Source organism: Podarcis muralis, chromosome W, assembly GCF_964188315.1.
Source record: "Podarcis muralis chromosome W, rPodMur119.hap1.1, whole genome shotgun sequence".
Taxonomy (NCBI): Eukaryota; Metazoa; Chordata; class Lepidosauria; order Squamata; family Lacertidae; genus Podarcis; species Podarcis muralis.
Genome location: NC_135674.1, coordinates 23,939,679 through 24,228,036, shown reverse-complemented (window position 1 = coordinate 24,228,036; position 288,358 = coordinate 23,939,679). Strand labels below are relative to the sequence as shown.

Genomic DNA, 288,358 nt, shown 5'->3' with positions numbered 1-288,358 from the left:
GCTTGCTTGCAGATAAGGATAGCGCATGGTTGGAGAGCCTTTTATTTGTAATTGCTCTGGTTGCTTAGAAGGGTAGTTGGCGGATGAAGTTAATCAAGTCAACTTTAATCGTTTAACCTGCCAGAAAAAGGGCCAGTTTAAAACAGCGGCTGTCTAGTTCACAGAGTTCCTGAACAAGCATGCATGGAAACACCGTTTCTATAATAACTGAAATGTGCTTCATTTGCAACTAAGTAGAGCCTCTCTCCTAATGCAGAGCACAATCCACAGCTTCAGGCAAGGCCATTTATATACCCAGAATCCAGAGCAGCCTTTTGCGTGGCGAGTTCCCGCCCCCCACCAGGAAAATAAAGACACGAGACACCATAATTTAAGGTTAAATGGGCGAATTAGGCCACAACTTTATTGAATTCAGGAATGAGAGGCATTGGCTTAGGCATTGGTCCTATCGACTATCCGGCTCCAGCCCATTTGCTGGAGACATGGGGAAGGGTTAACACTATATCGGGGGAGTCTCCTGCCGAGGCACGTAGACTAGGAGCTCCCCCGGGTCACCGCTCTGGGGCTTTGGGCGTGCCTTTGGCCCACACCTCCATAGGCTTCGGACAGGGCCACGCCCCCCCGGAGTCCTTTAACGGACTACCCTTCGCTCACTGGGGCGAGGTGATGGCGTTCCTCCCCACACACACATCCTCTTAACCCCTTCCTACCAATGCCTACCGCCACACGAGCAATCGCTCGCCGCCAATACTCTCATGCCTGAAACCAATTTATTATCCCCTTTGCTATATCCATCAGCCAAATATCATTTCCAGCATCCGAAAGATGCACGCCATCACACGAAAGAGGGCCTCACAGTTGAAACGTATGCCCGGGTGTCCAATGACCTTCCCACCCAGGGCTGCCACTCTACGCACCACCGCCCGATCCAAGGCTTTCCTAGCCCTATTCATGGCTATCAGATACCTGCAATCTCTCCAGACCCGCCTCTCCATCAACGAGGCCCAAATAATTGTGACATTCGGGTAAGAGGCCTTAAGCTCCTCAAAGTCACTAAATATGTGCCACTGCAAATCAACTGCCTTTCTGTAAGCCAGGTCATTCTCTCCCAATTGTATCAGTAAAGCATCTGGGGGGCCCTCCGCTGCTGCTCTGGTCTTAATTGCGGGCAGCGTCTCGGCCCAGCGCATTCCCCTCCGAGAGACCCAGGATATAGTGATGCCGGACGGTAAGCCAAGGCGCGGCCCGAGACCGGAGTTGATGGCACGGACCCTGGCCCAATGCACAATGCTGTGCCCGATTATCCAGACGCGCACCCCCATATCTCCTGTAAGAAATTGAAAGGACAGGCCATGGTCAGTCAACCCCAGTTGAACCGTCATAAAGAACCGTCATAAATTTTTCCTAACATAGCGTTTATAAGCATCCGATTTCCAGCGGCCTAAGTCCTTAATCCTCTCCGCAGTAAGGCCCAGGTGCATTGCTGTGGTGGCCGCTCGTGCCCCAAGGAGTTTTGCCTTGCCAAAGCAATTCATTGATTGCAATTTTAATTTATTTAAATAAGCCTTTCTATATATATAAAAGTAGATCTGTTAGTTTATGTGGATAGAATCAGAGCCTACAGGGTTAAGAGGCTCTGTGTGACGCCTCCCATTCTGAGGCGTGGTTTACTGAGGGGAGTGATTCCTGTGTCTCAGTTCTGTTTCGGTTTGCTCCGGAGAGGAAGCAAGATGAGTGCTCGGTCGCCAGGAAAGATTTAAGAGTTGTTTTTCTACACGAATAAAGGCTTTTAGAAGATAAGAAAGACACCGTGCATGTAGCCTGATTTATCACACACAGAGAGCAACAGTAAAAGCTGCGTATACTCTGCTTGAAGTAGCTGGACCGGAGAGGTGAGCAGAAAGCGCTGAGGGTGGAAGCGTGTGGGCTCGAGACGGAAGCTACAAAGGCTACAAGGGCTGTGGCCACAACATTCCAAACATTCCAGAGGTTATGGATGGTCCGAAAACGCTTTGAAGCTGTTGCCAGACGTGCCGGTGTGTGGGAGCCTGCTGAGAGAAGCAGAGTGAAAGCCAGCTTTGAGTCCTGCCTGGAGGAAGGGCAGAAGATCTCGCTGGAGAAGAGGCCAATCTGCCTGGTCCGGGAGCTGGAGAGCTACTGGTTGAATACGTGAGTAGCTGGGGCCCCGGGGGAAGATGGCAGATAGCCAGGAGGTGTTTCAAGCTCCGTTTGAAAAGCTTGAAGAACTCACCGCCCAGACGTGGAATACGTGGGCCAGGAAGGTGAGAGCGTGGTTTTTAGCCACGGAAATTTGGGACATAGCCCAGAGAGAACCAGTGGCTACTGGAAATGTAGCACTGGTGGACAGTGAGCAGAGGGAGAAAGCTATGAAAGCTGAGATCTGCATATTGAAATCGAGCGTGCACCATAAGCTATTGCCACTCTTGGAAGGCATTGGGTCTGCCTGTGAAGCCTGGCAAGTGCTGAGAAGTGTGTGTGAAAACTCAGCAGGGGGCCAGGGGCAGATGAAAGCTGAGAGCTCAGTGAGAAGCTCTGAAGGTTTTACAGCCTTACGAAGTGCTGTTGGAACTGTCGGGGGGGGGGGGCGGAGAAGCCCAAAAGTCAGTTTGGAAAAGTTTCCACTGTGTGTGACGAGGAGGAGTGCCATTTGAGAAAGGGAGGAGCTGGAATCTAGAGCGTGGGAGCTATGCCAGCTGTGAGCTCACTCCAGTATTTTTCCACTCGTCGCTGTTACGTTTGCAAGTCACCTGACCATCTGCGTCGCAACTGCCCCCAGAGAGCAAGGGAGACAGGGCAGGATGTCTCCAAGGCCGTTTCCCATGGGAATCAGCTGGGTTTCCATGGCAACCAGTCTGGCAGAGCAGGCAAGCGTGGGAAGACGCAGAGACAACGTGGCTCAGAGGGGGAAGACGGAGCTTATCAGCTAACAGCGTCCACAGCGGTTGTACAGGACACCTGCAAAGGCCCCAAGGACGGCAACGAGACGTTTGCAGCTATGGCAGCTTTGGAGAACAGCTGCAGTGGGGGCAAAATGATGAACTGGGTTATAGACAGTACTGTCAACAGACATCTGATACCTGATACTCTTAGTATCGAGATGTGGAACTGCAATCCTGTTTTAGTTGGGAAAACTGTTTGCTTTGCAGAAAATTCACAAAAGTCATTGTGTAAGGTTGGAAATGTTTATGTTTCTGTTTTGCAGGCGCAGCTGGAAGTCTTCCAGGCACCAGGGATGAAACATTGTCTTTTATCTGTACCTTGTCTCTTACAGGAGGGGTATAAGGTTTGTTTTGAGAAGAATGTCTGCACAATTTCCAGAGGGGGGAAAGTCCTGATCAGTGTTCCAAAGGGGCACAACAGTTTTTTTGTTTTTGAAACACCTCTGGAGGGTAAAGCACAGGCACAGTGTGCAACTGTTCCGCTGCACACGCATGTTTCATGTGCTTGCGTGTGGCACAAGAAAATGTCACAAGGTTCTTGTGAGGATATCCAGATGCTTCCGGAGTGCACCAAAGGTTGCAAAATCAGAGAATGTGGTAGACTCCTGAATTGCATGGCTTGCAGAAAAGCCAAAGCCAAGGGATACAGCTATCCCAGGCTGGAGAGAGTAGCCACAAAACCTTTTGAGCTTGTGCACACAGATCTTTTTGGTCCCATGCAAAAGCCAAGTCTGGGAGGGGCCAGGTTTGGGCTGACACTGCAGGATGATTTTAGCCAGGTCAGCTGGTTTTATCCGCTGAAACGGAAAGAGGATGCGGCACAACTGATCCAAGATTGGGTGGCAGAGGTAGAACTAAGGTTCTCCACCAAGGTGCAGGGGTTCCAGAGTGACCGAGGGTCAGAGGTCACTGGGTCCGCTCTGCAGAAATTCTTTCACCAGAAAGGGATACGTCACAAAGTGACTTCTCCTCAGGAGAGGGGGGTGGCAGAGCTGAGGAGCAAAGCTCTGGTTGAAGCAGCAGAAATTCAGCTGTATGACTCTGGTTTGCCTCAAAGCTTTTGGGGAGAGTCGGCGAGGGCTGCAAATTTCACGAAGAATAGGTCCTACAATTCAGTGGTAGGTGAAACCCCGTATTTTATGCTTCACGGAGAGAAACCGCAGGTGCATTTCCTCCGCGTGTTCGGTACAAGAGCTTTGGTGCCGGTACCAAGAGCTCTGCAAGAACAGGGTGGTCCAAAGGTCCAGGAAATGATCTTCTGTGGGTATGAACCTGCAACAAAGGGGTGGAGGTTTGCATATCCAGAAGGTGATCAGACCAAGCTTCTGATCAGTAAACATGCTGAGTTCTGTGAGCAGGATGGTTGGGCAAGGCGCAAAGTGAGCCCTGACATTTACTCAGATTGTCTGTCAGAATCTGAGGAGGAGGGAGAGGTAGAGGCTGAACCTGAAAATGAGGACCAAGTCCAGGATCAGGGTCCGGAACAGGTTTGGGCATCTCCACGGGTTGTGAAAGGAGTGTCCAAGAGTGAGCCTTCATCTCCTGTTAGCATAATGGAGAAAGCTCACAGATGGGTCAAGTCAGAGGGGGAGGAGTCTGATGAAGAAGACACACCTGCTGGCCCCAGTGGGTCAGAAGAAGAACCCCAGTTTGTGCCCAGACGGTTATCTCGGGCAACATAAGGAATTCCACCTGAAAGGTATGAAGCCACTAGTGCGTGGGTTGGTTTCGCACAGTGCGAATCTGAGGGTTGTGAGGAGGTTCAACAGTTGCCTGACAAAGGTGCCAGGAAGGAGCAAAAGGCAATGGGGAAGGTGTTGAACTCTCAAGGGTCTGTAAATATGTGTGTCCACAATGCCTCTCAGAATGTGTGGCGAGAGGGGGTGTGGATAGAATCAGAGCCTACAGGGTTAAGAGGCTCTGTGTGACGCCTCCCATTCTGAGGCGTGGTTTACTGAGGGGAGTGATTCCTGTGTCTCAGTTCTGTTTCGGTTTGCTCCGGAGAGGAAGCAAGATGAGTGCTCGGTCGCCAGGAAAGATTTAAGAGTTGTTTTTCTACACGAATAAAGGCTTTTAGAAGATAAGAAAGACACCGTGCATGTAGCCTGATTTATCACACACACAGAGCAACAGTAAAAGCTGCGTATACTCTGCTTGAAGTAGCTGGACCGGAGAGGTGAGCAGAAAGCGCTGAGGGTGGAAGCGTGTGGGCTCGAGACGGAAGCTACAAAGGCTACAAGGGCTGTGGCCACAACATTCCAGAGTTTATAAGGCTATATTTTATCCGGCAATTTAATTCATTTGGTAAATTGGCAAAAGTGCTTAAGGGCTCCTGGGAGCTTGGTTTTGCTACTTAGGTTTGCTGCATAGGTTTGCTGCATAAATCAAGTTATCCCTCTCCACTGCTGTATTGTTGGGTACAATTCATAGCTCAACCTCTTGATTGCTGCATAGCTGCGTGCTTTATCAAGTTTAGCTTCTGTTTATTATAGATTTAGCAGGCAATCAGTTTTAAGGGATTAGCATTAAGCAACAATAAATAAACCGAATAAATAAAATAAATAAATAAATAAATAAATAAGTATTTAGGAAGTTGCATCGAATTCATTAAATATAACCAGTTAAACATAACTAGTTACCGTTTGTACCAGTGCAGATAATACCGACCTACTGTCATATTGCCTGCTGCAAATACTATCAGTGCAGACAATACTGACCTACTGTCATATTGCTTGCTGCAAAATACTACCAGTGCAGACAATACTGGCCTACTGTCATATTGCTTGCTGCTAAATACTACTAGTGCAGACAATACTGGCCTACTGTCATATTGTTTGCTGCTAAATACAATTATTGCTTGCTGCTCGTGCATATAAGCTGAACTAGTTGCCACTGGCCTTATTGAACTAGGTTAATCAAGAGTCTTGATTGCAGCTATGTCGGCTCAAGAAAACCAGGTAAATTCCGCCGTAGCTGGGGGGGGCACAGGGGAACCAGGAGGAATCCCAGCCCTTTGTTATACCAAGTAACCCGCAGGCATTGGCACAGTTTTTCACGGCTTTTCAGGAATTTTACAGGCAAAGCAGGTCTGCGGGCCAAGTGCCAGCAGCGCCAGTGGCAGCAGCAGCGGCACCAGTGGCAGTTGCACCAGCGGCAGTTGCACCAGCGGCAGCGGCACCGGTGCCAACGGCACCTATTGCAACACCAGCGCTTGGCCTTCTGGCACCTGCAGGCTAGGGAAAGAGCTTTTTGGCACCCTGGGGTGGAGCTCCTTCTCAGCAATAGCACTGTCTGCTCATTCCCAACTTCTTCAACCAGTGCCTCTGTGCCTTCTGTAAATGTCTGGAGTTAATGTCTAGCAGGAAGTGTCTGTCCTCTCCAGGATGTTGAAATACTGAAGAAGGCGCCCAATAGCCCTAAGACAGGGGCGGAAACAGTACTTAAGGATGATCAAGCATTGCCTATGAAGGTCCAGGAGCTTGAACAAAAACTCCAGCCATTGCCAGCAATACTCCAGGAGCCGCAAGCAAGAGGTATTTTTGAGAATCCTGTATTCACAAATTCCGGGGACATGGCCCTCCCAGTGTTAAGGTGGGGAGGTGGGGTTGGGAGGTTGCAGATAAGAGTCAAAAGCTAAAAATGTAAAGGCTAATGGAATTCTATTTAAAAATCAAAAGTCGCTGTGGTGGTTCAAGTTGTAGTGTCAGACAAAAGACAAGATGGAAAAGAAAACATAAGGAAGAGAGAGAAGAGATAGAAAGAAAAAGAAGAAAGAAAGAAAAAGAAAACACAAAAAATCCTACTGAAAATGGTTTGTTTGTTTGTTCAGAAAAGAGGAGGGGGAAAAACACCATTGTAATAAGTAAATAGAAAAAGTGGGGGAAAGTGGGGATGGAAAAGTAGATATATATAGAATTCTTTAATGAGAAATATATATTAAAAAAGTAAAAAAAAATTTGAGTGATAGCAGCGAAAGATAGAGAGAAAAAGAAGAAAGAAAGAAAAAGAAAACACAAAAAATCCTACTGAAAATAGAGTGTTTGTTTGTTTGTTTGTTTGTTTGTTTGTTTAGAAAAGAGAAGGAAAAGAAAAAACACCATTGTAATAAGTAAATAGAAAAAGGGGGGGAGTGGGGATGGAATAGTAGATATATATATATAGAATTCTTTAATGAGAAATATATATAAAAAAATTAAAACTTTTTTTGAGTGATAGCAGCTCTTTTGGCTGAGGTGTGGCATGCAGCTGAAACAGTATTTCAGGAAACTCAAGCATTCAGTGTGAATCTCCAGGAGCTTGAAGAGAAACTCCAGGCGTTGCCAGCAACACTCCAGGAGCCGCAAGCCAGAGGTATTTTTGAGAATCCTTTCTTCACAAATTCTGGGGACATGGCCCTCCCAGTGTTAAGGTGGGGAGGTGGGGCTGCGAGTTTGCAGATAAGAGTCAAAAGTTAAAAATGTAAAGGCTAATGGAATTCTATTTAAAAATCAGGTCAGGACAACAGATCCACACCTGGGAGCTTGATGGCAGCTGAAGGGATCCACGGTGATCCAGGACAAGCTGCACTTGCTGCTCAGGTAAGGCCAGAAGGAGGCTTACCAGGCATCCCCGGTTGCCAGGGAGAGGCCCCGGATTCAGCATTCTGTCCCCGACAGAAATTTGTCCCCGGAATGTCCCTGGATTTACGCCTGGGGACTTCCTGCACTGCAACATGGCTGACGCCATGGCAGCAAGCAGCATCGGAGGTCCCGACTACATCCGGGGACATTAATTAAATCCGGGGACATTCCAGCCAGTTCCAGCCAGCCAATCCGCTGGCTGGGGCATGCCCTGACCTTGCTGCAGCCGCCGCCGCTGAGGAGAGGGAGAGCCCGACTCGAGAGAGAAGAGACCAAGAGGAAGGACTGTCTGCTTTAACGCCTCATTGCTGAGCAAAAAACAGCGTTCTTGGCCGTTCTTGTGGCGTACACCCCTCCCCCTTTTTTCCAGCTGGACGGCTTGTCTTTGGGGCGTTGAGGCAAAGCACAGCTGAGGGGATCCCCTGCCCCCCCCCCACTTTGTGGGAGAGCTTCCTTGCAGATAGGGATAGCGCACGGTTGGAGAGCCTTTTATTTGTAGTTGCTCTGGTTGCTTAGAAGGGTAGTTGGCGGATGAAGTTAATCAAGTCAACTTTAATCGTTTAACCTGCCAGAAAAAGGGCCAGTTTAAAACAGCGGCTGTCTAGTTCACAGAGATCCTGAACAAGCATGCATGGACACACCGTTTCTATAATGACTGAAATGTGCTTCATTTGCAACTAAGTAGAGCCTCTCTGCTAATGCAGAGCACAATCCACAGCTTCAGGCAAGGCCATTTATATTTTTTTTAAAAAATAATATTTATTATCATTTCTAAAAGGTACAAAGAGTAAAACAGAAAAACATAGAAAACACACAACACCAAAGAAAACAAAAAAAGAAGAAAATTCCCCCTTTTAAATCTCATTTTCAGTAGCTTCTTTTCTTGACTTCCCCACACCTCCCCTTCTTGTATTCCACTTCCAATATTTTGTTCAGCAAGTTTTTAACCTTAGTGTCTTAACATATATTGTTAATACTTTTCTTTATAATCAGTTTAACCATTATTTCATTATTATATTTACTTCGGTTTAATCAATAACATTTAAGTTGTATACCTTAGTCATATATAAAAGGGATAGAAAGACAAAAGAAAACAGAAAAGAGAGTACTTTTCCTAAGGTTGTCCCTAGTTCCCATCCACGAATTCCCCATTTTAGTAATAATAAATGACGTAAAAAAAAATTTTACACTGCATAGTGAAAATCAGGCCCCCTTCGGGCTCCCAAAACCCTCCTTTTCCCTCCCCGGTTTCAACCCCAGACCAAAAACCATAAGTCCATCTTTTTAGCCTGGTGACCTTACGTCCGAGGCTCTCAAGTCCCTTTCAGTCCCTCTCAGCCGGCTTCTTTGGAAATCTTTTATATTAAATGCCCAAACTCGAAAAGATACTTTCTCAATACTGGCAGTGATTTTTTCAACCAGGGCTAGTTGTTTAGAGGTGAAGCTCCATCTCTGTTTCTTAAGTTCATACATCCCAACTAGTCCAACTTTCACTCTGGTCGGGTTTAAGATCATCTTGATAGATCTTCGGCTCTCATTTGTCTTCTGTATCATTTCGGCCGCCCCTTGTTTAACAGGTATCTTTTCCTCCTCTTCCTTCTTTGGTTTCATTTCTTGTCCAGCTGCCCGTGTTTTGAACATCAAGCCCTTTTCCATCTCAGTAGCTATATTTTCTGTTGGGTTCGACTTTGGAGGGCTTGTAGACAAAACATGACCTTGCTCATATATCTCTCGCAGCTTTCCCATGAGAATGACCAGCTCTTGCAACTCAGCTCGTATTTCCTGACCTATTTCCATCTTGTAATGTCCGTGAATCCCCTCTAGAGGGATTCTAGTTACTTAGTATTCCTTTCACTTCCGACCCAAAAGTCAATGTTGTTTGTATCAATCTTCCTTTACTTTTGATTACTTTGTAACAAAATAACCGGCTAAAATTAAAGCTTTCAGTTTTTCCGGACTTTGACAGCTAATTTGACAGCTGTCAAAAGCTTCCTGTAAATCCTCCACAGGCTCTTTTCACGGGTTACTCCCGGTCTCAAGAAAAGTGGTACTTGATCAAAACAAATAAACTCTTGCCCTCCAGCACAATAACTTAGTCTTTTTAAATCCGTGGAATTAATATCTTTTATCCAATCACAAAAGGTAACAGACGGCTCTTCTCACAACCTTAGTTGGCAGATCCTTGCTGTTAGACTGTTTACAATGGGGGGGGAGACGGACTTCCTCTTTTCACCTCCCCCGCTCGTACCAAATCCATAAACGAAGTACTTTAAGTTCAGTTCCAAATTACTCACGGGTTGTTGTTCTTGATTTTACGTCCAAATTTTAAAAGGAAGAAGTCAGCACTCTCCGACAAATGGCATGCGGCTTCACTCAGCAGGGGTAGCAGAGGACTCACAGCACCACGCCGCTCCCCGGCACCCGTTCCGTAGCCTTTAAAAAGGCTCCTTCGCGGGTCGGGAGGGCGCTAACGGTGCCCGCCGAGTCACCACGTCCACGGGCATTCGCGCCCGTGGTTTTTAAGGGTCCCCGTGTTGCCGGCACGGCAAGACCCAGCCCCCGTCGAGCAGATTCCCTCCGGAGCTCGGAGGGAATCCGCCATTAGCCGATCGCGCTAACCCGGAAGTCCAGGCAAGGCCATTTATATACCCAGAATCCAGAGCAGCCTTTTCTCATACTCCTCTGAAGTACCACCACTGCAACACCAGCGCTTGGCCTTCTGGCACCTGCAGGCTAGGGAAAGAGCTCTTTAGCACCCTGGGGTGGAGCTCCTTCTCAGCAATAGCACTGTCTGCTCATTCCCAACTTCTTCAACCAGTGCCTCTGTGCCTTCTGTAAATGTCTGGAGCAAATGTCTAGCAGGAAGTGTCTGTCCTCTCCAGGATGTTGAAATACTGAAGAGGGCGCCCAATAGCCCTAAGACGGGGGCGGAAACAGTACTTAAGGATGATCAAGCATTGCGTATGAAGGTCCAGGAGCTTGAAGAAAAACTCCAGGCGTTGCCAGCAATACTCCAGGATCCGCAAGGAAGAGGTATTTTTGAGAATCCTGTCTTCACAAATTCCGGGGACATGGCCCTCCCAGTGTTAAGGTGGGGAGGTGGGGTTGGGAGTTTGCAGATAAGAGTCAAAAGTTAAAAATATAAAGGCTAATGGAATTCTATTTAAAAATCAAAAGTCGCTGTGGTGGTTCAAGTTATAGTGTGAGACAAAAGACAAGATGGAAAAGAAAAGATAAGGAAGAGAGAGAAGAGATAGAGAGAAAAAGAAGATAGATATATATAGAATTCTTTAATGAGAAATATATATCAAAGCAAAGACTCTGACAAGCGAGAAGCGCTTTGAAAGGGAGTTTAAAAAGAGGCTCTTTTTTTCGTGCAAAGCTCGAACTGGTTATTTAGAAGGGAAAAGGATCAGTTTGGTGTAAATTGACTGGATTTGAACCGGAATCTCTCCTCCTTTTAGTGGATTATAAAAGCTTAAAATCCAAATCGCTGGGCTTCCAGGATACAAAAGAACTGTCAAATTGCGGAAACTGTACTAGGTGGAACTGTTACTGTTGAGCGCTGGTGGATACAAATAAGAAACTGCTACTTGCATCTTCATTGAAACTTTGTTTTATTTGGGGGTAACTCTGCAACTTTAAAGGGACAATGAAGGTTCCTCTGTAACTTTCTTTTTCGGATTGCTGGATTAATGGCGGAAAAAGCTTCTCTTTTCTTTTAAAATACAGGGGAGCTCCCTCTAGTGGATTTGTGACCAATAAGTCTCTGGGAACTGTATATTATTTGGATTATCTATTTGGTGCTTGTTTATATTTTGGACTGTCTTTCCCATGGGATCTACAATTTGACCTTGACACATAGACAGCTGTGGAATGAGTGGTACAGGGAAAACAAGGGCGGCCAAGACGAAAGCAAAACAAACTGTACAGCAACTGTTACAAACAACGTTAACTGTTCAGCCACGTAGATCATCTGTTCCTACTGTTGTAACACTGCAAGAAAGAGAAACTGCTCAGCCAGCCCAAGAGCCAACTTCAGAGGATATGGCTTCAGGAGGGGCTGATTCAATTTCTAAACAAATTTTGGAACAGCTGGCAGCTTTAAACACAAAATTTGATCAAGTTACAACTACTATTAATAAACTGACTGAGCAGGTCTCCCAAAATACACAAGTAATTGGGAATCTTCAAACAACAACTTCAGAAAATCGTAAATTGGCTGAGCAAGTGAATCAAAAAGCAGAACAAGCTAATAAGAAGGCCGAGGAAGTACAAAGGGAAGTAAGGCCACTATGCAGGCAAATCAATGAACAGCAGGCCTATCTGTCTATGGTGGAATTGAAAAATCGGGAAAATAATCTTAGATTAAGAGCAATTCCAGAACTTGAACAAGAAGATTTGATTGGTTATTTGACATCAGAACTGTCAAAGTTCTGGGGCATAGAAGAAGATAAGGACTTTAAAATTGTCACCGCCTTTAGATTGGGAAGACTGGTGAGGAAGGACAGCTCTAGAGACTGCCTGATCATTCTGAGATCTAGGCAAGAAAGAGACAAAATCTTAGGCCTACATTTTAAAAAATCACTGGTGATTCAGGATAAGAAAGCAGAAATCTACAGAGACATCCCGAAACAACTTTTGGATTTAAGAGCCACATATACAGATCTAGCAAGATTACTGAGAAACAACTCAATTCCCTACAGGTGGGAGTTCCCCCAAGGATTATCCTTTAACCTTAAAGGAAAGAAGGTTAAAATTAGAACAGCAGAGGATCAACAAAAGTTTCTAAACGACCACGGAGAGGACCTTCAGAAGGGAGTAGCAGGAGCTTGGCCACCACCTCCGCCTGAATCAACACCTGTGCCACCTCCGGACGAAAAGGAAGACACATCCCTATAAGACTTATAGATTGATCCAGGATGTCTCTGCAGCTCCTTAGTTGGAACATAAATGGCGGGAATTCCCCGGAAAAAAGAAGAAGGATTTTTCACATACTGAAAAAAGAACAACTGGACATTATCTGTTTGCAGGAAACACACGTGACCAGGCTCCACAGGAAAGTGTTAATCAACAAAAGATTAGGCCAAGAATTTATCTCATCAGACAAAGTTAAGAAAAGAGGCGTAGTGATCTATGCAAAGGAGAACCTGTCACCGAAATTTTTATTTAAAGATGAACAAGGAAGAATCTTGGCAATTGAGATACAAACACAAGGAGAAAAAATTTTAATAGTTGGAATTTATGCACCAAATGAGGGGAAATCGGAATTTTATAGGAAGCTGCATGAGACAATGCTGGATTATCTGGACTATACCAACATCATTATGATGGGAGATATGAATGGGGTGGTCTCCACCTATATGGATAAGTCACAGAACCAAAATTTAACCAAGGATGGCAGACTACCTAAGACTTTTTTTGAATTAACTGACAGTATGGATTTGATTGACATTTGGAGGACAAAGAACCCCTTAGGCAAAGAAGGAACATTCTTTTCTGAGGCCCACCTGTCATGGACACGAATCGACCAAATATGGACAACGAGAGGGCTGGCTCCTAAGACTAGAAAAGTGGAAATCTGCCCAAAAACCTGCTCCGACCATAACGCTTTGAAAGCGGAATTGAGACTTACTCCAACCGGTTCCTTCAGATGGAAAATGAATGACGCCCTACTAAGAGATCAGGAGATTGTAAAGAAGGCCAAAAAAACTTTAAAAGACTACTTTGAAATCAACCTGAATACTCCGGTGGAAAAGAGAACAATCTGGGACGCAAGCAAAGCAGTAATGAGAGGGTTTCTGATACAACAGAATACGATCAAGAAAAAACTCTGGAATGGAAAAAAGGATAAGATATTAGAGAAGATAAGAGATGGTGAGAAAAATTTGAGACTAAAACCAAAATCCAAAGAGATCTTAAGAGAAATTAAGTTCCATCAAGCACAGTATGCGAAATTGATAAATCAAGAAGTGGAATGGAAAATTAAACAAATGAAACAAAGATCATTTGAATCGGCGAACAAATGTGGAAAACTGCTAGCATGGCAGTTGAAAAAAAGACAAAAATTGAACTTTGTTACCAATCTAGAGGTAGAAGGGAGAAACATCCAGAAACCAGATGAAATTAGAAAGTGCTTCCAGAGATACTTCAAAAAACTTTATACGCAAGGGCCTCAGGAAGTGACTGAGACCAATTTTTAAAAGTTAATGGATTACCAAAACTATCTCAGGAGATGACAACAAATTTGAATTACAGAATAACACAACAGGAAATTGAGGGTGCCATCCAGAATATGCAACTTGGCAAATCTCCAGGCCCAGATGGACTTACCTCCAAGTACTACAAGACATTAAAAGACTATTTGATACAACCACTAATGGAGGTTTGCAACCAGATTATGGAGGGGAAGAAGGCACCGGAAACGTGGAAAGAAGCTTTCATCACATTGATACCTAAACTGGAAACTGAAAAGACTCAACTTAAGAACTACCGTCCCATCTCACTCCTAAATGTGGATTACAAAATCTTTGCAGACATTTTGGCAAATAGATTTTAAAAAGTGCTAAACGAAGTAATTCACAAGGACCAGGCAGGCTTTCTCCCAGGTAGACATTTGTTTGATACTACCAGGAACATTATTGATATTTTGGAACTTTTGCAAACTAACATTAATACTAAAGCAGTGTTAATTTTCATTGATGCAGAGAAGGCCTTTGACAATATTTCCTGGAAGTTTATGAAGAAAAATTTGGAAGGGATGGGAGTGGGACGGGGGTTTGAAAATGGTATAGAAGCAATTTATTCAGAGCAAAAAGCTAAATTGATAGTGAACAATGTGGTGACAGAAGAGTTTAAAATTGAAAAAGGAACACGACAGGGGTGCCCCCTATCCCCTCTTTTATTTATCTCGGTCCTGGAGGTGCTTTTGAACATGATTAGGGAGGACCGGTTGGTACAAGGAATACAGGTTGGAGTGAAACAATATAAACTGAAAGCTTTTGCAGATGACTTGGTTTTAACATTACAAGAGCCAGAATCTAGTACAAAAAGAGTTTTAGAACTGATTCATGAGTTTGGTCGGGTGGCGGGATTTAAGTTGAACAAGCAAAAAACCAAGGTTTTGGGGAAAAACTTGACATCTTCAGAAACAGATGAGTTTCAGAAGGAGACAGAACTAAGTGTGGTAAAAAAAGTGAAATACCTTGGGGTTCATTTGTCTGCTAAAAATTTGAATTTATTTAAAGACAATTATGAAAAATGTTGGTCGGAAATCAAAAAAGATTTGGAAATTTGGTCAAGATTGAAACTTTCCTTGTTGGGTCGAATTGCAGCTATAAAAATGAATGTATTGCCGAAAATGTTATTCCTGTTTCAAGCCCTACAGATTGTGGACAGAGTGGAATGTTTTGGAAAGTGGCAGAAGGATATATCCAAGTTTGTTTGGCAGGGCAAAAAGCCCCGGATAAAGTTTAAAATACTAACTGATTCGAAAGAAAGAGGGGGGTTTGCCCTGCCGGACCTGAGATTATATTATGAAGCTGCGGCCTTCTGCTGGATGAAGGATTGGTTACTCCTTGAGAACACTGATGTCCTAGATCTGGAAGGGTTTGACAATGCTTTTGGTTGGCATGCATATCTGTGGTACGACAAGGCAAAGGTTCATAAAATGTTCAAAAACCATATTGTCAGAAAAGCAATATTTATGGTCTGGATAAAATACAAAGATTTATTAGAAGGCAAGACCCCGAGGTGGCCAAGGCCTGGAAAAAACCCAATATGGAGGTTGGTTGGCTGAAATATGGGGAAATCATAGAAAAAGTTGGAGAAAATTGGAGGCTGCAGAGTTATGAAAAATTAAAGAACAAGGTGCAAAATTGGTTCCATTATGCTCAAATACAAGAGGTTTTTAAGTTGGATAAAAAAACAGGCTTCCAGGTGGAAAAATCGAAACTAGAGACAGAATTGTTAAAACCAAAGACTAAAGTACTTTCGAGAATGTATAACTTGCTGCTTAAATGGAACACTCAGGATGAGACAGTCAAATCAGCAATGATAAAATGGGCTCAGGACATTGGGTACAACATTATGTTTGAAGACTGGGAAAGGTTATGGACCACTGGTATGAAATTCACGGCATGTAATGCCTTGAAAGAGAATATTATGAAAATGATATACAGGTGGTACATGACCCCAGTCAAACTTGCTAAGATATATCATTTGTCTGATAATAAATGTTGGAAATGTAAGGGGGCTGAAGGGACATTCTTTCACCTCTGGTGGACTTGCCCAAATGTGAAGGTCTTCTGGGAAATGATTCACAATGAGTTAAAAAAGGTGTTTAAATACACCTTTCCTAAGAAACCAGAGGCCTTTCTCCTGGGCATTGTCGGCCAGAAGGTGCTAAAGAAGGACAGAACTTTTTATATGTATGCAACAACAGCAGCAAGAATACTAATTGCAAAATATTGGAAGACACAAGATTTGCCCACACTGGAAGAGTGGCAGATGCAGTTGATGGACTACATGGAATTGGCCGAAATGACTGGCAGAATCCGAGATTTGGGAGAAGAAACAATTGAAGAGGATTGGAAAAAAATTAAAGACTATCTACAAAAATATTATAAGTTATATGAATGTTAAGAGTTTGCATGATTTAGAAAACTTAGCTTCAGCAACAAGATTCGGTGATATGGAAACTAAGTTATAATTATGAAAGGACTAATGTTTAAAGTAACATCATATTTATTTTAAGATAAAGTAATCAGATAAGTATTTTAAACATAAAGTATAACTATTTGAAAGTACAAAGGAATGCATAAAACAAGGTAATAATTTGCTGATATCTTTATTGTAAAGAATGCAGGGTGAGGGAGATGTGGGGAAGTCCAGTTGGTTATGAGAAAACATTCTGGAAAGATGGTTTTCTTTTGTTTTTCTTTCTCTTTCTTTTTTCTTTTTCTATTACTGTTATTTTTCTATGCTGATTGTATACGTTATTTAGAAAAAAGCAATAAAAATATTTTTTTTAAAAAATAAAAATGAGAATTTTTTAAAAAAAACTTCATTTGGAGTGGGAACAACCCGCCCCATCTGTGCACCCCAGCGGTCTGTGCATGAGCTAGAAGCCAGCGGCCCAGCCAGCAGCTGACATTGGGAGGTCCAACCAAAGACCTTGCTGGTCCGATATGCTTTTCTCACGCTGCCCTCTGTTGTAAACCAAATCTGCCCTTCGTCCCTTATGGGGTATGCAAGAGCCCGTATAGAGTCCTTAAGTGGGTTCCCTATTGGTAGGAGAAGATAACAGAGGTCAACCAGAGAATATTGAGAAGCAAAGCAGCTAGTAAGCCTGATCTTTATTAAAGCTGTTGCAACAGGGTGCTCCCCTCACACGCAGGAGGAGGGAGGAGGGCCCACAACAAAGGTGTGCCCACCCTTATATAGACATTTTAAATTGCCCGCCCTGGAGTCCAAGACCACCCCCAGAAACATCATACATACATCACAGAAGGGGTGTAGCCCAAGACCACCCCCCAGATACATCACACCTACATCACAGAAAAGGTGGTCTACAACAGAAATCTGAGTGCGTTGTTTGTCTCCTGTCTGGCAGGTTACCTGTTAATGGTCACTTGATTGGATTACCTGGGGAACCTGGCCAGTCCTCTGAGATGGTAATCACTTAATTCCTGGGACAATGGGAAGGTTCCCTCTCCCTCCTTGGAGAGAAACATTTGGTCAGTTTGGGAGTCAAAATGGTTTCAGGACTGTATTCCTGTGCTGCTCCAGACATGTGGCTTCTATATTTATGCACGTGTTTGCTTGGTCCATTTATGAACATTTATGACCTATCTAATTCTTATAAGACCACCCTCCAGATGCATCTTGAAAGCAGGCTTCTGGCGCAACAGCCCTCCCCAAGCTCGGAGCACTGGGGATGAGGGGCCTGCGGATCTCCAGAGGCTGCTGGAGCCTGGGGACCACATCTGGAGCGGAAGAGGTGCACCAAAACTCAACTCCTCACCTCGGTCTGGTTCCTACTTCAGCGAGAACTTCTTGGTTTATGCTGTATAATTTATTGGTTTCTGCATTCAAAAATGGTGAGCCGCCTTGGGTTCCTTGGCCAGAAAGGCAGTGCGTTACAAATTAAATCATTCAGAAAGCTGGGGAAGGGACCTCCCAGCAAAGTCCCACCAATTCCTGCAAGCCGGTCGATGGGAAATGAGAATGGGGAGTTCAGGTGTGGTCGACCCCCCGTGGCCCGTCGCTCGCCGGACTGGCAGCCACCTTGGGAAGTCCTCTGCCTACCGCTGAGTTTCCTCGGTGCCGCTAGCAAAGATGTTTCCGCCTCTGTTATCTCCACCTCCCCGCGTCTCCAGCAGCCAATGATCGCTCGGGATCGGCCGCCGAAGAGTGAACCAGAAGCGCTTGAGGCTGCGTGCATCGAGGTCTGCGCGCACCCCTGCGCAATTATGCGCCATGCCAATGATGTCCTGATTCCTCGCGTCACTCCTGCTCTCGCGCACATCCTTCCTCTTCTTTTGAGCCCTTTAAGAGCGGCTGGTGTCAGCGCCCCCTCCCTTTCCTCTAGTCCTCCCAAATCACTACACTTTCATGTTGCCTTTTGGCCTCCGTTGTTGAAGGAGCTCTTTTTAAGAGATCCGAGGTGGCATAGTGATTAGTTTGTCAGACTAGGACCTGGGAGAGACCTGGGTTCAAATCCTCCCACTCGGCCTCGAAGCTCCCTGCGTGTGGCATTAGAGGCCAGTCCATGGAAGCCAACTCCTAGGGGTCGAGGTCCCTTTCGCCACCCCCTAATAAAATATTTGGGTGGGACAGTCGATTATGCGGGAAGGGGCTTACCAGCCCTCCCACAATATTTCATACAAGTCCCCCCCCCCCCCGGCCAGTCACTGCTTGTCACTCTAGCCTACCTCACAGGGTTGTCGTTGGGATTAGATTGCGCCACTCTGGACGCCACGTGGATGGCACTTTGAGCTCCTCCGAGGAAAAGAGGGGATATAAATGCACTGAATGAATGAATAAATAGCACCCGACCAGGGTGTCGTGTTGAAATGTGTGGCCCTCCTTCTCTTTCCTTCCCTTTTTCGTGCGCCCATTTGCTCCACGCAGAATAATAGAAGAACAGAAGAACGTGGGGCAGTTGCCTTTTGCCAAGTCAGAGACTCCTGGTCTATAGAGCTCGGAATTGTCTCCACTGACTGGCAGCATCTCCTCATAGTCTTCTCCCAGCCCTGCTTGCTGGAGATGTCCCTGGGGACTAAGCCTGGGACCTTCTGAACTATAGCCCTTCTCCGCCCCTCGCGGCGACCCCTGGTGGATAAAGCCATGCGAAGGCCAGTCGCAAGGCATCACAGGGTATGGGCACTCTGCATGCACTCAAAGGCACTGCAATGGTATTGCTAGAGAGTGCTGCGATGGGATTCAATCGGGAAGGGAGAACCCTGTACCTCTGCCACCTTAAGCTCCTTGGAGAACGAGGTGGGATACAAATGCAAACAAAGAAATATTTTGGACTACAACTCCCATCAACCACCATCAGCTGGGGCTGAGGGGAATTGTAGCTCAGAAACCTCCGGGGTGAGGCCCAAGGTTTCATCACACCTGCTCCGCCAAGGCACAGAACAGAAGAATCTGGCGGACACTGGTGTCCATCTAACCCACCGGTATTGTCTGCTGTGCTGGCACCAGCTCTCCAGCCAAGGGTCCTTTTAAGGGGGGCGGGGGTGCCAGGGATTGAACCTGGAGCCTTTGGCATGCAAAGTGGGGGCACTTCACCACCGAGCAGCTCTCTCCCCCCCCCATGGTGCCAGCTGTCAGAGGGGGCTCCGGCCAGCCAGGTTCTGCACAATGGGCGTGCCCAAGGGACTCCAGTGAGGCCCGCATCCCAGTCCACTGCTTGGCTGGACACTCAGTACTGCTCAGGATAGGAGGCCATTTCCTTGCAATGGTAGAAGAAGCTGAGCACCCGATTTAAACAAAAAATAAATAAACAATGTAGTATGTAATATGCATAGCATGTATCCAGGAAAAATAGAGCTTGCAAATTTACACATGGGTCATCACTTCTTATTGCTGAGAATAAATTGGGGATCTTGTGTGACATTGTAATGATTCTGATTCTGATTATATTTAGACCCCGCCCACCCAGCTGGGATTCTCCAACCACAATTGTATGTTGCCACAGAAAGAAATATTAAAAATTAAGAAGTTTAGTTGTTTGCCCACAAATCTTTCCCTATAGACCAATATTTGGATTCTTCTTGAACATTCTCCACAGTTTGAGGAAGTTCCAGACAGCTGTAAAAGTTATAAACAGTTCCATGAAGTTTTAAAAAGTGCTCATAGTTATGAGTAGTAACGTTACATATACGATGTTTCCAACTTTTCATTTTGGGGCGACCTTTTTCCGTAACTGAGAATACTTAGTCCCTTTTCCAGTGTTTCTAAGCAAAAGTGCATCCCTTTATGATACAGGAAACTGTTTTGGGGGAAGAAAAGTCAAGTCAACAAGTTACACCCCTAGTGCCCACACAAACACAAAGACACGCCTTCTTGGCACTGCCTGCTTTCATCCACATGCCTTGGGATATGTGTGAGGGTGCTTCTGAGCATGTACAAAGTACCCCCCCATACACGAAAACCCTGTCTCCACCGGCTTATCACACAGCTCACCCATGAGCATGCCTGAGTCTGGATGTGCAACTGGAGAGGGTGAGAAAAACAGTCGCCCTGAACCAAATTTGAAAATTGCAATGGATAGAGAGGGGGGGGGAGGATTAGATTCTCAATTATACTCTCTATTGCTTCATGTAGGTTATCAATGGAACCCCTGAAAAAGATATGGCACACAAATGATTCCCAAGGATGGGAATAAAATCTGCTTCCAGATTTCTTTGGGGAAACTCCTTGAAACTATTGCACAGATGGGAGAGCAGGAGCTGGTCGCTCGCGCATGCGCCTGGCAGGGACCTGGCCTCGTCGTGAGCAGCAGAGCTTCCCGCCGTGGGGCTCACGGCGGACTCCCGAGAAGGGCACAGAGGCTGCAGCGCCTGCTGTCGCTTACTCCAAAGTAAGTGTGTACGCACCTACCTGGGACTAGTTGGCCCGATCTGACTCAATGCACTTACTTCTGAGTAGACATTTAGGGGAGGGGGTGAAATGTTGCGTCTGCCTGTTGCGCCAACAAGGAGAGGGAGCTTTCTTGCAGGAAAAGCGCCAGGAAAGTGTTGTTCTTATTACACCTGTTGCTTGAGAGAACTGCCAGCACGGCAAGGAGGCAAGGTGCGCGCCCAAAGGGCGGCAGACCCGTGTATGGCTGCGCGTGTGTGAATGTGAAGTTGCGTGCAGTGGGCGAGAGACGAGCCCTGCAGCCAGGGAGAAAGTGTGGTTCCCACAGGCTTTCTCATGGGAAGCGGGCAAGGCAGGGAAGAGGCGCTTGCCCTCCGAGGCTGCAGCAGGACATGATACAAGAGCGAGCGCGCAAGAGGCGTGTGCACGCCAGGCACAGATGGCAGCAGCGGCTCCCTCCGAAAGCGAGGGGCGGGGATTCGTCTTCTGAGGGTATAGGCAGCAAGGAGCCAAAGACAGCTCCCGAGCGTGCAAAGGGAAGGCAGTGTGGTGTGGCGGTTAGAGAGCTGAACGTGGGGGCCGACCTGATCTTACTCAGAGCAGAGCCGCGGACATTACGGGACACAGAGAGAGTTTGGTGAGAGCCTGCAGTTCTATGATTCTTTGAGAGCAGGAGAAGGACTTTTCCGCTTTCTCAATGCCATCCATCATTAAAAAATAATAATCTTATATCTATAAAAACATATCAGTTCCAACAGTCATACAACAGATCTTCTCATCTTATACAATATTTTAGACTTCCGTCAACACCTCTGATGATTTCCCATTCTTTATCACTTATTCTGCATTTCTTAATTTCTAGATTACATTTAATTATCCTTAACTAATAATGCTTTTCATAGTCTTTCTTGCAGTATTTCAAACTATCCACCTGACCAAACTTCTTGCAGTCCTACTAGCGTAATCTGTTCATCACAATTACTTTTCAAATAGTTCATATATTTACTCCAGTCTTCTATGAATCTCTGATCCCGCAGGTTTCGAATCCTTCCTGTTAATTTATCTAATTCTGCATAGTCCATCAACTTCACCCTCCATTCTTCTTTCATTGGTAGTTCTTCTTGCTTCCATTTTTGTGCCAATAATATTCTTGCTGCAGTCATTGCACATAAAAACAACTTACAATCCTGTCTATTAATATCATCTCCTACAATGCCAAGTAAAAATGCTTCTGGTTTCTTAATCAATGTATATTTCAACATCTTTTTCATCTCATTATATATCATTTCCTGGAAGCTTTTCACTTTTTTACATTCCCACCACATGTGATAAAAAGGTCCTTCCTTTTCTTTACATTTCCAACATTTATTACTTATTTTATACATTTTAGCTAATTTTACTGGGGTGATATAACACCTATACATCATTTTCATCACATTTTCCTTCAAAGCATTGCATGCAGTAAATTTTAATCCTTCCTTCCACAGTTTCCCCCAATCTTTTAACTGTATATTATACCCAAAATCTTTGGCCCAGTGTATCATAACCGACTTTACCTCTTCATCTTTCAAATGCCATTCAAGCAGCAATTTATACATTTTAGACAAACATTTTTATTTATTATTCAATACATCAATTTCAAATTTTGATTTGTTATCATCAAATCCTTTCCCCCTCAAATCCTGTTTAAACATTTCATTGACTTGGCAATAGTGCAGCCAATCACTTACATATTCTTTAACCTAAAAGAATAACCACTTTAACCCAAGTGGTTAGCACGCTGTCCACCAGCCCAAAGAGTGCTGGATTGTCTGTGTGCCGCTTGTTCGCTTATGGTAGTCTGTTGTAACATACACAGAGCTACTCTCTCAACCGGAAAGGAGAGTAGAACACTTCAAAATGAATAAATTAATCAGCCACAGGTTTGCTTGATCTATAAGTGATACGTTGTGGTCTTAATATTGATCCCTTAATTGGTCTAGGGGTTTTCAATTCAGCTATGCAGTTGTTCCTCGCAATATTGACTTGATAAAATGCTTATGACCCTGAGAGGTAGTGCCTGGCCCATGGTCACTCAGTGAGCTTCATGGCCTGCTGTGGATTTGGACCCTGGTCTGCCCAGTCTTAGTTCAACACTCTTAGCACTACCTTTTACTGAAGAAAATAAACTTGTTCAGAAACAGCATAGTCAAAGAGCATACACCGAGTGCTCCTAGCAGCCTTCTTCATCTTCCCAGAGGCACAGCTCTTAGTTACTGATTAAATTTCTTCTTGCTGCTGAGACAGTCAGTGATGGGAGCCGTCAGGTGGGCAAAGTTCTTTATGAACTTCCGATAAAAGTTTCCAAACCCTAAGAATCTTTGCACATCCTTCTTCGTTTTCGGTGTTTTCCATTCCAGTACTGCTTGGACCTTGCCTGGATCCATGGCCAATCCCTTGTCTGACAAACGGTACCCCAGGAATTCCACCTCCTTGGTATGAAACTGACACTTCTCCAGCTTCACCCACAGCTGGTTGGCTTGCAGCTTGCCCAACACCTCGCGGACGTCCCTCACATGCTGCTCTTCATTCTCTGAATATACCAACACGTCGTCTAAGAAGGCTACACAATTCTTGTAGAGCAAAGGCCCCAGGACGTGGTTCATAAACGATTGAAAACACGCTGAGCCCGCTTGTAGACCGAAGGGCATAACGAGATATTCAAAGGCCCCCAAAGGGGTGAACATGGTGGTTTTCCATTCATCCCCCTTCCTTATTCGTATCAGGTTATACGCCCCCCGCAAGTCCAGTTTTGTAAAAATCTTTCCCTTCCTCACCCTGGTCAAAATGTCATCAATTCGGGGCATAGGGAAAGCCAGAGGTTCTGATACTGCATTTAGGGCCCTGAAGTCCACTACAAGCCTCGGTTTATCTGTGTGTTTTTTTGTCCACAAAAAACACTGGGCTGCCCCCCACCGCTCTGGACTCTCTGATGAAACCTCGCTTCAGGTTTTTGTCAATGAACTCCCTTAACTCCTGCATCTCCCTGTCTGACATGGCATACAGCTTGCCCACTGGGAGTTGGGCCCCAGGGAGTAGATTGATTTGACAGTCAAAGGGTCTATGCGGCGGCAGTTTGTCTGCTTCCCTTTCGCTGAATACGTTGCTTAGATCAGCGTATTGTGGGGGCACCTTCCCTTTGTCCGTTACTTCCGTCCCTGCCAGGGTGGCTCTGGTCCCTTCCGGAGCCCTCCCCTCTTTGCAGTGTTCTAGGCAATGCGCTGACCCAAAGGAGACCACTCTCTGATGCCAGCCCACTAGCGGATCGTGCAGCGCCAGCCAGCTCATCCCCAAAATAATGGGCGCTCCTCCCAAGGTAGCCACATTGAACGCTATTCGTTCGGTGTGCCTTGCCACTCTCATTATCATTGGAACCGTCTGTTGGCTGACTTCTCCTCCCAGTAGCTCCCGCCCATCGATCGTGGTCACCTGCAAGGGGTTACTTAAAGGGACAGTTTGTATCTGGTGCTCAGCTGCAAACTCCTTACTCATGAAATCACAGGAGCTGCCTGAGTCCAATAGCGCCTTTATCTTCAGTGGGTGTCCATTTGGCAGCTCTAGTAACACCTCTATCACTAAAGCGGGTCTTGGAGGTTCCGGCATGGGCACTTTTACTGCTCTTTGGCCTGGCTGCTGTGCCCCGACGGTGGCAGCCAGGCGTTGGCTTTTACCTGCTCCTTGCCTTCCTCCTCCTTTTCCCCAACAGCTCCCGCCATCCCTTGCCATTCCTTTCTTTGTGGGCAAACTCTGGCAAAGTGACCTGGCTGTTGGCAGAGATAACATTTCTTGGCGCTCTTCCCCTCCTTCTTCCGCCCTTCACTGGGATTTGAAACTGCGCGCGCGCTGTGCCAATTTCCATCGGCTCTGCCGGCGGGAAAGGTGGCTCTGGAATCTCTGGAATGCGGAAATCCCTCCAGCGCTCCCCTTTCCCTTCCCGCTTTTCCAACGCTCTCGCCTCCTGGCGTGCTCCTATGGTCAGCGCGGATTTAGTCAGCTGGTCCATAGACTCCGCCCTGGGCGCCCGGGAAAGTTCGTCTTTCACCGCCGAAGAAAGCCCTTCTTCGAAAAGCATTTGAATGGGCTCCGCCGATAGATCCCACCCCAATTTATGGATCAACATGGTAAACTCAGTCCAGTACTCACGGACAGATCGGCTCCCCTGTTTGCAAGCCATTAACTGTCTGCGCACCACTCCCTGCTCAATGTCGCTGGAAAACATCAGGTCCATGGCGCGAAAAAACTTCCTCGTGTCCTTTAGGATCTCATTATTCACTGCCATCAGGGGTCTAACCCAGTCCTTCGCTCCCGATTCGAGATGGCCAATCACAAAAGCCACTCGCGACTCCTCGTCGGGAAAGTCATCAAACTGCAGATTGAGAGCATATTGCATCTCTGTCCTAAAGGCATGATAGTTCCTGGGATCCCCCCCAAACTTCTGCACCAATCCTGGCACCTTTCGTGCGAGCGGGGTGGTTTTTCCCTTTTCTGCATCCTGAGCCCTCCTCTCCTCGAGCTTCGCCGTCTGCAGCGCTAGCTGGACCTCCAACACCCTGTACCTTTCTTCCAGGCTTGGACCCGCTCCAGCTCCTCCTGCTTCTCCGGTTTCGGCTGGGTTGCTCATGATGCCTCCCCTTGCACAAGCTGCTTTCAAGGACTTTCGGATTGCTGTAATGGGATGATGAGCTGCTTGTGCGTAAAATGCAAGTCCCTCAGAGTTTGGTCAAGTCCTCAAACCTCTGCCTACGACGGAGCCTCTCCAGCATGGCTCCGTCAGTCGCTAGCAGAATCCGAAAGTGGTCTCTTACGGAATCTCTTCCAGCATAAAAGCTCCTTAACGGAAACACGTCTTCTGGACTCTCGGCGTGACAGTTTCCGGCGAGGAGTGGGTGTCCCTATAGGAGGTCTTGAAACCTCCCCACTGTTTTCGCTGGAAGTGTCTCTGAGCCATCCCTCCGACTCACTTTCCCCTGGAGCCCCTCCTCTCCCCCTGCTGGTTCCCTCTTCAGCTGCTAAGTCTGTCTCAACCTCAGGGAGCCCTTCCACCTCCTGTCCTTCCGATGGCAGTTCCCTGACAGGCGCCAAGGATAAAAAAAGTAGAAATCTGCCCAAAGACTTGCTCCGACCATAACGCTGTAAAGATGGAGATGAAACTAACAACAACTGGATCCTTTAGATGGAGAATGAATGACACCCTCTTTAGAGATGAAGAGATTTACAAGAAGGCCCAAAAAACATTGAAAGATTACTTTGAGATAAATTTGAGAACAGAAGTGGAAAAAAGAATAATTTGGGACGCAAGCAAGGCCGTGATGCGAGGTTTCCTAATACAACAGAACTCTATAAAGAGGAAAAAACAGAATGAGAGGAAAGAAAAAATTCTGGAAAAAATGAAAGAAGGTGAAAAGTAATTGAGGTCCAAACCAAAGTCTCATGAGATTTTGAGAGAAATAAAGCACTACCAGATGCAATATATGGAATTGATGAACCAAGAGATAGAATGGAAAATAAAGCAAATGAGACAAAAGACATTTGAATCAGCAGATAAATGTGGGAAACTTCTATCATGGCAACTGAAAAAGAGGCAAAAATTGAACACTGTGACAAGCTTAGAAATGGATGGAAAGATTATTCACAAACCAAACGAGATAAGTAATTGTTTTCAAAGTTTCTTTAGGAAATTATATGCACAAGGGCCAGTCAACGAACAGGAAATAGAAGAATTTATTATGAAACATGGATTACCAAAAATTTCAGAGCAAAGCAAAATGATTTTGAATGAGAAAATAACAGGACAAGAAATAGAGGGTGCCATTCAGAATATGCAATTGGGAAAATCTCCAGGACCAGATGGTTTGACCGCTAGATATTACAAAGCGTTGAAGGAATGGTTGGTACAACCATTGAAGGAAGTTTGCAACGAAATTTTGGAGGGGAAAAAGGCACCTGAATCGTGGAAAGAAGCTTTTATTTCACTTATACCGAAAACTGAGACTGAAAAGAACCAGGTTAAAAACTACCGCCCTATATCACTACTTAATGTGGATTACAAAATTTTTGCAGACATTTTGGCAAAAAGACTGAAGAGAGTGTTGGTAGGGGAGATTCATAAGGACCAAACTGGCTTTCTTCCAGGGAGACATATGTCAGATAATGTGAGGAAAATAATAGACATTTTGGAACTGTTAGAAGTGGACATTAATAGGAAGGCTGTTTTAATTTTTGTGGACGCGGAGAAAGCCTTTGATAATATTTGCTGGAGCTTTATGAAGAAGAATCTCCAAGGGATGGGGGGTAGGCCAAGGTTTTGAAAACGGTATAGGTGCAATATATTCTAAACAAAAAGCAAAGTTAATTGTAAATAATGTGGTTACGGAAGAAATACCTATAGAAAAAGGTACACGACAGGGATGCCCAATATCCCCTTTACTTTTTATATCAGTCCTGGAGGTTTTGCTAAACATGATCAGAGGGGACCAGTTGGTTAAAGGAGTTCAGGTCGGAGCCAGACACTACAAACTAAGGGCATTTGCAGATGACCTAGTATTGACCTTGCAACAGCCAGATACTAGTACTAAAAGAGTATTAGAACTAATTGAGATATTTGGTCAAGTAGCAGGATTTAAACTGAACAAACAGAAAACGAAAGTGTTGGAGAAAAATCTAACAATTGCTGAAAAAGAGAAGTTTCAGAGTGAAACAGGTTTAGTGATAACAAAAAAAGTGAAGTACCTGGGGGTAAACTTAACATCTAAGAATGTGAACTTATTTAAGGACAATTATGACAAATGTTGGACAGAAGTAAAGAAAGATCTAGAAATATGGTCAAGGTTGAGACTCTCCTTGTTAGGCCGAATTGCTGTCATTAAGATGAATGTATTGCCTAGAATGTTGTTTTTATTCCAGACGTTGCAGATTTTGGACAAGATGGACTGTTTCAAGAAGTGGCAGAAAGACATATCTAAATTTGTCTGGCAGGGCAAAAAGCCCAGAATAAAATTTAAGATTTTAACTGATGCAAAAGATAGAGGGGGGTTTGCCCTGCCGGACTTAAGACTCTACTATGAATCGGCAGCTTTTTGCTGGTTGAAACATTGGCTGCTTCTTGAGAATACAGACATTTTGGATCTGGAAGGGTTTGATAATAGATTTGGCTGGCATGCATATATATGGTATGACAAGGTAAAATTGCATAAAGGCTTTAAAAACCATATTGTTAGGAAAGCATTATACAATGTCTGGTTGCGGTATAAAGATTTACTGGAAAGTAAAACTCCCAGGTGGTTGTCACCAATGGAAGCTAAAGAGGTGAAAAAACTTAATATGGAATCTAAATGGCCAAAATATTGTGAAATTTTAGAACAAGATGGTGAAAAAGTTAAATTATAGAGTTATGAGAAATTAAAGTCCAAAGTAAGAGACTGGCTGCATTACCTTCAGATAAACGAGGTATTTAAACAAGACAGGAAAATAGGCTTCCAGATGGAGAGGTCAAAACTAGAAATAGAACTGTTAGAACCCAATACTAAGAACTTGTCAAGAATGTATAACTTGCTGTTGAAATGGAATACACAGGATGAAACAGTGAAATCAGCTATGATTAAATGGGCGCAAGATATAGGTCATGACATTATGTTTGCTGACTGGGAGCAGTTATGGACCACCGGTGTTAAGTTTACGGCATGTAATGCCTTAAGAGAAAACATAATGAAAATGGTTTACAGGTGGTACATGACTCCAGTCAAGCTTGCAAAAATTTACCATTCGCCCAATAACAAATGCTGGAAATGTAATGAGACTGAAGGTACCTTTTATCACCTTTGGTGGACCTGCCCGAAGATTAAAGCCTTTTGGGAAATGATCTATAATGAAATTAAGAAAGTCCTTAAATGGACTTTTCCTAAGAAACCGGAGGCTTTTCTTCTGGGCATGGTTGGCCAATTGGTGTCAAAGAAGGACAGGACGTTTTTTATGTATGCTACGACAGCAGCAAGACTTCTTTTAGCAAAGTATTGGAAGACACAAGAACTACCCACGCTGGAAGAATGGCAGACGAAGGTGATTGACTATATGGGACTGGCAGAGATGACTGGCAGAATCCGCGACCAGGGGAAAGAGACAGTGGAAGAGGACTGGAAGAAATTTAAAGTATATCTTAAAAATTACTGTAAAATTGAGGAGTGTTAAGATGTTAAGGATCTGGGAAATAGAGAATTACAGCTGTAATCAATAAGTTAAAAAAGAACCTATATGAAAGTGAACTTGACAATTAGTTAACTGGAGGAGTTGCTGAAGAAATGTAAAACAAGGATGCAGAAAAGGGGAGGTATGGGGAAGTCCGAGAAGTAAGGTGCATGAAAATAAGATTATGAAATTATACATGTTTATATGTTTGTATGTTTTTGTTTTGTGTATTGTTTGTTTTCATTATGTGTTTGGAAAATTAATAAAAATTTATTTTTAAAAAAACAAAACTCCTTTTTGTGTCTCTCCTCCTGCTGTAGGTCCGAGGGCGGCTTCCAAAGAAGCTACTGGGTAAGTTTGTTTTACTTAAAGTCTTTGGAAAAGAGGTGGACAATATTGACGCTGCTTCTGTGCAGTCGCTTTGACTGTGAGCCCGATCGAGATGCACAACAGTGCACTGCCGCCTTGGGCAAACGAGAAGCTATGGAGGGATCATGCAACTTTTTGTTCTTTTCAAAGTTTGCACTTCAAGACTTTTATTTTTTTTAAAAATCCCCTTTGCAAATTCGAGAAGTTTCCCCATGTTGTGCCTCAGCATTTGACGCTGCTTCTGTGCAGCCTCACCAGTGCACTGTGCTCACTAGAAAGACTCCCTTAAAAATCCATTCTTTGCCAAACTCATTTTGGCACCAATGCTCATAATAATAATAATAATAATAATAATAATAATAATTTATTTATACCCCGCCCATCTGGCTGGGCTACCCCAGCCACTCTGGGCGGCTTCCAACAAAATATGAAAATACAGTAATCCATCAAATATTAAAAGCTTCCCTAAACAGGGCTGCCTTCAGATGTCTTCTAAAAGTCTGGTAGTTGTTGTTCTCTTGGACATCTGGTGGGAGGGTGTTCCACAGGGCAGGTGCCACCACTGAGAAGGCCCTCTGCCTGGTTCCCTGTAACTTGGCTTCTCGCAGCGAGGGAACCTCCAGAAGGCCCTTGGAGATGGACCCAGGTGTCTGGGCAGAACAATGGGGGTGGAGACGCTCCTTCAGGTATACTGGACCGAGACCATTTAGGGCTTTAAAGGTCAGCATCAACACTTTGAATTGTGCTCAGAAACGTACTGGGAGCCAATGTAGGTCTTTCAAGACCGGCGTTATGTGGTCTCGGCAGCCGCTCCCAGTCACCAGTCTAGCTGCCGCATTCTGGATTAATTGCAGTTTCCGAGTCACCTTCAAAGGTAGCCCCATGTAGAGCACATGGCAGTAGTCCAAGCGGGAGATAACTAGAGCATGCACCACTCTGGCGAGACAGTCTGCAGGCAGGGAGGGTCTCATCCTGCGTACCAGATGGAGCTGGTAAACAGCTGCCCTGGACACAGAATTGACCTGCGCCTCCGTGGACAGCTGAAGGAGAAAAATAATCATTTCCTTAATAACATTTTAAATAGCGTATTTAACTAAAACAATAAAATTATAGCATATGTATCCATGTTTGTTAACTGATGTGGTTAAACGTGTGTGTTTTTTTTTGTTAACCCCCCCCAAAAAAACTTAGACTGAGTTTTAGCACACATGAAAGACTTAAAACAAATACTTCTTTCCTGATGAATAGCCTTTGGACTATAATGTAACTTAAATAGAAAACTATCTTTAGAAAGATCTTTCCTCCAAAAGTATTTTATTTTAAAAATCCAATTTAAATAAAAAACAGATTTTTTAATTGTTCTTTTTTAAATCATTGATTTTTATCCACCCTGTTGGGTGTACACATTGAATGTGTCATACCTGGAAAATACCTCTTGCAAGAGCAGCCATAGGAGGTGCGCTCTAGTAGAGGCAACTCCAATGAATTTCATTTAAGATTTCCCATCGTCCTCAGCTTGGCTATGTGCCCTGGTTCTTCTTGAAGAAGAGACATTCATCATGAGTTCTTCCCTTCTCCTTATCAGACTCTTGTATAAAGAGGACTGTCAAGGTAGGGAAAGATGCTCCACCTCGTAATAATCCTAATTGCTTTAGCTAATCTCTTGGCTGAAAGATAGAAAACTAATAGTTGTGTGCCTGCTTCTTAGCCTAATCCTGTTTCTTCCCACGTGAATGCAGTTCTATAGAGTAACATGAAAGACTCAGGCTTCCTCAACCTCGGCCCTTCCGATGTTCTGAGACTACAATTCCCATCCCCCCTGACCACTGGTCCTGCTGGCTAGGGATCATGGGAGTTGTAGGCCAAAAACATCTGGAGGGCCGAGGTTGAGGAAGCCTGCCCTAACTCCTCAAGATGTTGAACTTGCTCCAGCTTCGGAGTACCTGCTATAAAAGAGACAACTCTAAGAAAGTCACGGTGCTCCAAAGTGTCACCAGTTGCATCAAGTTGCTTTAGAGAGAGCATTCATGATCATCCTTATCACATTACAGAATTGCTTGGCGACTAAGCAGGGAGCAGCACACGGAGATAAGGGGGGAAGCAAGTACTCTGCAGCCTGTGCCTCTCCCATCCCTGTGCATCATGAGTTCAACAAGTACAGAATGTAATGCAACCCAGCACAGCAACAGCAAGAGGGGCAGTCGCAACACCTCCGCAAGACCTCCTCATACTCTGGACAAGATGATGGTGGGAACTGCTTCTGAACCCTGTATCCCCTCCTCCTCCGCCTCCGCCTCCCTGCCACACAGCCTTAATGATAGAAGTATGGATGTGGAAGTAGTTGACCTCACTTGCGAAACTTCAGAACCTCTAGTTGTTGATCTTACGCAAGACGCTTCTCTTGTGCTTGTTGGAGAGAGTGGGCAGCAGCCCGATAGAGAGTTCAGACCTCAACCATTGTCTGACAGCCTCATATTTAGTGGTGGTGGTGGTGGTGGTGGTGATAGCAGACACACACAGAGTGGTGCTCTTGCCACTAGAAAGCTCCCCAGAGAAGTGGGAAGGAGGGAATTTGCAAGATCCTCAGGCACTTTGAGTTGTGGAATTTGCATAGACAGCTTTGCAGAGATTGTGCAAAGCGGACGGCTTATAGTGTCAACAACATGTGGCCACATCTTCTGTAGTCAGTGCCTCAGCAATTTTCTTAGGCATGCTAACTTTTGCCCAATTTGTAGGAGGAAACTCACTCCAAAGGAGTATCATCCAATTTATATGTGAAGACATGGGTGTTCCTGAACACAGTCTAATGTGGCCTTCATAAACATGAGTGAACTCCAAAGAACACACCAAGTACAGTATATATGACTTCAATATGACAGTTAGCAATTTCACTTTTTCCCAGTTGGCCTCCTTATAGTCCAGTTGTACTGTTTCAGCTTCGTTTTGCTTTAAGGTTTTTGCAGCTCACATTTTTTGAGGTCTGTAGACGTTTGAAGAACAGCTTGGAGGATATGTCTGCTGCCGCCACATTGCTTTGTGCCGGTGGAAGTCTGTTCCACATCTACTTGTTTTCTAGTGGCAAACCCCTCTTTCTGTTGATGTAGCCCTAATAAAGACCAAGGTTTATACAACACTGTGGCTCATTTCTAACGCTGCATGCATAAATGGTTTATTACAAAGAACTCCTGATAGTCCGAGTCTTCTCTTGAAGAGAATACAGCCATCATGCTAGATCTGAGCAGCTTTCCCTGTCCAGGCATATGCTTAAGGAGCAATTCATAGTGGAGTCCGTACCAAGGTTGCCACGTGGGGCAGAATCCAATGGAGATGAGCTAAGCCATTTATGTGAAACACTCCTCAAATGGTTGGAAGAGGATAAAGTAATTCTCTGCTTCTCATAAACGCTTTGCTGTGGGGAAGCTGCACCCATAGGGCCATGTTTCAAGCAGCAAGCATGTAAGACTTGAACCTCGCATGATGAAGTCAACTTGAGTTGCGGTGACTCCCTTTCTCAGCCCTGTCACGTAGTCATAGTGGAACTATGAATGGCTTGACCTGTTGAACTTTGGGATGCTGCTGTACTAATAGGTCTAATTGCTTTAAAACGTTTTATGTTGATAACTCTTAAATGAAAGACTTTCTCTTAAATGTATAAAAAATGCCTTCCAGTAGCACCTTAAGGTAAAGGTAAAGGTACCCCTGCCCGTACGGGCCAGTCTTGACAGACTCTAGGGTTGTGCGCTCATCTCACTCTAGAGGCCAGGAGCCAGCGCTGTCCGCAGACACTTCCGGGTCACGTGGCCAGCGTGACGAAGCTGCTCCTGCGAACCGGCACCAGAGCAGCACACGGAAACGCCGTTTACCTTCCCGCTATAAAGCGGTACCTATTTATCTACTTGCACTTAAGGGTGCTTTCGAACTGCTAGGTGGGCAGGAGCTGGGACCGAACGACGGGAGCTCACCCCGCCGTAGGGATTTGAACCGCTGACCATGCGATCTGCAAGTCCTAGGTGCTGAGGTTTTACCCACAGCGCCACCCGCTTCCCTATCCAGTAGCACCTTAGAGACCAACTAAGTTTGTTCTTGGTATGAGCTCTTGTGTGCATGCACACTTCTTCAGATACATGAGCACACAAAAGCTCATACCAATCACAAACTTAGTTGGTCTCTAAGGTGGCACTGGAAGGCATTTTTTTATTTTGTTTTGACTACGGCAGACCAACACGGCTACCTACCTGTATCTTAAATGTATGCCAGCCAATCTTCTGTTGGTAGAAAACATGGGCTATCCAGCTAATCAGCAGCATCTCACCAGGCCTTAATCGGCAAGGTATATCTGGTCATGGTTTGTTGCTCCCTAACAAGCCACAGTCAGCAGGCCAGCCATAAGCAGGGACTTCAGATTGGCTGGCAATTGTTGCTTATTATGATAGGGCCACAGTCCCGGGTTCAGACGTGATGTGGTGCCAAGGCCTTGTGCTTTGCTTCTCCTGCTTGCTCCAAGAGAGAACAGCATGAGGAGCAATTGGGCAGCATGTGCTACATAATGCATTATAAAATGACTCCTTATGGCCGCTGTATGTTTACAGCATCTAGGAAGCTGCTTTGTATGCAATCAATCACAGTCTTCACTTAGACTAATCTGCATAATAACAAATCACCATTTCGCAGGGAATGCATGTTTTAATGCTCCCTAATGGCAAACTCCTTGCTTGTAGAAATATCTTTTTAAATCCTATCCAAATGGCATGTCCTTGTCTCAGCTCCTGAATTACCATTACCGAAATGGAGATCTAGAAAATTTCCACTTCCTGCCTACCTTGGGAACCATCACGCGCCTATTTATGATAAAGGATACTCTATGGTGGTTCCACTCTCTCCGCCCAGTGAGGGTATTTAAGGACGAAACAAGGAGGCAATTGGTTCCTTGCATAGAGTCAAAGCTAATGAGGACAAGGGAAAGCAAGCTTAACACTAGAAATACTAACTGCCCGAAGGAAGAAAAGAATTCTGTAAGCCTAGATTTACAAGACCTGAAGCAGAGGCTAATGAGTATAAAGACTGAGATTTCTACCCAAAATATAAGGTCAGTAGAGCCTAGAGCACAATATTTAAAGAGGTCCAACAGCTCCTTATCCCATAGAAAGACATCAGTGCAACTCCCTGTTCCCTTTTCAAGTGACACCGAAGTAGATGAGGAATTTGGCGCCTCCGACATTTCTATGGCAACAACACCTAAAGAACTCTACGTTGCTGACAATCTGGAGAAATCCAGCACCCAATCTACATCTGGACCTTTGCCTAATGTTCCAAAAATTTATCAGAATGATCAACCTTCTCTACTGTACTCCTGGCAAGACAGGATGGACAGATCTTCCAAACTCGAAGCTGGCTCTTTGTTGGCCAGTGACCCACATTTTATAGCACATGCCTCATTAATACTCCCACAGCCACAGATAGAACCAACAGTCCTCCAATCAATCCAGGAGGGAGAGGGGGATTGACAGTTAACGAAACACCGTGGGACCGCCCTCCCCGCTTGGGGTGCGGTTGGTTGGGTTTTATCTTCTAGGGATACTTACCCTATCAAACCTTCACCTCTTCCCCTTACCATTTTGACCCAGGAGTCCTGGCCCAGGGATGACTTGTCAGTGAGGGGATGTTACCCCTCTATTGGGGAGGCTAGTATGGGGTCTGGGATTCCCACTATTGAAGGGCGGTGGGGCTAGATATCACTATCGGCGAAGGGTTTTGAGATGCAGTGATGCTCGAACCCCTTCCAATCTACGCCCCATCCCAAGGGACGAGGGTAGGGCGAGCAGGGATTACCCACCTCCGTCATTGGTGTTGTGCAATGCCAGGTCCATAGGCAACAAAACTGCCACCATGGGTGACTTTTTTGTCTCGCAGGGGATTGACCTGGCTTGCGTGACAGAGACCTAGGTACGGGAAGGTGAAGTAGTCTCCCTACATGAGATAACACCCCCAGGCTTCTCTGTCCTCCATCAATCACGGACTGTGGGTCGGGGGGGGGGGAGTAGCGTTGTTAATCCCGGAGGATTGCTCTTTCAGAGCTCTGCCAGCACCGGCAATCTCCGGCATTGAATGTGTTGGTCTCGTGTGGGGCACCAAGGATAGCTTGGCTGTCTGGCTGGTGTACCGACCACCCAGCACACCGGCAGCCACCCTGTCAGACCTGCTGGAGGTGGCGGCGGGCTGGGCCTTGGCGTTCCCAAGCTTATTGGTTTTGGGAGACTTCAACGTCCATGCCGATGCCGCCCCCTCCTCACAGGCTCTGGACCCAGTGGCGTAGCGTGGGGGGTGCAGGGGTGGCCAGCCGCACCGGGCGCAACATCTGGGGTTAGGGCAAATCCACGGGTTAGGGGGCGCAAATCCACAGGTTAGGGGGCGCAAATCCACGGGTTAGGGGGCACAAATTACTTGCCTTGCCCCGGGTGCTGACAACCCACGCTACGCCGCTGTCTGGACCTAGTGACTTCCATGGCAACACTAGGGCTCTCCCAGTTTGCTTTGGGCCCCACTCATCAAGCAGGCCATACGCTGGATCTGATCTTTGGTGCTGGCATAGATGCGATCATGCTCCCCCCTGTGGAAGTGCCATGGTCTGATCACTAGGCTCTGAAAGCCAAGATTGACTTCCCGCTCCTCCCCTGATCGGGTGGCGAGCCTATTTGGGCTCGCCCGCAAAGGCTGATGGATCCTGATAGATTCCGTCAGGCCTTGCGGGACCCTGCTCCTCCTGGCGACACATTAGATGACCTTGTCGAGGGCTGGAATAACCGCCTCTTGGCAGCCATCGATGAGATCTGCGACCCCGTCGAAACCGGGCCCCTTGGTTTATTGAGGCGCTCCGGAAAATGAAGCGGGATGTCAGACGGCTAGAGCGGGTATGGTGACAGACTCGTGACGGAGCTTCAAGAACATCTTATAGGACGCTTATGAAAGCCTATGAGATGGCTATGAAAGCTGCTAAGATATCTTACTTCGAAGCTTCTATTGCATCCGCTAGCTCTCGCCTGGCAAAACTTTTTAGAATAATTAGGTCGATAATGTCCTTAGGAGGACAACCAAATTTAAGCACAAATTCGACCCACAGCTGTGAGGCATTCACAAGCTTTTTTGCGGAGAAAGTCCTGTTGCTCCGCCATGACCTCCCTGCCAATTTAGATACAGTGACTGAACTGGAGGCCCCTTGACTGTCTTTGGGTTCAGTGTTGGACCATTTCAATCGGCTACTCCCTGCTGATGTGGATAGATTCCTCCAAGCTGGTAGGCCCACCACCTGCCTCCTCGATCTGTGCCTGTCTTGGCTGATTAGGGCGTGTCCAGATGTTGCACGGACCCCCCTGGTTGAAATTATCAATTTGTCCCTTGGCACGGGGACATTCCCAGGGGAACTGAAGGAAGCAGTGGTGTGTCTGCTCTTAAAGAAAAACTTCACTAGATCCTTTAGACCTATCCAATTACCGGCCAGTTTCAAATCTTCCATATCTGGGTAAGGTAATTGAGAGAGCGGTTGCTGAACAGCTTGGTAGGTTTCTGGAGGAAACATCGGCTTTAGGTCCATTTCAGTCCGGGTTCCATCCTGGTTTCAGGACCGAGACGGCTCTGGTTGCCCTAACAGATGATCTCCGTAGACAACTGGATCGAGGCAGGTCAGGACTGCTGATTCTTTTGGATTTGTCAGCAGCCTTTGACACGGTCAATCATGATCATCTGGACCACCGCCTTGTCGACGTGGGGATACAGGGCATAGCTGTGCTCTTTTATCTCTGGTCGGGGACAGAGGGTAGTGTTAGGGAGGGAGATGTCATCGTGCCACTCCTTGGTGTGTGGAGTGCCGCAGGGCGCAATCCTCTCTCCGATGCTTTTTAAAATCTTTATGCGCCCCCTTGCCCAGATTATTCAGAGCTTTGGGCTGGGCTATCATCAATATGCTGATGACACTCAGCTCTATCTGCTAATGGATGGCCACACCGACTCGGCCCCGAACACACTGACCAGATGCTTGGAAGCTGTGGCTGGATGGTTTCGTGGGAGCCGATTGAAACTAAATCCTTCGAAGACAGAGGTCCTATGGCTGGGTTGGGATGGCATGGGGATGAGGGACCAACTCCCTTCTCTTGCGGGGGCCCAATTAGTGCCATTGCCTTCCGTTAAGAGTTTGGGTGTAATCCTTGACGCCTCCCTTTCCATGGAGGCACAGGTTACAGCAACAGCCAAGGCGACATTTTTCCACCTTCGCCGCATCAAGCAGTTGGTCCCTTACCTTTCCCGCCCCGACCTGGCCACAGTGATCCATGCGACGGTCACCTCCAGGCTTGACTACTGTAATTCGCTCTATGCGGGGCTGCCCTTGAAACTCCAGCGGGTGCAGAATGCTGCAGCGAGGCTCCTCACGGGATCTCTGCCATGGGAGCATATTCACCCAGTGCTTTTCTAGCTGCACTGGCTCCCGGTGGAGTACAGGGTCAGATTTAAGGTGCTGGTTTTGACCTTTAAAGCCCTTCACGGCTTAAGACCTACAGGACCGCCTCTCCCGGTATGCCCCACGGAGGACCTTAAGGTCCATAAATAGCAACACCCTAGTGGTCCCGGGCCCTAAGGAAGTTAGATTAGCTTCAACCAGAGCCAGGGCCTTTTCAACACTGGCTCCGGCTTGGTGGAACGCTCTGTTTCATGAGACCAGGGCCCTGTGGGATCTGATTTCTTTCCGCAGGGCCTGTAAGACAGAGTTGTTCCGCCTGGCCTTTGGCTTGGAGCCAATTTGATTCCCTCCCCCTCTTTCTTTTTCCTTTCTCCTCCTGTGATGAGGCTGCATTTTAATGTTTCAATATTTTAATGCTGTATTTTAATCTTGTTTTTAAGTTGTATTCATTCAACTTGTTTTAATTATTGCTTGTTAGCTGCCCTAAGCCTGCCCTTGGCTGGGGAGGGCGGGGTATAAATAAAAATAATTATTATTATTATTATTATTATTATTATTATTATTATTATTATCTGGGCACAGGTATCCTTGTAATCCTGGTTTCGGCGCCCGAAGTCTTCCACGTGGGCAGCAAGGTGGGAATTGACAACGCAGAAGCTGGTATTGTTGCAGACAAACCTCGCGGCCACACACCCCTTGTTACCCTGCAGGGGCGGAGCAAAGATGGCTGTTAGTGAACAAGCAGGAAAGAGGGGGAAACTGGTTGGCAGAGATTATAAAAACAGATAGACAGACAGAAAGATCGACGTAGGGAATTCCGCTGTCAGGGTCTACTCCCCATCTTCCCCATGATGCCTGTGCCCACTGTCTCCCTCATCACTTCCTTGATGCGGCTGAGCTGGTCCTTCGTGACAAAGATGAGCAACATCATTCCGACTAGACGCACCAGCTGCACCTAGAAGATGCAAGGTACTGGGATGTCTACCAGCTCTGTTCATTGCTTGCTGTCCTGGGCCGGCTGGATGCAGATAGGAGTGGCAGGGGGCACCAACTGGGGATCCCCCAAGGGAAGAAGGCTCAGAGCCAGGGAACTGGTGGGGGGATGACGACGCTGAGTCGTCCGAGGGAGAAGAGGGAGCAGACTGTGAGCAAGAGGAGGTGTTGGAAACTGAAGAGGCAGGAGGGCAGGAAGATTCTGTGGCAAACAGCAGCCCAGAATCCGAGGCAGAAGTGGAGGCTGGAGGCGGGGGTCAAGAGGCAGAGATCAGGCAGGCTGCTGAAGAAGCCAGGGGGTCTCCCCATCCTGCTGCGATCAGCTCCCCTCCCTGCTGGTCTCCCAGAACACAGAGAAATTAAGAGGAGGGAGCAAAGACAGGCAAGGTGTCAGAGTCTCAGGTTGCTTGGGAAGGACCAGGGGGAGGAGGAGACTTCAGAGAGTGGTGGGAGGGTAGCAACCTTCAGCCTTCACAACTACCTCACTGGGGCAAGACCTGTTGGGAAAGGTTTCTGTGATCACGAGGCCTGCACGGTTTGGGTTTCTTTGAATAAAGAATGTTGGCTTCTTTTGAATAAAACACCACTGACACCAGGTGTTTTTTCTTGCTGACCTCCTCCTCCTCCTCCTCCTCCTCCTCACTCCAGCTCCTGACAGCTGTCTGGCTGCTGAAGAAATGGGTGGGGTTGGACTTACTTTCTTGTACTTGGATTTGGAACGCAAAGCCTTTTCCACAGCTGTCAGCCACTCTTGCTCCTTTGTCGAGTCCAAGTAGAAGAAAGCCTCTGCGCTCAGGTCCAGCTCCTGGAACCTAATGCCAAAGTGCCAAAGAGAAGGATGTGGAACTGCAGGAATAGGACTCCAATCGGAACAGACGTGCTGGTTAAATATGCAAAGACAACAGGAGTGTGTGGCAGGTAGGATTACAAGGGCAGGCAAGATCAGGACCAAGAACAAACAAGTAATACCAGCCACTTCTTCCTCAGCTTAGCTATTCGGGGCCCCAAAGGAGCTTTGCTAATGAAAGGAAAAAAGCTTTTTCCTTGTATTTTTTAAGATGTGTCAGCCAGCCTGATATCTAAGCACTATCCCAGTAGCCACAGGCAACCAGAAATTCTTTGAAGGCAAGTGAGTTGGTTGATCTCTCCATTCTTCCTTCACCTGGCAACCTGGTTTCCAGGCTGGCTTTCCGGGAGCAGAAAACCACCTCTCAGATCTGCTGTGCCAAGCTTGTTTGCTAGAAGATTACCCCGTAACACCCTTGTCCTCTTTGCAAACCTCCTAAATGGCTAGCCTTCTGTGTTTCCATGCTGGCCATGAAGGAATGGGCATTCCCCACTCTGAAAACAGCACAGAAATACAGCCTGTCTAGTAAAGGGGTAAAAAGAGCAAGCTAAACAGCCTCTGTAAAACAGTAGCATCTGAAACTGCTAACCACATACTGATAAACATATCATAAAAGCAGACATGAAAAACAAATGGCCACTGGGTACTACTAACAGTGGGACACAGGTGGCGCTGTGGGTTAAAAAAAAGAGCCTAGAGCTTGACGATCAGAAGGTCGGCGGTTCGAATCCCCGCGACGGGCTGAGCTCCCGTTGCTCGGTCCCTGCTCCTGCCAACCTAGCAGTTCGAAAGCACGTCAAAGTGCAATTAGATAAATAGGTGCTGCTCTGGCGGGAAGGTAATCAGCATTTCCGTGCGCTGCTCTGGTTCGCCAGAAGCGGCTTAGTCATGCTGGCCACATGACCCGGAAGCTGTACGACGGCTCCCTCGGCCAGTAAAGCGAGATGAGTGCCGCAACCCCAGAGTCGGCCACGACTGGACCTAATGGTCAGGGGTCCCTTTACCTTGACCTTACTACTAACAGTACGAGGAAATAACCAAAGCAAAAACTTTGTTTGAAGTAGTAAGCTTAGCATTATAAGGATGACCCACACCAAGTGTTGGGGGGGGGTCACACCTCCCTATCCTCCAGCACAGCTTTTAGCTTCCGTTTTGGATTAACTGCATCTTGTCACAATGTCTGAAGCTGCACAAACCGCTTCATTTGAACCATGGCTCATTGAAACAAGCCAACTTCCAATCATGGGTTTACAAAGCTGGTAAGATTAACCACCTTAGGATCTGGACACACCAAACTGTGGTTAATTTAAAATACAAGTGGAAGCTTCCCAATAGGCTTGGGGTGGGGGAGAGGTGTGCAAACCTGGAGGAGAGGCTGCCGTCCTGCTCATAATATGAAGCCACGGTTCAGTATGTGGCACCAAGGAAAATTGCCCACCACAACTAATACTTTCAATTACCCACCCATGTGGCCTGAGTGAACAGGACAGACTTTGCCTGGCACCCAACAATAAAGCTGTCATGTAGATGTCGCTTTCTCCAGCCCCAACTCTGATACAGGTTCCACTGGTGTTTGCACTTTTGCATGATCTGACCTGAAATTCTGGGTGTTGACATATTCCTTCTCTCTCTTGGCGAGGACGTGTTGGATGAGTCCCTCTCTCTGTCCGGACTGTGGATGTGTGGAGGGCACAAAGAGCTTGCGCATAGTGTGGGTCCTTGGGGTTGCTTCTTGCTCATGCTCTCCTTGTCACGGATACGCCTCAGGGAGATGAGAACAGAACTCAAGTAGTCCTTAAAAGCAAGGAGGCGGGAGGGCACAGTACACCTCTAAGGCAACTTACAGCCTGCTTGGTGGCAGCAGTGGAGGTGGAGGCTCCCGGCGGGCACTCATTTGCTGATTCTGCAGGTTTCTTTCCTTCTCCATGAAGTTATCCTCGAATCCCAGAATTCCCGAGAGAGGAAAAGACTTCTGAGGTTAGAGAGGCTTCAGAACCGTTTGGGGAAGTTTCGGGAAAGGAACTTAGAAAATACTTAACTGCAGGAAAATGTTCCTGCCTCCCCACAGCACCACATTTGTCGGACAATTGCCTCTCAGCTTATGCATGTTTAGGAAGGATTGTGGAGGCAACAGGTCCTCCCCTCAAGGCCTTTTCCTCTAAAGGAGGTAGACTGGTCTTCTCCAATCCTCTGGCCACTGCTGAGTTTTCTGCTGAGCAGAAAAGCAAACTCTTTGGCCTCCAAGATCTCTCCCAACTCTCAGCAGCCCTCACTGTGAGCCATACTAGAGGAATTTTGTCCTGCTTTTGCTGAGCTACAACACAGGAGCACACCCCCATGGGGCCATGATGTGGTAACCCTGGCGAAGCATTGCAGAGCAACTGAGAAAACAGAATGATGTTTGCGTGGACAGTCCATTAGAAAGCTGCACTATTATTGCATCAATAGCACATTGCAGAATACGGCCCCCCTCCAGGCAAAAACATCCGTCTGGAGGCACAGTAGATTTCATTTCGGAGGTTGTGGTTTTACATCTTCCTATTTATTTATTTATTTATTTATTTATTTATTTATTTATTTATTTGTTCGAAATTATTTATTTATTTCATAAAATTTATACACTACCAGATGGTAAGAAACATCAAAGCCTTTTACAAAAAGATAAAACCATAAAACCAGGAAAAACCTACAGTGCATTAAACGCTGATGAAGTGAATACCAGAATAGATCAGAACTCACTCCCAATGTAAGGGGAAGAGACATGGCTAAGATGGCAGGACAGCGTACTCTATGGTGTTAACCCCTTCATGCACTAATTAGACTGAAGCATGTTGGTTATATGAGACTGGTTATCCCACACAACATACTCTCACACAACCCATGTCCTCCAACTGAAAACCCATTTCCTGGACAATATCAACATTGTGTTTTATGCCTGTGAACTGCACAGTGAATATTTTTATTAGGGGGAAAAACAGCCTGGTGTTCCAGCTTCTCAAAGTTGTTTTATTCAGTGCGCTGCTACAGCTTGTCACACCCAAATCCTCCAAAGGAATCTGCCAAAGTGCTTTTCCAGGCAAAAGGGGGCAGAGGGAGAGAAACCAAGAACCTCAAATTCACTAGACCAGGGATGGGGAATTGTGTGGCCCTCTAGATGTTGTTGGATTCCATCACCCCTGACCGTCGGCCATGCTGGCTGAGGCAGAAGGCCATTGGATCTGGCAATATCTGGGAGCCCACAAGATTCCCAGCCTCCGCCCTACACAAACAACCAGGCACTCAGCTGTGCGGCACACCTATTACCGGAGGGAGGGTCACTCCAGAGGCAGCTGTGGCATGAGGGTGCTGGATCATGCCTTTGTGGGCACATCTGAGGATTAAAGTGGAGTCCCTAGGAAGCATACTTGGAGATCTTCCTTACCACGTGGCTCTCTGGCAAAAACACAACAGTACTAACGGCCATATGGAACCACACCTCAAAGCTGGATCAGACTTCCCAGATCCTGTAGCCTACATCAGGAGGAAGACTGGGGCAGAGGGGCCTAGAGTGGGAGTCAGAGCTGCTCTTAGGGCTGCATGTCTGAAGCATGGGCAGAAATCTTTGGGTATGAGGTTGCATGGGGCTGTCTCTTTGTGTTTTGGTGATGCCAAGCCGCCAGCCAGCCACAGGCAGGCAACCAACTGGCTTCAGGGGCAAGCTCCTTTGCAAAGCCAGTCTGACTTCACCAAATGCAATGGCAGAGTGACCATTCGGCCCATGTTCTGCTTCGCTGTGAAATGGCGTGTGTTCCTCAACCCAGAGAACCTCTCGTTCAATGCCAAGCTGGTCTAAGGAAGAAAAGCATAAGAGTTAGTCTGGAATCCCCACACACATGTGCTTGGATATGCCTGCACACCGCACATGTAAAGCACATCTCCTCCCACCCACACCCAAAAAGTCCTGGGAACAATGGTTTGTTAAGGGTGCTGGGAATCGTAGCACTTTGAAAGGAAAACTAAGGTTCTTAGGATGCTTTGGAGGGGGTGGAATGTTGAACACACAGTGGCCACATGGACGGACGGACGGACACACACACACCAGCATAGCTTCAACTTTTAGCATAAAAAGTCTTCAGCCAGATGTCATGCAACCCTTTGGCAGGGGCAACTTATCATTTTATTGATTTTCCATAACAATTAAAAAAGGGGCCAATCTTGCAAAGGAGTGTTGCCATTTAAACTGCTGGTGTGACGTAGGAACCCGAACAAAGAGAAGGAACAAACAACCCAGAGTCTGCTTCCGATTGCCCTTGTTCTCCACCTCCCTCTATGCTAATCAGCTGCAAACAAGAGTTCAGATTTGAAAGCCTTGTTATCACCTCATTCCCTTCAATTAGCCAGCTGCTCTGGCAGATGACATCAGTTCCTTCCCGCTCCCAATATTCCTGATCCTAACCTGGTTAGCCATAGCCCGGAAGCTGAATCTCAGGGGAACACCTTTGGGCTGGGAAGGGCTCATCTTTTCTGGGCCTCTTCTCCCCCTCAGGAAGGGGTGCTTGGCTCCTGGCCTGTGAAATGCGCTCAAAATGTAAAGATGCCTTCTTTCCACGTAGCCTTCCACCCTCCCGGTCCCAATGAGCATCATCCACCCCTGGTCCAGAGGCGCAGAGCAGTAGTTAGGTGATCTTGCGCCCCAGCAGAACCGTCCAGATTGCGCCCCCAGCCACGGGCAAGTTAGCTCTTCTTTCCTCCGCTCCTCCACCCCCCCACCTATTCAATTCACTCTGGAACTACAAGTATCGAAAAGTACAATGTTAGAGGTTTCCCCCCACCCCATAGCAATATAATTGGATTCAGCTAGCTGGTCAGTCTACTTTCGGTTTCACTCCTGGCTCCTTGTTAAATTAATACTGCATCAGAAAGCTCCCAAGCAGATATCCAAAATTCTTTGGCATTAGTGAGATGTCTCTTCTAGTCCAGGGGAGTCTTTTGATCTTCTTCCAGGAAACCAAGAGTCGAAAGCCTTGATTTTCCTTTTTTTCTTTTTCCAGTCATTTCCACAGAGTTAGTCATTATTAGAGTTATTAAAACCTTATTATATTAACAAATGCAATTTTTTTTAGTCTCCCTTGCTTTCCTGGTGACCTTCAGCTTAAACACAAACTGCTCTGGAGTGAGAAAAACCCATCACACTCAAAAAGCCCAGCTGGAGGGACCTGGAAGTGTGAGGGAAAGAGCAATTTTGTAGCAGGTTTGTTGCACAGGAGCACCAAGTTCACTAACTGGCTGATTCAGATTGAATCCCATTCAAAAAGAGTGCAATGGTGTGTGTTTCAGCCAGCCATCCGGCTGCTGCAACTATTCCCTGGGTGCCACCACACTGTCCTGTCTGTGTGTTTGGAAGGGAATGGGAGCTATGCTCCCCCCGGAGACACTCCACTCCTTCTTCCTTAGCTGTGTTGCTCAACAGTTGAGGCAACCTTCACAGTTCTGGGATGCTGAGGAAGCGAACCAATAGTCACCTTCATCTGTACTGGCTCAGTATGACCTATTCTGACAGATGCTGCCTTTCATATTCACACCCAACGCCCAAGAGCCTTTCTGCTCCAGAGATCTGGGGCTGAACCCGGGATCTGCACGCCAAGGCTGGAGTAAGAAAGAGCCCTTGCCAGCTGGCCACGTTGGGTGCCTGCCTGGAGAGTGGAAGCCGGGGGTTGGAGGGACATCGTGCTGCTCCTGGCAACCCCCACCCAACCCGACGTCCTCCTCCGCCTGAATCCCGCTTCCCCTGGGACACACTTCCCATCCTGGAGCGGCTGGGGAGGGAGCGCTCCCCACCCCCCTTTCCAGACCCCATTCTCTTCGTTCTTCTTCTTCATGCCTCGGGTGTTTTCCTGAGTGTATCTGCAGAACAACCCTCTGTGAGGGAGGCTAAGCTGGCCCAAGGACTGGCCCAAGGTAGCTCAGCCAAGTTGCCAAGGCCAGCAATTAAGACCGTGCATCCTTTCCCCTCAGATGAGAACGCCGGGATGAGTCATGCTAGCAGCCTGTGGCCTTGATGGGCTTTGAGGCAGCCCAGCCCCCGTCTCTGCAAGCAGGCTGCCTCCTGGGAGGAGCAGCACTTTTCTGACAGGACAGAAGCGCACGACTTCCCCCTCCTACTTGCCGCCCGCCCCAGTTTTTCCCCGGCGGCTCAGTTTAGTGCGCCAAGCAGCTCATCCCAGGTGGGAATTTGGGTGGCGCTGCTTGCAGAAGGAGAAGCGACTGGCACTAGCGGAAACTACCATTGTTCTTCTCAGGTAGGACTTCCGGGATCCAGATGAACGTTTTACCAAAAAGTATGGCTCGACTACTGATTTCCCATTTAAAGGATGGCAAAAAGACCTAAGTTTGGCAGACAGGTGAAAAAAACCACGAATTACATTTAAAGAAGGCCCAAAAAACTTCGAGAGACTATTTTGAGATAAATTTGAACACTACCATTGAAAAAAGAGTAATCTGGGACGCAACTAAAGCAGTTATGAGGGGGTTTCTGATTCAACAGAATTCAATAAAAAAGAGAGCTCAAAATGAGAAGAAAGAAATTTTTTTGGAAAAAATAAAAGAGGGCGAGAAGAAATTGAGAGTGAAACCAAATTCACAAGAGATTCTTAGAGATATAAAGTTATATCAAGTGCAATATATGAAGATGATGAATCAGGAAATTGAATGGAAAATTAAACAAATGAGACAAAGGACTTTTGAATCGGCTAATAAATGTGGGAAATTGTTAGCTTGGCAAATGAAAAAAAGACAAAAGCTTAACACTATTACTAATCTGGAAGTGGAAGGAAAGAACATTCAGAATCCAGTAGAAATTAGAAAATGTTTCCAGAGGTACTTCAAACAGTTATATACACAAGGGCCACAGAAAGAGTTTGATATAGACCAATTCTTAAAAACAAATGGATTACAAAAAAATCTCTCAAGAAAACAAGACAATGCTGAACTACAAAATTACAGAACAGGAGGTAGAAGGTGCCATCCAGAATATGCAGTTGGGCAAATCTCCAGGGCCGGATGGTTTAACCTCAAAATACTACAGAACTTTGAAGGACTGGATAATTAAACCACTAAAGGAGGTTTGTAATGAAATTTTGGAGGGGGAAAAAGCGCCAGCGTCGTGGAAAGAAGCATATATTACACTTATACCGAAAACTGAGTCTGAAAAGACACAACTTAAGAACTACCGCCCCATATCCCTGCTTAATGTGGATTACAAAATATTTGCTGACATTTTGGCCAAAAGATTAAAAAAAGTATTGGTGGAAGAGATTCACAAGGACCAGGCCGGCTTTCTCCCAGGCAGACACTTGCGTGGCAAGACCCCTCCCCCACGTGAAATGAAGACACAGGACACAGTATTTTAGGTTAATGGGCATAAAAAGGCCACAACTTTATTGATTACAGAGTTGAAGGTATTGGCTTTAGGCATTGGCTCCTAACGACTACCCGGCATGGAGACCGGGAAGGGTTGTCCACACCGTGGGGGGTCCTGTTGAAGTACGCCAACTAGGATCCCACGGGTGTCACCGCTCGGGGGCGTGCCGGAGGCCCTTACCTCCCTAGGTTTCGGACAAGGCAACGCCCCCCGGAGTCCTCTACCGGACTACCCCTTTCCTTGGGGGAAGGTGATGGCGCTTCCTTCCCCCCCTCTCATTTGCATATCAATACCCCCTGCCAATGCCTAACCGCCAATACCACGGAAGTTGTGACGTTTGCTACGAGGTAGGTGAAAAAACCAAAAGGCACGAAGTGGGCCAACTTGGAAAAATTCCTACCAGGCCCCTTGCGGCGACCAACCGAAGTCCATAGCAAGGTCCAGCTAGCTAATCCTAAAGGGTGGGTGGGATGGGAAACGACCTCCGAGCTGTCCAGGTGGAAAGAGGGCGGTCTCCGGGCGTGCCTGGCCTTAAGTAGGCACAGGCCCCACCTCCCCGGCCCGCTGATTGGCGGGCCGGCTCGGTGACACGCCCGGGGATTCCCTGCTCGCGCGAGGGGCAAAGGCCAGCCCCCCGCGCGCGTGTAGGAGGGGTTAGCCCGCAACCCCATCTCCTCCGAGTCGGAAATGGCTTTGCGTGGCAAGACCCCTCCCCCACGTGAAATGAAGACACAGGACACAGTATTTTAGGTTAATGGGCATAAAAAGGCCACAACTTTATTGATTACAGAGTTGAAGGTATTGGCTTTAGGCATTGGCTCCTAACGACTACCCGGCATGGTGACCAGGAAGGGTTGTCCACACCGTGGGGGGTCCTGTTGAAGTACACCAACTAGGATCCCACGGGTGTCACCGCTCGGGGGCGTGCCGGAGGCCCTTACCTCCCTAGGTTTCGGACAAGGCAACGCCTCCCAGAGTCCTCTACCGGACTACCCCTTACATTGGGGGAAGGTGATGGCGCTTCCTTCCCCCCCCCTCTCATTTGCATCTCAATACCCCCTGCCAATGCCTAACCGCCACCCGAGCGAAGCTCGCCACCAATACCTTCAAACCTGTAACCAATTCCTAATCCCTGCTATGATGTCCCCCAACCAAATGTCGTTTCCCACATCTGAGAGATGCACACCATCCCGTCTGTAGAGGGCCTCGTTGCTGTACTGGATGCTAGGGTGGCCAATGGTGCCCCCGCCCAGAGCCGCCACTCTACGCTCCACAGCCCGCTCCAGGACCTTTCTTGCTTTATTGATCCCCACCGGGCTCACACAATCCCTCCATGTCCTCCTCTCAAGCAACGAGGACCACAGAATAGTAATGTCCGGGTAAACTGCCATCAGATCAGCCAGGTCATCGAAAATATGCCATCTCAAGTCAATAGCTTTGCGATATGCCAGGTCATTTTCCCCAAGCTGGATAACCAAGGCATCCGGGGGGCCCACCCGGGCGGCTCTTGCCATCACGGCTGGCTTGAATTCACACCAGCGCATCCCTCTTTGCGCTATCCATGCCAGCTCGACATTCGCAGGTAAGTTCAGGTTTTCTCCCAACCCCGAAGCCATGGCCCGAATCTTGGCCCAATGCACAATGCTATGGCCCACCAGCCAAATGTGTATATTTCGTAATTCTGAAAAGGAAATGGATAGAAATGCCGAGGTCAAATGTAGGAAGATGTAGTGGCCAAGGTCAGCTGTGAGCCCACTACACCCCGTCACTACCTTACGTAAGCCCTGTATGCGTTTGATTTCCACCGACCCAGATCTTTTATCCTTTCCGTGGAAAGCCCGAGGTGCACCGCCGTGGTTGCTGCACCGATCCGAAAGGAGTGAGCTGCGTACTCGGCCGCGGGCAGGCCGCAAGCAGCCAAAGCCCTGCGCATCACTCGTGTAAACTGGTGCCTAGCCAAAGGTGAACCATCAGCGTGGATTAGGAAGGGGCTGGGGCTGCAAGGTCTTAAGTAGAGGAAACGCCTCGCGTCCCTAACCGGGCAAGGACCCCTACCTTGTGCGGCCAGTAACCGCAGAAGGGCCCCTTTGCCCTGCTGATCCGTCTTAGAGCGCCGCACCTGAACTATAAGCTCGTTTGTTGACAGCGTCAGATCACTGAGAAGGATGCCCCTCTGGCCGTGAACTGCCCCTTCCTCACAAACCACTTCCCCCACACGAAGTGCACCAAAGAAGGCTATGGAATAAGCTGCCGAAAATAGGCGAGCTTCGTATTTTGACCAGCAGATTGTCTGCAATTTTTTGTGAATCTGTGTAAGCATGTCATAAGTTATAGGCCTCCTCCTGTCGGAGCTGGGGGCCTGGAGCCGACGCCACCCCTCTAACGTCTTGCGTACTATAAACTTAGCGCATGGGTCTGTGTCAAAGAAGGTTTTACAAAAATATGAAATCACCGCGGACTGGATATTCAGAGTCTTAGGTGCCCTGCCCAGACCCCTCAAGTGTGCTAGGTAATGGAGGACCTCCCTAGTAGAGGGAACAGAATTCCGATTCGCACTGGGTAATTTATTGCGAAACTTTAGGAAGTCGGCCCAAGCTTTTTTGTATGATCTCATCGTCGAGGGGGCGACTGCACCGAATACTCCCTTCATCACTTCTTGTTCCCAATACTCCAAAGATGCTCCGGGAAAGTCATCGATGATTGTTCCGCCTCTGGCGCTAACGAGCGGAAACGCTCCATCTGAAAGCGAGACAGAGCATCCGCGATGTCATTATTAATGCCGGGTACAAATTTGGCGGAGAAATAAATGTTCTGCTCAAGACATAGGAGAACGAAGGATCGTAACAAGCTTCCGACCCTGGGGGAGCGCGAGGACTATCTGGAGAGGACTGCCACCACTGCTTGGTTATCAGTGTTGAAACAAACCCTATGGTTGCGGAACTGGTCAGTCCAGAGGTGAACTGCGACTACGATGGGGAAAAATTCCAAGAACGTAAGGTCTCGAGAAATGGGCTGGCCCTGCCACTCTTCTGGCCACCTCCTCGCACACCACTGGCCTCTGAAATAGACTCCAAAACCCAAAGACCCTGCCGCATCCGACTGGACTTGGAAGTCCGCATTGAGTGAGATGGAATCTTGCCACAAGGATATACCATTATATTTTCTAAGGAATTGCAACCATACCTCCAAATCCGCCTTGACCTCCTTAGGGAGGCGCACCCTATGCTGAGGGGCCCTTAGCCCTGCTGACAATCTGGCTAAACGGCTACAAAAAGGTCTACCCAGTGCCACTACCCTACAGGCAAAATTTAGGTGGCCTAATAGGGATTGGATTTGCCTTAAGGTCACCTTCTTTAGGGGCAGCAGCTGTTGTATCAACTCCGAAAGGGCTAACAGCTTTTCCCAGGGCAGTTTAGAAGTTTGGGCCACCGTGTCTAATTCAATGCCCAGGTAAACTAGTGAAGTAGAGGGACCCTCTGTTTTCTCTGCGGCTAAAGGCACCCCCAGCTCCGCTGCCAACGCCATGAAGGCCTCCAGGAGCGCAGCGCATCGATGCCTGTCCTCTGCTACCAAAATAAAATCGTCGAGGTAATGGGAAACGCCCGACGACCCTGTCCTAGCGCGTAGGGCCCAATCAAGAAAGGTACTGAAGGACTCAAAAGCTGCGCAAGCCACGGAGCAGCCCATCGGCATTGCCTTGTCAATGAAATACGCCCCCTCAAATCGGAAGCCCAACCAGCGGAAGTCCGCCGGATGGATGGGGAGCAAGCGAAATGCTGACTCAATATCACATTTGGCAAGAAGTGCCCCTTGCCCGAATCTGCGGATCATTTTTACCGCTTGGTCAAAGGAGGCGTATTTCACTGTGCAAAGCTCCTGGGGGATTGAATCATTGACCGAGCCTCCCCTTGGGTGGGAGAGGTTGTGTATCATACGAAATTCCCCTGGGGACTTCTTCGGTACGATACCCAATGGGGATAGGTGAAGACCTTCCACTGGAGGCTTGGCAAAAGGACCTGCCACCCTACCTGCGCAGATTTCCTTCTCTATCTTTTTCCTGAGAATCTCTGGCCTTTCCCTAACAGATTTTTGATTTTGTGGGTCACCGGTGATAGGGGGAGAAGCCACGGGGATTCTGAACTCCTCGGAGAAACCTTCCCAAAGGTATTGTGCTGCTTTTTGGTCAGGATACTGATTCAGCAAGGTTTTGAGGGGCTGAAGCTTGATGGGGGAGGAGGCTAAACCCAGGTGCAGATTACTGGCGGTTACCGGGCCCCTGGTGGCTGGTTCCGGGGGCCCCTCTGTTATTGTTGTGGAAGAACCCCCGCCCCCCCGAAAGGGCTGCTGTTTGTTCTTAAAGCAGGAAGACGCGGGGTGGTTCCCCCAGCACCGCTCGCATTCATGCACATACTTACAGGAGGGTCTCGAGCATACACCCCTGTTGTATTCCCAGCAGTGGCGGCGCCGCCTGGCCTCCGTCTTACCCGCCTTTGAGGATTCCTGATTTTTCTTTTCGATGTAGGGGTTGACGTCCTCGCCCCAGTAATTAGGATCCGTTAGATCCCATCGGGTAGAAGGCAGTAGGGAAGCGTTTCTACGAAAATCCTCATCGTACGTTAAAGCGGCATTTTCTCCCGCAAGAGCATGTGCTCTCCTCACGTGAGCTAAGTAGGCAACCAGGTCCATGGAGCGCAGAGGATAAGCGGCACACACAACACCCATAAAAACCTGATACCCATCCAACCAATTCTCGAAGGTGCGCTCAGCCCTAGGCGTTCTATACCTTCGCTTACCATAGGAACGCCTCTTTTCACCTTTCCCGGTCAACTTGGTCGGGGGTAGAAGGGTGAACATATCCACGTAGTCCCCATTGAGGATCTTATTCCTCTTCTTCTGGGACAAATGGTTCCCCAATATAAAATCCGTGGATTGATTGGTGGCGACTTTAACATCCTCCACCAGCGCCCCATCTTTCCACGCCAGTACGCCATTAAAAGTCTTACGATGGGAATTAGCCCTTCTTTCATGAGTCCAAAGTGGGATCCCATGATTATCCTCACCCAAGCCCCAGTAGCTATCCATGGGGCCCTCGCTATCCGAATCAGAGGATGACATACCTGACTCATCCTCCGTCTCCGATTGCTTACTTCTCTTCTTCTTAGAGGACGTGTGCTTCTTCTTGGACTTCCTCTTTCCACCTTGGACCTCAACGTTGGCTGGGGTCGTGCTTGACGCTGGCTGAGGGGTGGAAGGTTCCATGTGCTCCTCCTCCAGGGCAGAACCAGCGCTGTCCTCTGTAGAGCTGTGCTGAGGCTGCAGCTCCTGAAACACACTAGGAGTGTCTACCATCGGTGAGACAGAGTTACCAATGGTTCCCTTGGCGGTGGCCTTCCCCTTACCGGGACCCTTAGCCGGTGCTTTCCCCCTGCCTGAGTTCTGGTTAGCTTTCCTTGCCATGGCTGCCTGGGCGCGTGTATTAGGGCGACCCATACTAGCCGATTCGGTCTGGTTGCTGCCTCCCGCAATGGCAGGTATGGCAGGAGTGACCTGCTGAACTTGGCGGCTAGGGGGGGTGTCAGGTATGACCTCCTGCGATGGTTCCGGGGCTGGGAGCACTAGAGCTCCCCTAGACCTACACTGTTTGTAAAATGTTTCGAACGCCATGAAGAATTGGGCGAAGGCCTGAGGATCGCAAGGCATGGTTGCCACTTGGGCTCCCGCATTGCCTGCGGGAGGTGCCACCTGATTGGCAGAAGTGGATGCCTGCTGGTCCCCACCGGAAGCCATTTCAAATTGACTTGGGGGCGGAAACCCTAAGTTGTTCCTAGTAAGTGACACTTGACTGTCTAGAAGGAGCGCGTACCTCCTGTTGTATTAGGCTTACAGTTGACTATTCAGTTGCTGACTGCGCCTAGTTCAGTATTATCCACACTGCCTGGCTGTTACTTAACCTTGACGGGGTTGGCTATACCTAGTTCAGTATTATACGCACCGTACCGGCCTCTCCTTTCCTCTAGCTTATACCTTCTTCACTCAGCAAAGGCTAGCTGTGACCAGATTGCTGTTACCAATTACTTGGCGGCTAGGGGGGGTGTCAGGCAGAGGGCCTTTTCGGTAGTGGCACCCGCCCTGTGGAATGCCCTTCCAGCAGACGTCAAAGCGATAAACAACTACCTGACATTCAGAAGACATCTTAAGGCAGCCCTGTTCAGGGAAGTTTTTAACGTGTGATTTTATTGTATTTTTGGTTTTTATGGAAGCCGCCCAGAGTGGCTGGGGAGGCCCAGCCAGATGGGCGGGGTATAAATAATAAATTATTATTATTATTATTATTATTATTATTATTATTATTATTATTATTATTATTATTATTATTATTATTATTATTACTGGCCCAGCTGTTATGACACTCAGGAGGATGGTTGCAATTAGTACGTAGTGATTAGGCCGGTTCAAATGGTAACCGAGCAATGGACTAGCTTCCTCCAAGCCCCTTCCCTATATTAATTCTATTTATTTATTATCTATTTATTTAATTTTTAATTTCTTTTTTTTTAATACTTCACTTACTACTTTAGTATAATTATTATTATTATCTATTATTATTACTATTTATTCCTATAAGTATATGATTTTATTTATTTTAGTATTAATTCTTACTATTATTTGTAATTATTTATTTATCGAAATTATATTGATAATATTATACTTGCAGTATTATTATAAACTATTATTCCAGCTGTTCCTCAATACTATCTATCCTGCAATTATTATAATTATTTCTTGTATTTTTTAAAGGCCCCCAGCACCCGGAAACCAGTGTGGTAAATAAGAAATTAAACAGTAAAGAACCCTATCATTCACGTCTGAATGTGCTAAATTATAAGGCGTCAGTGAGCTCTGGAGCACTAGTGGCCTGTGGGGCTATCCTGTTCCGGAAATTCCTCCCTAGATCGCCACACCTAAAATGGCCGCCATGACTCCGAACACGTGGACCCTACCAAGATGGCGGCCGCTATCCGTTTCCCCCCAACCAAAATGGCCGCCTGCACCCCCACCACGTGTGCCCTCAAAGATGGCGCTTGTTGCTCTGCCCACGCCTTCCCCTCAACGAAGATGGCGGCCGCGGCTTCAAAGGCAACACGTGTGCCCTCAAAGATGGCGCTTGTCGCTCTGCCCACACCTTCCCCTCAACAAAATGGCGGCCGCGGCTTCAAAACCACCACGTGTGCCCTCAAAAATGGTGCTTGTCGCTCTGCCCAAACTTTCCCCTCAACAAAAATGGCGGCCGCGCCCTCAAAAATGGTGCTTGTCGCTCTGCCCAAACCTTCCCCTCAACAAAAATGGCGGCCGCGGCCTCAAAAGACACCCCGGGGAGGCGTGCAGCTGCTGTGGCTGCGGCGACCCGGCAAAACCACTAGCAGCACAGAGGAAGGGCGACGCACAGGGCAAGGGAGAAGAGAAGGTTGGAGCCCACGCTAACTCGCCACCGAGTGGGAGAGCCCATAGAAAAGAAAGAGGCACTAAGGTGTGTGTGGGGGGTGTAAATCAAAAGCGGGAAGCAGGTAAAAGACCGCCGGGTTGCAAATACGGCAGGGGAAGGGAGGCAGGAAAGATCGCTGCCCGGTACTTTACCCTTCTTCCTCCACCTACCGCGAGATGCTCCCATCCGAGCCCACAGCTCCGTCAGTAATCCGCAAGCTGTTTTGTCCGCTGCTCTGATTTCGCTGTCCCTGCGGCCAAGCCGGAAGGGGTCCTCCTAACTCGCGGTGCAAGCACCCAATTCCTGGGCAGCTGCTCGTGCCCCTCAACCTTCTTAGCCAGCACGCTCCCGCAGGATAGTGATTCTAGCTCCTCCGGAGACCGTGGTCTCGCCAGTGATTTCAGCTCAGGCGGGGAGAGAAGCGGGTGGCGGAAGGTGAGGTTCGTAGCGGCTGCACGCAGTCGAGAACCAACGAAGACCAAGGTGAGCGAAGACCTCCAAGATGTCCAGGTAAAAGACCTCCGAGCTGTCCAGGTGGAAAGAGGGCGGTCTCCGGGCGTGCCTGGCCTTAAGTAGGCACAGGCCCCACCTCCCCGGCACGCTGATTGGCGGGCCGGCTCGGTGACACACCCGGGGATTCCCTGCTCGCGCGAGGGGCAAATGCCAGCCCCCCCTCGCGCGTGTAGGAGGGGTTAGCCCACAACCCCATCTCCTCCGAGTCGGAAATGGCTTTGTCTGATAATACGAGGAATATAATTAACATTTTGGAGAAGTTGCAAGTGGACATTAATACTAAAGCAGTTTTAATTTTTGTGGATGCGGAGAAAGCCTTTGATAATATTTCTTGGAGTTTCATGAAGAAAAATCTTCAGGGGGTGGGGATTGGTCAAGGGTTTGAAAATGGTATAAGTGCAATTTACTCAGAACAAAATGTCAAGTTGATTGATTAGGCATGACCCCGCTAATTGGATTTACGATCCCCAATTAGCTCTTTATGGCAGGTCCGGCAGGTCCGGCACACTTCTTCTGCGCGCCTCTGCTCCTTCTGCCGCTCCAGTCACGCCGTAGCAGAGTTAACACAGCGGGAAAGCTATCACGTCCTTTGACAAACACACAGAGTACAGGTTTGTCTATTTACAGTTGTTTATTCCAACAATTCTCCGGAAAATCCAGGACTACTTGCAGCCATGACAAACTGCGTCTTTTCCCCTCACAGCACAGAGAGGAAAAAAACAGCAAACTCCTCCCAAACTCCTCCCAGCTTCGAAAGCTGACGTCAGAATGTTGTGGCATCATGGGAACAACTTAACCTGTTAAGTTCCAAACTCCACACCCCCCCTTGCCGCACATTCTGACAAGACCTTTTTGAGTTCAACACCTTTCCCTTTGCCTTGTGCCTCTTTCCGGCATCTTTCCCAGGCACCTGTTGAACCCCTTCAACACTCCCAGAATCACACTGTGCGAAACTTACCCACGCACTTGTGGCCTGATACCTTTCAGGTGGAATACCCTTTGTTGTGCGACTGGACCTTCTGGGCACAAACTCAGATGTTATCTCTGACTCACCGCCACCAGTAGGTGTGTCCTCAGCATCACGGGATTCCCCCTCTGACTTAAAGCGTTTTCGAATCCTCTCCATTACACTCACAGGAGAACTGGGCTCGCTTTTGGGTGCTCTCTTAACATCTTGTGGAGAAGCTACAGATACCTCCTCCTGCTCCTGACTTTGGTCAGTGACCTGATCGTCATCATCGGATTCTGAACCCTGATCTTGGACCTGGTCCTCATCACCGGGATCAGCCTCTGCCTCCCTTTCCTCCTCAGAATCAGATAGACATTCTGAGAGCACATCACACATGACAGCAGTTTTTGACCTTTTATCCTGCTCATAGAACTCAGCGTGTTTACTGATCAGCACCTTACTCTGATCACCTGATGGATATGCAAACCTCCATGCACGTGCTTCTGGCTCATACCCGCAGAAGATCATTTTCCGGAACTTGGATCCATCTGGCCCCTGCAAAGCAGTAGGTACCGGCACAGATGCACTTGAACCAAACATACGCAGAAAATGAATCTGGGGTTTCCTGCCATGCAACAACCCAAAGGGTGTGTCACCTACTAGTGAATTGTAGGTACGATTCCAGGTGAAGCCCACATACTTGATTGCCTCCAGCCAAAACCTTGGAGGTAACCCAGAATCTGCCAGCATCACCTGTGCAGCCTTAACCAGAGCCTCACTTCTCAGCTCTGCCACCCCCCTCTGATTGGGTGAAGTCACTGTGTGACGTATCCCTTTCTTGTGAAAGAATTTCTGCAAAGCAGACCCTGTAAACTGAGCTCCTCTGTCACTGGTGACTGCTTGCACTCTGGTGGAAAACCTTTGTTCCACCTCCTCAATCCATCCTTTGATCAGCTGTGCTGCATCATCCTTGGATTTGAGACCATGGGTCCAGGTGTTCTGCGTAAAATTATCCTGCACCGTCAGCAGAAACCTTGCACCTCCCAGACTCGCCTCCCTTACAGGACCCCACAAATCTATGTGGACCAGTTCAAAAGGTTTTGTGGTTACCCTCTCCACTTTTGGATAACTGCATCCTTTTACCTTTGCCAGTCTGCAAGTTTCACAATTTACAGCACATCCACATTCTGTAATTTCACAACCTTTGGAAACCTCAGGCAGCACCTGTAGTTCTTCTAGAGAACCATGAGCTGTTTTTGCATGCCACGCATGTGCACATGTCAAATGATTGTTGATTTTAGCACGTAGAGCCTGTGCTTTCCCAACCTTCCCCTCACCCTCCAGAGGTGATTTAAGAATAAAGAGATCATTCTGCCCCTTTTTAACCTTGGCAAATATCCTCCCTCCTTTGGAGATTGTGCAGACAGCATCTTCGAAACAAACCTTAAACCCCCTTTTTAACAAATAAGGCACAGATAAAAGACAGTGGTGCATCCCAGGAACGGTACAAAACTCCAACGTCTCCTGTAAAACAGAAACATGCACATGTACAGAATTAGTTACATTCTTTTTCTGCCCATTTGCAAAGAGTACAGTTTTCCCAGCCGGAATTGCCTTGCAATTCCACATCTCGACAGCAGGGGTCTCTGAAATCAAATTGCAGTTCGCTGCAGAGTCTATTACAAAACAAAGCTCTGAGCCTGTCCCACAGCTGTCCTCAAACAAAGCCAGACTGGCCGTGAGTTGATACGTCTCCTCACGTTGTTTTCCACGTCCTTCTCTTGCGTTCCCACGCTGGCCTCCTCTTCCAGACTGGTTACCATGGAAACCCGACTGATTCCCATGGAAGGTGTCCTTGAAGCCTTCCTGTGCAGCTGCCCTCGCTCTCTGTGGGCAGTCTCTTTTGAAATGACTGTTGGATCCACACACATAGCACCGACGAGTGGAAAAAGCCTGAACAGAGCTCTCATCTGGCCTGGCCCCCCCCTTGCTTCCGGTGGAGCTGCCTGCGCCAGACTTGCTCTCCCTGAGGCGTCTCTCCTGTTCGTCAGTCAAGCGTCCCGTGACGTACGACAGAGTCAAATCCTGCGGACTCATAGACTCCAAAGTTAGACATAAATTGTCATAACTTTTGTCCAGAGAGCTGAGCAAAATATAAACCTTCAGTTCCTCGGAGAAGTTGACCTGCAACAGCCGCAACTCATTAAACACAGAGAGCATCTCTGTAACATGCTGTCTTATGTTCCCACCTGGACGCAGCTTCATCTCAAACAAACGCCTGGTGGTGTGGATTTTTGCACCAGCCGTGGTCCTGTGGTGCACTCTTTCCAAAGCAGTATAAGCTTCATGCGCAGTGTCCAAACCCTCCACAAGGGGCAACTGCGAGCCCTCCAAACTGAGCACTATAGCTCCCAGGGCTTTCTGATTTTTTCTCTGCGAAGCATGCGCATTTGCAATGTCTGCAGCCGAAGCTCCGGCGGCTGGTGGAGGCAGTGGAGGCCCTAGGACCGCCTCCCACAGACCCTTGGCTACCAGCCAGGCCTTCAGCTTTCGACTCCATTCCGCCCAATTCTGGCCGTTTAATTTTTCGAAAGGCACGGAGAATGAATCATGGCCGTCCGCCATCTTCTTCCGTTCTCCCAAAGGGCCCCAAGCTCACTCACCAGCTTATCCGGCACCCGTCCGTGGAGAAACGATTCCTTGCTGCTCTCAGCTCTCAGCTCCGCAGCTCTCTTAGCAACAGGCAAAAATCTCACCACCTCCTGCCGCAGCTCCTTTGCTCTGAACCGCAAACTTGAAAGCGTTCCGGCAGCCTCCAGTGATAGCTTTACGATCGGTGATTAAGGTTACCCATAACCTGTCAAGTTGATTGATTAGGCATGACCCCGCTAATTGGATTTACGATCCCCAATTAGCTCTTTATGGCAGGTCCGGCAGGTCCGGCACACTTCCTCTGCGCGCCTCTGCTCCTTCTGCCGCTCCAGTCACGCCGTAGCAGAGTTAACACAGCGGGAAAGCTATCACGTCCTTTGACAAACACACAGAGTACAGGTTTGTCTATTTACAGTTGTTTATTCCAACAATTCTCCGGAAAATCCAGGACTACTTGCAGCCATGACAAACTGCGTCTTTTCCCCTCACAGCACAGAGAGGAAAAAAACAGCAAACTCCTCCCAAACTCCTCCCAGCTTCGAAAGCTGACGTCAGAATGTTGTGGCATCATGGGAACAACTTAACCTGTTAAGTTCCAAACTCCACACAAAAGGCCAAATTAATAGTTAACAATGTGGTGACAGAGGAATTTAAGATAGAGAAAGGAACACGACAAGGCTGCCCAATCTCCCCATTACTCTTTATTTCGGTCCTGGAGGTTTTACTAAATATGATCAGAAGGGACCATCTGATCAAAGGTATAAAGGTCGGAGCTAAACAATATAAACTGAAAGCTTTTGCAGATGATTTAGTACTGACATTACAGGAGCCAGAATCTAGTACCAAAAGAGTACTAGAAATGATTCAAGAATTTGGTCATGTGGCAGGGTTTAAGTTGAACAAGTCAAAAACTAAAGTTCTTGAGAAAAAATTAACACCAATTGAGAAAGAGAGGTTTCAGAATGAGACAGGTTTAACATTGGTTAAGAAAGCGAAATACCTGGGGATTAACATGACAGCTAAAAATGGGAATTTATTTAAAGACAACTATGAAAAATGTTGGTCAGAAGTGAAAAAGGACCTAGAAATATGGTCAAATTTGAAGCTTTCCTTGTTGGGGCGAATTGCTGCTATAAAGATGAATGTATTGCCAAGGATGTTATTTTTGTTTCAATCACTACAAATTTTGGACAAAATGGACTGTTTCAAGAAGTGGCAGAGAGATATTTCTAGATTTGTCTGGCAGGGCAAGAAGCCCAGAATAAAATTTAAAATACTAACTGATGCAAAGGAAAGAGGTGGATTTGCCCTGCCAGACCTAAAACTTTATTATGAATCAGCAGCATTCTGCTGGTTGAAAGAATGGATGCTTCTTGAGAACACAGACATTTTGGATTTAGAAGGTTTTAATAATGTTTTTCGGTGGCATGCATACATATGGTACGACAAGGTTAAAGCACATAAAGTATTTAAAAACCATATTGTCAGGAAAGCATTGTTTAATGTCTGGACAAGGTATAAAGACTTATTTGAGAACAAAACCCCAAGGTGGTTGTCACCGATGGAAGCAAAGGCTCAGAAAAAGCTCAATATGGAGGCCAAGTGGCCGAAATATTGGGAAATTTTGGAGCAAGAAGGAGACAAATTGAAACTGCAGAGTTTTGAGAAATTAAAAGACAAAGTGCGAGACTGGCTTCACTATTATCAAATAAGAGAGGCTTATAATCTGGACAAAAAAATTGGCTTCCAGGTGGAAAAATCAAAGTTGGAAACAGAATTGTTAGAGCCCAAAACTAAGATACTTTCAAGAATGTATAACTTGCTGTTAAAATGGAACACTCAGGACGAGACGGTTAAATCAGCTATGATTAAATGGGCACAGGATCTTGGACATAACATTATGTTTGCTGACTGGGAACAGTTGTGGACCACAGGTATGAAATTTACGGCATGTAATGCCTTAAGAGAGAATATTATGAAAATGATTTACAGGTGGTACATGACACCAGTCAAGCTTGCAAAAATCTACCATTTGCCCGATAATAAATGTTGGAAATGTAAAGAAAATGAAGGTACATTCTTTCACCTTTGGTGGACGTGCCCAAAGATTAAGGCTTTCTGGGAGATGATCTATAATGAAATGAAAAAGGTATTTAAATATACCTTCCTGAAGAAACCAGAGGCCTTTCTCCTGGGCATAGTCGGCCAATTGGTGTCAAAGAAGGATAGAACTTTCTTTATGTACGCAACAACAGCAGCAAGAATACTGATCGCAAAGTATTGGAAGACACAGGATCTACCCACCCTGGAAGAATGGCAGATGAAGGTGATGGACTACATGGAACTGGCAGAAATGACCGGCAGAATCCGAGACCAGGGAGAAGAGTCGGTGGAAGAAGATTGGAAGAAATTTAAAGACTATTTGCAGAAATACTGTAAAATCAATGAATGTTAAAATGATGTTGGATTGAAAATAAGCGGTATTGGTAAAAAGATTAACAAGAATATGCAAATACGGATTGATAATGGATGAAAATACATAGTTATAATAGGTTAAGATATTGAGTAAAGATAAATGAAAGAGGGTAAGGATTTGCTGAAATGATTTTTTAAACGGGAATACAAAAAGGGGAGGTGTGAGGAGGTCAAGGAAATAAGGAAATGAGCTTAAAGATATCAAAAAATGGATTTATCTTTTAATTTTCCCCCTTTCTTTCTAGTTATTAGTTTTTTCTATGTATTTTGTATCTTTTTTATACCTCTTTTCTATGTGTGTTTTTTAGTTTGATAATTTTTGTTTTAATTTTCTTTATTCTGTAAACTTATGATTTCTGTAAACTTTATTCTGTAAACTTATGTTTTGTGTAAAACTTCAATAAATATTTCTTTAAAAAAAAATAAAGTTCTGTGAGATGCAAAGGAAAGCTTGCTTTTTAAACTTTTTTTTTTCCAAAAGAGAAAAAAATGTTCGTCCCATCTCACTCCTAAATGTGGATTACAAAATTTTTGCAGACATTTTAGCAAGTAGACTTAAAAAAGTTTTGAATGAAGTAATTCACAAGGACCAAGCTGGCTTTCTCCCAGGTAGACATTTGTTTGACAACACCAGGAACATTATTGATATTTTGGAACTTTTACAAACAAATATCAATAGGAGAGCGGTGTTAATCTTTATTGATGCAGAGAAAGCCTTTGATAATATCTCTTGGACGTTTATGAAGAAAAATTTGGAAGGGATGGGAGTGGGACGGGGGTTTGAAAATGGAATACAAGCAATCTACACAGAGCAAAAAGCTAAATTGATAGTGAACAATGTGGTGACAGAGGAGTTTAAAATTGAAAAAGGGACACGGCAGGGGTGCCCTCTATCTCCTCTTTTATTTATCTCAGTCCTGGAGGTGCTATTGAACATGATCAGGGAGGACCGGTCGGTACAAGGAATAGAGGTCGGAGTGAAACAATATAAATTGAAAGCTTTTGCAGATGATCTAGTCTTAACATTACAGGAGCCAGTATCTAGTACAAAAAGAGTTTTAGAACTGATTCATGAATTTGGTCGGGTGGCGGGATTCAAGCTGAACAAGCAAAAGACCAAGGTTTTGGCTAAAAACTTGACACCTACAGAAACAGAGGGGTTTCAGAAAGAAACAGAACTAAGTGTTGTTAAAAAAGTGAAATACCTAGGGGTTCATTTGACTGTAAAAAATTTGAATTTATTTAAAGACAATTATGAAAAGTGTTGGTCGGAAATTAAGAAGGATTTGGAAACTTGGTCAAAGTTGAAACTTTCCTTGTTGGGCAGAATCGCAGCTATAAAGATGAATGCATTGCCGAAAATGTTATTTTTGTTTCAAACCCTACAATTCGTGGACAGAGTGGAATGTTTTGGAAAGTGGCAGAAGGATATATCTAAGTTTGTCTGGCAGGGCAAAAAGCCCCAAATAAAGTTTAAAATATTAACTGATTCGAAAGAAAGAGGGGGGTTTGCCCTGCCGGACCTGAGGTTGTATTATGAAGCTGCAGCCTTTTGCTGGCTGAAGGATTGGTTTCTGTTGGAGAACACTGATGTCCTGGATCTGGAAGGGTTTGACAATGCTTTTGGTTGGCATGCTTACCTGTGGTACGACAAGGTCAAAGTTCATAAATTATTTAAAAACCATATTGTCAGAAGAGCAATCTATGCGGTTTGGTCGAAATATAAAGACTTACTGGAGGGCAAGACCCCGAGATGGCTTTCACCGATGGAGGCCAAGGCTAGGAAAAGACCCAACATGGAGGCCTATTGGCCAAAATATTGGGAAATAATTGAAAAAGTTGGAGACAAATGGAGGTTGCAGAGCCAAGACAAACTAAAAAATAAGGTGCAGGATTGGCTACATTATGCTCAAATCCAAGAGGTTTTTAAAATGGACAAAAAAGTTGGTTTCCAGGTGGAAAAATCGAAATTAGAGACGGAATTGTTAGAATCAAAAACTAAGACACTTTCGAAAATGTATAACTTGCTGCTTAAATGGAATACACAGGATGAGACAGTTAAATCTGCCATGATAAAATGGGCACAGGATATTGGACCCAACATTATGTTTGAAGACTGGGAAAGGTTATGGAACACCGGTATAAAGTTTACGGCATGTAATGCCTTGAAAGAAAACATTATGAAAATGATATACCGGTGGTACATGACCCCAGTCAAGTTAGCTAAGATATATCACTTGTCTGATAATAAATGTTGGAAATGTAAGGAGGCAGAAGGGACATTCTTCCATCTTTGGTGGACCTGCCCAAAAGTGAAGGCCTTCTGGGAAATGATTTACAACGAGTTAAAAAAGGTATTTAGGTATACCTTTCCCAAGAAACCAGAGGCCTTCCTATTGGGCATGGTGGACCAGAAGGTGTTAAAGAAGGATAGAACTTTGTTTATGTATGCTACTACAGCAGCAAGAATTCTTATTGCAAAGCACTGGAAGACTCAAGATTTACCCACGCTGGAGGAGTGGCAGACGCAGATGATGGACTACATGGAACTGGCTGAGATGACTGGCAGAATCCGAGATTTGGGCGAGGAAACAATGGAAGAGGACTGGAAAAAATTTAAGGACTATTTGCAAAAACACTATAAGTTGTATGAATGTTAAGAAATACGCACGATTAGGAAATTTTTTGCTTTAGCAACTTGATTAGGTAAACTGAAAATTAAGACAAGAAAAAAGAGGTGGTAATATGAAACAATTTTATTATGTTAATTTTAAATGTACAAAGTTGGGATATAATATTGTGAACTTAGAAACATAATAACTGAAAGATACAGTAAGTTAAGAAACAGGGTAACAAATTGCTGAAACTTTTATTACAAAGAACGCAGAGTCGGGAGGATGTGGGGAAGTCCATTTGGAATATTGAAAAAACTACTGAAAATTGGATTGTAATGACCTTTTTATTATTTCGGTTTTGTATTTGCTTCTTGTATTTTCTTACCCTAATTTTGTGTCTATGACTTTAAGAAAAGAAACTCAATAAAAAATATTTAAAAAAACAAAAAAAAGAGAGAAAAAAATGTTATTTTTTTAAATCATTTTTTTTAAAAAATAAGAAGTAATACCTTCTCTTCTGGGTCTCCTCTGTTGCGTGGCCTTCCTCTGGGCCCCAGCCTGATCTCTTGGAGTGCTATCTGCCGTGGAGTAGGCTCGGGTCGGGCCTGGGCTCAGCCCCGTGTCCTTGCCCTCCTGGTGCTTTCCTACCTCTCTTCCTCAGCAGCAGCAAGGTCGGGGCTCCCCTCTTTTTACTCCTTCCTCTTTCTCTCTCTTCCTACTCCTTCTCCCTGGGTTGACTCTGGGTTTTTACTGCCCCTGGAGCGCCACTGGGCAGTCGGCCGCGTGGCTGGGCGCTCTCGCTTACGCCTCGATTTGGGTCCTGGGGGGGGGGGGTGTGTCAGCGGTTCCCCCAGTTGACGCGCCGGGCATCCCTGGTTCCCCCTGGTTCCCCCTCGGCAATGGCAGCGCAGGCGGCAGTCTCAGCAGCCTGGAGCCAGCCTGGTAGTGCACTTGGCTCTGGCTGGCTTCAGGAGCTGCTCATTGCCGTGGCACCCGCCATTTTGACTCGCCGGAAGTCCCCATATGATGTGTATTGTGCCGTTGAACCAATCACGCAACATTCCTTCCCTACTAATAAATCTACAAATCTACAATCTGTTGGGGACAGATTTTTAAATCTGGGGACTGTCCCCGGGAGACGGGGACATCTGGCAATCATTCCGTAATAGGGCTTCTCCTGCCTTTGCCAGTACGTCAGCCTTCTCAGCCTCCTTAAAGAGGGCGTTCAGAAGCACTTGTACGTCTGGCCATATGGGATTGTGAGTGGAGGAGGTGGCGCAGTCTGGATGAGTCCCTCTGTCTTGCTCTTTGGTCACTGTGACCGAGCACCATTTTGGGCCGATCAGGATCTATGGGGAAGGGGATCCACCCAGAAGTTGTGGAGGGAACAGGAAGAGAAGCTTGGTCAAGAGACTGGCTCATGTCAGAAGGAGGCCTGACTGCATCCTTGGCGAAGCCCAGGGCAGGGCAGGAAGGCAGACTTGCCCAGCGGGAAGGCATTCGGAGGCAAATCATCAGCAAGGAGCAGAAAATCCCCTCCCCTTCCCTCAAGAAGACTGAAGAATCTCTAGTCGGCCTTCAGGTGAGTTCAGCATCCCAGGTCTCTGGGGTGTTCCTGTCCATTACCAAGCTGACTCGAGGCTCCGTCAACTGAGCCCCTACACTCCTTGCGTACATGAAAGGGGCACAGAAAGGATGGGAGGCAGCCTTTTCCTGGAGCCGTCTTACCTGCAGCAGTTCACTCGCTGGCTGCTGACCCTTTTCCTCCATCACCTGGATGATCCTCTCAAGAGAGGAGAGTTTCCTGCAGAGTCTGGCCAGCTGCTCATCCCTTCTCCCTGCAATCTCCTTCTCCACCTCTTCCACATGATTCAGCAGACGCTTTTCTTCTTCTTCTTCCAGGAACTGGCGCAGTTGTCTCAACTTCTCCACAGTCTTCAGGCTCTCCGGTTCTGAGGAGGTCGGAGTGAGGAAGATGGTCAGCCTTCAAAACATCAGCAAGAGAATTAGGATTTGAATTGATCTGCTTCCACCCTCTCAGCTCACAAGTCCTCAGGCAGAACCCCTCAAGATACCTTGTATTCCTCGACAGCCTCTTCCAGAGGAATCACCTCGTGATGTTGGTGCTTCTTGGATCTGCCCCAAACCACACAGATGGGGGCTTCATCCTCCTTGCAAAAGAGTTTCAAGGGCTCCTGGTGCTTCTCACAGACTCCTCCTTTCCCTCTTGAAGACTGAGAGTCTTGGCTACTTCAACAAAGGTAGCCAATTGCCGATTGCGGACGAGGCTCCTTCTCTGGTCTCCAACTCGGCCTTGAGGACAGGAAGCCAGCCTCCTCTTTGCCCCGCTGCACTGGATCAGGCCGGACCGGCAGAAGTTGTGCCCACACTCTGGGATGGTCCCTGTGTCGTAAGAGAGTCAGGGTCAGAGAGGGGAATGAAGGAGAAGGACCCTACCAATATCAAATAGATCGTATTTGCCTTGGGGAATGGATCCTTTTTCGCTGTATCGAATTGTAGCGTTTTTGCTGTATCTTTCTCATTGACTTTAAGAATGGATCTGAATGTATTTTTCGACTCAAATGAATTTTTCCTCAAAATGCTGTACTCTTCTAAATGTATCCAAATGTATCCGAATGGGTTTTTGTATTTCCCCCCAATCTCATCGCCTAGAGAATGTTCCTTAAATGTAACAATCACTTGTTCCAAATGTATTTGATTCAAATGTATTCGAGTGTATACTTTTATGGGAAAACGTAGCTAGGAAAATGTGGAGATATATATATATTGCTTATAGTGCCTTTGAACGGTCAACATTCCACCCTCTATCCTTTCACGAGCTGCCAAAAACACTCTCCACACCACACTGCCATCTACTGGGTCCACAAATGATACCATGAATACACACAAATACAAGCTCTAAAATAAATTAGTTTTATTTTCCCATAAGTATGCAAACATAAGACTATCACACCCGAATTGATAGCTATGCAGAACAGGATTTTCCCCCCTCCCTCCATCGGATAGCTGCCTGCACGGCTGTCTTTGAGGGGGGTGGAGGGAGGAACGGGTGGGATCGACATCGGATAGCTGCCTGCCTGCCTGAACATGCCGTGCCCCCGGGGGGCGCTGCGACCGGTGCCCATTGGGAAGGAACAAGACAGGAAAAGGAAGGAAATGGGAGAGGTTTTTGTAAGGCCCCACTTTTCACATGGTGTCCTGTTGTGTGGTCGGAAAGTACTCTTCATTGTTTGATTTGGGTTAATGTCAGAATAAAAGCAAGTTCCTTCAAAATAACACATTCCTTTTTATCTTACCAATTTCTCATATTGTAAGAAGTGGAAGAAGAAACCATCGAGAGGATTCATATTTTCCTTCTGATCAATGAAGTCAAACGTTACAATTATCCATTTTAGAATGAGCACCTATAGGGAGAAGACAGATCTCAGTAAGCCAAAGCAAGGCCAAGACAACCAACCCCTTCTGGAATATGGTCAGCGTGTACAACATCTAGCCGAATCATCACCAGGATAACTAAGTCAGACTGGGGGAAATATCATTCTTCAGAACCAAGACATCATTACCATGCTTTCCAAGTTACCTGAAAGTCACTAGAACACTTGCGAGCACAGAGCCAAGACACAGCTGAAAGAAGAGAATCCTCTGTGATTACGGAGATGGGAATCAGAGTCTTCAGTAGCCTAGTGCTTATCACTGTGCCTGCAAGACCTTGAAAGACACTGCTTAACATTCTGAACATCTTCACTCTTGATAATTTCTCACAAGCTCGAAGCAGCCCCAGTTCTTGTTAAGGGAGAAGGCAGGGCAATGCAGCTCCGTTGACATACTTTGCTGCCAAGGGGAAAGAGAAGAAGCCAAAACATTTTTTCTTTACCAAGCTTGGCACTGAGTGCGATGTTCAGCAAGTTCTGAATTTCTTCTGGTGCCAAGCCTCTCTCTCTTGCGCAATCTTTCCCACAGTCTTCAAAGGACTCTGCAAAGCTCCCTGCTTCCGTGAGGCACTATCTTGAATTAAGAAAAAGTCCAAGTGTGATTCAAATCCATTCGAAAAACCGTCCTCATGCAGGATGGCCTGTCCAATGGCTTGCTTTACCATCAATTGGCAAGGGAGCCCCATTGAGATGCCATGGCATTTGGAAAACTCTGGAATGCTGAACTTGCCTTTTGCTTTCTTGCTCCTTCCTTCAGTGGGTAGGTAGGTGTAGGTCGGGGCAAGTCGAAAGCTTCCTTGAAATTCCTCAGCCCCAGCCAGCATTGCCAATGGGCAGGATGATGAGAATTGTAGTTCAGCAACGTCTGGAGGGCCAGAGGTTACCCTCACCTGTTTTATCGGTTAGTGTGCACAAGCCCAATTCAGCTGACGGTACTTAACAAGGGCTTGCTTTACACAAAACATGAGAGCTAACACTAGGGCTCCCCTCGCCCCGTCACAACGTTGCACCAAGCACCGCACAAAAGTCCAAAACCCCGAGAAGAAAGCGCCATTTCTGACCCCGTATCCCGATGCTATACACGATCGATCGATGTATTTTATGAATGAACAATGTATTTGCATGAGGATGCGCTCTAGCCAATCAGATGGCGTTGAATGTAGCCCTTCAGCCAATCGCAGCAATGTCATGGCTCTGCAGAGGCAGCTCAGCTCCAGCTGTTTTGCACGCTCCACTGAGCGCTGACAAGGTGATGACAGCTACCGCTGCGAGAACAACGGACTGAGTCAATCGAAACCTCGTTACCCTGTTAATCCAATCAAAACTAGATGATGTTTAGTCATTTAGTCGTGTCCGACTCTTCGTGACCCCCTGGACCGGAGCACGCCAGGCCCTCCTGTCTTCCACTGCCTCCCGCAGTTTGGTCAAACTCATGCTGGTAGCTTCGAGAACATGGTCCCACCATCTCGTCGTCTGTCATCCCCTTCTCCTTGTGCCCTCCATCTTTCCCAGCATTTATCAAACAAGATAACTGCTCATAGCTCAGTCAGTAGAGTGTGAGACTCTGCATCTCAGGGTCGTGGGTTTGAGCCCCACGTTTGGCAAAATATTCCTGCATTGCAGGGGGTGGACTAGATGACTCTTGTGGTCCCTTCCAACTCTACAATTCCATGATATCCTGTGAGGAGTAGTCAACTGAGTTTTACTCAGAAGAGATGCGTCAAAATCAACACAGCCACGTAATTTGTGCCCATCAATTTAAATAGGTCTGCTGTGGAAAGGACTGATGTTGACTACAACCCTGATGTTTTCTGATTATTTTATAGAGCGTTTCCCTCAATACCCAAAAATGGAGGCAGAGACAATTTACTGAATTTCAGAACCACCGAAGCTTTATTGAATGAACGAATCAATTTATTACAGTCACAAACCAGAATATGGACTTATACAGAGATAGAGAACATGTAGAAGAAGAAGAAGAGTTTGGATTTGATATCCTGCTTTATCACTACCCCAAGGAGTCTCAAAGCGGCTAACATTCTCCTTTCCCTCCCCCCCCCCAAACAAACACTCTGTGAGGTGAGTGGGGCTGAGAGACTTCAGAGAAGTGTGACTGGCCCAAGGTCACCCAGCAGCTGCATGTGGAGGAGCGGAGACGCGAACCCGGTTCCCCAGATTACGAGACTACCGCTCTTAACCACTACACCACACTGGCTCTCATATATATGTAGGTTAAAATCAAAATCTATAAGCTAGAACACAGTAAAGAATACAGATGTGAAGCTATTAAAAGGTGTAGTTTAAGACCTTAACCGCTCATTTAAAATATGCATGTCAATGCTTTATTATAATTAAGGCAGGTAAAATAATTATTACTCTTAATAGTATTCATTGCTATGAGGCTTCTTGAAGCAATTCAGAATACAATCAACATTAGCAGAACACTTTCCTTTACAAGGACAATTTAAAAAGCAACAATTTAAAAGCAATAATAAAGTAATATTGCATAGGAAAGAATTCTAAAACAACAGCAATGATCACAATTAGCAACAAGACACAATGAAACAGCAAGCAAAAATTGCCACTCCATCATCACTGAGCCTTGAAACTTGTGTCTTATCCCCATAATCGAAACTGACATCAAGTCTTATGTCATCTGGAAGAGAATGAAGGAGAAGAGAGATGAATTTATGCCACATTTACTGATTCACCAAATTGACCTGGCCCCCATTCCACTCTATTTACAAGGAGGCTTTATGGATCCTGTCTTTGGTGGCAACGACTCCTTCCAAGCCTGCAGTTTGGCCATCTTTGTGCTGTGGCAGGATTTCACAGCCACATGACCCAGGACATCAGCCAGCTAATGCCACTGGCTGTCAGTTGCTTCTCTGCTGCAATCGCACTTGTTGTGTAACCTCTCAGTTCCTGTGGGAGGAAAGGGGACCTCAGGATCAGGAGGCTGGTCTGGGGGAAAGAGGTAGACCACTGTGAAGCCCTTTACACTCTCAGAGAGAGATCCGTTTCTGTTCTAAAATGGCAATGTCCTCCAGCCCCAAATTGTAGCTCTGCATCCAAGGCCCTCCTTTGGCTGTCTGGGCAAGTGGGCCTTTGCTGGCTGGTCCATGTGGCCAGCTTGCCTTACAAGAGGGGAAGGGCCCAAGAGGTGCACTGCTAGGTGGCGGCTTCTCCATGAAAGCTTTCTAGGTCAAACAGCCACTGAGGCCATCAAGATACTTACATTCATCAGCAAGTTCAGGGTCTTAGTGCTTGGGGCCTCCCAGAGGAGGCCTCCCAGCATCAGAGTATAGCGTTCCTCTAACTCCTGCAGGCAATGGCAATGAGGGAGAGGATGCGCCAAGCAGGGGAAAGAGAGATCAGATGTTGAGCAATGGGAGCAATGCTTAAAGCGTGTGAAGAAGAAACAACAACTACAGAAGTCAAATTTCAAGGCTAACAACTTACCTGCTTGTCGGGCTCAGTTTTGACCTCAATGACCGCCGCAAAGGCGGCATGCACAATCAGGCTGTGGAGCTTCAGTGGTAATTTGGGCTTCTTGAGGCTGGAGAGAAGGAGGGAAACCTTTTTAGACTCTGTCTCCTTGGAGTCTTCCTCATATTGGGGGGGGGGGGAGCATCAAATACATGTCATTCTCTTGAAGTTCTAGTGAATGCATGTGTTAGCTTAAACCACTTTTGACAATCAAGCAGCGTATCAATTTTGCAGGGTAAAAATGAATAAAGGTAAAATTAAAATAAACACACGAGGGCACTGTTTATGTGGCAGTCTACCTGGCACTTGGTTGCAAGCCTCTAGGTCTTAGTTAATCCCACCCCTAAAAGCTGAGCCATTTCGCAGTCATCTCTAGACAATATAGCTTCTATTTTCTCTCTCACATCTCCACTCATCCTGTAAATAGTAGCTGCATAAAGAAAGCTTTTTGAACGCAAGAAACCCAAGAAATTGTAAGCAATTCTTCCAATCGAATTCACTGCAGTGGCAAGGTCTGGTAACACCTTTCCACATTCTGCTCCCCTCCCCCCCCCCCCCCGCCAGCTCCTCGTCAAGCTCAAAAAACCCGGTATACCTCAGTTGGTAAAGGGCTTCCAGAGCCATAGCAAGGGCCAATTCAGGCTGCGTAAAGCACGCAATCCATCCCATGAGATCCTGATAGAGAACAGAGGGCGGAGGGGGAAAACGTCAGTTCCCTACGGACATCAGGTGGATTCCTCCAACCCCAAACTCAGTGCAGGAATTGGCAATTTCATGCCAAATGCCTGCACAACCCTTCTCTTGGCCAAACCCCACCAGGCCTTCCTTCTGCCCAGCATCCCCCCAATCCCATCCCCAGCTCTCCTGCCCCCCTCACCCCTGGATACCTCATGCAACCTCTCACTCACCGCAATTGCCTTGACGGCCATCTTTTTGGAGTACCTCAACCTGTCCTTTTCTCTCTGGCGGGCCTCCGAGCAAGTGGCCAGCACGCAGCAGAGCAACATCTCATCCTTCTCCAGTTGCTGAAATGGCAAGAGTCAGGCTGTCAGTTCATGGCAGGAGGGCTTCTCTGCATCTGAGACCGCCAAAATGGGGGGTGAGGGATTTCGTATGTACTGTGCTGTTTTCTCAAATACTAACCACAGGCGATGCCCAGACCCTGCCAGTCTCTGAACCATCTGCAACAAGAGAAGAAGGAAAGGACATGGGGGCAGGTTAGTTCATTTCTACTTATTTTCCACAGTTGAGTATTAGAGCATTAAGGCCACCCCTCCTTACGCTCCAAAATGAAAAGGAAGCATTTGCTCACGTGGGCCCACAGCAACCCTGGACTTCTTGGGGACTTTGCGGGTCCCCTTCTTCTTGCGGGCTGCCATGTCCCTCAGTCGCCTGAACCTAGAAGAGAAGGAGAGGGGCAGACCTTGTTGTTGTTGTTGTTATACCACCCTATACCCACAGGTCTCAGTTACAACCAGTGCTTTTTTCTGGGGGGATGCAGGGGTACGCACACCCCGAAACATTTTGTGAATCTTTGCACTTTTCTCCATTTACTGTACTGCATTTATTTTCCCCGATTTGAACTATAAAATGGCGATTTTCTTGAGTCAAAATGAGAGTACCCCAAACATTTTTTTTTAATAGAAAAAAGCACTGGTTACAACATAAAAATCGCAATATAAAAAAAAAATGCATAATAAAGGTGAAAAACAACCCAGTAAAGCCCCCTCCCCAACACATTTCAAAACCTGAGACAGAAGCCTACAACCAAAATGGTGTGTGTGTGTGTGTGTGTGTGTGTGTGTGTGTGTGTGTGTGTAAGAGAAGGCAGGGAGTCTTTGCAGCATAGCCATAACACAAATACGGGTGGCCTAACAGTTGCAGGCAGACCCATATCATTTCACACACTACTTTGGCTGCGGGACATCGTATCAACAAGGAAAGGAGCATTTGGTGTTGTTGCATCTCCTCGGGTATTTGTTGATTTGTCGCCACGAGGGGTTGTAGTTGTGGAGGTATAGTTTGATGAGGTTTCTGGTTATTTGTACCCTAGGTGCCCACTCACACACAACAACAAATCTCCCTGCAGCCAACCAAAGACCACCAACCACACCCTAGGTCACCCCCCAACCTCTCTCACCACCAAGGAAATGCAACAAGGGAATAGTAAGTGAACCCACACAAGTGATGCTGACACAAAACCCCACACATACAGGGGAAACTCGGGAAATTAGAATATCGTGGAAAAGTTCATTTATTTCAGTAATTCAACTTAAAAGGTGAAACTTCTACTTCTCAGAGGTCAAATATTGCTCTGTTTGCAATCCTTGTTTTGCTGATTTCATTTCATATTCTAATTTTCTGAGATTGTTAATTTGGGGTTTTCATCAGCTGTACGCCATAATATCACAATCATAACAAATAAAGGCTTGACATATCTCGCTTGGCATGTCACGAGTCTATCTCATATATTAGTTTCACCTTTTAAGTTGAATTACTTGAATAAATGAACTTTTCCACGATATTCTAATTTCCCGAGTTTCCCCTGTACACTAAGTAGAAGAGAAGCATTGCCACCCGACCCCACCCTCCCCCTCTTTCCCCCTCTGTTCTTCCTAACCCAACACTGCATGCAACACTAATGTCTCACAACAGATGAAACTGATCTGTAGAAAACACAACTTGACAAAAGAGACAAGGCACGGTTTTTTTGTAAACTAAGAAATCTTTAATCATTTGTTTATTTGTTTATTTATTTTTTAAAACACCAACAAGGAAAGGAGCAGGAAGGAGTTATCCAAGATGATTGTGGCCTAGGAGAGAAAGCAGATGGAGGGAGAGCTTTGAATCAACTCATTTGAGAATGCTGGTGGGAACTTCTTCACATCATGTTTACTCCGTTGCTGAAATTTGCAGGCAGCCGATGCTACACGGACAAGTAGCCTGCAGGGCTGGGAAGCAGATTACACCAATTGTTGGAGGAGAACAACAGCATCTCTTACTATTACTCAGCATAGCAATATAGAGCTTCCAGGAACAGAGGCACTCTACCTCTGAAGCCCACAGCTAGAGGAGAAGCAGCAGGAGTGGGCTTGTGAGTTTGGACTAGACGGGCTTTTCCTCTGATCCAGCAAAGCCACTTCCGCCTACAAAGGAGGTGGAGTTGCGGGTGACTGAGGGAATCCCCGGCCGCGTCAGCCCCTGGACAGCCAATCGCTGGCTCAGGGAGCGTGACCAGCCCTATTTATCGCCGCCTACCTCGTAGCAAATCGTCACAACTTTCTGGGTATTGGCGGTTAGGCATTGGTATTGGTATTGTTCTGTAGATGGAAGAGGGGAGGAAGCCCCATCACCTTGTTGGAGGGGGATTTCCAGCCGGTGGCAGAGGACAGAGTGACTCCAGGAGACATAGGTGTAAAAACCCAAACTAAAACGAAGACTTTATTACTAAACAATAAACACAAACTCTGGTGGGTGTTATTCCTGCAGGCAGGCCACAAAACTCAGCTTTTTTCCTTTATAGCAATGGTCAGCTGCAGCCAATTAATCCCAGAAACTTCTTAAAGGTATACACACATGTTTCTGTGCCGAATGTCCCCTAACACACCTGCCCTGCATATTGAAGGGTAGTCCGATAAAGGATTCCAGGGGGAGTGGCCCTGTCCGAAGCCTATGGAGGTGAGGGCCTAAGGCACGCCCCTGAGCGGTGACGGGGGGGGGGGGGGGTGTTCCGAGTTGATGTGCATCAGCAGGACTCCCCCTACTGGTGGTTAACCCTCAAGCGGACGGGCTGAAGCCGGATAGTCGGTTAGGACCAATGCCTAAGCCAATACCGCTCATCACCTGAAACCAATAAAGTTGTGGCCATATTTAGCCCATTAACCTGAAATAATTGTGTCATGTGTCTTTATTTCCACTTGGGGGGGGGGGCGGGAACTCGCCACGCAATAGGGCTCTTTTTGTTTTTTTATGCACCCACAGACCCCAAACAGCTCTCCGCAGGAACACAGTGGTGCATCTCATGTATGGGGGGGGGGATTCCAACACTCTTCCCACCCCCAGCAAAGCAAAGATAAGGGAAGCATTTCCAGCATTTAAAAGAGCCCTCAGCATAATGCTTTTAGGACAGCAGCCCTGCCTGGAGAGTGAAGGGGGCTGCTAGGAAGGTCGTCAAAGCATCAAGGCATAGATGAGCCAAAGAATGCAATGAAAACTCTCTTAGAGCCAGAGTGACTGACAGGAAGACTGACAGAAGCCCTGTCTGTTGCAGTTGATGGCTGAAGAGTTGAGAAAGGGAGAAGGGGTAGAGAGAGGGGGGTGTATAGTGGCTAGAATTCTGGACTAGGAGGACCTGGGAGATCCGAGTGCAAATCCCCACTCAGTCATGAAGTGCACTGTTTGATGTTGGGTCCAGTCTCTCTCATCCTAGCCTGCCTAACAGGTTTGTTGTGAGGGGGAAAACGGGGGGAAAGGCAAGCCATCAATGCCACCTTGAACTGCTTGGATGAAAAGTGGGCTATGAATGTAATAAAAAGCATCCCCAAATAATGATCATGGAAGGTACCCTGGGGATCATCTAGTCCAACCCCCTGCAATGCAGGAATATGCAGCTGTACCTTATGGGAATCGGACCTGCAACCTTGGTGCTATCTGCAGCTCCCTCTAACCAGCTGAGCTGCAATGAGATTTGAGGGAGAATGGGAAGGCGGGTGGGAAGAGAAGTTAAGCTGTTCAGGAAGGGGTTGAATTCCATGGGGATGCTGGCCGTGTGGGGGACCCCAAGCCCTCGCCCCAGAAAATTAAAAAAAAGAAGCAGAAGAAATCCTACTTACAGATTCACGATGATGGCCATCTCTTCAGCTGAAATCTGCTCCTGTTTAAACTCAACTGCTTTAAAATGCTCACACAACACAAACTCTGAACCTTGCCTCTAACCCTATTGCTACTCCTCTCTGTCTAAAATATACAGGAAAATATGTGCACAAAATATACAAATGAAAATGAAATGATAAAGTGAAAGCAAAGCAAAGTCTACACCTATCTCCCCTGTTGGTCCCTCGCTTGCTTGCTTGCTTGCTTGCTTCTCCGTCCCAGTTCTGTCTCAGCCAACTCCTCCCAACTATCCCACGACGGGGATGTGTAGCTCCTGTCTTTTCTACAAGCAGCACGAGATGTCACAAAGATGGGCAGGACACTGTTTCCTTGACAACCCACCCAGCTTGACCCTGAACTAATCTCCCCGCTCTTTCGTTGCCATGCTTTCTCCCTAACCTTGGGACACCTGCTGTTTGCAGCTTTACGAATCACTTTTTATCACAAACAGGTTCATACATTTTCTGGCAACGTTTCTCAAGAGAGGCCACCCAAGCAATTCACCACCCACCATTTGCGGACACCGCTATGCCATCATATTGGCATCAGGTGTTTTCCAGGCCAGTGAATGTCAGCAACCCCTTCTTCTAAAGCTGCTTCCCCAGTTTCATCCAAAATAGAAAGAAATGTCATTTGGTAGCCCATTGAGAAGCTTTGGGAAGTAATGAAATACATTTCTGAAAGTTATTTATGGATGCACAAGGTCACCACATCTTTGCTTAAGGTGAATGGAAAGGAACATTTCCCCAGGCGGCACACCACTGTCCCCGAATCTCGTCCGCTGCTTGGTCATTTCAACAGATTGTGTGTCTTAGTAAGATTTTGTACATTTCAGAAAGCTTTCCCTTGCCTACAAATGAAGTGCAGGATTTTTCAAAAACTTATTAATGCCCCGTGCTTTTACTTCTGGTGTGGTAAAAAATGGCAGAATCTGGCTATCATTTAAAGCAGTGTAAGAAGCTGGTTCATGTTTCCCCTCACATTTGGTGACTAGGTAGGGATATGCAGTTTTGTGTTTTGTTTTTTGAAGAGTTCCTAAGGAGTCCTGCTGCTTCCGAGTTTTATTTTGGGGGTTGTTGTTGTTTACAAAAAGGTAATCCAGTTGTAACCTTTTTCTAGGTACAATTCTGTACATTCTGGTACTACCTGTTCACTCATGGTCCCTCCAAATCCCTTTGTTTCTTTTAACAATGTGTCCTTGTGTATCTGCATAAGCTGTTCAAAGCCTGCTACCTTTGCTTACAGAATTTCTCCTTGGTCTGACTCTGTGGAAGGCACCATGCTATTCCCCTTTAAATTAGCCATTTCGACAGAAAACATGAGAACTGGAATTTTGCTCTTGAATGGATTTTTGGATTGCCCGCATGCCAAGCACATACTTCTCCCACTGGGCCAGCACCCTTCCTCAGTGACTGAGCTCTCATTGCACACAGCCATCCAGCAAGCAAAAAAATGGTCTTGTTAGAAGGGCAGAGTGGGGAGCAAGAGATTCAGGGGCCGGTTTTAGACCCACAGTGCTCGGGTTTATTCTGTTGCCTGCTTGACATTGTGCCTCCTTTCCCCCTACCTTTTATTCCTATGAATGTTTCACAATGTCGCTGCTTGGGATTCTGGATAATCTATGGTGTTTTTCTTTTCAGTTTTTTAAATTAATTTTCCAAAAAATTTTTAAGACAAACAAACAAACAAACAAACAAACAAACATCCTTTTGTTTTCCAAAATCAATCTTCTCAAAAAAAACAAAAAAACTTGATCACTTCACATCTTTCATTCTTTCTAATCTAGCTTGAAACATCTTAATTCCTATCCTTACATATTTAAATCCTAAACCTATCTCGTATTTACAAGCTTTTCCAATTAGGTTATCTTGACATATTTAGCTAAATAATCTTTGAATTTTGTCCATTCTTCCTGGTACTCCTCCTCCTCCTGATCGCGGACTCTTCCCGTCAGGTCGGCTAGCCCCGGGATGTGACTAGATGCTTGTAATGTATGCCAGGCAATCTGGCACAAGTGGGTAGGGTTGCCATCTGCCCAGAATTGCCGGGATTTGGCCGTTGGAAACAAGTGTCCATGCGGGAAACGCTTGAATGTCCAGGAAAACGTATAGCAAGTCTACACGTGGGGAGTAGGGACACAAGCGCAAATCAGAATAAAGCAAAGGCTGGGAAAGTTCAAACAGAAACCCACCCACCCACCCACACACTATTCCTCAAGATTTGTGTTTAAGACACAGGATCATAGAATTGTGGAGTTGGAAGGGACACCGAGGACCATCTAGTTCCGCTTTTCCCAATCAGGGGTCCGTGGTCTAGTTCCATCCCCTACAATGCAGGAATAATGCAGTTGGCCTATACAGGGATCAAACTTGTGACCTTGGCATTATCAGCACCCCGCTCTGAACATCTGCATCACCTTCAGAGTTGTTGTTGTGGGAGCTGTAGTTCACCAAAGTAAATATTGAAAGGATCCTCTTTTCACATCAAGGACAGACCATGCCAAACATCTACCTTATGCACAAAATTGACTCCCCAAGCTCTTCTTGTGTTTTAAGACGCTGGGATGTGGGGAGCCGGAAATTTCACTGGGCTGGCAGAAGCCCCTTTTGTGAGTCAGTCGAGCTCTGTCTTCAACCCCAATTTTAGTTTGGAAAACTCCTCCCTTTTCCTTTAACACACTCCCCTCCCCCACTTTCCTTCATTCCACTCTTTTCCATATCGAAAGCAATTTCTAATGTCCACTGCCAGGACCAGCTGAGGATGTTTTTGCTTGAGGCAGAAACACCCTGAGCCCTGCCTCTGCTTCTCCTTTAGGAAAGGAGGCTGGAGAGGAGCAGGTTGTGTTGGCAAAACCCTCACAAGGGCCTGACCATGGTCACAATAGTGGCATGGCTGCAAGCATGGTGCTCTATGGACCTTGATCTGCCCCCCCTTGAGCCAATGGCCTCGCAACGCCTCATGCGCAGGTTGGCCATGCCAATTCCTAGGGTGCCCAGTTGGATTATTTCAGTGGGGAAGGGGGAAGTTCCCAATCCCGTTCCACTGCTCTCCGCCTGCTCCCCCCCCTCAAAGTGATCCATCTAGCCTCCACTCCATCCCACTTCAAATGAAAATAAATAATAAAAGAGCTCCCATCCAGACTCTGCAGTCTCCATAGCTGCTCTCAGAGCTCCAGTCTCTTTTGGTCATTTTGGGGACTCCCTTGAGAAGAACAAGTGGACATCTAGGAGTTGCTGTTGGTGGTGGTGGCGGGAGCAGGGCTCAGCTCCTCCTGCTCTTAAGTGTGCTCTGCTCAGTTCTGCAGCCTTATCCCTTGGCACCAGGTGCACATATGCTCTCATAACCCCCTCAAGCCAAGCCCAGTTCTTTTTCTTCCTCTGTTCTCCCTCCTACCACTGAGCCCTGGAGACAAAGCTTAATGGGGAGAGGGGAGGGCAGACCTCCCCTCAAGAGTCTATGCAATAATTTGCAGCCAGCTGCTGCTGGGCTGAAACTTGCAAGCTGCAAGCAGTATGAGGAAGGAGAGCAATTGAGAAACACCTTGGGGAAGCAATGTAGCCCTCTTTCTGCACCTGCAAGCCTTGTTGTGAAGAGCGAAGTCAGATTCCATGGTATCTGCACGACCTGATGCCCCATGCAGCACCCCCTCTCCACAGCCTCTCCCTCATGTGTGCTGCGAGGGCCCAAGGCGGCTACATTTGGAAAGTCTGGCTGAGCTTCAGAGCAGTGGAGAAACCAGCAAAGGCAAGTGTAGCTCCCCTCCAAACACCAGAACAATCTCTGCACAACGGATCTTTCATTTTGAAACAACCGTTTCCCAATAAATTAAGAGTGTGTGTGCACCAAGTACAGGAACCCAGGACAGAAAAGCAGAAAGACAAAGTTGCAGAACTTGGGGTCAGGTGGGGAGCCCAACCCAACCCAGCTGTACCCACTGCCTCAGCTCCCCTCCTGCTGCCCAGCCTGTGCCCCCTCCTCCCCCCTGGTCCCTTTAGGCAATGCTTAGTGTTTCATGAAGAATGAACACCCTAGAACTCTACTTGGCAGAATGGGGACAGATAGCTGAACTATAGAGAGCAGGCTAAGGCGTATGTGGGCCACAGTGGCTGCCCTGCCCCTTCTTGATGAGAGAAAGAGGTCCTGCAATCCCAGGACAGGCCAGGAATCCTTATGCCTGGCACCCACATGCTCAGCTGCAGCAGAAGGGGAGAGCGTGGACTACTGCGCAGGGACTGAGAGCAGCAGTGGTGGTAGTAGGATGGGCAGGGGAATGACTGTCCTCCAAGCACCCTGAACCTGCTGCCAATGCCCTGGAACCATGTGGAAAGCCAAGTGTGCAACCGTGTCAGGAGTCAAGAGGAAAAGGTGGAAAGGGCGAAGCACAGAGAAGGGAGCTGGCACATGGCAAGATGGCACAAGGGGAAGGGCAGGCACCAGAGAACAGAGGCTGGGCCTTGCCTCTTCCCTCCCAACTTCGTCTCCAGTTACGCTTGGCACCTTTCGTAGTCATCCGCCCCCAGCAGGAAGCCCAGGAGGAAGCCGATGGCACTCGGCAGAACGTTGGGCAGAGGCCGTAGCAGGAGGCTGGCAAAGAGGGTGGCTGCAGGGAAGCGGAAACATTTGCATGAGAGGAGGCAGGAGCAGGAGGAAGGCCAGCTCCCAGCCAGGACAGGCAGGCCTTACCTAGCATGTTGCCACTGACGTTGTTGCTCTCAGAGTATTTCAGCAGCTCCCGCAGGAAAGCCACCACGAAGCGGAACACGTTCTGGTGCGACCGCGGCAACTGGCAGATCACCTGCAAGACAGGGAGGGGCGGTTTGGAGTTTCAGTGCAGAGCTTTGCTAGAGGAGGGGCATGGATCACTAGCACAGTGTACTTCTTATGTTTGCAGGTTTAGACCTGGCATAAAAAAAAGAATGTTTATTTTTATTTTTATTTTTAAATATTTTTTTTATTGAGTTTCTTTTCTTAAGGTCATAAACACAAAATTGGGGTAAGAAATTACAAGAAACAAATACAGAAACAAAATAATAAAAAGGTCATTACAATTCAATTTTCAGTAATTTTTTTCAATATTCCAAATGGACTTCCCCACATCCTCCCGACTCTGCGTTCTTTGTAATAAAAATTTCAGCAATTTGTTACCTTGTTTCTTAACTTACTGTATCTTTCAGTTATTATGTTTCTAACTTCACCATATTATATCCCAACTTTGTACATTTAAAGTTAACATAATAAAATTGTTTCATATTACCACCTCTTTTTTCTTGTCTTAATTTTCAGTTTACCTAATCAAGTTGCTAAAGCAAAAAAGTTTCATAATCGTGCGTATTTCTTAACATTCATACAACTTATAGTGTTTTTGCAAATAGTCCTTGTGATGGGATGATGAGCTGCTTGTGCGTAAAATCGTAGTCCCTCAGAGTTTGTTCAAGCCCACAAACTTCTGTCTGTGACAGAGCCCCTCAGACATGGCTGCTCTAGTCACTTGCAGATTCCGACAGTGGTTGCTTTCGGAATCGTTTCCAGCATAAAAGCTCCTTAACGGAAACACGTCTTCTGGACTCGCGGCGTGACAGTTTCCGGCGAGGAGTGGGTCTCCCTATGGGAGCTTCAGATACCTCCCCACTGTTCTCGCTGGACGTGTCCCTGAGCCCTCCCTCCTGCTCGCTTTCCCTCAGAGATCCACCTCTCCCCCTGCTGGTTCCTGCCTCAGCTGCTGAGTCTCTCCCAGCCTCCGTGAGCCCTTCCACCACCGGTTCCTCCGATGGCAGTTCCCTGACATCCACCTCCCCTCCAGGGCCCCCTTCACCCCCTCCCGTTCCCTCTCCTCTGGGTGGTGAGGAGGTAAAACCCTGAAAAGAATCCTCTTCATCTTCAGACGTCTCGAACATTTCCCTCCATCGGTCGCCTTTCCGGCTCGCTGAATCCTCCTCCTCCTCGGAATCTGTGAACCCCTCCAACTCCTCTTCTTCGTCGGTGGTGGCAAAGTATTCCCTCCGGAACCTCGCTACAGGCTGAGGTTTACGTGGGAACCTCTGATGAAAAGTTTCTATTAAAACCTCGTCATTGACATCCTCTGCCATGACCCAGGTGTTTTCCGACTCCGGTTCCCCTTCCCACATTACCAAATACTCTACTTGATCTCCCTTCCACCTGGAATCGAGGATCTCCGCTACATGGTAGCTTTGTTCCCTTTCCTCCATTGCTGGTCCCCGAGTGACCCTCCCTTCTCTGTCCCCTTTATACGGTGACAGCAACGACCTGTGGAAAACTGGGTGCAGCTTCATGTGGTTCGGTAACCGGAGTCTGAAAGCCACTGGGTTGACCTGTTGCGTGACTTCAAATGGGCCCAGTCTTTTGGGTCTTAACTTCTTACAACCCCCTTTGAAGGGTAACCCTTTGGTTGACAGCCACACCTGGTCCCCCACCCTAATGGTTTCACCTTCTCTTCTGTTTTTGTCTGCCTGCCTCTTATATTCCTCCTTGGCCCTGTCTAAATTAAGTTGGAGCTGGCGATGGATCGCTTCCATTTCTTCTACGAACTGTTCGGCAGCTGGAACGCTCCATCTCTCCCCTTCCCCTCCTGGGAAAGCCCTGGGATGGCACCCGTAATTAGCCAAAAAGGGGCTCATCCCCGTGGACACGTTCTCCGCATTGTTGTAGGCAAATTCCGCCAACGCCAGCTTCTCCACCCAATCATTCTCTCTGTCATTGACATAACACCTCAAATATTGCTGGAGGATACCATTGGCTCTTTCTGCCTGCCTGTTGGTTTCAGGATGCCGGGCAGTCGAAAAATTGACCTCTACATGCAGTAAGCTCATGAGCTTCCTCCAGAACCTGGAAGTAAATTGTTTCCCTCGGTCTGAAACCACCCTCAAGGGGGCGCCATGCAACCTAAACACATTTTCTACAAACAATTTAGCTGTTTCTTCTGCCGTGACAGCATGTGAGCAGGCTATAAAGTGGGCCATTTTGGTTAACAGGTCTACCACAACCATGATGGCTGTTTTCCCTCTGGACTTTGGCAGATCAGTCATAAAATCTATTGCCACTGCTTCCCATGGTCTTTCAGGTGTGGGTAGCGGTTCTAATAACCCTGCCGGTGCCCGCCTCTCCCCTTTGGCTCGCTGGCATTGGTCACACCCTCTCACATACCGTATTTTTCGCACCATTGGACACACTTTTTTACTCTTAAAAAGTAAGGGGAAATGTCTGTGCGTCCTATGGAGCGAATGTGTGGTCCCTGGGGCCAAATTGTCGGAGTGCGGCACACTCTTGGACTGGTCTTTGGTAGTGGTGGTGGAGCCGCGCTCCCCTGCCGGCAGCCTCGGCTTCCCTCTGCAGCCCCAGGAAGCTTTGGAGCAAGAGGAGGGCTGTGCGCCCCTGCCCCACACTCCTGGGCTGCTGAATGGGGGCGGGGGGGGGGGGAGAGCCGCGCTCCCCTGCGGGCAGCCTCGGCTTCCCCCTGCAGCCCCGGGAAGCTTTGGAGGAACGTGAGGGCTTTGCGCCCATCCCCCAAGCTTTTGGGCTGTTGAATGGGGGAGGTGGGGAGAGCCTCGCTTGTCTGCCGGCAGCCTCGGCTTCCCTCTGCAGCCCCGGGAAGCTTTGGAGCAAGGGGAGGGCTGTGCGCCCCTGCCCCACACTCCTGGGCTGCTGAATGGGGGCGGAGGGGGGGGAGAGCCGCGCTCATCTGCCGGCAGCCTCGGCTTCCCCCTGCAGCCCCGGGAAGCTTTGGAGGAACGGGAGGGCTGTGCGCCCATCCCCCGCGCTTCTGGGGTGTTGAATGGGGGAGGTGGGGAGAGCCTCGCTCGTCTGCCGGCAGACTCGGCTTCCCTCTGCAGCTTTGGAGCAACGGGAAGGCTGTGCGCCCATGCCCCACGCTCCAGGGCTGCTGAATGGGGGTGGGGGGGTGCTGCTCTGCCAGCAGCCTGCCCTTCCCCTCAAGGTTTGGAGCAGTGGGCAGGCTGTGCGCCCATGCCCCACGCTCCAGGGCTGCTGAACGGGGGTGGGGGGTGCTGCTCTGCCAGCAGCCTGCACTTCCCCTCAAGGTTTGGAGCAACGGGAAGGCTGTGCGCCCATGCCCCACGCTCCAGGGCTGCTGAATGGGGGCGGAGGGGTGCTGCTCTGCCAGCAGCCTGCCCTTCCCCTCAAGGTTTGGAGCAGTGGGCAGGCTGTGCGCCCATGCCCCACGCTCCAGGGCTGCTGAACGGGGGTGGGGGGTGCTGCTCTGCCAGCAGCCTGCACTTCCCCTCAAGGTTTGGAGCAATGGGAAGGCTGTGCGCCCATGCCCCACGCTCCTGGGCTGCTGAATGGGGGCGGAGGGGTGCTGCTCTGCCAGCAGCCTGCCCTTCCCCTCAAGGTTTGGAGCAGTGGGCAGGCTGTGCGCCCATGCCCCACGCTCCAGGGCTGCTGAACGGGGGTGGGGGGGTGCTGCTCTGCCAGCAGCCTGCCCTTCCACTCAAGGTTTGGAGCAACGGGAAGGCTGTGCGCCCATGCCCCACGCTCCAGGGCTGCTGAATGGGGGTGGGGGGTGCTGCTCTGCCAGCAGCCTGCCCTTCCCCTCAAGGTTTGGAGCAGTGGGCAGGCTGTGCGCCCATGCCCCACGCTCCAGGGCTGCTGAATGGGGGTGGGGGGTTCTGCTCTGCCAGCAGCCTGCCCTTCCCCTCAAGGTTTGGAGCAACGGGAAGGCTGTGCGCCCATGCCCCACACTCCAGGGCTGCTGAATGAAGGGGGGGGGTGCTGCTCTGCCAGCAGCCTGCCCTTCCCCTCAAGGTTTGGAGCAACGGGAAGGCTGTGCGCCCATGCCCCACGCTCCAGGGCTGCTGAATGGAGGTGGGGGGTGCTGCTCTGCCAGCAGCCTGCCCTTCCCCTCAAGGTTTGGAGCAGTGGGCAGGCTGTTCACTGAGAGAGGGGAGGAAGAGGACGAAGAGGAAGGGGGACCAAGAAGCTGGGTGAAGGGAGATGAGGTACCATAGGTTGCCGTGAGTGGAGAGTCATGGTAGAGGGCAAAGGAGAGGGAGCAGTGAAGGGGAGAAATTGTAGACGTCACCTGAGGAGTTTGGGTGAAAGGGATGGAGTGGAGGAGGCTGGAAAAGGGGGCTGTTCTGCTGGGAGGGGGGAGAAAAATGTGGGGAAAAGGAAAGCCTCCCAAGCCTGCTACTGAGAAGCTCTGCTTGGCTGTTTCTTGACTGTAATTCAAGTAAAGGGAATGTTTGCGAGCAGCTGGCAGGCTGTTCGCTGAGAGAGGGGAGGAAGAGGATTGAGAGGAAAAAATGTGGCATTAGCAATGCTTTGGATGGATACGAAGATGGTATTTTACATGAAGATAGCGAAGAAAGTGATGTCAGTGACTGTGAGCAACTGAGCTTCATAAATTCTGACTTTAGCAGTGATGAGTTCTTGGGGTTCACAGAAGACTAGAAGAGTACTCAAACCTTAAAGTCTCTCTTCATTTGTTAATGACAGTGATGATGGTTCTTAATGCATTGTTGACTGCTGTTCACTTTACATGGCTGTAATGTGATTCTGATATACCAGTTGTTTATTAAATACAGTAGTTTATACAACATTTGATTCAGAATATTTTTTCCTTGTTTTCCTCCTCTAAAAACTAGATGCGCCCTATGGTCGGGTGCGTCCAATGGAGCGAAAAATACGGTACTCCCGCACATCTTCCCTGACCTTGGGCCACCAAAATTCCCTGGTAACCAGCCACATGGTTTTGTGTTGCCCAAAATGCCCTGCTGTGGGGCTATCGTGCAGCTGCTTGAGTACCTTCTCTCTCAAATCACCTTCAGGTATATATAACGCTCCCTTGTAATACAACGCCCCGTTTCTCTCCTCAAAACCTCCGGGTTTATCTCCCTCCCTCCTGAGACCCCTGAGTTTGTCCTGGGCGTATTCATCATTCTCCGTTCCCTCTACCAGTTCTCTTTGCCCCACCAATGCCGCCCCACACACCCAGCGGTCCTCTGGAATGACATGTCTTTCTTCGGGTGCTCCCTCCCCCTCCAAATATTCAGGTTTGCGTGAGAGAGCGTCCGCCCTAACGTTCTCTGGGCCTGGCACGTAACAAATCTCAAAGTTAAATTTGGAGAACTCCTGGGCCCATCTCAACTGCCGTTGGTTGAGCACTCGTGCCGTTCTCCAATACTCTAGGTTCTTGTGGTCAGTGCACACTTGCACCTTATGTTGTGCGCCAATTAGCAGGTGCCTCCATCTCCGGAAAGCCTCATGAATAGCAAGAAGTTCTCGGTCATACACCGTGTAATTCCTCTCGGATTTGTTCAGTTTTCGCGAAAAAAAGGCACACGGTCTCCACTCTGACTCCTCCTTCCCTGGCTGCAGAAGAAGCACCGCCCCTATGGCTCTGTCTGATGCGTCTGTTTCGACTCTCATCTTTTTTTGTAAATCCACATGCAGAAGTTGTTCTTCAGAGGCGAAGGCCCTTTTCAGTTCCTCAAAAGCTCGCTCCGCCGAAAGATAGAGGGGGTTTTGCCCTGCCGGACTTAAGACTTTACTATGAATCAGCAGCGTTTTGCTGGTTGAAAGATTGGCTGCTCCTCGAGAATACAGACATTTTGGATCTTGAAGGATTTGATAACAGATTTGGTTGGCATGCATATATATGGTATGACAAGGTAAAATTGCATAAAGGTTTTAAGAACCATATGGTGAGGAAAGCTCTGTATAATGTTTGGATAAGGTATAAAGATCTGTTTGAAAGTAGAACCCCCAGGTGGCTGTCACCAATGGAAGCAAAAGAGGTGAAAAAATTGAATATGGGTTCTAATTGGCCTAAATATTTTGAAATTATAGAACAAGATGGTGAAAATGTAAAATTGCAGAGTTTTGAGAAACTGAAGTTTAAGGTGAGAGATTGGTTACATTATCGACAGATAAATGAAGTATTCAAACAGGACAGAAAGAAAGGCTTCCAAGTGGAGAAGTCAAAACTAGAAACAGAACTGTTAGAACCCAATACTAAAAACTTGTCAAGAATGTACAACTTGCTGTTGAAATGGAATACTCAAGATGAAATGGTGAAATCTAGTATGATCAAATGGGCACAGGATATGGGGCATGACATTGAGCTTGCTGACTGGGAGCAGTTATGGACCACTGGTGTTAAATTTACGGCATGTAATGCCTTAAGAGAAAACATTATGAAAATGATCTACAGGTGGTACATGACTCCTGCTAAGTTAGCAAAGATCTATCATTTGCCCAACAACAAGTGTTGGAAGTGTAATGAAACGGAGGGAACTTTCTATCACCTTTGGTGGACCTGCCCGAAGATTAAGGCTTTCTGGGAAATGATCTATAATGAAATAAAAAAAGTTCTGAAGAGAACATTTGTTAAAAAACCAGAGGCCTTTCTCTTGGGCATGGTGGGCCAAATGGTGCCAAAGAAGGATAGGACATTTTTTATGTATGCCACTACAGCAGCAAGAATTCTTCTAGCAAAGTATTGGAAGACGCAAGATTTACCCACGTTGGAAGAATGGCAGACGAAGGTGATTGATTATATGGGACTGGCAGAGATGACTGGCAGAATTCGAGACCGGGGGAAAGAGGCGGTGGATGAAGATTGGAACAAATTTAAAGTTTATCTCAAAAACTGTTGTAATTTGGAAAATTAGGGGCTCAGAGTTATAAGAGATAAAGAACTACAGTTGTATTAATAACTAATAGAAGTTAAATATATGAAATATAATCAAGTTTATTATCAGAGGGTTGCTGAAAAATCTTGAAACAAGAATGCAGAAAAGGGGTGGTATGGGGAAGTCGATTTTGTGTTTGTTTATGTTTATGTTTTTGCTTTGTTTTTTCTTTACTTATGGAAAACTAATAAAAATTTATTAAAAAAAAAAAAAAAAAAAAGCTCGCTCCGCCTCCTCAGTCCAAACGAATTTCTTCTTACTGCTGAGACAGTCCGTAATGGGCGCCGTCAGGTGGGCAAAGTTTCGGATGAACTTACGATAAAAGTTCCCAAACCCTAGGAACCTCTGCACATCCTTCTTTGTTTTGGGTGTTTTCCATTCCAGCACTGCCTGGACCTTGCCGGGATCCATGGCCAATCCCTTGTCTGACAGGCGGTACCCCAGGAACTCCACCTCCTTGGTATGAAACTGACACTTCTCCAGTTTCACCCACAGCCGGTTGGCCTGCAGCCTGCTCAACACTTCTCTGACGTCTCTCACATGCTGCTCCTCATTCTCAGAATACACCAACACGTCATCTAGGAAGGCCACACAATTCTTGTAAAGCAAAGGCCCCAGTACGTGGTTCATAAATGCTTGGAAGCACGCCGAGCCTGCTTGTAAGCCAAATGGCATAACTAAATATTCAAATGCCCCCAAAGGGGTGAACATGGTGGTTTTCCATTCATCCCCTTTCCTTATACGTATCAGGTTGTACGCCCCCCTTAGGTCCAGCTTTGTAAAAATCTTTCCCTTCCGCACCCTGGTCAAAATGTCGTCAATCCTGGGCATAGGGAAGGCCAATGGTTCTGACACTGTGTTTAACCCCCTGAAGTCACACACAAGTCTCGGCTTGTCCGTGTTTTTTTTTATCCACAAAAAACACTGGGCTACCTCCCACCGCTCTGGACTCTCTGATGAAACCTCTCTTCAGGTTCTTGTCAATGAACTCCCTTAGCTCCTGCATTTCTCTGTCTGACATGGCGTACAACTTGCCTACAGGAAGCTGTGCCCCAGGGAGTAAATTGATTTGACAGTCAAAGGGTCTATGCGGGGGTAGTTGGTCAGCTTCCTTCTCGCTGAACACGTCGCTGAGATCTGCGTATTGTCGTGGTACCTTCACTTTCTCCATTACTTCCGTCCCTGCTAGGGTGGCTTGGGCCCCTGCTGAACCCTTTCCCCATTTGCAGTGTTCTAAGCAATGTGCTGAACCAAAGGAAACCACTCTCTGATGCCAGCCCACCAGCGGATCATGTAACGCTAGCCAGCTCATCCCCAAAATAATAGGAGCTCCTCCCAAGGTGGCCACATTAAACGCTATCAGTTCGGTGTGCCTTGCCACCTTCATTATCATTGGGACGGTCTGCAAGCTGACTTCTCCTCCCAACAACTCCCTGCCATCGATCGTGGTCACCTGCAGGGGGTTGCTTAAAGGGATCGTCTGTATCTGGTGTTCAGCTGCAAACTCCTTGCTCATGAAATTGCAGGAGCTGCCTGAGTCCAACAGCGCCTTTATCTTTAGGGGGTATCCGTTTTGCAGCTCTAGCGACACTTCTATCACTAGGGCAGGTTTAGGAGGTTCTGGCGTGGGCACTTTCACTGCTCTTTGGCCTGGCTGCTGTGCCCCGACGGTGGCAACCAGGCGTTGGCTTTTACTTGCTCCGGTTTTTCCTCCTCTCTTCCCTCAACAGCTCCCACCATCCCTTGCCATTCCTTCCTCTGGGGGCAGACTCTGGCAAAGTGACCTGGCTGTTGGCAGAGATAGCATTTCCGGGCGCCTTTTCCCTCCTTCTTTCCCCCTTCACTGGGCTTTGAAACTGCGCGCGCGCGCGCTGTTCCGATTTCCGCCGGCTCTGCCGGCGGGAAAGTTGTCTCTGGAATGTCTGGAATGCGGAACTCCTTCCAACGTTCCCCCTTCCCTTCCCGCCTCTCCAAAGCTCTCGCCTCCTGGCGCGCTCCTATGGTCAGCGCAGATTTGCTCAGCTGATCCATAGAATCCGCCCTGGGACCCCGGGAAAGTTCGTCTTTCACAGCCGAAGCCAGACCTTCTTCAAATAGCATTTGAATGGGTTCCGCCGATAAGTCCCACCCCAATCTGTGAACCAGCATGGTGAACTCAGTCCAGTACTCACGGACAGATCGGCTCCCCTGTTTGCAAGCCATTAGCTGCCTGCGCACCACTCCCTGCTCAATATCGCTGGAAAACATCAGATCCATGGCACGAAAGAACCTCATTGTGTCCTTTAGGACGTCACTATTCGTTGCCATCAGGGGCCTCACCCAATCTCTCGCCCCCTTTTCAAGATGCCCAATCACGAAAGCCACTCGCGATTCCTCGTCAGGGAATTCATCAAACTGCACATTGAGGGCATATTGCATCTCTGTCCTAAAGGCATGGTAGTCCTTGGGGTCCCCCCCAAACTTCTGCACCAATCCTGGTACCTTTCTGGGGAACTGGGTGGCTTTTCCCCTTTTGTCTGCATCCTGAGCCCTTCTCTCCTCAAGCCTTGCCGTCTGCACCGCTAGCTGGATCTCCAACGCCCGGTACCTTTCCTCCAGGCTTGGCCCTGCTCCAACTCCTGCTTGCCCGGTTCCGGCTGGGTCGCTCATGATGCCTTCTCCTGCACAAACAACTTACAAAGACTGTCGGAATGCTGTGATGGGATGATGAGCTGCTTGTGCGTAAAATCGTAGTCCCTCAGAGTTTGTTCAAGCCCACAAACTTCTGTCTGTGACAGAGCCCCTCAGACATGGCTGCTCTAGTCACTTGCAGATTCCGACAGTGGTTGCTTTCGGAATCGTTTCCAGCATAAAAGCTCCTTAACGGAAACACGTCTTCTGGACTCGCGGCGTGACAGTTTCCGGCGAGGAGTGGGTCTCCCTATGGGAGCTTCAGATACCTCCCCACTGTTCTCGCTGGACGTGTCACTGAGCCCTCCCTCCTGCTCGCTTTCCCTCAGAGATCCACCTCTCCCCCTGCTGGTTCCTGCTTCAGCTGCTGAGTCTCTCCCAGCCTCTGCGAGCCCTTCCACCAGAGACCCACCTCTCCCCCTGCTGGTTCCTGCTTCAGCTGCTGAGTCTCTCCCAGCCTCCGTGAGCCCTTCCACCACCGGTTCCTCCGATGGCAGTTCCCTGACAGTCCTTGAATTTTTTCCAGTCCTCTTCCATTGTTTCCTCGCCCAAATCTTGGATTCTGCCAGTCATTTCAGCCAGTTCCATGTAGTCCATCAACTGCGTCTGCCACTCCTCCAGCGTGGGTAAATCTTGAGTCTTCCAGTGCTTTGCAAGAAGAATTCTTGCTGCTGTAGTAGCGTACATAAACAAAGTTCTGTCCTTCTTTAACACCTTCTGGTCCACCATGACCAGTAGGAAGGCCTCTGGTTTCTTGGGAAAGGTATACCTAAATACCTTTTTTAACTCGTTGTAAATCATTTCCCAGAAGGCCTTCACTTTTTTTTTTTAATTCTTTTTTATTGATTATTCCATAAAAAGAAAAACAAAGATAACACACATATAACAAAGACAACAACACAAAAAAGAAAGAACATACAGAAAAAACAAAAGAAACAAGTAAAAGGTACACATAATTATTGTTTTTACAATCTCCTATAACATAGCTGTTTCTTTCAGGACTTCCTTCAGCTTGGCCGCAAGTCGTTCGAAGCAATAAATAAAGTTACACGTTTCATCTTCTATATTGTTATTGTCATTGTCTCCAATTTTGTTCTCTCTTTTCCTTACCCAATAACCCGTAGTCTATCACAGTGCATCTTTAAATTCCTTTAGCGTTATTTGTCCATCACTAATACCTTCCAGATAATCTGCGTACTTTCCCCAATCCTTAATGAACACTTGGTCTTTTATATATCTAATTTTCCCCGTTAATTTATCGAGTTCTGCATACTCCGATAGTTTAGATCTCCACTCCTCCGTTGTTGGGATTTCCTGCTGTTTCCACCTCTGAGCTATTAAAACCCTTGCTGCTGTTACCGCATAGTATACCAATCTGCGATCCTCCTTTTTTATTTCTTGTCTTAGCATCCCTAATAAGAAAATTTCTGGTTTCTTTACAAACGTGTACTTTAGTATCTTTTTTAATTCGGTATAAACCTTCTCCCAAAACAACTTTACCCTTCCACACTCCCACCACATGTGGTAAAAGGAGCCCACTGCATCTTTACACCTCCAGCACTTATTATCCACCTTATACATCTTTGAAAGTTTCATGGGTGTCAGGTGCCACCTGTAAACCATCTTCATGACATTTTCCTTTATCACAGTACACGCCGTAAAATTCAACCCGTCTCTCCATAATCTTTCCCAGTCCTCGAATTGTATACTATGCCCTATATCTTTTGCCCAGCGGATCATCACTGATTTAACTTCCTCGTCTGCTAAATTCCAGTCTAGCAGCATCCTATACAACTTGGATATGTTTTTCACTTTATTATTTATTATTTCCGTCTGAAATTTCGAGTCATTGTCCGCATAGCCTCTTTCCTTGATGTCTCTGCTAAGCATCTGGTTAATCTGTTGGTGATGAAGCCAATCGTAAACATACTCTTTTATCTGTTCATAAGGTTTTGTTCTCCATTTCCCATCCACTTTGATAACTAACTGGTTATATGTTGCCCAGTTGCTTCTCATATTGATCGTTTTTATGCTTGTTATTTCAAGGGGTGATAACCAGTGTGGTGTTTTCGGTTCTAACACATTTTTATATCTTTCCCACACTTCGATTAGCGGTCCTCTAAATATATGATTACCAAACCCCTTATGTGCTTTCATTTTGTTCTTCCATAAATAGGCATGCCATCCAAAGTAGTTATCGAAGCCCTCCAGATCGAGGAGCTCCGTATTTTCCAATTTAACCCAATCTTTTAACCAACTTAGGCAAGATGCCTCATAGTATAATTTCAGGTCTGGCAGGGCAAAGCCCCCCCTTTCCTTTACATCTGTTAGTAATTTAAATTGAATCCTGGGTTTTTTGCCCTGCCATATAAACCTCGAAATTGTCCTTTGCCATTCTTTGAAAATCCTGCACCCTTTTATTATAGGGATAGACTGGAATAGGAACATTAGTCTTGATAAAACATTCATCTTGATCATATTCATCCTTCCCCACATTGACAATTTTAACCGTCCCCATTTTTCTAAGTCTCTCTTTACTTCCCTCCACATCGGCTCGTAGTTATTTTTATATAGGTCTATATTTTTAGGTGTTAGCCAGATGCCGAGGTACTTGACCTTTTTGACCGTCTCTATCTGTGATTGCTGTTGGATTGCCTCTATTGTCCTTGAATCTACGTTTTTATATATCATTTTTGTTTTTTTCTTATTTAGTTTAAACCCAGCCACTTCTCCGAATGATTCTATTTCCTTCAAGATTTCTTCTACTGAGGTTATAGGGTCTTCTGTCATCACTATCAAATCATCGGCAAAGGCCTTAGTTTTATACACATTCTTTCCTAACGTTACTCCTTTTATATTTCCATTTTGTCTTATTGAGTTTAAGAGTACTTCTAACACTGTTATAAATAGTAACGGGGAGAGCGGACAGCCCTGTCTTGTGCCCTTCCTTATTTTTATCTCTTCCGTAACCGTACCATTTACAATCAGTTTGGCCTTTTGTTCAGTATATATTGCCCTTACCCCGTTGAAGAAGTTGTTACCTACATCCATATATTCTAGATTTCTCAACATAAAGTTCCATATCACATTATCAAACGCCTTTTCGGCGTCAATAAACATCATTGTGACTTGCTTATCAATCCTAACAGACAAAAATTCTAACATATCAATAATATGTCTTGTATTATCCCTCATCTGCCGACCTGGCAGGAATCCTGCCTGGTCCGTATGAATAATATCTACTAACACATTTTTTAACCTTTTTGCCAGGATTCCTGCGAATATCTTATAATCCGTGTTCAGCAGTGAGATTGGTCTATAGTTTTTAACCTGGGTTAAATCCGCGTCTTGTTTGGGGAGGAACGTGATGTATGCTTCCTTCCAGGTCTCTGGGATTTCTCCTTCCTTTAAGATGATGTTCATAGTCTTTTTCAAAGGTCCCACCAAAATAGATTTCATTTCTTTGTAATATCCTGCAGTAAATCCGTCAGGGCCTGGTGCTTTGCCCCTCTTTAGGTCTCTAATTACCTCCTCTATTTCCTCATTTTCAATTGGGGTATTCAGTCTTTGTTTCCCTTCTGCTGGAATTTTTTGTCCCCCTTTTTCCTTTAAGAATCTTTCTATCTTCCTTGGGGCAACTCTCTCTTGATCTTTATACAAATTTCTATAATAATTAAGAAACTCACTCCTTATTCCTCTGGGATCAGTTCTTTCTTCCCCGTCTGTTATTATTTTATTGATTGTCCCTTGCTCTTTCCTTTTTTTGATTTGCCAGGCAAGCCATTTCCCTGGTTTCTTCGCAAATTCAAAGTTTCTTTGTCTAAATCTTTTAATGTTCCACTCTACCTCTCTGTTTATTGTTGTAGCAAACTGGGTTTGCAGTATTTTTATTTTTTCTTTTGTCTTTGGGCAGTTAGGCTTCTGGACTAACTTTTGTTCATTTGCCATTATCTGTCTGAGGATCTCTTCTTTATTTTTCTCTCTATTTCTATTTTTAATTGCATTCTGTTGTATGAAGTACCCTCTTATTACTGCCTTACTTGCATCCCAAATTACGCTCTCTTTTGTTCCTTTATCACAGTTATCCTTAAAGTACTCTGTCAATTTTTCCTTTGCCGTTTCCACCACTTTCTGATCATCTAACAAATAGTCCTTTAATCTCCATCTAAAGGGTCTCTTCTCTAAGCTTTCTAGTTCTATCTCTAATGGATTGTGATCTGATATTACTTTCGGTCTTATTTCTATAAGTTTAACTCTTGGACATAGATCTTTTGAGATCCAAATCTGGTCTATTCGTGAGAGTGATTGGTTAGGTTCTGAATAGAAAGTGAATTGTTTCTCGAGTGGGTGTCTGAGGCACCAGATGTCCACTAAACTGCAGTTTTCCGCTAAGGCGAAAAAAGATTTTGGTAGTTTCCCCTCTCTGTTTGTTCCGTCTCTAAGTCTATCCATATCAGGCGAGACGACTGCATTCATATCCCCCATTAGGATTATTTTTTGATCGACATACTCCATTAGTTTTTCTTCTAATCTTTTAAAAAATTCATTTTTACTACCGTTCGGGGCATAGATCCCTACTACCAGCATCTTTTCTCCTTGCCAGTTGATATTGACCCCTATCATCCTCCCTTCCTCATCTTTGAACATTGTTTTAGCTTCTATTTTACTACTAATATACAGTACCACACCTCTTTTCTTTACCCTATCCAGGGTTTCAAACTCATTTCCTAGCCGTTTATTAATCAACACCTTTCTATGCTTTCTGGCCACATGCGTCTCCTGAAGACAGATAATGTCCAAATTTTTCCTTTTCAAACATTGTTCAATTTTATTTCTCTTTTTTTTGTCGTTCATCCCATTTATGTTCCAATTCCAAATTTTTAATCCCATAATGCTTAGCTTTTCCTTTCGTTACTCTTTAGAATCTTCCTATCAGTTATATATTCTCAGAATCTTCCACTTCCTCTTCTTCTTCCTCTCCCGACCCACTCCCCTCCTCTTCTCCCTCCTCTAGCACTCTTGGTTCTCCTGATGGGGCCCTCTCTCCTCTCCCTAATTCTTGCTCCTCCGTTTTTAGCTCCTTGTATTTCCTAAGGAATTTCCCAGTTTCTTCTTGGTTTATAAGCTTATGTCTTTTACCTCTGTATGTAAATGATATCCCTTCCGGGAATTCCCACCTGAACTCAATCTTATTTTTCCTCAATGTCTGCACCAGGGGTTTATAAGAGTCTCTCTTTTTAAGTAATCTAATTGGGATATCTTTAAACAAAATTATGTAATTCCCGTCTATATTCAATCTCTTTTCTCTGTTCCTTTGAAGGATCCTGTCTCTCATTTCTTTATTTTTGAAAGTAATCAAACAGTCACCTGTGAATCTCTTTGCTTTTGTTGCATTGACCCGCATTCTAAATGCGTTCAGTACACTATTGGCCATTTCTTCCACTGATATACCCATCCATTCCGCTAGCTCCTTCGTCAATCTTTCTTTAACATTTTCATTCTGTGTCTCTGAGACCGCTCTCAGCCTCAGGTTCACCCCCCTCTGCCTTAGTTCATTCATCGCTATAATATCTTTTATCTCTTCCTGTGTCCTACTTAACTCCATTACATCTGATTTGATCTTTTCCTTATCCCTCTTAATATCTCTTATCTCCCCCTTTGTCCTTTTTAATCCTTCTTCTGTGAGCTGCGTCCTCCTAGATATTTCTTTTACTTGGCCCTTTAGTTCATTCACAGTTTCCTCCATTTTTTTATCTAATATCCCAATTCTTTTGTCCACCAATTCTAATTTATGCTCTACGTTAGCTTGGCTTTGCTTAATTTCTGCAAACATTTTCAGAATATCCGACTTAAAATCCACCTCCTGTTTCGAGCCCCTCCTCTCTCCTGGGGTTCCCCCATTCGTTCCTTTCTTCCCTGTATGAGACATCTTACCCCTTTATACCTTTATACCCCTCCCTCTCTCCCACCCTCTCTTAGTACCTCCCACTGTTTCTTTATTTTCACTTTTCACTTTTGGGCAGGTCCACCAAAGATGGAAGAATGTCCCTTCTGCCTCCTTACATTTCCAGCATTTATTATCAGACAAGTGGTATATCTTAGCTAACTTGACTGGGGTCATGTACCACCGGTATATCATTTTCATAATGTTTTCTTTCAAGGCATTACATGCCGTAAACTTCATACCGGTGTTCCATAACCTTTCCCAGTCTTCAAACATAATGTTGTGTCCAATATCCTGTGCCCATTTTATCATGGCAGATTTGACTGTCTCATCCTGTGTATTCCATTTAAGCAGCAAGTTATACATTTTCGAAAGTGTCTTAGTTTTTGGTTCTAACAATTCCGTCTCTAATTTCGATTTTTCCACCTGGAAACCAACTTTTTTGTCCATTTTAAAAACCTCTTGAATTTGAGCATAATGTAACCAATCCCGCACCTTATTTTTTAGTTTGTCTTGGCTCTGCAACCTCCATTTGTCTCCAATTTTTTCAATTATTTCCCAATATTTTGGCCAGTAGGCCTCCATGTTGGGTCTTTTCCTAGCCTTGGCCTCCATCGGCGAAAGCCATCTCGGGGTCTTGCCCTCCAGTAAGTCTTTATATTTCGACCAGACCGCAAAGATTGCTCTTCTGACAATATGGTTTTTAAATAGTTTATGAACTTTGACCTTGTCGTACCACAGGTAAGCATGCCAACCAAAAGCATTGTCAAACCCTTCCAGATCCAGGACATCAGTGTTCTCCAACAGAAACCAATCTTTCAGCCAGCAAAAGGCTGCAGATTCATAATACAACCTCAGGTCCGGCAGGGCAAACCCCCCTCTTTCTTTCGAATCAGTTAATATTTTAAACTTTATTCGGGGCTTTTTGCCCTGCCAGACGAATTTAGATATATCCTTCTGCCACTTTCCAAAACATTCCACTCTGTCCACGATCTGTAGGGTTTGAAACAAAAATAACATTTTCGGCAATACATTCATCTTTATAGCTGCAATTCTGCCCAACAAGGAAAGTTTCAACTTTGACCAAATTTCCAAATCCTTCTTAATCTCCGACCAACATTTTTCATAATTGTCTTTAAATAAATTCAAATTTTTTACGGTCAAATGAACCCCTAGGTATTTCACCTTTTTAACAACACTTAGTTCTGTTTCTTTCTGAAACCCATCTGTTTCTGTAGGTGTCAAGTTTTTGGCCAAAACCTTGGTCTTTTGCTTGTTCAGCTTAAATCCCGCCACCCGACCAAATTCATGAATCAGTTCTAAAACTCTTTTTGTACTAGATACTGGCTCCTGTAGTGTTAAGACTAGATCATCTGCAAAAGCTTTCAGTTTATATTGTTTCACTCCGACCTCTATTCCTTGTACCAACCGGTCCTCTCTGATCATGTTCAATAGCACCTCCAGGACTGAGATAAATAAAAGAGGAGATAGCGGGCACCCCTGTCGTGTCCCTTTTTCAATTTTAAACTCCTCTGTCACCACATTGTTCACTATCAATTTAGCTTTTTGCTCTGTATAGATTGCTTGTATTCCATTTTCAAACCCCCGTCCCACTCCCATCCCTTCCAAATTTTTCTTCATAAACATCCAAGAAATATTATCAAAGGCTTTCTCTGCATCAATAAAAATTAACACCGCTCTCCTATTGATATTTGTTTGTAAAAGTTCCAAAATATCAATAATGTTCCTGGTGTTGTCAGACAAATGTCTACCTGGGAGAAAGCCAGCCTGGTCCTTGTGAATTACTTCATTCAAAACTTTTTTAAGTCTACTTGCCAAAATGTCTGCAAAAATTTTGTAATCCACATTTAGGAGTGAGATGGGACGGTAGTTCTTAAGTTGAGTCTTTTCAGTTTCCACTTTGGGAATCAATGTGATGAAGGCTTCTTTCCACGATTCCGGTGCCTTCTTCCCCTCCATAATCTGGTTGCATACCTCTAGTAAAGGTTGTATCAAATAGTCCTTCAGAGTCTTATAATATTTGGAGGTGAGTCCATCCGGGCCTGGAGATTTGCCTAATTGCATATTCTGAATGGTGCCTTCAATTTCCTGTTGTGTTATTTTACAGTTCAGGATTGTTCTCTTTTCCTGAGTTACTTTTGGTAGACCGTTAGATTTTAAAAATTGGTCTATCTCGAACTCTTTCTGTGGCCCCTGTGCATAAAGTTCTTTGAAGTATCTCTGGAAACACCTTCTGATTTCTTCTGGTTTCTGAACAATTCTCCATCAATCTCTAGATTTGTAACTGTATTAAATTTTTGTCTCTTTTTCAACTGCCATGCTAGCAGTTTTCCACATTTATTTGCTGATTCAAATGATCTTTGCTTCATTTGTTTAATTTTCCATTCAACCTCTTGATTTATCAATTTCGAATATTGTGCTTGATGGAATTTGATTTCTCTCAGCACCTCCTTCGATTTTGGATTAGTTCTCAATTTTTTCTCTCCTTCTCTTATTTTCTCCAAGATCTTCTCCTTTTTCCCATTCCAGAGTCTTTTCTTAATCGTATTTTGTTGTATCAGAAACCCTCTCATAACTGCTTTACTTGCGTCCCAGATCGTTCTTTTTTCTACCGTTGTATTCAAGTTTATTTCAAAATAATCTCTTAAAGTTTTTTGGGCCTTCTTCACAACCTCCTGATCTCTTAGTAAGGTGTCATTCATTTTCCATCTGAAGGAACCGGTTGGAGTGAGTCTCAATTCCACTTTCAAGGCGTTATGGTCGGAGCAGGTTTTTGGGCAGATTTCCACTTTTCTAGTCTTAGGTGCCAGCCCTCTAGTTGTCCAAATTTGATCGATCCTTGTCCATGACAAATGGGCCTCAGAAAAGAAAGTTCCTTCTTTACCTAAGGGGTTCTTTGTCCTCCATATGTCAATCAAGTCCATATTGTCAGTTAGTTCAAAGAAAGTTTTAGGCAGTCTGCCGTCTTTTGTCAGATTTTGGTTTTGTGACTTATCCATGTTTGTAGATACCACCCCATTCATATCTCCCATCATGATGATGTTGGAATAGTCCAAATAGTCCAGCATAGTCTCATGCAGCTTCTTAAAAAATTCCGATTTCCCATCGTTGGGTGCATATATTCCTAATATCAGGAATTTTTCTCCCTGTGTCTGAATTTCAATCGCCAGAATTCTTCCTTGTTCATCTTTGAATAAAAATTTCGGTGACAGACTCTCCTTTGCATAAATTACCACTCCTCTTTTCTTGACTCTGTCCGATGAGATAAATTCCTGGCCTAATCTTTTGTTGATTAGCACTTTCCTGTGGAGCCTAGTCACGTGGGTTTCTTGCAGACAGATAATATCCAAATGTTCTTTCTTCAAAATATGAAATATTTTCCTTCTTTTTTCCGGGGAATTTCCACCGTTTATATTCCAACTTAATAGCTGCAGAGACATCCTGTACTAATTTGTTGATCCTATTGTGGGGTCTCCTCCTTTTCCTCTGCTCCCGAGGGTATGGGCGATGATCCAGCTCCAGGTGTTAGGCCCGGTAGTGGCCAAGCTGCTGCTGCTCCTTTTTGGAGGTCTTCTCCGTGATCGTGTAGGAACTTTTGCTGGTCTTCTGTCGATTTGATCTTAACCTTCTTTTCTTTGTATGTAAACGATAGTCCTTGTGGAAATTCCCACCTATAAGGAATTCCGTTTTGTCTCAACAGTTTTGCCAGTTCTGTATAGGCGGCTCTGAGGTCCAATAATTGTTTCGGTATATCTCTGTAGATTTCCGCCCTTTTATCTTGTATTTCAAGTGATTTTTTAAAGTGAAGGCCTAGTATCTTGTCTCTCTCTTCCCTTGATCTCAAAATTATCAAACAGTCTCTGGATCTGTCCTTCCTTACCACTCTTCCCAGTCTAAATGCCGAAACAATTTTAAAGTCGTTATCTTCTTTTATACCCCAGAACTTGGAAAATTCTGTTGTCAAATAACCAATCAAATCTCCTTGTTCAAGTTCTGGAATAGCTCTCAATCTGAGGTTGTTCTCCCGATTTTTCAATTCCACCATTGACAGATAGGCTTGTTGTTCACCAATCTGTTTGTGCAGAGGCTTGACTTCTCCCTTGATCTCCTCGACCTCTTTTTTCGCTTGCTCTGCTTTTTGAATAGCTTCCCCAGCTAGTTTACGATTTTCAGCTGTTGCTCCTTGCAAATTTTCAATTGCTTGTGTATGCTGGGAAACCTGGTCAGTCAATTTCTGAATCAAGGATATAGATTGATCAGTTTTTGATGATTGATCATCCACCTTTTGATTTAAGGTTGACAGTTGTTCCAAAATTTGTTTCAAAACTGCTTCAGAGCCTCCTGCTGCCATATCTTCTACTACAGTTTTTTCAGCTTCCGCCTTCTGTGCTACCAGCACAGCTGGGACCGATGATCTACGTGCCTGAGTCAAAGTTGTTTGAACAAGTTGTGCAGGTTTTTTTTCCTTTTCTTTTTCTTTAGCTTCTTTGGCTTTGGCTGCTCTTGTTTTCCCTGAACCACTCATTCCACATCTGCCAATGTTCAAGGTCAAGTTATCTATTGTCCCATGAGAAAGGCAGATCCAGTTTGCAAAGAGTCAGTAGAGAGAAAGTCAAAATAAAAAGCAGTTCCCAGGCCTTTATAATTCCAAAGTCCTCTAGGGGGAGTGCCACCAAAGTTTAGTAGAAAGAAGGAAGTTTTTCCGCCATTAAAGTCCCTATAATTCCAATACAAAGGCTCAATAGTCCCGAAACAAAAAAGAGATTCTCCAGAGCTCTCTTTTAAAATTAACAAAGTCTCAAAAAAGGTGTTGGCAACAGTGCAACAGTGTCAAGTCTATTATGCTCAAAAGTAACAGTTGAACTTCAGTAACAGTTTCCGCAGTTTTGCAATTCTCTTCTGTCATGGAACTGACAAACCAAGAGATAGAATGGAAAATCAAACAAATGAGACAAAGGACTTTCGAGTCAGCAGACAAATGTGGGAAGCTCCTTGCATGGCAATTGAAAAAGAGGCAAAAATTGAATACAGTCACTTGTTTGGAGATAGAGGGAAAGAATATCCATAAGCCAAATGAGATAAGTAATTGTTTCCAAAGCTTCTTTAGGAAATTATACACACAAGGGCCAGTGAACGAACAAGAAATAGATGAATTTCTTAAAAATCATGGACTACCTAAAATTTCAGAACAGGGCAAGTTGACTTTGAATGAGAAAATAACAGAACAAGAAATAGAGGAGGCCATTCAAAAGGCACAACTGGGAAAGTCTCCAGGACCAGATGGTTTGACGGCCAGATATTATAAAGCTTTGAAAGAATGCTTAGTGCAACCATTGAAAGAAGTCTGTAACGAAATTCTGGAGGGGGAAAAGGCACCTGAAACGTGGAAAGAGGCTTTTATCTCACTTATACCAAAGACTGAGACTGAAAAGAACCAGGTTAAGAACTACCGCCCGATATCATTACTAAATGTGGATTACAAAATTTTTGCAGACATTCTAGCAAAAAGACTGAAGAAAGTACTGATAGGTGAGATTCATAAGGACCAAACTGGCTTTCTCCCGGGAAGACACATGTCTGACAATGTGAGGAATATAATAGACATTGTGGAACTGCTGGAAAGGAACATTAACAGAAAAGCGGTTTTGATTTTTGTGGACGCGGAGAAAGCCTTTGACAACATTTGTTGGAGTTTTATGAAAAAGAATCTCCAAGGGATGGGGGTAGGCCAAGGTTTTGAGAATGGTATAGGTGCAATATACTCTGAGCAGAAGGCAAAGCTAATTGTGAATAATGTGGTAACGGAAGAGTTAGCTATAGAGAAAGGAACACGACAGGGATGCCCTATTTCCCCTCTACTTTTCATACTGGTCCTGGAGGTTCTGTTAAATATGATTAGAAAGGACCAGTTGGTTAAAGGAATTCAGGTCGGAGTGAGAGAGTATAAACTAAGGGCATTTGCAGATGACCTAGTTTTGACTCTGCAGCAGCCAAACACTAGTACAAAAAGAGTTTTAGAACTGATTGAGATATTTGGTCAAGTTGCAGGATTTAAATTGAATAAACAAAAAACTAAAGTTTTGGAGAAAAATCTAACAAATGAAGAAAAAGAGACATTCCAGAATGAAACAGGTTTGGGGATAGCAAAAAAAGTGAAGTACTTGGGGGTGAATTTGACAGCGAAAAATGTGAATTTATTTAAAGACAATTATGATAAATGTTGGACAGAAGTCAAGAAAGATTTAGACATATGGTCAAGGCTGAAACTTTCCTTGTTAGGCAGAATTGCTGTTATCAAAATGAATGTATTGCCTAGAATGTTATTTTTGTTTCAGACACTACAAATAATAGACAAGATGGACTGTTTCAAGAGGTGGCAGAAAGACATATCGAAGTTTGTTTGGCAGGGCAAAAAGCCCAGAATAAAATTTAAGACATTAACAGATGCAAAAGATAGAGGGGGTTTTGCCCTGCCGGACTTAAGACTTTACTATGAATCAGCAGCGTTTTGCTGGTTGAAAGACTGGCTGCTCCTCGAGAATACAGACATTTTGGATCTTGAAGGATTTGATAACAGATTTGGTTGGCATGCTTATATATGGTATGACAAGGTAAAAGCGCACAAAGGTTTTAAGAACCATATGGTGAGGAAAGCTTTGTATAATGTTTGGATAAGGTACAAAGATTTGCTTGAAAGTAGAACCCCTAGGTGGCTGTCACCAATGGAGGCAAAAGAGGTGAAAAAATTGAATATGGGTTCTAATTGGCCTAAATATTTTGAAATCTTAGAACAAGATGGTGAAAAAGTAAAATTGCAGAGCTTCGAGAAGCTGAAGTTTAAGGTCAGAGATTGGTTACATTATCGACAGATAAATGAAGTTTTTAAGCAGGACAGAAAGAAAGGCTTCCAAGTGGAGAAGTCAAAACTAGAAACAGAACTGTTAGAACCCAATACTAAAAATTTGTCAAGAATGTACAACTTGCTGTTGAAATGGAATACTCAAGATGAAATGGTGAAATCTTGCATGATTAAATGGGCACAGGATATGGGGCATGACATTGAGCTTGCTGACTGGGGGCAGTTATGGACCACAGGTGTTAAATTCACGGCATGTAATGCCTTAAGAGAAAACATTATGAAAATGATCTACAGGTGGTACATGACTCCGGCCAAGTTAGCAAAGATCTATCATTTGCCCAACAATAAGTGTTGGAAATGTAATGAAACGGAGGGAACCTTCTATCACCTATGGTGGACCTGCCCGAAGATTAAGGCTTTCTGGGAAATGATCTATAATGAAATTAAAAAAGTTCTGAAGAGAACCTTTATTAAAAAACCAGAGGCCTTTCTCTTGGGCATGGTGGGCCAAATGGTGCCAAAGAAGGATAGGACATTTTTTATGTACGCCACAACAGCAGCAAGAATTCTTCTAGCAAAGTATTGGAAGACGCAAGATTTACCCACGTTGGAGGAATGGCAGACGAAGGTGATTGACTATATGGGACTGGCAGAGATGACTGGCAGAATTCGAGACCGGGGGAAAGAGGCGGTGGATGAAGATTGGAACAAATTCAAAGTTTATCTTAAAAACTGTTGTAATTTGGAAAATTAAGGGCTCAGGGTAATAAGAGATAAAGAACTACAGTTGTATTAATAATTTATAGAAGTTAAATTTATGAAATATAAACAAGTTTATTACGAAAGGGTTGCTGAAAAATCTTGAAACAAGAATGCAGAAAAGGGGTGGTACGGGGAAGTCGATTTTGTGTTTGTTTATGTTTATGTTTTTGCTTTGTTTCTTTTTTACTTATGGAAAACTAATAAAAATTTATTCAAAAAAAAAAAAATTCTCTTCTGTCTGGCAGCCCAGCGATTTGGCTCTTTAACTTTAACAGTCTATAAACGAAGAGGATAGCTCCAAATTAAAGTCCCTTTAACTTGAAAAGAAAGTCTATTCTTTCCGCTTTAAAAGCCAGTTACATGAACGCACGAAAATCCCAACTTTTGACAGTTCCCTTTTATAAGCGCTTCCCGCTTCTAAAAGTCTTTGCTTTGATCTTATAAGCAAAGTCGGAAGACGGACTTCCTTTTTCTCGTCTCCCGCTTTCAGCCAAATTCAATAATTTTAATCTCCAAATTAGATGCCCCTTACTCACGGGTATGTTGCTTGTAGCCTGATGTTTAAAGAAGAAAGGTCGGCGCTCATCAGTAACAGCCGCGCGGCTTCGCTTCCGCGGAAAGAGCGATGAACTCACAGCACCGCTCCCCCTTCTACACTCCGGAGCCCCTTACGGGGTTCCTTCTGCGTTTTCGGGGTCGCTTCTGGTGCCCGCCGAGTCCCACGGCCACGGGCTCACTCTACCCGTGGTTTTTCTTGATGGGTCGCCGCTATGCCGCAGCGTGCGACCCTTTTCCGCGGAGCCCCTCTTCAGACAGTGAAGAGGACCGCCATTACCGTTTCGCGCCGCCTCCGGAAGTAAAAAAAAAAGAATGTTTAAAATGGTAGGCGGACTAGAACTCTGCTGGGAACTTTGGGGAATAATACAACTGTAGAGTTGGAAGGGACCACGAGGGTTAACTAATCGAACCCCCTGCAATGCCTAAGGACACTGAGATGAAGAGTCTTATGCTCTACCAACTGAGATATCTTGGGGGAAGGGCCATAGCTCTGCAGTAAACCACCTGCTTTTCATGCAGAAAGTCTCAGGCTCCACCCCCAGCATCTCCCAGGAGGGTAGGGAACATCCCTTGTCTGAAATCCTGGAGAGCCACTGCTTGCCAATTTCGACAATACTGAGCTAGATGGCCCAGTATATGGCCGCTTCCTGGGTTGGAAATTCAAGCGAGGTTCACTGAAACAGGTGGGCTATTGTTACAAGTCCTGGTCAGAAAGCAAAAAGGCAACATGTGCGCACCCCACCCCCCTCCACAACCGAGAGGGATGGTTATCAAAGGAGACATCAGCAACCTCTGCAGTTAAGAAGGCTTCCCAGACCAGACTAACCCTCCTGCCAGTGTGCCGGTTTACTGGCTTTCAGGGATGTTTTAGTGGATTTCCTGTTACTCGCGGCAATATTTGGACTAGATGACTTTGGAAATCCCTTCTGATTCTATGCTTCTGTACACACCACAGACCAGCCAGGAAGAGATGGGGCTCTGGGGCCGACCTGGCGACAGAGGTGGCTGTCATGTGAGCACTCAAGGCAGCGCTGATACAGCTCATAGCAAAGGACTGGTTCTGGCACTGCCTCCAGGAAGATGAGCAGAGCTTCGGCCACCGAGTGGTCACTGCCAACTATTGACAGCCTGGCAAGGGAAGTGTTCTGTCCTGTTACCTTGAAATATACTCAGAGTCGCAAAGTGATTTCATGCTCTTTATTCAGCTCATAGTGGTGAGGAGGAATGAATGGAAGTCCCCTCAAAGTATCTGCTTTATATACATTATTTACACAATGGGCTGCACATGATTGGCTAATTCTGGAATTCTACTGTAAGCCAATCAGGTTGTGGATTCACTTATATCTGGAGCATGATTGGGTGGTTCCTGCCAACCAATCATACTGCTGCATTGCTCTAGGACCAATCAGACTGCTGCAATTTGGATCCTATTGTTCTAGGACCAATCAGACTGCTGCAGTTTGGATCCTATTCAACTCAGTACATAACATACCTGCAGCCTGCCTCCTTCCCAGGCTGGTCCAAAGCAAGAAGCTTGGTCCTTATACATCTGGGCCCACCTTGCAAGTTCCCCCTTGTGATGGCCTGGGATTCCGAGTCTGAGAGCGATCCGGAGGAATCCCAGCCGGCACAGGAGTCCCCGCCTCCAGGGCCGGCTGAACTGGGGCAAGGCCTAGATGCTGAGGAAACTCAAGAGCAGGCACCAGGTGAAATCATTCAGGCCCCAGAGGTGCTGGAAGACTCAGTGGCTACAGGTGAGCCTCCCCCGGGGCCCAGTAACCCTTCGGCCTCTCCTGATCTGCAGAGGCTTAGGGCAGAGAGGCGAAGGGAACTGGTGTCTCCCAGGAGGAGTGCTCGCCTTAAGGCCAAGAGAGGCGGGGCTTCTGGGGGCCGGGACCGCCCCCGGCCTTAGAAGAAGATAAAGGTCAGGCAGCCCGGTCCCAGGTTGCGGGAGCAACGTCGTTGTGAAGTATCTGCTTTACCCAGTCCTTGTTCGGCACTCCCAGTGTGCCTGTTCCTCGCCCGGCTTCCTGTTTCTGACTCTCCGGTGTTCCTGTTCCTCGCCTGGATTCCTGCTTCTGCCTTACCAGTGTTCCTGTTCCTCGCCTGGACTCCTGCTTCTGCCCTACCAGTGTTCCTGTTCCTCGCCTGGCTTCCTGCTTCTGCCCTACCATCGTTCCTGCTACCCCGCCCGGCTCCCTGTTGATCTTGGCCTACGGTAATAGTACCTTATCCCCCCCTGGGACCAGCACAGTTTGCTCCCGCCACACCCGCACTCCCTCTTTGTTGGGGTGCGTTCGGGAAGAGTCAGAGGCCATGGCTGACCAAGCGGCTACATTGTTGGCAATAGCCCAGGAGAACCAGGCCTTGAGGCACACCGTGCAGCAGCTCAGTAACGTGGTTACGGCACTACAGCAGCGTTTGGACGCCCTACCGGCTCCTGGGGCCGACGCCCCGGCTTCTGGCAAGTACCCAGTGGCCTTGCCTGAGAAATTTGATGGGGCTCCGGCCAGCTTTCCCATGTTCCTTGCCCAGGCCAAGCTGTATATTCAGGGGCGCGCCCGGAACTTCCCTGACGACCGCACCAAGGTGCATTTTTTGATTAGTTTGTTAAAGGACCAGGCGGCCAAGTGGGCGTTGCCGCTGCTCAGGCAAGACTCCCCCTTGCTGGCAGACTACGGGGGGTTTTGCAATCTGTTGGAGGCCGCGTTCGGCAACCCTCAGAAGGGGAGTCAAGCCAACCGGGCGATTCGGCGGTTGAGACAGGGCAAGTCCAAGGTGGCCGCATATACCACAGAATTCCGGCTGCTGGCACAGGACTTGACCTGGAACGACTCTGCTCTTCGGGACCAGTATCTCGAGGGGCTTTCAGATGAGATACTGGACCAGCTGGCCACAATGGAACGCCCCACCACGCTAGACGCCCTTATTCAGCGGAGTCTACAGATAGACGATCGGCTAGAGGACCGGCGTCAGGCTCGGGGCCGCCGGCACCTCCAGTTCTCGGCCCCAGTGTCTACCAGCAGCCCCACAGGCCCAGCTGAGTCATTGGAGGAACCCATGCAGCTTGGGGCAGTGCGGCCACGCCTCTCCCCCGCAGAGAAGTCGCGGCGTCGGGAGGGGAATCTATGTCTCTATTGTGGCGGAAGCGGACACTATGCACGGTCCTGTCCTGAGAAACCGCCAACCCCAGTAGCTGATGGCCCTGGCTACCTGGGGTCCCAAACAGCACAGAATGGGGCCGCACCAATTGAATTACAACACCTTATGGTTCCGGTACATCTATACCCTCCAGGAGGGCCATGGATTCTCACCCATGCTCTGGTGGATTCAGGGGCAACCCGCTCTTATATGGATGCTGCTTTTGCTGCCCAGCATCGGGTGCCACTTCGGAACAAGCCAGAACCGGTACAGGTGGAGGCAATCGACGGACGGCCACTGCGTTCGGGCGCCGTCACTCAAGAGACCCAGCCCCTGGTCCTGTGCCTCCAGCAGCACCGTGAGATGCGAACTCTGGATATTGCCTCCATGCCCCGGTTCCCCCTGGTGCTTGGGATGGACTGGCTAGAGGCTCACAATGTGCAGATTGACTGGGTCAAACGGACTGTACACTTCCCAGACCCCAGTTCTCCTGCTGAGACTGAGATGCTAGCAGCTGCGCCCACTGAGGAAGCTGCTGCAACGCTCCCCGCTGAGTACCGGGACTATCACGACGTGTTCGAGGAACGGGGGGCAGACCAGCTGCCGCCGCATCGGTCCTTTGACTGCGGCATAGACCTCCAGCCCGGAGCGCCTCTACCGGTGAGTCGCTTATACTCGTTAACAGAGCCAGAGCGTGAGGCTTTGCAGGACTTCTTGCGCAAGAACCTGGAGCGTGGGTTCATTAGACCTTCTACCTCGCCCACTGCTGCACCAGTGCTCTTTGTTAAAAAGAAATGTGGGGAGCTCCGCCTTTGCCATGATTACCGGGCCCTGAACAAAATTACCATCCCGGACCGGTACCCCTTGCCCCTTATTTCGGAGTTACTGGAGCGGGTGCAAGGGGCGCAGGTGTTCACCAAGCTAGACCTCCGGGGAGCCTACAATTTGATTCGGATCCGCGCCGGGGATGAGTGGAAGACAGCATTCGGGACCCGGTACGGACAGTTCGAATACCTGGTTATGCCCTTTGGTTTGTGCAACGCGCCTGCTGTGTTCCAACGGTACATCAACCACGTGTTCCAGGACTTGCTAGACAAGTACGTGGTGGTGTACTTGGATGACATTCTGGTTTACTCCCGTGACCCGGCGTGCCACGAGGGCCATGTCCGGACCGTGCTGCAGCGCTTGCGCGAGCATCGTCTGTATGCAAAGCTCAGCAAGTGCGAGTTCCATCAGCAGTCAGTGGACTTCCTGGGTCATCGACTCTCACCAGGTGGGGTGCAGATGGATCCTGGGAAGGTGGCAGCGGTTCGAGAATGGGCGGCACCTCGGAACCGCAAGGACCTACAGCGTTTCCTGGGGTTCGCCAACTATTACCGGACCTTCATTGCGGATTATGCTCACCGCACCACCCCGTTGACCCGGCTTCTGCGCCCCAAGACGCCGTTTTCCTGGGACAAGGAGGCGGAGGAGGCATTTCAAGGGTTGAAGGCCTGTTTCCAGAGAGCGCCAATCTTGCAACATCCGGATCCTTCTCGACCCTTTGTGGTAGAGACTGACGCCTCCAGTACGGCTCTCGGTGCCGTCTTGTCTCAGCAGCACGAACCGGAAGCGCCACTCTTACCCTGCGCCTTCTATTCCCGCCAGCTCCTTCCAGCGGAGCGTAACTATACCGTGTGGGAGCGGGAACTACTGGCCATCAAGGTGGCCTTTGAGGTTTGGCGCCACCATCTTGAAGGAGCAAGACACCCGGTGGAGGTGAGAACCGACCACCGGAACCTGGAATACCTCCAGACCACCCGCAAGCTGAACCAAAGGCAGATCCGGTGGGCGTTGTTCTTTTCCCGGTTCCAGTTCCGGATCCGCTACATCCCTAGCTCCCAAAACCAGAAGGCGGATGCCCTGTCCCGGAAACCTGAAGACAACGCAGACACGGTTCAGCAAGCAGCACCCACCACGATCCTACCACCAGCTGCATTCCTGGCCACCCAGGAGGTTGAGCCACTGCAGGCTCGGGTGCGGGAACAGCAGCGGGTCGACGCTTGGGCCCAGGAACGACTCCGGGAACTGGCCGAAGGATCATGCCCTCAGTATCCAGGGCTGGTCTCGCATCAGGGTCTTCTGCTGCACCACGGGCGCCTGTACATCCCACCAGGGCCGCTGCGGGCTGAGGTTCTCCGGATGACCCATGACGCTCCAGCGGCGGGGCACTTTGGGCGGTATCGGACCACCCATCTGGTAAGCCGTGAGTTTTGGTGGCCCCGTTTGAAGGCTGACGTGGCTCGCTACGTCGCTGGTTGTGACGTCTGCAGGCGGGCCAAGGGGCCTACCGGGCGACCCCCCGGCCTTCTTCAGCCGTTGCCGGTTCCACCACGTCCTTGGCACACAGTTTCTCTAGACTTTGTAGTGGAGTTACCCCCGTCTCGTGGCTGCACCTGCCTTCTAGTTTTCTCCGACCACTTCACGAAGATGGTGCACTGTGCCCCCTGCCCATCCATACCCTCAGCTAAGGAAACCGCGCAGCTGTACCTTCAGCATGTCTTCCGCCTGCATGGCCTACCTGAGCGTGTAGTGTCCGACCGCGGCGTTCAGTTCACGTCCCGGTTTTGGCGTGCTTTGCACCAGGCCCTCGGAACAGAGGTCTGTCTCTCATCTGCTTACCACCCACAGACTGATGGCCAGACGGAACGGGCGAACGCGGTGCTGGAACAGTACCTCCGGTGTTACTGCAGCTACCAGCAGGACGACTGGGTCGACCACCTAGCATTGGCGGAGTTCGCTTATAACAATGCGGTGAATGCGTCCACCCAGCAGACCCCGTTCCAAGCCAGTTATGGCCTTCATCCACGGTTGTTTCCGGATGTGCTGCCGGCATCTGCAGTCCCTGCGGTGACAGAGTGGCTTCAGGAGCTCCAGTCCCAGCAACAGCTGTTGATGGAGCAGCTGCGCCAGGCCAAGGAGGCGTACAAGGTCCAGGCCGACCGCCACCGCCAGGTGGGGCCGGAACTTCACGTCGGTGACTTGGTATGGCTTTCCACTCGCCACCTCCACCCTTCTCGACCTTCGCGGAAGCTGGACGCCCGGTTCACCGGCCCGTTCCCTATCGTGGACCAGGTCTCGCCTGTGGCATTCCGTCTCCGGTTGCCAGCACACCTGAAGGTTCACCCGGTATTCCACAGGTCCCTTCTGAGTCCGGTGGCCCCACCCGACGAGTTCCACCCGAACCGTCCCCGACCGCAGCCAGTTTTGGTGCAGGGAGAGCCTGAGTACGAGGTGGAACGCATTCTGGACTCCCGATACCGCAGGGGAAGGCTGCAGTATCTCATTGACTGGAAGGGGTATGGGCCAGAGGACCGTTCCTGGGAACCAGCGGTCAACGTCCACGCACCTGCCTGCATCCGGGAGTTTCATGCAGCGTACCCCAGCAAGCCGGGTCCGGACCCTCAAGTGAGGGGGGGGCCTGGGAGGGGGGATGGTGTGATGGCCTGGGATTCCGAGTCTGAGAGCGATCCGGAGGAATCCCAGCCGGCACAGGAGTCCCCGCCTCCAGGGCCGGCTGAACTGGGGCAAGGCCTAGATGCTGAGGAAACTCAAGAGCAGGCACCAGGTGAAATCATTCAGGCCCCAGAGGTGCTGGAAGACTCAGTGGCTACAGGTGAGCCTCCCCCGGGGCCCAGTAACCCTTCGGCCTCTCCTGATCTGCAGAGGCTTAGGGCAGAGAGGCGAAGGGAACTGGTGTCTCCCAGGAGGAGTGCTCGCCTTAAGGCCAAGAGAGGCGGGGCTTCTGGGGGCCGGGACCGCCCCCGGCCTTAGAAGAAGATAAAGGTCAGGCAGCCCGGTCCCAGGTTGCGGGAGCAACGTCGTTGTGAAGTATCTGCTTTACCCAGTCCTTGTTCGGCACTCCCAGTGTGCCTGTTCCTCGCCCGGCTTCCTGTTTCTGACTCTCCGGTGTTCCTGTTCCTCGCCTGGATTCCTGCTTCTGCCTTACCAGTGTTCCTGTTCCTCGCCTGGACTCCTGCTTCTGCCCTACCAGTGTTCCTGTTCCTCGCCTGGCTTCCTGCTTCTGCCCTACCATCGTTCCTGCTACCCCACCCGGCTCCCTGTTGATCTTGGCCTACGGTAATAGTACCTTATCCCCCCTGGGACCAGCACACCCCTTTTGGCACAAGGTGGACCTTGAACCCGCAGCCCTGAGATTAAGAGTGTCACGCTCTACCAGCTGAGCCATCCCACTGTAATTATCCCACACCTCCTCTCTTGACGAAGCTGCCTGCAAAGCTGATCTGCCAAGGAAATGTCCTTCTGCAGGCATGGTTTCAATCCAAACAACAAATACTCGTGGTCAACTCCAAAAGTGCGGTCAAGAAACCCTGCTTGCCAAAGAACAATTGAACGCACCCTTGAAGCTCCTTTGCAGCCATGTCTTCTTTTTTAAAAAAATGATATTTATTGGGGGGGGGGGGATTTTTTTTTAATTACACACACACACACACACACACACAAAAACAGAAAAATAAAAAAAAAAAATAAAACCATCATTCTCAAATTCTCCACTTTCAATACCTTCTTTCTTTGACCTCCTCCTCCTCCCTTTTCTTGTATCCTGATTAATAATAATCGCAGCAAATCCTTTCCTTAATTCATAAAATTCTGTCATTACATTACCTTAATCTATTTTCATCTTATCATATAGAAAACCTTAAAGTTTAAAACTTAAATCTTATTTTTACCAACTTCTCCTAACCATAACATTCTTATCTAATTCTTTAGACATTTTTACAAGAGCCAAGTAATTTCATTTCAACATTTTTCTAACATTCATCAATTTTATAAAACAGTCCTAATGATAAAAAAAGAAAAAAAACAATCCAATCTTCATCCAGCGTCCCTTCCTCCTGGTCCCGGGTTTTGTCAGTCCTTTTTATGCTAATAATCTAGCATATTAACCTGGTAATCTTATATCCGAGGCCCTCAAGTCTCTTCCATGTCCCTTCCGCAGCTCTTCTTCATATTTTCCTTTCATTCGTGGGAACTCCAGCTTGGTAATGCTTTGGACCCTTTTCAACAGATCAGCCCCTTTTCCATAGACCAGACTGGACTCCATATGGTATTTAAAAACATGTTCCAGATTCCCTCCAAAATTGAGAGCCCCCACAGCTCCAGACATCTGACGGCCCATTGCCAGACTCGAAAAGTCCAAATCTCCCTGTATAAGGGGGTCTATCCAGCCCCCCATTTCCAAACCTAACCAAACTTTATCTTTCCAAGTCTGGTTTTTTCCAAGTTCATTTGTCAAATCCAAAAATTTATGTTCCTGCTGGGCCGCTGCTCCCTCCGTCTCTGGCGCCCAAGATTCAGCAACATCCTCTTCTTTCAGTTGTTCTGTCATGGCACACTCCTGTTTTAGTTCCTGGGTGGGCTCCATATAATTTCCCACTACCTGTTCAAAGGTTCCGGCCGCATTAGTCATTAAATCCGTCTTCTGGCTTAACTGATCCAATAGGGCATTTATTTTGCAGAGAGCACCCAACAGTGCTTCTGAAGACATTGTCCTGCAAGGTCACAAATCCTTTCCCACGGTTGTAATCTGAGGCAGCTGCTAGCTCCCAGGAATTAGTTACAATTTCACAATCCCCCTCTAGGGGGAAAGCTTCTAGTTGTTCTTTCTTTTGATAACAATAACAACAAAGTTTCTTTTTTGAGATATTTTGTCCATATTTGTTCTTTTAAAATGCGAAAGGGAACAATGGAATCACTATGTTTCTCTTCTCTTAACTATCTGTCAGAGACATTTGTTTCTGGTCAATGAGCTTCAAACGTCAATTCTGACACCCCGCTCCAGGATCAGGACGGTGGAAAATTACTTTGCTTTAAACTCACTTCTGCAGGTTTAAACAGCCCAAAAAAGATCCCCCTTCTTCTCCTGCTGCCGAAAGGGGGTTCAGCGATTTTAAATGATGAAAGCCAATCCTTTGAAAGTGATTTTCAAAGCTCTAGTTTACGTTGTCTTTGCTTTGTTCTGGCTACAAGGAAACGAAAGGCTGACTTCCTGTTTAGACCTTCCCGTTTCAGTACCAAATTAGGGTAAATTTTAAGTCCAAATTCCTTTCTATTTTGCCAGTTCTTTATTAAAATCCAAATGTTCAATGTTTCAGTACTCACGGGTGATTATTTTAGATGCCAAATTGTCCCAGGAGAAAGGCAGCGCTCTCCGGCAACGGCTATGCGGCTTCGCTCCGCAGAAAAAGCAATTGACTCACAGCACCGCGCCACTTCCCCCTCGTCGCTTCGGAGCCTGTTAGTGGGTTCCTTTGCGGGTTGGGGGGGGCACTAAGGGTGCCCGCCGAGTCCCACAATCACAGGCTTCATCCGCCTGTGATTTCCAGAAGGGTCCCCGCTTCGCCGCAGCGGAAAGGACCCATTTCATGCGGAGCTGGTCCCTCCAAGTCAGAGGGAGTCCGCCATTGCCGATGGCGCCACCCCGGACGTCGCGCCACCCCGGAGGTTTGCAGCCATGTCTTTACCTGTCTCCACACCTGACACCACGTATGATGCTAGATGTGGGGCCTGCGGGCCTGTCAAGATTCCCCACCTCTGCTCTATCTAGCCAGGCTGATGTTTTCAAATGGGGGTCAAAGCTGTGAAGCTGTTTGGATGCATGACTGGACTTGACTGTGGGCATTTCATTTTGCTGTGTCCCAGAGCCTTAAGGATGGGCTGGCCTAGGAACCTAAGCCACCAGGTATATAAAAGTGAGGTCCACTCCAGCCAAGAGCGAAAGAAAACCACCAAGCAGCCCTGCTCCCCAACAATGCCCCCCAAAGAGGATACGGATCGTCTCGGGAATGCTGGTGTCCAGGCACTCAGTTATCTCCTGCAGCTCGTCCTGCATGCCCGGGGTCTGGAAGAGGTCCTCCTGAAGCAGAGTATCACCCATGCGTTAGGAAGGGATGAGGTACATCCTGGATAGCATGAAGAACAATCCAGCCCTGGGGTGCATAATGTGAGGTCGAGGAATGCCACAATGGAGAGAAGCCCATCACCAAGAGAGCTGGCACAAGGGCTGAGAATTGTATCCCGCCTGCTTTCCACAGTAGCATTCCTACTACCCTTCTCATGATTTGGGGCAATGGGAGAGTGAAATCATTCCCCGCGTCTTCTAGTGACGAGTCTCAGAGAGCCGCTTTGCTAGGGATAGACAGACAATGGTTGGGAACACTTGGGTTCTTCTGAGCCACTCTAAGGAATAGCATATGCTGGATGTCCCACCCGCTACCGCTCCACCAAGGTGCCACTATACTCACAGCAGGAGCTTGTAAGAGCGAGTCGGTAGCTAAGATATAAATCAATTGTGGTGTTTGGAACCTGCACACCCCAAAACTGGTACTGGATTCCAGCCCACACCCATCCTTTCAATGGTACAGTCCCCCTCAGCTCACCTGGTGGCAGGCATTCTTGAAAAGGTGGTCCACCAAAAGCCAGATCTCCTTGGCCGCTCAGTGGAGTCATCACCATCCTGGGGTACTATATCCAGAAACTGCTTCTCCTGGAGGTCCAATGACAAGCGGGGCTGGCATGAGAGCCTGACAGAATGTGTGCCTGTATGCATTCTTTCCTTGCTCCAGCTGGGTGGACAAGTCTTGCCCTCTGAGGCCACAACTAAGGCTGGGCGATAGCTGGCTTTCAACACGGTGATATATCACTAGCTAAACATTGCAATACACCAATATATCACAATGTCTGAAATAAGATGGAGCTATGTAGAGGCATTGGCTTGCTTCACGGTTTTCCCCGCATTGTGATTTTTGCTGCCCCCTGCAGGAGGGCAGGGGAAAGCTGAACCGGCAGAGTCCACAGGGGCTGCAGGAATCTAGAGAAGCATTGTCTGGCTTCACAGTTTCCCCCCACATGGTGTTTTTTGCATAGTACACACACACATCATGATTCGCAATATATTGCCAGGTCAGAAATTATGAAACCAGTCTCACTATCTAGACTTCAAGCTGATTTGAAAATATATCGCCCAGCCCTAGCCACAGCAAGCATCTCAAGTGGGGAAACAAAAAACAAATTGCTCGCACCCCAAATCCAAGCTCCCCCTCCCCCTATTAATATGCAGCTAGTAATCCTCCCACTCCGGATGTGCAGTTCACCCAAAAGCTTACTGAATATGCAGCTGTGGACATGAGGTTTGGCTAAGATTTTTTTAAAATTGTTGGGTGAAGGGCAGGAAATAAGTAACAAAAACAGCAACAGAACATGGATGGGTCTTCATAGGTTGATGGGCTGCAGCCCCAGCCAGCATGATGAGATGATGGGGTCACATGTTCACCACCCCTTGTCTAGAGCACATTGCAGAGGCAGTGGTAGAAACTGAGCAACAGCTGGAGCCCCAGCCCACGACTTTGTATGGGCAATGCAGCACACAGCAGCTGGTGAACCATGCCTCCTGCCTCCTTCCCATCTTCCTCTCCAGAAATGTTCAGGGTGGTTAGTTCTATCTCAAGCTACCACATTCAAGAGAAAGAGAGGAGGGGGGAGCAAGAGAGCTTTAGGAGCACAGCAGTGGCAAGCAGCCCATCACTAAAAGGAGTTGGCAAGGATGGAGAATTTGATCCCCTCATCCCCAGGGCAGCTGTTGATTAGGACCCACTTCATCCCCCCTCCCCCCCACCGCCAATACTCCCCACCCCTGGAGAGAGAGAGAGAGAGAGAGAGAGAGAGAGAGAGAGAGAGTGAGTATTGGTGTGAGGAATGACACATGCTGTATCAGAGTCTTAGTGCAAGAGTAGCTGGTGCATGCCAAAAAACACAGGAGCCTTGCTGGGTTAGATCAGCATTTTGTCATAGCTGTCAACTTACAGATTTGAAAATAAGGGACCAGCAGTCTTGAAAATAGGGACCAGCAGCCAAAATAAGGGACCTGCAGCCTCACCTGTTCCAGGCACTCCAGTCTTCCTGTCCTCCTGCAGTCTGGTCAAACTCACGCTGGCAGCTTCGAGAACACTGTCCAACCAACTTTGTAACCAGAGGTTCAACTGAATAGAATCTGAATCACATGCACCACAAGGCCTATGCAGCCGCAACTTAAGATGGCTCCCCGGCCTGGCTTTGCACTGCAAAGTTTGCAGCAGCACGTGCAACAAAATGGCGTCCAGCATTCAAAAACCCCCTCAGCTTGCATTAACTAGCCACACACAAGGCATGCAAGCTCCACCCCCCAGTCGTTCTTAGACTTCTTATTGGGTGAGCAACACAGCCAAGCAACACATAATAATAATAATAATAATAATAAATTTTATTTATATCCCGCCCTCCCCAGCTGAAGCTGGGCTCAGGGCGGCTAACAACAATCAAATAACCAAATAGTTGAATAATCACACATTCTAAAATATTCCATTATAAAAATTAATTAAAATCAAATTGATGGCAACCAAAATACTGTGCAGGTTGCCAGAGGAGGGAGTCAGGCTGCGCCCTGACCAAAGGCCTGGTGGAACAACTCTGTCTTGCAGGCCCTGCGGAAAGATGTCAGGTCCCGCAGGGCCCTAGTCTCTTGTGACAGAGCATTCCACCAGATTGGAGCCGCAGCCGAGAAGGCCCTGGCTCTAGTTGAGGCCAGCCTAACCTCTCTGAGGCCTGGGACCTTAAGGATGTTTTTATTTACAGATCGTAGGTTTCTCTGTGGGGCATACCAGGAGAGGCGGTCCCGTAGGTACGAGGGTCCTAGGCCGTACACAGTTGGAGCCTCCCTCCTCCCTGGCCGGCAGGGAGGGGGGGAGAGGAGCTGCTTGCTTTGAAATTTAAGGGACATCATTTAAGGGACATTTAAAGGACATCCATCAATAAGGGACAGCAGCGGGACATGGCGCTGGAATAAGGGACTGTCCCTTCAAATAAGGGACACTTGACAGCTATGCATTTTGTTCCCACAATGGCCAACCACATGCCCTTGGGAGTCCATAGGGACACGGGGACAATAGCACTCTGTCCATAATGTTCCCCAGAAACTGGTAATCAAAAGCATGTGGTTTGTGATAATAGTGGCAAGAAATAGCCCTGATAAACATATCCTCCATGATTCTAAATGTCTACAGCTGTCCAAATTGACAGTCACCACTGTCTCCTTGTGGCTATGATAATACACCCAAGTAGATATGATTTCGAGAGGAGTGACATTTCCCTGAGCCACCCCAAAGCAGCCACTACCGCTTCCCAAATGCCAGTGCTCAGGTGGAGAAAACTGGCTCTTGGGGCCAGAGGGGGCTGGCGCCTGCATCATGAGACTGACCTTTCTGCCTCCCGTGCTGCCAATCGCAAGCGGACCCAGAGTCGAGCAGTGCAAAATCAGTTACAAGCAGTGATGGCAAATTCTGGTTTCGTCTCCGTTCTCCTCTGCCGAGTTCTACAAGGGCCACGTTGAGACTAGGGAAGAGACCAAAGCAGAGAGCTAGAGCCACCACCTGGACTGGATTTGAGTCAGAAGGCAGGCAGGTGCGGGTTGCCTGAGAGGAAAGTCAGGTTGGTGGGGTAGTGCCTGGTTGGCCCTAAGGGACCAGCTGCCACTGCATGGAGCAGCTGCTGATCGTTGACAAGGGCAACTCCATTTACGTGCCTTCGAGGCACATGCACACTGCTGCAAAGCTGGAAGGGGCACTTGAAGGGGCAAAAATGTCCCCCCCAAGAGCACAAAAGCGGCAAAGCGGCATGGAAACAGCATCTCGACTCCCTCCCAGGAGCTTTGGCACCGACCTCTCAGGCCTGTGGAGAGTTGGAGCAAGGAGTTTTGCAGGGAGGCTGCTGGTTTTCAAAAGGCCTTTCAAAAGGGTTTCCGGAAGTTTAGAGGGTGTTTGCAGGCTTTTCCAATGCTGTCCCCAATATACGCAATTTCATTTAAACGCACGGTACCTCGGAACGCAACCCCCGTGTCAACGGGGCGTTGTCTGTACCTACAAGAACATCTAGAGGATATCAAACCAGCTGTTACCTTCTCCCTGAGATCAGAGGAGGAAGGCAAGAGCAAAAGACAACCAAGGGTGTTAATGGCCCAGGCCCTGAGAAGAGAAAGAAACAGCCCGTTGGCTGAACAGTATCTGGGCAGATGGCAGGGAAATGCACACGGTTCAGTGGCCCTGCGAAAGGGCAGGTGGGAGGACCAGAACCTGGGATGACTCAGTCAAGGCAAACAAAGGGCATGAACAGCACACAGGAAGCGGATGCACAGCTACAGAAGCTGAAGCTGAATGCAGCGGAGGACCCCCAGCCCCCACATTTCTGAGTGGAAGAGCAGCTGTTTTTCAAGCAGGCAAGCCGAGTGGGAAGGGTAGACATCCAGCACAAGGCTTCCAAGGAGGTCCCGAAGCAGCTTGATAGATAGCTCCCACTGATGGTGAGGAAATAGTCCTTGCCACGGTCAAGGTGAAGGACAAAGATAGCCTCAATCTTCTCTTCCTTGCTGACGTACACATCCAGGGAAATGTCCACCGTCTCACCTAAAACGGGAGGAGGTCAGGTAGATACACTCTTTGGCACAGCCAAGTTGGCTTGTCTGTAAATTAAAAGTTAAGACGGTGAATAATTGAACAGAAGGACACAATAGGAGCCTGCTGGATCAGGCCAATGGCCCATCTAGTACAGCATCCTGTTCTCACAGGTGTATGGGGGAAACCTTAACTTCAAGAATTAGGCAAAGAAGCGACTCAGTTCCCACCCCCACCCCACTTTCCTCTCTAGTCCTCCAAAGCAGCAGCAGCACAGAAGATGGTGACAGGATACTGGGGGGGGGGGGGGGTGAGAGAAAGTGATCCTAACAAAAGAATATAAAAAGGGAACGCACTTATTTGTCTCCTAAAGCATTTTTGCGCCCCCAATGTTACTTTCTTTTTTAGTTTACATTTCACTGAGTTTTTAAAAGTTTGGCTAGTTCTATATGTTCTCTCACTGGTTCCCTGCGATGCCAAAAGGTGTTTTGGGACCCTCCAGCATTTTTTGGCTTCAATTCATTTGTGTGTGTGTGTGTGTGTGTGTGTGTGTGTGTGTGTGTGTGTGTGTGTGTTTAAAGCTGGTCACACACACTTTTACACTTTGGGCTCAGCTGCTTTGACGTGTAGCCCTTGGAGGCTTGAGCATGGGGCAATGCAGCCCACAAATGTTAAGCCTCCCCTGCTCTACCAAACTCCCAAGGTTTGAGGGAGGAGGGTTGGGAAGAGGAGGGGAAAAGGGGGGATGAAAAAGAAACCAAGGCCTTCGCTAGATGACCCTTGGGGTCCCTTTCCAACTCTACAGTTCTACGATTCCAGAGAGAGACTCGCTGGGCTCCAAGTATCCCTCGCAGGGCTCAGCGCGAAGCCATGGCTTCCAATACTGGCTGTCACTGAGCTTGGGGATAAAGGAGAAGTGGAGGGTGACCTGCCCGTTGTTTGTGATCTGGAACTTCTCCTTCTGCAGCTGCCGGAACTTCACATTCTCAAACGGAAACTGCAGAGCAAAAGGGGGGGGGGAGGAAAGAGAGTGCTTGCCTTCAGCAGAGGCAAGGAAACGTGCTCCAGGGGGAAGTTTGTCCTTGGCCCCGGGCTCTCATTTAGGGGACTGCACATGCAACAGGTCCACGTGGGGCTCTCCAGATCTTGCTGCACTTGCCACTGGCCATGTTGGCTGGGGATGATGGGAGTTGTAGTCCAGCATCTGGAGGGCACCACGCTGGCTACCCCTGGAGTCTTTGCCTGCGAGGAAGAGGAAGAGGCTGCCACTCAGTGGAAGGGCATCTGCCTTGCATGCAAAGGTCCCAGGTTCTATCCCCAGCATCTCCAGGTAGGGCTGGGAGAGATCCCCCGGAAATCAAGACTGAGCTAGATGGGCCAAGGGCTTCTTTCCCCCCTGGTCTTTTTGCAGCAAACCCTCTTTAAGGGGTTGGAGAGGATCCTATTTGTCTTTACCTCCCTCCAGGGAGGGAAGGAATTCATTCTCCATCCTGTCCATCAACTGAACAATACCCTCCACAACCTTCACCTATGGGGGGGGGGGGGCAGAGCACATTTGTTGGGGCTATGGACTAAAGGGGGGGCATGAGTTAAGAGCAGAAAGGCCTGATGCACCCCCCTGTTCCCAGCCCTGAAAGAGGCAAGTACTGTAACTCTGAGAGCTTCCCCAGGATGGCAGCGGCTGTGACTTCCAGAGCCAATGGGCTGAAGCCAAATGCTCCAAGCCAAGTACCACAGAAGCTCCATTAGATGAATGGAGCCAACGGTTAAGGTATACAGTTCAGCCCATGTGGTCTGCCATGCCTGCAGGAGCAGCGTGTACTCAGAAGAGTGGAGAATGGAAGCCTAGGGATTTAACAGAGCCAAAACCTGCCCACTCCTTGCACCGGAAGTCATTGGCCAAGGAGGAGCTCTGTGGAAAGGGGCCTGGTTGTTGGTCAGGGCCTGCCCAGATTCGAGGAGGTGCCACATAGCAGGCAATTTAAAACCCTGAATAGACGATAGCCCTGGCCAGGGCAGGTGTTACCCCTGTGAGGAAGAGGGAGCTGACGGGCTTGTGGTCGCTCCTTTTCAATTCCATGTGGCTTCAGTAGCTGAGCTGATTCACGCTGCCTCCTCTCCAGAGGATTGGCTCACACCATGCTGGCACACGGCACTTCCCACTGCAAGGAGACAGGAGAGACACCAGGACTGTTGGACTGGCTGAGGCAACACACAAGGCTCACACAGTCAAACTTTGGCTCCACACACGGCCTGTGATCTTGACCACGGTCAAGAGCTGGAGATGATGGGGCTTGGGAGTCCAACTTCTGAAGGGGCAGACCTTGCAGGTGTGCAGGCATTTTGCCTCATGGAGAGAGTTGTCAGGAAATCAAAAGCTTCCTTCTACCAGGTCAGAATGAATTTCTGACCTACCCCAGTTTGGATTCCTACATTGCAGGGGGTCGGACTAGATGACCCTCGTGATCCCTTCCAACCCCACAATTCATTAATTAAGTCTACTCTGGCTGGCAGCAGCTCTCTGTGGCCCAATCCTTTTTCAGGTGGAGGTGCCTTTCAACTTGAGACTCTGCATACAAAGCATATGGCACACCACCAAATGATGATCCTTCCCCAAAGCAAGGGGCCCCGTTATTCTTGTTCAGACACTATTTTTTCAGTGATCCAAAAGACCCTTTCTGGCACCTGAAATGCTGCCCAAAGGAGCCTGCCGTTTTCCGGCTTCGTCACTACATGTTCCGCCTGTCCTTTTGATTTCCCCATTACCACAGCAAGAGCAATTAAACTAGCAGGCCTAGGTGGCTTCTGACAGTTGTCAAGAACCACAAGAATATGCCAAATCCTGGATGGTGAGGCTCAATGGCTACTAGCCATAATGGCCACAGAACATACTCCACCAAGAGAAGCAGTATGGCTTGGAGGAGGGGAGCGTGCTGTTGTGGGCTCCCCAAGAGGCATCTCATTGGCCAATGTGAGAACAGGATGCTGGGCCAGATGGACCAATGGCCTGATCCAGCAGGGCTGCTCTCATGTTCTTATGCCCTGGCAGACTCATCTTGAGAGAGCACCAAGTCTAATTCCCAGACTTCCTTGACACAAACAGGATTCTCTGCTTATACACGCCATGAAACAGAGGATGCTGGTTATCAGGACAAATGTGGGGGAAAGGCTGCTTGTGGAAAAGGAGCCAAAACATTTCCAGAGACTTTGAGCAGGGATGGCTTGAGGAAGACAACATATGACAGCCTTGCATTTCACAACTCGCCTAGCAGCCTTTGGCAACCCGGAATTCCATGCAAGCAAAGTGTGCAGGTGAAGGAGAGCTGGATCTCTCTCTTCCTCCGTGGCTTGGTGTCCATTCTGGCTGCAGAGGAAAGGAAGTCCGTCCAGCCCTCAACTCTAGCCCTCCTCCAACAGCTTGCTTAGCAGAAAGCCATGTTTAAAATATATGTTTTACTAGCCTGCTCAGGAGGATGGAAAGGCAGGACACTACTAGCATCTCAGCAGACTAGGAAAAACAAACAAACAAGCCTTGCAGAAGAATGATTGAGAGGACTTACTTACAAAGGCTCAACTATCAAGCAGGCGCTTACCTGGAGTCCCAGCGATCTGTTTTAGAGTCGAATTTGTACGTCGGGATGAACTTGATCTCTCCCTCTGTGAAATCAGCAAAAGCTGTCTTTTGGGTACGCTGAATGTTTAGCTAAAGCCAAAAAGAAATCGCTTATCAGCAGAGAAGCAAAAGACCCCCTGTTGCCTGACAATGGAGTCTATTAACAGCCACTGTTGTGCTGGAAGACCAAGGTGAAGTACTAGTAGGATAAAAGTTAAAGGTAAAGGGACCCCTGACCATTAGGTCCAGTCGTGACCGACTCTGGGGTTGCGGCGCTCATCTCGCGTTATTGGCCGAGGGAGCCGGCGTACAGCTTCCGGGTCATGTGGCCAGCATGACTAAGCCGCTTCTGGTGAACCAGAACAGCACACAGAAACAGCGTTTACCTTCCCGCCGGAGCGGTACCTATTGATCTACTTGCACTTGGACGTGCTTTCGAACTGCTAGGTTGGCAGGAGCAGGGACAGAGCAAGGGGAGCTCACCCCATCACGGGGATTCGAACCGCCGACCTTCTGATCGGCAAGCCCTAGGCTCTGTGGTTTAACCCACAGCGCCACCCGCGTCCCTACTAGTAGGTTAGCCAAGTGCAAAAAAAGGGGTATACCTGCTGAAATCCTATCTTATACCCAATTATTAAAGGTACAGGATGCTTGTGCATTTTTGCCCCATGTCATCTTAAATTACTTTGCTGCATCACACGACAGGAAAATCCTCTAACTCAGGAGTAGCAGACACGTGGCCCTCACAATGCTGCAGAACTACAATTCCCATCATCCCTGATTACTGGCCATGATGGCTGGAGCCAACAGGAACTGCAGCTCAGTAACATCTGGCAGACCACAGGTTAGCTATACCTCCAATAGACAATGTTATATGTACCAATAATCCATACAAACTGTTAACAACCACCAGAATACACCCCCGACACTATGAGCAACTGCAAAACCATCCTTTTGCATCCTACGTTGGCTCCCAGGACGTTTCTGAGCACAATTCTCAGTGTTGGCGCCAACCTTTAAAGCCCTAAATGGCCTCAGCCCTGAAAGAGTGTCTCCATCCCCATTGTTCAGCCCAGGCATCAGGGTCCAGCACCGAGGGCCTTCTGGCGGTTTCCTCACTGTGAGAAGCGAAGTTGCAGGGAACCAGGCAGAGGGCCTTCTGAGTAGTGGCACCTGCCCTGTGGGACACCCTCCCATCAGATGTCAAGGAGATAAGTAACTATACAGCCTTTAGGGAAGTTTTTAATGTTTTATGATGGTTTTGCATATGTTGGAAGTCTGAGGCTGCCCCCCCCCCCTTGCCTTCCTTGCAGCATCCTTCTCAAAGGGCTAAGGCATGACTACGCTCACAGAGTTGAAATCCACCGTAAGGTGCAGCAATCAGGCCTCTGTTTCAACACAAAATACCAATGATCCTTATGCCAAGTGGGAGAAAGGTCGTCAACATGATGAACACACAAACCTTGGAGAGAAAAATGTAAACCAAAAAGCATCAGCAATTTAATTGGACTTAATGGAAGTCTCTGCTGATAAGAACATGTGAGCAACGCAGATTTTCCAGACAGATGCAAAACCTAGAGCAGGAAACCTTAGACCTTTAGATATTGCTGGACAGCAGCTATGCTGGGGCTGATGGGAGGCCAACAACATCTGGAGCGTGTGCTGAGCTAGGAAAGCCCTCTAACTGGGAAACTGCAGAGCAGTCCTACTTATTCCAAGGCAACCCTCCAACTTAATTGGGACTTGCTTCTAATTCAGGTTGCACAAACCTGCAACCTTAAAAAGCATTTGTAGAAGTCGCAGTCATCCTATGTTATAGCTACACTTTGCTCCTAACTGTCTGAAAGTGGTTTCTCTAGCCTAGGCTGGGGTATCCCAGACAAAGGAAATAAACAGGGCAATATCCTAAACCACCACATATAAGACAAAGATGTCTCTCACCTGGTCGTAGGTCAGAAGTCTCTGAAGCTCATTTTTAGTGATCAGATGACAGTGCTGGAAAGCAAAGAAACCACAGCTACAGGCTAGCTCACGGGGTCGGGGGTCGGGGGGCAGCCTGCTACCACTTCCTGCAATATGTAGTAAGACTGATAACTAGGATTGGGCAGTATGATCATATTAGGCTAGTGCTCTGTGAACTAGACTGGCTCTTGAACTGCTTCCAGGCCCAATTTAGAGCATCCCATTTGGCCTTTAAAGTGTTTCAAGGTTTGGGAAAAGGGTACCAGAAGAAGGCCCACTTATTTTTGCACTGCCTCTCCACTGACTAGAATCTTTAGCAGGGGCAGCCCTTTCCCAGGGAACTTTCAAGTATGGCAGGGCCTTTTCAGTAATGGCACCCGACCTTTCAGAATAATCTCCCAAAGAGGTTCACCTGGCCCCTGCTTTGATGTCCTTTCAGCAAAGTCTTTTAGAATTTCCCCTGGTTCTTTAATTCATGGGCAGGGCGCTTGTGGCCCTCCAAACCCTGCTGTAGTACACAGGAACATAGGAAGCTACCTTATACTGAGGCAGACCATTGACCCATCAAGCTCAGGACTGACTACATGGACTGGCAGCAGCTTTCATGCAGAGATCATGCCCAGCCCTATCTGCACACACTGGTGACTGAGCCTGGAACCTTCTCCATGCAAAATGGCCGCTCTGCTTTCGCGTTACGGCCCTTAACAAACTGCAACTCCCACCCCGATCACTGGAGAAGTTGCCCACATTTGCTATAATCTAATCTAATACATCTCTGCCACTCGGTTTATGTTGCTCTCTACTGGCTGCTCTAGTAGAAACCTTAGTGGTGCAGCTGCAGCAGCAGGGATCGCCGACACTGCACCCTCCTGGTGTTGCTGAAGTGGAACTCTCATGAGCCCCAGTCAGCAAGGCCAATTCTTAGCGATTATGGGAATTTTGGTCTATCAACATTTGGAGAGCACTATGCTGCCTGCCATAAAGAAGGCTGATCACCGAAGAAATTGTGTTTTTGAATTCTGGTGCCGGAGGAGACTCTTGAGAGTCCCATGGACTGCAAGAAGATCAAACCTATCCATTCTGAAGGAAATTAGCCCTGAGTGATCACTGGAAGGACAGATCCTGAAGCTGAGGCTCCAAAACTTTGGCCACCTCATAAGAAGAGAAGACTCCCTGGAAAAGACTCTGATGTTGGGAAAGATGGAGGGCACAAGGAGAAGGGGACGACAGAGGACGAGATGGTTGGACCGTGTTCTCGAAGCTACCAGCGTGAGTTTGACCAAACTGCGGGAGGCAGTGGAAGACAGGAGGGCCTGGCGTGCTCTGGTCCAGGGGGTCACGAAGAGGCAGACACTGTCAGTATATGAAAACATCGAAGCAGCAAACAGCTAGCTTGTTGACATCACATGATACGGCTATCTGTGGGAAAGAATTTCCCAGGAACTTCACAGGCTGGATAAGTCTTTGTGAAGAGTGTAATTTGAAACCTTCTGACTGCGCATGTTCAGGAAGTTTGTCAGACTTGCTAGAAGAACTGAACTGAAAGGACTTTGTTTTTCTTTAGTTTCTTTACCATCTGGCCTGGGGCGGGGCCTGAAGCCTCATAAGGACTGCGTGCTGCTTGCTGCCGCTGCCCAGGAAGACTCCCCTGTGGTGAGTGCCTGAGGGCCCTGCTCTTGCCACTTACCATCTGGCCTGGGGCGGGACCTGAAGCCTCATAAGGACTGCGTGCTGCTTGCTGCCGCTGCCCAGGAAGACTCTCCTGCGTGAGTGCCTGAGGGCCCTGCTCCTTCTTGCCACTTACCACCTGGCCCAGGGAGGGCCTGACAGGCCTCGCAAGGACTGCTCCTGCCACTTACTATCTGGCCCAGGATGGGGCCTCACAAGGATGGTTGTTGCCACTGATGCTGCTCCTGCCCAGGAGGACCCGGTGGGGTGCAGAGTTTTTTTTAAACATGTTTTAACATGTTTTAAAATTTCCCTTTTCCTTTAGATTTTTTATATATGGGGGTGGGATGGATGTGTGGGTGGCTTGGGAATTTGTTAGATTTTGTTGATTTTGTAATTTTTGCAGTTGTTACTTGTATTGTTTTATTGTTTTCTGGGTTGTTTTTGTTTTTTGGGATTGCTACCGTGGCCTGGGATTGCTACCGTGGAGGGGCGAGGGAGGTATGGCGGTGGGGGCAGATGTTATAGGCGAAGGGGATCGAGATATGGATACGCTCGTACCCCTTCCAATCTGCGCCCCATACCGAGGGACGAGGGTAGGGTGAGCAAGGATTACTCACCTCTGTCACTGGTGCTGTGCAATGCCAGGTCTATAGGCAATAAAACCGCCACCCTGTGAGATTTCTTTATCTCGCAGGGGGTCGACCTGGCTTGTGTGACGGAGACCTGGGTGCGCGAAGGGGCAACAGTTACCTTACGAGAGATGGCGCCCCCGGGTTTCTCCGTCCTCCACCAGTCGCGGACTGTGGGCCGGGGGGGAGGGGTGGCATTATTAATCCGGGAAAATTGTCCTTTCAGGGCTCTACCATCGCCATCGATCCCCGGCATTGAATGTGTTGGCCTAGTGTGGGGCTCCGAGGAGAGCTTGGCTGTCTGGCTGGTGTACCGGCCACCTAGCGCACCAGCAGCCACCCTGTCAGGCCTATTGGAGGCGGTGGCCGGCTGGGCCTTGGAGTTCCCTAACCTATTGGTATTGGGGGACTTCAACATCCATGCTGATGCCACTCCCTCCTCACAGGCTCTGGACCTGGTGTCTTCCATGGCGACACTAGGGCTCTCCCAGTTTGTTTCGGGCCCCACACATCAAGCAGGCCACACGCTGGATTTGATCTTTGGCGTAGGTATAGATGTGATCATGTCTCCTTCGATGAAGGTGCCATGGTCTGATCACTACGCTCTGAAAGCCAGGATTGACTTTCCACCCCCACCCTGCTTAGGTGGCCAGCCGATTTGGGCTCGCCCGCAGAGGCTGATGGACCCTGATAGATTCTGCCAAGCCTTGCGGGACCTTGCTCCCCCTGGCAACTCATTGACTGAGCTTGTTGAGGGCTGGAATACCCAGCTCCTGGCAGCCATCGATGAGATCGCACCTAAGCACCCTCTGCGACCCCGCAGAAACCGGACTCCCTGGTTTACCGAGGAGCTCCGGAAAATGAAGCGGGACCTCAGACGGCTAGAGCGAGTATGGCGGGGTGCCCGTCACGGAGCCTCAAGAACATCTTATAGGGCTTTTATGAAAACCTACGAGAGGGCGGTGAAGGCTGCTAAGAAGTCATACTTCTCGGCCTCCATTGCATCCGCTAGCTCTCGCCCAGCGCAATTATTTAGTATAATCAGGTCTTTAACGTCCCTTGAGGGACAGCCAAATTTAAATAACAATTTGACACACAGCTGTGAGGCATTTGCGAGCTTTTTTGCGGAGAAGGTCTTGTTGCTCCGCCATGACCTCCCTGCCAATTTGGATACAATAAAGGAACTGGAGGCCCCTCAACTGTCCTCGGGTCCAGTATTGGACCACTTCGACCGGATATCCCCAGCCGATGTGGACAGACTCCTCCGAGCTGGAAAGCCCACCACCTGTCCTCTTGACCCGTGCCCGTCTTGGCTGATTAGAGCGTGTCCAGACGAGGTGCGGGCCCTCCTGGGGGATATCATCAATTTGTCCCTTGGCACGGGGACATTCCCAGGGGAACTGAAGGAGGCAGTGGTGCGCCCGCTCTTAAAGAAAACATCATTCGATCCTTTAGATCTATCCAATTACCGCCCAGTTTCGAATCTTCCGTTCCTGGGTAAGGTGATTGAGAGGGCGGTTGCTGAACAGCTTGGTGGGTTTCTGGATGAAACATCAGCTCTGGATCTATTCCAGTCCGGCTTCCGCGCTGGTCATGGGACCGAGACGGCTCTGGTTGCCCTAACAGATGATCTTCGTAGACAGCTGGATCGAGGCGGGTCGGGGCTGCTGATTCTTCTAGATCTGTCAGCAGCTTTTGACATGGTCGATCATGAACTTCTGGACCACCGCCTTGCCGACGTGGGGATCCAGGGCACAGTCCTTCAATGGCTGCGCTCGTTTCTCTCTGGTCGGGGACAGAGGGTGGCGCTTGGGGGGGAATTGTCATTGTGCCACTCCTTGGTATGTGGAGTACCTCAGGGTGCGATACTCTCCCCGATGCTTTTCAACATCTTTATGCGCCCCCTCGCCCAGCTTGTTCGGAGTTTTGGGCTGGGTTGCCATCAGTATGCTGATGACACCCAACTCTATCTGTTGATGGATGGCCATCCTGACTCGGCCCCAGACACACTGATCAGATGTTTGGAAGCTGTGGCTGGATGGTTACGTGGGAGCCGGTTGAAGCTAAATCCTTCGAAGACAGAGGTCCTGTGGCTGGGACGGGGCAATATGGGATTGGGGGGCACCTCCCATCTCTTGCGGGGGCGCAATTAGTGCCAGCACCGTCCGTTAAGAGTTTGGGTGTAATCTTCGACACCTCCCTTTCCATGGAGGCGCAGATTGCAGCTATAACAAAGGCGGCATTTTTCCATCTCCGCCAAGCTAAGCAGTTGGCTCCTTACCTCTCTCGCCCTGACCTAGCCACTGTGATCCACGCGACGGTCACCTCCAGACTGGATAATTGTAACTCGCTCTACGTGGGGCTGCCCTTGAGACTGACCCAGAAACTCCAGCGGGTGCAGAATGCTGCAGCGAGACTCCTTACGAGGTCTTCGCTGCGAGATCACATTCACCCGGTGCTATACCAGCTGCACTGGCTCCCGGTGGAGTACAGGATCAGGTTTAAGGTGCTGGTTTTAACCTTTAAAGCCCTATAAGGCTTAGGACCCTCGTACCTACGGGACCGCCTCTCCTGGTATGCCCCACAGAGAAACTTACGGTCTTCAAATAAAAACGTCTTGAAGGTCCCAGGCCACAGAGAAGTTAGGCTGGCCTCAACGAGAGCCAGGGCTTTTTTGGCTGTGGCTCCGATCTGGTGGAACACTCTGTCACAAGAGACCAGGGCCCTGCGGGACTTGACATCTTTCCGCAGGGCCTGCAAGACAGAGCTGTTCCACCAGGCCTTTGGCAAGGGCACAGCCTGACTCCCTCCTTCGGCAATCTTCGTGGAGCTCTGGCCCAATGGCTGCCAGTGGCTTGAATTAATTAATTTTAGAATGAATGATTTTAGAGTGTTGCTTATGCTGTATTTTTGTACTGTTTTATTGTTGTTAGCCGCCCTGAGCCCGGCTAAGGCTGGGGAGGGAGGGATATAAATAAAATTTATTATTATTATTATTATTATTATTATTATTATTATTATTATTATTATTAATGTCAGAAATAAACATCATGTAAATAGATTTCTGACTTATTTTCTTTCCCCTGCGGAAGCAGGAGGGAGGGGTTGTGCATTTTACCCACGCTTGGGAAAATGTCGCCTATCAAAATCTCCCTGGTCTGTCTGAGATATCAGCCAGAGGAGGTTACCGGTAAGCAAGCTCCGAGGACAGTGAGAGGGGCCAGCCTCTATGGAGGGGGCTTGCAAACCGACAAGTGGTAGCAGAGCCCGATGGTTGCAAGAACAAGACGGCTGAGCACCAGGTGGGAGACGTTTTTTTTGCTGATGAGCAGCGATCCACGGACCTCTGCGATGCTGATTGATGGCTGGATGCTGAACGCGAATTGGAAAACTTCTTCGGTTCCCTGAGAAAAAAGCTCCTGTTTTGGATAAAACAGAGCGCAGAGAAGCCACATACTTCGCATTCCAGAGCTGATAAGAAGTTCCGTTGCTATGCGACAAGACGTGAGTACTTTTTGAGCAAAATTTATGGGCTGGTTAACTTTAAAAAGCAAAGAGAGAAAAGAAGCTTCAGAAGCGAAAGCAAGGCTGGATTTTTCAGTGACGCTTGTTGTAAACAAACTGTTGGAAAGGGGACTTTCCAAGCAGAGCGCAGCTTGCTGATTGCTGTTGGATTGCAGCGAAGGCTGGTTGTTTACAGATTCTCTTGGAAGGGGATTTCCAAGCAGCTGGGCTGACTGCCAAGTGCAAGCAGCTTGTAAACAGCCCAATAGACTATTGGATTTTCCAGCTTGCTGCTAGAAAGCTGCAGTTTGGGATTAAAGATGTCTCTGTTCTCTCAGAAACTGAATAGCCAAAACTGGCTTGAATGGTCATTTGCAATGGAATTCTTGCTGGTGGGAGAGCAATTATGGGACTTAGTCCAGACCCCACAGCCTGTTGCTGTACAAGCACAGGGGAAGAAGGCTGCAATTCAAAGTGAATTGAAACAGCGTGTGTTAAGAATTTTGGTGGAAAATGTGGACGCTTATCTTGAGCCAGTCCTAAAGGGTGCAGAAGAACCAAGGGTCGCTTGGGAGTCACTCCGCAAAGCTTGTGAAGCTGGGGTGGGAAGCAAGGACCGAGAATTGGTTGCACCAAAGGGGGAGAGCTAAGATGAAGCTAGCCAAATTCTTGAGAGCTCATCGAAAGCTGGGAGGAGCTTTGAGCCACAACAAGGAAGTGAAGGAACTGTTGCTGCTGTTGCTGTTGATGATCCTGTTTTTGCTGCAATGGCTGTTGCTCATGGGGGGAGTGAAGCTCAGAAATCAAGCACCCCCACTACTATTGCTACAGAGGAGAAAGCTGTAGCTCAGAACGCTGTTCGTCAGGAGACACCACACCAGGAGAAAGGAGCTAGAGGGAGCTCTGTAAAGCCTGAGGCTTCAAGCAAAGGTCGTACCCAGTCCCAGGCAAAACCAGATATGGCTTTGGTGTCCCTAAAAGCCACATCATCCGTGGAGAACTCATTTATTATAGACACAGGATGCACGCAACACATGACGTCACGCCGAGAACTGTTTTCTACGTTTGAGAAGCAACGCTTCACTGTGAAACTGGCCAATGGTCAGGAAATGGAAGCAACCGGGATCAGAACTGTGTATCTAGAAAGCCTGAACTTGACTATAAACAATGTTTATTTTGTTCCTGATTTAAAGTACAATTTGCTGAGTGTTTCTCAAATAACTAAGAAGAAACTGGTGTTATCCTATGATGAGGAAAGCTGCAAAATCTACAAAGATGGAGAGCTGTATCTTTCTGCCAGAGATCTGTCAGAGATCTGTATCTGTTAACTTTTGATAAAAATGATTATAAAATGTGCACAGCATGTGAATCTAAAATGCTTTCTCTTACAGGTATCTCGAAAGAAGACACGAGAGGAAAGGCAACAAAGATTAACAAAGTTTTTCAGCTGATGTAATTGGTCCTTTAGCACCTTCTAGAGGCAATGCAAAATACTATCTTATATTTGTTGATCATTTTTCTCAATTTGTATGGATTTACATTTTGCAGAATCCCAGAGAAACCTTAGAAAGGTTTAAGGAGTTTTGTGATAAGGTTAAGAGTGTTCATGATGATAATATTGATTTTCTTTTCACAGATGAGAAGCCAATTTTTCTTTCACAGGATTTTCAGGATTTCCTCGAGAAGCAAAGGATAGAGCACAAGGTTGCTGTTTCAGAGGCTGCATGGAACAAAACTGTCTGTGTAAAAGTGAACAAGGAGTTGCAAAATGGCATGAAGGCACAATTGCTGAGTTCACATGAGTTTTGGGCTGAATCTTTATCATGTTTTTGTTACACTTGGGTGAGAAAGGTTTCGAAAGGTATGGAATGTTCTCCTTTTGAGAAGCTGTTCCACAGAAAACCTTCTGTCACACATTTTAGGGTTTTTGGATCTCAAATCAGGACTCAAACTCCAGATGGGGTGAAGAATGCCAGAGGCATTTTTGTGGGTTATGAAAAGGGTCTCTACAGAGTAATTTTGTCTGAATCTGGTCAGGTGATTCTCACAAAATGTCTAGAAAGTGCTCCTGGACAGGAGAGAGTAATTTTTCACACATTTCCCACTGCTGATGATTCAGATGATGAATTTGATTATTCTGATTATAGTGGTACTGTCAGGGAACTGACATCGGAGCTAGAGGCGAAGAGAAGGCTCTCAGATGATGCTGGAGAAGGGCCCAGCAGGGAGAGAGGCAGCTCAGTAGAGGGGGAAGCAAATCAGCGCAACACCAGGGATAGAGGGGGGCAGATGGGGGAATCGGCGAGAGGGCTCCAGGACTCTTCACTGGACACCAGCGGGGAGAGCACAGGTCCTCCGCTACCCACGCCCTCCCTGCGCAGAAGACTTCCACGCAGTGAGAGTAGGAGGAGACTGGGCGTCAAACAACTTTTATGTTGGAAGAGGTTTAAGAAACGCCCACTGACGGATTTTGCTAGCGACTGAGGCAGCCACGGAGAGAAGGGCTGTCCAGTCAGAAAGGTTTAACAAGGCAATTTAGCCTGGAGAGGCGACAGCTTACGCATGAGCAACCCCATACGCATTACAGGTACTGAAAGTGACACAGAAAGCTCAGAGAGTTCTGTTGACACAGTTATTGAGAAAGGTTCACACACAAAAGCTAGATCTTCACAGGTTAAGGATGAACCACTGTTTACTATTGGAACTGGTTCTCCAAAAGGTCCTGAGACTGAACCAGTCAGCAAGGAGGATCAGCACCTCATACGCAGGTCTGAGAGAATCACAAAGGGCGTACCACCCAGGAGGTATTCTCAAGAGTTTGCTAGTTCAGCTGTTGCATGTATTACTATTGTTGACAACTCAAGCCAGGTTAAGGGTATGTCTGAGTCGGAGACAAAGACACAACAGGGAGTTGCTAAGCGTAACACAACATTTCCTAGCCAAGGTAATGCAGAAGCACTCATTCCTTGGAAGTCAGACAACCAGAGAGTTACATTGGTGAAACCAGTGGCGGGTAGTTCCAAGGGTGGAACTGAAACAACAGGGGATTGTTACATGTATAACAACTGTTTGTTTTCTTCTCTGGATCAAGCTTTGTCCACAGCTAACGATGATTCATATGGGGGAGGATGTCAGTATATGAAAACATCAAATCAGCAAACAGCTAGCTTGTTGACATCACATGATGCTGCTATCTGTGGGAAAGAATTTCCCAGGAACTTCACAGGCTGGATAAGTCTTTGTGAAGAGTGTAATTTGAAACCTTCCGACTGCGCATGTTCAGGAAGTTTGTCAGACTTGCTAGAAGAACTGAACTGAAAGAACGTGATTTTCTTTAGTGCTGTAATGTCAGAAATAAACATCATGTAAATAGATTTCTGACTTATTTTCTTTCCCCTGCGGAAGCAGGAGGGAGGGGTTGTGCATTTTACCCACGCTTGGGAAAAGGTTGCCTATCAAAATCTCCCTGGTCTGTCTGAGATATCAGACAAGCAAGCTCCGAGGACAGTGAGAGGGGCCAGCCTCTATGGAGGGGGCTTGCAAACCGACAGACACGACTAAACGACTAAACAACAACAAATGCTGCCTACCCTGAGCTACACACAGGCAGGAAAGTTACAGAAACATGACTCAATTTGCTTCTCCAGATAGCGGAGACCAACAAGTTACATCAGCCAAGGCTCTCTCCCTCCAAGCCCTCGAAACGCACTCGTGTTTCATGATTGTCAGCTGCGGCAGACCCTGGTCAGGGGGCAGGAAGCTCATCTGGGCACAGATATCCTTGTAATCCTGGTTTCGGCGTCCGAAGTCTTCCACGTGGGCAGCAAGGTGGGAATTGACAACGCAGAAGCTGGTATTGTTGCAGACAAACCTCGCGGCCACACACCCCTTGTTACCCTGCAGGGGCGGAGCAAAGATGGCTGTTAGTGAACAAGCAGGAAAGAGGGGGAAACTGGTTGGCAGAGATTATAAAAACAGATAGAAAGACAGAAAGATCGACGTAGGGAATTCCGCTGTCAGGGTCTACTCCCCATCTTCCCCATGATGCCTGTGCCCACTGTCTCCCTCATCACTTCCTTGATGCGGCTGAGCTGGTCCTTCCTGACAAAGATGAGCAACATCATTCCGACTAGACGCACCAGCTGCACCTAGAAGATGCAAGGTACTGGGATGTCTACCAGCTCTGTTCATTGCTTGCTGTCCTGGGCCGGCTGGATGCAGATAGGAGTGGCAGGGGGCACCAACTTGGGGTCCCCCAAGGGAAGAAGGCTCAGAGCCAGGGAACTGGGGGGGGGGGGGATGACGACGCTGAGTCGTCCGAGGGAGAAGAGGGAGCAGACTGTGAGCAAGAGGAGGTGTTGGAAACTGAAGAGGCAGGAGGGCAGGAAGATTCTGTGGCAAACAGCAGCCCAGAATCCGAGGCAGAAGTGGAGGCTGGAGGCGGGGGTCAAGAGGCAGAGATCAGGCAGGCTGCTGAAGAAGCCAGGGGGTCTCCCCATCCTGCTGCGATCAGCTCCCCTCCCTGCTGGTCTCCCAGAACACAGAGAAATTAAGAGGAGGGAGCAAAGACAGGCAAGGTGTCAGAGTCTCAGGTTGCTTGGGAAGGACCAGGGGGAGGAGGAGACTTCAGAGAGTGGTGGGAGGGTAGCAACCTTCAGCCTTCACAACTACCTCACTGGGGCAAGACCTGTTGGGAAAGGTTTCTGTGATCACGAGGCCTGCACGGTTTGGGTTTCTTTGAATGAAGAATGTTGGCTTCTTTTGAATAAAACACCACTGACACCAGGTGTTTTTTCTTGCTGACCTCCTCCTCCTCCTCCTCCTCCTCCTCACTCCAGCTCCTGACAGCTGTCTGGCTGCTGAAGAAATGGGTGGGGTTGGACTTACTTTCTTGTACTTGGATTTGGAACGCAAAGCCTTTTCCACAGCTGTCAGCCACTCTTGCTCCTTTGTCGAGTCCAAGTAGAAGAAAGCCTCTGCGCTCAGGTCCAGCTCCTGGAACCTAATGCCAAAGTGCCAAAGAGAAGGATGTGGAACTGCAGGAATAGGACTCCATTCGGAACAGACGTGCTGGTTAAATATGCAAAGACAACAGGAGTGTGCAAGGGCAGGCAAGATCAGGACCAAGAACAAACAAGTAATACCAGCCACTTCTTCCTCAGCTTAGCTATTCGGGGCCCCAAAGGAGCTTTGCTAATGAAAGAAAAAAAGCTTTTTCCTTGTATTTTTTAAGATGTGTCAGCCAGCCTGATATCTAAGCACTATCCCAGTAGCCACAGGCAACCAGAAATTCTTTGAAGGCAAGTGAGTTGGTTGATCTCTCCATTCTTCCTTCACCTGGCAACCTGGTTTCCAGGCTGGCTTTCCGGGAGCAGAAAACCACCTCTCAGATCTGCTGTGCCAAGCTTGTTTGCTAGAAGATTACCCCGTAACACCCTTGTCCTCTTTGCAAACCTCCTAAATGGCTAGCCTTCTGTGTTTCCATGCTGGCCGTGAAGGAATGGGCATTCCCCACTCTGAAAACAGCACAGAAATACAGCCTGTCTAGTAAAGGGGTAAAAAGAGCAAGCTAAACAGCCTCTGTAAAACAGTAGGATCTCAAGCTGCTAACCACATACTGATAAACATAACATAAAAGCAGACATGAAAAACAAATGGCCACTGAGTACTACTAACGGTACGAGGAAATAACCAAAGCAAAAACTTTGTTTGAAGTAGTAAGCTTAGCCTTATAAGGATGACCCACACCAAGTGTTGGGGGGGGGTCACACCTCCCTATCCTCCAGCACAGCTTTTAGGAGGAGTTCCAAAGGTTTTGCTTCAGTTTTGGATTAACTGCATCTTGTCACAATGTCTGAAGCTGCACAAACCGCTTCATTTGAACCATGGCTCATTGAAACAAGCCAACTTCCAATCGTGGGTTTACAAAGCTGGTAAAATTAACCACCTTAGGATCTGGACACACCAAACTGTGGTTAATTTAAAATACAAGTGGAAGCTTCCCAATAGGCTTGGGGTGGGGGAGAGGTGTGCAAACCTGGAGGAGAGGCTGCCGTCCTGCTCATAATATGAAGCCACGGTTCAGTATGTGGCACCAAGGAACTAATACTTTAAATTACCCACCCATGTGGCCTGAGTGAACAGGACAGACTTTGACTGGCACCCAACAATAAAGCTGTCATGAAGATGTCGCTTTCTCCAACCCCAACTCTGATACAGGTTCCACTGGTCTTTGCATGGTCTTTTCACTTTTGCATGATCTGACCTGAAATTCTTCTCTCTCTTGGCGAGGACGTGCTTGATGAGTCCCTCTCTCTGTCCGGACTGCGTATGTGTGGAAGGCACAAAGAGCTTGCGCATAGTGTGGGTCATTGGGGTTGCTTCTTGCTCATGCTCTCCTTGTCACGGATACGCCTCAGGGAGATGAGAACAGAACTCAAGTAGTCCTTAAAAGCAAGGAGGCGGGAGGGCACAGTACACCTCTAAGGCAACTTACAGCCTGCTTGGTGGCAGCGGTGGAGGTGGAGGCTCCCGGCGGGCACTCATTTGCTGATTCTGCAGGTTTCTTTCCTTCTCCATGAAGTTATCCTCGAATCCCAGAATTCCCGAGAGAGGAAAAGACTTCTGAGGTTAGAGAGGCTTCAGAACCGTTTGGGGAAGTTTCGGGAAAGGAACTTAGAAAATACTTAACTGCAGGAAAATGTTCCTGCCTCCCCACAGCACCACATTTGCCGGACAATTGCCTCTCAGCTTATGCAGGTTTAGGAAGGATTGTGGAGGCAACAGGTCCTCCCCTCAAGGCCTTTTCCTCTAAAGGAGGTAGACTGGTCTTCTCCAATCCTCTGGCCACTGCTGAGTTTTCCAAACTCGCTGGCATATTGCGTTTACCACATTAACAGCATCATCTTTAACAAAATTTAATAGTTCAGCTGGAATATCATCACTTCCACTGGCCGTGTTATTAGCAGTGCTTTCTAAGGCCCATTTGACTTTGCTCTCCAGGATGTCAGGCTCAAGGTCAGCAACCACACTACCTGGGGTGTATGAGACATCCATATCTTTCTGGTATAATTCCTCTGTCTATACTTGCCACCTCTTCTTGACGTCTTCTGCTTCTGTTAGGTTCTTTCCACCTTTGTCCTTTATTATGGTACTCTTTGTATGAAATGTTCCTTTCATAGCTCCAGTTTTCTTGAACAGATCTCTGGTTCTTCCCATTCTGTTGTTTTCCTCTATTTCTTTGCATTGCTCGTTTAAGAAGGCCCTCTTGTCTCTCCTTGCTATTTTTTGGAAATCTGCATTCAATTTCCTGTATCTTTCACTATCTCCCTCGCATTTTGCTTGCCTTCTCCAAGTCCACCTTTCCTTTTGAAGCAAAATGTCATTGAAATGGGGGAGAAATGCCCTGCATGAAGTCTTGGGTTTGCAATTTGGGGAGAGGGAAGACTGTCTGCGGCGCTGGGGAGCGGGCAGGCTGGTGAGGCCCCCTAGATCTAGAGGCCCTAGGCTTCAGCCTACTTAGCCTATACATAAATCCGGCCCTGCCTATGTCACAGTGAGCACAGGCCCATCGATCACGTGCAAGGCATTCTGCGTGTTGGGAAGGAGCCTCCTGTTCTGGGCCAGGGGGAAGAGTGACTCCGCCAGATGGTTGAAAGGGGAGGAATGCCCATCCTCATCTGCTGCAGCAGACGACTGGGTGGTGGGGTCGAAGCTGATCCCGGGGAGCATGTGAGGAGTCAAGGCTTCCCGCATGAAGGCCTCGCTTCCCCTAGAAGTCCCTGCCTCCTGGTCTGTGTTCGCTTTCTTCTTCAGGTACAGCGCCAGCATGTTCTGGATGGTGCACCTGCTTTCGGGGGAGAGCTTGTCGAACTGGTCCACACTAGAAGAATAGCCATGAGACGGGTGAGACTCCTGCAAGGCGTCCCCAAAGTCAGGGGAACATAAGCGCATTTGAAGAGCCTTGCTGGGTCAGGCCAAGGCCCATTCAGTCCGTCATCCTGTTGGCATAGTGGTTCCTTCCAGATGCCCGTTTTTGTCGATTCATGATTGTTTCTATTCATGACAGTAGGAGGGCAGTTATATGCAAGACTGTATTCAGCACTGTTCGTGCCTGTAAACCTTTCGGGACAGACATGTTAGAGGACATTCGGCACAGAAACATGTGTGTATACCTTTAAGAAGTTTCTGGGATTAATTGGCTGCAGGTGACTATAAAGGAAAAAAGCTGAGTTTTGTTGCCTGCCTGCAGGAATAACACCCACCAGAGTTTGTGTTTATTTGCTTAGTAATAAAGTCTTCGTTTTAGTTTGGGTTTTTACACCTATGTCTCCTGGAGTCACTCTGTCCTCTGCCACCGGCTGGAAATCCCCCTCCAACAGGTTATGGGCCCAGTCCCCAGTCCTGAGTGGGCAGAGACAGAGCGTGAAAAGAACCCAGAGACTGGAAGCAACTCAGCGTTTCTCAAGCAGCTGGCTGTGTGAAGGCATCGGCAGGGAGTGTCTGTTTGGGACCAGGAGCCGAACTTTTCTTCAAGCCACGTGTGAGTAAGAACTGAGTGGAAAGCTGAAAGCTGGGTGGCGCCATGGCTGGACTTGGAGCTGGAGCTCAAGGGGGAGCTTCCTATTTTCCAGTAGAGAAACTGGGAGAGTCCAATTATATGTCATGGAGTTTACAGATGCAGGCGTTTTTAAAGAAAGAACAATGTTGGACTGTTATTGTTGACCCTCCTGTAAAAGAGGAGGATGAAGAAGTAGATGAAGCAGACCAAAGGCTGGAGGACAAAGCCTATGCCAATTTAATTTTGAGTTTAGAGAAGTCTCAGTTATCTCATGTGCGAGACCTTGAAACAGCAAGTGAGATTTGGCAAGCACTGAGAGCAATACATATTAGAGACACTGCCGGCAGCAAAATTACTCTAATGAGAGCTCTGTACCGAGCCAGACTAAGTGAGGGTGAATGTGTTTCAACACACCTTCAAAGAATGCGTGATTTATTTTCACAGTTAAATGAACTTGGGGAACATTTTTCTGAACAGAGAAAGGTTTATATTGTGCTGTCTTCACTTCCTGAGTCATGGGACAATTTAGTGATGACTCTGGAAGCAATCCCAGAAAGCCAATTAACAATGCATTTCTTAACTGGCCGTTTGCTTGATGAGGAGGAAAGACGCCATGAGAGGAAGGCCACAACCCCTCACCGTAACTCCAGAAATGGGAGGCAGTCCAGTAAAAGATATGCAACTGATGAGGAGCGGCAATCTAAAGAGGTTGTAGACCACAGAGAGGAAGCAGCGTTCACAGTTAGAAGATGCTATCGTTGTGGGTCAACCAAGCATTTAGTACGACAGTGCACTGTGTCTGTGGGAGAAAATACAAGACAAGGGCGGCCTGCGTTTGCTGGGAAGCGAGGAAACAGGAAGAGTCGAGTCCAGTATGTTTCTGCAGCAGTTCGAGGCACCAGTCACGACGATGGACAAGACTGGATTTTAGACTCAGCAGCGACAAACATTTTTGTCAAGTCTGCACAAACCCTTGTAGAAAAGCAGCCTTGTAAATCTGTAAATGTAGTACTAGCTGATGGAACAGTGCATGAGTCAGCTGGAAAGGGTAGTGTGAATATCAACTGTTTAAGTACCAAGTTTACCAATGTTTTATGTGTACCAAGTTTAGAAAATAATTTGCTTTCAGTTACAAGTCTTGTTAAGCAGGGATTTAAAGTAACCTTTTCTGGTTCAGGCTGTAGAATAGAGAAAGCTGGAAAAGTGAAAGCTGGATAAGTTTGTGTCTTATCCCTTTTCCATCCAGGAACCTCTGGAACTTCTGTAACAGAAAAATTGGCTTGTCATCTGTGAAAAGACAATCAATGTTAGCATCATGCATACTTTTAACCTTGTCACAAAACTCCTGAAACTTTTCTAAAGTTTCCTGCGGTTTCTTCATCACATAAACCCAAGAATAATTAGTGTAACAATCAACACACAAAAGGTAATATTTTGCACCGCCTCTAGATGGTTCTAAAGGACCAATCACATCAGCATACACCCGCTGAAAAGCTCTGTCGACCTTGCTGGTCACCTTCCTGGTGCTCACTCTGGTCAGATCTGCAAGAGAAATTTCGTTAGAATCAAAAGTATTACATTTCATGTAATCACTTTGATCAAAAGTCAACAAATACAGTCCATCTTTCTCTTTGGCAGTAAGAAACAGTTCTCCATCTTTGTAGATCTTGCATCTTTTAGCATCATAGTACAGTTTTAGTCCTTTCTTTGCAATCTGCGAAGCACTCAGCAGACTATATCTCAGTTCTGGAACCAGGTAAACATCGCTTATAGTCAAGTTCAGACTCTCAAGATACACAGTTCCAATTCCGGTCGCTTCCAGTTCTTGACCGTTGGCTTGTTTCACAGTGAAGCTTTGCTTCTTCAACGTCGAAAACAGTTGTCTGTGTGGGCAGAGATGCTTCGTTGCACCCGTGTCGATTATGAACGCGTTCCCAACATCTGGCGTGGTTCCTTTCGCCATCATAGCCTTTGCAGGTTTCACCTCGCACTTGGTACGGCTTTTGCTTGATGCCTCAGGCTTTGCTGAGCTGTTCTTGGCTCCTTTTGACTGTCGCGGCTTCCTACAGTTCCGCTGTAGATGCCCAGTCTGTCCACAATTATAGCATCTGACGGCGCTCAATGCTACAGCATGCTCTCCAGTAGCATTAGCTGTGGGAAGATTTGAACTCTGTTCTTGCCTCCCTCTGTCCTTCACTTCCAGTGCAGCAAGTCTGTCGTGTTCGTTCAGGACCACCGCACACACCCTCTCCGCGGTCAGGTCTTGAGCAGGTAGCGAACCAAGCTGACTGGCAACGGATTTGTAAGTCCGATTCAGGCTGTTTATCATCATGAAGCAAAACACTTCTTCCTGTAGACGAAAATTGCGTTCCACCATCTGTTGACGCAAAAACTTCATTTCTGTCAGGTGCGCTTGAACATCTCCATCAGGCGCTAATCTCAGATTGGTCAACTTCTCAAAATACAGCAACGCTGAAGAACCAGCATCTCTTTGATGCGTTGTGCGTAGCGTATCCCAAACCTCTTGCGCATGTTCCAAATGCTGAATATGCACCAATTGATCATCTGAGACGCACAGAATTATAGCAGTCCTAGCCTTCACATTCTGTGACTCCCAAGCACGCGTTGGTGCTGCAGGGATGGGGTTCTCAATCACCTCAAACAGTCTCTGATTCTGCAGCAGGGCCTTCATCTTTACAGACCAAGATGAATAATTGTCATTGGTCAGGAGGGGTGGAGAAGGCAGGCCTCCCCCCTTCTTAGCATCCATTTTGAGTCCTTGCATTGACTCTAAAACACAAGCCTCTAAAATCCAATAGCTGGCTTGTTTACTTCCTTTGCACCTGGCAGCTCTGACACTGGCTGCGTTGGAAAGTCCCTTCCACCAGTTCGTGAGGACCTAGTCATAACAAAACTTTGTTTTCGCCTCTCTGAGGCATAGACTGACTGTCCAGCCCTCTCGAGTAACTTTCCAGTCCTCCTTCACTGAAGGACGTCGCTTAGCAACAGCGCATATCTCTCCTCGGACAGGAAACCTCAAAAATGCTTGGCATGCAGGCCTCTTCTAAGTTGGAGCTGCTTTCCCACACACGCTCTCCGTGAAGCAGAGAATGAATCAATCTGCATTCACTCTTTTAAGCCCTTATAAAATCTCATACCTTGGGCATCGGCTTGGCTGTCAGCTTCTTCTGGTCAGCTTCTGGCTGCAGAGGATCAGCCTCTCACAACAGGCTTCCATGGAGCAATGGAGGACAGTTCACCAGCCTCTCATGCAGATGTCCGATGAATCGCAACCATCCTCTGCTACCACTGTTGGAATTCTGCCCGAGTCAGAGGAATGTGCCACAGCGTAGGCACCGGCAGATATTCCTTGTCGACCTCCCCGCTGCGCCACTCTGCTGATAAGCAGGCGAGGTCTCGGCGATTCTTCTCAGATATGTGAGAGGAACACACCGTTCTTCCTCTCTCCCCTTTGGTGTCCCCCAGGGAGGGGAAAGAAGCAGACAGAAAACTATTTACATCCTTTTATTTCTGTCCCATATCTCAGTACAGAGAAACATGTCTGCACTCGACAACAGCAAGAAGAAACTCCACCCAAGTACTTCCAGTACAGGTCATATGACACACACACACTGAGCTAACATCCGGTGCTCAGTACAGAATGGACAGCCCCTTTGTTTCCATGGCAACAGTCACAAACATCCTGTCTGGCTTTCCAGCCACAAGCAGCTGACTGAGCTGCTAGAGCCTTTGCTGGCTGCAGCATTGGTGCTTTATGGTAACAGTTACAGCGTCACTACAAAATGGTTTGTTTGTTTTGAAAGACCAGCTAGTAAGTGAGTCTGGGGCATGTGTTAAAGCCTGTAATAGAGCCTTGCATGATGAGTGCCAGCATCTGTGGCATCGTCGTTTGGGGCATGCCAATTTCCGCAGTATTGCAAAAATGCCAGAATTAAGCAAGGGAATTAAAATGAAAAAATGTTCAGTTTTTCTAGACTGCAATACCTGCAAGGAGTCTAAAAGTAAGCGAGGGTCTTATCCTGAAAGTACTAGAATTAGCAAGAGGCCATTTGCTTTAGTACATTCAGACCTTTGTGGGCCATTTGCAGAGTCTGAAGGAGGAGCAAAGTTTTTTTTGGTTCTTGTGGATGATTATAGCCGGTATACTTGGGTATATTTATTAAAACACAAAAGTGAAACTGGTCAACTGATTAAGAATTGGGTCAACTATATAGAAAGGCAGTTTCCCTACAAAGTTACCCAGTTGCAAAGTGACCGTGGAGGCGAGTTTATGTCCAAAGCCCTCCAAGTTTGGTTGAAAAAGCGTGGTATTAGTCACCGTAAATCGTGTCCTTTTTCGCCTGAAGAAAATTCAGTTGCAGAACGCAAGATAAGATCTTTACAAACAATGCTAGATTCAATGCTATGTGATTCTGGCCTATCCAGGAAGTATTGGGGAGAAGGAATTCTGTGTGCTAACTACATACAGAACAGATTGTTTCATTCTACCATAAACAACACCCCTCATTTTTTGCTTTATGGAAAAAAACCCTTTTTGGACCATATTAAAACTTTTGGTTGCTGGGCTTGGGTTCACATCCCAAAAGGACAGAGAAGGAAAGGAGAGCCCAAGGCAAAGAAACTTAGGTTTGTTGGCTATCAAACTTGGTCAAAGGGGTATCGTTTTGCACTAGGGCGTGGCAGAGTTGTAATATCAAGACATGCAGAGTTTTGTGAGCAAGATGGTTGGGTTCGTTTACATGGAAATTCAGAAGTTGTGTTATCTTCTGATGATACAGATAAATTTGTGAAATCTGAGGAAGAAAAGCCACAAATTAAAGAAAGTTCTGAAAGTGACAGTGATGAGGATCCCAGTACACAATCTCCTAAAGCTGAACCAATTTCTCCTGAGCAGGGTGAATCAGAAGGGGAAGATAGTTCAGAGGGGGAGAGTGTTCAAGTTAGAAGGTCACAAAGAAGCAATAAGGGGGTACCTCCAGAAAGGTTTACTATACAAGAAGTTAAAACTGTTGATGTGAAAAAGGAACCTCGTGATTATGAGGAAGTTTTAAAGTTACCACACCAGGAAATAGTAAGGTGGAAAAATGCAATGAAAGCAGAAATGAAATCTTTAGCAGAACACAATGTATTTACGATTGAGCCATTGCCTGAAGGAAAAAAGGCAGTGGGCTGTAGATGGGTGTATAAAATAAAACATTTGGCAGATGGTGATGTTAAGTACAAAGCCAGACTGGTAGCACAAGGCTTTACTCAAAGAAAAGGTGAAAGCTTTGATGAAACCTTTTCTCCTACTGCAAGGAGTGAAATTGTACGCTTATTGCTAGCTCTTGCAGCACAACGTGGGTTTAAGGTAAACCATTTTGATATTGAAACAGCTTATCTTAACGCAAATCTGCAAGAAGAAATTTTTATGAATCAAGCGCCAGGTTTTGAGGCAGGAGAACAGAATTCTGTATATAGGCTGAACAAAGCAATTTATGGGCTCAAACAGTCAGCTAGAAATTGGAACGAATGTCTTGATAATGCTTTAAAAAATCTTGGTTTTAAAAGAAGCTTAGCTGATAACTGCTTGTACACTAAAGGAAAGGGTGATAAACAAGAATTGTGTTTGTGTTATGTTGATGATTTGCTTTACTCTACAAAAAGTGACAAGCAAGTGGAAAAATTTGCAGAACAACTAAGAAAGGTATTTAAAGTAAGAGATTTGGGGCCAGTAAAAAATTATCTCGGTTTAGAAATTCAAAGAACAAACGATGGAAGTTTTTTGTTGAGTCAAAAAGACAAAATAATGGAGTTACTTGAAAGAAACAATATGCAAAACTGCAAGGGAGTAAAAACCCCAATGGAAATAGGTTTTTTCAAAAATGAAGGAGAATGCAGAGAACCTGTAAATCCTGAAATGTACCATTCAATAATTGGAAGTTTATTATACATTTCATTGTGGAGCAGACCAGATTTGAGTTATGCAGTTGGAATACTAAGCAGACTAGTAAGCTGTCCTACAGAAAATGCCTGGAAAGGTTTAAAACGTATTTTCCGGTATCTAAAGCAAACACTTGATTATTGTTTAAGATTACCAGGATCCACAAAATTGCAGTGTTACGTTGACAGCGATTGGGCCAACCTGCCTGATAAAAAATCAATTTCTGGAATGGTATTTCAATTTGGAGATTCTTTAATAGGTTGGAAATCCAAAAAACAAAGTATCGTGGCCACATCATCAACAGAGGCCGAATACTGTGCATTGTCGGAGTTATGTAATGAAATAAAATTTTATGTTCAGATCCTCAAGGATATAAACGTACAGTGTGATTATCCTGTTCAAATTATGGAAGATAATCAAGCCGTAATAACCTTGTCTGGATCTGACCAGTTTAGAAACAAATCAAAGCATTTGGAAATTAAATATCAAAATGTAGCTGAAAATGTAAAACAGAACCAGATAATGCTGAAGTATTGTGAAAGTACACAAAATGTGGCGGATGTATTTACAAAAGCGTTAACCTTTGAAAAACATGCACGACTGGTAGCAAAGTTGGGAGTTGCTGTGTGTGATATGTAAATATGTTCTGTTCTGTTTAAAATACTATTGTTTCTGTTTGAATGAGAGGGGGTGTTAGAGGACATTCGGCACAGAAACATGTGTGTATACCTTTAAGAAGTTTCTGGGATTAATTGGCTGCAGGTGACTATAAAGGAAAAAAGCTGAGTTTTGTTGCCTGCCTGCAGGAATAACACCCACCAGAGTTTGTGTTTATTTGCTTAGTAATAAAGTCTTCGTTTTAGTTTGGGTTTTTACACCTATGTCTCCTGGAGTCACTCTGTCCTCTGCCACCGGCTGGAAATCCCCCTCCAACAAGACATACTCCGACCCTTCCAACCAGTGCCCCCTAACTTCCAGCTGAAACCAGGTACCTTTTTCATACCACAAATGTTCTTCAGTGGTGAACCATGGTATCTCAAATTCCAGGGGAGCCCTGTACGATGCCAAAATTCAATGCCCCTGTGCCTCTCAATGTCTATTCAACATCATAGTTGCGGTGTCCCCTGTGGGGCCTGCAAGCCTTCACGTCAGAGTGACCAAACCAGTTGCACTCCCCTAAATCCATCTAAATGTAATGGGGGGGGGGGATTTGTCCCACTTAAGTTGCGCTTTATAGCTCAAGAGGGCCCCTCTGGCTGATAATAATATAGTAGCACAGGGGACGCATCACAGAACAACTTGCAAAGCAAAATGACATGTAGTTGGTCCACCACAATTGCAAGATTATTGCATCCTTCAGGAATGGTGTGTCCAGCTCCATCTGAGTCAACATCCAGGCACGCTGTGGAGCTGCATGGATGAGAGATGGGCATCTTCGGCCAGTCAGGGGTGAAGAGCTGGCAAGATCCCCTGTACTGAGCAGAAAAGCAAACTTTGGACTCCAAGATCTCTCCCAAGTCTCAGCAGCCCTCACTGTGAGCCATACTAGAGGAATTTTGTCCTGCTTTTGCTGAGCTACAGCACAGGAGCACACCCCCAGGGGGCCATGATGTGGTAACCCTGGCGAAGCATTGCAGAGCAACTGAGAAAGCAGAATGATGTTTGCGTGGACAGTCCATTAGAAAGCTGCACTATTATTGCATCGATAGCACATTGCAGAATACGACCCCCCTCCAGGCAAAAACATCCGTCTGGAGGCACAGTAGCTTTCATTTCGGAGGTTGTGGTTTTACATCTTCCTATTTATTTATTTATTTATTTATTTATTTATTTATTTATTTATTTGTTCGAAATTATTTATTTATTTCATAAAATTTAAACACTACCAGATGGTAAGAAACATCAAAGCCGTTTACAAAAAGATAAAACCATAAAATCAGGAAAAACCTACAGTACATTAAACGCTGAAGAAGTGAATACCAGAATAGATCAGAACTCACTCCCAAGGTAAGGGGAAGAGACATGGCTAAGATGGCAGGACAGCTTACTCTATGATGTTAACCCCTTCATGCACTAATTAGACTGAAGCATGTTGGTTATATGAGACTGGTTATCCCACACAACATGTGCTAGAGGTTTTCCAGGCAAAAGGGGGCAGAGGGAGAGAAACCAAGAACCTCAAATTCACTAGACCAGGGATGGGGAATTGTGTGGCCTTCTAGATGTTGTTGGATTCCATCACCCCTGACCGTCGGCCATGCTGGCTGAGGCAGAAGGCCATTGGATCTGGCAATATCTGGGAGCCCACAAGATTCCCAGCCTCCGCCCTGCACAAACAACCAGGCACTCAGCTGTGAGGCATGCCTCTTACCGGAGGGAGGGTCACTCCAGAGGCAGCTGTGGCATGAGGGTGCTGGATCATGCCTTTGTGGGCACACCTGAGGATTAAAGAGGACCCCCTAGGAAGCATGCTTGCAGATCTTCCTTACCACATGGCTCTCTGGCAAAAACACAACAGTACTAACGGCCATATGGAACCACACCTCAAAGCTGGATCAGACTTCCCAGATCCTGTAGCCTACATGAGGAGGAAGACTGGGGCAGAGGGGCCAAGAGTGGGAGTCAGAGCTGCTCTTAGGGCTGCATGTCTGAAGCATGAGCAGAAATCTTTGAGTGTGGGACTTCTGGGTTAGCGCCAGCGACGAATGGCGGAGTTTCTCTAAGCAGAGGAACTGGCTCCGTGGAAATTGGGTCGCCCGCCGCGGCGAAGGTGGGGACCCGCTAGAAATCCCAGGTGGAGGAAGCCTGGGAACGTGGGGGTTCGGCAGGGCACCAGGAGCGCCTCCCCTACTCACGGGGAATCCCTTTTAGGGGCTCCGGAGCGGAGTGGGGTGAGCGGCGCGGTGCTGCGAACTGACTGCTACTTTCACGGAGTGAAGCCGCACAGCCATCGCCGGAGAGCGGTAACTTTTTCCTGTGGACATTCGGATTTAAAGTAATTACCTGTGAGTAAAGTGAAGAAATTGGATCTTTAAAAGCTGAATTAGGTTACGAACGGGGGAGGCGTAAAACAGGAAGTCCGCCTTCCTCTCTTTGTAAATAGTCGGAAGCAAGGAGGCTTAAACTAAAGCCTGAAAGACTGTGTTTGATCTTTAAATTTCCAGTATAAAAATAGCGAACACCCCCCCCCCCTTGGAAGCAGGGGGAAAGGGGGAGGATTTTTGGACATTATTTGCCTGCAGAAAAAGAGGGAAAAGTTAACTTTTCACCACTCGGAACCTGGGAACGGCAGCCATTAAAATTGCTGCATTTCGGAGCTCCGCATTGACTGTGATAGACCATTTGGCTGTCAGTAAGTGAAACATTGTTTCAACTATTCTCTCCTGGCTTAAAAGTTTCAGCTTTCTTTTCTGAGCTAAAGTTAAGGCGATACTAATTATATCGGCGCAACTTGTTATTGCAACTAAAAAAAAAAAAAAAGAGTAAAAGGATACTTTGGATTAATACAAGATAAATAATAACTATTTCCCTCTAGAGGAGGACTTTGAAATTGCTACAAGGAGTGGAATTTTCCAGCCTTAAAGATAAAACTCTGGGACTGTATCTGACCTTGAGGGCTTTGAGTGTTATGGCAGATGGGAAAGAAAAAATAGATCCTTCTTTACAAGAAGAGACAACAAGGTCTGGGAAGTCTTTTCGGAGAGCTTCTACATCTGGCCCTCCTGTTCCCTCTGCAGCTGCATCAATGCATGCTAAACCAAAAGGAGGAATGCTTTCGGAAGAAGATTGGGCACTTGTTTTGAGTAAAATTAATAACTCCTTGGAACAAATGAATAAAAAATTGGACCAAAACTCACAAAAATTGGACCAAAATACACAAAGCATAAAAAGCTTGGAACAAAAGGTTAATTCTAATACAGAAGCTATAGAGACACTAGTTAAGGAGTCCAATGCAACTAGACAGACTGCAGAGGAAGTTAAGGAAAAGATTGTTACAGTTGAAGCGAAGGTAGCACAACTGGAAACAGAGGTCCCAGATGTGCGGAAACAAGTACAAGACCAGAAGTTGATGCTTTCTATGTTTGAGCTCAAGGAGAAACAGACAAATTTGATACCTGAACTAGAAAAAGACTCTTTGATAGACTATCTTACAGAGGAATTTGCAGCCTTCTGGAACCAGGATTTGCAAAAAGAGGAGTTTAAAATTGTGAGAGCCTTCAGGCTTGGAAGAGGAGGGAAGAAGGAGAAGAACAGAATAAGAGACTGTTTGATTACACTCCGATCTAAAGAAGAGAGGGATAAAATCTTGAGTTGGCATTACGAGGAGGCCTTGGCAATACACCAATTTAGAGTGGAGATATTTAAAGACATCCCTAAATATCTTTTGGACTTGAGATTTAATTTCAGAGATCTGGTGGATTTGTTGAGAAGGAATAAAATTAACTTCAGGTGGGAATTCCCTCAAGGCCTATCTTTTAGTTTTAAAGGAAGAAAAATAAAGATAAGATCAGTAGAAGATAAAACAAAGTTCCTGTATAACTACGAAGAAGACCTACAGAAGGGAATTGGAAAAGAGCCAAGAATATCGGAAAGAGGATCACCAGACAGAGGATTGGAACAAAGAGTTCGGGAGAAAACATCACCAAGTAAGGGTACCCTGGACATTTCAGCATTGTCTTTTGGACTGGACTCCCCTGTCAACGAACCAGTGTTACCACCAACAGAAGAGGAGCAGGCTCTGGGGGCAGTCGGGGGAGCATCAAAGTAGCCACAGGATGGCGCTGCAGGCCTTGAGCTGGAATGTGAATGGACTGAACAGTTCGGAAAAAAGGAGGAGAGTGTTTCATTTGTTGAAAAAAGAGCAATTGGACTTGATTCGTTTACAATAAACACATGTGACAAGGTTACACAGGAAGTTACTGAGTAACAAAAAATTAGGCCAAGAATTTATCTCATCGGATAAAGTTAAAAAAAGAGGAGTAGTCCTCTATGCAAAGGAGAGTCTATCACCTAAATTTATCTTTAAAGATGAACAAGGAAGATTTGTAGCAATTGAAATCCAAACACAAGGAGATAAATTTTTGATAATAGGCGTTTATGCACCAAATGAAGGGAAATCGGAATTCTTTAAAAAGCTACATGAAATTTTGATGGACTATTTGGACTACAATATGATTCTGATGGGAGATATGAATGGTGTTGTATCCACAAATATGGACAAGGCGCAAAGACAAATAATTACTAAGGATGGAAGATTACCAAAAACATTCTTTGAGATGACTGAAAACATGGACTTAATTGACACTTGGAGAATGAAGAACCCTCTGGGTAGAGAGGGAACTTTTTATTCTGAGGCTAAAAAGACATGGACAAGAATTGACCAAATTTGGGTAACTAGAGGACTGGCTCCAAAGATTAGCAAAGTTGAAATCTGCCCTAAGACCTGCTCTGATCATAATGCTGTGAAGATGGAATTAAAACTGATGCCAACTGGTTCCTTTAGATGGAGGATGAATGATTCTCTGTTTAGGAATGATGAATTTACTAAAAAGGCCCAGAAAACTTTGAGAGACTATTTTGAGATAAACATGAACACTACCGTGGAAAAAAGAGTAATCTGGGATGCAAGTAAAGCGGTCATGAGAGGATTCTTGATACAACAGAATGCAATTAAGAAGAGAATGCAAAATGAGAAAAAAGATAAAATTTTGGAAAGAATAAAGGAAGGAGAGAAAAAATTGAGGGCAAAACCAAAGTCTCAGGAGATTTTGAAGGAAATAAAGTTATATCAAGTTCAATATATGAAAATATATTTCTGGGGTGGCGCCATCGGAAAATGGCTGATTCCCTCTAACTTGGAGGGGACTGGCTCTGCGGAAATTGGGTCTATACCGCTACGGCGCAGCGGAGATCCTTTAAAAATCACAGGCGGGTGAAGCCTGTGACCGTGGGACTCGGCGGGCACCTTTTGCGCCCCCCCCCCCCAATCAGCGAAGGAGTCCAGTTCCAGAAGGAGCGGGGAAGTGGCGCTGTGCTGTGAGTCGTCTGCTTCTTCCGTGGAGTGAATCCGCGTAGCCGTTGCCGGAGAGTGCTGCCTTCTTCCTGAAAATTTGGCACTAAAACAACGATCCGTGAGTAGGTCAATTTCGGAATTAAAGGAACTGTACAAAAGATTTGGCACCGAATGCGGAGAGGTATAAACAGGAAGTCTGCCTTCCGTTCTTGTAAATGGAGTAAAGCAATGAACTTGTAAGCGGAAACCTCAAAGGACGTTCCTAAGGATTACAATCCGAACATCAAACAAGCGATTTCCCCCCTTTGATGCAGGGGAGGAGGGGGGAAAGGATTTGAACGGTATTTCCCTGCTAAAAGAGAGAGCAAGAGCAGTTAAAATCCACTGCTCAAATCCCTGAGACCGGCTCCTAAGGTAAAGGTAAAGGTACCCCTGCCCGTACGGGCCAGTCTTGACAGACTCTAGGGTTGTGCGCCCATCTCACTCTATAGGCCGGGGGCCAGCGCTGTCCGAAGACACTTCCGGGTCACGTGGCCAGTGTGACAAGCTGCATCTGGCGAGCCAGCGCAGCACACGGAACGCCGTTTACCTTCCCGCTAGTAAGCGGTCCCTATTTATCTACTTGCACCTGGGGGTGCTTTCGAACTGCTAGGTTGGCAGGCGCTGGGACCGAGCAGCGGGAGCGCACCCCGCCGTGGGGATTCGAACTGCCGACCTTTCGATCGGCAAGCCCTAGGCGCTGAGGCTTTTACCCACAGCGCCACCCGTGTCCCACAAGAGACCGGCTCCTAGTGAACAGTAAAAATGCCGTATTGGGAAACGTGCTGTTGCTGAAAGTACTTTCTCTTTTGACAGTTAACTCTGCGTCTGAGGATACAATTAAGACACAATATTACTGACTGGTTTCTCCTGATTTCAAAGTATCAGGAAATAAATTGAAATAGAAACTGTTGTCCTTTTGAGACTGGGGGATGAAAGGGGAAAGTAAGTTACTTTAAGATATTATTGACTGTTGCTGCTACTGTGTCCCCCTAGAGGAACTTTGAAATTGTTGCAACTGCAGCTGGACTAAGGGAATTTTCCATTTCAAAACAAACTCTGACTCTGAGTGTGTGACTGGCCTTGACAGACTCTGACTCTGACTTTGAGTGTGTGACTGACCTTGACTTTTATCTGGAGGGTTATGGCAGATGGGAAAGACAAGTTAGAGTCCCTACAAGCAACCAGGTCTGGCAGAGTACTTCGTACAGACGGTGGGCTGCAAAGGAGAGCTTCGACATCCGGCCCTGCTGGCTTGCCAATAACAAGCCCATTGGCACAATCTAAACCTAAAGGTATGGCTGCTGACGATGCCCTGGCCCAGGCACTTAGTAAAATAAATGAATCTTTGGATAAAATAAGCAAACAAGTAGCCGAGGCATCGAGTAAAATTGACCAAAACACCACAAGTATTAATCAAAACACTACAAGCATTAATAATTTGGGTCAGAAGGTAAATACTAATACTGAGACTATTCAGAAATTACTACAGGAATCAACTTTGATACGAAAGACAGCCGATGAGGCAAAAGAAATTGCAACCACTACAGCCACCGTTGTAGAAGAGAAGATACCACCGATACACAAACAACTACAAGACCACAGATCAATATTGTCTATGATTGAGTTGAGGGAGAAACAAGCAAATTTAAGGGTCAGGGCGGTTCCTGAATTGGAGAAAGATAATTTGATTGAATTTCTTACACAGGAATTTGCAGACTTCTGGAATCCAGATTTGGAGAAGGACAGCTTCAAGATAGTGAGTGCTTTTAGACTTGGAAAAGGAGGGAGAAAGAACAGAGTGAGAGACTGTTTGATCACCCTCCAAACAAAAGAGGAGAGAGACAAAATCCTGAGTCTGCACTTCCAGAAGACTTTGGTAATACATCAGTCAAGAGTGGAGATATTTAAGGATATTCCGAAACATCTTTTGGACCTTAGGTCCAATTACAGAGATTTGACTGCACTGCTGAGAAGTAACAGAATCTTTTTTAGGTGGGAATTCCCCCAAGGCCTGTCTTTTAGTTACAAAGGCAAGAAGATAAAAATAAGATCAGAGGACGACAAAGTTAAATTTTGGAGAGACCACGGAGAAGACCTGCAGAAGAAAGCTGAAGGAGAGTTAAGAGCACTTGTAAGTGAAACTTTGGATATACCAGATTTACCTCCTGAATTAAAAGACCGCTTGAAGAAGGTGATACCACCAGCAGAACAGGAACAGGCACTGGGTGCAGTTGGAGGGGAAGCATAGTGTCAGGGGTTCAGGGAGAGAGGCACAGATGAGGGAGGAGACTGAGAGCGAGGGGGAAGAATCCCGGAACGAGGAGGAGGAGGATGACGATGACAATGACTTGAGGGTTTCCATGAGTCTTTCAAGTGAATCGGAGGATTCCCAAAAGGGGGCACCCCTGGTCAGGCCAAGGGGAGCCACAGGGGGGACTCGTCAGGAGCAGGGGAGCAGCAGGGAAACCCCGAGTGGGAGTTGGAGATCGGGCCAGCTTCCCCGCCGGAACGGAGTGAAGGGGGTGGAGTTCCCAGTGTGACAGACGAAGCAGAGCAGGAAGCAGAGAGGGGAAGGAGATCGGGGCAAGACGTCCTGCCGGAAGGGGCGGAGAGTAGTACAGAGAGTAGTGTAGCTGTCAAGAGGAAGGTCAGAGGTAGCGAACGCGCGCCAAGTTCAAATGTGGAGGCGCGCGGAAATGCGGAGAGCCCGGAGGAGGAGCCTGGTCCCAAAGCACGGAGGAGGGGGGAGCAGGCGTCTGGGGACTCAGCGTCAGGGGAAAGCAGGAGGGAAGGAACCCAGGGGGACAGTAAGTCCCCTCTCAAAAAGAACGCAAATTTTTTTTTGCAAAGCTCACAAAGTGTGGCAGCCATGAGTGCGGAGGAACAGTTGACAGCACTACGGAACGCAGTCACCGAGCTCTCCACTGCGGTAATAGCCTCTCAGAAGAAGAGTGACGATGCGGAGAAGCGATGCCAGGATCTGCAAGCCAGGTGGGAGCGTGCATGCAGAGAGGGGTTCCCAGGGTCCAGATCAGAGGGAATTGGACTTGGAAGGCGGGGGGGCAGTTTGGTCGCCCACTTCGATGGGAACCTGAAGCACTACCCCAGTTTCAGAGCAGACGTCCTATATGCACTGCGTTTGCTTCGCAATGACTTTAAAGATGAGGAGGAGAAAGTGGGTTTTATTGTGTCTCATTTGCATGGAGACGCCAGAGCGTGGCTGCGCAATTTGTGGCGTGAAGATGGTCCTGCCCGCCGCGATTCTGATGAATTTATCAAAGCTATGGACGCTTGTTTCCAGTCCACCGTGGATGTTGATGTTGCACGCCGAGAGATGCACGGACTCAGACAAGGCAAAGCCACTGTGCGTCAGTACCATTCGCGCTTTTTTGCATTGCTGACTGTATTGGGCTGGGAGAAAGACTCCAAACCAGTGAGAGATTTGTTCTGGGAGGGACTCCACGGCTCCATAAAAGATGAATTGGCCAGGGGTGACAGACCTCAAACCCTAGCAGAAGTAGTACAGAGGGCTCTTGCGATTGGAGTGAGACACGAAGAATGTCCTTGGCACAGTGAGGAAGGTCGCCAGGTGCGTGCGCCAGCCAGGGCACCTCCTTTTATCCCCAGGGAGTTCGGCCAGGCGCATCCTTCGCCTCTAATGCGGCAGGGGGAGGAACCAATGGAGCTTGGCGGTGCTAGAGCTCAGACAGCAGCAAGAGCCCCAACGTCCGGTGCAGTCAAGGCGAAGCCTCCTAGAGGGGACAGGAAATGTTACATCTGTGACAGTGCACAGCACATGGCTAAAGAGTGTCCCCAGAGGCTCCAGAAACACACTGCAGCTTTAGCAACGGTCGCAGCAGACGTACTTCACGAAGAGCAGTTTCAGGGAAACGACAGTGCCTGGCTGGAGACAGCGATGCTGGGGCTCAGCCAGGCGAGTCTGTAGAGCAGTCCCCAGCGATTTTGCAGCACACAGACCCCTTACCACCCAAGCCAGCGGTGCAGCTCACTGCAACACTCCAGTTGCCGAATGGAACCACCCTGGAAGTCCCCATTACAATCGACTCTGGGAGCAACGCGGACTTTGTGGGGGTGCAGTTCGTCAAGCAGCATCGCATAGCGCTTCTGCCAGCTACGACGCCCCTGAACGTAGTCACGGTTGATGGCAGAAAATTGCTAGGAGGGCAAGTTGTGCAACAGACGCCTCCCATGGTGATGCAGATTGGAAATCATCGAGAAGTCATTAGCTTCAACGTCACCCGCCTATCAGACACGCCTATAGTGTTAGGCATGAGCTGGCTAGAGAGACATAGTCCAGCAGTGGCGTGGTACCAGCGACAGCTCACCTTTTGCTCATCGTACTGTGCTCAACATTGCATCCAGTCCAGCCAAGGGGAGGAAGCTGGGCAGCAACTGCAACTAGGCATGGTGCAGGCAGTCCCCCGCAAGTACGAGGGATTTTTGGAGGTTTTCTGCGAGAAGGAAGCTGACCAGCTGCCACCCCACAGGCCTTACGACTGTGCGATTGACCTGTTGCCGGGGGCGAAGCTGCCGACTGCAAAGCTGTATTCCATGTCTGAAGATGAGATGCAAGAACTCAGGGAGTTCATAGAGCACAATTTGAAGCGCGGATTCATTCGGGAATCCAAAGCGGTGGGGGGCAGTCCTGTGTTTTTTGTGAAGAAGAAGGACACGCCCCAGAAGAGACTCATTGTGGACTATCGAGCCATAAACTCGATGACAAAGCCCAAGGCCTTTCCCATGCCCAAGATTGACGACCTCCTAGCGACCGTGCGGAAGGGGAGGATCTTCACCAAGTTGGATCTGCGCGGAGCGTACAATCTCATACGCATGCGTGAGGGCGATGAGTGGAAGACGGCCATGTTCACGCCTCTGGGCACGTATGAATACAGAGTTATGCCTTTTGGTCTCCAAAATGGATCCCACTGCTTCCAAGCCTTTATGCATCACGTGCTAGCGGGACTCCTCTACAAGAAGTGTGTGTGCTTCCTCGACGACATCCTGATCTTCTCAGAATCGCCGGAGGCTCACGAGAGAGACGTAAAGGAGGTCCTGCAGAGACTACAGGAACACAGACTCTACGCCAAGTTGGAGAAGTGCCAGTTCGATGTGACGGAGGTGGATTTCCTGGGCTACAAGCTGCCCGACAAGGGACTGGCCATGGACAGCGCCAAGGTCCGCGCGGTGTTGGACTGGAAGAGCCCGCGCAATCGGAAGGAGGTACAGAGGTTCGTCGGTTTCGCCAACTTTTACCGCAAGTTCACCAGAGGTTTCACGAAGGAGACAGCAGCAATCACGGACACTCTCAGTTCCAAGAAGAAGAAGTTCACTTGGACGGACCAGGCGGAGCGCTCTTTTCAGAAGCTTAAAAGCCTCTTCGCCTCCGAGGAACAGCTGCTGCACGTGAATCCCGGCAGGCCCATGCGGGTCGAGACTGACGCATCAGACAGAGCGGTAGGGGCCGTCCTTTTGCAGGAAGATCCGCAAGGGCACTGGAGGCCCTGTGCTTTCTACTCCCGGAAGCTCAGCAAGGCGGAACAAAACTACACCATCTGGGACAGGGAGTTGTTGGCCATTCACGCGGCTTTCAAAGCGTGGCGGCACTTCCTCATAGGAGCCAAGCACACCGTGCAGGTCCGCACGGACCACAAGAACTTAGAGTATTGGCGCACGGCGAAGCTCCAGAGCCAGAGGCACATGCGCTGGGCGGAATTCTTCGCGGATTTCGACTTCCGAATAGAGTACATCCCGGGGGACTCCAATGTCATAGCCGATGCGCTCTCAAGAAAACCGCAATATCTCGAGGAAGCGGCAACAGTAGCAGCCAAGCACATTTTCGCACCGCAGGCGTGGGCGTGCGCTTCAGTCGCCGTCGACCTGGACGCGGTGCGACGCGCGCTGCAGACGGATCAGTTTGCACAATCCAAGATGGAAGAGCTGCGCAGAGGTACAACGAGAGACGACGAGTTCCAGATACGCGACGGGCTGTTAACTCGCAAAGCTGCCCTCTATGTGCCAGGGGACGATCTCCGCGCAAAGGTTCTGCACCAGTTGCACGACGCACCCAGCGCGGGCCATTTCGGCAAGGAGAAGACAGCGGAACTGGTAGCCAGGGACTTTTGGTGGCCCCAAATGCGAGGAGAGGTTGCGGATTACGTCGCCAGATGTGACACCTGTCAGAGGTCCAAGCCAGTGCACCAGAAGCCAGCCGGACTACTGGAGCCGCTGGAGACGCCACTGCAACCGTGGGAGCGGGTAGCGCTGGACTTTGTTACTGATCTGCCCAGCTCCCGAAGCAAGACGGCGGTACTGGTGGTGGTGGACCTGTTCACCAAGATGGCGCACTTCATTCCTTGCGCGAAGGTGGCGACAGCGGAACAGACCGCCAAACTCTTCATCGACCACGTGTTCAGAGTGCATGGGCTGCCACGGTCCATCCTGTCCGACAGGGGGCGCCAGTTTGTCTCCAGTTTCTGGCAGAAGCTCCTAGGTATCCTGCACGTCAAGATCAACCTATCGTCGGCGAGACATCCACAGACCAACGGCCAAGCAGAGAGGGTCAAAGCTATCATGCAGCAGTACCTGAGATGTTACGCCAATCAGCGACCCGCAGCTTGGGTGGATTACCTGCCGATGGCTGAGTTTGCCTACAACAACACGAAGCACGCGTCGACGGGGGTGACGCCGTTCTTCGCTAACAATGGACGACATCCCAGAACCTTCCCGGGGTTCGTAACGACGGGGGAGGGGGCGCCGCAGGGGGCCGACCATTTCGCAGCAGAACTGCAAGAGGTGCACGAGGAGCTGTGGAGACATTTGGAACTAGCTAAACAAGCTTATAAGGTGCAGGCGGACAAACACAGGAGGGCGGGAGAAGACATCCAGGTGGGGGACTGGGTATGGTTAGCGGCCCAAGCGGTGCCGGCCAAGTCGTTAGCTAAGAAGAAGCTAGGACACAGGCAGCTAGGGCCATACCAAGTTGAGGCCAGGATCAATCCCGTAGCGTTTCGACTGGCCCTCCCCGAAGGTTCCAGAATGCACCCGGTCTTTCATAGGTCGGTGCTCACCCCCTACAAGGCCCCACACAGATTTCAGGAGTCAGGGACGGCACCAGAACCACGCAGAGAGTCACCCAAGAGGGGGAGGTCACCTAGGGCCGAACCACTCAACGAGGTCACAGAGATTCTGGACTCGAGATGGGGGGAAGAGGGAGTAGAATATTTTCTCACCAGAGAGGGTACCCCAGCCAGCGCCAACAGTTGGGTGCCGGACTACGCTTTGGACGAGCCTCTTCTCAAGGACGAGTTCCATGCTCTTTTCCCACACAGGCCCATGCCAGCCGAGTACTTTGACAACTAGCTTTTTACGCCCACACTTTCAGCCAGCACTTTCCGGGGGTTTTCTTCTGCGGAGGAGGGAACGCCAGAATCGAGCCCTCCCAGGGGATCGTGCTCGGGGGTGGAGACGGAACCCTCTTATTGGTGGGACGAGCAACCAGAGGAGGACTGGCGCAGGAGGTGGAGGGAGGGGCCTTGGCCAACAGCACCGGACGAAGTAACAATGGGAGAGGAGACCGAGAACACTTTGGGAGACGAACCCGAGTTCGAGCACACATACACTGAGCTGGAAGCAGAGGAAATCGAAGTAGACGAACTGTATCCAGCATCTACCCCCGCAGAGACGCGGCTCCCAATACCTGCACCCGACGGGCGGGAGGGGGGAAGGGGGGGCTTCGAGGGGGGGATGGATGTCAGGGGTTCAGGGAGAGAGGCACAGATGAGGGAGGAGACTGAGAGCGAGGGGGAAGAATCCCGGAACGAGGAGGAGGAGGATGACAATTACTTGAGGGTTTCCATGAGTCTTTCAAGTGAATCGGAGGATTCCCAAAAGGGGGCGCCCCTGGTCAGGCCAAGGGGAGCCACAGGGGGGACTCGTCAGGAGCAGGGGAGCAGCAGGGAAACCCCGAGTGGGAGTTGGAGATCGGGGCCAGCTTCCCCGCCGGAACGGAGTGAAGGGGGTGGAGTTCCCAGTGTGACAGACGAAGCAGAGCAGGAAGCAGAGAGGGGAAGGAGATCGGGGCAAGACGTCCTGCCGGAAGGGGCGGAGAGTAGTACAGAGAGTAGTGTAGCTGTCAAGAGGAAGGTCAGAGGTAGCGAACGCGCGCCAAGTTCAAATGTGGAGGCGCGCGGAAATGCGGAGAGCCCGGAGGAGGAGCCTGATCCCAAAGCACGGAGGAGGGGGGAGCAGGCGTCTGGGGACTCAGCGTCAGGGGAAAGCAGGAGGGAAGGAACCCAGGGGGGCAGAAAGTGTTAGTATGTGGGCTCACAGGCAGAGGTACCTGGCCTCCCCCGAGGCAATTGAGCGAGATACTGTGTTTACCATCCGTCTGCGACTGCCGGCAGGCTAGGTAAACAAACCCGGCGATTCTTCTCATTAGTCGTGAGAAAAACACACCCTCTGCTATCCTCTTCTTCTCTCCCCCCCCTGCATTCTCCCAGGGAGGGGAAATGAGACAGACAGGAGTCCTTTTTACATGTTTTATTCCTGTCACTCAACAGTACATAGAAATGTGACTGCTCCCTTCAGACTCCATTAGAAGAGTCACACTCCGCCCCTGCACTTCCAGTACAGGTCAGATGACACTCTGAGCTAACATCCGGTGCTCAGTACAGAGAATAGGCTCCACCTTTTCTCCAACAGTACATCTGCAAACCACAACATCCTGTTTTGCATTCCAGCCATCTGGAGCTGGCTTTTGCCTTGGTGCTTTTTCCTGACATCCTCCCCCAAAAGCATCAATAGGCAAAACATGATCCAGAGAAGAAAACAAACAGTTGTTATACATATAACAGTCCCCTGTTGTTTCAGTTCCACCCTTGGAACTCCCCACCACTGGTTTCACCAGTGTACCTCTCTGGTTGTCTGGCTTCCAAGGAATGAGTGCTTCTGCATTACCTTGGCTTGCTACTCTCTGTTGTGTCTTTGTCTCTGACTTAGACACTGCTTTAACCTGCTTTGAGTTGTTAACAATAGCAACACATGCAACAGCTAAGTTAGCAAACTCTTTCGAGTACCTCTTTGGTGGTACACCCTTTGTAACTCTCTCAGACCTGCGTATGAGGTGCTGATCCTCTGTGCTCACTGGTTCAACCTCTGGACTCTGTTGAGAACCAGTAGCATTGGCTAACAGTGGTTCTTCCTTCATCTGTGAAGGTCTATCCATTGTGTGAGATTTTCTCTCAATGACTGTTACAACTGAACTCTCTGAGCTATCACTGTCATCTTCATCAGTACCACTGTAATCTGTGACATCAGAAAAATCATCATCATCTGAATCGTTTCCTGTGGGAAATGTTTGTTCTGCAACCCGCTCTTTTTCTGGAGCACTCTCTAGAAACTTTGTGAGAATCACCTGACCAGATTCAGACAAAATTACTCTATAGAGACCCTTTTCATATCCCACAAAAATGCATCTGGCATTCTTCACTCCACCTGGAGCTTCTGTTCTCACATGAGATCCGAAAACCTTAAAATAGGCAACAGAAGGTTTTCTATTGAACAGCTTCTCAAAAGGAGAACATCCCAACTCTGTTGAGACCTTTCTCAACCACACGTGAAGATAGGACGCTAGCGACTCGGCCCAATATTCATGTGGCAAATGTGAACTCAGCAATTGCGCATGCATCCCCTTTTGCAATTCTTTGTTCACTTTCACACAGACCCCTCTGTTCCACGCTTCTGGCGAAACAGAAATTTTGTGGTCTATCCCTTTTCCATCCACGAACTTCTGAAACTTCTGTAACAGAAAAATTTGCTTGTCATCTGTGAAAAGACAATTAATGTTAGCATCATGCATATTTTTAACCTTGTCACAAAACTCCTGAAACTTTTCTAAAGTTTCTTGCGGTTTCTCCATCAAAAAGACCCAAGAATAATTAGTGAAACAATCCACACACAAAAGGTAATATCGTGCACCGCCTCTAGAAGGTTCTAGAGGACCAATCACATCAGCATACACCCGCTGAAATGCTCTGTCGACCTTCTTGGTCACCTTTCTGGTGCTCACACTGGTCACACCTGCAAGAGAAATTGCGTTAGGATCAGAAGAATTACATTTCATGTAATCACTTTGATCAAAAGTCAACAAATACAGTCCATCTTTCTCTTTGGCAGTAAGAAACAGTTCTCCATCTTTGTAGATCTTGCAGCTTTTCGCATCATAGGACAGTTTCAGTCCTTTCTTTGCAATCTGCGACACACTCAGCAGATTAAATCTCAGTTCTGGAACCAGGTAAACATCGCTTATAGTCAAGTTCAGACTCTCAAGATACACAGTCCCAATCCCGGTTGCTTCCAACTCCTGACCGTTGGCCTGTTTCACAGTGAAGCTTTGCTTCTTCAACGTCGAAAACAGTTGTCGGTGCGGGCATAAATGTTTTGTACATCCTGTGTCGATTATGAACGCGTTCCCAACATCTGGCGTGGTTCCTTTCGCCATCATAGCCTTTGCAGGTTTCACCTGGCACTTGGAACGGCTTTTGCCTGATGCCTCAGGCTTCGTAAAGCTGCTTTTTGCTCCTCTTGACTGACGCGGCTTCCTACAGTTCCGCTGTAGATGCCCAGTCTGTCCAGAATTGTAGCATCGGACAGCACTCAATGCTACTCCATGCTCTCCAGTAGATTCAGCAGTGGGAAGATTTGAACTCTGTTCTTTCCTCCCCCTGTCCTTCACTTCCAGTGCAGCAAGTCTGTCGTGTTCATTAAGGACGACGGCACACACTCTCTCCGCGGTCAGGTCTGCCGCAGGTAGGGAACCAAGCTGACTGGCAACAACCTTGTAAGTCCGGTTAAGGCTGTTTATCATCATGAAGCAAAACACTTCCTCCTGTAGACGGAAATTGCGTTCCACCATCTGTTGACGCAGAAACTTCATCTCTGTCAGGTGCGCTTGAACATCTCCATCAGGCGCTAATCTCAGATTGGTCAACTTCTCAAAATACAGCAACGCTGAAGAACCAGCATCTCTCTGATGCGTTGTACGCAGCGTATCCCAAACCTCTTTCGCATTCTCTAAATGCTGTATATGCACAAGCTGCTGATCTGAGACACACAGAATTATAGCAGTCCTGGCCCTCACATTCTGTGATTCCCAACCTCCGGTTGGTGCTGCAGGGATGGGGTTTTCAATTACATCAAAAAGCCTCTGATTCTGCAGCAGGGCCTTCATCTTTACAGACCAAGATGAATAATTGTCATTAGATAAGGGAGGTGGGTAAGGCAGCGCTCCCTTCTTGGCATCCATCTTGAAGCCAAACCTCTAGCTCACACTCTCAAACAAACTGTAAAAATCCAACAGTTGTTTTTTTCTTTCTCAGGCAGGCAAACTGCAAGTTGTTTACGCTCTTTGGCACCTGGCAGCTAAACTCTGGCTGCTTTGGAAAGTCCCTCCAAGAGCACGTAAACTTCTAGTCAAAACATTCTCTGGTTTTGTTTCGCTTTCCCAGGCTCACACTCACAGTCCAGCCCCTTTGCCAGTAACTTTCCAACTTTCCGTTACTTAGCAACAGTGCATACAGGACTTCTTATCTTAACCACAAAAATCTGTGGAATGCAGGCTGAGCTTCCAAGCTGCAGGCCTCTTCTCCCGGAGCGTTTGTTTTCTTTGAAACGCAGCTCCGTGAACCAGTGAATTAATCAAACTGCGTTCACAATTTTAGCCCGAAATGCAGCATACCTTGAACCTTGTTGCTTGGAAAACACCTCGTCTTTCCACCAGCCGTCTATTGAGCCTCTGGCTTCTCTCAGCCGCTTTTCTTCCTTGGAGCAGAGGAGGACAATCCACCAGCCTCTCATGCAGAGGTCGATGGATCGAAACCATCCTCTGCTACCATATGTTAGTATGTGGGCTCACAGGCAGAGGTACCTGGCCTCCCCCGAGGCAATTGAGCGAGATACTGTGTTTACCATCCGTCTGCGACTGCCGGCAGGCTAGGTAAACAAACCCGGCGATTCTTCTCATTAGTCGTGAGAAAAACACACCCTCTGCTATCCTCTTCTTCTCCCCCCCCCCCTGCATTCTCCCAGGGAGGGGAAATGAGACAGACAGGAGTCCTTTTTACATGTTTTATTCCTGTCACTCAACAGTACATAGAAATGTGACTGCTCCCTTCAGACTCCATTAGAAGAGTCACACTCCGCCCCTGCACTTCCAGTACAGGTCAGATGACACTCTGAGCTAACATCCGGTGCTCAGTACAGAGAATAGGCTCCACCTTTTCTCCAACAGTACATCTGCAAACCACAACATCCTGTTTTGCATTCCAGCCATCTGGAGCTGGCTTTTGCCTTGGTGCTTTTTCCTGACAGAAAGACCCTGCGGAAAAGGAAGGACAGGAAGAGGTGGACCAGCAGAAGCCTCTTAAACTGGTGTGGAGGCGGGACTGATTCAGAGGGGACTTCAGCGGTCTAAGCGTAACAGACGTGGGGCTGCGCGCCTCGGCTGTGGAACAAACAATGTACTTCAATAAAGACTTTTGTAAATAAAGTGGACTTGGCGTTGGTCTCTTGTGAGCTGGGACCTGAGGCGGCCCTGACACATAGTAACTACATCATGGCTCTGCAACTACTAAGTTGGAATTGTAACGGTTTGAACTCCCCTCAGAAAAGGAGATCTGTGTTTCATTTATTAAAAAAGGAACAATTGGATCTGATTTGTTTACAAGAAACACATATAACAAGGCTACATAACTATTGATTAATAAAAGACTTGGTCAGGAGTTTATTTCATCGGACAAGGTAAAAAAAAGAGGAGTTGTGATTTACGCAAAAGAGAGATTACAACCGAAATTTATCTTTAAAGATGACCAAGGAAGATTTGTGGCAGTTGAAATTCAAACACAGGGAGAAAAATTTTTGATAGTAGGTGTTTACGCACCAAATGAGGGGAAATCTGATTTTTTAAAAAAGTTGCATGAGATCCTGATGGACTATTTGGATTACAATGTAATTCTGCTGGGAGACATGAATGGAGTGGTATCTACACATATGGACAAGGCACAAAGACAGGTAGTCACCAAGGATGGTAGACTACCGAAAACTTTTTTTGAGATGACAGACAACTTGGATTTAGTTGATATTTGGAGAACAAAGAACCCCTTGGCTAAGGAGGGAACCTTCTTTTCTGAAGCCAAAATGACATGGACTAGAATTGACCAAATATGGGTAACTAGAGGAATGGCACCAAAGACTAGAAAAGTGGAAATCTGCCCAAAAACCTGCTCCGACCATAACGCTGTCAAGATGGAAATGAAACTAATACCAACTGGTTCCTTCAGATGGAGGATGAATGACACCTTATTTAGAGATGAAGAAGTGTTAAAGAAGGCCCAAAAAACCTTGAGAGACTACTTTGAGATAAAAATGAACACCAATGTGGAAAAAAGAGTAATCTGGGACGCTAGTAAGGCTGTTATGAGAGGGTTCTTGATACAACAGAACGCACTAAAAAAAAAGAGAATCCAGAATGAGAAGAAGGATAAAATTTTGGAGAAAATAAAGGAAGGTGAAAAAAAATGAGAGCAAAACCCAAGTCGCAGGAGATTTTGAGAGAAATAAAGTTATATCAAGCACAATTTATGAAAATGATGAACCAAGAGATTGAATGGAAAATTAAACAAATGAGACAAAAGACATTTGAGTCGGCTAATAAATGTGGGAAACTGTTGGCTTGGCAAATGAAAAAAAGACAAAAACTAAATACAATTACAAATTTAGAAGTGGAAGGAAGGAACATACAGAACCCAGCTGAGATCAGAAACTGCTTCCAGAGGTACTTCAAACTATTATATACACAAGGGCCACAGAGAGAAATCGATGTAGACCGATTTTTGAAGAAAAATGGATTACAAAAAATCTCTCAAGAAAATAAATCAATGTTGAGCTATAAAATAACTGAACAGGAGATAGAAGGTGCCATTCAGAATATGCAATTGGGTAAATCTCCAGGACCGGATGGACTGACTTCTAGATACTACAGATCTTTAAAGGAATGGTTAGTACAACCTTTGAAAGAAGTCTGTAATGAAATAATGGAGGGGGGAAAGGCACCAGAGTCGTGGAAAGAAGCATATATCACACTTGTACCGAAAGTAGAGACTGAAAAGACGCAGCTTAAGAACTATCGTCCCATATCACTGCTTAATGTGGATTACAAAATTTTTGCAGATATTTTGGCTAAAAGACTAAAAAGAGTGTTAGTGGAAGAGATACATAAAGACCAAGCAGGTTTTCTCCCAGGAAGACATCTATCTGACAATGTGAGAAACATAATTAATATTATAGAGAAACTACAAGTGAATATAAACACTAAGGCAGTTTTAATATTTGTGGATGCGGAGAAAGCTTTTGACAACATTTCTTGGACTTTTATGAAAAAGAACTTACAGGGTATGGGGGTAGGCCAAGGTTTTGAAAACGGTATAAGTGCAATATATTCAGAACAAAAGGCTAAATTAATTGTAAACAATGTGGTGACGGAAGAATTTAAAATAGAAAAAGGGACACGACAAGGTTGCCCAATTTCCCCATTGCTTTTTATATCGGTTCTGGAGGTTTTGCTGAACATGATTAGAAGGGACCAGTTGGTTAAAGGTATACAGGTCGGAGCCAAACAGTACAAACTGAGAGCATTTGCAGATGATTTAGTATTGACGTTACAGGAGCCAGAATCTAGTACTAAAAGGGTTTTAGAACTGATTCAAGAATTTGGTCAGGTCGCAGGGTTTAAACTGAATAAGTAAAAAACCAAGGTTTTGGAGAAAAATTTAACCCCAATTGAGAGAGAGAGGTTTCAGAACATGACAGGTTTAACAGTGGTTAAGAAAGTCAAATACTTGGGTGTAATGGAAATTGGGGTTGCTTGTGCGTAAGTTGCCGCCACTCTTGGCAAGGTTGCCTGGATAAACCTTTCCCTGGCTGGACAGCCCTGACTCCGCGGCTGTCTCAGTCACTGGCAGCATCCGTCAGTGGGTGTTTCCTGAACTTCTTCCAGCATAAAAGTTCATTGACGCCAAGTCTCCGCCTAGCCTCCCTGCGCGGAAGTCTTCTGCGCAGGGTGGGTGTGGGCAGCGGAGGACCCGTGCTCTCCCCGCTGGTCTCTGGCGAAGAGTCCTGGAGCCATCTCTCCGAAGCCCGCCTCTGCCCCCCTTTCTCCCTGGTGTCATGCTGATTTCCTTCCCCGGCCGATGAGTCCCCTCTCTCCCTGCTGGGCCCTTCTCCGGCATCGCTTGGGAGCCTTGCCTCCACTCCTGGCTCCGATGGCAGTTCCCTGACATCCACCTCCCCCCCAGGACCCCCTCCACCTCCGGCCCGCTCCCTTGACCCAATTTTGTCCCTTTCCTCGGCCGACGATGCGGGGAATCCCCGGAAGGAGCTGCCCCCATCCTCTGATGATTCAAACTCTGCTTCCCACCTGCTCCTATCTCTTCCCGCGGGGTAATCTTCCCAGTCCGATTCCTCTCCCTCTGACGCCTCTCCTCCCTCCTCTTCGGAGGCCGAAAAACCCACAAAATCCTCTTCATCTTCTGTGATTCCAAATTGCTCCTCCCAGAATCTCGCTAGTGGTTTGGGTTTCCTTGGGAACCTGCTGTGAAACTCCTCCCTAAGATACTCATCCCTGATGGCCTCCGCGGGAACCCATGTGTTTTCTGACTCGGGTTCGCCCTCCCAAGCCACCAGGTACTCCACCTGGCGCCCTCGCCATCTTGAATCGAGTATTTCCGTGGCTTGACTGCGAAGTTCCCTCTCCTCCACCTGCGGGTGTGTGGGGACTTCTCCCTCTCGCCCCGGAAATTCCCGCCCCTCCCTGTATGGTGAGAGTAGAGACCTATGGAACACCGGGTGTAATTTCATGCTGGCCGGCAACTTGAGCTTAAATGCCACGGGGTTCACCTGCAGTGTTACCTCAAAAGGTCCTAGTCGCCTTGGCTGCAACTTCTTGCACCCTCCCTTAAAAGGTAACCCTTGGGTTGACAACCACACCCGATCCCCAACCCGTATGGTTTCCCCTTCCCTACGGTGCTTGTCTGCCTGCCTCTTGTAAATTTCCTTGGCCCGTTCCAAGTTCATCTTAAGTTGCTGGTGTAAGGCCTCCATTTCTTCCACAAACTGCTCTGCCGCCGGTACGCTCCACCCTTCCTCCCCTTTCCCCGGGAAGGCCCTGGGGTGACACCCATAATTAGCCATGAACGGGCTCATTCCCGTGGACACATGTTCAGCGTTATTGTATGCAAATTCGGCCAACGCTAGTTTCTCCACCCAGTCGTTCTGCCTCTTGCTCACGTAGCAGCGTAGGTATTGTTGGAGTATACTGTTCGCTCTTTCCGCTTGCCCGTTGGTCTCCGGGTGTCTCGCCGTCGAGAAGCTCACCTCGACTTGCAGCAGGCTCATGAGCTTCCTCCAGAACCGGGAAGTAAATTGTTTCCCGCGGTCGGATAAACCCTCAAGGGGGCGCCATGCAGCCTGAAGATGTGATCCACAAACAACCTGGCTGTTTCCTCTGCCGTCACCGCATGCGAGCAAGCGATGAAATGGCACATTTTTGTTAGTAGATCGACTACCACCATGACTGCCGTTTTCCCCCTTGACTTGGGCAAATCGGTCATAAAATCTATGGATACCACCTCCCATGGTCTTTCCGGCGTGGGTAAGGGTTCCAGTAACCCTGCGGGTGCAGCCCTCTCCCCCTTTGCCCGCTGGCAGTGGTCGCACCACCGTACATATTCTCGTACATCTTCCCTCACTCTTGGCCACCAGAACTGCCTGCTGACAAGCAACATGGTCTTGTGTTGACCAAAATGCCCCGCCGTCGGGTTGTCGTGGAGTTGTTTGAGTACCCTTCCCCTCAAGTTCTCCCCCGGCACGTACAGTGCTCCCTTGTAATACAGTACCCCTTCCTTCTCCTCAAAACCGCCATGGTTTTCCCCTGCGTCCCTGAGTTCCCTGATTTTGGTTTGAGCGAACTCGTCGTCTCTCGTAAGTTCGGCTAGTTCTCGTCTCCCGACCAACACTCCCCCACACACCCATCGGTTCTCGGGGATCACATGTCTGACTTCTGGCGGTCCCTCTCCTTCCATGTACTCCGGCTTCCGGGAGAGAGCATCTGCTCTTATGTTTTCCTCTCCTGGCACGTACCGAATCTCGAAGAAAAACTTGGAGAACTCCTGTGGCCATCGCACCTGTCTCTGGTTGAGCCCCCGCACAGTCCTCCAGTATTCCAGGTTCTTATGGTCCGTACACACCTGGATCTTGTGCTGCGCCCCTATTAGCAAATGCCTCCAGCGTCGAAATGCTGCATAAATTGCAAGCAGTTCACGGTCATACACCGTGTAGTTTTGCTCCGACTTGCTCAGCTTCCTTGAGAAAAAGGCGCACGGAATCCAGCTCGACTGGTCTCCCAGCTGTAGCAGTACCGCTCCGACGGCTCGGTCTGACGCGTCTGTCTCCAGCCTCATTGGCTTCTGCAGATCCACGTGCAGGAGCTGCTCTTCCGAAGCGAACGCCTTCTTCAGCCTTTCAAAGGATTGCTGTGCATCTTCTGTCCAGACGAACTTCCTTTTGCTACTGAGACAATCTGTGATGGGCGCGGTTAAGTGGGCGAAGTTCTTGATGAACTTCCGGTAGAAGTTGCTGAACCCTAGGAACCTCTGCACGTCCTTCCGGGTTTTGGGGGTCTTCCATTCCAGCACCGCCTGAACCTTGCCGGGGTCCATAGCTAGGCCCTTGTCCGACAACCTGTACCCCAGGAACTCGACCTCTCGGGCGTGGAATTGGCACTTCTCCAGCTTGACCCACAACTGGTGCTTCTGTAGTCTCTTTAGCACTTCCCGGACGTCTCTGACATGTTGCTCCTCGTCGTCCGAATAGATTAACACGTCGTCCAAAAAGGCTACGCAGTTCTTGTACAGCAGGAGCCCCAACATGTGGTGCATGAAAGCTTGAAAACAGGCGGAGCCCTACTGTAATCCAAAAGGCATAACTAAGTACTCAAAGGCCCCCAAAGGGGTGAACATGGTGGTCTTCCATTCATCCACTGGCTGGGAAAGCTGCCTCGGTATTTCAGGAATGCGGTTGTCATGCCAACGCTCTCCTCTCCCTTCCCGCTTCTCTTGAGCCCGCGCCTCTTGGCGTACACCAATCACAAGCACAGCCTTGGTCAGCTGATCCATCGATTGCGGGCGGGGCGTGCGGGAAAGCTCGTCCTTCACCGATGGGGCTAATCCTTCCTCAAACAACATTTGTATGGGTTCCGAGTCCAGATCCCACCCAAGTCTGTGGATAAGCATCGCAAAACGTGACCAGTACTCTCTAACTGATTGGCTCCCCTGCCTGCAAGCCATCAGTTCCCGGCGAGTCACACTTTGCTCCACTTGACTGGAAAACATAGTATCCATGGCGCCAAAAAATTTCCTAAGGTCTTTTAAGGCAACATTCTGCGTTGCCATTAAGGACCTGATCCATTCCCTGGCCCCATCTTGAAGATGCCCTACAACATAAGCCACCCTCTCCCCATCGTCAGCAAAGTCATCATACTGCAGTTCCAAAGCGTACTGTACCTCCATTCTGAACGCATTATAGTCCCGGGGGTTCCCCCAAACTTGTGCACCAGTCCTGGTACCTTCCTTGCGATGGGGGTGGGCCTCCCCTGGGCATCCTGAGTCCGCCTTTCGTCTAGCCGCGCCATCAACAGAGCAACCTGCCGTTCCAAATCTCGGTTTCTCTCCTCCAGATTTTGCACTGCCGCTGCTCCCTCCTGGGCGCCTGCTCCACCGGTTTGACTCATGGTGCTGCCTGTCCTGTCGTTGTGCACAAGCAACGTCAAGGACTGACGCATTGCTGTACTCCTGGCTCCGATGGCAGTTCCCTGACATCCGGGATCAACATGACAGCAAAAAATGGGAATTTATTTAAAGATAACTATGAAAAATGCTGGGTTGAAGTGAAAAAAGATTTAGAAATATGGTCAAATTTGAAGCTTTCATTGCTGGGCCGTATCGCTGCTATAAAAATGAATGTATTGCCTAGAATGTTGTTTTTGTTTCAGGCATTGCAAATTGTGGACAAGGTGGACTGTTTCAAGAAGTGGCAGAGAGATATTTCAAGATTTGTCTGGCAGGGCAAGAAGCCTAGAATAAAATTTAAAATATTAACAGATGCAAAGGAAAGAGGTGGATTTGCCCTGCAAGACTTTAAACTTTATTATGAATCAGCAGTTTTCTGCTGGTTGAAAGAATGGCTACTTCTTGAAAACACAGACATTTTGGATTTGGAAGGTTTTAACAATGTATTTGGATGGCATGCATATTTGTGGTATGATAAGGTCAAAGCGCATAAAGGATTTAAAAATCATATTGTTAGAAAAGCATTGTTTAATGTTTGGATAAGATATAAGGATTTATTGGAGAATAAAACCCCAAGGTGGCTGTCACCGATGGAAGCGAAAGCTCAGAAAAAGCTCAATATGGAGGTTAAATGGCCGAAATATTGGGAAATTTTGGAACAAGATGGAGATAGACTAAAACTGCAGAGTTTTGAGAAACTAAAGAACAAAGTGCGAGACTGGCTTCATTATTATCAGATAATGGAGGCATATAATTTGGACAAGAAAATTGGCTTCCAGGTGGAAAAATCAAAATTAGAAACAGAAATGTTAGAACCCAAAACTAAGACTTTGTCAAGGATGTATAACTTGCTGTTGAAATGGAATACTCAGGACGAAACGGTGAAATCTGTTATGATTAAATGGGCACAAGATGTTGGACACAATATTATGTTTGCTGACTGGGAACAGTTATGGACCACAGGTATGAAGTTTACGGCATGTAATGCCTTAAGAGAGAATATTATGAAAATTATATACAGGTGGTACATGACACCAGTCAAGCTTGCAAAAATCTATCCTTTGCCCGATAATAAATGTTGGAAATGTAAAGAAACTGAAGGTACATTCTTTCACCTTTGGTGGACGTGCCCAAGGATTAAGGCTTTCTGGGAGACGATATATAATGAAATGAAAAAGGTATTTAAATATACCTTCTTGAAGAAACCAGAGGCCTTTCTCCTGGGCATAGTTGACCAATTGGTGTTAAAGAAGGATAGAACTTTCTTTATGTACGCCACAACAGCAGTAAGAATACTGATCGCAAAGTATTGGAAGACACAGGATCTACCCACCCTGGAAGAATGGCAGATGAAGGTGATGGATTACATGGAATTGGCGGAAATGACTGGCAGGATCCGAGACCAGGGAGAAGAGTCAGTGGAAGAAGACTGGAAGAAATTTAAAGACTATCTACAGAGACATTGTAAAATTAATGAATGTTAGAATGATGTTGGATTGAAATTAAGTGGTTTCTAGCAGTAATGGTATAAAAGAATATGAAAAAATGGTTTTTTATAAGTAAAAATTCAAGGTTATAATAATTTAAGATTAAAGATCTGGGTAGAATAAAGAGGGAAAGAAACTGCTGAGCTAATAAATTGAACTAGAATACAAAAAAGGGAGGTACGAGGAGGTCCGAGAAACAAGTAAATGAAAAATAATGTGATGAAAAGATTGATTGTTTTTAACTACTTTTATTTTGTATTTTTTCTTTTTTCTTTTTCTATTTTGTAATGTAAAAATCTTAATAAAAATTTTATTAAAAAAAAAGAAAATGACGAATCAGGAAATAGAATGGAAGATTAGACAGATGAGACAAAAGACATTTGAATCGGCAAATAAGTGTGGGAAATTGTTGGCTTGGTAACTAAACTAAATACCATTACAAATTTGGAAGTAGAAGGAAAGAACATACAGAATCCAGTGGAAATTAGAAAATGTTTTCAGAGGTATTTTAAACAACTATATACACAAGAAAAGCAGAATGAAATGGACATTGATAAATTTCTGAAATTATTGAAAACTTTAATAAACAACTTATAAAAAAAAAGATAAATTTCTGAAATTAAATGGACTACAAAAAATTTCCCAAGAAAATAAATTAATGCTGGATTACAAAATAACGGAGCAGGAGGTAGAAGGGGCCATTCAGAATATGCAACTGGGTAAATCTCCAGGACCGGATGGACTGACTTCTAGATACTACAGAACTTTGAAAGAATGGTTAATACAACCTTTAAAGGAAGTCTGCAATGATATATTGGAAGGGAAAAGGGCACCAGAGTCATGGAAGGAAGCGTACATCACACTTATACAAAAATCAGAGACTGAAAAGACGCAGCTTAAGAACTACCGTCCCATATCATTGCTCAATGTGGATTACAAAATTTTTGCAGATATTTTGGCTAAAAGATTGAAAAAGGTGTTAGCAGAAGAAATTCATAAAGACCAAGCGGGCTTTCTCCCGGGCAGACATTTGTCTGACAATACGAGGAATATAATTAATATTTTAGAAAAGCTACAAGTGAAGATTAATACTAAAGCAGTTTTGATCTTTGTGGACGTGGAGAAAGCCTTTGACAATATTTCTTGGAGTTTTATGAAAAAGAACTTACTGGGGATGGGAGTTGGTCTAGGTTTTGGAAATGGTATAGGTGCAATTTACTCAGAACAAAAGGCTAAATTAATTGTGAATAACGTAGTGACGGAAGAATTTAGGATTGAGAAAGGAACATGACAAAGTTGCCCTATCTCCCCACTGCTTTTTATATCGGTCCTGGAGGTTTTGCTAAATACGATTAGAAGGGACCAATTGGTAAAAGGTATTCAAGTGGAGAAGGTGGCGCAGTCTGGATGAGTCCCTCTGTCTTGCTCTTTGGTCACTGTGACCGAGCACCATTTTGGGCCGATCAGGATCTATGGGGAAGGGGATCCACCCAGAAGTTGTGGAGGGAATGGGAAGAGAAGCTTGGTCAAGAGACTGGCTCATGTCAGAAGGAGGCCTGACTGCATCCTTGGCGAAGCCCAGGGCAGGGCAGGAAGGCAGACTTGCCCAGAGGGAAGGCATTCGGAGGCAAATCATCAGCAAGGAGCAGAAAATCCCCTCCCCTTCCCTCAAGAAGACTGAAGAATCTCTAGTCGGCCTTCAGGTGAGTTCAGCATCCCAGGTCTCTGGGGTGTTCCTGTCCATTACCAAGCTGACTCGAGGCTCCGTCAACTGAGCCCCTACACTCCTTGCGTACATGAAAGGGGCACAGAAAGGATGGGAGGCAGCCTTTTCCTGGAGCCGTCTTACCTGCAGCAGTTCACTCGCTGGCTACTGACCCTTTTCCTCCATCACCTGGATGATCCTCTCAAGAGAGGAGAGTTTCCTGCAGAGTCTGGCCAGCTGCTCATCCCTTCTCCCTGCAATCTCCTTCTCCACCTCTTCCACATGATTCAGCAGACGCTTTTCTTCTTCTTCTTCCAGGAACTGGCGCAGTTGTCTGAACTTCTCCACAGTCTTCAGCCTCTCCGTTTCTGAGGGGGTGGGAGTGAGGAAGATGGTCTGTGTGGGAATGTTCAGGGATGATAGCAAGAACGATGTCTTTGTAACTTCATCAAAAGCTTTAGGAGTAAAATCAATCCTTTGAATAATCTCAGTAAACTTGTTGATGTGCTCTGTGAATTCCTCTTTTGAATTCATCCTCAGTCTGGTTAATTTATACATCAAGGTTCTGTAGGAGTTCTTGGTAGATTCTCCATACATGCGCTCAATATCTTTTAAGATTTGAGATGCATCATCTCTACTGTTTATTAATGATAGATGCTCATCACGAAGTCCACTCAAAATTATGTGTCTGGCTTCGCTATTCTTGCGTTTCCTCAGATGATCCTGTAGGCTGAGGCTGTTCTAAAGCTTCCAAAATGTGTTTTGAATCTAGAAATCCTATTAAGCGCTGCTTCCAGTGCACAAAATTGTGTTCATTTAGCACAGGCATTCTTAGTTCTGCATCACTATCAAAAGTTGCTCTAGCCATCTTAAAATTCAAAAATTTGAAAAATATTCAAAATTTGTCAAAATTCTAAAATCAAAATCTCGAAAAATCTCAAAATACAAAACAAATCTTCACTGCCTTGGGTCACTGTGAACTCTGAGGGAGGGGGGTTTGCTTAATCCCCACTGCACAATGGAACAAAAGACCATGTGCTTACCAGGAAGTTCTCTCAGAAAAATACTGCTCAACTCAAAATCACAATCCAACGCAATCCTTCAAAAATACACAAAAATATGCAATACTGGGGCCAATAACCCTTTGTGGGAATGTTCAGGGATGCAGGAGAGGATATATTGTATGGTTATATCCTTATCCAACTTGTGTTAACAAGTTCCCAAAGTATCAGCAGAGTAAAACATTCCACTTTATTTAAGTTTGCAATGGCAGCGTCTGCTCAGGCTCGCTTAAGCCTCTATAATAATCACTCTGGTAATTTCCCCCTTATTCCCTCTTAAAATAGAAGACACGACACAGTCCTTTACAAAAGTATCAAAAGAGTTTACTCACATTCTGTTCACAATCGGATCCCAGAAGGCAGACTTAAGCTTAGTGAAGTAATATACATTTAGAATCTGTCTTATAAGAAGATAGTCCCTTTGTCCTCTCTTGGCTGGGAGCCAAGAGGGCATCTTAACTTAGTCGATGTTGCTTCTTCGAAGGAAGAGAAGGAAGAGAGGAATGGCTGCCCCTGCCCTGTGCTTTTATCATTACCTGCACAGGTGAGGCCACACCCACCTCTAGTCACATGCGGAGGAAGTCTGTCCCAGCCCAGAGGGAAACAGTTTGCCTGCTGGCTGGACAAACATCCCTCCCCATGTCTAAACATGTACACTCTAGGAATGTTGTAATTGACTGCTCTTGTGTTTTACATCCCACAGTCTGAACTTCTCCACAGTCTTCAGCCTCTCCGTTTCTGAGGAGGTCTGAGTGAGGAAGATGGTCAGTGTTCAAAACATCAGCAAGAGAATTATGATTTGAACTGAACTGTTTCCACCCTCTCAGCTCACAAGTCCTCAGGCTTCTCCTTGACTGCTTTTCACATAATAAACAACAATGGGAAATAAACTCCATTTAGCTGCATTCAAAGGTGAACTTACCTAATTTGCAATTCTTGGAAAAATATGGAGACCAAAACAGCAATCTTTTGAAATTCACACCTCTGAATTTCTCAAGGTTGACCCAGCCAGGTAATGTTCACAAAAATGTCCCCTCTCTCTTTCCTCCGAATCTCCAGGCGGCGACAAAGAGAGGAGATGAATATTCTACTGGCTTCTTGGGTCCAGTGGCCTTGCTATAATAGCAAAGTAATTGACTGGAGGAAAGAAAAGTACAGAGGTTTTCAACCTTTTGGGGTCCACGGCTCCCTGGACCAACTCCCTTCTTTCTGCAGCACCCCTGTGGGGCTCAGGAGACCAGTTAGGTCCCCCCTTGCTTGCCTCCCCTCCCCCTTTCTCGAACAGCCTCCCTGGCGGAGTGCTCTCTCAGCCTCCTCTCCTCTCCCCTCTCCTTAGGAGTCCTCCTCTTGGTCTCTGAGCTGCCCCCGCTGCCCCCCAGGGGCCTGGGACTTGCCTGTCCATTCCCAACAGCAAGGGCCCCTCGCCAGTTGGCTTGCTTCCTCTGAGGCCGCCTCAGCTCCTGGCAGCCCACACCCCCTGGCCAGCCCCAGAGGCACCATTCTCTGGGGGAGAACAGCTGGGCAAGCCTTGGGGAGGCAGAGACGGCATCCGAGGAGGGAGGGAAGGAAAGAGGGACAGAGGCCAGTGTCTCCCGCGGCACCCCAGTTGCCACAGCACACTGCTTGAAAACCACTGCAGAACTGGGATGGGAAAGGTCCAACTAACTGGTCTGGAGAAGAGGAAAGGCAGCCATGCTTGCTCCTTTGTCTTCTCCGAGGAGACTTCCAGCCTGACTTCTCATCTTGAGGCCCCAGCGAGAAGTGGGAAGAGGAGGAGGAGGAGGAGGAAGCATCCCCAGAAGAAGTGTGCTCCCCACCAGTAGGTGCTTCCACCCCCACTCCTAAATCTGCTTCCAACAGATACTTGGGGGGGGGGGCATCCTGCACCATCTGGTCAATTCCTGGTGCTAGGAGAATTAGAAGGTCTAAGATATAAACACATACATAAATACCGTAAGTACTTATCATCACAAAAGAATATGCAGGTAAACCCATCAACAGGTTTCCTACCAGACAGGAGTCTGTTGTAGGCCGCCCCTTCTGTGATGTATGTATCATTTTTCGCTGTATCGAATCGTATCCTTTTTGCTGTATCTTTCTCATTGACTTTAAGAATGGATCTGAATGTATTTTTTGTATTTTTCCTCAAAATGCTTTACTTTTCTAAATGTATCCAAATGTATCTGAATGGGTTTTTGTATTTCCCCCCAATCTCATCGCCTAGAGAATGTTCCTTAAATGTAACAATCACTTGTTCCAAATGTATTTGATTCAAATGTATTTAAGGCCCCACTTTTCACATGGTGTCCTGTTGTGTGGTCGGAAAGTACTCTTTATTGTTTGATTTGGGTTAATGTCAGAATAAAAGCGAGTTCCTTCAAAATAACACATTCCTTTTTATCTTACCAATTTCTCATATTGTAAGAAGCGGAAGAAGAAACCATCGAGAGGATTCATATTTTCCTTCTGATCAATGAAGTCAAACGTTACAATTATCCATTTTAGAATGAGCACCTATAGGGAGAAGACAGATCTCAGTAAGCCAAAGCAAGGCCAAGACAACCAACCCCTTCTGGAATATGGTCAGCGTGTACAACATCTAGCCGAATCATCACCAGGATAACTAAGTCAGACTGGGGGAAATATCATTCTTCAGAACCAAGACATCATTCCCATGCTTTCCAAGTTACCTGAAAGTCACTAGAACACTTGCGAGCACAGAGCCAAGACACAGCTGAAAGAAGAGAATCCTCTGTTAGTACGGAAATGGGAATCAGAGTCTTCAGTAGCCTAGTGCTTATCACTGTGCCTGCAAGACCTTGAAAGACACTGCTTAACATTCTGAACATCTTCACTCTTGATAATTTCTCACAAGCGCGAAGCAGCCCCGGTTCTTGTTAAGGGAGAAGGCAGGGCAATGCAGCTCCGTTGACATACTTTGCTGCCAAGGGGAAAGAGAAGCCAAAACATGTTTTCTTTACCAAGCTTGGCACTGAGTGCGATGTTCAGCAAGTTCTGAATTTCTTCTGGTGCCAAGCCTCTCTCTTGCGCAATCTTTTCCACAGTCTCCAAAGGATTCTGCAAAGCTCCCTGCTTCCGTGAGGCACTATCTTGAATTAGGAAAAAGTCCAAGTGTGATTCAAATCCTTTCGAAAAATCGTCCTCATGCAGGATGGCCTGTCCAATGGCTTGCTTTACCATCAATTGGCAAGGGAGCCCCATTGAAATGCCATGGCATTTGGAAAACTCTGGAATGCTGAACTTGCCTTTTGCTTTCTTGCTCCTTCCTTCAGTGGGTAGGTAGGTGTAGGTCGGGGCAAGTCGAAAGCTTCCTTGAAATTCCTCAGCCCCAGCCAGCATTGCCAATGGGCAGGATGACGAGAATTGTAGTTCAGCAACGTCTGGAGGGCCAGAGGTTACCCTCACCTGTTTCATCGGTTAGTGTGCTAAGATCTGGGCACAAGCCCAATTCAGCTGACGGTACTTAACAAGGGCTTGCTTTACACAAAACATGACAGCTAATACACTATTCTGCTCCAATATATGAAACAGCCCCTTCTCTAGAGAAAGCTCAAGAAAATACAAACTTCGGGCTTTGTAGATGGTTGTAAAGGTTGCTGAAAGGTTTCTAGCTCACTAGTTGGAAACAGCTTCCAGGCTAGGCAGGACCAAGGTTGCTTTGTAACTGTTCCTGTCTGCCTGCTTGCCATCGTGCATATTTGTAAACCATTTCTGCCAAAATATCTACATCTGCAATAAAAAGGTAAAGGTACCCCTGCCCGTACGGGCCAGTCTTGACAGACTCTAGGGTTGTGCGCTCATCTCACTCTAGAGGCCGGGAGCCAGCGCTGTCCGGAGACACTTCCGGGTCACGTGGCCAGCGTGACACCGTTTACCTTCCCGCTAGTAAGCGGTCCCTATTTATCTACTTGCACCCGGGGGTGCTTTCGAACTGCTAGGTTGGCAGGCGCTGGGACCGAGCAGCGGGAGCGCACCCCGCCGCGGGGATTCGAACCACCGACCATGCGATCGGCAAGTCCTAGGCGCTGAGGTTTTACCCGCAGCGCCACCCACATCCCTGCAATAGAAAGCGCCATTTCTGACCCCGTATCCCGATGCTATACACGATCGATGTATTTGATGAATGAACAATGTATTTGCATGAGGATGCGCTCTAGCCAATCAGAGGGCGTTGAAGGTAGCCCTTCAGCCAATCGCAGCAATGCCATGGCTCTGCAGAGGCAGCTCAGCTCCAGCTGTTTTGCACGCTCCACTGAGCGCTGACAAGGTGATGACAGCTCCCGCTGCGAGAACAACGGACTGAGTCAATCGAAACCTCGTTACCCTGTTAATCCAATCAAAACTACCGTACTTTTCTCTCTATAACACGAAGATTTTTTCTCCTAAAAAGTAAGGGGAAATGTCTGTGTGTGTTATTGAGCGAATGTGTGGTCCCTGGAGCCGACTGGCAAAAATCCGACAAAAATCCAATCGCTTGTCAGGGAGGAGGGACGCCTGAAGAGAGGAAGCTGTTCCTTTCCTGCATTCTGCCTCAGGGTCTTACTGCCCACCCCCTTCTGTTTCGGTTGCTGTTTCCTCAAACTGAAAAAAGAGTAGGGAAAGCCCCTCCCCTCCAGGCAAGCAGAGGGGAAAGGAAAGGATCGCGTCCTTCCTTCTAATTCCTCTCCGTGCTCCGGTGCTGCTGCGTTCAGGGAAGCATTTTAGGGACTCGCAGGCAGCCGGAAAACATGCAGGTGGGAGAGAGAGGGGGGGGCTGGCTTGGGTGGGTGGGTGGGTAAACTTTTGCCTTCCTTTCCTCCCTCCCGTTAAACCCCTCTCCTGCATTCTTAGCCAGCTGCTTCTCTGCACACCCCTCTTGTGCTCCTTGTCCCTTCTGTGTTTTTCCTTCCCTCCCCACTTAAAACATGGTTACAAAGCACGGATCCACAGGGATTCTCAGGATTTTTGCATTGGGTCACCCCAAATTCACCAGCAGATCACATGTCTGTGGCCACAACATGAGGCACAAAAATGATACATCCACTGTTTCATTCAGAATCCCCCCCCCCCTTGTTTTCCTCCTCTAAAAACGATGTGCGTGTTATGGTCAGGTGCGTGTTATAGAGCGAAAAATACGGTAGATGTTGTTTACTCATTTAGTCGTGTCTGACTCTGCGTGACCCCCTGGACCAGAGCACGCCAGGCACTCCTGTCTTCCACTGCCTCCCGCAGTTTGGTCAAACTCATGCTGGTAGCTTCGAGAACACTGTCCCACCATCTCGTCCTCTGTCATCCCCTTCTCCTTGTGCCCTCCATCTTTCCCAGCATCAGGGTCTTTTCCAGGGAGTCTTCTCTTCTCCTGAGGTGGCCAAAGTCTTGGAGCCTCAGCTTCAGGATCTGTCCTTCCAGTGAGCACTCAGGGCTGATTTCCTTCAGAATGGAGAGGTTTGATCTTCTTGCAGTCCATGGGACTCTCAAGAGTCTCCTCCAGCACCAGAATTCAAAAGCATCAATTCTTTGGCGATCAGCCTTCTTTATGGTCCAGCTAGATACAATGTAGCAATGTCAGGCCAGGCCACTTCCGAAAAGAACCGTCTGTATTAAAAAAGCCTAAAAACACTTGGAAATTCATAGAAAACCACTGGTTTCACCGATTCTCTTCATTCCACCGCCAGTCTGCTTCGTTGGCCAAGGACTTGGGAACCCCTCGGTCCCCGCCAGAATTCCCCAAGCGGGAGGTCACCTACTCACAGGAAGGTACTTTACCCGTAGGTGACAATCGCTGGGCAAAAGCTCTCCTCCGGACTTACCCAGGCGGCAGACTATGCAAACCAAAGTTCTATTGTCCTCTTGCAGTAGGTGCTTAGAATGTACTTCCCAAGACATATCCTGTATTTGCATGTTACCCCAACACATTCCTCCTATGTTAATCATGTATAACCCTCCCCTTTTCTGATGGAGTGGTGATGTTTAGCAAACTGTCTGCTGGGATAAGATAGGAACTTTAAAAAGTCCTTGTCACCCCGTTCTCGGGGTTCAATTCCTCTCTGAACCTGTTGCGCAATAAACTTTGGTCTCCGCTATTTGCTCCGGTTGGTGGCTGGACTCCTTCTTTGTTCCGCAGGGACCCACGGGCTATGAGCAGCCTCCCACCTGGATTTTTCCGTAACAACAGAAATTCGACTAACCCTCTTGAGAGAAGAAAGGTGGCTTTTGCTCCCACTGCAATGTTGTAATCTAAATAAGCACATCTTCCTACAAGTGAATAGTAGCCACCTATCGGGGGGGAGGGAGGGGTATGCTGAGAGACAGTGTTACGGTGGAGAGCAAATCTGTGTTCAACAATCAGAACATCCAGAGAGAAACCAGATGGCAGCTTTTTTTTACTGTGTCTACAGAACTCAATGAAAGCCAACCAATGGTTTGGGTCAGGTGAAGTAGAAGCATGTTGAAATCTGCAGATGGCACAAAGTTCAGTGGCAGTAAATCAGAAAGAGGGGCAGTCCTTAAACAGCTGAAGAGAAGGGGATAAACCTCAACTGAGCATCCAAGTATTAACATCCTGACAGTAAGGACCTTACCCAACCCTAGTCACATGTAAACACCATTTTAAAGTATGGCTTGATGAGCTAAAAGATGAATAGGAGTACCCATTCAGAAGCACATCATATTGGAAACAATGCAGTTCAGTACTAACACTCAGATATGCACCAGCTTTATTCCCAGTTCGTGATCCAGCAAGAGACAAACGTACTGGAGCTGATTTACATGTCTTGTTCTTCTTTGCTGGATTGGGGCATAAGCACTGAGCCCTATCTTTGTTCTTACCTTTATTCAAACGGGTCAAGGCTTCTTCAATGGAAAGTCGGTCATCTTCTGTCTCTTCTGGTTTGTTTACTACCAGTAGCCAGCAAAGCTTGTTCTGGCACCTTAGAATTCTTGTGTCTCTTCATTTTTTTCTTATTCCAGGAAAGAAACACAAGACAAGGTCAGCTTTTTCCCCCTTTTCTTTTGCTAGTATTTTCCTGTCCTCCGATAATCAAGTTTGGTGCAGAAAAGGAATGAAGAGCTTTGTTGTTGTTGTTGTTTAGTCATGTCCGACTCTTCGTGACCCCCTGGACCAGAGCACGCCAGGCCCTCCTGTCTTCCACTGCCTCCTGCAGTTTGGTCAAACTCATGCTGGTGGCTTTGAGAACACTGTCCCACCATCTCGTCCTCTGTCATCCCCTTCTCCTAGTGCCCTCCGTCTTTCCCAGCATCAGGGTCTTTTATAATTCCTCATCTGATCACTACATCTCTGGATATTTGCACTCCTACATAGGCTGAGCCTGTGACCTGGCTCAGGAACTAAGTATTTGTCATTACAAAAGACTGGCCAGGCTCCCCAGGGTACCCAATCAAGTGAGCACTAACAGGTAACCTGCCAGACAGGAGGTAAACAACGCACTCAGATGTCTGTTGTAGACCGCCCTTTCTGTGATGTAGGTACGATGTATCTGGGGGGTGGTCTTGAGCTACACCCCTTTCTGTGATGTAGGTACGATGTATCTGGGGGGTGGTCTTAAGCTACACCCCTTCTGTGATGTAGGTACAATGTATCTGGGGGGTGGTCTTGAGCTGCACCCCTTCTGTGATGTAGGTATGATGTGTCTAGGGGTGGTCTTGGACTCCAGGGTGGGCAATTTATAATGTCTCTATAAGGGCAGGCACATCTTTGTTCGGAGTCCTCCTCCTTCTCCTCCCTCCTTCTGTGGGGGGAGCACCTTGTTGCAACAGTTCAATAAAGATCAGGCTTACTAGCTGCTTTGCTTCTCAATCTTCTCTGCTTGGCCTCTGTTATTTTCTCCGACCGATGGAGAACCTACAAAGGACTCTAGAAGGGCTCTTGTGTTCCCCATAAGGGAATAAGGGCAGGTTTTTGTTTATTACAATACGCAGGACTGGGCTGCAGAAGACGGAGTTTGGCCTCATTAGGTCCCCCTACCATGAACTCCTTAGGTGGGCCACCCTGCGTCCGCCTCGGCATCGCGCCTCGCTATTCTGCAACTCGAGATAACACTGAACTGCTCTGCAGGGTTGTTGTAAGGATTGCAAGTCAAGGCATCCAAAGTGCCTTTGAACATTGAAAAGCCCCTAGTCAATGCTTTGAACTACTGTCGCTTTAAAAATGAAACTCTGATTAGTAAGAGTTTGGGGAATTAAAAATTGGTTTGTTCTGGGGGCGCTGAAGCTGTGTTCTGGCTTGAAAACCCAGTGAGACCACTGGGCCACCTAGTTCTGTATGGTCTGCCACAGCCAGCAGCTGCTCTCCAGGATTTCAGAGCTCAGTTTCCCATGAATGGGTTGAAACTGCCGCTTTTTGCATCATGTGCCTCTCCCAGTGGGCCACCCAGAGCCATTTCCTGTATAGCGTTCTACATCCCATGTAGTCCTGCTTCTTCCAGCTCAATTCAGTTCATTCCACAACTGTGCAAGTTAGGCCGCATCTGCTTTATGCATTCAAAGCACCATCATGCCCCTTGACATTCTAACAGTTGCATCTTTGTATTCAATCCCTTCAGCACCTTGGACAGCAGTCTCTCAAGGCTCAGCCACAGGTACCTGGTGCCCCATGCTTCCTAGGCCCAGGTCCGTGCTTTAAAGGCACTGTGTCCGAGTGTTTTGTTGTCCAGGGCTGTCTAATTTTGACTCATTTTCAGCATTCCTTTCCAGGGCAGCTTTATTCATGTCTTTAAGGAGTCCTCTGTGCGTGGCAAAGGCTTGTTGCTGGGACAATAGGAGGCTGCCTTATACTGAGTCCCACTATGGCTCTATCTAGCTCGGTCTTGTCCACAATGGATGGCAAAAACTCTCCAGGGTTTCAGACAGAGGACATTCTAGCTGGAGATACAACAGATTGAACCGGAGAGCTTCTGCATGTAAGCAGCTGCTTTACCACTAAGCTATGGCCCTTCTCCCATTGCTTCTGCCCTGAATGAACTGCAAGCCTGTCCTCCAGTCCTCCCCAAACTCTCTTTGGTGGCTACACTCTGCAGGAGGTCATTGGTTGCAGAAGTTGAGCTGTCTGCACAAGTGACTGAATCCGTGAGAAGGCTGATCTGGAATGAAATGCTGACTTTCAGGCATCTCTTGAAGACCTTTTTTATGCCAACAGCTCTGTGCTACCATTTAAACATTTCTTGAGCACCCAGACATTTGAATTCTTTGGACTGATTTTAATGTCCACCCTCCACCCGCTTTTGTACATTGCCGTATTTTATGACATGCCCTAGCTTCTGAGAAGCCTTTCGCTCAAACCAGTTAGACATGACATGAATTAGTCGTTTTATCCACCCGGCATGTATGGAACAGACCCTGACAAATCAAATGACAAGGCATAATTAATCCCCCAGCTGAACTGAACAGGGAGCAGCAGCTGGGGTAGAACATGCAAACAAGAAATTATTAGTTCAAGGTACAGAAGCCCCAGGGGAGGGACGCGGGTGGCACTGTGGGTAAAAGCCTCAGCGCCTAGGGCTTGCCGATCGAAAGGTCGGCGGTTCGAATCCCCGCGGCGGGGTGCGCTCCCGTTGTTCGGTCCCAGCGCCTGCCAACCTAGCAGTTCGAAAGCACTCCTGGGTGCAAGTAGATAAATAGGGACCGCTTACTAGTGGGAAGGTAAACGCCGTTTCCGTGTGCGGCTCTGGCTCGCCAGAGCAGCGATGTCACGCTGGCCACGTGACCCGGAACTGTCTCCGGACAGCGCTGGCCCCCGGCCTCTTGAGTGAGATGGGCGCACAATCCTAGAGTCTGTCAAGACTGGCCCGTACGGGCAGGGGTACCTTTACCTTTACCTTTTACAGAAGCCCCAGAACACCCCAGCCACATGGAGTTAAGAATAGCAATTCCAGATTAAAGGGCTTGCATCTGAGACATTTGTTCCTTCCTTTTTTCCAAGACAGGTGATGTTCCTACGAATACAAGGGAATTTTTGAAAGGACCGTGGACATTTCCCCTCCGCAGCTGAAGATCCAGAGCTATCTGAAGAGGGGGAAATACCAGGTCTTGCTCAGCTGGAGATGTCTTATTTCCTTTGAAGATATAAACTGATGAGAATTTTAGGCTGCTGGGGGTGGGGCAAAATCTGAGGATGGGAAAAATGATATCACTGGCAGTCACATGGGAGGCTGCTGAAAATGCACATGGAGAAACAATGGGTCCTTGTACTGAGGGGACTGTTTGACCTGCAGGAGGAAGCCAGTTGTTGAAAGGGAACATGGATCTGAGAAGGAGCTTAGAGGGAGATTTCAACATCCAGCTGGAGCTATCAATGGCAGTTCGTCACTAGTTTGGAGTTGGGGACTCTTTTTCAGTCTTAAGGGCCATATTCTCCTCTGGGAAACCTTGCAGGGGCCATGTGCCTGTGGTGGGAGGGGGCACAGGTGAAAGTGGGTGGAGTGATGAATGTAAACTTTGTTTTCCTAAGGGAGGCTGGTTTCTACACACATTCAACTCTCCACTCTCTGTCCTTCATGACTCAAGGGTGCGAGGGGAGGGGTAGTAACTCTGGTGGGGGGCACGTTGTGCTCCTTCTGGGGTAGTTTGTCCACCTTTGGTCACTACAGCTCTCACCTGCGGCTCTTAGAAACTGTCAGCCTGCAGCAGCAGCCACACCCCAGGAACGGCTTCAACTGGCGGGCTAACCAGGTGAGGGGAGTTGATGGGTCTCAAACCCTCAGTGAGTTAGGGGCTTCCTCTGTACGCAAAGCTAGTGTTGGGTACTGGCTAGAGGAGGAGGAATGGCGGGAGGCTACAGCCAGGGACCCCCCCCCCCCCGGGAAGTATCAAAGTGGGAAGGCCCCAAGCCAGGAGACTGCTGGTGGGATGCAGGAGACAGGTCAGAAGAAGAAGAAGAAGAAGAAGAAGAAGAAGAAGAAGAAGAAGAAGAAGAAAAAGAAGAAGAAGAAGAAGAAGAAGAAGAAGAAGAAGAAGAAGAAGGGGGAGCAGATGGCTTGAGAGCCAGTGTGGTGTAGTGGTTAAGAGCGGTAGTCTCGTAATCTGGGGAACCGGGTTCGCATCTCCGCTCCTCCACCTGCAGCTGCTGGGTGACCTTGGGCCAGTCACACTTCGTTGAAGTCTCTCAGCCCCACTCACCTCACAGAGTGTTTGTTGTGTGGGAGGAAGGAAAGGGAGAATGTTAGCCGCTTTGAGACTCCTTAAAGGGAGTGAAAGGCGGGATATCAAATCCAAACTCTTCTTCTTCTAAACAAGCAACAGGTTTAAGGGAGACTGAGGCAGCTGCTGAGGAGGAGGAGGAGGAGGCTGAGGCTGCAACAGATCCCCAGGCACCTGCCATGTCCACTGTTCCCTTCTCCCCTCCTCCTCTGTCCCCAGGAACAAGGGAGGCATTACACGGAGCAGAACAAAAGGCACAGAGAGCCCCTCCACGACTGTTGGGAAGTCAGCCGACTGAGGAGGAGCCTTAGGCTAGGGATGCCATATTTCTAAAAGTAGAAACCAAGACACCCCGAAAGCTGTGGAGCTATTTTTAGGAAGACCCCCAAATTGTTGAGCTTCTTAAAGGAAGACCCAGAAGCTGTTGATGTATGATAGCCCTGCCTTAGGAGGAGGCTAAGATCCTCCGTTCTGGCAACTGGGGCTAGTCCTGCCTGTGGAGTTTCTCTGTCGGATTTTGTCTCTCTGAAGAAAGAGTCCACCTTACTGCTCATCTCTGAGTTTTGATGCTGAACTGCAGCTGAATCAGCCCTGACAGCCAGGCTCCGGACAATTGAGCAGATGAGACCACTAGGGGGTCCAACAGTGAAGAAGGTGGTTTCTGCCCGTGCTGTAGAGGGAAGTGACGAGCAGTGGGGCTCATCCACCTGGGAAGGTAGCTCATTTAAGAGAAGGAAGTCCCTGATCCTAAACCTGATTGATCCATTTAGCCCAGTATTGCCCACTTCCAGCCTGAGTGGCAGAAGCTCTCCAAGGTCTTGGGCAGAGAGAGGCTCCTACCTACATTGAGCTTCTAACTGCAGGTGCTAGGGACTGCACCTGGGACCTTCTGCATGCAATGCAGGTGCTGACACACTGAGGCTATGGCGCCTCCACAAAACCTTCAGGTATGGGCAGGAGGCACTACTCGGCATCCTTATATCCCACCCTTCCTCCCAAAGGAGTCCAGGGCAGCAAACACACAACAGTTAAACAACCAAAACATCCAAAACAGTTCCTACACAGAAGCAGACTAAGAAAAATCTCTCCTTAGAAGGCTTCTTGAAAGAGGAAGAGGAAGTAGGCATTGAAAAGATAGCAGAGAAGGGACCCCCGATAAGATGGTACCTGCAGGAAGCAGTCATCTGCAGAGTAGAGCCATCAATTGGGTATATAAGGGGTGATATGATTTTTCAGGTGCCTTAGCCTCAACCAATACCTCGAACTATCAATCAACCTCCTCAGTCTCCTTTATGCTTCTGATGAAATAGGCTATGCCTGCATAAGTTTTTGTTATGTTGTCCTAAAATGCCACTACTCTTTTGTCTCTTCCTTCTGAAGGATCCCGGTGAACAAGCAAAAAGCCCTTGAAACACACACACACTCACGAGGACAAGACAAGACAGGGCTGTGCACCACAAACCATCCCAAAATAAGCCTCCATTCCCCATCAATCAATATTGGGCTAAAAGCTATAGAACACAAAGCTAAATGCACCTAAAAACTTGTTTTGAAACAGCCTTGGTCTTGCCAAGTCCCTCAGCCTTGTGAGTTTGGGAGCTAGTCTGCAAGGGTGAAAATCTAATGGAGGATTCCATTGTTGAATTAACCAAGCAAGGGTCATAGTTGCCACCTATGTACCTTGTGGTTGCTCTGTGCCAGAGGGCAAATGAGGGTGGGCCTCCTCCCTCGCCTGGCTGGGAATGAGAAAGGAAAAGGTCAGAGTTGTGTGAGAGAGCTGGGCTGGAAGTTGGCAGAAGTCACAGAGAGAGAGAGATGCCTGATTTCTTCTTGATTCGAAGGCTGTAACTGGAAGAAGCAAGACCTTCTGGGGCGCTAATGCTGTGAGCCTCTCCATCTTCGGCTCAGGTTGTATATGTGTGTGAATAAACCATATATCATAAAGACACCACAGTCTCCGCTGAGCCTCATTCCAAGGAAACTTGCTCTAACAACCTCACTAATGCAGCCCCTTCAGTCCTTTATTCTAGTTCCCCTTTCCATGCCGTACCATACAAGGCTTTGCCAGTATTTTCAGGGTCATCTTCCACCACAATTTAGGGTTGCCATATGTCTGGGGAAACCCGGACATGTCCTCTTTTGGGGGACCAACATGCCTATCTGGGCGATTTTTTACATTTTAAAGGAAATGTCCAGGTTGAGGGGGAGTTGTTGGGGTCTCGGGCTCAGGTGGCTCGGGATTGGGCTGCTCTGCCCGTCATGGCCCCTGCCAGCCCAAGCTGGGGAAAGGGGCATGGCAGTGGCGACCCCGCACACCTCTTTTCCCAGCTCAGGCTGGCAGTGCCTCAGGCTGTCCTCTTTTTTTGCTTTTATTTATTACTTCTTGAATTTATATACCACCCTATACCCGCAGGTCTCAGGGTGTTTCACAAAGTAAAATGAAAATATAAAACCAAAAAATAAATACAGTTGTACCCTCGTTTTCAAACAGCTTAGTTCTTGAACATTTTGGCTCCCGGAACTGATTCCATTCAACTTCCAAGGTACGACTGTAATCAAAATCAAAACAACAACCACCCAGTAACCCACAATTGGATGGCCGGCCCCATTGGGTTTTGGAATTATGGAGGGATGAAAAACTTACCGCATTCCACTTTCTCTACACTATGCGTGTACCCCTGACCGTATCCTCCCTTACTCATTTCCCCCCTAAACTAGAAAGCCCCAAATGTTTTAGCTTCTCATCTGGGAGTTGCTCCAGCCCCTTGATAATTTTGGTTGCCCTCTGCTGAACATTCCTGCCCCCCAAGCTCTGCCTTCAACTGCAAACGTGGCAGACAATGCCTTCTCTGCAGTTGCACTGCCAAAAAAGTTCAGTTTTACTTTTAAGGACAGGAAATTCTCCTGCAGGCCATCTGTGCTAAAGAGAGGGTGCAGATATAAGTCTCCTTGTTTTGGACCACCCAATTTGCATAACAATAAGACAAGATTAAAAGTGTTGAGTTTTCCGCACCCCATGGAAAAGAAGCAAATGAAAAATCCTCTCCTGAGCTCTGGCTGCTACTTGCTAAGCATGAGAGATGAAAAGGGCCTGCATGGATTTGGCAAAGTCAGCATTCAAAGTTCGAGAATCACACTTGGCTCATGACCAAGGGTGTCAAAAAATAGCAAAAGCCAAACTTTTGGCTTAGAGTTGAAATACTGACGTTCCTCTTCTCTATAGCCTGCTGGTCAGCGGATGCCTTGACCAAGACCTGGTTGTCTAACTTTAGACCTTTCGCCTACACCTGCTGTTCTGGGCTATGAAACAAGAGCAGCAATTCAGCCCTTGGCTCACTGCAAATCATGTGTGCAAACACAGAACCTGGCTTTGGGCTGCTTTGCCTCTGACTTACTTTGCAACATCCTCTCCCTTCAGAGGAATCTTGCTTTGAACAAAAGTAACCCACAGTGGAGGATCAACTTCACTTTACTTGACTAGACCCAGTGGCGTAGTGGGCTGCGGGGCACAGGGGCAGTTGCCCCAGGCACAAAATTGTTAGAGGTGCACAATTTCAGCACCTGGTGCTGCCTCAATACAGCTGCACGCTTCCATCACTGGGATCCGATGACAACGGCTTGTCCATGCGATCAGGTAAGTGACCTCTCCAGACAATGGGGTGGCTCTTCTTTTCTTATCTCTGTGGCTGTGATCCCCTGGGTGATGTGGATGCCATTAGGCAGTCAAATGCGCATGCATACTCCGTCTGTTTCCCTCCCTCCTACCCCCTCCTCCACGTGGGAACTGGCAAGCCATACTATGTCTCTGACTAGGCAGAGCTCTGGCACCCTCCTACCTTGGTGGAGTCTACCTCTTTCCAAACCTGAGCAATTTTATCTGCAAAAAAACTCATGACAGGAATCATTACAGGAGATCTTGGACTCTGTATTAGACCCTGATGGCAAAGGTGGTTCTGTTAGACTATGAACCACCTGAAAGAGTCTCCTGGTACTGTTTTCACCAACAGATCACAGCGCCAGGTTTAGACCACAGCGCCACCCGCGTCCCTCCTGCACATCCATACCCTGGGGCAAGTCTGGGGATGGGCTCTTGGTTTCTTTGGCCAACTAACTGCCCAGTAATTCTCACCATTGGGCACTTCCCTGGGTGGGGGTGGGGGGCGGGGTGTACACGTGTCCTCACGCTTGAGGGATTATGGCGGGAGATAGAGGGGGGAAGAGTCCTTTCCTTAAGGGCAAGAATGGCGTTGGAATGGAGGAAATTGATGCAGGGGGTTGATTTTCGAGGATTTTCTGAAGTGAGGTGCTTTTCCTAAGCTGGCAGTCCATAAGGGAAGTGGCTTGACAGATTTCTTGCAACAAAGGATCACTTTTTGGAATAGAAACCAGTTAATGGGCTTTTGATGGACTGAGTCCATTGTTCTCTCAGCAGGCGGCCACTCGAGAGCTCAGTCAAGCTGGCAAAGCTCTGCTGCTCTGCAGAACGGAAACAGGCAGCGGTACAAGATAGATTCTGTCCACTAGAGGCCGCTATCCGCTAAGCGCTATTGGCTAGCTGTCCAAATCCGATGCTTTTGATTGGTCTATACGCAGTAGTATGTAAATACAGAGTTCATCCCCAAGTCCCCGTTCATATTGATACGCTTTCATACCAGAAAGAGGGAAGCAGGGTCTTTTACTCATAAAAAAAGATGTGGTGCTTGGTGCTACAGGGGAAGGAAAGGGCTTTCTCGAGCTCATTGTCTCGCGCCCTAGCTATGTGGAGGGGTTTCTGGGGAAGGCGAGATCCGTAGCGAATTTCCCCCTCGGAAATTCCGTATAGCACATTCTTAAAAAAGAAAAAAAAGGGGGGAAAGGAGGGGGGGGGGAGAAAAGACTGAAAGGGAAGAAAGGTTTCCTCTGTTCCCCTCCACTCTTCCAAAAGAATTCCGAGCTGAGGTGCAGAGCTCTTTCCTCCCTTGTGACCTCCCCACCCTCCTCCTCCTCCCTTCCACATAACTGGCTGTGTCACCTTGCCTGCCAATCATACCTCCCTTTGAACTGAAGCAGAGTTCCATCCCTGTTTGTGCCAGTTCTGGAGTCTAAAAGCCGAGGACCTAAATCAGCCAAAGGAAAATGACACCCTTCCTACCCACGCAAAAATGCAACTTTCATTGGTCTGTTTGCTACTGGACGTGGTCGCCAAGCTTGGCAAAAGGGGTTTGTTTTTTTGTTTTTTTAAAAGAAGCAATAGCTCATTTGCTTGCGAGTGTGGGAGTCTGCAATTCTTGGTGTTCCAGGGCTTTTTGCAAGTTGGAGTTGCCTCCAGTCCAGCCCGGATGTAAGAACAGTCCTTCTGGATTAGACCAATGGATGATCTAGTCCAGCACCTTGTTCCCCATAGTTGCCCAGCAGAGGCTCACAACAAGCCCATAAGCAGGACCTGAGTGCAATGGCCCTCTCCCACTCATATTCCCAAGCAGGGCCGGACCTCTGATGAGCCAGAGTGAGGCAGCTGCCTCAGGCGGCCGATGCTGAGGTGAGGGGATTGAGCTGGGAGTGGCCTGTGGCCTGGCCTGTACCCCTACGTTAGCTGACTGCTCTCAAGTGCAGGGAAAGCTCCTGTCCTTTCCAAAGTACTTGGAAGAAGATTCAACAGTCAATCCAATTGGCTTCGGTACAGGAAAGATTTTGGGGTGTTTTACTGTTTTGGATGTTTCAATTTGCTGGGAGCGCCCAGAATGGCTGGGGCAACCCAGTCCGATGGACAGCATAGAAATCTCAATGTTGAATTTGTCTGATTTCCTTTCAGAGCCATTCAAGTTGGTACTTTTCAGCACCTAGGGGTGTAGTGGCATCTGGACCATGGACCTCTCAGCTGGTGACTTGTGGGAGTCAGTCTGCAGCTCACCACACCTCAGCCAGTGGGATGTATCACCAGAGATTACAGAACCCCAGCCGAGTCTTCAGAGAAGTCCTGCTCTCAGCAGAAAAGCTTCTTCCAGAGCAGTGGCGGAGCAGGGTGGGGGCGGTCCGCACTGGGTGTCATCCTGCGGGGGGGGGGGTGGGACACATTCACTGTAGGCTTGGGAAGCTGGGGGTCGTGGGTGGGCACTCCCGGCTGGAGGAGGCAGGCAGGGGAGAGGACGGGAAGGAGGCAGGTGAGCAAAGAACGGAGGGGGGCAGGAAGGGGAGAGGAAGGAAGCGGGATCGGTGGGTGCGCCTTTCATTCTGCCTGGAAGACCAGCGCCTACAGCTGGACTATCAAGTGGATTGAAAGGGTCACTTTGGGGGCAGCGCTGCAAATGCAGAAGGGATCTTGGCCGGTTTCTAAACAGGGAAAGTGAGTTTCCCTCTGACAAACACTTTCTGCCTCCCCTCTGCAAAGCTCCACATGTTTCCGCCCCACCCTGTCCTCAGCCAACCCCCCACTTAGAAGCCACTCTTGGATTATTGACTTCTGTGTGCTTGTGTATCTGTGTCTCCCGTGTGGGGTTCCTCTCTGCGTAAAGTCTTCAAGCTGTGCCTGTGTGCGCCTGACAAATCGGCCCCATTGCCTTTCCTTCGTCAAAATTTATCTTTCCCCCCCACCTCCAGTCTCGTTGTTGTGTGTCCTGGCTGAGAGGAAAAACAGAAGACGGGGGGCCATCGGTCAGGGATAGTCTACTTGAGATTCCTGCATTGCCCCAGGGGGTTGGCTTGATGACCCTCAGGGGTCCCTTCCAACTCCACTCTTCTCTGGTGCAGGCTTGTGCAGAGTTTTAGGTACAAGTTGGGTGCAAGGGGTGCAGCCCATCTTATGCACCGCCGGCTCGGGAAGAAGTCCCACTGATCATGATGAGACTCGCAGGCGAGTAGATTGCTGCTGTGCAGGCCTGCTGTTGAAATCAATGTTTTCCTTTTCAGAGCATGGTGGAATCCCCATGACTAAAACCTCCCCTTCCGTAGTTCCCTTCCGTAGTTTCTGTCAGTAGTTCAGCCTACACTTGATTAGCACCCTGGCAGAGACACGTGCCCGACTGGCATGTTCCCTCCCTCCTGGTCGATCGTTTGGGAGCTTCATAAGCTTGCTTCAGCCCAAACATCACAGCGACCGATGCCAAGCGACACCAGCACACTTAGGGATCCGCAGAGTTTGTGGATCATGCGTGACAGACCTCAGCAACTCAGCATTTTGGCTAATCGACTTTATTTACATGTAAACACACACACGGAGCACTGCAACATGGCTCCCTCTCTCTCGAGCATCAGACAGCAAAGAGAAAAAGAACAAAGGACAATAGTCCCACTTCACGGAACACAGGGACACAAACATCCTGTCGCCGTCACTTCCCACTCTGTGGAGTCAAAACATAGACAACAATCCCATGACTGCAATCATGGAGCTGGAATTCTCACACTTTCAAGCACTACCACAGGTTCTGCAGAATATCTGTACTGTATTGTTTAGTGTGGCAGCACCTTGATTTTACTGCTGTGGTGGTTTTTTTTTGTTTTGTTTTGTTTTGGTAAACCACTTTGCAGGCTTTTAAAAATAAATTTTATTAAATAAAGAAGCAATAGTAAAGGTAAAGGGACCCCTGACCATTTGGTCCAGTCATGACCGACTCTGGGGTTGCGGCGCTCATCTCGCTTTACTGGCCGAGGGAGCGGGTGTACAGCTTCCAGGTTATGTTGCTAGCATGACTAAGCCACTTCTGGCGAACCAGAAGAGCAGCGCACGAAAACGTTGTTTACCTTCCCGCCGGAGCGGTACCTATTTATCTACTTCTACTTTGACGTGCTTTCGAACAAAGAAGCAATACATAGAACTAATAATAGAAATATATAGGAAAATATATATCCCCCCCCCCATTTTCTTTATTTTTCCTTCTCCTCCTCCTGCTGCTGCTCCTCCTCCTCCTCGTGTTCCTCACCTGAAGGAAAAGCCAAAGAACCACCATTAACATTGGTGCCTGGTATGTGCAACCATATGCTGTATTTTTTTTCTTTTTGGCAAGAAAATGGGCACACAAGGAGGCAGCAAACCTTTGTGCCCTTCAGAGGCACATGCGCAGTCTGCTACTGGTCTCTGGTCTCCTGCGCATGGGGTGGGGGTGGGGGGGGAGGCCACCCCTTCCACGCAGCGAAGGCGACCCTGGCATGGCTACCAGCTGCCCACAAAGGCGCACTGAACTGGGCTCCAGACTGTGGTGGGACTCCCCTAAGCCCCAGCCAACATGGCCGGGGCTCATCATGGATGATGGGACTTGAAACCCATTGGGAGGGAGGGCCATGTGAAGACAGGATTCTCAAAAATACCTCTGGCTTGCGGCTCCTGGAGTGTTGCTGGCAACGCCTAGAGTTTCTCTTCAAGCTCCTGGAGCTTCACACGGAATACTTGAGCTTCCTTAAATACTGTTTCAGCTGCATGCCACACCTCAGCCAAAATCACTGCTTTAACTCAGAAAAAGAAGGGAGCATCTGTGCATGTCATTCCGGTCAAGTTGCACCAATGTGGGACTTGTTCATCTGAGCTCCACAAGCTGTTTTTTTTTTTAATTGTTTGACTGGGGTTGTTTGTTGGTTTTTCTTTAATTTGGGGCAAGGCCTTTTTATGTGCCCTTTCAATCCCCAAGAGCCAGCACTGTAAATCAGTTTTAAGGGAGTCTTACAACCACAGCTGCCGCCACCCCCCAACATCATCAGCAGTTACACATACAGGCTTTTAAAACTTATTTAATATCTTTTTTAAAAAGTTAACCTTGTAATTCCTAAATCATTTTAAACACTTTGAAATACTTTCTAAAATTTTGCTTTTTAACATTTATGTAAATGATGTAATAAAGGAACCCAAATGGCCAGATATTTCCCTGTTTCAGTTTTATCCCATAATGTATCCATTTTGCTACATGCCAACGATACGGTGTTGTTAGCACAAACATTCTGAGCGTCTGCACATCATTCTGAGCGTCTGCACATGCGCGAGCAGCGAAACCTGGAAGTAACCCGTTCCGTTACTTCCGGGTCGCCGCGGGTCGCAACCTGAAAAGACGTAACCTGAACCGAGCGTAACAAGAGTTATGACTGTATATGAGGATTTGCTTCTCTGATAGGAGTACTGGATCACATCAGATGACAGCCTTGGCCTTGAAGGCATCAAGATCTGCACAAGCAATTCTTAGCTTTACCAGAACTGAAGGCAGCAATGGGATTGCCCCTGCGAGAAGATATACAGTGGTACCTCGGAAGTCAAACGGAATCCATTCCAGAAGTCCGTTTGACTTCCAAAACATTCAGAAACCAAGGGATTTGATGATAAAAAAAATCAAAATTTCACATAGATATTATAGAAAGCAAAAATAAAACAATGTCCAAAATATATGAGTTATTATTAAATTGGTATACTAAAGATGAAGAGGTGAAGGAGGTTATGATTAAATGGGCCATACACTTTGGTTATAATATAGAATTAGAAGCCTGGCAAGAATTATGGAATGTGAACTTAAAATTCACGGCTTGTACGGCATTACAGGAAAATGTATGGAAAATGATATACAGGTGGTAACTCACGCCGGTAAAACTGGCAAAGATGTACAGAATGAAAAATAACAAATGCTGGAAATGTGGAGAGGTAGAAGGAGATCTTTTCCATATGTGGTCGAATTGCAGTAAAGTGAAAGGCTTCTGGGAATTAATTTACAATGAGCTTAAAAAAATGTTTAAGTATACTTTAAAAAAAAAACCGAAGCCTTTCTACTGGGACTAGTTGGAAAAGATGTTAAAAAGAAAGATAAAAACTTATTCCCGTATGCCACAACAGCAGCAAGGACTATGTTAGCCCAGAATTGGAAAACAGAAGTACCGTATTTTTCGCTCTATAAGACGCACCAGACCACAAGACGGACCTAGTTTTTGGAGGAGGAAAACAAGAAAAAAAATATTCTGAATCTCAGAAGCCAGAACAGAAGAGGGATCGCTGCGCAGTGAAAGCAGCAATCCCTCTTGCTGTTCTGGCTTCTGGGATAGCTGTGCAGCCTGCATTCACTCCATAAGACGCACACACATTTCCCCTTATTTTTTGGAGGGAAAAAGAGAGTCTTATAGAGCAAAAAATACGGTAATACCAACTATTACTGAATGGCAGGTCAAAATGATTAATTATGCGGAACTGGCTAGAATATCGGGGAGAATAAAAGATCAGGATGAACAAAAGTTTTATGAAAATTGGAGTAAATACTTGGATTATATAAAAGATGACTGTAAATCTGTAAAGACACTGGCAGGATTTGACTAACTTCAACAGCTTATGATCAAATAGATAAATGTATAAAATACGTGACATAATGAAAATATATGATACTTACCGAAGGGGAGGAAGGAAGTCCAAAGCTCAATAGAGCTAATGTTATGTATGAGATGTATTAATACAATTAATGTATTGGAATGTATGTTTGATGAAAACTAATAAAAATTTAAGTTGGGGGGGGACGACATTCAGAAACCAAGGCGCGGCTTCCGATTGGCTGCAGGAGCAAAGAACATTCACAAACCGGAACACTCACTTCTGGGTTTGTGGCATTCGGGAGCCAAATCATTCGAGTCGCAAGGCGTTTGGGATCCAAGGTACGACTTTATTGGTAAGGCGCCCCCACAGGTAACATGGGGAGGGGGGAATGATAGGAGGGGATCGGGAGAGACAGGGAAGCCCGGACGGAATGCACCACCTAGCCCAGGTCCGACCCCAAGCCAATATCACCAGCGGCTGGAGCAAAAGAGCAGAGGAACCGCGCACCGGGGACCAGCTGGGGGCTAGAAGAACGCGGCGTGGACCCTCCCCTGCCAGTGCAGGGGGGCACAGCAAAAACCATGCTTTATGTTATTGAGTTTATTTTCAGTCCATTTCTTATCTGTATTTTCAAACCCTATGAACCCAGGTAGGCGGCCTGAACCATTGGAGCCCATTTCCTGGAACGGCCGCCTCAGCCCTGATCTAGGGACCCGACACCAAGCCCTGGGGGTCCCACAGGAGAATTAAAACTGCCCCTTTTTCTTGTTCCCTTCTCTCTCTCTCTCTCTCTCTCTCTCTCTCTCTCTCTCTCCTCCTTCTTCTTTAGTTATACACACAACCCTCCCTTTTTTATTAATACATTATTACTCATTATTCATCCATTTCTACTCACTTCTTACTCATTTACTCATTTTCATTATTATTACTCATTTTTTCTTTTTCTTTTTAAAAAGTTTTTTTAATTTCTCATTAATGAATTCTATATATACCATATTTTTCACTCTATAGGAGGCACCGGACCATAGGAGGGGGAGAACAAGGGGGAAATAATTCTCCCCCTCTCTGCTAAGCGTCCCTTCAGCGAAGCGGCAGGAGAAACGGAGCCCCTTCCATTTCTCCTCCCACTTCGCTGAAGGGGCGCTGCACAGAGAGGGAAAACTGTGCAGCGCCTCTCCAGCAAAGCGTAGCCTGGAGAGCAAGAGGGATCGGTGTGCACTGACCCCTCTCACTCTCCAGGCTTCAGGCACCTATCCGCAAGCCTTCGGAGCGCAGAATTCCATTAGCCTTTACATTTTTAACTTTGGACTCTTATCTGCAAACTCCCAACCCCACCTCCCCACCTTAACACTGGGAGGGCCATGTCCCCGGAATTTGTGAAGACAGGATTCTCAAAAATACCTCTTCCTTGCGGCTCCTGGAGTATTGCAGGCAACGCCTGGAGTTTTTCTTCAAGCTCCTGGACCTTCATACGCAATGCTTGATCATCCTTAAGTACTGTCTCCGCCCCCGTCTTCGGGCTATTGGGCGCCTTCTTCAGTATTTCAACATCCTGGAGAGGACAGACACTTCCTGCTAGACATTTACTCCAGACATTTACAGAAGGCACAGAGGCACTGGTTGAAGAAGTTGGGAATGAGCAGACAGTGCTATTGCTGAGAAGGAGCTCCACCCCAGGGTGCTAAAGAGCTCTTTCCCTAGCCTGCAGGTGCCAGAAGGCCAAGCGCTGGTGTTGCAGTGGTGGTACTTCAGAGGAGTATGAGAAAAGGCTGCTCTGGATTCTGGGTATATAAATGGCCTTGCCTGAAGCTGTGGATTGTGCTCTGCATTAGCAGAGAGGCTCTACTTAGTTGCAAATGAAGCACATTTCAGTTATTATAGAAACCGGTTTTTTCATGCATGCTTGTTCAGGAACTCTGTGAACTAGACAGCCGCTGTTTTAAACTGGCCCTTTTTCTGGCAGGTTAAACGGTTAAAGTTGACTTGATTAACTTCATCCGCCAACTACCCTTCTAAGCAACCAGAGCAATTACAAATAAAAGGCTCTCCAACTGTGCACTATCCCTGTCTGCAACCAAGCTCTCCCACAAAGTGTTCTATGAGACACATGAGCCAAATAGCCGAGGAAACAGTTTTTTAGCTGCCTGTCATTCATACACTTTATACTGAAAGGATTTCAGGGGCAGATGCTCTTTTTCTGCATGGAGGGTGGGGGTTTCCAAAGGGGCACTATTCAGACCTGCATTCATGGCTTATGAGTCGTAGCCGTGTGACAACTGCACATCATGCTTATGTGTTGAAGGGCTGATGTTGCACTTCCAGGTAGAAGAGCTCGTTGGCATTATTTTAGGCTCTGTGTCAATTGACTTTGTGACATGATGGGGGGGGGGAGTTATTATTTTTAGAGTATTTACCTGCAACCTGTTATGTGGGAATCTCAAGGTACTTTACAACTAGGTCCGAAAATAGGCAAACATTGAAATGCAGCAGAATAAACAGGCCTACAGTAAAATAATATCCTTCAAAGCCCATATTGGCTGGCAGCAGCATCCCCCCAAGTCCATGATGGATAAACACTTTCCCCACATGGAGCAGAATTGCACCCATGTTGGCAAAGGCCTCCTTTCTAGAAGGGGGAGCAGAGGCTGCCCCCACCCACTGCTCTCATCTCCCAGGCATCTGAAGAGACAAACGGCTCCCCTTCTCTACCTGTGTGCCACAAGCCTGAATTGCAAGACAGTTCCCACTTTGGGGCAACAGGGAACAAACATGCAGAGGACGAGTTCTGAGGCTCCCCCAACAAAGCCATTTCCCTGGGCCCACCTGCCAGCCTGCTGCTGGCTGGCTGCCCACCCACAGGAAAACGGCACGATTCTCCCCACCAACAGGACATAACAAGAAGATGGGCACTATAACATAGGACTTCCTAACTTGTGAGTTCTGATGAGCCGCTGCTGCTTCCCCAGTTTAAAGTATGGTGGCTCAGGTGAGCCATTAAGCTAGAAGGAGGAAAAGGACCGACCCTGGGATGGGCTGTCTGCCTTCCTTTTGCCTTCCACCTCATGACATCCTTCCCCAGCCTGGTGCACTCCAGGTGTTCTGGGGCTCCGTCTCTCACCAGGCCCAGGCGGTATGGCCAGGGGTCAGGGATTGGGGCAGTTGTCCAAACCAGCTGGAGAGACTCAAGGAGGGCATTACAGCCTCAAAGCCCTTTCCCTACCTCTCAATCTGGACTTACCTGGCCTTGCCCCTGGCCGCCTTTAGCCAGATCAGCTGTGCTCGGAGCTGGGACAGACCCCTCTGGAGACTTAGAGGTAGAGGAAACAGCCTGGGTCCCCTGGAGAGCACTCCCAAAGAAGATGCCCTCAAAGCTGATCATACTTTTCCTACTCCCAGACTGAAAGCTAGAGAATGTCGCTGCACGCTGGTGACCCATTCCCTGGGAAGAAGAAACCTCATCCAGAGATGGGAGGGAAGCACTTTGGCCAGTGCCATGGGGCCTTTCTTCGGAAAGCTGCTCGGGGACCTGCAATGGAGCACTGCCCAAGGAGGAGGAAATGTGGGAGGCCTGCTGGGAAGGCTGCTGGGACCCCGACTCTTCCTGGCTAAGGGAAGCAGCTCTTCCAGTGGTATCTCTGGGAACAGAGGGCATCGAAGTGAGCTGGCAATGAGAAGGCTCAGCCAGGTGGGAGCCGGAGGTCTCTGGGGTCACACCCAGGGATTCATTGGGCGAACTTTTCTTCTCCATTCTGTGGACACGAAGGCAAGTCTTCTGTCCACTGTACCAGCTGGTTTCAAAGGCTATTTTTTATGAAAGCTTGAAAAACAAAGAAAACACAATATACAGAAATCAGTGTCAGATATCAAGCATTTTGAAAACATAAAAATGAAAAGAAACAGAAGACGAAAAGACTTCTGATTCCTTGTCTATCAGCTTAAAAAACTTATGCAAAACTCTTACTTCCCACCTGGGATGAGCCGCTTGGCGCACTAAACTGAGCCGCCGGAGAAAGACTGGGGTGGGCGGCAAGTGGGAGGGGGAAGTCATGCGCTTCTGTCCCTTGAAAAAAAAATGCTGATCCTCCCAGGAGGCAGCCTGCTTGCAAACAAGGGGGCTGGGCTGCCTCAAAGCCCATCAAGGCCACAGGCTGCTAGCATGACTTATCCCGGCTTTCTCATCTGAGGGGAAAGGATGCGCGGTCTTAAATGCTTAAATGCCTTGGCAACCTGGCTGAGCTACCTTGGGCCAGTCCTTGGGCCAGCTTAGCCTCCCTCACAGAGGGTTGTTCTGAAGATACACTCAGGCAGAGGAGGACGTCGGGTTGGGTGGGGGTGGCCAGGAGCAGCACGGTGTCCCTCGAACCCCCGGCTTCCACTCTCCAGGCAGGCACCCAACGTGGCCAGCTGGCAAGGGCTCTTTCTTACTCCAGCCTTGGCATGCAGATCCCGGGTTCAGCCCCAGATCTCTGGAGCGGAAAGGCTCTTGGGCGTTGGGTGTGAATATGAAAGGCAGCATCTGTCAGAATAGGTCATACTGAGCCAGTACAGATGAACGTGACTATTGGTTCGCTTCCTCTGCTATCTGCCTTTTCGGGCACCTCAGAGGTGGCAGAGAGAGGCAGGGGAGAGACTCCGGCCTCTACAGAAGGCTGCACCCCTTTCCTCCATGTCCCCACCCCAATGCTTAGGACCAGAAGCAAGAGACAGCTTTGCTGAGCACGTGCCCCTTCCCAGGGAGATGCAACTCTGCACTACTGTTCCCTGAACTGCTCCCAAAGCAGCCATACTCCGCTCTTATTGTCACAGCCCTGCAGGATCAGACCAAGGCCCATCTAGTCCCACTCTCAGCAGCCCAGCAGATGTCCAAGGGAAGCCCCAAGCAGACTCCAAATGCAGCCCCACTCTCCCCACTGGGGACACCCGCAACGGGTAGGCAGAGGTAGACTGCCTCTGCGGCTGGAGGTGCAACATGGTCTAACCCTCCATGAATTTGACGAATCCTCTCTTAAAGCCATCCCCCTCAGTGCCTCTGGAAGGAGGAAATTTCAGTGTCACTAGGCACTCTGTGTCTGGCCTGAATCTGCCAACATTCCTCTTTCTTAAAGAGATCCAGGTTCTGATATTATGAGGGAGAAAACATTGCTCTGCACCTTTCCCACATCATGCATACTTCTATGATGTCCCCACTTTCCCCCCTCTCCCAAAGCCCCAAAGCCTCCTACATTGTAAGCCTTCCTTACAGGGGAATCATCAGAACCACCTGTGCTGCAGAGCTTCTGGCTGAAAGGCGACTCATGGAGATTTGCAATGACTGCTGCAATGCACCCCTAATGATTCAGATTGTATCACTATAGCATTATTGTGTTTATTTGTTGTTGATATATTAAATTTGTATAATCTTAGAAGCGGTGTGGCTGTGAGTACCATGAAGGGAGCCTGCACTTTGTGATTTGCCAGGGCGCTACTGCAGGTTAGGAAGGAGGAAGAGGCAAAGATCCTTTCCCCAGTAAAACACGTTTGCACCCAGGGTGTTTTCAGACTGTCAGTATTTTGTGGGAGGGATTCAGGTCCAGCCGAGAACTTCAGCTTTGCCAATGAGAATGGATTAAAGCACTCTGACCATTCCCTTAGTAGAGTCTAACCACTGTTGTAAGTTTTGGGTAAGCAAGACATGAACGCAAAACAAACAAGTGGTCGTCTCCTCCGGAGGAACCCCTGCACTGTAAATATATTGACAGCACACTTCCAGGTCTTTGGCATTGGCATCCCAGAACTGTGAAGGTTGCCTCAACTGTTGAGCAACACAGCTAAGGAAGAAGGAGTGGAGTGTCTCTGGGGGGAGCATAGCTCCCATTCCCCCCCCCCTTTTTTTTAATAATATTTATTACTTTTCCAACAATTTAAACACTACAAAAAAGAACAAAAAAAGGAGAGAGAAAAAACCAATACAATACAATACAATACAAAACACTACATAACACTGACACATTAAACTAACAAAACAAAACAAGAACAGTTTCAAACACATCAAACAATTTCAATATCTTATCTTTCATTCACTTATTTCAATGACCTCCTCACACCTCCCTTTTTGTATTCCACTTCTGTTAATTGTTTCAGCAATTCCTTTCCATCTTCCCCTGTTTTCTATCCTATAATTATCTTAACACATTCTAACCTTATTTTTTCCTTTAATATTCTATTAATCTATTTATACTTAATTCCTTATAGCATTTCTACTAAAGCCATGTAACTTCATTCCAACATTCTTCTAACAGTCATTAATTTTACAGTATTTCAGTAAATAATCTTTAAACTTTTTCCAGTCTTCTTCCACCGACTCTTCTCCCTGGTCTCGGATTCTGCCAGTCATTTCCGCCAGTTCCATATAGTCCATCAACTTCATCTGCCATTCTTCCAGGGTGGGTAAATCTTGTGTCTTCCAATACTTCGCGATGAGTATTCTTGCTGCTGTTGTTGCATATATAAAGAAAGTTCTATCCTTCTTTAACACCAATTGGCCGACCATGCCCAGGAGAAAGGCCTCTGGTTTCTTCAAGAAGGTATATTTAAATACCTTTTTCATTTCGTTATAAATCATCTCCCAGAATGTCTTAATCCTTGGGCATGTCCACCAAAGGTGAAAGAATGTACCTTCAGTCTCATTACATTTCCAACATTTATTGTCGGGCAAATGGTATATTTTTCCAAGCTTGACTGGTGTCATGTACCACCTATAGATCATTTTCATTAAATTTTCTCTTAGGGCATTACATGCCGTAAATTTCATACCTGTGGTCCATAACTGTTCCCAGTCAGCCGCCATTATGTTATATCCAACATCTTGTGCCCATTTAATCATAACTGATTTCACCATTTCATCCTGAGTGTTCCATTTCAACAGCAAGTTATACATTCTTGACAAATTCTTAACTTTGGGGTCTGTCAGGGAACTGCCATCAGAGGCACGGGAGAAGGAGGGGGTCTCTGATTCTGCAGGGGAAGGTCCAAGCGCTAGAGGGAGACTCAGCCGGGAAGAAGGGGAAGAGAATGAGTGTAACACCAGGGATCAGGGAGAGCAACGGGACAGGGAGGTGCAGGGGCTCCAGGACTCTTCATTGGAAGTTAGCGAGGAGAGCCCCAGCACCCCACTGCCCACGCCCACCCTGCGCAGGAGACTCCCGCGCAGTGAGAGGAGGAAACGATTGGGCGTCAAACAGCTCTTATGTTGGCAACGCTTTAAGAAACGCCCACAGACAGATTCTATGAGTGACTAAGAGCAGCCATGCTAAGATGGGCTGCGTAGTCCGGAGGGTTTAACCAGGCAATCCGAGGCTCAAACGGAGCAGGATTACGCACGAGTAACTCCCAACCCCCACAGCAATCTGTCTGTCCCTGAAGGTTGCTCGTGCGCAACAAACAGAAGGGGGCATCATGAGTACGACCGGAGGAGCTGGAGCCACGGGAGGGGCGACTGGAGTCCAATCGCTGGAGGAGAGAAACCGCGATTTGGAAGAGCACATAGCCATCCTGACGGCGAGGCTGGACGAACGACGGTCGTTGGATGCTCAGGGGAAACCCACCCCCATAGCGAGGAAGGTACCGGGACTGGTGCACAAGTTTGGGGGAAAGCCTCAAGAGTATGGGGCATTTAGAACAGAAATAGAATATGCCTTGAAGTTGCAGAAAAATGATTTTGAAAATGACGCAGCCAAAGTTGCTTATATTGTGGGGCACTTGGAGGACGGGGCGAGGGAATGGATTTGGCCGCTTATGGCGACGCAGAATGACGCCATGGAGGATCTATCGAAATTCTTTCAGGCGATGGACGCTATGTTCAGTAGCGATGTGCAGCAGAGTGTGACCAAACGGGAACTGCTAAGCTGTAAGCAGGGAGAAGGGTCAGTTAGAGACTATTGGTCACGTTTTGCCATGATTGTTCATCGTCTGGGGTGGCAGCTGGACGCGGAACCCATTCAGATGCTATTTGAGGAGGGGCTTTCCCCAACGGTCAAGGATGAACTTTCGCGCGCACCCCGCCCACAGTCTATGAACCAGCTGACCAAGGCAGCCCTTGCGATTGGAGTAAGACAGGAAGCGCGAGCTCAAGAGAGGTGGGAAGGGAGAGAGCAGCGTTGCCATGACTACCGGATTCCTAGAATACCTAGGCAGCCTTCCCCGCCGGTGGAGCCAATGGAAATAGGCGGTGCGCGCGCCCAGGAAGTTTCAAACGCCAGCGAGCGTCGGAAAAAGGAGGGAAAGGATCTAAAAACGACCAAGAAATGTTTCCTTTGCCAAAAGCCAGGACATTTTGCCAGAGTCTGCCCACAAAGAAAGGCCTGGCAAGCAATGGTGGGGGCCGTGGGGGGAGAGGAGGAGGAACCCCAGACTCCGGAGCAGGGAAACGGAAACGCTTGGCTGCCAATCAGCGGGCACAGCAGCCGAGCCAACAACCAATGAATGTGCCCAAACCAGATTCTCCAAGAGCAGCGATTGCCATTGAGGTGGTGCTTGAGCTCCCAAATGGGCACCCAGTGAAGGTTCAAGGTATGCTGGACTCAGGAAGCTCATGCAATTTTTTTAGCAGGGACTTTGCCTTAGAGCATCAGCTTCACCTGCTGCCTTTGGACGCACCTCTGCAAGTCACCACCATTGATGGGAGGGAGCTGATTGGGGGGGAAGTTACCCACCAGACCCCACCGATGAGAATGAGAGTGTCTAGGCACTCAGAGACAATCGCTTTCCATGTTGCCTCATTAGCGGGTCCAACAATAATATTGGGGATGAGTTGGCTAGCGCAACATGATCCGGTGGTGGCGTGGCATCAGAGGACCGTCAGCTTTGGGTCTGACTACTGCCTGCAGCACTGCCTAGGAGGGGAAACGCCAAGGATGAGCGTAGCCAGAGTGGCAAGCACTGCAGTGGAGGGTAAAGGGGAGGTGCCACCGCAATATGCTGATTTGAAGGAGGTTTTCAGTGAAAAGGAGGCAGATAGACTGCCACCCCACAGGCCGTTCGATTGCCAGATCAATTTGCTCCCTGGGGCGCAGCTGCCGGTGGGTAAGCTGTATGCCATGTCTGACAGGGAGATGAAGGAGCTACGGGACTTTATCGACAAGAACCTAAAGAGAGGGTTTATAAGAGAGTCAAAGGCAGTGGGGGGCAGTCCAGTATTTTTTGTGGACAAAAAGGACACTGATAAACCGAGGCTTGTAGTGGATTATAGGGGGGTAAATTTGGTGTCAGAACCTGTGACTTTCCCGATGCCCAGAATTGATGAAATTCTGACGAGAGTGAGGAAGGGAAAGATCTTCACCAAGCTAGATCTAAGAGGGGCTTACAACTTAATCAGGATGAGAGAGGGGGATGAATGGAAGACCACCATGTTCACACCCCTGGGGGCTTTCGAATATCTCGTTATGCCTTTCGGATTACAGTCAGGCTCCGCCTGGTTTCAAGCTTTCATGCACCACGTGTTGGGGTCTCTGCTTTACAAGAACTGTGTAGCATTCCTGGACGACGTCTTGATTTATTCAGAAAATGAGGAACAACATGTGAGAGATGTCAGGGAAGTGCTACAACGTTTGCAGAAACACCAGTTGTGGGTCAAGCTAGAGAAATGTCAGTTTCATGCCCGAGAGGTGGAGTTCCTGGGGTACAGGTTATCTGACAAAGGCTTAGCGATGGACCCAAGCAAGGTGCAAGCAGTATTGGAGTGGAAGACCCCAAAGACACGAAAGGATGTGCAGAGGTTCCGGGGTTTTGGAAATTTCTACCGGAAGTTCATCAAGAACTTTGCACACATGACGGCCCCAATCACGGACTGTCTCAGTAGCAAAAAGAAGTTCGTGTGGACGGAGGCAGCCCAGCAATCCTTTGAAAGATTGAAGAAGGCATTCGCGTCGGAGGAACAATTACTACATGTGGATTTGGAGAAACCAATGAGGGTGGAGACAGACGCGTCAGACAGAGCCATAGGGGCGGTTCTGTTGCAGCCAGGACTGAACAAGCAAGAATGGAAACCGTGCGCCTTTTTCTCGAGGAAGCTGAGCAAGTCGGAACAAAACTACACCGTATACGACCGAGAACTGCTAGCCATTTACGCCGCCTTTCGTCGGTGGCGCCATTTGCTGATAGGGGCGCAGCATAAGATCCAGGTCTGCACAGATCACAAGAACTTGGAATATTGGCGGACAGCACGGGTGCTCAACCAGAGACAGATTCGCTGGGCGCAGGAGTTTTCCAAGTTTTCCTTCGAAATCCAGTATGTGCCCGGTGAGCAAAACGTGAGAGCAGACGCTCTCTCACGGAAACCAGAGTACTTCAAAGGAGAGGGGCTGCCGGAGACCCGCCACGTCATACCTGAGGACCGATGGGTGTGTGGGGGTACTCTAGTGGGCACGAGAGAACTGGCAGGACTCACCAGGGACGATGAATTCGCCCGGACAAAAATCAGGGAACTCCAAGAGGGGAGGGGAGGACCAGAGGGGTTTGAAGAGAAGGACAGGGTGTTGTACTACAGGGGGGCGATGTACGTACCAGGGGAGGCTCTAAGAAGAAGGGTACTTAAACAGCTACATGACACCCCCACAGCGGGGCACTTTGGGCAACACAAAAGCATGATGCTGGTGACCCGACAATTTTGGTGGCCACGGGTGAGGGAAGATGTACGTGAATATGTAAGAGGGTGTGATCGCTGCCAGAGGTCCAAAGGGGAACGCACGAGGCCAGCAGGTTTGCTGGAACCCCTACCCACGCCAAACAAACCCTGGGAGGTGGTGTCAATTGATTTCATGACGGATTTGCCTAAATCGAGGGGTAAAACAGCAGTTATGGTAGTTGTCGACTTGCTAACCAAAATGTGCCATTTTATCGCCTGTTCCCATGCCGTGACGGCAGAAGAAACGGCAAGGTTGTTTGTAGAACACATTTTCAGGCTGCATGGTGCCCCCTTGAGGGTTTTATCTGACCGCGGAAGGCAATTTACTTCACGGTTCTGGAGGAAGCTCATGAGCCTACTGCAAGTCGAGGTCAGCTTCTCGACAGCGAGACACCCAGAAACCAATGGGCAGGCGGAAAGGGCAAACAGTGTACTCCAGCAATACTTACGCTGCTACGTTAGCGAAAGGCAGAATGATTGGGTAGAAAAACTAGCGCTAGCAGAATTTGCGTACAATAATGCTGAACATGTGTCCACCGGTATGAGCCCCTTCTTAGCCAATTATGGGTGTCATCCCAGGGCATTCCCGGGTAATGAGGAACAGAGCTGGAGTGTGCCTGCGGCTGAACAGTTTGTGGAAGAAATGGAAGCGTTACATCAGCAGCTCAAGACTAACCTAGAAAGGGCCAAAGCCAGTTACAAGAAGCAAGCAGATAAACACCGGAGGGAAGGGGAAGCCATTAGGGTGGGGGATCGCGTGTGGTTGTCCACTCAAGGGTTACCCTTTAAGGGAGGGTGCAAGAAGTTGCAGCCCAGAAGACTGGGCCCTTTTGAAGTCATACAACAGATAAACCCAGTGGCGTTCAAGCTCAGGTTGCCCAACAACATGAAAATACATCCTGTGTTCCATAGGTCCTTGCTCTCACCACACAGAGAGGGGCGGGAGTTCGAGGGGCGGGAGGTAGAAGTCTTGCCACAACCACAGGTAGAAGAGAGGGAACACCAGAGCAAGGCCGCAGAGATAGTGGACTCAAGGTGGCGAGGGCGGCAGGTGCAGTACTTGGTGGCGTGGGAAGGAGAGCCCTGGTCGGAAAACACGTGGGTGCCAGCAGAGGCAGTTGGCACCTCGTCTGGACACGCTCTAATCAGCCAAGATGGGCACGGGTTGAGAGGACAGGTGGTGGGCTTTCCAGCTCGGAGGAGTCTGTCCACATCGGCTGGGGATATCTGGTCGAAGTGGTCCAATACTGGACCCGAGGACAGTCGAGGGGCCTCCAGTTCCTTTATTGTATCCAAATTGGCAGGGAGGTCATGGCGGGGCAACAGGACGTTCTCCGCAAAAAAGCTCGCAAATGCCTCACAGCTGTGTGTCAAATTGTTATTTAAATTTGGCTGTCCCTCCAGGGACGTTAAAGACATAATTATACTAAATAATTGCGCCGGGCGAGAGCTAGCGGATGCAATGGAGGCCAAGAAGTAAGACTTCTTAGCGGCCTTCACTGCCATCTCATAAGTTTTCATAAAAACCCTATAAGATGTTCTTGATGCTCCGTCACGGGCACCCCGCCATACTCGCTCTAGCCGTCTGAGGTCCAGCTTCATTTTCCGAAGCTCCTCGGTAAACCAGGGAGCCCGGTTTCTGCGGGGTCACAGAGGGCACTTAGGTGCGATCTCATCGATGGCTGCCAGGAGCTGGGTATTCCAGCCCTCAACAAGCTCAGTCAATGAGTCGCCAGGGGGAGCAAGGTCCCGCAAGGCTTGACGGAATCTATCAGGGTCCATCAGCCTCTGCGGGCGAGCCCAAATCGGCTCGCCACCAAAGCAGGGTGGGGGTGGAAAGTCAATCCTGGCTTTCAGAGCGTAGTGATCAGACCATGGCACCTTCATCAAAGGAGACATGATCACATCTATACCGACGCCAAAGATCAAATCCAGTGTGTGGTCTGCTTGATGTGTGGGGCCCGAAACAAACTGGGAGAGCCCTAGTGTCGCCATGGAAGACACCAGGTCCAGAGCCTGTGAGGAGGGAGTAGCATCAGCATGGATGTTGAAATCCCCCAATACCAATAGGTTAGGGAACTCCAAGGCCCAGCCGGCCACCGCCTCCAGCAGGCCTGACAGGGTGGCTGCTGGTGCGCTAGTTGGCCGGTACTCCAGCCAGACAGCCAAGCTCACCTCAGAGCCCCACACTAGGCCAACACATTCAATGCCGGGGATTGATGGCAATGGTAGAGCCCTGAAAGAACAATCTTCCCGGATTAATAATGCCACCACCCCACCCCACCCGGCCCACAGTCCGTGACTGGTGGAGGACGGAGAAACCCAGGGGCGCCATCTCTCGTAAGGTAACAGTTTCCCCTTCACGCACCCAGGTCTCCGTCACACAAGGCAGGTCGACCCCCTGCAAGGTAAAGAAATCTCGCAGGGTGGCGGTTTTGTTGCCTATAGACCTGGCATTGCACAACACCAGTGACGGAGGTGAGTAATCCTTGCTCACCCTACCCTCGTCCCTCGGGATGGGACGCAGATTGGAAGGGGTATGAGCATATCCGTATCACAATCCCCTTCGCCTATAACATCTGCCCCCACCGCCATACCTCCCTCGCCCCTCCACGGTAGCAATCCCAAGCCTCATACTAGCCTCCATTTACAAAATAGAAAAACAAAACAAAAACAATTATACCAAAACAAAACCAATCCCCACCCCACTCAATATCCAACCCCAAACCAAAATAAAACGGAACAAAATAAAAATACATAAATAAAAACCACTGTTCACGGTGGTACAACCAAGTAAAAAGTAAAAACCCATTTAAAACACTTTAAAATATATAAAAACATTTTTAACATTTGCTGCAGCAGCACCAGTGTCCTTAAAGCTGTGGCGGTGGTGAGTGTGGGCCCCGCCCCCTAGGCCTGGTGGAATTAGCCTGAGGAGGGAGTGGCCTTCCCCAACACTCAAGGTGCAGCAGCAGCAGCAGTGTCCCAGTGCCTCAATGGTATTTGACTCCTGTAAAATTAGCAAAGATATATCATAATTGTGACAATATATGTTGGAAATGTAAAGAAAAGGATGGAACATTTTATCATATGTGGTGGACCTGTCCCAAGGTGAAAGACTTCTGGGAAAAGATTTATAATGAAGTGAAAAAAAAATGTTGAAATATACATTTATAAAGAAACCAGAGGCCTTTCTTCTTGGAATAACAGGCTTGGAATTGCCAAAGAAAGATGTTAAATTATTTTGGTATGCCACAACTGCTGCTCGTATTTTGTTAGCTAAAAAGTGGAAAACCCAAGAATTACCAACAGTAGAAGAATGGCAGATGAACATGATGGATTTTTTGGAGCTAGCCGACCTAACCGGAAGAGTCCGCGACCAGAAGGAGGAGGAATATCAGGAAGAATGGAATAAATTTAATGATTAGTTAGTTAAATTTGTTAAGTTAAACTAACCGGAAATAGCTTGCAGATACTTAATGGGCTTAGGATTTTATTTATGTTAAGTGATATACCTAGGGGTGAATATGACTTCAAAAATGCTAATTTATTTAAAGATAATTATGAGAAGTGTTGGTCAGAAGTGAAAAAAGATCTTGAAATTTGGACAAACTTGAAACTTTCCTTATTGGGTAGAATCGCGGTTATCAAAATGAATGTATTGCCAAGAATGTTATTTTTATTTCAGACGTTACAAATCATTGACAAGATGGACTGTTTCAAGAAGTGGCAAAAAGAAATTTCTAGATTTGTCTGGCAGGGCAAAAAGCCCAGAATAAAATACAAAATCCTTACTGATACTAAGAATAGAGGGGGGTTTGCCCTGCCGGACTTTAAGTTATATTATGAAGCAGCAGCTTTTTGCTGGCTGAAGGAATGGCTACTTCTTGAGAACACCGACATTTTGGATCTAGAGGGTTTTAATAATGCTTTTGGGTGGCATGCATATCTGTGGTATGATAAGGTTAAAGCTCATAAAGGTTTTAAAAATCATATTGTCAGGAAAGCACTATTTAATGTCTGGACTAGGTACAAAGATTTGTTGGAAAGTAAGACTCCTAGGTGGCTGTCGCCAATGGAGGCTAAAGCTGTGAAAAAGCTTAATATGGAATCTAAATGGCCGAGATATTCGGAAATTTTGGAACAAGAAGGGGACAGGTTGAAATTGCAGAGTTATGAGAAACTTAAGAATAAGGTGCAGGATTGGTTACATTACTTTCAAGTAAGAGAGGCCTATAATTTGGACAGGGAAAATGGCTTCCAGGTGGAAAAATCAAAGTTGGAAACAGAACTGTTAGAACCCAATGCTAAGATATTGTCGAGAATGTATGGTTTGCTGTTGAAATGGAATACTGAGGATGAAACGGTTAAATCGGCTATGATAAAATGGGCACAAGACATTGGTCATAATATTATGTTTGCTGACTGGGAACGGTTGTGGACCACCGGTATGAAATTTACGGCATGTAATGCCTTAAGAGAAAATATTATGAAAATGATTTATAGGTGGTACATGACACCAGTCAAGCTTGCAAAGATTTATCATTTGCCTGACAACAAGTGTTGGAAATGTAAAGAAACTGAAGGAACATTCTTTCACCTTTGGTGGACGTGCCCAAGGATTAAGGCGTTCTGGGAAATGATCTATAATGAACTGAAAAAGGTATTTAAGTATACTTTTCTGAAGAAACCAGAGGCCTTTCTCCTGGGCATAGTCGGCCAATTGGTGCCAAAGAAGGATAAAACCTTTTTCATGTATGCTACAGCAGCAGCAAGAATACTTATTGCAAAGCATTGGAAGACGCAAGATCTACCCACCTTGGAAGAATGGCAGATGCAAGTAATAGACTATATGGAACTGGCAGAAATGACCGGCAGAATCCGAGATCAAGGAGAGGAGCAGGTGGAAGAGGACTGGAAGAAGTTTAAAGTCTATCTACAAAAATACTGTAAAATTTATGAATGCTGAGGGCTCTGAAAATGAAATGAAGGGGTTTCTAGCGATTAAGATAAATAGACTATAAAGGGAGGTATAAAGGTTTAAAATGAATAATCAATGATCTTGCTGAACTAATTTTTAAAGTAGAATACAAGAAGGGAAGGCGGGTGGAAGTAAAGAGAATAAGGTTTTGAAAGTTACCAATATGAAAGAGTGTTCTTTTTTATGCTAAATTTTTTCTTTTGCATTTTTCTTTTTTCTGCTTTTCTGTTTGGATTTTCGATGTTTGTTGTCTGTTTTTCGTGATTTTTGTTGGTTGTTAACTTTTTGGAAAACCCTAATAAAATATTATTATAAAAAACAAATATTTATGTTAAGTGATAAATTTTTGACCAAACTGCGGGAGGCAGTGGAAGACAGAAGTGCCTGGCGTGCTCTGGTCCATGGGGTCACGAAGAGTCGGACACGACTAAACGACTAAACAACAAAAGTGATAAATTAATATGTTTAATTCTATAAGAAGAAGATTTAAGGATGTTAATGTTTAAGTTAAATTTTTTAAAAAATGGGATTTGGAAAACCGTTACAAGGACATGCAATGAAATTCAACCAAGGGGAAGCGAGGAAGTCATTTAACAAAGTTAATAACTGTAATTTTCAATAAGGCTATGATTTATGTTTGATATTTTTGTTTGTCTTGTGTGTGTGTGTGTGTGTTTGTTTGTTTGTTTGTTTGTTTATAATATTGTAAAAACCAATAAATTTTTTGGAATATATATATATATATATATATATATATATATATATATATATATTCAAATATTTTCTTCACATTTTTAGTTATCCTTACCCCTAAATATTTTACCATCTTATTTGCTATAGGAATACCTTCTATACTTCTATACTACCTGTCAGGAAACTGACATCAGAGCAGAGTGGAGAGGTGAGGCTCCCAAATGATGCCGGAGAGGGAACCAGTACAGGGATAGAGAGGAAGTCCGCTGGGGAAGAAAAGCAAGGAGACACAAGGGAGAAAGAAGGGGTGGAGAGCTTATCGGAGGGAAGGCTCCGAGACTCTTCCAGTGAGGTGAGTGAGGAGAGTGGAGGACCACCGATAAGCACGCCCACTCTGCGCAGAAGGCTGCCGCGCAGAGAGGCTAGAAAGAGGCTGTCCGTTAAGGAATTTTTATGCTGGAGGAAATTTAGAAAACGCCCACTGACGGATTCTGCCAGCGACTGAAGCAGACGTGCCCAGGGGGAGGGCTGCTCAGCCGGGGGGAAAAGCAACCGCATCAAGCAGTTTGCAGGAGGAGGAGGTTTACACACAAGCAACCCCAATTCCCATGATAGCAATCCGTCAGTCACTTACGTTGCTTGTGTGAAGGAGAATAAGTGCATCGTCATGAGTCAACCAGGAGGAGCCGGCGCTGGAGAGGGGGCCACGGGAGGACCAAGTCTGGAGGAGAGAAACCGAGACTTGGAGCACCAACTGGCTCTAGTAGTGGCGTGGCTGGATGAGAGGAGGGCTCAGGATGGCCAGGGGAAGATTACCCCCATCGCAAGGAAGGTACCGGGACTAGAGCAGAAGTTTGGGGGCAACCCCAGGGATTATAATGCATTTAAAACAGAGGTGCAGTACGCACTGGACTTGCAGTATGATGACTTTGCCGACGACGGGGGGAGAGTGGCTTTCATGGTGGGGCACCTTGAAGGGCGGGCCCGGGATTGGGTCCGACCCTTGATGGCGGCGGAGAATGCTGCTTTGAAGGATCTGAGAAAGTTTTTTAGCGCCATGGACCACATGTTCTCGAGTGATGTGGAACTAAGTGTTACGCGCAAGGAACTGATGGGGTGCAAACAAGGGAACCAGTCAGTGAGAGAGTACTGGTCGCGATTTGCGATGTTGATCCATAAACTTGGGTGGGATCTCAGTTCCGAGCCCGTGCAAATGTTATTTGAGGAAGGTTTATCTTCTTGGGTGCGAGATGAACTTTCCCGCTCTTCCCGCCCCCAGTCGATGGACCAGTTGACAAAGTTGGCGCTCGCTGTGGGAGTTCGCCAAGAAACGCGCGCTCTGGAAAGGCGGGAAGGCAGAGGAGAGCGTTGGCATGACAACCGAATTCCAGACGTGCCAGCGTCAACGGTGCCTCCCGAGGAGCCAATGGAGATTGGAGGAGCGAGCGCGCGTGGGATTTCAAATTCCAGCGAGGTTCGTAAGAAGGAGGGAAAGGCCAACAAGAAGTGCTTCCTCTGCCAGAAGCCGGGACACTTTGCCAGAGTGTGCCCTCAGAAGAAGGCGTGGCAGGGTATGGTGGGGGCAGTGGGGAGTGAGGAGGAAAGGGCTAAATCGCAGGGAAACGAGAATGCTTGGCTGCAGGAAGAGGGGCACAGCAGCCAGGCGAGCAACCAGTAGAAGTGCCCAAACCAGACCCACCTCGAGCTGCTATAGCAATAGAGGTGGTACTAGAACTCCCAAATGGACACCCAATTAAGGTGAAGGCGCTGCTAGATTCAGGCAGCTCTTGTAATTTTTTTAGCAAGAGTTTTGCACTGGAACACCAGCTCCAGGTGGTGCCACTAGAACACCCCCTGCAAGTAACTACGATAGATGGGAGAGAACTCTTAGGGGGGGAAGTGACCCACCAGACCCCACCCATGAAGATGACGGTTTCCAGGCACACAGAGACAATTGCCTTCCACATAGCCACCCTGGCCGGACCACCCATCATATTGGGGATGAGTTGGTTAGCTTTGCACGATCCAGTGGTGGGGTGGCATCAGCGGACAGTCACCTTTGGGTCAGCCCACTGCGTAGAGCACTGCCACGGAGGGGCAAACCAGAGGGTGGCAGTAGCCAGAGTGGCTGGAATGGTGGTGGGGGGAAAGGGAAGGATACCACCTCAGTATGCTGATTTAGAAGAAGTTTTCAGCGAGAAGAAGGCGGATAGACTACCCCCCCCCCAGACCCTTTGATTGTCAAATCAACCTGCTTCCAGAAGCGCAGCTGCCAGTGGGAAAGTTGTACTCCATGTCAGATAGAGAGATGCAGGAGTTGCACAAGTTTATCGACAAGAACCTGAAAAGAGGATTCATACGAGAATCCAGGGCGGTGGGTGGTAGTCCAGTGTTCTTTGTGGACAAAAGGGACTCTAAAGAGCCTAGGCTTGTAGTTGATTACAGGTTTCTCAATAAAGTCTCGGAACCTGTGACTTTTCCCATGCCCAGGATTGACGACATCTTGACCAGGGTAAGGAAGGGAAAGATTTTTACCAAGCTGGACCTGAGGGGGGCGTACAATCTCATAAGGATGAGGGAGGGGGATGAATGGAAAACCACCATGTTCACTCCTCTGGGGGCCTTTGAGTATTTAGTTATGCCTTTCGGATTACAATGCGGCTCCAGCACTTTTCAAGGATTTATGCATCACGTGCTCGGCTCACTGCTGTACAAGAATTGCGTGGCGTTCTTGGACGACGTGCTGATCTACTCAGAGAACGAGGAACAGCATGTGAAGGACGTCAGGGAGGTGCTGAAAAGACTGCAGGAGCATCAATTGTGGGTCAAGTTGGAGAAGTGCCAATTCCACGCCAGAGAAGTGGAGTTCCTAGGTTACCTGCTGTCGGACAAAGGCTTAGCCATGGACCTGGGTAAGGTGCAAGCAGTGCTGGAATGGAAGCAGCCCAAGAACCGAAAGGACGTGCAAAGGTTCTTGGGATTTGCAAACTTCTACAGGAAGTTCATCAAGAACTTTGCGCATTTGACGGCACCTATAACGGATTGCCTGAGTAGCAAGAAGAAGTTTGAATGGACGGAAGAGGCACAGAGGTCTTTTGAGAAACTTAAGAAGGCGTTCGCCTCGGAAGAACAACTCCTACATGTGGATCTGCGGAAGCCCATGAGACTGGAGACGGATGCGTCAGACAGAGCGGTGGGGGGTGTATTGCTGCAACCGGGAGATGGGGAATTTTGGAAGCCGTGCACCTTCTTTTCAAGAAAACTGAATAAGTCAGAGCAAAACTACACGGTGTACGATCGAGAGCTGCTGGCAATTCACGATGCCTTCAGGCGCTGGAGACATTTTTTGATAGGTGCACAACACAAGATTCAAGTGTGCACTGACCACAAGAACTTGGAATTTTGGCGAACTGCTCGAGTGTTGAACCAAAGACAGGTGCGGTGGGCACAGGAGTTCTCTAAGTTTAATTTTGAGATTAGGTATATACCGGGAAAGGAAAATGTCAGAGCAGACGCTCTCTCACGCCAACCAGAGTACTCGGAAGGGGAGGGAGTGCCGGAAATACGTCATGTCATACCTGAGGACAGATGGGTGTGTGTGGGGGGGGGGTGTTGGTAAGAAGGCAAGAGCTAGCTGGGTTGACAAGGGAAGATCAGTACGCTCAGAACAAGATCAGGGAGATCCTGAATGCAGGAGATGGTCAAGGGGGTTTTGAGGAAAGAGACGGGGTATTGTACTACAAGGGTGCGCTTTACATACCAGAAGGGGAGTTGAGAAGCAAGATTCTCAAACAACTTCATGACAACCCCACAGCAGGGCATTTCGGCCAACACAAGACCATGCTATTGGTCACCAGGGAGTTCTGGTGGCCACGGGTGAGGGAGGATGTCAAAGAATACGTACGGGGCTGCCAGCGCTGCCAGAGAGCTAAAGGGGAGAGGGCAGTGCCAGCGGGGTTACTGGTGCCTTTACCCATGCCTGAGAGACCATGGGAGGTGGTATCCGTGGATTTTATGACGGATTTACCCAGGGCGAGGGGAAAGACTGCAGTAATGGTGGTAGTTGATCAGCTTACCAAAATGTGCCACTTTATTGCATGCTTGCATTCGGTATCGGCGGAAGAGACAGCCAAGCTGTTTGTAGAGCATGTGTTCAGGCTGCATGGCGCCCCCTTGAGGATTGTATCCGACAGAGGCCGAAATTTTATGTCCAGGTTCTGGCGAAAGCTTATGAGCTTGCTAGAGGTGGAGGTGAGCTTCTCGACGGCGAGACATCCAGAGACCAATGGACAAGCAGAAAGAGCCAATAGCATACTTCAACAATACTTACGTTGTTACGTGAATGACAGGGAGTCTGATTGGGTGGACAAACTAGCGCTGGCGGAGTTTGCATACAACAATGCAGAACATGTATCCACGGGGATGAGCCCATTCATGGCTAATTACGGGTGTCACCCCAGAGCTTTCCCGGGGGAGGGGGCGGGAAGGTGGAGTGTTCCTGCAGCGGAGGAATTTGTGGAAGAGATGGCGGCTTTACATCAACAGCTAAAGATCAACTTAGAGAGAGCCAAGGAAGAGTACAAACGGCAGGCTGACAAGCACCGCAGGGAAGGGGAAATCTTAAGGGTGGGGGACCAGGTGTGGTTGTCCACTCGGGGGTTGCCTTTCAAAGGAGGGTGCAAGAAATTGCGGCCAAAATGATTGGGACCGTTCAAAGTAATCCAACAGGTGAACCCGGTAGCCTTTAGGCTCGAATTGCCTCCCAACATGAAATTGCATCCGGTTTTTCACAGGTCCTTGCTCTCACCGATCAGGGAGGGAAGGGAGCGGTTGGGCCAAGAAGGAGAATCGTCCTTGCTTCCAGCGATGGAGGAGAGAGAACTCAATGGGCACGCAGCTGAGATTCTCGATTCCAGGTGGAAAGGAGGGCGAGTGGAGTATTTGGTAGCTTGGGAGGGGGAGTCAGAAGCAGAGAATGCATGGGTTCCAGCGGAGGAGTTGGGGGATGAGTATATGAAGCAGGTTTTCCATCGCAGGTACCCCAGAAAACCCAAACCCAGAGAGAGGTTCTGGGAGGAGCAATTTGGCACCACAGATGATGAAGAAGATTTTGTGGGGTTTCCCAATTCGGAGGAGGGGGAAGAAACATTGTTCGAAGAAGAAGAATCCGAAGGGGAAGATTGGGGGGTGGAAAGGCACAGCAGCAGATGGAAAGGGGTGTTTGAATCATCAGATGGAGAGGATAGCTCCTTCTGGGGTTTTCCGGTGTCTCCGTCCAAGGAAGGGGCGGGGGAGGAGGAGGGCCCTGAGAGGGAGGTGGATGTCAGGAAACTGACATCGGAGCAGAGTGGAGAGGCGAGGCTCCCAAATGATGCCGGAGAGGGAACCAGTACAGGGATAGAGAGGAAGTCCGCTGGGGAAGAAAAGCAAGGAGACACAAGGGAGAAAGAAGGGGTGGAGAGCTTATCGGAGGGAAGGCTCCGAGACTCTTCCAGTGAGGTGAGTGAGGAGAGTGGAGGACCACCGATAAGCACGCCCACTCTGCGCAGAAGGCTGCCGCGCAGAGAGGCTAGAAAGAGGCTGTCTGTTAAGGAATTTTTATGCTGGAGGAAATTTAGAAAACGCCCACTGACGGATTCTGCCAGCGACTGAAGCAGACGTGCCCAGGGGGAGGGCTGCTCAGCCGGGGGGGGAAAGCAACCGCATCAAGCAGTTTGCAGGAGGAGGAGGTTTACACACAAGCAACCCCAATTCCCATGATACTACCTATAGTTGAATTTTAGGTTTCACATTTAAACACATCGTTGATGATTTATTAAAATTAACTTTTAACCCTGATACTGTTGAAAATCCTTGCAAGATTCTTTTTAATGGCAACACTGTGGTCCCCAGGTCCCTAACCGTCACCATCATGTCATCCGCATACATTGTCAATAACTCCCCCTCTGCTCTCCCTTTCCCCGTGATTTCAAATCCTTTAATCTCATTATTCTTTTTGAGTTTAATTGCTAATGGTTCCAGTGCTAAAATAAAGAGCATGGGAGAAAGTGGGCATCCTTTCTTTGTACCACTTAACACTTGGGCATACCCCCCTGACCCACCAATTCCTACCATTGCTTTGGACTCCGTATATATTGCCTCAACCACCTGTTGAAATTTCACTCCAAATTTATATTTTTGCAATATCTTTTTCAAATAATTCCAATCCACCTGTTACGGCTATCGGGTGGTTGCTCGAGAGCAATCAGGCAAGATCCCTCACTGGTCTTTTCAAAAGCTTTATCATTGGTGCAAAAACCTTTACAATGCAGAACGCCTCTATTCCATGTCTTGCTCACTCACTAGCAGAATCTGAAAGAGGGCGGTCCTTAAACTTTCCCCAGCAGAGTAGTCTCTTGACCCCCAGCCGACGCCTCCCCTCTCTGCGCGAAAGCCTACTGTGCAAGGAAGGCTTGGGTAAAGGGGGACCTCCCTCCTCCCCGCTTTGGTCAGGCAAGGTGTCCTGGCACTGCCTTGCATCCTCCGAGCCCTGCAGCTCTTCCCCACTAGAGGCGTGGCTTCCTTCCTCCGCTGAGGACGTGCTGCTTCCCACGATTTTTGGAGGCTCTCTGTAATCCATCTGCCCTTCCCCCTCTCGCCTCTGAGCCGATGGCAGTTCCCTGACATCCAACCCCTCCTCAAAACCCCCCTCCCCGTTGGTAAGGTCTCTAATCGTCTCCTCCTCTTGAGCGTTGGCAGGCGATGGAGGAAAACCCCGGAAAGAACAGTCATCATCCTCCGTGGATTCAGAAACTGCTTCCCATCCTCTCAGGTCCCTCCCAGCTGGTTGGACGTCCCAGTCAGATTCCTCTCCCTCGGACAATTCCCCGACCTCGTCCCCGCGGCCTTCCTCCTCCCCTGAGGATGGGAAACCTACGAAGTCCCCCTCGTCATCCGTGGGTCCGAACACCTCTTTCAAGAACCTCGCTTGGGGTTTAGTCTTATGTGGGAACAAAGCATGGAACTCCTCCACCAGATATTCCTCTGTGATGGATCCTGCGGGAACCCACATGTTTTCTGAGCTGGGTTCTCCCTCCCAGGCCACCAAGTACTCTATCTGGTGCCCTCTCCACCTGGAATTGAGTATTTCTGTTGCTTCATTACAGCATTCCCTCTCCTCTGCGTGTGGATGGGTGGACACCCCTTCCTCCCTCCCTGGGAAGCCCTGCCCCTCCCTGTAATGCGAAAGCAGGGACCTATGAAACACCGGATGTATCCTCATGCTGTCCGGCAATTTCAGCCTGAAAGTCACTGGGTTTCACCTGCTGGATTACCTCAAAGGGCCCCAGCCACCTAGGCTGCAATTTTTTGCACCCCCTTTTAAGGGCAACCCCTGGGATGACAACCACACCCTGTCCCCCACCTGTATGACCTTCCCTGGCCTGCGGTGCCTGTCTGCCTGCCGCCTGCCTTTTATAAACTTCTTTTGCCCTCTCCAAATTTAGCTGGAGTTGTTGGTGCAAAGCCTCCATCTCTTCTGCAAATTGCTCTGCAGCTGGCACACTCCATTCCTTCTCTCCGCGCCCTGGGAAGGCCCTGGGGTGACACCCGTAGTTGGACATAAAGGGGCTCATCCCCGTGGACACATGTTCAGCGTTGTTATATGCAAACTCAGCTAGCGCCAATTTCTCCACCCAATCATTCTGCCTCTCACTGACGTAGCAGCGTAGGTACTGCTGCAATATGCCGTTCGCTCTCTCGGCCTGCCCGTTGGTTTCTGGGTGCCTAGCCGTTGAGAAGCTCACCTCTACCTGCAGCAGGCTCATGAGTTTACGCCAGAACCGCGAGGTAAACTGTCTTTCGCGATCGGAGACAACCCTCAATGGAGTCCCATGCAGACTAAAAATGTGATCCACAAACAGCTTGGCTGTCTCCTCGGCTGACACCGCATGGGAGCAGGCCACAAAGTGACACATTTTGGTCAGTAGATCGACCACCACCATCACCGCTGTCTTTCCCCTTGACTTGGGCAGATCAGTCATAAAATCAATGGACACCACCTCCCAGGGCCTCCCCGGTGTCGGTAAGGGTTCCAGTAACCCCATTGGTGCTGCTCTTTCCCCTTTGGCCCTCTGACACCTGTCGCACCCTCGGACATATTCCCGTACATCCTCCCTTACCTCGGGCCACCACAACTGTCTGGTGACTAGTAGCATGGTCTTATGCTGCCCAAAATGCCCGGCTGTGGGGTTGTCATGGAGCTGTCTGAGGATTTTGGCCCTCAATGGCTCTCCCAGCACATACAGTGCCCCTTTGTAGTACAAGAGCCCTCCTTTTTCCTCAAAACCCCCATTTCCCCCCTTTCCATCTCTAAGTTCCCTGATTTTAGTCTGAGTGAACTCATTGTGTCTGGTGAACCCAACCAGTTCTTCCTCCCCTGCCAGTGCTCCCCCACATGACCATCTGTCTTCTTGGAACATTTGCCTGGCCACAGGTGGTCCTTCCCCTTCCATGTACTCAGGTTTCCTGGAAAGTGCGTCCGCTCTCACATTCCCCCCCCCCCCCCCCGGACGTATTGTATCTTAAAGTGATATTGCGAGAACATCTCCGACCATCGGACTTGTCTCTGGTTGAGCACGCGTGCTGTCTGCCAATATTCCCGGTTCTTGTGGTCCGTTCGGACCTGGATCTGGTGCTGCGCCCCAATCAAAAAGTGTCTCCACTGCATAAAGGCTGCATAAATGGCCATCAATTCTTTGTCATAAACAGTGTGATTTTGCTCTGACTTGCTCAGTTTTCTGGAGAAAAACGCACAAGGCCTCCAGTCCTCCCCCGGTCCTTGTTGCAACAGCACTGCTCCAATGGCTCAGTCTGAAGTGTCCGTCTCCACCCTCAGAGGCCTCCCAAGATCCACGTGCAGGAGCTGCTCCTCAGATGTGAAGGCCTTTTTTAACCTTTCAAAGGACTGCTGTGCTTCCTTGGTCCACGCAAACTTCTTGCCGCTGAGACAATCAGTTATGGGCACTGTCAAGTGTGCAAAATTATTGATGAACTTCCTGTAGAAGTTGCTGAAACCCAGGAACCGCTGCACATCCTTCTTTGTCTTGGGGCTCTTCCACTCCAGCACTGCTTTCACCTTCTCCGGGTCCATGACCAGCCCCTTGTCCGACAGTCGGTACCCCAGGAACTCGATCTCCCGAGCATGGAACTGGCATTTCTCCAGCTTGACCCACAACTGATGCTTCTTTAATCTCTCTAGCACCTGCCTGACATCTTTCACATGCTGTGCTTCATTTTCCGAGAACATTAAAACATCATCCAACAAGGCCACGCAATTCTTGTACAGCAGGGTCTTAGGTTGATTTATTGCTCAGATAAATCTTGGAGCCCGGCACGCTCCCTCTGTGCAGCTCTGCTGCCAGGCCTCGGCATTCTCCAAGCTCCACATTCCAATGCTCTGAGCAAAACAGAGTTCAGCAGCGGTAAGAGAAAGCTGCAAACTCCAGTGCTTTCTTCAGTGTGCTTAAATAAAGTCCACTCAGGATCTTAGCAGCTAAAAGCAGTTTATTTACAGCAGAAAACTATCCATTATCTATCACAGCGGACATCGTGAAAAACACGTCCGCTCTCTTCAAAAGCGAAAGTAGAGAGACAGAACAAAGGGTTGAGACTCTCGGATATGATGCAGAATCTCCCCCCTCCCCACAGTAGGCAGGGCGTACACTCTGAGCTGTTTAACCCTGTAAGCTCAGGTTCTCCTCACACCCCCTCTCGCCCTGCGCTACTGTGGGGAAAGTAAGTACAGAACTTACCCCAACTCCAAACCACCACAAAACTCCCCATGACTCTGGAAGCTTAAAGGTTTGGTAAATCCATCAGCCAAATTATCATGACTAGCACAATACTTCAGCCAGATCAAACCTGACTGAACACTCTGACACACATTTTGGAAACGTATGTCCAGATGCTTGGTTCTGGCCTTAAATTGCGCAGATTCAGCCAATTTCAAACAAGGTTGATTGTTTTCCCAAACAATGATGGGCAAGCTACAATCCCCATAGATCTCTTGCACCAAGCATCTATAGAAGTCCAGTTCCCGGCACAAATCTGACAGTGCACTGAATTCAGCCTCAGTAGAAGACAGCGCAATGAGACTTTGCTTCCGGGACTTCCACCCAACCAGTGACTTCCCAAACTTTACCACCAACCCAGACACAGACTTGCGGTCCTGCGAATTCGCCCAGTCACTGTCCACATAGCATGTGAGCTTCGCCTCACCTTCAGCTGGCAGCTTAAGACAGAAGTCTTTGGTATGCTGCAGGTAGCGCAGTACTCGCTTGATACCGTGCCAAGCACTCACACTGGGCTTTGACGCTTCCCTACTTAGCAGATTGGTAGCAAAGGCAATGTCTGGTCTGCTCCATTGGGACAGATACAACAGACTACCCAGAGCTGACTGAAAGAGCTCAGCATTCTCGAACTCAGCACTTTCTGCTTGCTGGCTATCTTTCACGAAGTTCGTCTCCATGGGTGTCCGAACTCCTGCACAATCGGACATTCTGAACTTCTCAAGCAACTGCTCAATCTTGCCTTTCTGACTGAGCAAGAAGCTACCATCCTCAGTTCTCGCTATCTGCAAGCCCAGGTAGATCTTTACTGCACCCAGGTTCTTGAGCTGAAACCGCTTTCCAAGCTCTTTGGCAAACTTCTGCACCTGTTTGTCTGCCTTTCCAATATGGATGATGTCATCAACGTAAAATAACACCATTTCCTGTGAGTCTCCTGATCCTTTAAGGAACAGGCAACTGTCAGCAAGACTCTTCCTGAAACCTAGCTTCTCTAAAGCTTCATTCAGGCACAAGTTCCAATTCCTGGCTGATTGCTTCAGGCCGTAAATTGACTTGTGAAGTTTCCACACAGTACCTTGCTCATTGCCCTCAAACCCTGGAGGAGGAAGCATGTACAGATCCTCCTGGAGGTCTGAGTTCAAGTAGGCAACGTCCACATCAAAGTGGTGCACCAGCAAACCTCTTTGTGCAGCAACGGCCAAGAGCAAACGTAGAGATTCACTCCTACAGGTGGGAGCATAAATTTCCGTATAATGCAACCCCCCGCGCTGCGTGAATCCTCTCGCTACTAATCTGGCCTTTTACTGCGGTTCTCCAGTCGTGGGTTTAAGACGGCAAACCCAGCGGCTACCCACGGCCTGTTTGCCCACCGGCAACTTCGTGAGGGAGAACACACCTAGAGACTCCATTGAGTTCATCTCCTTCTGCATCGCCTCATGCCATTTCCTGGCTTCTTCCTGAGCCAGTTTCTGAACATCCTTAAAACTCTCGGGTTCACACTGTGCCATTCCAACCCACACGCTAGTGATTGCAAACCTTTCAGGAGGTTTCCCCTTTGTTGTGCGAGGTGATCGGCGCAACACTACTTCAGGAACCCCCTCTGACCCACTAGGGCCAGCCAGAACGTCCTTGGCATCAGAGAGTTCCCCCTCTGACTTACTGCGCCTTCTGGACTTCTCAGCCGAACCTGTGGGAGAAGATGGAGCACTGCGTTGCTCCAGCTTCACAGCCTTGGGAGAAGTTCTCCCCTCTGCCTGCACTGGGTCTGGACTCTGGGCCTCAGTAGCAGGTTCAACCTCTTCCTCTCCTTCATCAGCAGAGTCAAGCAGACTCTCTGACAGGATGTCAGGGTTCCCATGTACCCGTGTCCAGCCACTCTGCTCACAGAATTGAGCACTGTTGCTGAGCACAATCCTGGACTGATTCCCTGACGGATAAGCAAACCTCCACCCCTTGGTCCCTGGCTCATACACACGCTTCGAAGAAGAGCCCTTTATCTGGTTGCTATGGGAGACGGCCGTCAGCTGTTCCTGTGCCTCCACTGGACATTCTCTCACAAGATGGGAGGGGGAGCCACAGCGATAACAGCAGCGACGTGTAGCAACAGCTCTCACAGCTCTCTCTTCAGCCATTCCTTTGTTCCCTGCACCCCCACCTTTGGGTGCACAGCCTGGGCCTGCATGCTCCCCAGCACTCTGGTTGTAGGCCTCAACATCACATGGCCCCTCAGAGACAAAGCAGCTACTCCCAGCTGTAACGTCAGGAACATGGCCAGCAGCCCCCACTGGGCTCTCAGCTTCCTCCCTGCTCTCGGCTTTCTCCCGGCCCTGGGCTCCTGCTGAGCTTTCACACAGACTCCTCAGCACCTGCCAGGCGGCCTGAGCCGACTTAACGCCCTCCAAGTGGGGCAACAGCAAAGCATCCACGCTAGCTTTCAACATACAGAGCTCTCTTTGCTTTCTCTGCTCTCTATCTTCCAGCAGAGCAGCCTCCAGGTCTGCTGCGCCATCTTCAGCAGCAACTTGCATGGGTGGGGCCGGCTCCTTCTGGACTGGACTCCAGAGCCCTGTGGCCACAAACCACCCCTTCGCTCTTCTAGACCAGATTTCCCAGGTCTGGCGTGTGAGCTTTTCAAACGGGACATCATAAAAGTCCTGGAGCTCAGCCATCTCCTCCCCCGGTGCTCCCATGGGGCTTTGAAGTACTCACGCATACCAACCAGCTCCGAGGAGAGGCCTCCAGCGACTCTTTGCAGCACACAGCTTACAGCACACCAGCACACAGCTTGCAGCACATAGCTTGTAGCTAGACTCCCTGCTTTCTCCCAGGCAGATCCTCAAAGCAGGTCTTTTCTTCCGGCAGCCAAAACAGCAGCTTTTCAGCTTTTCCAGCCTTTTAAGCACACAGCACTTCAAAGCAGGCTTCCTCTAATTGCGTATCTGTTGCCCATAACCTCTTAGGTTGATTTATTGCTCAGATAAATCTTGGAGCCCGGCACACTCCCTCTGTGCAGCTCCGCTGCCAGGCCTCGGCATTCTCCAAGCTCCGCATTCCAATGCTCTGAGCAAAACAGAGTTCAGCAGCGGTAAGAGAAAGCTGCAAACTCCAGTGCTTTCTTCAGTGTGCTTAAATAAAGTCCACTCAGGATCTTAGCAGCTAAAAGCAGTTTATTTACAGCAGAAAACTATCCATTATCTATCACAGCGGACATCGTGAAAAACACGTCCGCTCTCTTCATTTTTTTTTTTTAAATATTTTTTATTGCTTTGTTTTCCAGGGTCAAAGTACAACATTAATACATCGTCAATAACACAACAAAAGCTTTTTTTTTTTTTTACAAAGTAGAGAAACAAGAAAAAAAAGATTCACTTTTTCAAATCCTTTTTCAACATCTACTGGACTTCCCCACATCCTCCATCCCTGCATTCTTTACAATAAAAATCAACAGCAAATTAAAACCTTGTTTCATGTGTATTTGTATTTTCATCTAATTATTTACTCTAAAAGTTAAACTTTTCTCAAACATACCTTAGTTTCAATCATTTCCGAATCTCAATACTGAAGCATGTTTTTCTCAAAACTTAGCAAATTCTCAACATTCATATAACTTAAAATGTTTTTGTAAATAGTCCTTAAATTTTTTCCAGTCCTCTTCCACTGCCTCTTCTCCCTGGTCTCGGATTCTGCCGGTCATTTCAGCCAATTCCATGTAGTCCATCAGTTGCGTGTGCCATTCTTCCAGTGTGGGTAACTCCTGTGCCTTCCAGTATTTGGCTATAAGAATTCTTGCTGCTGTAGTTGCATATAAAAAGAAAGTTCTATCTTTCTTTAGCACTCTCTGGCCCACAATGCCCAGGAGGAAGGCTTCTGGTTTCTTATGAAAGGTATACTTAAATACCTTTTTCAACTCGTTATAAATCATTTCCCAAAAAACCTTCACCCTCGGGCATGTCCACCAGAGGTGAAAGAATGTTCCTTCAGCCTCCTTACATTTCCAACATTTATTATCAGACAAATGATATATCTTTGCAAGTTTGACTGGGGTCATGTACCACCTGTACATCATTTTCATAATATTTTCTTTTAAGGCACTACATGCCGTAAATTTCATACCGGTGGTCCATAACCTTTCCCAGTCTTCAAACATAATGTTGTATCCAATATCTTGTGCCCATTTTATCATGGCTGATTTAACTGTCTCATCTTGAGTATTCCATTTAAGCAACAGGTTATACATTCTTGAAAGCACTTCCGTCTTAGGTTCAAGTAGTTCTGACTCTAATTTTGATTTTTCCACCTGGAAACCAATTTTTTTGTCCTTTTTAAAGATCTCTAAGATTTGGGCATAATGAAACCAGTCTCGCACCTTTCCTTTCAGTTTTTCAAAACTCTGCAACCTCCAAGTGTCCCCTACTTTTTCTATTATTTCACAGTATTTTGCCCAGCCACCCCCCATATTAAGTATCTTTGTGGCCTTAGCCTCCATTGGTGACAGCCACCTCGGAGTCTTGTTTTCAAATAAGTCCTTGTATTTAGTCCAGACAGTAAACAAAGATTTCCTGACAATATGGTTTTTAAATAACTTATGAGACTTTACCTTGTCGTACCACAAATATGCATGCCATCCAAAAGCATTGTTGAACCCTTCCAGATCTAGGACATCAGTGTTTTCTAGCAAGAACCAATCTTTCATCCAGCAGAGGGATGCAGCTTCATAGTACAACCTTAAGTCCGGCAGGGCAAATCCCCCTCTTTCCTTCGCATCTGTTAATATTTTAAATTTTATTCGGGGCTTTTTGCCCTGCCAGACAAACTTCATAATATCCCTCTGCCACTTTCCAAAACATTCCACCCTGTCCACGATCTGCAGGGCCTGAAACAGAAACAGCATTCTTGGCAATACATTCATCTTGACTGCTGCTATTCTTCCCAACAAGGAAAGTTTCAGTCTTGACCAGATTTCTAAGTCCTTTTTGATTTCAGACCAACATTTTTCATAATTATCTTTAAACAGGTTCAAATTTTTCCCAGTCAGATTAACCCCCAGGTATTTCACTTTTTTAACCACATTTAACTCCGTTTCCTTCTGAAACCCCTCTATTTCTGAAGGTGTCAAGTTTTTCACCAAAACCTTGGTTTTTTGTTTATTTAACTTGAATCCCGCCACCCGACCAAATTCAGAGATTAGTTCTAAAGCTCTTTTTGTACTGGGTTCTGGCTCCTGTAATGTCAAAACCAAATCATCTGCAAAGGCCTTCAGTTTATATTGTTTACCTCCGACCTGTATTCCTTCCACCCGCTGGTCCTTCCTAATCAAGTTCAGCAACACCTCCAGGACAGAAATAAATAACAAGGGTGATAGGGGGCACCCCTGTCGTGTTCCTTTTTCAATTTTAAACTCCTCTGTCACCACATTGTTTACTATCAATTTAGCTTTTTGTTCTGAATAGATTGCTTCAATACCATTTTGAAACGCCCTTCCCACTCCCATCCCTTCCAAATTTTTCTTCATAAATTTCCAAGATATGTTGTCAAAGGCCTTCTCCGCATCTATAAATATCAAAACTGCTTTCGTATTCAAATTTGTCTGTAGTAGTTCCAGGACATCCACAATGTTCCTAGTGTTGTCAGACAAATGTCTGCCAGGGAGGAAGCCTGCTTGGTCTTTATGAATTACTTCGTTTAAAACTTTTTTCAATCTGTTTGCCAAAATGTCAGCAAAAATCTTGTAATCCACATTTAGGAGTGAGATAGGACGATAGTTCTTAAGTTGAGTCTTTTCGGATTCCAATTTTGGTATCAAAGTAATGAATGCCTCTTTCCACGATTCTGGTGCCCCCTTCCCCTCCATAATTTGGTTGCATACCTCCATCAATGGTTGAGTCAAGTATTCCTTCAATGTCTTATAATACTTGGAGGTAAGTCCATCTGGGCCCGGGGATTTGCCTAATTGCATGTTTTGAATGGAACTTTCAATTTCCTGTTGTGTTATTTTATAGTTCAGGGCTGTTTGTTTATCTTGTGTTAGTTTTTCCAGGCCATAGCTTTTTAAAAATTTATTTATCTCAGTCTCCACTTGGGGTCCTTGGGTAAACAATTTTTTGAAATATTTCTGGAAACACTTTCTAATTTCCTCTGGTTTCTGAATACATTCTCCTTCAACCTCTAGATTGGTAACAAAGTTCAATTTTTGTCTCCTTTTCAGCTGCCATGAAAGCAGCTTCCCACACTTATTTGCCGATTCAAATGATCTTTGTCTCATCTGTTTAATTTTCCATTCAACTTCTTGATTTATCAGTTTCGCATATTGTGCTTGATGGAATTTTATTTCTCTTAAAACTTCTTTTGATTTTGGGTTAAGTCTCAACCTTCTCTCTCCGTCCTTTATCTTTTCCAAAATCTTGTCCTTTTTACCATTCCAGAGTTTTTTCCTAATAGTGTTCTGTTGTATCAGGAACCCTCTCATAACAGCTTTACTTGCGTCCCAGATTATTTTCTTTTCCACCGAAGTGTTCAAATTTATTTCGAAATAGTCTTTCATCGTTTTTTGGGCCTTCTTTACAATCTCCTGATCTCTAAACAAAGAGTCATTCATTCTCCATCTGAAGGATCCAGCTGGTGTGAGTCTCAAATCCATTTTCAAGGCGTTATGGTCGGAGCAAGTTTTGGGGCAGATTTCTATTTTTTTGGTCTTAGGTGCCAGTCCTCTAGATATCCAGATTTGGTCGATTCGTGTCCAAGATAGGTGGGCCTCAGAAAAGAATGTTCCCTCTTTACCTAGAGGGTTCTTTACCCTCCAAATGTCAATCAAGTCCATATTGTCTGTAAGTTCAAAAAAAGTCTTTGGTAGTCTGCCATCTTTAGTCAAGTTTTGGTTTTGTGACTTGTCCATGTGTGTGGAGACAACCCCATTCATATCTCCCATCAGGATGATGTTATTATAGTCAACATGGTCCAGCATTGTCTCATGCAGCTTCTTGTAAAATTCTGATTTCCCCTCGTTCGGTGCGTAAATTCCTACTATCAGAAATTTTTCTCCTTGTGTTTGTATTTCAATCGCCAGAATTCTTCCTTGTTCATCTTTGAACACAAATTTTGGTGCTAGGCTCTCCTTAGCATATATCACTACTCCTCTTTTCTTGACTTTGTCTGATGAGATAAATTCTTGGCCTAGTCTCTTGTTAATTAATACTCTTCTGTGGAGCCTGGTTACATGAGTTTCTTGAAGACAAATGACGTCTAGTTGTTCTTTCCTCAATATATGAAAAATCCTTTTCCTTTTTTCGGGGGAATTTGCACCATGAATGTTCCAACTGAAGAGCTGCAGAGACATCCTGGATCAGTTTGTCAGCCAATAGGGTTGTCTCCCTTGTCGTCTATTCCTGGATGTGGATCTTTTTGACCAGGCAAGGGGGGTGGCCAGGTACCTGCTGTTCCTTTCCGAAGGTCCTCCCCGTGGTCGTTCAGGAACTTTTCTTGCTCCTCTGCTGTTCTGATTCTTACCTTCTTCTCTTTCCAATTAAAAGATAGGCCTTGGGGGAATTCCCACCTGTAAGGAATTGTGTTGTTTCTGAGTAATCTTGCCAGATCTTTATATATAATTCTTAAGTCCAGCAGCTGTTTTGGTATGTCTCTGAAGATTTCTGCTGTCTTTCCCTGTATCACCAATGAATTTTTGAAATGTAGGCCGAGTATATTATCTTTTTCTTGCTTAGATCTCAATATGACCAAGCAATCTCTTGGTTTATCCTTTTTGGCCACTCTTCCCAGTCTAAAGGCGGTGACAATTTTAAAGTCCTTCTCTTCTGCCAAACCCCAGAACTTGGATATTTCTGCAGTCAAAAAGCTGGTCAGATCTTCCTTTTCTAATTCTGGGATATTTCTAAGCCTAAGATTGCTTTCTTTGCTTTTCAGCTCCGCCATAGACAGATAGGCCTGCTGTTCAGTAACTTGTCTACTCAGTGGTCTTACTTCTCCTCTTAACACGTCCGCTCTCTTCAAAAGCGAAAGTAGAGAGACAGAACAAAGGGTTGAGACTCTCGGATATGATGCAGAATCAACCCCTCCCCACAGTAGGCAGGGCGTACACTCTGAGCTGTTTAACCCTGTAAGCTCAGGTTCTCCTCACACAGGGGACCCAACACGTGGTGCATAAAGGCTTGAAAGCAGGCGCTGCCCCCTTGTAATCCAAACGGCATGACAAGATATTCAAATGCCCCCAGGGGGGTGAACATAGTCGTCTTCCATTTGTCTCCCTCTTTCACTCTAATCAGATTGTACGCCCCCCCCTGAGGTCCAGCTTGGTAAAAAAAATTCCCCTGCCTAACAAGCGTCAGAACATTGTCAATTCTGGGCATGGGAAAGGCTATGGGTTCCGTCATGGAATTGATGATCTGATAATCCGCGACCAAGCAGGGTTGATTAGTCCCCCTCTTGTACACAAAGAATACTGGGCTTCCCCCTACGGCCTTGGATTCCCTTATAAAACCCCTCTTTAAGTTCTTGTCAATAAACTGCCTCAACTCTTGCATCTCTTGGTCGGACATCGAATACAGCTTACCCACCGGCAGCTTGGCCCCTGGGACCAGGTTAATCTGACAGTCATAGGGCCTGTGAGGGGGGGGCAGCTTGTCAGCCTCTCTCTTGCTGAACACCTCCTTCAAATCCGCATATTGTGATGGAACGCGCCCCTTCTCCTCCAGAGTCACCCCAGCAACCCTGGCCATAGTCATTCTTGGTTCCTTCCCCCCCAGGCCATGTTCCAAGCAGTGAGCCGACCCAAAGGTGAGGGATCGTTGATGCCATGACACCACTGGGTCATGGAGTGCCAGCCAACTCATTCCCAGTATAATGGGGGGTCCCGCCAGTGTGGCCACGTGAAAGGCAATGATTTCTGCATGCCTAGAAACCCTCATCCTCATCGGGGGTGTCTGCTGTGTCACTCCCCCCCCCCCCCAGTAGCTCTCTGCCATCAATGGTGGTCACTTGCAAGGGGAAATCTAGTGGCAACAGGTATAGCTGGTGCTACAGAGCGAAGTCTCTGCTGAAAAAATTACACGACGCGCCCGAATCCAACAACGCTTGGATTTCTACTGGGTGCCCATTAGGAAGCTCCAGGACCACTTGAACTGCCAACCACTTGAACTCCCAAGGCTATGCCTGCCTTGGGAGGGTCTGGTGGGGGCTCTTCTACTGGTCGCCTGCCTGGCTGCTGCCCCTGTTGGTCTGCAACCAGGCTCTTTCGTTTACCTGCACCTGAGCCTTCTCTCCCTCCTCCTCTTTGCCTGCTGCCCCCATCATGCCTTGCCAGGCTTTTTTCTAGGGACAGGCCTTCACGAAATGTCCAGGACGCTGACAGATGAAACATTTTCTGGCAGTTTTCCAGTCCCTCCCCTCTTTCTTCCTGAGCTCACCGGCGTTTGAAAACTTGCGCGCGCAGGCTCCATCGATTTCCATTGGCTCGGCTGGCGGCAGACTGTGGGAAGTCCCTGTTGGCATCTCAGGAATGCAGCCGCCATGGAAACGCTCCCCTCTGGCTTCCTGCCTTTCCTGAGCGTGCACCTCCTGCCGTACCCCAATAGCCAATGCCGCTTTAGTTAACTCATGCATGGAACGCAGGCGGGGGGCTCTGGATAATTCATCTTTTACCTCGGGATTCAAACTTGCCTCAAACAGAGCTTGCAGGGGCTCAGTGTCTAGGTCCCAGCCTAGCTTGTGCACTAGCATCGCGAAACGCGATCAGTAGCTCCTGACGGTCAGATACCCCTGCTTGAAATTCAGCAGCTCCCTTCGTGTCACACTCCCCTCCGCCTCACTGGAAAACATAGCGTCCATCGCCTGATAAAATTTGTCCAGGTCTTTCAAAGCATCATTCCCCGCTGCTATGAGCGGTCTAATCCATTCGCGAGCACACCCCTCAAGATGTCCAATTACAAAAGCAACTTTCTCCCGGTTGCTAGCAAACTCCCCTTCTTGCAATTCCAACGCATATTGTATCTCTGTTCTAAACGCGTTGTAATCTTGGGGCTTTCCTCCAAACTTATTCACTATCCCTGGGACCTTCCTTCCGATAGGGGTGGCTCTGACCTGACCATCCTGTGCTCGCCTCTCCTCCAACCAGGCTGACAGCATCGCGACGTGCGCCTCCAGGTCTCGGTTTTGCTCCATTAATGCTCGCATCACCGTTTCCTGCTCCGACTTGTGCTGCCGTCACACGGCTACCCTCGAGCAACGTCGGGGACTCTCAGATTGCTGTTACAGCTATCAGGTGGTTGCTTGAGAGCGAACAGGCAAGATCCCTCACTGGTCTTTTCAAAAGCTTTATTATTGGTGCAAAAACCTTTACAATGCAGAACACCTCTATCCCATGTCTTGCTCACTCACTAATCCATCTGCCCTTCCCCCTCTCACCTCTGAGTCGATGGCAGTTCCCTGACACCACCAAACCAAATGCTTTATATATATCCAATGACATGAGAGTGAGAGGCAAATCTTCATTTTTCGCTAAATACACCATACCCATCACCTGTCAGGATTCTCAGCCGCAGTCAGAGGTAACTGGCCTCACACCAGGCATTCGGCTCGAGATCCTTGATGAGCTTCCCGGCTGCGTCTCCCGGCAGGTTACAGGCAAGGTCACAAATCGGCGATCCCACTCAACGTGAGAGGGACACACCCTCCTCCCTCCTCCCTGCTTCCCTCAGGGAGGGGAAAAGAGACAGACAGAAATCTATTTACATCTCTTTATTTCTGTCATTCCAGCAGTACAGAGAAACATGTCTGTACCCTCCAGTCTCCAGCAGAAGACCAAACTGACTCCACCCATGTACTTCCAGTACAGGTCAGATGACACTCTGAGCTAACATCCGGTGCTCAGTACACTGAATAGACTGCCCCCTTTTTCCAATAGTACAGTCCCAGACATCAACATTGTGTTTTGCATTCCAGACACCTGCAGCTTGCTTTTGCATTGCTGCTTTTTCCTGACAACCTCCCCCAAAAGCATCAATGCGTGTTGCGGCGAACAAAGCGTGATCCAGAGAAGAAAACAAACAGTTGTTATACATATAACACTCCCCTGTTGTTTCAGTTCCACCCTTGGAACTCCCCGCCACTGGTTTCCCCAGTGTACCTCTCTGGTCGACTGGCTTCCAAGGAATGAGTGCATCTGCATTACCTTGGCTAGCAACTCTCTGTTGTGTCTTTGTCTCTGACTTAGACACTGCTTCAACCTGTCCTCGGTTGTTTACAACAGCAACACATGCAACAACTAAGTTAGCAAACTCTTTTGAGTACCTCTTTGGTGGTACACCCTTTGTAACTCTCTCAGACCTGCGTATGAGGTGCTGATCCTCTCTGCTCACTGGTTCAGCCTCTGGACTTTGTTGAGAACCAGTACCAATGGCAAACAGTGGTTCATCCTTCACCTGTGAAGGTCTATCCATTATGTGAGATTTCCTCTCAATGACTGTGACAACTGAGCTCTTTGAGCTGCTACTGTCATCACTCTCAGTACCACTGTAATCAGTAAAATCATCATCATCATCCGAATCGTTCCCTGTGGGAAATGTGTGAACAATTACTCTCTCCTGTTCAGGAGCACTCTCTAGAAATTTTGTGAGAATCACCTGACCAGATTCAGACAAAATTACTCTGTAGAGACCCTTTTCATAACCCACGAAAATGCCTCTGGCATTCTTTACTCCACCTGGAGCTTCTGTTCTCACTTGAGACCCGAAAACCTTAAAATAGGCAACAGAAGGTTTTCTATGGAACAGCTTCTCAAAAGGAGAACTTCCCAATTCTTTTGAGACCTTTCTCAACCACACGTGAACATAGGACATTAACGACTCCGCCCAATATTCATGTGGCAAATGTGAACTAAGCAATTGTGCATTCATCCCTTTTTGCAATTCTTTGTTCACCCTTACACAGACACCCCTGTTCCACGCTTCCGCTGAAACAGCAACCTTGTGTCTTATCCCTTTCTTCTGCAGCAACTTCTGAAAATCCTGTAAAAGAAAAACTGGCTTGTCATCTGTGAAAAGACAATCAATGTTAGCATCAAGCATATTTTTAACCTGGTCACAAAACTGCTGAAACCTTTCTAAGGCTTCTCGTGGTTTCCCTAAAACATAAATCCAGACATAATTAGAGAAATGATCCACAAGCACAAGATAAAATCTTGCATTGCCTCTAGATGGTGCTAGAGGACCAATCGCATCAGCATACACCCGCTGAAATGCCCTGTCGACCCTTGTGGGCACCTTCCTGGCGTCAGTCTTGGTCACACCTGCGAGAGAGATCATGTAAGAATCAGAAGAATTACAATTCATGTAATCACTTTGATCAAAAGTCAACAAATACAGTCCATCTTTCTCTTTGGCAGTAAGATACAGCTCTCCATCTTTGTAGATCTTGCAGCTTTCAGCATCATAGGACAGTTTCAGTCCTTTCTTTGCAATCTGCGAAACACTCAGCAGATTGAACTTCAACTCCGGAACCAAGTACACATTGTGTATAGTCAAGTTCAGACTCTTTAGATACACAGTTCCAATCCCGGTCGCTTCCAGCTCCTGGCCGTTGGCCTGCTGCACAGTGAAGCTTTGCTTCTTAAACGTCGAAAACAGTTCTCTGTGTGGACTGAGGTGCTGTGTACACCCAGTGTCCAGAACAAATGAGTTCCCCACTTCTGGTGTGGCTTTTAGTGCCATCAAAGCCTTTGCAGGTCTCACCTGTGACTTGGTACGGCTCTTGCCTGATGCTTCAGGCATTGCAGAACTCTCCTTGGCTCTGCCACCTTGCCGACGCGGCTTCTCACAGCTCCGCTGAAGATGCCCAGTCTGTCCACAACTGTAACAGCGGACAACTTTCAAAGCTACAGCATGCTCTCCAGTAGCAACATCAGTGGAGGATTTAGAACTCCGTTCCATCCTCCCCCTGTCAGCAACATCCATTGCAGCTTGTACAGGAACATCAGCAGCAACAGTTCCTTCACTCCCCCATCTGGGGTCAAAGCTCTTCTCAGCTTTCGATGAGCTCTCAGGAACTTGGCCAGCATCATCTTGGCTCACCCCTTCTGGGGTAGTCATCCATCCAGACCATGATGAATAACTGTCTCTAGTCAGGGGAGGTGGGCAAGGCAAATCTCCCCCCTTCTTGGCATCCATCTAGAATCCAAGTCTCATCTCTCACTTTCTTTCAGCCTGCTAAAATCCAATAGCTGGCTTGTTTACGCTCTTGGCACCTGGCAGCTAAACTCTGGCTGCTATGGAAAGTCCCTTCCAAGAGCACGTGAGACTTCTAGTCAAAACAACTCCGTTGTCTTCTTTCGCCTCTTCCAGGCCCAGCCTCACAGTCCAGTTGCTTAGCAACTGTGCATTCCTTTCTTTGAACAGGAAAGCTTATCAACCACAAAAATTTGTGGAATGCGGCTGAGCGTCCAAGCTGCAGCCTCTTCTTTTAGAGCTGTTATTTCTCCCCAAACAAAGCTCCCGTGAACCAGAGAATGAATCAATCTGCATTCACTCTTTTAGCCCGAAATTCAGCATACCTTGGGCTCCGTTGCTTGGAAAACACCTCCTCTCGGTGTTCTTGCCGTCTGTTCAGCTTCTGGCTGTAACGCAGACGTTATCTTCTTTCCTTTGGTGCAGAGGATGGCAAACGATCCATCTACCTCTCATTCTTGCATTCCATGGATCAGAAAACCACCGGTCATGCTACCAGATGTTCGGATTCTCAGCCGCAGTCAGAGGTAACTGGCCTCACACCAGGCATTCGGCTCGAGATCCTTGATGACCTTCCCGGCTGCGTCTCCCGGCAGGTTACAGGCAAGGTCACAAATTGGCGATCCCACTCAACGTGAGAGGGACACACCCTCCTCCCTCCTCCCTGCTTCCCTCAGGGAGGGGAAAAGAGACAGACAGAAATCTATTTACATCTCTTTATTTCTGTCATTCCAGCAGTACAGAGAAACATGTCTGTACCCTCCAGTCTCCAGCAGAAGACCACACTGACTCCACCCATGTACTTCCAGTACAGGTCAGATGACACTCTGAGCTAACATCCGGTGCTCAGTACACTGAATAGACTGCCCCCTTTTTCCAATAGTACAGTCCCAGACATCAACATTGTGTTTTGCATTCCAGACACCTGCAGCTTGCTTTTGCATTGCTGCTTTTTCCTGACATCACCTTCCTGACTGCCTCCACCAAATACTTCTGGGGGCATAAAGCCAAATTGCTCTTTCCCCACCAATTGTACGATACATTTTTTTAGCCTTATTGCCATAACTTTAGAAAATATTCTATAATCCATATTAGTAATAGATATTGGCCTATACAAATCCGGCAGGGTTTGATCTTTCCCTGGTTTGGGAATCAATACCAACCTTGACTCCAACCAGGTTGGTGGGGTTGAAACTCCATTCAAAATTCTTTGGTACAGTACAGTCATATGTGGCACCAATATATCCTTATAATGCTTATAGAACACCACATTGAACCCATCCGGTCCTGGTGCCAATTGCACATTCATAGAGTCGATTGCTGATCTAACTTCCTCCTCTGATATATCCTTATCCAATTCCCTTCTATTTTCTTCATTTAATTCTGGGAGTTCCAATCCTTCACAAAATTGATCCACCTCTTCGTCCTTAATTCCTTTATTTGCATACAATCTATTCTAGAAACCTAAAAAGGTCTCCAATATCTTCTTAGGGTCTGTTTCCAATTCCCCTTTATTATCTCTAATAGCTCTAATATTTTTCCTTACCTGATAATTCTTAATTTTATTTGCCAATATTTCCCCTCCTTTCCCTTCAAATTCATAATATTTTTGTTTACTGTACCATATCTTTAATGTAGTTCTATTTATATCTAGAACTTTCAACTCTTCTCTCTTTTGGTCTAATTTTTCCTTATCCTTTTGGTTAGACATCCTAAATTTCTCCTCCAGTATCCTGATCTCTTCTACTTGCCTAATCCTTCTATCTTTCCCTTTTTTTAACATTGACAAGTTCTGAATACATTCTCCCCTAATGACTGCCTTCATTGCTTCCCATTTTGTTGTTAATGGGGTATCTGGGTCTTTATTTTCCTCAAAATACCTCTCTAACGCTATTTTAATTTTAACCTTACTCCGCTCATCAGCTACCGACCAAGGGTTAAACCTCCAAGAATAGGACCTATTAAATATGATCTATTTGAAGGAACGCAGATATGGGGGCATGGTCAGTGATCTTAATCATTTCGATATCCATTCCCTTCACCCATTCCCTAGCCTCTTGCGATATTAAGATACCATCCAGTCTTGAGAATGTTCCATATGGGCTAGAATAAAATGAATATGAGTGATCCTTGGGGAACAACTCCATCCATAGTTCCAATAATCCAAACTTTCCACATAGTTTTTTAAACTTCACACCTTTTCCCTTTTTGGAACTATTTCCCCCTTGCAAATCAACATTAAAGTCCCCCACACACAGAGACACTACTTCTGAATGAGGTGAGAATTTCTCAAGCTTCTGTAAACACTTATAAAGAAAATCCATCTGATGCTTGTTAGGAAGATAAATTGACACTAATGCCACCAGCACTCCCTCCAAGCAACCTTGGACAAAAACAAACCTTCCATTCTTATCTCTTAACACCTTATTCTCAACAAAATCAACCTTGGATTTAATTACTATTCCCACCCCTCTACTTTTCAAAGTTCCAGAAGCCATCAATTTTTTTCCTTCCCCAAAACCAGGAAAATTAACCTCCCTCTCCCCCCATTATATGTTTCTTGCAAAAAAAATATCAGCCTTCAGTTCTTGAATATACTTCCCAATCCTCACTCGTTTCACCTGTTTACATAAACCTCTTACATTAAGAGTTGTACACATAACATTCACATTCTTTATAATGTCTTTCCCAACCAACTCATTTCTCCTTTTTCCTCCTTTTGTACCATTCCCGACTGAAGATAAACCCAACCCCACCCTCCCTCCCAGCTAACCCTATTGTGAGCCCTACCCTTCCACCCCCACATACAAAGTCCGGGGGGGGGGAACAAGAGAATAACGTTGTGCCACAATTCTCGGCACACCTCTTCCACCTGGGGTACCGCCCAATATGCTTCCATACATCCTTACTGTCAGGGAACTGCCATCAGTGCCGGAGGGAGAGAGCAAAATCCAGAGGGATTCCAGAGAGCGTCCCGGGAGTGGGAGAGGCAGCCCATCTTCTGGGGAAGAGAATCAGCGTAGCACCAGTGGAGAAGGGGGGCAGATGGGGGAAGCGGCGAGGCGGTCCCATGACTCCTTGCCGGGGACCAGCGGGGAGAGTAGAGGTCCTCCGTGTTGTATTTGCAGAGTCCTGTACACAGCGGAAGGATGAGCAGTACATGCCACATGCTTAACTTTACTTTATTTACACTTCAATGCTGAGAGATTACAAACATGCATCTTGCCTCTGCGAGAGCAGAGAAGCAACCTCCTTCTCCTCGGAACACCGAGAGAATAGTGAAAAACAGGAAACCAGTGTACGTCACATCCAGTCTCCCATTCCCGTGGGAAACCCAACAGTACTCTGACTGTGGAATGCAAAACATTGTCCCGTGACAAGCACTTCGCTGCACAGTGAAGAAAGCAGAAACCAACATCCTCCCCCTTTCTGTGAACATCACTGGGCAGCGTGTTCGTACAACATCAGTACAAACCCAACTTCTGTACATAGGTACAGTGTTGATCCCTTGATACAATCTTGGACAATACATCAGCAGGAATTTCATTACCTGGCATATAGGACACCGTTACGAGTCCCTTCTGAATACATTCCCTAGCATGTTGCAATTTCAATTGCAAGTGCTTCGTGCTTTGCTTACAACCTTCTGAATTCAGCAAAGCCAAACATGCTTTGTTGTCCTGGTAAACCTGGATTGGACATTTGACAGGAATTTTCATGTCTTTGCACAATTGTAACAACCATTCACAATCCTTAATTGAATAAGACAGTGCATTCAGTTCAGCTTCACAAGTACTTAAGCTAATTGTTGTTTGCTTCTTGCATGACCAATCAAATAGACCCTGATTGTACATGTAGCAAACTCCAGACGTACTTTTCCTGTCTGTAGTGTCACTTCCAAAACTTGCATCTGCAAATATCTCAAGACCACCAGACTTCTGATTGTTAAATCTCAGTCTGTAATGCATAGTGCCTTTCAAATAGCGCACTATGCGTTTCAGAGCTTTCCAAGCCTTAACACTAGGATTGTTGACTTGTCTGCTTAGCAAATTACAGCTAACAGCAATGTCAGGTCTTGAACATCTGGCAATGAAGTTTAGCTTGCCTAGCACACTTCTGTACAGTGTAGTGTCAGAAAATGCTTCGTCAGTGTCTTCTACCTGATAACCTGTTGTCATCGGTGTGTCTACAGGGTTAGCATCCATCAGGTTTAGTTTGCTTAACACATCAGCAATTTTCCGTGACTGGTGTACTAGAATGTTACCATCTTGATCTCTCTCTATTTCCAGAGATAGGTAATTGTTTACCTCACCAAGATCTTTCATGTCAAAGTGCTCTTTCAGTTGAGCTAGGGCGTTATTGTACATTGTGACATCTTTCCAAAAGAATAAAATATCATCAACATAAAACAAACAATACAGCTTCTTTTGCCCCTCCTCTTTGACAAATACACATGGATCAGCTTTCCCTTGCTGAAAACCTAGAGAAAACAATACTTCAGTGAGTTTTGTGTGCCAACACCGTGCACTTTGTTTGAGACCATAAAGGGACTTCTTTAGAGCACAAACAAATCCATGTTTTACCTGTACGCCATCAGGTGGAAGCATATAAAGTGATTCACCTAGAGATCCGTACAAAAACGCTGTATTCACATCGTGGTGACTAACGTGTAGATTCTCCTCTGCAGCTAGCTTGAGCACAAGCCTAATGCTCTCATATCTCACTGTGGGTGAGTAGGTCTCGTGATAGTCTTCACCTGGTACCTGTGCAAAACCTCTGGCTACCAATCTGGCTTTGTGTCTGACTATCTTGCCATTTTGATCTGTCTTCGCTTTGAAGACCCATTTGCTTCCAAGCAGTTTCATTCCTGGAACTACTGGAACTAGCTCCCATGTTTTGTTCCTTTCTAAGGAATCAAGCTCAGCCTTCATGGCATTTAACCATGGCTCAGCTTCCTTTGAATCCAAATCCTGGATTTCTTGGAAACTTGAAGGTTCAAATACCTTCTTGGAGCTTTTAACAGCTGCTACTGCTGTTTTAGCAAATTCATCAGCAAATCTCTTTGGAGGTCTGCCTTTTGTGGCTCTTTGTGACCTGCGAATTAGCCTTAAGTCCTCAACACTTTCCTCTTCCTTCTTAGGAGAAAAGTGGCCTATTGTGAACAATGGTTCTTCCAATTCTTCTCGATCAGAACTTTCAGAGGGTCGCATAGAGGCTTTCGCACTCTTGAAATCCTCTGAATCACCCGATTCAGTTTCAGACTCAGAATCAGAACCTTCATCAGTGGGTGTGGGTTGTTGCGGCTGCTTTTGCTGTTGCCTATCCTCAGTCTCATCACTGTCATCAGGATAACATTGGAAAATTCCCACATTCTCCCCCCACTTGGCATTGTACTCAACACTTCTTGTGAGCTTAATTGTCTTAGAGTCAGTCATCATTATTCTGTAAGAACCTTTCTGATAACCTAGAAAGATACCATGCAATCCACGCTTGTCTAACTTGGAGCTTGGTGGTGTGTGAACCCACATATCAGAACCAAAAATTCTCAAGTGTTTGATGTAAGGTTTCTTGCCAAACATCTTCTCATAAGGGGTACAACCAATCGCTGAAGATAACCTGCGATTATAACTGTAAACAAAACACGAGAGAGATTTGGCCCAATAACTCTCTGGAAGATTGGCATCATGCAGCAAGGTTTTTAACCCTTGAAGCAATGTTTGATTTGCCCTCTCGCAAAGTCCATTCTGCCATGGCGAGCGAGGACTTGACAAATCGTGTTGAATTCCTTTCTCAGTCAGAAAAGCTTCAAACTGCTGAGAAGTGAATTCCCCCCCGCGATCAGTGAAAAGAGTCTTTACCTTCTTACCATGCACATTTTCCAACCAAGCACAGAATTCCTTGAACCTTGGAAAAGCCTCTGATTTCTGCTTGAGATTGTACACATAAATATACCTGGAAAATGCATCAATGAGAACCATGAAGTACCTATTTCCACCCAAAGAGGGCGATAGTGGACCAACCAAATCAGCATGAACAACCTGGTATGGTTCTGTAGCTTGCCTACTAGACACCTTACCTTTCGCAGCCATTTTCACCTTGTTTGCTGCGCATGCTTTGCACTTCATGTGGTACCTGCAGGGTTTAATAGTCATACCTTCAACCAAGGCAGGCATTTTAGATACTGCCTCAAAATGCAAATGACCAAATTTTCTGTGAAAATCGTGAATACATCCTGCATGCAAACTTTTGTTAGAACCTGCAATGCAACAAGTTTCATTCTGCACAACATCATCATAATACAACACAAACAAACGATCAACATATTCAGCATGCAATACATAATCGTTTTTCTTTGTGATGATGCACTTCTTGTTCTTGAAGGAAACGTCAATGTTCCGTTCATTCAGCTGCGCAACACTGAGTAGATTGTGTGTGGCATCTGGTACGTAAAGCACATCTTGTATCGATAAGTCCAAACTGTGAAGAACAACAGTTCCGTAGCCTTGACTGGGGATTGTGTGGTCATCCGCCTGGTGAATCGCACCTTCCTGCGGTGTAAAAGACATGAACAGTCGCTTATCGTTGCACATGTGGTGGGTCGCTGCTGAATCAACAACGAAGAAAGATCTAGACGTCTTCTGGACCTTTGCGACCTTTGGAGTGAAGCGTGAGACCATTGCCTTGTGCTGCGTTGTCCTTGACACTGGACCTTTGCCTTTGCTTTGGCCTTTTCCACGCGATGAGCTTTCGCTGCGCTGCTCTGTCTTGGCCCTGGGATATCTGCATTCCCTCTTCATATGGCCTAGACGTCCACACGAGTAGCATTTCACTGCCTTCAAAGCTTTGGCGCCATCTGGTGGTTCCACTGCACTCTGGGATGACGTCTGTGAAGACTCCCCCTTACCCATGCAGCTAGCACCCCGGCGGTCTGCTTCATTCAGAATCACGGCAGTAACATAGTCTACTGTGAGCTGAGCAGTTGGCTGAACAGCAATCTGATTATTGAGCTTAGGAATCTCAAAAGCATCAGCCAGCCTTGCATTTGCCATCTCCGCGGCGTTTATTCAAGCTGCGTCACTGCTGCTTCAAACCTCATTCCAACAGCACTTTCAAACCTCCCAAGCCTGTGAGCTTGTGCCTTAAAGCCTTTGCCTTTGCCACAGCAAAACGGCTTTAAAAGTTCAAAGTCCAGCCATAAAGCCATCAACTAGAAGCTGGCAGGCTGCCCGGAGCATGAGCACATACCTCTTATCAATCAACCTGACGCGCAGAGCAGATAACGCCGATCCGTTTCTCTGTTCCTCTGCCGACATTCCGACTCGGCGTCTGGAGTCCATCCTTCAGTTTGACTGCGTTTTTCTGGGCCCGGAACCAGAAATGTTGTATTTGCAGAGTCCTGTACACAGCGGAAGGATGAGCAGTACATGCCACATGCTTAACTTTACTTTATTTACACTTCAATGCTGAGAGATTACAAACATGCATCTTGCCTCTGCGAGAGCAGAGAAGCAACCTCCTTCTCCTCGGAAGACCGAGAGAACAGTGAAAAACAGGAAACCAGTGTACGTCACATCCAGTCTCCCATTCCCGTGGGAAACCCAACAGTACTCTGACTGTGGAATGCAAAACATTGTCCCGTGACAAGCACTTCGCTGCACAGTGAAGAAAGCAGAAACCAACACTCCGCTGCCTACGCCCTCCTTGCGCAGAAGGCTTTCGCGCAGACAGAGTAGGAGGAGACTAGGCGTCAAAGAGCTTCTTTGCTGGAAGAAGTTTAAGAAACGCCCACTGACGGATTCTGTCAGTGATTGAGACAGCCACGGGAGAGTGGCTATCCGGACAGAAAAGGTTCACTCAGGCAACCCAGCCAGGTGTTTGCACCGGCTTACGCACGAGCAACCCCTAGAATCATTACAGCAATCCATCAGTCTCTGACGTTGCTTGTGCGCAGCACCGGAGAGGCAGCACGATGAGCCAAATAGAGCCGGCTGGAGGGACAGAGCAAGAAGCCATGGTGCGAGGTCTGGTCGAGAGGAACCGAGACCTGGAGGCGCATGTTGCTACCCTGACGCTGGAGGAGAGACGGGCTCAGGATGCACAGGTCAGAGCCACCCCGATAGGGAGGAAGGTCCCGGGGCTGGTACACAAGTTTGGTGGAAAGCCCCAAGACTACAATGCCTTCCGAACGGAAATTCAGTACGCTTTGGAATTGCAGAAAAATGACTTTGCGGATGACGGGGAGAGGGTGGCTTACATTGTTGGACATCTGCAGGATGGGGCGCGTGAGTGGATCAGGACCCTAATGGCGACGCAGAATGATGCATTGAAAGATCTTAAGAAATTCTACCAGGGAATGGACGCGATGTTCTCCAGCGAGGTGGAGCAAAGCGTGACACGGAGGGAGCTGATGGGGTGCAAGCAGGGGAGCCTGTCCGTCAGAAACTACTGGTGACGTTTCGCAATGTTAGTCCACAAGCTCGGATGGGATCTGGACTCTGAACCAGTACAAATGTTGTTTGAAGCGGGTTTGGCCCCCGAAGTGAAAAACGAATTGTCTCGAGCGCCCCACCCGTGGTCAATGGATGAGCTCACAAAGACTGTGCTTGCAATCGGTGTATGCCAGGAAGCGCGGGCTCAGGAGAAGCGGGAGATAAGGGCGGAACGTTTCCATGACAACCGCATTCCGGAGATGCCGAGGGAGCCTTCCCAGGCGGCGGAGCCGATGGAAATTGATGGAGCGCGCGCGCGCGAAGTTTCAAACGCTGGTGAAGGTCGGAAAAGGGAGGGGAAGGAGTGGGAAACTACCAATAAGTGTTTCCTCTGTCAGCGACCGGGACATTTTGCTAAGGTCTGCCCTCAACAAAAAGCCTGGCAAGGCATGATGGGGGCTGCAGGCCACGATGAGAAGGGGGAGGAAGAGCGGGTGCAGGGAAACGACAACGCCTGGCTGCCAACCAGCGGGGGCCGCAGCCAGGCCAGCAACCAATAGAAGTGCCCCGGCCTGACCCTCCCAAGGCAGCTATAGCCATAGAGGTGGTGCTAGAACTCCCAAATGGGCACCCCGTCAAAGTGGAGGGGCTGCTAGATTCTGGCAGCTCGTGTAATTTCTTCAGCAGAGACTTCGCTCTGGAGCACCAGCTCCACCTGTTGCCACTAGATTTTCCCTTGCAGGTGACCACCATCGATGGCAGGGAACTCCTGGGAGGGGAAGTGACACACCAGACACCGCCAATGCGAATGAGTGTCTCCAGGCACACGGAAACCATTGCCTTTCACGTCGCCACGCTGGCAGGACCCCCAATAATACTGGGAATGAGCTGGCTGGCAATACATGACCCAGTGGTGTCATGGCATCAGCGGTCGGTCACCTTTGGGTCCGCTTACTGCTTAGAACACTGTCTGGGAGGGAAGGAACCCAGAATGACTGTGGCCAGGGTGGCTGGGGTGGCCCTGGAGCAAAAGAGGGAGGTGCCACCACAATATGCTGATTTGAAGGAGGTCTTCAGCGAGAGGGAGGCAGACAGACTGCCCCCCCACAGGCCATTTGACTGCCAAATCAACCTGCTTCCAGGGGCTCAGTTACCGGTGGGTAAGCTGTATGCCGTGTCCGACCGGGAGATGCAGGAGTTGTGGCAGTTTATTGACAAGAACCTGAAGAGAGGTTTCATAAGGGAATCAAAGGCGGTGGGGGGCAGTCCAGTGTTCTTTGTGGACAAAAAAGAGACTAATCAGCCCAGATTAGTCATGGATTACTGGGCCCTAAACCTGGTGTCAGAACCCGTGACTTTCCCAATGCCCAGGATTGACGATATTTTGACACGTGTGAGGCAGGGGAAGATTTTTACCAAGCTGGACCTCAGGGGAGCATACAATCTGATTAGGATAAGGGAGGGGGACGAATGGAAAACAATCATGTTCACCCCCCGGGGGCTTTTGAGTACTTAGTCATGCCATTTGGATTACAATCGGGGTCCGCCTGCTTTCAAGCCTTCATGCACCGTGTGTTGGGACCCCTGCTGTACAAGAATTGCGTAGCCTTTTTGGATGACGTCTTAATCTATTCGGACAATGAAGAGCAACACGTCAGAGACGTCAGGGAGGTGCTACAGAGATTGAAGAAGCATCAGTTGTGGGTCAAGCTGGAAAAATGCCAATTCCACGCCAGGGAGGTCGAGTTCCTGGGATACAGGTTGTCAGACAAAGGACTAGCCATGGATCCGGGCAAGGTGAAGGCAGTGCTGGAATGGAAAGCCCCCCAAAACAGAAAGGATGTGCAGAGGTTCCTAGGCTTCAGCAACTTCTACAGGAAGTTCATAAAGAACTTCGCTCACTTGACAGCGCCCATAACGCATTGTCTTAGTAGCAAAAAGAAGTTCGCGTGGACACAGGATGTGCAGCAATCCTTTGAAAAACTGAAGGCGTTCGCCTCGGAAGAGCAGCTCCTGCACGTGGATCCGGAGAAGCCCATGAGACTGGAGACGGACGCGTCCGACCGCGCGTTTGGAGCGGTCCTTTTGCAGCCCGGGGCCAAGCAGAACTGGAGGCCGTGTGCCTTTTTCTCTAGGAAGCTGAGCAAGTCGGAGCAAAACTACACGGTGTATGACCGAGAACTGCTTGCGATCTATGCGGCATTTCGGCAATGGAGACATCTATTGATAGGGGCGCGGCACAAGATACAGGTCCGAACTGACCACAAGAACTTGGAATACTGGCGGACCGCACGAGTGCTCAACCAGAGAGAGATCAGATGGTCCCAGGAGTTTGCCAAGTTTTTCTTCGAGATCCGATACGTGCCGGGAGAGGAAAACGTAAGGGCAGATGCTCTCTCCCGGAAACCAGAGTACATGGAAGGAGAGGGGCCACCAGAGACCAGGCACGTGTTCCCCGAGGACCGGTGTGTGGGGGGGGGAGCGTTGGTTGGGAAACGAGAACTGGCAGGGCTCACCAGAGACGATGAATTTGCTCAGACAAAAATCAGGGAACTCAGGGACGGAAAGGAAGTCAATGGAGGGTTTGAGGAAAAGGAAGGGCTACTGTACTATAAGGGGGCGCTTTATGTACCAGGGGAGACTTTGAGGGGGAAGGTACTTAGACAACTCCATGACAACCCAACAGCTGGGCACTTTGGGCAGCACAAGACCGTGCTACTTGTCACCAGGCAGTTCTGGTGGCCAAAGGTGAGGGAAGACGTACGAGAATATGTACGAGGGTGCGACCGATGCCAGAGGGCAAAGGGGGAAAGGGCTGCTCCCGCGGGCCTACTGGAACCCTTACCTACACCGGAAAAGCCCTGGGAGGTGGTGTCCATTGATTTTATGACAGATCTGCCCAAGTCAAGGGGAAAGACAGCGGTCATGGTAGTGGTCGATCTACTGACTAAAATGTGCCATTTCGTAGCTTGCTCACATGCAGCCACGACAGAGACAGCCAGGCTGTTTGTGGATCACATTTTTAGACTGCATGGGGCCCCATTGAGGGTAATCTCGGGACTTCCGGTCGGCGCCAGCGTTTAATGGCGGTCCTTGCCTCGAGCTCCGAGGGAGGACTGCTCCGTGAGTTCGGGTCTGACCCGCTACGGCGAGCGGGGGACCCCTAAAATCACAGGCGCTGAAGCCTGTGAACAAGGAGACTCGGCGGGCACCTTTCGTGCCCCCCGGTACTGCAAAAGAGCCTTTTTAAAGGCTCCGGAGCGGCATCGGGTTGAGCGCGGTGCTGAGAGTCGTAACCCAGCCTGCGGAGTGAAGCCGCGTCGCCATTGAACGGAGAGCGCCGATTCCTTCCTGAAACTACAATTTGATCGTAAAACCCGTGAGTAAGATTGACAGAAGGGAACGGGACATTTAAATTGAACCTGGAAAATTTGGCTGAAAACGGGAAAGGCATAAAGTAAGGAAGTCTGCCTCCCCGGACTGCATGGTAATTAAAGCAACGAAAGAGCAAGCTGCACTTAAAAGAAGGTTAACTTTTTGACTGTCAAAATCTGACATCTGAATAAAACTTCCCCCCAACAGGCAGGAGAAGGGGGGAAGGAAATTTGGACATTGCAAACCTGCTGGAATAAATAAAGGAAAAAGATCTTCCACTGCCAAAACCCTGAGACGGGCTGCCGAAGTAAGGCACCGGGAAAGTGAACTGTCAATTTAAACTGGATACAAAGTTGGGGTTTTGACTGAAACAAAGTTATGAGACTTTAATGGAGTTATTTTGTTGAACTTTTGAGGATATTGAAACTGTAATAAGAACTTTAACTGTGGACTTTTGGACTCTTTGTTCTTTGGACTCTTTGTTTTCTGCCTCATGTTTTTCTGACTTCTTTTAACTGGATACAATTAAATGCTCCCTCTAGAGGATTTAAAGAGAACCTGTCACAGTGAGAGAAAAAGAGTGGATTTTTCCACTTGCAAACCTTTCCTGTGAGAATTGACCTTGAGGATATGAGTGGCCAACCAGAAGAGATAACAACTAGAGCAAAAGCAAAACAAATTCAGCAAGCTCAAAAGAAAAGGGGCTCGATGCAAGGCATAACACCAGCTGGACAGGAAAAAGTAGCAACTGCATCTATGGAGTCAATGACACAGGCACTGCTTAAAATAAATCAGTCTTTGGAAGCATTGACAAAGCAGTCAGCGGAGAATACAAAAAAACTGAATGATTTGACAACAAGACTGGACTTGAATACGGCAAGTGTAGCTTCTAATACAGAATCTATAAATAAATTGATCCAAGAAAATTCTGAAACAAGAAAGATTGCTCAAACTGCAAAAGACACTGCAGATGAGACAAAGAGGGAGCTTGCACCGATTGCAAAAAAGGTGAATGAACATGATGCAACCTTAGCTTTGTGGGAACTTCAGAGAAAGGAGAAGAATTTGAAATTAAGGTTGGTTCCAGAGAACGAGAAAGACAACCTTGTGGAATTCCTCACAGATAACATTTTGGAATTTTGGCAGGACGAGCTACAAGAGGAAGAACTTGAAATAACAACGGCCTTCCGGTTGGGCAGAAGGCAAGGCAAGAAGCCTAGGGATTGTCTGATTACACTGAGATCTAAAGAAGAAAGGGACAAAATACTGGACTTACATTACCATAAGGCTCTTGAAATTCAGAATTGTCAAGTTCAGATCTTTAAAGACATCCCTAAATATATCTTGGAGGTGAGGGCCTTCTACAAAGACTTGGTTTACCTGCTGAAGAAGAATAACATACCTTTCAGGTGGGAGTTCCCACAAGGATTATCTTTTAACTACACAGGAAAGAAGATCAAAATAAAAACAGTTCAAGACAAGGAACTGTTTTTGGAAAGATACCAGGAGGGTCTGCAGAAAGGAGTAATAGAAACAACAGGAGACAAAGAATCGACAGATATTGCAAATCTTTCATTTGGACTCTTACCACCATCAGAGGAGGAACAAAAACTTGGAGCAGTTGGAGGAATAGGCACATAGCAGGACAATGTCTCTGCAACTTCTTAGTTGGAATTGTAACGGTTTGAACCTTCCCCGAAAAAGACGCCAAGTTTTTCATATTTTGAAGAGAGAGCAATTGGATTTGATATGTCTACAGGAAACGCATGTGACCAGGATACACAGGAAATTACTGGTAAACAAGAGACTTGGACAAGAATTTATCTCATCAGACAAGGTCAAAAAAAGAGGCGTCGTGATTTATGCAAAAGAAAAATTGGCCCCTAAAATGATATTCAAAGATGAACAAGGAAGATATCTAGCAATAGAAATACAAGTTCAAGGAGAAAAAATTATGATATTGGGAATATACGCACCAAATGAAGGGAAGGCGGAATTTTTCAAGAAGTTGCATGAGACTTTAATGGATTATTTGGACTTTAAAATTATAATGATGGGAGACATGAATGGCGTTGTCTCCACAAATATGGACAAGGCACAGAGACAAACAATTTCCAAGGATGGAAGACTACCAAAGACCTTTTTTGAAATGACAGAAACACTGGACTTGATTGATATTTGGAGAGTAAGGAATCCTCTGGAGAGAGAGGGAACTTTTTTCTCTGAAGCAAAAATGACATGGACAAGGATCGACCAAATTTGGGTAACTAGTATCATGGCGTCAAAGATAAAAAAAGTAGAAATCTGCCCAAAGACTTGCTCCGACCATAACTCTGTGAAGATGGAGACGAAATTAACAACAACTGGAACCTTCAGATGGAGGATGAATGACGCCCTATTTAGAGATGAAGAGATTTATAAGAAGGCCCAAAAAGCTTTGAAAGACTATTTTGAAATTAATTTGAGAACAGATGTGGAGAAAAGAATAATATGGGACGCAAGCAAGGCCGTGATGCGAGGTTTTCTAATACAACAAAATTCCATAAAGAGGAAAAAGCAGAATGAGAGGAAAGAAAAACTCTTGGAAAAGATAAAAGAAGGTGAAAAGAAATTGAGGTCTAAACCAAAGTCTCATGAGATTTTGAGAGAAATAAAGTACTACCAGACGCAATATATGGAATTGATGAATCAAGAGATAGAATGGAAAATAAAACAAATGAGACAAAGAACATTTGAATCGGCAGACAAATGTGGGAAACTTCTGTCATGGCAATTGAAAAAGAGACAAAAACTGAACACAGTGACAAGTTTGGAAATGGGTGGAAAAATCATCCACAAACCAAATGAGATAAGTAATTGCTTTCAAAGTTTCTTTAGGAAACTATATGCACAAGGGCCAGTTGATGAGCAAGAAATAGAAGCATTTATTAAGAAGTATGGACTACCAAAGATCTCAGATCAAAGTAAAATGATTTTGAATGAGAAAATAACAGGACAAGAAATAGAGGGTGCCATCCAGAACATGCAGTTGGGAAAATCTCCAGGACCAGATGGCCTGACGGCTAGATACTACAAGGCATTGAAGGAATGGATAATACAACCATTGAAGGAGGTCTGTAATGAAATTTTGGAAGGGAAAAAGGCACCTGAATCGTGGAAAGAAGCTTTTATTTCACTTATACCGAAAACAGAGACTGAAAAGAACCAGGTTAAAAACTACCGCCCTATATCATTACTTAATGTGGATTACAAAATCTTTGCAGACATTTTAGCAAAAAGACTGAAAGGAGTGCTGAAAGGGGAGATTCACAAGGACCAAACAGGCTTTCTCCCAGGGAGACATATGTCGGACAATGTGAGGAACATTATAGACATTTTGGAATTGTTGGAAGTGAACATTAATAGAAAGGCGGTTTTGATTTTCGTGGATGCGGAGAAAGCCTTTGATAATATTTGTTGGACCTTTATGAAGAAGAATCTCCAAGGGATGGGGGTAGGCCAAGGTTTAGAAAATGGTATAGGTGCTATATATTCGAAGCAAAAAGCAAAGTTGATTGTGGACAATGTGGTTACGGAAGAAATACCTATAGAAAAAGGCACACGACAGGGATGCCCAATATCCCCTTTACTTTTTATAACAGTCCTGGAGGTTTTGTTAAATATGATCAGAGGGGACCAATTGGTTAAAGGAGTTCAGGTCGGAGCCAGAAATTACAAATTAAGGGCATTCGCAGATGACCTTGTATTGACTTTGCAGCAGCCAGATACTAGTACTAAAAGAGTATTAGAACTAATTGAGATATTTGGTCAAGTAGCAGGATTTAAACTGAATAAGCAAAAAACTAAAGTGTTGGAGAAAAATCTAAGAGAAAAAGAGAAGTTTCAGAGTGAAACAGGTTTAGTAATAACAAAAAAAGTGAAGTACCTGGGTGTGAACCTGACTTCTAAAAATGTGAATTTATTTAAAGACAATTATGATAAATGTTGGACAGAGGTGAAGAAAGATCTAGAAATATGGTCAAGGTTGAGACTTTCCTTGTTAGGCCGAATTGCTGTCATCAAGATGAATGTATTGCCTAGAATGTTGTTTTTATTTCAGACACTCCAGATCCTGGACAAAATGGACTGTTTCAAGAGGTGGCAAAAAGACATATCAAAATTTGTCTGGCAGGGCAAAAAGCCCAGAATAAACTTTAAGATCTTAACTGATGCAAAAGACAGAGGGGGGTTTGCCCTGCCGGACTTGAGACTCTATTATGAATCGGCAGCGTTCTGCTGGCTGAAACAATGGCTGCTTCTTGAGAACACAGACATTTTGGATCTGGAAGGGTATGACAATAGATTTGGTTGGCATGCATATATATGGTATGACAAGGTAAAAATACATAAAGGTTTTAAAAACCATATTGTCAGGAAAGCACTATACAATGTTTGGATAAGATATAAAGATCTATTGGAAAGTAAAACTCCCAGGTGGCTATCACCAATGGAAGCTAAAGAGACAAAAAAACTTAATATGGAGTCCAAATGGCCAAAATATTGTGAAATTTTAGAGCAAGATGGTGAAAGGGTTAAATTACAGAGTTACGACAAATTAAAGTCTAAAGTACGAGATTGGTTGCACTACCTTCAGATAAACGAGGTATTCAAACAGGACAGGAAAATAGGTTTTCAGATGGTGAGGTCGAAATTGGAAACAGAATTGTTAGAACCCAATACTAAGAATTTGTCAAGAATGTATAATTTGCTGCTGAAGTGGAATACACAAGATGAAACAGTAAAATCAGTTATGATCAAATGGGCACAAGACATAGGTCATGACATTATGTTTGATGACTGGGAAAGGTTATGGAATACTGGTGTTAGATTTACGGCTTGTAATGCTTTGAGAGAAAACATAATGAAAATGATCTACAGGTGGTACATGACCCCAGTCAAATTAGCAAAAATTTATCATCTGCCCAATAATAAATGTTGGAAATGTAATGAGACTGAAGGTACTTTCTATCACCTTTGGTGGACCTGCCCGAAGATTAAAGCCTACTGGGAAATGATCTATAATGAAATTAAAAAGGTCCTTAAATGGACATTTTCTAAAAAACCAGAGGCTTTTCTCCTGGGCATGGTGGGCCAATTGGTGCCAAGGAAGGACAGAACTTTTTTTATGTATGCTACCACAGCAGCAAGAATTCTTCTGGCAAAGTATTGGAAGACGCAGCAGCTACCCACTCTGGAAGAATGGCAAGCGAAGGTGATTGACTACATGGGAATGGCAGAGATGACCGGCAGAATCCGTGACCAGGGGAGTGAGACAGTGGAAGAAGATTGGAAGAAATTTAAAATATACCTTAAAAATTGTTGTAACATTCAGGAGTGCTGAGATGTTATGGTGTTAAGAAACAGAGAATTGCAGCTGTAAATCATGAATCTAAGGGAATTATAAAGAAGACGAGTTAATTAATTAAATGGAGGGTTGCTGTTAAAAGGAAAAATAAGGATGCAGAAAAAGGGAGGTATGGGGAAGTCCGGGAAATAAGGTGAAGGAAAATGAGTTTATGAAATTATACATGTTTATTTGTTTGTATGTTTTATTCTGTCTTATTGTTTGTTGTTATTACATGTTTGGAAAATTAATAAAAATTATTTTTTTTTTAAAAAAAAGAGGGTAATCTCGGATCGCGGGAAACAATTTACTTCCTGGTTCTGACGGAGACTCATGAGCTTGCTACAGGTCGAGGTTAGCTTCTCGACGGCGAGGCACCCAGAAACCAACGGACAAGCCGAAAGAGCGAACGGTATACTCCAGCAGTACCTACGCTGCTATGTCAGCGAGAGACAGAACGATTGGGTAGAGAAATTAGCTTTGGCTGAATTTGTGTACAATAACGCTGAACATGTGTCCACGGGAACGAGCCCTTTCATGGCCAATTACAGGTGTCACCCCAGGGCATTCCCGGGGCGGGGGGAGGAAGGATGGAGCGTACCTGCAGCTGAGCAATTTGTGGAGGCCTTACACCAGCAACTCAGGCTGAACTTGGAGCGGGCCAAGGAAGTTTACAAGAGGGAGGCGGACAAGCACCGTCGGGAGGGGGAGGCCATACGGGTGGGAGACAGGGTGTGGTTATCATCCCAAGGGTTGCCCCTAAAGGGAGGGTGCAAGAAGTTGCAGCCTAGGCAGCTGGGGCCTTTTGAGGTAATGCAGCAGGTGAACCCAGTGGCATTTAAACTCAAGTTGCCTGACAGCATGAAGATACATCCGGTGTTCCACAGGTCCCTACTTTCACCGTACAGGGAGGGGCGGGAATTCCCGGGACGGGAGCAAGGGGTCACCAACCACCCACGGATCGAGGAGAGGGAACACTGTAATGAAGCCACGGAAATACTTGGTTCAAGGTGGCGAGGTCGCCAGGTAGAGTACTTGGTAGCCTTGGAGGGGGAACCCCGGTCGGAAAACACGTGGGTCCTGGCTGAATCAATCACTGGCGAGTATCTGGTGGAAGAATTCCACAGTTTGTTCCCGGATAAGCCCAAACCATTAGCTAGATTTTGGGAGGAAGAATTTGGACCCACAGACAACGAAGGGGACTTTGTGGGTTTTCCTGCCTCCGAAGAGGAGGGAGGGGAGGTGTCCAAGGGAGAAGGATCAGACTGGGAGGTTCAACCAGTGGGAAGAAGTCCGAGCGGATGGGAGGCTGGGTTTGAATCCTCAGAAGATGGTGACAGTTCCTTCAGGGGATTCCCCGCATCATCGACCGAGGAGAGAGAGGAGGTTGTATCGGAAAATCGTGCCAGGGGTGGGGGTGGGGTCCTGAGGAGGAGGTGGATGTCAGGGAACTGCCATCAGTGCCGGAGGGAGAGAGCAAAATCCAGAGGGATTCCAGAGAGCGTCCCGGGAGTGGGAGAGGCAGCCCATCTTCTGGGGAAGAGAATCAGCGTAGCACCAGTGGAGAAGGGGGGCAGATGGGGGAAGCGGCGAGGCGGTCCCATGACTCCTTGCCTGGGACCAGCGGGGAGAGTAGAGGTCCTCCGCTGCCTACGCCCTTCTTGCGCAGAAGGCTTTCGTGCAGAGAGAGTAGGAGGAGACTAGGCGTCAAAGAGCTTCTTTGCTGGAAAAGTTTAAGAAACGCCCACTGACGGATTCTGCCAGCGATTGAGACAGCCACGGGAGAGTGGCTGTCCGGACAGAAAAGGTTCACTCAGGCAACCCAGCCAGGTGTTTGCACCGGCTTACGCACGAGCAACCCCTAGAACCATTACACTTACATTCATTTTTCCAATAACTCCTCTTCTCTGATTTATCCTCACTTCCAAACCATCCATCTTCACCCACCTCCCACACATTATAACTCCCCATACCATCCCATACAGCACAACACAACACACAAACAAACACTAAAGGGAAGTTTTCCTTCTGCCCATACCTGCTGCATTTTGGGGAAGCCTTGCACCTCTTTTTCTTGCATTCTGGAAAGTCTCGCTTACAATCTGCTTCTGCAAAAACTGTACAAAACTGTTCCAAACACCAGGACATTCTTTTCCTTGCTCAGTCCACCCTAAGTTCATGATGACTTGTTCTTTATGCCTAGCTGACCACATCTACAGAACTTGATTGTTATATTGTTTCGTGCCATATTAATCTCTAGTTACAATTTAATTAGGAGGCTTCATGCCTGTCTAGTTCCAGCTTCGATTCCCAGCCTTTAATCCATCGATGATAAATGATCACATGTAATCCCCACCTCTCACATGTAATTCCCGCCTTAGTACTTATGTTAACCAATCAGCAACAAGTTTCTTTGTGTATCAACCAATCAGCCACAGGCCCACCTGTGGCAATGTTTGTAATATTCAATAAAGGAGGCTCCCAGGGTCCGCCCAGACAGACGCCTCATGTTGCACCTGCCTCTCTCGTCTCCTGTGATTTTTCATTCCTACAAAACACCTTTCCACACTCACTCATCCAACCAGCATTCACTCCCATATTAGGGGGGGGGGGGGGTAATAAGTTGGAAGGGAACTTGCAAGTCCCCTAGTCTGAAGAAAGAAAAAACAGCCCCCTCGAGCCTTCCTTCTTCATTAATTCTTCACTTCTTATATTTCACTCTGTCTCTGAAGTCCCATGACTTTTTCTCAGTCTTCTTTCCCTTCTTCTTCTGCCACCCCTGAGTTTGTTCTCTTTAGTCATTTTCTTCCAAGTCTGGAGTCCCTTTAAAGTCCTTTGGCAACTGCAATCCCACATGTTTAAATAACACCACCATCTGCTGTTGATCTTTTGCATACAATGTTTCTCCTTTATACTGCATTCTCAAAGCAAATGGTGCCATTCTCCAATTGTATTTCATATCTTTTTCTTGCAGCACTATGGTAAACGGCCATAAATTCTTTTTCCTTTTAATTGTTTCCAGAGATAAGTCCTCAAAGACCATCACTTTCTTGCCATTATACAGCAGTTTATCAAGTCTATCCAAGTTTTTCAATGCCTTGAAGACCTGCTCTTTGTGTGTGTATCTCCCAAAGCACATTATCATGTCTCTCGGCCAACTTGACTCATTTCTCAGCTTCCCGACCCTATGTATGCGGTCGAGCGAGTCTTTTGAAATTCCCAATTCTGGCAACAAATTGGCCATCCACTCAACCACTTTCTCCATGTCTTCTGACTCTGGGACATTTTTAGATGTAAATTCGACGGTCTGGCTCTATTTTCTAAGTCCATTAATTTATCATTAACATACTCATTATTTGTCTTCAGTTTCCTGGTCTGCTCTTGCAATACCTTAACTTTTTCCTCATTGGCCTGTGCCAATTCCCAAACAGCATTTACATTTTCTGCTATCAGTTCTACTGTCTTTGCCTGTTGGGTTGAAATAAGTGACAGACGAGTAGCGAGTGTCATGTGGGAGGCACCTCTCGAGCAAATCTCGAGGACTCTCTTTTATTGAATCCAGGGACTCCTAAGAGAGAGACAGCTAAAGAAATATATTCAGATCTACTAGGAAGAGAAACAGAATCGTCACAATCATTAGTCAATTCTATAGAGCGGCGATATCTAGAGCAGGATAGATGATGCTTTTTGGGTAATATGATGAACAAATGGCTTAAACAGCAAGGTGTGCCATGGCTGATGTTTGCTGGAATATAATTGAATGTATAGCCTGGACACGACCAGAACCAGCCTTCAGGCAGCTCTGTGTATTTATATACATAGGAAATATTTACATAATCAGAGCAATTAAAATTATCCTTTCCCATTTTCACACAGTTGGTTTTTGTGCAATTAACCATAAGGGGGCAGGTGACATTAAAAGAAGCCACGTATGGGGTCAACAAATCAATGGCCAAAGGTGGGCGTCGGCGCACTTGGTTACCCCAGTTGTGGTAACCGGAATAACCAAGGGTGCGGAGAAAATCATTTTTGGGTAAAGATGAATAAAACCAGGTATCATTTTGCAAATCAAGAGGGTCATGACAAACAGGGATAAGGCAAGAGCCAAGGATCTCACCTATTGATACCTGCTGGGTGAGGCAGAAGGAAGAAACATTAAGGGTTTTTGCAAAAGATTCCCACACATTTATTGGTGAGGAACCACCGCCATTAGGGGCGGAAGCAGAGAGGGGCAAGAACAAAACGCTGAAAATGAGCACTATCGTGGAATTTATATTAAGGCAGGAAATGAGACACAGAAGCAAATTATCAGGGGTTGCTTCTAGCTGATTCTCCTTTCTAAGCTGTTCAGTTTGAAATGAGAGTGATTTTATTTGGCAGGGCTGGAGGGCTTGATTCACATAATATTGGCACATGGTAGAGGAATTCAACATTCCTTGTGGTTCCAGTTGAGGGGGAGTGCAAGCTTACTCATTAAATTGAATGGTAGCTTGTAATTGTTGTAGTAAGTCTCTGCCCCACAGATTGAGGTGGATTTTCAGCACACAGGGCTGGATGTATGCAATGGTTTCAGAGCTATCAGGCAGAGAAACAGGCAGCCACTGTACGCTTTTGGAAGAGGTTTGAGATCCACCCACACCCCAAACTGCAGAGGCAGACTCACGGGGCCACGTGTGGTCCCAGCAACTACTGGAAATGACAGAAATGTCTGTGCCCGTGTCAATCAAGCCTTCCAGAACTTTGCCATTGATTTTATACTTACGAAGAAGCTTCTGTTCACCAATCCTCTGGATTACAGCTAACAGCTGTGGAGAGAGAGGAGAGAGCTCGTGCAAATTACTATCCATAATAGAAGCAGTAGGATGAGAAGGGAGCACCACCAGATGCGCCCAGGACTCACCCTTTTTTAGTTGCATGGGCATATGGCTCCAAAATTGAACCATGATTGTGCCCACATAGTCAGGATCTAGGACTCCTGGAATAACCTGGATTCCTTCTTTGGCCGCAGAGAATTTGGGTAAAATTAAGCCTGCGACCTTAGGTGGTAGAGGGCCCGCCAACTGGGTGGGCATAAGCACAATTTCACCAGGTAAAACAGCGTCTTTGGTCTCTTGATTAATCAATTCAATGGTAAAATCGGAAGGCATATTTTTTGAAAAATTTTCAGCAGTGGAAACTAAAGGCGGAGGGCTCTCTATTTGTCCTGGCCCGAGAGTGGGACCGCTATGGAGTTTCCCGGACTCCTGCACTGATTTGCCCAATGATAGCCTTTTCCACATTTCAGGCATTTTTTGGAAGGTCTAGCCTTATTGGCAGCACCATCCCTGTTTGCCCCCCCGCCAGGGGCTCTGCATTGTTTAGCAAAATGGCCTGGGCGTTTGCAATTGAAGCAATTGCCCGTAGGCTTGTTGCTAGCCTGGATTGCGCCAGCAAGCAAGGACATCGCATGACTCTGGCTGCCAACATCTGCACAGGCTTGAATCATGTCAGCCAGGTCATATTTAATGCAATGTATGATTGACTGCAAAGCCTTTTTGCAATCAGTGTTTGCATTTTCAAACGCCAATTTTTTCATCAATTCATTTTGAGCTGTGGTGTTATCAATCTGCCTAGAGACTGATTCTTTCAATCTATCTATAAATTGATGGTAGGGCTCTGAATGTTGTTGCTTAATATTAACAAAAGAGCTCAGCGGTTGCCCTGAGACAGGGACTTTCCGAAAGGCGCGTTGTACACAGGTCGCGGTGCGACTGAAATGTAAAGGTGTCAGCGTCGCCTGAGCTGTTATATTATCATATGGACCAGCACCATAAAGTTGATTGGCTGAATGCTGTGGATCAGACAGGGCTGACGCGCTATGCTTAAATTCACTTTCAAAAACTACATACTGAGCCGGGGACAAAAGCATGCGCATCAGATCTTTCCAGTCTTGAGGTAACATTGTATAACCATTTGCTATTCCCTCCAGCATTCCTATTACATAGGAGGATTTTAAACTGGAATCAGTAATGGCTTTCCTTAATTATCTCATTACAGAATAAGGAAGTGTCTCATATAATACCTGCTGTTGAGCAATGCCTGGGTTTGTATAGGTGATAGGGAAAGCAGACGGCATTTCACCAGCCCATTCAGACTCCTCCTCTAAGGAAAGGAGCCCTTTGTTCCTAGCCAGAGAAAGCACAGCGCGCACAGCTCCTGTAGAGCATGCAGGGGCTGTGGCAGGCGAAGGAGGGATGGGGGGGGAGGCTGTGGGAGATGTGGACTGAGACGGTTGAGACGTAGGGAGGGGTTGGCAGGGTTGCAAAGGAGGCAAAAGCTTTGGGTAAGGTGGGGGATTGTCTGCAACGGCTAGAAGGGCAGGGGCCGAAGGAGATGCCTGAGGTCCTAATTTAGCAACGGCATCTACACATTTTTGCCAAGTAAGCAGACAATGAATCGGAGCCCTCGGTTCTGCGAAGAGGGTTTTTTCGATCTTTTGCCAAGTTTCTATCCCCAAAGAACCTGTTTCAGGGTACCAGGGGCACTGGCAAGCAATCTCACATAGCAGTCGTTCAATTTCCTTTAAAGAAATATGAGCACCCGCCACCCGCTGTTTAACGAGATGGAGCAATTCTTTGGCATGCTCCTTTTGGAACTTTGTCAGTCCCCCCCCCCCCCATACTCACGAAGTAGCGCGCTGAGACTTTTCCAGTCGAGTGAAGTATAGGGGCTGGCTGCGTAAGGGATCTGGCAATCACGTCGGGGTCACCAGATGTTGGGTTGAAATAAGCGACAGACAAGTAGCAAGTGTCATGTGGGAGGCACCTCTCGAGCAAATCTCGAGGACTCTCTTTTATTGAATATTACATGCATTGCCACAGGTGCACTTGTTGCTGATTGGTTAACACAAGTACAAAGTAACTTGTTGCTGATTGGTTAACACAAGTACAAAATAAAGGTTACATATAGGCATTAATCACTAATAGATTAAAGGCTGGGAAAGGGAGCACAGAACTAGACAGGCATGAAAACCTCCTAATTAAAGTATAACCAATGAATCCGGTAAGATGGCGACGGAGATAGCAGCATAGTCAGGTTCGCCTGCCTTCAATTAAGATTTTAAGTAGGTTTTTTAGCCTTCCTGGACTCTAATTTTACAATTTTAATGATTTATTGGCTGCCTTATCACCTCACCACTGCCCCTGTTTTTCCTAGTTTTTCCTAGTTAACGTTTTATTGTTTTATTGGCTTGTTGCTGTGCTACTGACCAAGCTGGCCTCCCCCATCAACAAATGCCTAAAGGAGCGGTTCCTGTGATTGATTGCCTGCTTTGATTCCTGACTAAAAACTTGGACTAACATAGGGAGCGACGGCCTCACGCTGCTCTCTGGTGTTGCGGACGGCTACGGCTTAATGTTGCTCGTTTCGGATGCCCTTGCCGTGCTTTTGGGAGCTTTTTGGAGCTAGTGGTTTTGCTGACTGTTGGGCTTTGGCTGACGCCGACTTTGACTCCAGCCTGAGTGAGTTATTACTTCCTTATCTTATCTTATTGGCATTTGGCGGCTGGAGGCTTGCCTACCACAACGAAACATCTTTCCAAGTGCAACTATAATAGAGGAGAGAGGAAGATAGAGGAAGGAAGGAAGAGAGAGTACTGAGCTTTACTTACACTTCGGAACTCCACGCAGCTGGCGGGGCACAGCGGGGGCAGTAAATTAATGTTAACATCACTGGAGGGCTTTCAACGCCGTCGGGAAGTATCACTACATAGTCTCTTCGGCAAGTAAGATGGCGGTTCAAGCCAGATAGAATTTCATCGCCCTCCTCCCCTCAACGCTTCATCTGCCACGGGCGTTGTAAGTAATGCCGCTGTAAAAATTATTTCATCTATCCACCTCTATCTCTGACCGCTAGATCGTGAACTGTTGGAAAGTCTGGCACGCAGTGGACCACAGCCACTTCTAATTAATTAACTAGACGTGGAGCTTCTGGGGGAGAGCGTTATTTAACGAGAGGAGTGCTAATTCCAGTCTGTCTAACTGGGACTAAGCGGAGCTATTTTCACATCCACATTTCCCACATAGCTCCATATACTCTACGGAGATGGTGCTCACCAGACAGAAATGTAAAGTTTTGGGGATCTCCCCAACGCAGAGGGTTGAATCACCACCAGTAACCTCGCAGACGAAAATTTGGCATTATTTTAAGCCTAAAACAAAAACGCCCATATGCTCCGAGTCCCCACTTCTCCACGATTGGTCTATTGACCGAACATGGTATGGGAAGGAACCTGATACTGGTGAGGAGAGAGAGGGGATCAGTCTGGCAATGGAGATGGCTCAGATAGTCTCCCAATCTAGTGCCATTGACACTCTCGTAGAACATGAGCAAGAACGAAATTTGAAATGTCTGGAAGTCACACTAGATGGATCAGTCAATGCAGCCAGCCCCAGCGAAAAGGCTAGGATGGAACCCTCAAGTGCGATGAGAACAGAGGAAAATCCAAGTCAGCTAAAAGGAGCCTGCTGGAACACAGATATTAACATCTGTATCCTGATTGGGCTTTTCAATGAAATGATGAAAGAATGCCAAATGCACATAAGTAAAGAATTAGGACCAATTAGGAACTTTCTTACGGAATGTGTGGGTTTGCTAGTAAGCCTGGCTGAGTTCATCAGGAAGGGAGCAATCTCACATACCCCCACTCCAGCGGCTGAAATTTCAACAGAGCCCAGTAGCTCAGAGAAGGTCCCAAAGAGAGCCACTCCCATGTCTACCAACAGTCGAGTCACACACCCCTCACCTAAAAAGAAACATCGCCACCAAAGAATACACCCACCTCACATGAAGAAGTCTAAAAACATAAAAGTGGGAAGGCGGACTAAGAGTCATACACGAATTAAGAAATTGAATTTTTCCAAGCTATTCAAGCTCCTGGAGAATCCCACAATAAAGGAATCAAATACAAAGAATACTAAACCCGTGACCCCAAAACAGAGCATTATCCAGCAACCTAAAGTGACAAACGCATCACAATCCCCTAACCCTCAATCAACGAAAGATCGGAACGAACAACTAGATAAAGACCGGCAAACCCCCTCTGCTACTGTGGAGACTATCACCCCCATTCACAATAAGATAACTCAGAACAATCAAACACTGATCCTCAACAGAAGCAGACTGGTTATTTGCCCTATGTACAACCGTACAGAATTACATCCACTGGACCAACAAAGAACGTATATATTTTAAAAAAATGACTTAGTACTCAGAGGCCTCCTACTACAAGGTAATGTTATCAATGTAGATTTTCTTCCAAATGACAACAAGTATAATCAAGTGATGCTGACATTTAAAGATGACTCGACCGCAAAACAAATATTAATTAATAAGGAGAAACTGCAAAGGGTGGGCCTGACAGTGACTCGCCTATTCGAAGTGCCCGGCCCCCCCCCCGCAACTCATCAAATTAAATAAGAAAGACATCTATTCAAAGATGGTGGAAAACAATAAAGCTGAATATCAGAATAACCACCAGTCGCCTCACGAACTGGACACCCCCCCACACAACTTCTCCTTTGAAGAAAATACCTTAATTAGTCAATTCTGGACATTCCCACCTTTAATACAAGCTGAAATCCTAGAAAGATTAGAAACGCTAAGAAATAAGCTGGCCGGGAGAGACTTATATAAGGAAACTAAGGTGGATGTCCAAAGAAAGAGCAAGAGCCCTCCCAAAACGATCATCTCACAAGAACCCGATTCAGCGGCTCGTCGACCACATAACCTTCAGATAAAGGCAGAGATTAATCTACCTGCAATTAAGAAAGTACAACTCACAAAGGAGAACAATGCATCGCCCCCTATAAGGAAAAACATGCCTAAGGAAACCTCACCAGGCTTCTGGTCCAAAATGAGATATTAAGATGAAGCGGAATTAGGCTACAACCAGGTAGAGTACCCCCAGGAGGAGGCCTTGTATAGCAAAGGCCCAGTCTCTACCAATGTGAGCACTCTATATTTACCATCTGACACCATAGAATACCTGGGCAGCTCTCTATGTAAGGATGATAGTCGGCTGCCACGTGGAATGGTAAACTCCAATAGTACCTTGGAAGATAATTGACAAGGAGTGGATCTTGGTAAAGCCAACCTTAGCTTTTTATCATGGAATATCGCAGGATGGCAAAAAAAGGCAGCTGATCCATCCTTTGCTAAATTTATCCAAGGCTACGACATAGTATTTTTACAGGAGACATGGCTCACAGGGGAACTAGAAGTTAACGGCTTTTCCTCAATGTCCCTCACAGGATCCCCAAGCACTAAAGGGGGGAGAGTCAAGGGTGGCCTAGGCATTTTAATATCTACAAGGTTGAGGGCGTCCTTAGTAAAGTTAGAGACACTGAAACATCTGGCTATGGCCGTACTGGTGAAAAGCAGATTCTTCACCCTGCTATTGATTAATGTATATCTTCCCCCCCAAAGAGGCAAGCAGCTGATTAAAAACACCTGGCATGGGCTGGAAACATACATTGATGGTTTGATGACTCAAACCCCTGCAGCTTCAGTGCTAGTGGCTGGTTATCTTAATGCCAGAATTGGCCAGTCTGATGAAGCACTATATGCACACTTCCACGACTCGCCACCCATCGTGGAAGAAAACCATCTTATACCTACCAGACTCTCAAAAGATAAGGGATGTAATTATGCAGGTCTGTGCCTATTGCGTCTTTCTAACAAGCTGGACCTGGTCATACTAAATGGGCGCAAGAATGGGGAGACTTGTGGGGAATTTACTTTTATATCAAATGCAGGAGCTTCCACTATCGACTATGTTATGGTATCATTTAATCTCTTAAATAGAGCCCTTGAGTGCAAAGTGGAGGAGAGGGTTGATAGTGATCACTTACCGCTCTGCCTCCTCCTGGATGCAAGAAAAGACTTATTTTGCAACGATAAACTTGAAGCCCCCAGGTCCTCCAACATGGAGTTGAGATACTCACGTATTAGATGGTCCGAAAAGCTGAATGCCGAAACATCTGAAAGGCTATACTCGGACATATTCCTCATGAAAAGAGATAATCTCTTAAACTCACCATGTTCTGATTCTAGAATAATCTTGTTCCAGGATCTGATCTCACTTTTGCAACCCTACCTGACCCAAAAAAAGACATCGCGCCAACCTTTATTCCCCAACAAATCCAAACCCTGGTTAGATCAGGAATGTATTGCTACAAAGCCTTCTTTGCTGGATAAGTACAGGAATTACAAATCAGCGAACCTACCCTTGCTTCCTGCGGAATGGTTCGAAGCCAAACGTAAATATAAAGATCTGATTAAAAAGAAAAAGCTTCAGGCCCAAAGGGGGGAGTGGCAACGTTTATTAGAGGCCTCTCGAAGGAAAGACTCAGCCAATTTTTGGAAAATAGTCGTGAAAAGTTGGCAAGACTCCCCAATTGAAATTGATTATACTATACCAGTTGGGATTTGGGAGGCTCACTTTCTATCCTTATATACATCAAATCAACATCTGCAGGCCATGCCCCCAGCTCCGAGTGATATTGGCGCCGAATGGCCCCCAGTAGCAACAGAAGAGATCTATAGGCTCATCCAATCCCTTAAACCTGGAAAAGCACCCGGCGTAGACAATATTACACCGGAACTCCTTAAGGCTAATGTTGAATGGTGGGCCCCTGTGCTACCTGCCCTATTTACCAGCATAGATCAATCGGCTACTTTCCCTGAGGACTGGGGACTAGCAATCATCATCCCTTTATTCAAGAAAGGGAGCCGATCAGATCCGGCTAATTACAGGCCAATCAGCCTCCTAAGTATCATTAGCAAATTGTACGCTGCCCACCTATGCAACAAATTAGTGGACTGGTTGGAACAAGACCACATTCTTTCAGAAGCACAGGCTGGTTTTAGGGCAAATTGGTCAACTTTAGACCAGGGCCTTGTTCTCCAACATCTTGTGGAGAAATATACATCAAGAAAAGGAGGTTCCCTATACGTGGCCTTTATAGATTTCAAATCTGCTTTTGATTTAATACCCAGGGACAGGCTTTGGGGAAAGCTAAGCGCCGCAAATATAAACAAACGTCTACTGTATCTCATCCAAAGTCTATATGAAAATACACGGATCCGGGTAAGGTGTGACCGACAGGGCCACCTATCCAAGGAAATCCAAATCCACCAGGGGGTCAGGCAAGGGTGTGTCCTTGCGCCTACTCTATTTAACTTCTATATCAACTCGCTAGTAGGAAATATGGAGAAAGAAAATGCCCCCCACCCCCCCAAATTGGATGGTACGCCCCTCCCGGTCCTTTTATATGCTGATGACACAGTCTTAATGTCTTTTTCTTGTGTTGGATTAAGAAAACTTTTGAGATCTCTTACCAAATATTGCAGCATCGAACAACTAACAATTAACTACAACAAATCCAAAGTCATGGTGTTCTCTAAAAAAAGGAGGAGGCACAAATGGAGAATAGACAATCGCTCAATAGAACAGGTAGCAACCTTTAAATACCTGGGTGTAACCTTCCAGGAAAGGGGCTCCTGGCGCTTTCAGATTAATAATACTATTGCAAATGCAGAAAGATCTACCAAAGCGTTAATAAGATTCTTCTATGGGAAAGGGGGCCAACACATACCGGCAGCCTCCCAGGTCTTTGCTGCCAAAATACTATCACAATTGTTATATGGATCCCAGATATGCAGCTTTAAAAACCTTACTCCCTTAGAGGCATTCCAAACTAAGTTTTTCCGCTGCCTGCTGGGGATCCCCTCTTGCATATCCAACATAGCGGTCCGTTTGGAGGTTGGGCAAATCAGTACACGGATATGGATATTGAAGATCCATTATTGGCTAAAGCTTATTTTCTTCCCGGTTGGGCTGGCACCTTTAACCTTACTAGATACCTACCAATCCAAATGGAAAGTTACACTGCTGGAAAAGCTTAAAGGCTTGGGGATCCCACAGCAGACCCTGATAGCGACAGGCTTCGAGAAAGCTAGGACTACAATTTGCCAGCGTATCTGGGACGTAGAATTACAATGCCACATGAGCGAAATGATTAAACATCCAGCAATAAGGGACCATGGGAGAGGTTTCTCTCCAGCTAACTATCTGTCAGGTCTTCAGGTACCCAAATACAGACGGTCTTTTACCCTCGCCAGATTTAACGTTCTCCCTTCTGCCTTACTTCAGGGCAGATTTGAGGGTAAACCATACACAGCACGGGTCTGCCCTTGTGGCTCGTTGGAAGTTGAAACTGCTTCACATGTACTATTACGTTGTCGTTTTTATGAGGATATACGTTTGACTTTTATTACACCTGTTTTGCAAAAGTCCAGGAAAGAATCGGAACACCATAGTTTAAAACTACTGCTAGAGGACAAGAATCCCAAGACTACATTAAATGTAGCTAAATTCTGTGCGTCTGCAATCAATCGCAGGAAGCAAGTGGTATCCCATAGTGACCAAACCCCTAAATGTTAATTACAGGGGGCACGCTAATAATTAATTTTAATTTTTATATTTAAATCCTTGTTATATTCATATTGTCCTTTGTATTTCTGATATTTTTTATGATCTGTGTGTTGACGCTGGTCTGTGACCGTATTAATAAATTCATTCATTCTCTTGCAGCAAGTAACCAATGATTAATATATTAAGACTTAAACAATTACATTCCGATAAATGTGGTCAACTATGCAGTAAGAACAGGTCAAAGTGTAATGTTTTCATGAACTCAAACTGAACTGGAACATTCTGGGATGATGAGGGAATGTCTTAAGAACGGTTTGTGCAGCATCATGTACAGAAGCAAAGCTTGGCAGCGAGGCTTCCCATCATGCCACAGTCATGTGCAGAAGCAAATGTGTAGAGGCAAATGTGTAGAGGCAAATATTCCTATATTTGCCAATTTAGAGAATTTATTTTCTACTACTTTTGTGATAGCCTTTGTAATACTGTTCTTTGCACCTTCTTCTACGGCTTTTTAAATTTCATTTTGAAAAGCTTTAGGCTTAATTACTGTAAAATAGACCTACTCCCTGGGGCCAAATTACCTGTAGGGAAGCGCTATTCCATGTCTGAGGCAGAGACGCAAGCACTGAAGGAGTTCATAGGCAAGAACTTACGAAGGGGTTTCATTAGGGAGTCCACTGCAGCGGGGGGGAGGGGGTTTCCCCAGTTTTCTTTGTAGACAAGAAAAACACAGACCCAAAGAGACTTGTAGTGGACTTTAGGGGGTTAAACGCCCTCGCAGTCCCCGTGGACTACCCCTTACCACATATTGACGATCTGCTGGAAAGGGCGAAGAAGGGTAAGGTCTTCACCAAACTGGATTTGAGGAGGGCCTATAATTTGATCAGGATCTGGGCAGGGGATGAGTGGAAGACCACCACGTTTACTCTTTTGGGGTCATTGTTATGCCGTTTGGCTTACAATCGGGAAGTGCCCATTTCCAAGCCTTCATGCAGCACGTCTTGGGACCCCTACTGTACAAGAACTGTGTGAGTTTTTTGGATGATATACTAATCTATTCAGAGAACGAAAGGGAGCATGTCAAGCATGTAAAACAGGTTCTAGAGAAGTTGAGGGAACACAAGCTGTCTGTCAAATGGGAGAAATGTGTGTTTCACGTCAGGGAGGTAGAGTTCTTGGGCTACTGCCTCTCAGCACAGGGTATTGCTATGGACAAGAGGAAGGTCCAGAGCGTGCTGGAGTGGCAGAAACTCAAAACTAAGAAGGACGTACAAAGGTTCCTAGGCTTCAGTAATTTCTACAGAAAATTTATAGAGAACTACTCGAAGATTACCGCACCCATAACAGATTGTTTAAGAGGAAAGAAAGGTTTTTGCTGGACCCCAGAAGCCCAAGCAGCCTTTGAAAGGTTAAAGGAGGTTTTTGCTTCAGAAGAGCACCTAATGCACATAGACCCACAGAAACCTATGAAGGTAGAGACGAACGCCTCGGATATGGTGATAGGGGCAGTATTGCTGCAACAGGATAGGGAGGGGGATTGGAAACCTTGCACTTTCTATTCACAGAAACTGAATTGATCTGAGCAGAATTACACGGTGTGGGATAAGGAATTGTTAGCAATTTTCGCTGCTTTCCGAGCCTGGAAGCACTTTCTGGTGGGGGCATGACAGCAGGTCAAGGTGTGTACTGACCATAAAAATTTAGAATATTGGAGTACGGCTAGATATCTGAACCAGAGACAGCTCCGTTGGACGGAGGTGTTTTTTTTGGAATTCAGTTTTAAGATAGAATATGTCCCCGGAGCGCAAAACGTAACAGCAGGTGCACTATCCAGGAAACCTGAGTACATGGAGGAGGAGGCACCCCCAGCTGCAAGGCAGGTATTCAAGCCTGAGCAGTGGGAATGTGCAGCCACACTGGTGAGCAACCAAGAGCTGCAGGCCCTAACTGGAGCTGACGAATTTGCAGGCAGGAAACTGGCCGAGTTAAGACAGGAGGGAAACAGGGGAAAGGACTTTGAAGAAAAAGGGGGCTTGCTGTACTACAAAACCACTTCCGAACTCGAGAGGAGGTGGAGTTGCAGGCATCATGCCCTCTCCACGTGCACAGGGGCGGGCTCTCAGCCTCCGCACAATTGAGGGGATCCCTGGCCGCATCATCCCCTGGCCAGCCAACCAGCTGGCCCGGGGGTGTGTGGCTTGTGCAATATCACACTGGTGCGGCCAGGGATCTACCTCTTTTGCCGCCTCAGCTCATTGGGTTTAGCTGCCTTGTTTTCTCCGTCTGTTTTTCTCTGCTGTGCTTAAGGGGGTTTTGTGCTTTCTTTACTTTGTGGGATTCATTCACCTTTTGGAGCTTGTTTTGCAGGGCGAGCCGTTGGGGACATGCCTTCCTTGCCTGAGAGCGTGTTTAAGGCTCCGCTCGGGCGCTCCCTCCTCTGGCGCATGGACAGGCTGCTAGCAGAGGCTGCGTTCAAAAAACAAGCCGCAGCCACTGGAAGCACGGGGTGGCCGAGAGCTGTGTCGCTGGAAGCCGCTGGCTGCCTTGAGCCAAAGAGTGGCTGAGAGCAGAATACAGGCGTCCTTTCGCCCACCCGTTGGAGTTTGAAACAGCATGGTTGGCGAGCTGCATCAGCGCTCGCCAAAGGTTTGCCTTCTTTAGGGCTCACCAGTTGTGGGAGGGGAATACACATGGCAGTAGCTGTTGTTTTCCGGTACCAGGCTTAAGCTGGGGGGGGGGGCAGGACTTGTTTCAGGATCAGCCTATCATCATCAGCTAGCTGGCCAAGGTGCCTGGAGCTTTAAAAAGTATATAAGTCGTTTGGGCTCTTGGTTTTAAGGCTCCTTTTAATGGTCCAATCTTTAACCCCCCACCCCCATTATTCCCTGCACAACGGCCCATTGCATTTATTAAGGAAACAGTGTACATTGGCCTGGTTATGGCTGCTGTCGCCATTTTGCTAGGACCACGTGGCGGCCATTTTAGGTGTGGGCACGTTTGCTGGCAAGCTTCCCTGAACGGGGGCTTTGCAAATGGCTGCCATCGCCATCTTGCTAGGACCACGTGACGAAGCCGCCACAGCCATTTTAGGTGTGGGCACGTCTGCTGGCAAGCTTCCCTGAACGGGGGCTTTGCAAACAGCTGCTGTCGCCATCTTGCTAGGACCACGTGGTGAAGCCGCGGCGGCCATGTTAGGTGTGGCCACTTTTGCTGGCAAGCTTTCCTGAATGGGGGGGGGGTTTGCAAAGTTAATCAATAATTTATCTGTTGCGCAAGTTATTTGGCTATTAATCGAAGATCATCTGTTCAAATTGGCAATTTGGTTAAGTACAGTGGTGCCCCGCAAGACGAAATTAATTCGTTCCGCAATTTTTGTCGTCTAGCGAATTTTTTGTCTTGCGAAGCACGAAATCCCATAGGAATGCATTGAAAATCAATTAATGCGTTCCTATGGTCAAAAAAAGTCCAAACAAAGCCAAATTTGGTACAACAACAGTTTATTAACTGCTCTTTAAAGTCACACATACTGTAAAGAGCAGTTCAAAAATTGAAGGGAAAATAAATTAACTTTATAAACATGACAGAAAAACATTTAAAAATCAACAAAGTGTACAGTACATTTTCTAAGACTCTGGGGGACCACTCGAAGAAGGCTCCTCTTCCACTCTTTGCATCTTGGTCAAGAACCTGTCCATAGTCTGCTGCTTTATCCGCCTTTTCAGCAGCTCCCTGAAAGACGACATGACCCTCGTATCATAAAAGTTCCCAGCGTCATGTGCCACGTGCTTCTCAGGGTGGTGTAGATCTGCAAAAGTCTGCACCTCCTTCCACTTCTGGCAAATGTCCCTCAGTCTTTCGGAGGACAGCCGTTCCTCAGTTGCTTCCTCCTCTTCCAGTGAGGCCTGCTCCTGCGCAGCCTCTGCCTGCAGTTCGACCAGCTCCACGGTGGTCAGCTCGTCGTCGTGCCCCTCCACCAGCTCGCAGACGTCCTCCTCCGTGACCTCCAGGCCCATGGTCCTCCCCAAGGCAACAATGTCCTGCACCACTGTTGACTCTGGTGCATCAGAGTCACTTGGTGCCACACAGTCCGGCCACAGGCTGCGCCAAGCGCAATTCAAATTTCTCTGGCTGATCCCTTTCCAGGCCGTGTTGACCATCTTCAAGCAGGTGACGATGTCGAAGTGGTCCTTCCAGAATTCCCGCAGGGTGATGGTGGTGCAGTCAGTCACCTCAAAGCATCGCCTGAAAAGCTCCTTGGTGTAGAGTTTTTTGAAATTGGCGATGACCTGCTGATCCATCGGCTGGAGCAGTGGCGTGGTGTTAGGCGGCAGGAACATGATGTTGATGAAGCTGAACTCCTCCAACAAGTCCACCTCAAGGCCTTTAGGATGGGCAGGAGCATTGTCCATCAGAAGCAAAGCCTTCAGAGGCAGGTCGTTGTCCAGCAGGTACTGCTTGACAGCAGGGCCAAAAGCAAGATTGACCCAGTCCACAAACAGCACACGTGTGACCCAAGCCTTACTGTTGGATCGCCACATGACACTCAGCCGCTCCTTGTCGATCTTGTGTCTCTTGAAGGCCCGTGGGTTCTCCGAGTGGTACACCAGCAGGGGCTTGATCTTCAGGTCGCCGCTTGCGTTGGCACAGAAGAGCAGGGTCAGACGGTCCTTCATGGGCTTGTGGCCAGGCAGCCTGGACTCCTCCTGAGTGATGAAAGTCCTTTTGGGCATCCTCTTCCAAAACAGCCCGGTCTCGTCGCAGTTGAAGACCTGCTGCGGAACGTAGCCCTCCGTCTTCACAAGCTCCAGGAACTCCGCTGCAAAGTCTTCAGCCGCAGGAACATCAGAACTGGCAGCCTCTCCATGCCTGACCACGCTGTGGATGCCAGATCTTGTCTTGAACCGGTCAAACCAACCTCTGCTAGCCTTGAAGACTTCTGGCTCGGCTGAGGTTCCTGGCTGTTCCCGGATGAGGTCAGCGTGCAAGGCCTTGGCCTTCTCACAAATGACGGCCTCAGACACTGTGTCCCCTGCACGCTGCTTCTCTTCTATCCAGATGAGCAGCAACTTCTCGACCTCCTCCAGGACAGCTGGGCGGTTCTTCACGATCCTGGTGACTCCCTTGGCTGCATCAGTCGCCAGGATCTTCTCCCTCATCTTCAGGATGGTCCCAATGGTCGATGGGTTCCTGCCGTACTCCCTGGCGATGTCCGTCACACACATTCCGCCGTCGTGCTTCCAGATGATCTCCTTCTTCATTTCCAGCGTCACCTTCTCCTTCTTCCTATCGCCGGCCACCGCAGCAGCAGTCTTCTTGGGTCCCATGGCAGCACAGCTCCTACCTTCGTAAACTCAGAAACAGAAAAAAAAATCAGTGATGTGCTTCAAACCCAAAAAATACAAAAGCAGCCACCCACCCACCACACAGAAATTAAAACCCAGAACCAAGGCCTTGAATCCCAAGCACCCCAACCCCAAATCCAAAATCCAAAAACCCCAAAAAAAGTTTTAAAAGTTTAGCTTACCAAATGGATGAAAGAGAAGTTCTGGAAAAGCTTCAACAATCAACCACCGAAGTCCTCAGAAACCTCAAATGGCTGCAAAATAAGTTTAGGAAAAGCTTCAAAAATCACCAATGTCTTCAAAAACCTCAACTGCTCCCACAGACACGCACCAACCCACCCACAACACAGAAATTGCAAACCCCTCCCCAACTGCTCCCCCAGCCCCTCCCCAACTGCTGCAAACCCCTCCCCAACTGCTTCCCCACCCAGACAAAAAAAAATTTCAAAAAATAACAACATGGCCAGCACTCAGAAATTCAAACTCAGAAAAATTTTTCAAAAATAAACAACCATGCCTAGTGGTCACAGAAAATCATAAAAATTCCAAAAAAAAAAACCCCACATGGTCCCAGATTCCTGCAGAAACCTCCCCAACTGTTCCCCCAGCCAGCCAGCACTCAGAAATTCAAACTCAGAAAAAAAAAATTGAAAAAAACAACCATGCCTAGTGGTCACAGAAAATCATAAAAATTCCCCAAAAAACCCCACATGGTCCCAGATTTCTGCAGAAACCTCCCCAACTGTTCCCCCAGCCAGCCAGCACTCAGAAATTCAAACTCAGAAAAATTTTCAAAAAAAAACAACCTGGCCCAGTGGTCACAGAAAATCATAAAAATTCCCCAAAAAACCCCACATGGTCCCAGATTTCTGCAGAAACCTCCCCAACTGTTCCCCCAGCCAGCCAGCACTCAGAAATTCAAACTCAGAAAATTTTTTCAAAAATAAACAACCTGGCCCAATGGTCACAGAAAATCACAAAAAATCCCCAAAAAGCCCCACAAGCTCCCAGATTCCTGCAGAAACCTCCCCAACTGTTCCCCCAGCCAGCCAGCACTCAGAAATTCAAACTCAGAAAATTTTTCAAAAATAAACAACCATGCCTAGTGGTCACAGAAAATCACAAAAAATCCCAAAAAAGCCCCACAAGCTCCCAGATTCCTGCAGAAACCTCCCCAACTGTTCCCCCAGCCAGCCAGCACTCAGAAATTCAAACTCAGAAAATTTTTCAAAAATAAACAACCATGCCTAGTGGTCACAGAAAATCATAAAAATTCCCCAAAAAACCCCACATGGTCCCAGATTTCTGCAGAAACCTCCCCAACTGTTCCCCCAGCCAGCCAGCACTCAGAAATTCAAACTCAGAAAAATTTTCAAAAAAAAACAACCTGGCCCAGTGGTCACAGAAAATCATAAAAATTCCCAAAAAAGGCCCACAAGCCCCCAGATTATCGCAAACCCCTTCCCAACACCAAGTCCTTGAATCCCAAACACCCCAACCCAAAATCCAAAACCCCCCAAAAAAGTTTTAAAAGTTTAACTTACCAAATGGATGAAAAAGAAGTTCTGGAAAAGTTCTGGAAAAGTTTTGGAAAATCTTCAAAAGTGAGCAAAGTCTGAGAAAAGGCTACCAAACCACGTGCTAACAGTTGCTCCTCGAAGTCAAGTCGCAACTGCAGCTGCTCAAGCTAAGCACCCTTGGTTTTAACGGTTTTTACACAAAGGAAACAAAGTCGCGAGACGTTTTCGTTTTGCGAAGCAAGCCCATAGGGGAATTCGTCTTGCGAGGCAAATCGCGGACGAAAAAACCTTTCGTCTAGCGAGTTTTTTGTCTTGCGAGGCATTCGTCTTGCGGGGCACTACTGTATTAGTATTCACAGCAATTTATTACGTTTTGAAAGCAAAGGAACTTAACTTGCCCAGGTGTGAGAAGTTTAAGTGTTCTGTAATTGGGATTATAAACTGCTTTGGGGTTGTTTTGGAGCTGCAATTTATAAAGGTGCTTGGTGGGAATTGGTAGTACGGAAAGGCAGGAAACACAGGGTTAAGTTAATAATACTTGCAGCAACTTACAATAATTTAAATTATAAAAAACATATTGTGCCTACAGGTTGGAATTTTATAGTGCATGTGACTTGAATTGGTGGTACGTAAAGGCAGGAAGCACGGGGGTTAAGTTAACAATATTGGCAGCAAGTTACAATAAGTTAATTAATAAAGAACATATTGTGCCTACGTAGTGCAATTTTATAGTGCATGTGATTGGAGTAAAAGTGCTTTGTAGTGCATTGTGGCTGATGTTTTAAGTGCATTGGAGGTGTTACGGCTAAATCTGGGTGCGGGGCTACTCTGCCACCCAGCTCGTCGGACTAAGTGTCCGCGGGTCCCTGCGGAAGAAAATGACCTCAGCCAGACAGGAGCAAACTGCAGAAGATCCAAGTTTATTGCGCAACAGGTTCAAGACCAGATTGAACAGCGAAAAAGGGGTGACATGAACTTTTGAAACTCCCTCCATGTCCCAGAATACAGTGCAAAATACATCCCAGTTACATCATGAATACATTAAGGAAAGGTTGGGTTACACAGATTACATCATGAATACATTAAGGAGAGGTTGGGTTACACAGATTACATCATGAATACATTAAGGAGAGGTTGGGTTACACTGGATTAACATATGGAGGAGGGAGGGGGGAATATGCAGAGAGCTGGAGATATGGAGGAGGGAGGGGGGAATATGCAGAGCTGGAGATATGCGCAGATAAGCACATCCTGAGAAGACAATGGTCCATGTATGCGTAGTCTGTCACCTGGCATTGCCAGGAGGAAAGGTTTGGCAGAGTGATTTTGACAGGATTAGAGAAATTGAGCAAATATTTGTAGTGAAGAAGACATGCCCCCCCCCCTTCCGTAACAGTCCCCCATTCGGAGATAGATTTGCATTAAAGTTCTGTAAGAACTTGCAAATCTTTTCTCCGCACCCTAAATCTCGGTGAATGTAGGGGTGCCCTGTGAGTGGGAATAGGCTCTAATGGAAAAGGAGGTGGGTTGAGCAGGGCAGCAAAAGAGGGAGCAACACGGACGAATACAATGTACATGCGTGTTATATATATGCGCTAAATAATAACTTGGTATCTACCGTACCAGATGTGTGGGTTTATGCAAAGCTGAAAGGGACTTGCAAGCCATGCCTCTTACGGTCATTTGCAAGTATAGCAGTGCAGGTAGCTGCATATAGGGTATTATATAAAAAAAATCTGTTGTATTTTGTTACTAAATTACTTGTGGCACCCTAGCTCTTGGGAGAAACACTTTCAATAGTGGTGTATGCTTTACATTTAGCAGGAAGGTCCACTACTGACTGGGGGAAAAATGCAGTTTGCTTTTTAGCCCCACCGTTTTTGTGTTTTCAGGTGCCAAGCTAGCTCTTCTGTGGTCTCACACCGGCATAGTGGTACAGTAACACATCCTGTTGAATCCCCTCAGGGCTTTCATTTAACCATGTCGCCTGGCACTCACCATAGCTGGCACAGGCTTGGAAACATCATGAGAGATATGTCTTCGCCTTGGACTTTCTATGGGGTTTTTCATTATTGCAGGCTCTGGTCTCGCACTCATGGAAAGTTGTCCACTTGCAGCCTGGATACACGTGCCCAATTCCAGTAGAGTCCAATTTGAATTTATCTTGCCCCGTGGTTCTCAACTTTTCAAAACCAATATGTTAAAACCAAAGCCATTCTTTAAGGGGGCATTTGTCCAAATGAGTCAATTTAACTCTATAAGGGACCATTCTTGCTACATCAAGGCATATACACGTTTCTTGTTATCAATAATAATATAACATATGGTAGTCGTGTCCTCAAATAAATAAATAAAATTTGGGACATGATCTACACCCAATTTCATCTGGCATCCTAATCAAAACATCTCAAATAATAATAAGGAGCGTTGCTTCAAATCTACCTGATAAAATATGGTTCCGATAATAATACTTGGTTGTGGTTAGATTAATTTCACAGCTATACGGGAAAACCAAGATTAATAAGTAAATAAATACAGAACAATTGCTACTTGAAGACAGTACTGAATCTGCAAGAGATGCAGAGAAGTCATAGAAAAGATTTGAAATAGTTTTCTGGAACAGAAAGACAGAAATAGTAAAAATCTGGGAACTTCATATATAGAAAAACATTAAATACATAAATAAATAGGTAGGGAAGGTTGGCACTCTGCAGAGTGCCAGGTGGGACAAGGAAATATGATCATCAGTTGACTTAATCTAAATATAGTCTGCTCTATTGGAAAGCATTGTAATATATGGGAATCCTCCATGAAAAACTTGGGGTGTAAGCCATATCCTTCTGCTGTTCATAGTTATGTATGTTACATTATACAGAAATTTTTCCGTTTGTGGAGATAACACATAATCAGACACACTTCAACATTCCTACATAATAACACATAATACACAAAACAAACTAATTAAATATCAGTTGCATATTGAGACAATTGTGATCCTTTACGTATGTATCTCAAAAGTGAAAAAAATGTCTTTGCAATTCAACTCCTCCCCCCTTTGTCAGCCCCACTCCCCCGTCAGTCTGTATCCTTTGAAAGAAGATAGCTGTGGGCACTTTGAAAACTGGTGTCTGTTGGTGAAGAACTGAGTTGAGGGGTTGTTGCTGCTTTTTCATCATCGCACATCTGTAGAAGTGATATCCTGTAAGGGGCAGGGTTTTGGGGAAGCTGCAAATAACAAAATCTTAGCGGAATAAGCATTTTATTCATTTCAATATTATTATCACATTTCCATATAATTACTGTTATTATCTGTTAAGTTCGTTTGCTTTCCTTCACTTTGGTTTTTCTTCTCCCTCCCATATTATTAAATAAAAAATTACTCCATATGTAGAGAAAGAGAACTGTAAAAAAAAATACATGGTTAAAATAACAATAAAACACACACACACACACACACACACACACACAGTGACCTATGAGGAACCAAAAATAAATAAATGCTAAGACACACAGTTTTAAGAAATCTGAAGTAACAATGAAAATAAAAGAGTGTTTCTTAATGTGACAACATCGGCTAGAATGTTAATAGCAAAATACTGGGAAATGACTTAATACCAAGAAAAAATGAATGGCAATTTAAAGTTGTGCAAGTACCTTGAACTAGCCAAAATGACAGAATTAATAAGAAATGCTCAGGCAAAAGGTAAACAAATACCATTCCACAAACAATATTTGGTTGTGCTTCGATTAACTTCATAGACATCCTGGAAAAACGGATTAAATAAATGAAAACAGATTATTTGTAATTTTAAAAGTGTCAAAGCCACAAAGAGATAGAAGTCACTAATATAACAGGGATTCAGACTTGTTTCACGGAATAGAAAGAAAGTCGCTGTGGGAGGGAAAAAAAGGGACAAACACTTTGTTATCGGGGTTCACATATCCTGTTAAAAGGGGAAATTATTTCATGTGAGAAGTCTGTCAGGAAATGCTGTTCCTAAAATGCACACAAACAAAGTCTGTGATTTAAATCCCATTGAAGGGGGAATGCTTTGATATTTACCTGTGAAAGGAATTTGGCATGTTAAGATTTGAAACTTGGCAACCTCTTGACTTTTGATGGTCCAGTACTTAACTTTTTTTTTTTTTTCTTACGTAGCCCCTGGAGCAAGACACATTAATGGTGATTTCCCTCAATGGTTCCAAGTTTTACATAAGGAAATTTGGATAAGTTTTCTCCCTGCAGTACACACCCTCCAAACCTCCTCTCTCCCCCCTCCAGTTCCCCCTCCTTCCTCTCTCTCTCTCTCCTTTTTTTTTTTTTTTATTGATCTAGCCTCCGTGCATGTGCAGAGTTCATGTCTCAGCAAACCTTTTATACTATTGAAAATGTTGCATCTTTTGGCTAAATTACCATTTGAATAAAGGTAATGAAGGGTAAGGAGTAGATTTAAAAAATAGGGTTAGATTTTAAAACAAAAAAGAGAAACTCAGCAATTCAAGTATTCACCAAAGCTAGCAATTTCAGCCCAAGCAAAGGGACTGCTTCCTTTATGTACAGGGAAGGGCTAATATCCCTCTGGCTATTCGTGGAACAATGCCACGCCCTTATATATGGGGGAAATGGCCAGAGTTTAAGTCTGATTTTTAAATAGTAGACAAAATGATAAACACTGTAATCATTCAAATGCTTGATATTACCAGTTGTGCTTCAAAACATCACAGCTTTACCTCTCACCCTTTAAAACTAAAGAGCAAAGCTAGGCCGAATTTCAACTCCATCACCACACCAGAATTTAAGAATTACCCTCCAGTGCCTGTGGACACATGTCCTTCCACACAGCCACAAATTGGGAGAGCTGAAAGGGACCCTGGGGTCATCTAGTCCAACCCTCCGAAATATAGGGTTCACAGCAAGGTTTCACAGCAAGATTTGTACTACCAAAGAGACACACACATACTTATGTACACAGGCACTACTGGGGAAGAGACCACAAGCCATGCACCGATCACAAGCCATGCGCCTATCATGTACTAAGGAAGAGGAAAATAAAAGTACCCAACTTTATAATGAGTTTCTTCCTTAGACTAAAGAGTGCAAGTATAGTTAAAACAGCCATAGATTTGATTTAAAAGGAATACAAAAGTGAACAATTTTTCTTGAACTTGCAGAGGAATAGTAAGCCTAATTTAGATTATTATTTTTTAGGAAAGTGAGATGCAGGGTACCTTAGGAAAGATTGCTCCCCTCTATTTGCAGTTTCCTTTAAAGGAAGCTTAGGTAAAGGTAAAGGTAAAGGTAAAGGTACCCCTGCCCATACAGGCCAGTCTTGGAAGCTTACTCAGGAGTAAATTTACCTGGCACAGAAGTAAGGCGGGAGAAAAAACTGAAAAGAGACAGAATGAAACAAGGGGGGCATTTTCTAAGGAAAGAGGCCAGGAAGTCTTATAGAGACTGATATCAGGACTGGACTCAGATAGACAATTTTGCTGGCCATTGAAGCCTCTACATTTAATATCAATTTTTCTCAGAAAGAACACCATACCTTCATAGGCATATGCTTAATGAAATACATACACTGCATTTTAGCTTGAGAGAGCAGTTGGCTCAACTAGGCTTTTGCAGCAGAAACATTAGTTTTTTTCACAGCACATTTCAAAATACTGGAACAAAAGACTGGAACACGGATGTACACTCACAAACTCAAAAGTTACAACAAAACATCATTTACCACTAGACTTAAAATCACCCTCCTCACTTAAACTACTCGGAGAAAGACTCTTCGGAGCCTCTCTCAAATAACAAACATTTGCACCCTTCATTCTCATTTTGTCTTATTTAGGACTGATAAGGTCCAGCATGGCTTCCTTAGATTTAAATTTTGAAGCAAGCTTGCAGTTTAAACTATGCGCACTTAAGAAAGGCAGTCTGTCAGAGACAGAAGGAACAGACAACACATGTAACAGACAACATGTAAACATATATTCTCATTCTTTAGTTGGTTATTGCAAGGAGTTGGGCCGCTCCCTTTTGCTTCATTAAGTGAAATTAGTAGGAAGGTCCCACATGGTTTTAAGAGCCTCCTTGCCTCTTCAGACACAACCAGTTAACCAAACTGGCAGGGCTCACACTGCTTAGTTGACTGGGTACCCCTTTATATATGCATGCATTGTTGTTGCTTTTTTGTTGTTGTTTTTCTTTTTTTCCTGGGATAGAGAAGGGAGAAAGAGAGGGGTTGATTTGGATTTGGGTAACTTGTACAGGGGGCTATTTAGGGTTTTTTCTTTTCCTTGTTGCTTGGCAACTTCTTAACAATTTAACAAGCCTCACCCACTCGGTTCCTTTTTCTATTCCTTTCCTATTTCCTATTCAATAACCTGGGGTCCTTTTCCACTCTGCCGATCCTGCCCAATTCCTCATGGGCTATCCCTCCTGGCAACCTCCTACCTATCGTCACAATCTCAGGAAAAGGGGCCCTACTGGACGCCCGTGCCATGCGGTGCCAGATCGGGTGATCCCTGGATAGAATTTTGAACTGAAAATCCCCCTTGCTTTTGGAAGCGGGCTCACGCACGATACACGTGTTACGTGGCACCGACCAGTGCGGCTGGGATTGGGATAGAAAGCAAGACCACTTCCTGCCCCCTCCGTAAGGGCGCTCGGGAAGTTCGGAAGAAGAACTCCAGCCCCTTGCTTTCAACTGAGATGCCCGTTGCGGAGAGTCGGCTGTCTTTCCAAGCCGGGTCTCTCCGTCTTACTTTCGGACTCTCAATTGGTGCGGCTGACTGGAGGGTTTGAGAGGAGAAAGAGATAGAGCTCAGAACCCCCCTTTTGGGTCGAGCAGCAGTCCACGGTCTCTCTCACCAATTGGACCAAGAGACAGGCGAGAAGGAGCGATAGAGAGGAGGGCAGAGAGTTCAGTTGCCAGGAGATTTCCACCCCCTTCCCACCAGTGCACTGGATTTTCCTTTTCCTTATACTCACGTGTCTTCTATGATGATCCCGGGATCGATGAATAAGCCGGCTGGATCCCTCTTTGCTCCCTGGCTGAACTCCTGGGGCTTTCGATTACCGCCCGGAAGATGGCCGGGGGTCCAAAGGATCTTCCCAGGCAAAATGGCCTGGTGCCGGCTGAAGATTTCCGGGCCCCCGGTCAGCAACGCGGGAGAACCGCCAGCCCCACGTTGGGCGCCAACTGTTACGGCTAAATCTGGGTGCGGGGCTACTCTGCCACCCAGCTCGTCGGACTAAGTGTCCGCGGGTCCCTGCAGAAGAAAATGACCTCAGCCAGACAGGAGCAAACTGCAGAAGATCCAAGTTTATTGCGCAACAGGTTCAAGACCAGATTGAACAGCGAAAAAGGGGTGACATGAACTTTTGAAACTCCCTCCATGTCCCAGAATACAGTGCAAAATACATCCCAGTTACATCATGAATACATTAAGGAAAGGTTGGGTTACACAGATTACATCATGAATACATTAAGGAGAGGTTGGGTTACACAGATTACATCATGAATACATTAAGGAGAGGTTGGGTTACACTGGATTAACATATGGAGGAGGGAGGGGGGAATATGCAGAGAGCTGGAGATATGGAGGAGGGAGGGGGGAATATGCAGAGCTGGAGATATGCGCAGATAAGCACATCCTGAGAAGACAATGGTCCATGTATGCGTAGTCTGTCACCTGGCATTGCCAGGAGGAAAGGTTTGGCAGAGTGATTTTGACAGGATTAGAGAAATTGAGCAAATATTTGTAGTGAAGAAGACATGCCCCCCCCCCCCTTCCGTAACAGAGGCAAAAAGCACTGGGCCAGGTTAATATTAGTTGCAGCAATTACTACACCAATTTAAGTTATAAGGCTTATAAAGTGCCTAGGGGTTTAAAACTTAAGGTGCATTGCGACGTAAAATTTTAAGGGCTTTGTAGCAGGAATTTAAGTGCATTGTGGCTAGACCTTGAAGGAATTTAAGTGCCTGGTGGCTAGAACTTAAAGTGCTTTGACAGGATTTCAAAGTACTGGGCGGCCAGAACTAAAGTACTTTGGGGAGTGCATTTAAATACAAAAAGGCAGGAAGTGCTAGTATAAGAGATTAAATTGGCCTATTGGATATTAGTGTAGGGGCAGTGTAGTCATTTCTCAGTGCGGACAATACTGAACTATGTTTTGCATCCAGGTATATCGCGTTTCGGATACAGCACACGTGTAAAAGGTTGGGCCAAAAGGCTTTTCATTGAGTGTTATGGCTTTCAGGGGAAATCAGCAGGCACCCTCCCCTAATGGCGGGGGGTCTGGCGTGCAGGGCGGTTCACAAATGCCTGCTATGCCATGCAACCTACAGGCATTAGCTCAGTTTTTTCTCTGCATTTGAAACTTTTATCAACAGTTTAGGCCTATGGCCAAGGGGTCCTCTAAATCCTCTAAATCCGGGTACCCAGGATTACATTCCTGACACCCTCTCCAACAACCAGGAGTGCCCCAGCACTTCAGCCTCCTGTTCCAATGCTGCACAACCTGGCAGCGTCACATCTAACAGCCCCCACACGCGTTCACAGTCTACGCGTTCTCAAAAGTCAACTCAAACCTTTATTGCATTAGCAAACTGCCATAGCAAAATAAGACAATACAAAAAAAGAAAAAAGACAAACTAGAGACAAGCAACCAAGCAAAATTCAGGTGTTTTGGCTGGCGTAGTGACATTTAAGTTACCCGAAGACAATAATGCAAATACCTGGTGCGGGGGGTGGCAGGGCTTCGGGCAGTACTAACCGTTCCACTTCACAGCAGGTTGCAGATGTTCCTAGTACATTTCAGGAGCCGCTACCTCTACCTACACCCACAGGGGAGGTGCAAGTATAACAGGAAATGCCCGCGGCTTTCGCCCCAATCCCGGTTACCAGTGATGGGCAAGGGGGGAAGAGGAAGGCAAAGAAGAAACATTCATCAAAGAAAAGCAGAGAAGTAAGCCTTCTGATACCAAGGACGATTCAGAAATGCTTCCTTGCTGTTCACCACCCACTGGGACTTGAGGGACCAGAATTACTGGATGGAACACGGGGGTCCCTACGTGGAGAAGAAACCACATGAACACTATAAGTTCGGAAAGGTCGAGTCAAAACGCAGAAGGCAGTGCTCGGAGTATAACGGGGGGGGGGGGGGTTGTATGAGGCCAAACAGTAAGTACCTTCTCAAATGTGAGGAGTGCCTGGGTAACTACCTGGCTACGTCATGGGCCCAGTCATAACCATGACTTATTTGGGCATAGAATTGGAAACAATTGCGCAGACATCCCGCTTACCCAAGGAAAAGTTAACTGCACTTAAGGAATTAATCCTACAGCTTCTTCGCCTCAGGAAGGTCACCCTTAGACAAATTCAATCGCTACTGGGTCACCTCAACTTCGCTTGCCGAGTGGTATCTCCCGGCCGCCCCTTTTGTGGGCGTTTGGCAAAGTTGTCAGCAGGATTGCGGGCTCCTCAACACAAAGTGTGCCTTTCTAAAGCGGTCAAGTCTGACCTGGAGGTATGGTTTAAGGTTCTTGGACAAATACAATGGCATTTCCTTATGGCAGGATAACCTGACGCTTTGTGCAGACTTTCAGGTGCAGTCTGATGCGGCCAGCTCCTGGGCAGGGAAAACCCATTATGCGTGATATCACCTTCCTAGAATTTTTCCTATTGTAGCTGCAGTGCACTTGTGGGCCAAGGAGTTTAGGAATCACCGGGTATGTTTTTGGACAGACAACCAAGCAGTTGTCAATGTCCTGTCAAAACAATCATTGCACTCCCCTAAGGTGGGAAACCTGCTTCGGTCCTTAGTCCTTTTCTGCCTAGAGCTAAACATCTATTTCTCCACTAAGTTTGTACCTGGGGTTAACAATGACATCGCGGATGCTCTATCTCGTTTTCAGATGGATCACTTTCGCTCGTTAGCACCAGAAGCACAGCATTCGCCACAGCCATTCCCGGAGCACCTTTGGAGCCTTGGGAACGAGACGTCATGAAGGGAGTATCGACGTCGGTAGCCCCTTCCACGCTTAGATCGTATAAAAAGGCCTGGTCTGATTTTGTGGAGTTTTGAAATAAGATAAAGAATGTTAGGCCGGACACACACCCCCCTACAAAGGCCGTGGTGCTGCAATACCTCATACATTTAAGGCAGTTGGGCCGGGCAGCAAAGACTCTTAACATTCAGTCTCCTACAATTTCTTTTTTTCTGCAAGGCTGTATATTCAACAGACCGATGTGCGGACGTCATTAACCAAAAAAAACCAAACCTCGTACGAAAGGCACTGGAAGGTTGGCGCAGACTACAGCCTCCCAGCAGCGGTGGTAGGAGACCCATAACTTCTCCTTTGTTCTCTCCATATTTTTAAGTATATTTTTGCATGTTGGAGCTGGTTGAAATAGTGGATGTTACTTAAAAACATGGAGATTGTGGAATTAGAAGGTTGGGACAGAATTTATGGATGGCATGGCTATCTAATGTATGGGGAAATACAGGTACATAAAAGATTTACGAACCATTTAGTGAGAAAGGCTCTACAGTGGTACCTCGGGTTAAGTACTTAATTCGTTCCGGAGGTCTGTACTTAACCTGAAACTGTTCTTAACCTGAAGCACCACTTTAGCTAATGGGGCCTCCTGCTGCCGCCCCGCCGCCGGAGCCCGATTTCTGTTCTTATCCTGAAGCAAAGTTCTTAACCTGAAGCACTATTTCTAGGTTAGCGGAGTGTGTAACCTGAAGCGTATGTAACCCGAGGTACCACTGTATTTGACGTTTGGGAGAGAACAAAGGAGAAAATCATAGAAAAAACTCCATGGTGGACCTCCCCACTCAAGACTAATGCAAGAAAACTGTGGCCAACCTACAAAGAGTTAGTGGAAGAAATGAATGAAAAACCAAAATTAAAAGATTATGAAGAATTAAAAAAGATGGGAATAAATTGGCTGGAATATTTTCAATTGAAAGTGACTTTTGAAAAAGAGATAAAAAGCAGAGGGTTTGAAAATAAAATATCGAAGTTAGATAAAGAAGTCTTACAGAGTGAACAAAAAAAAACTTACAAAAATGTATAAATTATTAAATAATAAACAAATAGATCAGGAAATCAAAAGTAAGAATATGTTAACGTTGGAACAAGATTTAGGTTATGAAATTGAATACAAACATTGGGTTAAATTTTGGACAAAAAATATAAATTTTACGGCTTCTTATCAATTGAAAGAAAATTTCATGAAGATGCATCATAGATGGTATATGTCATCAGATAGGTTGGCAAAAATGAAAAAATTGGGTGATAATAAGTGTTGGAGGTGTAATAGAATGATTGGAACCTTATACCATACGTGGTGGTTATGTCCAGAAATTAATAAATATTGGAATATGATGCATGAGGAAATTAAAAAGCTAATAAAAACATCACATAATAAAAGAGCAGAATCATATTTATTAGGAATTTTGAATGGAGACATCCCGAATGACAAAATTAATATTTTCTTGTACGCGACAACAGCAGTGAGAATGTTAATAGCCAATAACTGGAAAGGAAATTAAGTTCCAACCAAAGAAGAATGGTTGAATAAATTAATGGAATATTTGGCATTAGCAAAGTTGACTGATTTGATAAAACAAAAACCAAAAAATATAATCCAGAAACAATGGAAATGTTTAAAGGATTATTTAAGTAGACAAAGTTTAAATGTAGGGTATTGGTTGTGTTTAGAATAGATTTATGAAACCATTAAAGACTTTGAAATAGTGGCTAGTAAGGGGTACGGGGAACGCATATGGACTTTATTTGTTATAAAAGTTGCAAAGTGAAGTTGGTGCGTATCCCCCTAGAGGAGACTATGTTGCATAACAAGTAAGCCACTAAATAACCAAGCTGTGGAAAATTCCTCTTCAAAACAAATCTAACAGGCGTGAGACTGACCTTGGGTTTTACATGAGAGTGTTATGGCAAATGGGAAAGGAAAGATAGAGCTGACACAGGAAAAAACTACTAGGTCCGGCAGACAATACAAGACTGACACTGCACATCAGAGAAGGGCATCAACATCCGGAACAGCTGGCACAGTAGGAGCTGCTGCTTCGCAAGTAAAATTAAAAGTTATGTCATCTGAAGATGGATTGGCCCAAGCACTCGGCAAAATCAATGAATCCTTGGAAAATTTAACAAAACAGGTAGCAGAGACAAATAAACAAGTAGCTGAGGCCTCAGCAAAAATTGATTTGAACACTACAAGCATTAATGAATTGGGAAAGAAGGTGAATTCCAATACACAGACAATTGAAAAACTATTAGAGGAATCGGCCGTGACTCGAAAGATAGCAGAGGAAGCTAAGGAGGTTGCAACTGCTACTCAGGAGAAGATACCACCGGTATATAAGAAACTAGAGGAACATGATTTGACACTGTCTATGATTGAGTTACAAGGAAAGGACAGAAATTTAAGAATCAGAGCAGTACCTGAAAGTGAGAAAGGTAGTCTGGCGGACTTTCTTACAAAGGAATTTACAGATTTTTGGCAACAGGACCTGGGGAAGGAAGAATTTAAGATTGTGAGTGCATTTAGACTTGGTAAAGGACAAAGAAAGAACAAAGCAAGAGACTGATTACTTTTAGAACAAAAGAAGAAAGAGATAAAATCTTGAATTTGCACTACCAAAGAACTTTGGAAATTGAAGATTCATATGTGGAGATCTTTAAGGATATACCTAAACATATTTTGGATGCAAGGACTTATTACAGAGATCGTGTTGTTTTACTGAAAAGAAACAGAATACTCTTCAGGTGGGAATTTCCCCAAGGTCTATCTTTTAAATACAAAGGAAGGAAAATAAGAATAAGGACAGTGACTGACAAAGACAAGTTTTTGAAAGACCATGAGGAGGACTTACAGAAGGAAGTGGAATCTGGAGAGGAGCCGACTGCATCAGGAAAAGGAATTTTAGACATAGCAAACTTATCGTTTGGACTTCTTGGCCCAGGGAAAGATACACCTCCGACAGAAGAAGAACAACAACTTGGTGCAGTTGGAGGAAAAACTAAGTAATTCACCATGGCTCTGCAACTTCTAAGCTGGAATTGTAATGGACTGAACTCCCCTCGAAAGAGAAAAGGTGTCTTTCATATATTAAGAAAAGAACAATTGGACTTGATTTGTTTACAGGAAACACATGTAATGAGGTTACACAGGAAAATACTCATTAATAAGAGACTGGGACAAGAGTTTATTTCGTCTGACAAAGTTAAAAAGAGAGGAGTGGTGATATATGCAAAGGAAAAATTGCTACCGAAATTTATTTTTAAAGATGAACAAGGAAGATATTTGGCAATTGAAATTCAACTGCAAGGAGAGAAATTTTTGATTGTAGGGGTGTATGCACCGAACGAGGGGAAATCTGAATTCTTTAAGAAGTTGCATGAGATTCTGCTGGACTATATGAACTATAATATTATTCTGATGGGAGACATGAATGGTGTAGTATCTACAAATATGGACAAGGCACAAAAACAGGTAGTAACCAAAGATGGTAGACTACCAAAAACTTTCTTTGAACTAACTGACAATATGGACTTGATTGATATCTGGAGAACTAAGAACCCCCTGGGGAGAGAGGGAACTTTTTTCTCTGAAGCCAAGATGACATGGACTAGAATTGACCAAATTTGGATTACTAGAGGAATGGCACCAAAGATAAAGAAAGTGGAAATCTGCCCCAAAACTTGCTCAGACCATAATGCTGTAAAGATGGAGATGAACCAAATAACAACCGGCTCCTTTAGATGGAGGATGAATGACACCCTTTTTAGAGATGAAGAGGTATACAAAAAGGCCCAAAAAACTTTGAAAGATTATTTTGAAATAAATATGGCTACCAATGTTGAAAAAAGAGTAATCTGGGATGCAAGTAAAGCTGTGATGAGAGGGTTCTTGATACAACAGAACGTACTAAAGAAGAGAAGTCAAAATGAGAAAAAAGATAAAATTTTGGAGAAAATAAAAGAAGGGGAGAAAAAACTGAGAGTAAAGCCAAAGTCACAGGAGATCTTGAGAGAAATAAAACTCTACCAAGTACAGTATATTGAACTGATGAATCAGGAAATAGAATGGAAAATTAAACAAATGAGACAGAAGACATTCGAATCTGCGAATAAATGTGGGAAATTACTGGCTTGGCAATTTAAAAAAAGACAAAAATTAAATAATATCACAAATTTGGATGTAGAAGGAAAAGAGGTACACAATCCAATTGAAATTAGAAATTGTTTCCAGAAGTACTTTAAACAATTGTATGCACAAGGGCCACAGAATGAAATGGACATTGACCGTTTTCTGAAAACAAATGGATTACAAAAAATCTCACAAGAAAGTAAGCTAATGTTGAATTGTAAAATATCTGACCAGGAGATAGAAGGGGCCATTCAAAACATGCAATTGGGCAAGTCTCCAGGACTGGATGGGCTGACTTCCAGATATTACAGATCTTTGAAGGAGTGGTTACTACAACCTCTGAAGGAAGTCTGCAATGAAATTTTGGGAGGGAAAAGGGCACCAGAAACGTGGAAAGAGGCCTATATTACACTTATACCGAAAACAGAGACTGAAAAGACTCAACTTAAGAACTACCGTCCCATATCCTTATTAAATGTGGATTACAAAATTTTTGCTGATATTTTGGCTAAGAGACTGAAAAAAGTACTGATTGAAGAGATTCGTAAGGACCAAGCGGGCTTTCTACCGGGAAGACATCTATCTGATAACTTGAGGAATATAATTGACATTTTGGAAAAGTTAGAAGTGAATATAAACACTAAAGCAGTTTTGATATTTGTGGATGCGGAGAAAGCTTTCGACAATATTTCTTGGAGTTTTATGAAAAAGAACTTACAGGGTATGGGGGTAGGCCAAGGTTTTGAAAATGGTATAGGTGCAATATATTCTGAACAAAAGGCTAAATTAATTGTAAATAATGTGGTTACGGAACAGTTTAAGATAGAAAAAGGGACACGACAGGGGTGCCCAATTTCCCCATTGCTTTTCATATCGGTCCTGGAGGTTCTGCTGAATATGATTAGAAGGGACCGGTTGGTTAAAGGTATACAGGTCGGAGTTAAACAGTATAAACTGAGAGCATTTGCAGATGACTTAGTTTTGACGTTACAGGAGCCAGAATCTAGTACTAAAAGAGTATTAGAACTAATTCAAGAGTTTGGTCAGGTGGCAGGATTCAAATTGAACAAGTTAAAAACTAAGGTTTTAGAGAAAAACTTAACATTGACGGAAAGAGAGAAGTTTCAGAATGAAACAGGTTTGACTGTGGTTAAGAAAGTGAAATACCTGGGGATTAACATGACAGCTAAAAATGGGAATTTATTTAAAGATAATTATGAAAAATGCTGGACGGAAGTGAAAAAAGATTTAGAAATTTGGTCAAATTTGAAGCTTTCCTTGTTGGGTCGAATTGCAGTTATAAAAATGAATGTATTGCCTAGAATGTTGTTTTTGTTTCAAACATTGCAAATTGTGGACAAAATGGACTGTTTCAAGAAGTGGCAGAAAGATATTTCTAGATTTGTCTGGCAGGGCAAGAATAAAATTTAAGATATTAACTGATGCAAAGGAAAGGGGCGGATTTGCCCTGCCAGACTTTAAACTTTATTATGAATCAGCAGCTTTTTGCTGGCTGAAAGACTGGCTGCTTCTTGAGAACACAGACATTTTGGATTTAGAAGGTTTTAACAACGTTTTAGGGTGGCATGCATATCTGTGGTATGACAAGGTTAAAGTACATAAAGCATTTAAAAATCATATTGTCAGGAAAGCATTGTTCAATGTTTGGATTAGATATAAAGATTTATTGGAGAACAAAACACCAAGGTGGTTGTCACCAATGGAAGCAAAAGCTCAGAAAAAGCTCAATATGGAGGCCAAATGGCCGAAATATTGGGAAATCTTGGAACAGGAAGGAGACAGATTGAAACTGCAGAGTTTTGAGAAACTAAAAGACAAAGTGCGAGATTGGCTTCATTACTATCAGATAATGGAGGCTTACAATATAGATAAGAAAGTCGGCTTCCAGGTGGAAAAATCTAAATTGGAAACAGAACTGTTAGAATCCAAAACCAAGATTTTGTCAAAAATGTATAACTTGCTGCTGAAATGGAATACTCAGGACGAGACGGTTAAATCTGCTATGATTAAATGGGCACAAGATGTGGGACATAACATTATGTTTGCTGACAGGGACTCTTCCAGTGAGATCAGCGGGGAGAGTGCAGGACCTCCGCTTGGCACGCCTACTCTGCGCAGAAGGCTTCCGCACAGAGAAGCTAGGAGGAAACTTGCGGTCAAGGAATTTTTATGTTGGAAGAAGT

At 47.0% G+C, this 288,358-nt stretch overlaps 1 pseudogene; it reads left to right on the top strand.

Moving 5' to 3' along the window:
* Positions 1 to 31,330: 31,330 nt before the first annotated feature.
* On the top strand, positions 31,331 to 32,038 carry LOC144326253 (E3 ubiquitin-protein ligase RNF4 pseudogene; annotated as a pseudogene).
* The last annotated feature ends 256,320 nt before the right edge of the window (positions 32,039 to 288,358 follow it).